The sequence below is a fragment of the Patiria miniata genome, unplaced genomic scaffold (assembly GCF_015706575.1).
Source record: "Patiria miniata isolate m_02_andy unplaced genomic scaffold, ASM1570657v1 HiC_scaffold_2, whole genome shotgun sequence".
Classification (NCBI taxonomy): Eukaryota; Metazoa; Echinodermata; class Asteroidea; order Valvatida; family Asterinidae; genus Patiria; species Patiria miniata.
In genome coordinates this window covers 18,761,413-19,034,628 of record NW_024037058.1, presented here as the reverse complement: position 1 = coordinate 19,034,628, position 273,216 = coordinate 18,761,413, and the positions used below count along the sequence as shown (strand labels likewise).

Below are 273,216 nucleotides of genomic sequence, written 5' to 3'. Positions count from 1 at the left end.
CCCTTGTGACACAGCGTGATTTGGTAATCTTGAAGTCAACAAGGCTGTCGGCGTTTTGATTTAGTACATCCGGGATCATGAACCAACAAAAACCTAGTTTCAAGTTGATAAACTTAATTGTACCACAAATATAAGGTGATACTACGACAAGCACTCATTTTGTAACCTCTATAGGCATTGCGGAGCGATCACACTCGAAACACGTCGCCGCGTATGAAAGTTAAAACTCACTCTATTCGAGTGAAACTAAACAAAATCTGGAGTACATATTTTTTATACAAGGAGTCAGTTCAAGCACGAAATTATGTGATTTCTTTCTGACATTGATGATGTTGCATATTTTCATAAGACACTTCTCCTTTGTCCCCCTAACACTCCTCTTTGCATTCGTAACCAGGGAGGGATTATTCCGCTACCCCTAACACCTCCTAACAACTCCATAATCGATCCACCCTCGATCCTCCACACTCCTCCCCGAATACCCTACAGTCATTTTCAGATATTCATAACAGCTGTAGGCCTACAGGAAAATCAACAACTGGACGATCCATTCCTTCAGTTGTTCCTGACCCTTCTCCATGATATAGTAGCCGTACACGTGATGCAATTAAGTCACGCCCCTCGGTAGGTCGGGATGAAGTACCTCCGTGCCGCCGTCGACTCCCGCAGGCAGAGGACCGTGATTGTGACACGTCATCCTCTTGTCCACCGCTTCATTCTTCTCGTTATCTGCGGCACTGCAACATCAACTTCAACTGCAGCCATTTCATCTTTGGGAACATATTTCGGAAAATAAAGTAGACCTATTACAGTAAACTCCTATATTCTCTTCAGTGGCGTATGGGGTGCAATTTACATGGAGGGGGTGGTTTATATGGGCCTCATTTTTGGAGGGGAAACTCAACGCATATAGGGGGCACATGTTTGCCCCGGGCCTGGTCGTTTTATCTCATAAAGTTGATTCCATCAAATAGATCGGCGGCGGGTCTAGCTTTCAGGAACCGGGGGTGGGGTCGGGTTGATATAAAGGCGGCCGGGATGAGGTTGTGGCGTGTCGAAGGCACGCCCTATTATAATTATGGAGTCCGGGGGCATGACCCCGAAAATTTTTGATATCTACGATCCTTTTCCTCTATTCTAAGAGAATATATGTGGGAACTTTAGCATTCTATTTTATAGGTTTGGCCCCATTTTGCTGGTATCATAAACATGAGTCAGGTGCTGCCCATGGGGAGGGGGGTAGGGGGGTTGCAAATGGACGCAGGTAGCAGGGCGTGCCTTCGAAAACCCTTAGAATCAACTTCCCCCTTACATCAACCATCACCTTAATCTGTTTCCTGAAAGGTATCCGCCCCTGTCCGTACATAATTCAACACTGCCCTGAAAAACTCTAAATGAAACCTGTTGCTATGACTGTCATGGGCGGCGTTCCCAGGTGAACTATAAGGGGTGCATGTCCTCCACATACTTGTTGGCCGGGGGACGCCTATGGCGATATCCACCTTCTCAATAAAGTTTCTCGGTTCGTAATGTTTGTACTTTATTTTTCCAAAAGGGTGTTTATAGCTCCAAGATAGCTCGTATACAGTCTCCATCGTCGTCGCCAGTCAGGCCTCATAGTTCGAGAATTTGGCGTAAAACGTAGACTATATGCACATGTGCACACAGGTTTAAAAAGCGTCCCTTACTGCAGATGGTGTCTATCCCAGGACATCCCACGAGCACGTCCCTCACCAAAAAAAAACAAAAATCGCCCCACTTTTCAACTTTCCCGAACTGCCGGTTCCCGGTCCGCCTGTTGACAACAAATCGACGCACCTGCTGACTGCTTTCGAAGAGTACAACCTTGACACTCAGTAGGCCTAATTGAATTGACGCGTTCCCTTGGTAGCAGTTAGTTTAACAATACCTCCAGGAGATGCTTCCATAGTCACGTGGACATTCTCCTCAGTCAGTCAAATTATTGTTAGTCAAGTAGGCCTTGACTTGAAAAGGAAGTTATATTTTGCCTTCAAATTCCATTATTTTGATTTACAATTTGTATCACTCAAATTCTATGGAAATCTATATAAAGTCGCTTATGCTTTATTTTTAATTTTAATTTCCACACAATGTAAATCTTTACAAGTATAAAAAAAATGTGTATTATAATTACTAATTAATAACGTAGCACTGTAGCCTAATTCGTCGTAGTTTCTGAAAATTCGGCAGGTTCTACGTAATTTGGAGATTGGAATGCAAATTCGGGGTCGGTGGGTTTAGGCCTATATTGTATGTTTACTATATAGGTTTATATAGGGTTGCGCCATGCATTAATTACAGATCTTGTGAGATTCTGCCGGTCGTCAGCATACTGCAAGGAGTTGAGTTTTCCCCGATTCTCTTCAGAACCTCAGCACTCGAAAAAGACATTCATTACAAGTCATGTTGCATATTACATGCATATTGCTGTCTTCAACACGCACACCTTCAACTCTTATTTAATTCAATTAAAGCGTTGGGGTTTTTTTTCCATTTTGAAAGTGGCAAGCTGAAACGTTACGGTCAGAACCCTTTTCAGTCTTTGGACTGTCCCTTTAAAACAATAATGTACTCTTCTCTTCTTCGTTTAAAATGGTCGTTGAACACAGCAAATATATTCTCAAGTGTTTCTAAGACGGACTTAAAATGGACCAATGTCAAATTTGGGTCGGTCGTCCATACAACCCCCGGCGGCTTCCAAGATGCTAGCTAGTGGTGCGGGCCAGTAAATCGGTCCGAAATTGCCTACGCCTGCCAAATCTCGTTTTGCATGCTCTCAAAATCTTCAGTATTTGAGCATATTGTGGGAAATGAACTTAAGGGTTTGTAAAAAAAAAAAAATAAGGGTGGAAGCCGTGCACAGGACCGTGAGCTTGTATTTATCATCTTCGGATGGAAATTTCTCCCAAAAATCATTAGATTACCCCAAAAATTGAAAAGAAAAGAAAAGATGATGAAATAAGCTTTAATTTGATGTACATCTTGAACACGTTGGAGAGTTGTGAGTATTTTTCCTGAATTTCTGAAGTGGGGGCATTTATCATTGAGATCAATGGAAATTTATTTACTGGTCTGCAGCCCTAGGGGCCTGGCCCATCCGCCACACATTCGCTCCCACCAACGCCACAAATACACAGGTTTAGAATGAACAAAACGAAGCACAAATGTCACGCAGGAACAACATTCATTTATTATTCTCACATGCATCCATGAGGCACGACCGGAGAGAAACAGTAATTACTTTGTATAAGGCACTTGCAGTTCGTCCCTGTGGGGAGTTTCTTATTTCCAACACATGATGGGGAAAAAAATGGACATACCTTTGTGCATCACACGGTACACCCTGCACTAAAACAGGTTTTAGGTGGGTTTTTTTAAGAGTATAAATGGACAACATTTGCAAACCTTACAAATATGACACCGCTAAAAATTGTTAAGAAATATCCTACTTAATTGCAAGCAAATGATAGGATCAAGTATTCTGTGAAATGGTCGCGGGTAGTAGGCCTGTATGCCATTATTTTTGAGAAAAGAGAAATTGTCATCATTATTTTCCTCGCGATGGCCGAAACCATTGCGAGAAAAAAAAAACTTTTTTCAAATACTGCCCGAAATTGACCAATTCGAGTTTAGTTTTAGTCTGCTAGTCTGTGATTTAGATTTTTTTTGTCTGGGTGACAAAGACGGGATCGCACCGCAAGAGGGAGCAAGTCAAAACTCATACATCTTGGAAGGGTGTGCTTCGAGCGGAAACCTCGCTTTGCGTCGAGAAAAACAAGGATGCATTTTCATGCACACTTTTCTCTAAAAGTATGATGTCGACTGAGCTGAAATTCGACAGGTTAGCTTTTTAGGAACCTGGTTCAGATTGATTGTAAATGATGTCCATTACCTTTGAATTAAGTAACAATGGAAGTACAAACTACTATTCAAGCATAACAGAAGAACGAAGATGTGACGTCAGATAAAAGATATGACGTCAGATAAAAGGGGTCTGTTCCTTTACAGTCCATATTTGACCTTGTCATGCTTTGGGTGTTTTTTTTATTTCAACGAGCGTAGATTGGATTGTTTATGTACGTAAATAAGGATTAAAAACAATGCAAGGTACCCAACTTCATTAGTGTTCGAGCAGAAACAAAGTGCGAATGGTAAATCTCAGATGGTGAATACAGAATGCTGGTTTCCTTATAAGTTTGTCCAGGCATTATTCCTGCGTATATTAATGATGCACTAAAATCTTTCTAGCATTTAATGCATGCTGTGTTTTGGTAGGCAACATAATATTCTGAGTAGCTAAAATTAAAGAATGAATAATGTTAAATATCATAACAGCCGATGAAACAAAACAGCATATATGTTGTTACGATGAGTTTAATTTGTCAAAGAGTAAAAAATGGAGTAAAACAGTCGAAGGTAACATAAACAGTCCCTGAAAGGGAGCGTGACATGCTCTTTTGTATGGAACAAGTAGCTTTAGATTCAAATTCATGCTAATAATATCCAAAGATTAATTTAGGGGGGCCCAAAAAATTGTCTAGTCCCCCCCAAAAAAACAATCCCCCAAAAATTCCAATACAAAAAAAATGCACTAGCAAAAGGTAAGAATGTGACGTACATGCGAACGGTGCCCCCCCCCCCCCCCAACAAAAAAGAAATTCATGAGAAGGGGGTATTTGTACAGTCAATAATGTTAGCCTGATTGTAGGATTTTATCTATGATACGAGCCCCCCCCCCCCCCCCCCCCCCCCCCCCCCCCCCCCCCCCCCCCCCCCCCCCCCCCCCCCCCCCGCCTATTGATTTTTCGGAGGCCTAAGTGTCCGGAGAAAATAACCGGTCTACATTTCAGCACGCCTCCCTGAAAAAAAATCTGGATCCACGTACCTGCCAGGTACCCACAAAAAAAATATTGGCTCTAGAACCGCACCTGGGTATAGGTTTAGAAACAACGAGTCTTTAAGTGTTGAAATCTTATTTTGGATGTCACATTAATGAGTTAAAAAAACAAAATTTATCTGAGTATATCAATATTAAGGCTTACATCAGAAACAAAGATCACTCGTTGTACGCTGTTTCTAAATCTCAAAGCAGCATGCATTCTGCATAATGACGGCTTTATACTAAGCAATTACAAGTACAGGGTGACCCCAAAACACAACCCTAAAACATTTGCCTTTTAAACAAAAAAAGGATCTGTAAAGTTTTATGTTTTGGGTGTCAGATTAAAGCTGAGAGCTTTTTCTTTCAAATACTGAAAAAAAATCATATAAATAACAGTTAAGGTTGCTGATAAAATGTCAATTATATAAAAGTAGTAATTTTTCATCCTGATTCACAAGTACTTCAAACAGTGAAACATTTTACTGTAAGCCTACTGTGCAATTATCCTTCATTTGTGCAATTTTTAAAATATTTTGACATATTTATGATGCTGAAAAGGTTTAAAATGGGACTAAAAAGAATGAGATACCTGTTCAGGTGGAAAATAAAAGGTATTTCCACCAAATTCATTTGAATGTACTCTTGTCATATTATGTGCTGTAAGGATTGGGACATGCACAAATACAGTGAAAATCCCTTATTGTGGTAATGTTTTGTAAACAGGATGAAAAATTATTACTTTTACATTATTGGCATTTTTCGGCAACCGAAAGTGTCATTTTCATGATTTTCTCAGTATTTAAAAGGAAAATCTCTCAGCTTTTCCCAAAACATAAACATTTCACCGATCCCTTTTTGGTTAAAGGTAAACGTTTAGGGTTGCATTTTCTTGGGTCACCCTGTGTATCATTGTTTTAGCTTAAAGTTTCGTTTCCCGTGTTTTTCACCAATTTCGAATTTCTTTCTTTCTCTCTGAATACATTTCAACTTGTACGTTACTCTTATATATTACAATTAAAAGTCTCATTTCACCCTTATTTTGGTTGGGGGATCTGCAACGCTCACAGAAAAAAAAGAGGTCTTTATTTTGGGCACAAACAGATCAACCTTGTGAGCAGACTGGTTCCCGGTCCGTACATTACCAAGAACGGATTGACTGTTGTCGGGACACAAGTAATTCGAAGATTGCAAAGCTATAATTCAATAACTGAGTGTTGGCCTAACTAATTTGTGGTTGACGTCTCATCAAAAAACGAATAACTTTTGTATTGCTAGAAAAAAAGCAATTAAGCATTTAATTTTGGGATTGAAACTAAAAAAAAACACAGAGGAAGGCAACGTTTGAACAGCGTTTAGAATGACAGTTTGCATGCGGATTACTTCGTTATATTAGTCAACAGCGCGCATTTTTTTATGACAGTCACTTGTATTATCATTGCGCGTAAATTAACAAGTATACTTCCAGAAGATAATTGAGCCCTCCTGGCTGCTTCTGAAGCCAAAGTCGTTGGTTACAACCATGTCACTCCTTGCGCTTGTAGTTTGGCGGGTGCCAGTCACGATTGCAACGTGTCTCCCATCGCCGGCCACGTACCCAAGACCTGCGGTGCTGCTGTAGGTCCAGCATCTGTCTTCACTCAGGTAGGAGGAATATCGGTTGCCCCATTCCCCAGCTCCGACTGGGGACCACCTCAACCATCGAGGCCAGCTGAGAAAAAACGGAGCACAATATCCGCAATTTGCTTTTAAAAGGGTTAGTTTATGTCTGAACGAGTGGCAGCGTTTTGATTGCATAATAAAGGTCTAAAATTTACAACAAATCGTAGTTGAGCGACGTCCTTTCCAAGGGCGCCACTATAGCTTGATTCCCCGACCAAACGATGACTAATCTGTTAAAGGTAGAGTACATCATTTGTAATTTGTCCATTTGTAATTTGTCCATTTGTAATTTGTCAACAAAATTGCTCAAAATTCAAAGAAGGGCGATTAACAACTAACCTGAGAAAGTTTAAGCTCAGTGAATGCTGTGTAGAATCTCAATTTCAAATTAATAGTTACTAAGTCAGATTTTGTGTTCTTCAAAAGACAGCATGGCAAAAAAAATAATTTCACATGGAGTTTAGTGCCATTACTATCTTTAAACCGAGTAGGCCTAAGCTTTTCAACAATAATTTTGTCAGTTACTTTCTATATAGGTGCAAATTATGTACTCTTGTTTGTCTGTCCATATACTTGACTGTATTTGCAAAATGAAACAATTTGAGAATCATGGTTTCACTACCGGTGTGGTACGGTAGCCCCGGCTTCTTCTAGAACTTCAGCCACGAAGATGTTACACTTGTTTGTATTCCTCCCGGTCCGGTGGGACGAGACAAAGGACCACACTGTGCTTCCCGTGTACCCTCGAGCAACTTGGGCAATCGTTGAACCCGTCACTGCTTCGGCCCCGTGCTGCTGAAAAGAAAAATCAAATGGAGTTGCTGAAATCACAAATAAAGTCACTGAAAGTGTCCCTAAATTCAGTAGGCACGGATGTCCTTTTTTTCCTGCGGGTACTAGTCGTTTTGCAGTAGAAGTGTACGTAGATGGAGTCCACATGTATGTACAGTATATAGGATAACCCTCGGCCAGAATACACCTGACATAGACATCTAGTTCCAACTTTTAAGTCGTTTTCTGCTTCATCATGCCAACGAATGCGGGCACTGTTATCACTTCAGGCACATACAGTATACTCCAGGAATATTAGTACATGTACAAAATAAAGAACCAAAATGTTGCCTATTGAAAGTTTTGTATCAAATATTCGCTGGACCAAAATGTTACTCGGTACTTTGTATCTAATTTTCGCAGGACCCGGAGGGCTTTCATAGCCCTCTTCGAACCTGAGTCACTGACTGACTACTGACCGACTGGCTACCAATCTCACTCACTGAGTCTCACTTGTGAAATATATAGGGGGGTACCTATCTCATCAAATGTCACTTGTAGATTAGACCAGTTACCTTATCTCACTGACCAACGGTCATTATGTGAATTAGACTGGCGCTGCCTAAGGTTCATGTAATTTCATGGTACCAGCGTAGGTAATAAGTCGAGTCTCCATGCTCAAGGCGTGGCTGAATCCATAAACTTTTTAGCTATTTTGAATCGACTGAATACAATTTTGGGAGCTCTAGGCGAGGACCAGCTTGAGAGTAAAGTATTTATCTTTTGTGCATTTTTTTTGGCGTTTGAGGCAACAAAAGTGCTCAAAATCTAAAGAAGAGTGCTTCACAACTAACCTGATGGAAGTTTTAGCTCAGTAAACGCTGTACCGGTATACTCTGAGAAAACAATATTCTAGGATCTCGATTTCAATTCAAAAGTTGCCGAGTCATGTATTGAATTGCGCCCGAAATCAGCGAACGGGAAACGTTCTCATTCAGCCGATTGCAGCTATACGCGATGTCACGCACAACCGCGGCGCCGCCTGTGCGTCTTGTCAACGCTTGCGCGCACCCTTTCATGGCTTCGCCAAATTGAAAACGAACTACTAACATTGCGTCCAAAATGCGTCTTTTAAACGCATGTTTGGAAATGACCTCCTGTTATTGTTTTCTTCAAAATGGCAGCATGCCATAGTGTCTTTACTATCTTTAAACCAAGTATGCCATTCAGCAATAATTTCGTCAGTTACCTTTTGGATACCTGCAAATACTCTACCTTTGACTGTAATGTTATGATTTTTTTTTTCAGACCGAGTCCGGGTCGTGAAAATATTAAAGGAAGATGGAGAGAGGGACATCACTTGATGCTTGGGGTGCTGCTCAAAATACATACATGTAATTATATTTATACGTTTGATTTGTTTTGCATTTGTAACAAAATCGAGTTTTGTTTTCCACTTTGCAACGTAGGTTTTTGCGGATTTACTCACTGAGGAAAATTGCTTTTCTGGGCAGATTTTACAACATTTTTGTTTCTTTTGTTCACGGAAACGTCTTTGTTGAACTCAATCGTTCATCTGTTGCTGAAAAAGAAGCTCGATTTTGCATTTTTGTGCTTAGTTTATGGGAGAGTCTTTTTACAGGGACAACTGGAAAGACAATGGCTTGTCCTCGGGAGGTATGTAAAACATGGCAGTGTGAACGCATGACTGTTTGGCATGCTAAACTATTCTTAATAGTATTTTCATTGAGTGCACTGGGATATTTACCATCATCAGGGCACTCGACTTAACATTGCAAAACAACACAGTATGAATGTGAATGCAAACGGGAAACTGCGTGGGGGGAAATGCAGGCTGTGTGGACTGTATTTCAATAGGCCCACTGCATGTCAACCAGAAACAAGTTCCACTACCTTTTTGTTGTTTCCGGTTAAAAAGAGAGATTCTAGAGCTGTTTTGTGAAACCTTAAGGTGAACGTTTCTGGCATAACTTCCTCGAATTTTATACATATCCAACTGCATGGTTGATTGACCATCAACAAACTAAATAGGAGAACCTTGGACAATAGAGTACGCGACGCCTTACTGTACAAATGATATGTGTACATAACAACGCTGTGTAGACATCTGTACATTGTACTCGGACATTCATATCTGCAATGTTAGTCTACTATCGAGACTCGGTTATTTTATAGATCATTTTCACCGCAGCCACGTTCGAGGTGTATGATTATGTTTATAGTTTTTTTCAACGAAAAAGTGCAGTAACATAAGGATACAGCTTAATTTGTCATTTGCATTTCGCTAAGATTCCAATTGAAATCGTCATAATGAAATCATTTTATTTGATTACCTATAATGGTGATTTATTAACCAGTTTTCTCCCCGATATATCATGTCCTTTTATTACTGATTTTTAGTTGTGCTTTGGTCACCACATACAGCTTGTAGTGGCACCAGAGTAAAAAGAATTGGATCATATGTGAACTAGACCCCCAAAATTTTTACACGTTTTCTATGCTTTCTTTTAAATAATATTCAGTAACAACTGATCGAGCTAAAAACACGTTAGTTAACGGACCCCACTTAAAGGCATAGGATCATTAATACATTTGCATTTATCCCAAAAGTAATCGCCACCGGTGTTTGTCAAACATCTTACTTGCATTAAAAAGATCGTACTGAATACTACACACCCCGTTAAATTATGCCGTCTGGCTTGATGTCATTTAGAAGACAAAGTGAAGAAATAATCAAAGTGATCAAGAAATAAAATGACGAGTGAAACTTACGAAGTAAAAGGCCCCAAGCAGAACCAGCAACACCGCCGATGTGAATTTCATGGTGCTGAGTTCGGAGTTTCACCTTGATGACTCGACCGATTGAAATAAACTGATGTTCAGTTGCAAGTTCGCCCCTACTTTTTATCGAAAGCCGATGGTGACATCAATGGACCGATCCAGTAAGCACCGCCCATGGTATATTCTGACAAATCACAGCCGTGATTTATGTCCGACGTGCGTGCACAAACGTCCGACATGCGTGCACGCGCGTATGATGCGCGCGGCAGGAAAATGCAGTGTGGCATTGGAGAGAGGGGCACGTGTTAATTTGTCCACGTGCGCAGTGGGCGGGGCTTACTGGATCGGTCCATTTCCGTGAGCTCTCAATGGGCGTATTTTGTTTAGTCGGTGATCCGGAGTCATCACGTGTGCATGGAATTGAATGTATGCAAATTGGGCATCGGGACATTTCCCCCATTTTAGATTTGTTTTTCTTTGGCAGCCAAAATATGTGTAGCCCACTATTCTTTTAAAAATACTCAGAGCGCTCACAGGTATTTCAGCTGCACAGAAAAATGATGATCAACATGTCATCTTTCATTTTCTTTTCATTTTTTGGTAGGTTGACCATTGACTTTTCGAGATATTCTCACCCAAAGAAGACGCGACCCATTTTCCCCAAAGCGGAAAAGTAGCCATCTTGAAAAACGATCCCTCCACAACATGGCGAAAAAGCGCAACTTTCGAGCCCAATAGCATCCAAAATGCTCAGAATTGGAAGCCCCAAGTCCGGGCCAGAGGTTCATTGCCATATCTCTTCAATTCCCTAATTTCATAGCTCTCATAACTCTCTAATATAGAATATTTTCAGGGTACAACTTTTATTCTTGGGCTCGGCGAAAAGATTAAGACCTATTTACCGGTGTGCACGAGTATATTTTTTTGGATCATCGATGTTCACTTTTACGCCGGGTAGTTAAGTGATACCGCCCTCATTCATTGCGATTGTGTTAGACAAGCCGTCTGGCTTGCTACTTCTCCCTAGCCTTTGGTGTTGAAGTCATTTAGAGACTCAATTAGGCCCTTAAACAACGGAACCCAGATTGGCATTAACATTGCTCTTGGTTCAAGACCTTTATACCAGAGAAATGACACATGTTTAATTGTTTATAATATCTGAAATTCGTAATTCGAACTCATTTTGTGACGCGAGCTGCATATATTTTTAGTATTGTCATCGAAAGAGGGCGCAGTTTTACTCGGCGACCGCTTGTTGATCAAGTCCAAAATGGAAAAGAGGTACGATCAACCTAGTATTGGACCATTTGCGTGTGCAAAAAATTTAAACAGGAATGCAAATGAGGAATGGTTGGGTGCCTTCGTGTGTGTTACAATAGCGTTTGTTTTTGTATGCGGTGTCTGAGGCAAACAGCATCAATTCGTCACGCCGTGGAAGTTAAAATGTTAATCTGGCCCGCAAATATGCAGTATCACACAAGGGCGGATCGGGGGGGGGGCAAAGGGGGCCATGCCCCCCCCAAAAAAAAAAAAACGAAACCAATTTTTTTTTTATGTGACATCGCAATAAAGGCAGGCAATGAGTACACCACCATCTTTTCCTCAAAAAAACATTGGTTTAAGTGGTCAGAAATTGCCTCAGATCGCACCACAGAGCATCTAGAATCCAAAAAAAAAATTTGACCCACTTTTTTGGGGGACCAAAATTTTTTTGGGCCCCCCAAAAAATTGTGTTCTGGATCCGCCCTTGGTATCACATTAGATATTAATATGAGCAAACTAGACAGGAAAGGAGTATTTTTAAGAAGGCATGGACGTTATAATTACAATGATCGTGAAAAAAACGTAATCCACATTCGAAATGACAACACCAACTACACGATATAAATCCATTACTAGCAAATTGCGGTATCAAATCCGGATACATCCGGGTTTTTTTCGAGAATAATTTTACCGGTACAACCCTGTTATCGGGCCTATAATGTATTACGTAACATGCACAACACGTCTTTAAGAGAAAAAATGAATCTCATTAATACGTTCGTAAGACATAGGTTGGTAACAACCATTTATTTGATATTGGACAAAGAAATATCACACCCACTTCAGGATAATCAAACTGAAGAAACAGTGAGAGTTATGCAATGGTGCAATGTCTTACAGTCCCGGTGGCCCCCAACCCCATTGTTCATCAGATTCCTCACTTGTTTTTGCAGGATGCTAGACCAGAATTCGTCGGGGTATAGATAAGGGAAATTGGGGTTGGGGTCATTGAAGTTAGACAAATTGTGTGCACAACCCTATCAGCATGTCCCTTTAAGGTACCATTCCCCGTAATTATTATTTCCCTTTAAAATAAAATTATTTCAGGCTTGTTTTAGCCCAAAGAACAGATTCATTCTGCTTGTTCCTGACATTAACTCAATTTCATGCTCGGAAGGTTTCACATTATTAAAATTCAAGACAGACTTCTCCTATCCTACTTGAAGACACATTTTCCGAACTAGGATTATTTGCTTGCAACACCGCAGCAGTCCGGCCACGGGCTGTTTTCATCGGGAAGTGATACTCGATGTAAGCTCCGCTGCCTGGAGTCGGCCTTACCGAAATAACCCAAGCAGGGGTTTGGGGAACGAATACTGATGCGGTTTCAAGACGGCGTTTGAATCCCAAATCCGGTATTAAAAATTAAAAACAAAAATATGAAATTTTTTTGAAGCCTATGCAATGATTATTATTTTGTCATAAATCTTTTGGGCAATGGTAAAACTAAACATTCTAGTTTGGAAGGTGCACACAGTGCAGCTCGGAAACATGAACAAACAACGAAGCAAGACAGGCAAGCCCAATAGTAAAGCTGTCACAGAGCGCACAAAATTCCACTCAATTGATTAAGGAATGCCTAATCACTGGAAGATTTTTCTCGCATCTGGTCTTTACAAAATGGGCAGGATTTAGCCCATGCATTTGCGTTATGGGGTCATCCTATACGATAACACTGCCCGATTCACTTAACCAGCCTACAACCAGTCGAAGCCACAAGTGACAGTCAGTCAGTCAGTCAGTCACGGTCAGTTGGATAGGTACAAAGTGGACTGTAAGCTGGCCCTCTGAGCCCAACCAAAATGAAGAAATGTACACTTTAAGAGGTTGAAGGAAAACCCCGCATGAATAAACTAGGGAAACCCATGGACTCAGGTAGGGACTTAAACCCAATCTTGACATGTTGACCCCTGGTAGGATTCGACCCGGGTCATAGAGTTACTACTAGTACCGCTATGCAAAGTGACGCCTTCAGATTGGTCGCTTGTCATTGTCACTCGCACTTCGAAATGCCCCGACGAAAATTTCTGTCATCCGGCTAACTTTGTAATCCCCTTCCGATCGGATTCTGGATCTACCAGTGGTTATCACGTCAATTTCTTCAATCTAAGGATGTCACCATCACTGGAGTACCTTTTTATCCAGACGACGATATCTTTTTTTATACGATGACTCCTCATGTGATGAAATATACGAGCAATACCAGCTTCATTGGTAAATCCCCCGTCTCCTTCTCCTTCAACATATCGATTCGATCATTATTTAGCTTTGGGAGAAGGTAATGTTTAACCACCCTCGGGGCTTGGTTTAGCAGGGGAGCATCTAATCACTGTCTTCGAGATTCCGAATTGAATTCGAGTGTACGAGATTTTAGTGGAAATAGTGCTTTGCGTTTGTCTCTCATATTTTGTCCAATATATAGCAACGCTTATCAGCAATATTGTAGTAAGAAATCCTTCTGGAAAGGCTCCACTCTTACTCTTCGCCAACAGAACATGTACCAAGCCATGGCAACGCTATCAGTTACGCTTCCTTAAAGATCGGGGCCACCAGGTTTTATTTCAATTTCTGAACATTTCGGCGCAGTGCATGCAGCGACACTAATTGTCAACACAATTCCAGCAATTAGTAATTTGGTTCGCGACTGCGCATGACTCGCAAATGATGACAAACATGGTTTGCGTCTAATATACTGTTGTTTAATATTTCCTTCAATTTCATTTTTGTTATTAGTAAAGGTTAGTTGGGTGTTGCATCACGTCTTGCCGACGACCATCAAGATTACTCAAATTAAATCACTTCGTCACTGATTGGATTTCAGACCGGAGCTTGTTAGATCCCACATCGAATTAAGTGTAGGGGAGGTTGAGGCGTGGAAGACGGTTTATCCGTTTGTAGCTTCACCGTATTGTTTTCTGATACGTGTGTTGAGGTATTTTTCTTGGATGTAACAGTTTAGCCCACAAAAAGATGCTGGAAGCGAGATGTCTCACAGAGGATATTCCACATCAATTTTGAAAACAAAATAGCCATCTCATTGGGAAGATATGTAACATCAGATCTACATTTTGAATTTGCGGTGGTCGTTATTTTGAAGAGCAGTACGTGACTGAAGAAACCTGGCGAAGAAAGTAGATGTTTTCCTCCGAAATGATAGGAAGAAATCATCCTGAATAAAACCTTGATATGTCACCTCATAACCCCAGCCGTGTCAGCTGGTACCGAGACGTTGCTGCGTCTATTGTTAAAATAACAGCACGTGAACTCAATGAGCCTTATAACCACCTCCCCCATCAAAGTCTCTAGCCACGCATATTATACTTTTCATATCCAGCAGGTGATATTCAATTTGTATTCTAAACTCTAGTACAATTTAGAATTTTATACCACCCACATTGGATCTACACTGATCCATATTGGCGCTCTATATACGCGGTATCTCATCAATTTAATGCCATACCTAACCAGTATTAAATTCTGCTGAATTATGCATTTCTTATGATCCTAGTCACCCCATTCCGAGAGGTATATCGATGAATCTTCAGGCAGATGTTTTAACTTCAGATGTTGTCCGTGCCTGCAGTCAATTGCATATGATCCTGGGCAGAGTAAAAACTTGCATGAAATGCATATCAAGTTAGAACCGTATGATAAACACCCTGTAGCCTTCCACGCGTGTATCTTGTGGTGTCTCCAGCACGATTCTTAAATCGTTCAATATGTTATGGATTGATGGCATAGAAGAGACAGCTCATTATACGAAATAGATATCAGTAAGATACGGGAACGACCACCTACCTAAACCTTTACCTTACCTTTACCTTTTTCATGAAAATGCACGATTCCAGCTGTGCATAAATTACTATTGGAACCCAATTGGTAAACTGCCCATAACCTTTTTCAGGGTATGTGCATGTACCGGCTATCTACCCTCAGCAGTCACGGTCCAATATGAATGTTTTCAAATTGTACTACCAACGCTGAGTAAAAAAAAAAGGAACCCAAATGGCAGGACCATTTTCTTAATAAAGTCCTCCATGTATAGCACTCTCAAGAATTCTTTTCGTTTTGCTGAAAGAACACTTACCTTTTTTGTGATCCGTTTACAGAACTTTAAAACGGTGGTTTTGTTTAAAATTCCGTAACTTGAAAAGTACATGAGTGATTTAAATGATGTTTGTACTTAAAGAAAGCTTATTAATTGGGCTTTCATTTCTTAGATTTTGGTAGTGCTACATGCAGAACATCATTACAAAATTAATCCTGCCATTTGGGGTTTCCTTTTTTTACTTACTCTGTGAGCATAGATTTACTTATTTTCTCCTCTTCATGCTAGATAACGATATATGCTTGTTATTGAAAAGGGACCTTACCACTCCACATACACAGTTTCGTACTCAAATTGGTACTTGAAGTACTTGAAATGTGACATCAATGGAAATCTTGACCTGACCACTTGAAATTACTTGAAAATTTGTAATTTGTAAGACTTGGTAAGATCTATCGATGATATCTGATGGCGATGGTAAGATTTTCATCGAGTGGCAATGTATATATTGCGAGTATTTTTCCAATTTTCGTACATTGCAAACTCGTATAACTCTCAACTGACTTTGAAACTTATAGTCGTCATTCCAAATTTCTTAGCTGGAAAAAAATCGACAGTGTGTGTGGGTGTGTGTGGAGGTTCGACTGAATAAGGCATTCATCGTAGGATGAACTGAACGATTGCCAGTAAACACTGAAGATGATCTATTTGGTCTTTGCACACATTACAGGGTGACCCATTAAAAAGTTGTGCCAGCAGACATCATTAAATTTCTTAAAAAGTATCCAACATCAGCAATTCATGTTGATGGAGTACATTAGTTTACTCCTTTTTTTAAATGAAAATCCATTCGAGCAAACCAAAGATATAACAGATTGTAAATGGCATTTATTTTCACTCGTTCCAATGTGATTTACACAGTTAATGAAAAGCCCCATTGCAGAGAACCGGTTGAGCGATTTCCAATGCAATGTGTAATTGGGATGGTTTAAAAATCCTTTTATAATTTTGTTACAGCTCTGGTTTGCATAAATGGGTTTCCATGACATTTTCACTGATTATACACAAGAGTGTCAGCAATATGCCCCTCAAAATGAAATACTCATGTTTTCAGTACTTTTTTGAGAAATTTAACGATATCTGCTGGCACAACATTTTGGGGGTCACCCTGTATTTGTTAAACTGAGGTTTCTTTCCTTTAAAACAGCATGGTATCGGATTCTGAATATCTAAATGTCTCTAATTTGGGCCCGCGGGGTTTAGCTTGCACTGTGTCTTTTAAACTTATTGATACGTACACTGCGATGATGGTCACCAACTGCGAACAAACTGTTATGAAGTGGCATAGATCAATTTTCATTATTGTTCATGATAAATACACTCTAAACAATCGCGGGTCAGAATTGACCTGTAAAAGGCCTGACCCGGAAAAGGGTCAGGCCTTTTCCGGGTCAAAATGACCCTTTTCCAGGTCAAAAATTACACTTTTCTGGTTCAAAATTACACTGTGCGACTCATTTTCCGGGTCATTTGGGCCCGGAAAGTGTCACTTGTGACCCGGAAAAGGGTCAGGCCCCACATGACCCTTTTCCGGGTCAAATCCGACCCGGGACTTTTTAGAGTGTCTTATCCCTCCCTGGAGTAACCTTTATGCTCCAAAGTGAATAAATGTTGGCCTAGTGGGGCAAACAAGTGCAACTGCATGTCATATTCTTTAAAGCTGCAGTGAAAACCAACCAAAAAAATGAAATTACACCCCTCGTCGTTTGCATTTTGAAGGATGCTATATGAGACGGCCAGCAAGCAAGATGTTATTGCCCGCGGGCTGCCCAATTTCCAATTAGGCAAGATTAGGTAGCCCCAATCATGGCCATGGGTGGTTTATGAGTTTCCATACCTCGTCTGTTTTGCCATTTTTTAGACTCCATAAAAATGAAATTACACTTGTCTATTTTTTCCGTCAATTAAAAAAAATGACCCGAAGGTGGTCAGTGTCAAGTTGTGCACTTAGCATGTTACGGGGATAAACAAAATGCAAACAATCTAACGACGGTCTTGAATTTTCTTGAAAATCTGTCAATCTTTTAAGCAGATTAACTCAAAGCAGATTACCTTAAAGCAGAATGGGATATCAAAACTCAGCTTTAAAATACATTAATCGGTGATAAAGATCGACATTTGCGGATGGTAATTCAATGTATTTTGAGAGAGAGAGAGTGGCTCTAAAACCCCCATTTTTCACACTTTAAAGAATATCAACGCGGAATTTCTTTGGTTGACCTATATGGCATATCCCAGCGGCATCAGTAAGCCACACACAACTATGGCAGAGACGAATTGACCACGTCGCAATCCTTAAATAGCGTATGTATATTGAGAATCCTGCTATTGTTGTTCTTTTGCAGAGAAGGTATAGATGAACAAAACCTGGAAAATTGTAAAATTTGTTCATAGGAATATAGGAAAACAGGTCTAATGCCTAATGTATGATCAAAGTTGATGTTTCATCGGGAGAGCCTGAAAAAAAGTAATGGTAACATTCGAAGAATGTGACATGTCAGAACCCAAATTCAAATCAATCAAAGGGTGACACAAGTGCAGTCCCTTTTCCATTTCAATAGGTTTTTTTTTTTTTTTAGAAAAATGTAATCAAATTTGCGCGGGCCTTGGAGTCTTGCGGCCCCCGCAGTTGCGCATTGATTGACTCATTTGCGGAATGACCTCAGAAAAGGAAGTTGTATCCTTGGACTACTGTTAACGTGGAGTCCTCCACGAGACAATAATTGCCAGGCACAAACATAATTGTGTAATGTGCGTCTAGACTTCCACAACCTATACAACCACACACATAATTGTTTAAAAGACTAACTCGATCTACCATGGTTGGCATGCATCACTAGTCTTATTTAAAGCAAGTGACAGAATTCACCTCGGTTTAAACTTTTTTTAAGATGAAAAACTATGCACATGTAACTGAAGCAGTTGTTCTTGGTTGGTTGTTTTTTCTCTGACTTATCTAAAGGAGTGCCGTGTACGTGTGGTTTAAAGCATTGAACTCGTGGTCTGCGGGTAATTGTGCAGGTTGTGGGTTCGAGTCCCACCTGGGGTTATGGTTCGTGTGCCCTTGGGCAAGGCAAACTTTGTAACATCTGGTTTTTGGCTGAGTTGACAATGAATACTGAGTCTAAAAGAGCTCTCCACTTAACACTTAAATGCCCGAAGTTTTTGCCTTTTCAGTGTTTGTCCTAACAGAATATTTGGTTTTAAGAAAAATACATTTCAGAGAACAAAATCTTCCTCGTTTATGTCGCCCCTGCCATTCATTATTAAGATAAGAATTTAAAAAAACTTGCCACGAGTATTGCTACTCCTAATTTTTAAAAATGTCAATACATTCTGTGAGCCGACTTACTCTGAAAATCTTCCTATCTCTACGAATATCTATGCTTATTTTTTTCTTCTTTTCGATGGACTTTGCATTGGTATTAGGATTTCCAAAAATGACACTCGAATAGTCGAAAGTCCTTTTAATAACCTTGGGGAAAACAGCTTTGTGAGCTACTGTATATTATGCTCTACACGTAAATAGCAATAGAATAATTAGGGTAATTATAAACCCGAAAACAAAACAAGGCAAGCCTGGTATAGCTAGTCAAAGAGAGCGCCAAATTATACTCATCGAAAATCTGTATATACACCTGAAGGGTCTATATGCACAATTAGCCTGGGTTGGCAAATTCATTGGCGTTGAAAGGTTATCGTATACAATAGCACTGCCCGGCAACAAGTGGAAGTCAGTCAGTGGGTCAGTTAGTGAGTCAGTATCATATTTGAGTACAAATAGGAAACTAGGCTGGCCCTCTGGGACCAGCACAAATATGTTAGAACTAAGCAAGGCAATTAATTCAAGTATCAAGATTAAATGTTTGATTCCATATGGAATATTATTGGCACATAATGAGGACATCTTCTTAGAGGATATCTGAAAAATACGACTTGAAAATTGTTAGGGGATAAGTTGCGGTTCAATTGCACTACATTGCGAATTTAAGAAACGGTTTTAGTGATCTTTAAGGGTCTAGAATCACAAGAAGTACGTTTGGCGTTGGTCAAATAATGATAGCGGTCACAATGTTTTAGAATGGTTTATCCTTTTTGTTGGTAAGATTTCTCTCAATTTAGCAAACAGTAACTATTAAACAGAATAATTCCAAACAGAATTATCTAACAGCTTCACTTGTTTTAGTCTAGTGTTTTATTTTACCAGGACAGCTCCATAAGTTGTCAAATAACCAACGTATTTTTTACGGTGGAATAGGGTATGAAATATCTTCGAGTTGTGAACCCAATGCGCACCGTAGTATGAAATTTTAAATGGTAAATGCACTTTTTCTTAATATTAGATAACGTTACTCTACCTGACGATTGATGTGAAATTGATGTGTTGGTTAATTCAAATACAATGTTATCACTTTACAGGAAAGCGTGTGGGCAGCTGATATTTCGACCAACCCCTGCGTTTGGCGAGAATTTGGGCAACAGGTGCCATTTTCTTTTACAATGCGGGCCTCATTAAACATCATCCTCTCAAAACGATGTCGGCATCGATAGCCTGATCCCTTAGAGACGTGTTCACCTGCCGAGAAAGTAATATCAAAATAACGTTCACCTTTGATTGCCAAACACCTGAACCAAAAGGGGAAAAAAGGTCCATTTTATTTCATTACATTGTGTATTTGGTCTAAGGCATCAAAAAGGGAGCAACTCGATGAGCTTGTTTGCGAACTGTGCCCTGTATCACGTGACATAACGGCCACTTCAGGGCGTCCATACGGCACCAGTCGAAATTAATACCATAGGCCGCCAGCGCGTCGACTCGCCCTGTGATAGTGACTTAATTAAGGCAAGATAACTCGGTTATAATTATTCGTGGCGATCGAAAAATAAAAGTATTTGTTTGCGGTACTCAGAACCTACAATGCATAAAGTATAAAGAATCTCTTGCAGGTTTGATTAAGTATATGTGATTATGAAATACGGTTTTGAAAGTCAAAACTTGATATCGTTTGTTTTCTTAAAACCAAAATTCCATCTTCTAATTCACGAAAGACACTAAGTGTTGGTCACTATACAGACAACCAGCTGAAAGAACTCATTTCAATACTAAGACAATTATTCAGTATTTGTGGACAGTTTTCGGCAAAATGGGGCGGATACTGAACTTTATATTGGCATGTCCCGTGTTCTGCTGTATAGAGGTTGATCAGGCTGAGTTCGTGTCAGTTGGTCGTCGCTTCTTGGTGAGTTCGTACGTGTGTTTGTGTCACAGGTCGCTTCTACCAACTTCGTACCTAGAAAACACAGGATTCAAACATTTGGTGAGTGCATACTTTTCAACTTCAATTTGAGCAATTATTCATATGTTTCCCTCAACAAAAAACAGTATGGAAACGCTTTTCTAGTGTACTCGACGGTAATACTTTCAATTCAATTCAGTAAACATTCATCAAGTTTGGTAAGAATTTGCCCGTAACGGTAGTTCGTAGTTTTGACCGACAGCTAAACTATTTGGCAAGAATGGGTAAGAAGATGAGCAAAAATTTCCCATTTTGTAAAACTGCAGGAAATCCAGATTTAAGAGGGATTTTTTTTTCATTTGCCTTTAGAACTGCATGCTTACACAAGCTATCGCAGTGCTTTTGTAGTTGCTGTTAAATGCCTTTCTGGCCAATTTGGGCTATCAAATGTGGTGATAAAAATCGTTAACAGAAACACTGCCAGTGCTAAACCTTGGAGCAAGGTTATTCCCGTGTTTTACCAAAATACAGATTACTCCGTGGAGTTCTCTGTGCAAACTTAGGCCTACTATAGACCATGTTACATTTGTTAACAAATTGGCTGTTGTGGTCGCACGATGCCAACCTTCAACAAACTGTTCTCGTCCGCACTGCATGTGTATCTCTTAATTGCAAATATTGGTTTTAACATTTGTGACAAAAACTGTTTAAATGTAGGGTGGATCATTTGTCATCTGTGCAGTTTGTTCGCTTGAAGCTCAAAATCTGAAGACGGGTGCTCAACAACTAATCTGATCAACTTTCAGCCCAGTGAATGCTGCATATTCCGATAAAACAATATTCTAGGCTCTCGATTTCAATTCAAAAGTTGCCCAGTCATGTTTTGAATTGCGCCCGAAATCAGCATCCGGGACATGTTCTCATTCAGCCGATTGCAGCTACGCGATATCACGCACTGAACCGAATAATATAGCAACCGCGCTCGCGTGTGCGTCGTGTCAACGCTTGCGCGCACCCATTCACAGATTCCCCCCATTACAAACCAACTACTAACGGAAATTTCCAAAAATGCGTCACTTGACGCATCTTTGGAACTGGGTCTCTTTTATTATTTTCCTCAAAAAGGACAGCATGCCAGAAAGCCTCACAGGGAGTTCCATGTTTATTTTTAAACCACGTAAGCTTTTCAACAATAATTTCGTCAGTTACTTATTGGATAGCTGCAAATGATATACTCTACCTTTAATGTGGGCAAAATAACATGCTAAAGATGCTTAAATATTTCGGTTGCCCGGCGGTTGCCCGTTGCTATGACGTCAAATGTAACATGGTCTATGGATAAAAGTTGCTCTATTGAATAAACAAAAAACATCCTGCCCTCTTTTTGACTTGCCAGATATTCCATGTATTCTTTCTTTTTAAGTTGTATTCGATTTGTTAATTATCGTTTCACACCCAAATGGCCCGGACACAGTATTAAGTGTCACGCTTATGTCTCCCAGCGTGGACGTGTCCGCTTTGCGGAAATATTTCTGTTGCTTTGAGTCTGCCTTAGAAGATTGGACATTTCGGTTTGCCTGCCTTTAAACTGTAACCTCATTCGGCCGTAATTCTACGCACGAGAGCTTTATGGGCTCCACGTTATGGAGCTCGTTTGTCTTCAACCTATTTATATAGAGAGAGCTATTATCTTGTTATCGACAGAAATATTTGTCCAGAATACGATTGCACCGTAATGTACAATTTATGGAAGTCACTGTGCTCAAATTGACAGCTAGGGGCCGATTGTGGGTCACTTGAGGACAATTTGTAGAACCAGGGCAACAAAGGTGTCAGGGTGGCGTAATGTACTATGAAATATTCATTAAAGTTGCACATGGCAGATAATAAATCGATGAATGTTTGAGTTTCGAATTACTCCATTCGTGGTCTTTTATTCATAGGCAACTGAGAGTGTCAGTGATTTGTTTCGAAAAAGCGTCTGACGCTGTGCCACAAATAATATCCGCGAATAGAATCAGCACAGGACAAGGAAAAACCTCAACTTTACGGGATTTGTTTTCAACCAGTAAGGATGTATATATTCTTCAACTGGTACTAACCATTCACCAGCCAATTATGAGTTTCCCCTTTGTACACTATTATACGCGGAGTGTGTTTCGTAGGACAAGCATTACATTCACTGTGTGGACTTCCGAACAAAAAATGTCCACATAAACCAAGTAGCAGCGACGTTGTGTGGACTTGCCCACGTCCACACAGGGGTTTCCCCTCTCAAGAAAACAAGTTTAGAGGCCTTGAAGAGGCCTCAAAATATGAAGAGAAACACTAAAGGGAATAAAAGAAAAAAAATTGGGTTGAAAGAGTTTTCACAGTTTGAGAAAAATGAGGGTTTTTTCACTGGTTATTCTTAACTACACGAAAACAAAGGAATGTCCACACTAGGTATGTAAAACATGTGTGTGCCGGCGCGTTCAATGTTCATGATCCCGGATTGTTTTCTTAGGAACTTTAATCCAAATACTTTTTCATGGCTTTAGGGTTTTTCGACAAGTTTCCTAAACATGTTTTGGTTTCAGTAGCTATTTTCTTTTTCTCTTAGCGTCTCCGTTAAGTGACCATTGCTGCTATATGATTACATACACGAATCGAACCACCTATAAACTTGGTCAAATAGAAATCACTCAGAGAGCGCAAACCTCCGCCAGGGCCAAACAATTTCCCACCATATTAGCAGTGCACCCAAAAGACATCCTTGCATAATATGGTGACGACTCTTTTTAACAATTCCCACATCCAGATCCCTACCAATCTAATAGTTTTGTATTTGCACAAAGGACCACCCCTAAAAATGTCATGCAAATCCGTACGTAACTTTTTGAGTTATCTTGTTAACAGACAAACCAACCAACCAACTGACCAACCGACAAACTAACCAAATCCGATGAAAACATTACTTCCTTGGTGGAGGTGAAACAACCTTTGACAGTCCTTTTCTCGGCTTAAAGATTCCATCCACATATGATAATTAAGCCAATTTTAAATTTCAAGGGCACACTACTATTTATTATCAGTGAATCACTAATGGATCACATAAGAATACACCTGTCAGATTTTACAGTTGGTTAGGCCAAAAAAAATCTCCGGTTTCTGGTCTGCGCGCGCGCGTCGCCGTAGCCATGCGCGTCGGCTAAATTTAAAAAAAAATTCAATGTAAGACGATGTCTCAAAACCGCCAAACTCGCTGGTTTGACTGGAATCCTACTGCTGCACAATTTAAACGTGTTTTTAGATGGGGTTACGATCGAGTATAAGCCTTATGTGGCCTCTTTGGGTCCCATATATTTTGCACTAAATTTAGTCGGGCACCATATGCAGTCATCAGCCGACATTTAAAGAAAAAAAGTAAAAACAAAAAGCAAAAAAACGCATCGCCGCACCACTTTTGGGGCAAGCTCCATACCAGAAACCGAAGAATTTGTTTGGCCTCACCTATTCAAAATGAAAGTAGTTTCTTCCAATCTTTTAAACAATTTAAATGTTAACTTACAATTTAAAGAAAAAATCGTATAGATAGATAGAAGTACAGATCGCACAAATAGTCAGTTTTCGTGGTTGCAATGTTTATCTATCTATCTCGACCAAAGGTCGGTTGTTGGTGTTCGTTTCCAACTTATATACAATTTTCAATGGGCATTGCACAAAATTGGGTAAAGGCCTTGATTTCATCTGTATAATTTTCGTTTTCGTTTTTTGTTAAAATTTGAGGAAATGGATTAAAATCGATTTGCTTGACCAGTATCTATTTAACTGTTTCTATACGTGTTGTAAAGCTAACACAGCCGTTTTAACAAAAAAAACCTTCTTTTTGTGTTATCGAAAGTTAAAAGAGCGCTGTCAGTAGATTCATTTCTTTCCGTTTTGCCAATTATCAGTTTCGACATTTTTTTTTACAGTCACAGGACGAGCAAGCAATCGTAGTGCCGCCATGATGTCCCGATTGTCAGTTGCTTCGCTTGGTTTTGCCCTGCTTGTTTTGGCGGGAGTTTGTTTCGCCTGCTCCTCGGCGCAATTTGACAAAAAGGAGTGTAACAACCGGCCCATGCCTTATTCACAACTCATGTCCCGTACAGGATTAAGGGTAAGGAAATAGGCCTTTGTAAAAAACACAAAATTACTGTACGATATTTTATGATGTGCATCATTTAAAATTATTTATGGCTGGGGTTTCTGTCAGAATAACAGAGGTCAATCAAAAGCTTCTCTTTGAACAACAATTACTCTGATCAAAGATCCATCGACGCCTCTCTGCTTCAATTATCGATAATTCATAATCGATCAGTTGTCGTTAGTGTCTTACCAATAATCAATTATTGATCGTAAATTATCGATAATCAGGCATCGATTGTAAATTATCGCTAATCAATCATTGATCGTTAATAAATCAATCAATAATACTCATTCATCGATCCTAATTTGTTGATATGCTCAAGCGTCCATCGTTAATTGTCAATACTATCGTTTATCATCAATATTCAATTATCGATCTTAAATCAGCAATAACCAATTACATGTCATCAATCCCTAATCAATTGACCAAAGTTGGAATTTGTGGGTCCAGAGCGATTCTCAGTGATGGGATTTTAATTTTTAAGTGGTTTTCCAAACTGGTCAGATTTTGAAGAATAAAAGCCCTCTTTTGTATCCTAAATAGTAGGGAACTTCAAATAATTCCCTTTTTATTACAAGGGGAAAAAAGAAAGATTTTATTGTTAAATTGTGGTAATTTTGCTGTCAATGAGATGGATTTTTTGCGTCGGGGTGATGTAAATCAAATTAGGTTTTGCCCTGTGTTACCTCCCGAGTGAAAGTTGGAAAAAATCACTTGGGTGGGATTCGAACCCACGACCTCCTGCTTTCTAGTGCAGATGTCGTACCACAGTCAAAATCAATTGGATGATTGTATAGATATTAACCAGCTTTCCAACCACAAAATGAAACCGTCGCCTTGTTCATTCTTCTCCCTTCCGATTTCGTTCAGGTCCGTCAGAAGTGCTCCTCGCAAGGCTCGTCGTGCAATCCAGCTAGCACCCTATGCTGCGGCAATATGGGTTGCTATAACTACGAAGGAGGGCGCTGTGACTACCCTCTGGAAAACTGTATCTGTCGAAACCGTGACTTTATGGTTGAATGGTAGATCCGGATAACCTTAGTGCAGTAGAGTTACAAACTGTGGACGGCATTGTGCAATTTGAAAAAATAAATCAGTGTGTTTACTGTTAGAACTTAGAAGTATAAGTTTTGCTTCTTTAAAAGGTACATGGATCATTTGCTCTTTGTGCATTTTTCTTCGTTTGAAGCAACAACATTGTTCAAAATCTTAAAGGGAATATACAACATTTGCAAACATCGAAAAATAAAACTACCAAGTTTTTGCGAAATACCTTAATAAGATGTTGGTAAATGACCGTCTAAAGCATCCTGTAAAATTATGGCACCTGGTATACTGTCATTTTCAAGAAAAGTGGTATTTTTGTATAAATTTCCAACGCTGATCGGCCGATCAGCGTTGGAAACAACTGGCTTTTTTTCAAATACTGGCCCCAATTGACCATTGCACTTGTTTGCAATCGATTACAAACCTATGAACGGGTACAAGCCAGCTAGACTGGTTCCCTGACCTTACAATTCCCCAATTTATGTAAACTGCTCTGTTTCTTCTTATATGGAGTCAGGGAACCAGACTACAGGAAAATGATCGTTTTTCTTGGTTTTTATAGCATTTTCGAACCCAAAACCTCCAAAAAGTCAGTGTAACTATATTTGCTTTATATTTTCAACCCCCCAATTCCATCCATTTCTGAAAATTACAGCAAAAGCAAATGATGTATATTCCCTTTAAGAAGGAGTATGGCAACTTACCTGTTGAAGTTCAGCTCATTGAATACTATGCATTTTTTTGGTAAAACAGGGAAAACGTATCCACAGTTTTTGGGGTTTCTTTTAACTGGATTTCTTTGCTGTAAGCTGTAAATCAAAATCACCTCACCCAACTTTGCAAAATGTCACGATTGGTTATACATAATGAATGTGCTGATTGCCAATTAACGTGCCACGTTTCTGTCGTTGGGAGTTGAACGAAGTCCGATCTGTGTTTGTTGGTTGGTTTGTTTTAATTTAACCTATTCTCACTTAAGGGTCATCTATTCCACCGGAACTATTAAGAAAGCTTGGCAGACATTAAAGTTCCTTCTGATGACATCTCTCTGACTGTTTTCCCCCATTAATGAGAAAATTCTCTTCTTACAAGTTCCCGCATTTCTTTAGAAAATGGCGAAGACGCCGTAAAACGCCATGGGGTGCTTTTTACCCTTTTTACGGCCGCTTCTTAATTGCATGCGAGGATGTCGACAACGAAACGACCCCTCCGTGCAGTGCCGGTTTTTTCTGTGTTTTTTTATCTACCTGTTTTGTGGTGCAAAATGAAACTACCGCACCAACTCGTGGTATAATAACCATTTAATTTTCCGGTCCAGATGAAGCAGCAGCTTTGTGTAATAATGCGTGAAATTCGTGGACCGCACCGCGAGTTCCTTACGTGTCACTTCAGCCGCTATTTAGGTCGAGATGTAAAAGGTTTTTGAGTAAAACAAAGAAGTCGGGGACAGTGTTGATGTTAAGAAAAGGAGGGAATTAGGTTTATAGACAGCACTGGTCGATGAAGAACTGTTTGGTTTGGGGGGTTCACATCGGTTATGGGTCAGTTGGTTGTGGAGTCCATAGCTGACCCGGCGCGATGGCATTGGAGGATCCAGGAGGGCCAACGGGGGCCATGATGCCTCCCCCAACGCCTTTGCGTGTCTATCTCCCTCGCAAACCATCAGCTACACATTTCACTTTTGATATTACAATGTGGAAATAGCGCACTCAATACCCTTCCCCTTTTTGAAACAAATACTCGAGCCATCTCCCCCCCCCAAAAAAAAAGGTGTCTGGATCCGCCCTTGCCCAGTGCCCTATATACTTTCATTAATTTTCCAGTTGCAAAATTCAGCCAGAAATTGAAATAAACTTGTTGCAGCTTGTGAAGAAAATTTAAACCAGAGTCAAGTTGTTGTTCGTGATAAATGTTTATTCTGGTTTTCCAAAAGAGCAATACGTATTGGAGTATATACTGAAATGTATTTTGAAGTTTTAGCAAAAACCACTAAGTGCACTCGACTGAGTCACATTGATATTGTTACAAAGTACCGATAATATACTTCATCGGAAACTAATCTTGGACCTATTTTTTAATCTCATTTCAAATAAGCCACAACAGTTACTGTAAAAGGCATATAGGACGTTTTGCTTTTCATGCATTTTGTGTCGTTTCCAATAATAACACCACTCAAAATCCACTGAAAAAAAAATCCAAAACTGATTGACCTGTGGAAGTTTCAGCTCAGTGAAAAATACACTTTTCAAAGAAAACAGTGGAAAACCATGCACATCCTTTTGAACACGAATACGATTTCGCCAATCGAACTCTGCATTTCCAAGAATCAGTCAATTGACTGATCGTTGGAAATCGCCTATAATTTCTTTTCAATGACAGCAAGCCAGACGGAATAGTTTCACGGAGTGTTTAGTACCAGTATATGCTCTTTAACCCAAGTAACCGTTTTAATCATAATCCGGGAGGTTACTTTTGGGAGAATGGCAGATGATCCTGTATGCCTTTATAATAGTCCAGGCAATATAAGGTTTGACCTCAAACAAATTGCAACAGAATTTTTTTTACCACAGTGCATTTCTTTAAGGTCCCTAAAATGACATACTAAAAGTCCAAAAAAATCCAAGTGGTGGAAATATGCCTCATTTGCATAAATCCAAAATTGCCGCATATCTTAGGACTTTCACAATGATTTGGTCATATTTCTCATACTATTAGCTTCTTGAGGAACTTGAAACAACAATTTTTGTCCTTTTACATTGATTTTATCATTATTCTAGTCCTAGGTAAATTTCAAGATCCCTATGTTTCCCAAATTTGCCAAATGCGGTATATTAATTTGCATAAATGCCGTATATTAATTTGCATAAATTAAAGTTAAAATTATGGCTGTCATGTGTTGACACCACAATTGAATTTTCCCTAATAACTTCTAGTTCAGTTACATGTATGTATACATAAATATCACACCACAGAGCATCTCTGTATGGTCCCGAAAAAAAGTACAAAAAAATCCAAGTGGTGGAAATATGCTTAATTTGCATAAATTCAAAATAGCCACTAATTATATGATTTTCATATTGATTTGGCCATAACTCTCGTCCTACATTGCTTTTTGGGGTACTTTAAACAACAATTTGTCCTTTTACATTGATTTCATCATTATTCTAGTCCTGGGTACTCTACTAGATCCCTATGTTTCCCAACTTTGCCAAATGCCGTATAATAATTTGCATAAATGCCGTATATTAATTTGCATATCAATTAAAATTAAAATTATGGCTGTCATGTGTGGACATGCCACAATTGAATTTTCCCTAATAACTTCTAGTTCAGTTATGTATCACACCACATCAGAGCATCTTTATATGGTCCCGAAAAAATAAGTACAAAAAAAAAATCCAAGTGGTGGAAATATGCTTAATTTGCATAAATTCAAATTGGCCACTAATTATATGATTTTCATACTGATTTGGCCATAACTCTCGTCCTACATTACTTTTTGGGGTACTTCTAACAACAATTTGTCCTTTTACGTTGATTTCATCTTTATTCTAGTCCTGGCTACCTTTCGAGATCCCTATGTTTCCCATCTTTGCCAAATGTCGTATAATAATTTGCATAAATGCCTTATATTAATTTGCATAAATTCAAATAAAGTAAAGTAAAGTTGAAGTTACAGCACAATTAGGACCCATGTTGGGACTTAGGCCATGGAAAATGGGTTGCGGTGGTAACTATTCATCAGGTTTTGCACTTTTATTGAGTCTGATTTAAGAGGCGCAAGATACATACATGTATTGAGTAATCTTCATCCAAGAACAGAATGACAAAGTTAAATACTAATTCTTAACAACTAAAAAGAAACAAGTAGCAAGTCAATTAAATAAAAACACAATCATAGTTAAAGTCGCAATTATTTAAGTGGTTCTCGCTAAATCACTTAACAATATCAGTTTCGAATATGCAACTCAAAATACAAAATACGGAATAGTAAATGAAATGAAAGCGTAGCTTAACTTCTTATCATATATGATTACTGTAAAGGGAGAAAACAATTGTACTTTTTCTGATAATCCAAGTTCAGTTATGAATACAGAAATATCACAAAGATTCATATTGGCGGCCTATCATCCATATTGGCTAGCATGCAATGTTAGTCTGATTGTTATCATCTACACGTACGTCATTGTATCTTAGAATGAACACTTATGTGGCAGACTATAATCTTCAGCAGCCTTAGGATCAATGTCTGGTGGTGGCGAGTTGGCACAACTAGTGCCACGGTTTTCAGTGCAAGCAGTTGAACAAGAGAGACCATACTTTCGGCACGTGCAGTTTCTATTCACACAAGTCTTTCTAGCGTTCTTTCGTTTTTGGACGGTTAGTCATGACGGTTCGTCATGACAGCTCGTCATAACGGTCGTCCTGTCCAATCACATTCCTTGCTGAAACGAAGGGGCGTGATCAATAAAATTTTGTCAATCAACTGGCTCCTCTGGAAATTGGAAATAATGGAAATTGAAAGCCAGCCCATGCAGTTGCTCACTTTGAACTGGGATTAGTGCGGGAGTTTCAAAAGGGGTACAAGGCCATAGGCCCTACATTTATTTGCCACGCGATGTTTAAAGTTCTTAAAGAAAAGGAGCAGGAAGAAATCTTTTTCATGCAGGGACTGTCTTAGGGCGCTGATGAACTCGTACAAAACATGATGGATTACAGGGTTCATTTGTTTATTGCGAGAATAAATTGGAAAACTGTCATCACTACATGTAGTTTTGAACCCAGTGCATGTGTTTATATATACTATGTACATGTACATGTGGATTCAAACACTAAAATGTCACTTTTGCAATATACTCCATAATCCTTCATTTTTCTGTGCGACTTCATCTGTGTCTGCATGGAAGAGGTTTTTTTCTCAATTCTTTACTTTCAGAATTCTAAACATTGCACGACATGTGCCTCCTGCCTAGTTTAAGTCATATTTGCTATTAATTTAATACACATTTAACAAAATGGGCGTCTGCAGGGGTGTCACTGGGGGTGGGGTGGGCAAATGTCCCCCGCCCACCCAAAAACAAAATGATCAATTGAAAATACGCTAGAGAGAATACAAGGATTTTGGGGGACAATTAATTTGCTTTGCCCCCGCTACAAAAAAAAAATCCTGGGTGGGCCAAATGAGTGGCAAATTAAGTGCTTTGCCCACGGGCACACGCACCATAACCCCAGGGCGAAATAACAAGAACTATTTTATTTCATACACTTCTCATTTTTTCGCCATAACTGATTGCAATGGTACCTCACCAGTTTAGTTTCAACAGAACGTACAATGTAGCCACGAACCATTCTTTCGTGGCTCAGAGCAAACTTTTTATTACGCCCTGCAAAAACAAGAAAGCCATAATAAAAAACATGTATTTTTAGATGATAAGCATATGTTACATAAACTCCAGGGACTCAGAGGCTCCGTCAAATTCCAAATTGAAGTCTACCGACACTGCTTATGTTTTTGAGTAGTCATAATGTGAACAAAAAAAAAGTGGATCACGTCTCCCATATCAGGCAGCTTTTTTTCTGCTTCTTTTACTTTGACTTGATAGCTTGCTTTAAAAAAAATTGTCTTCACAAATTAATAGTCATGAGTAGAAACGAGGAAGAACAAAAGACAAATGGACAATAATTGCAGCCTCTCATTTCCAACAAGCCTCCTTCTACAGTATCAGATTTAGAGGGGGCGGTTGCAATTCCCTCTGCCGTTCAGCAGCTGCCTAATTTTATAAACTATTAAAATGGGACCAAAAAATAACAGAGCAAACTTTTATTATGCCCTGCAAAAACCAAAAAGCCACAAAATACTTTTTTTTTCTTCTTTTTTTTTTTTTTAGAAAATAAGCATATTTTATTGCTTATGCAGAAAATTTATGATTCGTACAGTCTAGCCACGAACCAATCTTTCGATAATTCAGAATATAATTTTATTACGTCTGTGCAAAGACAAAACAGCCATAATTTTGTGTATTTTTAGATGACAGGCATGTGTTACATTAACTCCAAGGACTTTAGAGGCTCCGTCAATCTCCAAATTGAAGTTTGACGGTTTTTATTTTCGGGTAGCCATGTGCAGCACCAGAAATGCGCTTCAAAAGTAAGATTATGTCTTCCATATTATTTGCCGAGGCAGCAACCAACTTCCAATTGAGCAAGCAGTGATCAAACTCCTTTTTGTGCCGTAGTGTCGTTAGGGTTTGTGACTCATGATCAGAGGGTCAGGAGTTCGAATTCAGCTGCTGGCCATTATGTTGTGTCCCACGGCAGACTTCATCCACACTTGCCTCTCTCCAACCAGGAGTATAAATGGGTGCCGGCATTAGCTGTGGAGTAACCTGCGATGGACTAGCATCCCATCCAGGGGGAATAGAAATATTCTCTGAAACCGGAGATAAATGCCGGCGCTGCCCATGGCCCAATGGGCCACACTTGCTCCTGACAGACTTTACTATTTAATTACTACTTTTTATCATAAAAAAAGTGGTGGGTAAATGCCCCCATGCCCACCCTCGAAAACGCTTCTTACACCCACATCTGATGACCTCAAGTAGTGATGGGTGGTGCTGGCGGTTTTTCCGTTTGTATGGGAAGATTATTATACAGCATTTGGCAAATTTGGGAAACATAGGGACCTAGAAAGGTTCCCAGGACTAGCATAATGATGAAATCAATGTAAAAGGACAAATTGTTGTTTAAAGTATCCCAAAAAGCAATGTAGGACGAGAGTTATGGCAAAATCAATATGAAAATCATGGTTTAAGTGGTCATTTTGTATTTATGCAAATTAGGCATATTTCCACCACTTGGATTTTTGGACCTTTTTTAGGGGCCTTATAGAAATGCACTGTGGTGTGATATTTATGTATAAATAACTGAACTTGGATTATCAGGAAAATTCAATTGTGACATGTCCACACATGACAGCCATAATTTTAACTTTAATTTATGCAAATTAATATATTACATTTATGCAAATTATTATACGGCATATGGCAAATTTGGGAAACATGGGGATCTTGAAAGTTACGTAGGACTACATTAATTATGAAATCAATGTAAATGGACTACAATTGTCGTTTTAAGTACCTGGAAAAGCTATCGAGTATAAGAAATATGACCAAATCAATGTGAAAGTCCTAAAATGTTCGGCCATTTTGGATTTATGCAAATTAGGCATATTTCCACCACTTGAATTTTTTTGGACTTTTAGTATGTCATTTTAGGGACCTTATAGAAATGCACTGTGGTGAAAAAAATTATGTTGCAATTTGTTTGAGGTTCACTCAAAAAATGAAGTATTTTGCCTGGACTATAAGGCAATGAATGTATTTATGTATGTTCTTGTTATGCTAAATAGCCCTACTACTTCTTTTTAACTTTTTTTTTTGGTCTGTATATACTAGATCATGATGTTAAAAAAAAACACATTTGTTTCTCTCGCTGGTGCATTAAAAATATTCCACAATAAAAATCAAAGGTAAAAAACAGAGTTGTAACGAGTCCCTGATTTTTGTGACTCGAGTCGAGTCGAGTCATTAGGTCAAGAAGGTTGAGTCGAGTCGAGTCACAGTGTGTAGTTGAATCGAGTCGAGTCAAATATTGAGCTCGAGTCAATTCGAGTCACGAATATTTGAACACTGTAAAACAAATAAAGACAAGAGAGAAAGTCATTCGTATCACTAACAGTTAACAAAAAGTAAATCTTCAGTCTTTTAGGCTATCTGGTTCGGCTTTGGATCTATATTTTTTTCACTGATCGCTGACGACATCAAAATAAAATTGCATAATGGTTATTTAAAAGTGGGCATGTATCTGTTTTAATTTTAAAAAGGAGGGCATAATTTAGCCGGCGTTCGAATCCAAGAGCTCAATAAGAAATCGCCCAAAGCCAATGATGAAACCACAAATTGGAAACAGTGTTTTTAATAAAAATGTGATAGTATTTTCTGCGATCCAGAACCACAAGGTGGAAGTCTGCGACACGTTGTATGTTTGTACAAGCGGCTGCCGTACCGTACTGTATTCGCAAAGTGACGTGAACATAATGTCTGCACCGTATTTCATTGCAAATACTTTTGCTTTTATTTTTGGGACTCGAGTCTTATTAGCCTTCGCTCGAGTCGAGTCTTCTGATGAGGGACACGAGTCGAGTGGAGTCGATTTGCTCACAGTGACTCGAGTCGAGTCGATCGAGTCATTTACCCTCAGGGACTCGAGTCGAGTCGAGTCGAGTCGGACTCCAGTCGAGTCATTGACTCGAGTCATTACAACTCTGGTAGAAAAGACAAGAACTATTTTCTTTTCTTGGTATCTTCGATTCCCTGCTCCTCTTCAACATAATTACCGCCGTAAATATAAAACGCACCGATTTTTTTTCTCGATGAATAATTTAAGATGTGGCCTGAGACTGCTGTTCATTTTTATCCCAGTATAGACGAATATCAACTTGGAATTGAAACTAAGGCAGTCGGTGCTAAGCCAATGTCAGTGGTGTAGCCAGGGGGTGCAGAGTGGCAGTTTGCAACGGGGCCTGGAGATCTTAAAAGCAAAACCGGGACGCTGATAGAAGTATTATTGGAAAGGTGACAATGGGTTAAACGGGACGAAAACTATATTTTGCAACCGGCTACGCACCTGGACAATGAATTACATTGAGGACCTTTTCTTTTTAATCCTCTCAACAAAAGACAACACTGGGGACCTCGATTTCGATGCCACTTTGAAGTTCGTCAATCTTAGAGCGGTTATCTTGAAGAAAAAAATACAGCATCATACGAACCGGAACACATTGTACACCAGCAATAAGCCCAATCGTAGTTTCGTGTGAGCAATGAATTGTGGGACAAAATTGTGGATGTTAACAAACCCACGTGATGCTGACAGCTAGCCGTCTATTGGACTATGATCGCGTGGCGCGTTTTGTTAAGGCGAGTTCGCACATGCGCGAGCGAAACCTCGATTTGGCTTAGGGCGCACAGACTTCAATACTAAAAGCCATCAACGTGTTCCATGCATCAGTTACCCCACACGTTCGTTGATACGAGCTCTGGCAATAGACTTAAATCTGATAAGTTAAAAAGAAATTTAAGTTAAGCAATTTTGATGGTCGTCGGCAAGATGCTAAACAACATCCAAATCAACCAACCTCTCCTAATTAAAAAAAAATTGAAATTGAAGGATGGATTTGTACGTCTGTATACTTCAGCCACGAGCCCAGTTTGTCATCATTTGCGAGTCGATATGCGGTCGCGACCCAATTTCTAATTGCTGAAATTGTGTTGACAACTTGAGCGCCTGTGCGTTGCGCCAAAATTGAGAGAAAACTGCATGGGCGCCAAATTAAGGAAGCGTAACTGATAGCAATGCCATGGCTTCGGAGAGACTCAATCAGCGAGGTAAGAGTGAAGACGGGAAGGTTTCCAAAAGGATTGTATACTACAATGTTGCTGATGCGTGTGTGATAAACGGATAGATCTTGGAAACAAACGATATGCATTCTTTTTCCTTCATCACTAAAGTGATGTTCAACTCCTCAATCTAACCGAAATACAATCTGAAATTAAACAGGGCGCCGAATTGTTGGATTCTAGATGCTCTGTGGAGCAATCTGAGGCAATTTCTAAAAAAAAAAAAACTCTGTTTGAGAAAAAGATGGTGGTGTACGCAGTGCCTGCCTTTATTGCGACGTAAACAAACATTGGGTTCATTTTTTTGGGGGGGGGGGCATGGCCCATGTTGCCCCCCCCCCCCCCCGATCCGCCCTTGACTGTTTTTAAGGCTATCGATTACAGGACTGTTCACTAAATCCAGCATTGGGATTTTTCTCTTCACGGATGTATTTCTATAAACACTGTATGATCAGTGTTTATAAAAAAAAATCCATCTCATGAATTGATTATTAAATCGAAATGTTGAAGGAGACAGGAATGTCTATTTTCCGATGAAGTTGGTACCGCTTCACATTAATGTATTTTTATCACTTCACATATTTTTCTATCGCGGTAAGAAGACAACGTAATTGGAATAAGAAACCGGTGTAATAGGAAATTCTGTCACCCCTGGTAAATCTGTCCCCCGGACTGATTTACCGGGTCGCGACCCAGTAAATCTGTCACGCAAGCAGAGTTACCGAGGTAAATCTGTCCCCCTACAGGTTATTCTGTCCCCCTGCCTAACCGTCTCCCCTGCAGTAAATGTGTCCCCGTGCGACGCATAATAACTCTAGCACCCGGACTGTGCACTGCGGATATCGTTCGATACCAATCCCATTTTTTTCTCTAGACATTTACAAATTTTACTTTCCTTGTCTGTGAACTTATTTTTTTTTGTCTTTTAACATAATAAACCAGAAACGGAAACTGCTCATGGTCCCTGGAATAATTTGAACTTCTTAAAATGTTTGCAAACTTTTTGGAAAATAAGGAAAAGGAAAATAAGAAAATTCATTACGCGCTATGTTGGGAACATTGACCAATCAAAGTAGGCGTTACATCAATGCGGTCATCGCCGCGCGCGCCAGGCATGTTTCGGACTCGACTTCCATCGATCTTGAGAATTACTACGCGTGCAAGTCTGAAGAATACGGATTATTGCCATTTCTGCGCAAGAAGCATAGGTCGATTGATTTCACATCTAAGTTAAATATTTTCATTTGGATATCTTCATATTTTGTTTTGCAAAATCTGCGTGTCTATACAACTATCTTATCTTGGTTTCTATACATTATTTTTTAGATGGAGTATTCTTTCGTATTTAGATGCAAGAAATGTTACTTAAAAAACCTAGCAGTCCATTTATTTCTCTAAGTGACACAACGGCGGCTCCAGGGCGTCCATATGGCACCAGTCGAAATTAATATCATACGCCGCCATCACATCAACACGCACTGTGTAATAGCGAATTTAATTTTGTAATGATTATGCCTCGCATTCTGAAAAAAAAATTGTTTGCGGTACCCACAATCTGCAATGCAGACGTTTCAAATAATTAATCTCTTTAGGGTGTGATTTCGGGTGTGACAAATAAAGTTGCGGAAGATTTGTTTTAATTCGTATTTTATTTAGACAAAACACGTCCTTTAACCAACCTGTTTGATACTGTGTATGTTTGAGAGTACCAATATAGAAATGCCGGACACATTTTTCTAACAAGAAGGTTCTTCAATAATATTTCAGAATTTCTTGGCAAAATCATTTTTAGGACAGAGATGTCTACACAGATTTGCTGAATTACGTTTGTTTAGGTCAAAACCCGCTTTAAAAGTTGCCCTCAACACAATTTTGCATCATGTAATTCATAAAATCCATTAATTGCTCTTCATCATAAAAGCCTCCGTGTGAAGAAAAATAAACAGAGAGAATTTTCAGGGTTTTTTGCGGAAACTGTCTTCTGCAAGAGGGAGAAACTTAACTATATTTTGGCTTGGTCGGAGTTCTGCCGAATCGAGGTTGGTCAGACTGATTTGACATCACTTGGTTGTTTCCATTAGGTGCGTACGTGTAGCCTACGAGTGTTTGCATCGCCGGTCATTTCTACCAACTTCGTGCCAAGGAAAAACAGAACTTCAAATTTGGTAAGTTCAAACCTCTCCGGTTATTTCATTCCAAGATGATCAAGGCGAAAGGGCCTCAACTGATTCACAAATGATTATGATATATCAATTGGTCTGGGTTTAAAGGCATAATTATATAATAATTTGCATTTATCCCGTAAGTCAAAAGCTTAGGCTACTTAAAGATCGTACTGGTAACGAAACTCCCCGTGAAATTATTTCGTCTGTCCTGCTGTCATCTATGATTTCTGACGATCAGATTGACTGATTTTGGAAGTAAAGACTTGAATACATGACATGTAGGTGAAATCGTGTTCCGTGATCAAAAAAGGTTGTGTATGTTTTTCACTGTGTTTTTTTTAATGTGTAATAATTCACTGAGATGTTATATTTTGAACATTCATCTTTGGAATTTTTGAGTGATGTTATTATTGGAAACAACAAAAGATACATAAAAAGCAAGTGCTCCTTTAATATGTCTGTCACTTTTCGTCGCGTTTTTTGTCCATACTGGCGAGCAGGTAGCACCGCGCCTTTTCCATACCAGCGAACAGGTATAAACAACTGTGCTACACGTTCGCCAGTATGGTAAAAACGCGACGTTTTCTTAAAAAAAACACATTCGTAACCATTTACATATGACATCAATGGTTCGCTAGCGCTCTGCCTGTAAAATTTCAAATTAATTGGCCGTAATTGTACACACGAGAGGTATAAAGCCTCCGCGTAAATTTGGAAAGGTAATTTTTCTTGAGCCAATAGTGCTATATATCATGTTATAATCAGAAACGAAAGAATTTGTCCAGAATACAAGCAAGCCTTATAATGTGCAATTGATGCATTTTTTTTTGCCCAGTGTTTTGAAATATAAGAAGACACGGTCTTTCGACGCAAACAATGTATGGTTTGTTGCAACGCTCTCCCGGGATTCTGCTTTGAATAATGTTCTTTCGCTGTGCCATAAATATCATCCGCAGTTAGTACAGGAATATGGAAACCTCAATTGTTTCCAACTGAGTAAACAAATATAATGAGCATTCCGATCGTTCTACATTTATATTGTTAACGCAGGGGTGTTGTTTTGGGAGTACCGCAGGTGCACGCAATGTTAATGATCCTGTGTTGTTTTCTCAGCGACTTTACCCTATTCTTATGGATCGAGGACAAGTTTTGATGTCAGTGCCTTGTTTCTCTGCCTGTTCTTACCTTCAGTCTTGCCTTTGCTCGTATAGCGTTTCGCTCTGCAGTAATTTGCAGGCTGTTGTACCAACGTGCTTACAAGGGTAGATCGAGAACACACATTTTGGGGGGGGATGCCAACAAAAAAATTTGGTCCCCGAAAAAGTGGGTCCCAAAAATGACGGCGTGGGGTTCGGGGGCCCCGAAAAAAAATGGATTCTAGATGCCAGTGATGTAGTGCCTTGATGCTGGGCCTTGGCCTTAAGGCTGCCTTAAGGCTGGATTTTGGGGCCTTGGCCTTGGCCTCGAGGCTTGAGGGCAAAAGCCTTGGCCTTGGCCTTGGCCTTGAGGGATCACAGCCTTGCAATTTTGAGTCAAGGCCCTTCAAGGCCCATAGATTTTTGCATTTTCCAGATAAATCTGTTCGAAATTTTGCTGTTACCATTTTAATCGTATTACCATGGAGGAGGGAAACCCCTTGTAGATTTGTGTGTTGGGCACACTTCCACTTTTATAGCATCACATGTTGTTACCATTGTAGTAGATTTGCTGCAAAAATATTCTGTACACTTGTGAGGCTAATGAGATGATCACTTAAATTGCATACAATTATGGAATAGATTGGTCATTCCACCGGGTTGGGGAACAAAGTGTGACATATGACCATATTAAGAAAAGCATGAATGCCTTGCTAGCAGTTGCTCTACATAATATTTGTTGTTGGGTGTTTCACGACTGCAGAAAGTTTGAAATCATTTCAATGTATTTTGCCAAAAATATGAGCAAAAAATGTAATTTTGGATGTAACATTGACCCCGTGTCAGTGTTACGTCCAAATATGACATTTGTTATCTTCTTTTTTTTAATTTCTTCGAAATATTACCCAAATTTACTTTGCGTACTTCTTACTATAGATGCAACACAGTTATGGTAGTCAGACATCAAATGGAGCAGAAATGATAGCTTGTTTGTGTGGATGTAACATTTACACGGTGTAAACCCCAAGTGTCACATTTCCGTTGAGTGATTTTTACACCGTTACATCCACACTTGAGGTATTGTTTCTGCCATATTTGAACCCTGACTATACCAAAACAAAAGTTTGTCTTGGTGCTTAGGTGTCCAGTTGCAATGTCAATTTGGGTAACATTTTACATACGCGTGTAAAATATGGCAAAAAAAGAATTTTTGGATGTAACATTGAAACAGTGTCAATTATGTTACATCCGAATTAATACATTTTTGCTCATATTTTTGTCAAAGTACTTTCAAATGATTTCAAACTTTCTCAAATATTGAAACACCCTAAGACAAATATTATGTTAAGCAATTGTTTAGAATGCATTGATATTTTTAATAATATAACCAAATATATGGATGTAACATGCACTGCTTCCCAACCCTGTGGAATGACCCAGATCTGATTGGTTGTATGTCTCCCTGATAAGCGCTAAAGATTTGCATGTATCTGTTTTAGATAATGCTCATATTTCTGACCATGTTGGCCCAGCAAATAAACATTTCCCAAATCAGTTTCTTGGATCCCCCTTTTGTTACACTCGGGAGAATTGTGCGTCACTATAGAAGTAAATCTTTATTTTGTTTTAGTTAAACCACATTGAAGACCTGCACTTATACTTTAATAGATGTAATGCAGTCATAAAACGGTGCATGCGAGCATGTTGATTGCAATTTAAGACATGTTGTTCTTCTTAATGGGCAATTCGTGATGATGTGTCATGTGACTATAATTAGTTCTATATCAGTGGTCATTTTATAAAACAGGGCCTTGGCCTTGGCCTTAGCCTTGAGGGTTAAGCCTTGGCCTTGGCCTCGAGGCTTGAAGGTCCAAGCCTTGGCCTTGGCCTTGGACTTGAGGGTCAAAGCCTTGGCCTTGGCCTTGGCCTTGAAGGTTTAAGCCTTTGCTCCAACACTGCTAGATGCTCTGTGGTGCGATCTGAGGCTATTTCTGACTACTTTATCCAAATCTTTCGGAGGAAAAAGTATTGTACACAGTGCCTGCCTTTATTGCGACGCCACTTAAACAAAAAAAAGAGAACAATTGGTTTCGTTGTGCGTAATGCTGCTTTACAAGAATCGAAACAAACCTATGAAACAATACTCCTTTGACAATAATTGAAGCATTGACTTGATAATAAGTCAAATTTGAACATTTCGAGCGGATCGCATTATTGTATTTCTGTTATTCAGTGAAAATGTTTTTTCATTCACGGATCATACAATTATTACCAGACAAATGTTCGTGGTCGGTTACGTATTCAAATCAAAGACTTTTTCTTTCCGACTTTCAGGTAAATTCCCAGCAAAACATTAAATTAAGATCATCCAGTCATACTGGTAAAAACAAATGTGCAAATTTTAATAAGTGAAGAGGAAAAATCTACAGTTTTGCGAAAAAAAGAGTGTTTAACTAACACCGGATTTTTCTCTTTTGCTCGTGACACAAATGTATCTGTAAAACGAGCGTTGCGTTATAGGTGTGGTCGGGACTACGTCAGCCGATGAAAACATTATGATATTCATTTGCACATCGGTTTCCACCTGTTGCAATGAGCTACCATTCAACACTCCAGACACAAGAACCATTGCGTTTTAAGTAAATAAGTCTGGCAACTAGACAAGGCAACTAAGAAGCTCCCGGATGTCTGCATGTATACCCATAATCTCAGTGGTGTCAGTTTATTTAACATCGCCGTTTCAGCAGCAAAACCTAGTTGATTTTGTTTTCAATGTTTCTGTTTCTTACAGTATCAGGACCTACCAGCCGTTGAAGTGTCGCCACACATGATGTCCCGATTGTCAGTAGCTTCGCTGGGATTTGCCCTCCTTGTTTTGGCGGGAATCTGTTTCGTCTGTTCCTTGGCGCAAATGGACGAACAGCCGGAGGTCTTAAAAGTGAGGCACCCGTATTATTATGACTGGAACATCATGGAGCGCAGGGGACTTGGGGTAAGGGAAGTTAGTCGAATAAATAAATTATAGCTATCCCCAGGGAATATCAATATGAGTCCACCAAGTATTGTAAAGTAACCTTACATGTTAATGGAAAGATTCCGACATGTCTTTTTTCTCTTTCTGTCTTAGCATAAACGTCTCTTAAACACTCATTCCACTGAATAAAGATCCATCGGCGTCTCTGTGCTTTTAAGTACCATTAATTCATTCTCGATCGTATAAATGATGCTAACTATATCAATACCAATTATCGATCGACATCATCATTGATCAGTTTTCGATCGTACATCATCAATAATATTGGATCAAAAGTCATAAACAAGCATCATTCGTTGTAAACTATCTGTGATCAATAATCGATTGGAAATCAATCAGCAATCACCGCTCATTACGTCGGCAGGCCCCAGTCGTTGAACTGGATCGCCTTAGTCAAAAGTCATCGATCAAAGTTGGATTTTATCGGTCGAAAACGATTTTTATTGATGGGAGTTTAAAAGTTTGTTTTTGCACCTGTTATACGATTTTGATGATCGTAAATTGTAGAAAATTTGACATATATTGCAGATATTTTTAGCTGCGGGATAGCAGCTCAACGAATCACCACGTCTCTCCGTTAGTGCGTTAGTAAGTTAGTAACAAACGTTGACATTGTCTATTGCTCGTACAGATTCTGACCGATTTCAACCAACTTTGTCAAAAGCATCCGTAGCCCAACCCCAAGATGTCACATGACCAAACTGGGGTCAAAGGTCATCATGTGATCACTGAGGTTAAAACATGATGAAAACTACCCCTTCCAGAAATTACATGGCACAATCACGTGACTCATGTATAAACACGAATTCGTTGGCCCGCAGCTTCCGAGATATTTCCGATCGAGCTTGTTTTAATAACCTGAAGTAACTGTACAATCTGGCGACAAATTTGGTAAAGTTACTAATCCGTACACTGCAAAAACTGCAGTGTATAATTTACACCACTGGTATCTTTATACGACCATGAAGTGTTAAATTTTACTGGTGTTGTCCTATATAGATACCGAATGGTGTTAAATTAACACTACAGTTTTTGCAGTGTAGCATCTCATTCAACAAGTTTAGAGTAGGTTTTTATTGTTTTGATTCGATAAATGCAGGTGGCAATCGGCTGTCAAACCGCAACATGGAAACTATCAATTGTTTTTTTTTCTCTGGTTTCGATTTGTTCAGAATTGTTGTTTTTTTCTCTTTTGTTCGATTTGTTCAGGCCCGAGAGCAGTGCACCGGACAAGGCAAAGCGTGCACACCAAGGATCACACGGTGCTGCGGCCGTATGGGTTGCTATGACTACGACGGGGAGAAGTGTGACGTCTCAAGGGAAAGATGCATCTGCCGAAATCGTCAATATACCGTGGATTATTATCATTATTAGGTTTGTTTAACCTCGGTAGTCTTACAATCAATCGGTAGTATGATGCAATTGGACATGTGAAGCGCATGTTTTTATTACCTCCACCGATCGGAAGTTATGTTTTTTATCGGCGTTGGTTTGTTTGTTTGTGGGTTAGTTTCTTGGTTGGTTGGATGGTTGGTTTGTCGGATAACAAGATAACTGAAAAAGTTACCGACGGCTTTTCTGAAGAAAAAATAGGGGTGGTCCTTGGTACAAATACAAATCTATTAGATACAATACAATTGTACTCAAGATGTGCCTTTTGATATTTCAAAGTTGCGTGACACCTTACTTCCGGTGTTACCGGAAGTGAAAATATAATAATTTTACCACGATTTATCTAGAAGTGTGGCTTGGAACTCCACGTGGCCATTGCATTCACCAATATTAATGCAAACTACGAGTACAATGCAGTGGCGCCATAATCGCCACAATGCATTGTAATACGATATCAACTTTTGTATATAACGGTATATCATATAGAATATCGAAGTTTGATGACAGCTGTCTTTGTTCTGGTTCACGCACTGGTTCGCGTGCTGAGGTCAATATGCGCGTGAACCACAATACGTGGGACACTTCGTTTACTCTGTTGTACTCAAGATGGGCCATTGATATTTAAGGTAACGTGATACTTTACTTCTGATGTTACCGGGATTTTACAGTCTCTCACTCTCCAGAATAATATTAATCTTAACGGATTAAAACTTCATGTCAGCGTTAAAACGTTTGTATAATACAATGATGTCATTATGTTGAACATGGTTGTGTTGTCATGACGGCATGAACTGGAATATTAGCACTAAACGCTTTGTGTGATTTAGTTTTAATAAAAAATAACCTTCCAAGGTGATCAAATAAGGAGTTATATTTGGGGAAAATAGAACGCCCCCTGGATCACAGTTTTACTGTACCTGTGTCAAAGCTGTATCGTTTACAACGTAACATCTGCAGATTTTTCATATTGTCCAGAAATGCCTGGACAATGTGAAAAATGTCCCCGTTTGAGCATAATTATGTTTATCATTTTGACCAAAGACAGTATGAGAAAAACATATACAAAATAGCTAAATATAAGTACGATGAACACAAACGAAAGAAGAACGAAGACAAACGATATGATTGATTGAGGAGCATCACCCAAAATGCATGTATACACCTAAGGGAGTTATAATGGTACAAATTACCAAAATAATCAGCTTTGAAACACCTAACGTGCTTATTTATAACGGAATTGAGAGGCAGTTTTTAACCATTTTCAATAGTTTGTGGCTGCACAATAATATTATGCCTTAAAAAACCGCTTTTCAAATTGGGTTTTTTTTCTGACACAGAGCTGGGGGTTGGGTTGACTCCCAATCCCCCCCCCCCCCGATCCGCGCCTGAATGGTGTGAATCCTACTTGTCTAATCGACATCAAACCATTTGCATCAAAGGAGTGAAGTCTGTCCCTACTGTCCTTGACTGTGGTGTTCCTCGAGGCTCTGTCGGAGGGCCTTTACTATTCACCATCTACATCCAACCACTTGTCAAATCATCTAAAAATACAACCTACAGTAGCACTGCTATGCTGATGGCATTCAACTGTATCAGTCATTTCAACCCAACCAATGTAATGCTCTGTCGACTCTAAACAATCTTAAGGCATGCATCAATGAGATCAAGTCATGGACGGCGGCAAACTGTCTCAAGTTAACGTTAAATGATGGGAAATCAGAATTCATTATGTGTGGATCTAAACAACGACTCGCTAAGATCCCCTGTATCCGCATTGGTGGTTCTGTCATCCTACCTTCCACAACATGTCGGAACTTCGGTTTACTTTTGATTGCAACATGTCACTCATCAATCACGTCGCATACGTATCCAAATCAGTCCGTTATCACCTCATGAATCTCGGTTTCATCCGTAAATACCTCAATCGCACAGCCACAGAACAACTGATTCATGCTTTCATATCTTCCCGCCTGGACTTAGCAACTCCCTCCAGGTACAACCTGAGCAAAGTGAGCGACAGGGCTTTCAGTTTCCAATGTTGTTGCATTCGACATGGGCGTCGCGACGGGGGGGGGGGGGGGGGGCAAGGGGGCGTTTGTCCCCCCCCCCCCGGAAAAGAAAGGGGGAAGAAATAGAAAGAAAGAAAAAGAGGTGTGAAGTCATATCTGCTATTTAATTTAATACACAGTTAACAAAATGGGCGTTTGCAGGGGTGTCAATGTGATGGGATGCGCAAACGTCCCCACCCCGCCCACCAAAAACAAAATGATCAATTCGGGCGATTCACAATGCAGTGTGCCACCAAGAAATTACCATGGAGAGTTAATTTTGGGTACTTATATGGCGCTTTTAACGAAGATCAAAGCCATTTACATTATCATTACCACTGATCGTTGGGTCAATGAGACATTCTAAATACAATATCAGCTCCCTGGGGAGTATACAGCTCGATGCAGCCACTTCGGCGAATGGCAGCTGAAATCAATAACGATACGTCGCTGCCCTCACGTGTCCGTTTGTACCAGGGTGGGGAGAGCAATGAGAGACAAATTGAGTGCTTTGCCCAAGGGCACACGCACCACAACCCCAGGGCGAAATAGCAAACATTTGTTTAGTCCATACACTTCTCTTTTGTTCACCATAACTGATTGCAATGGTACCTCACCAGTTTTCCTCTCATACCTAAACGGAGAAGTTCCAACAGTTCGTACAATGTAGACACGAAAAATTCTTTCGTTGGCTCAGAGCATTTTTATTATGCCCTGCAAAAACAAGAAAGCCATAAAAACATGTATTTTTAGATGATTCGCATATGTTACTTAAACTCCAGGGACTCAGAGGCTCCTAAAACTCCAAACTGAAGTCTACCGACACTGTGTCTGTTTTTGAGTAGTCATTATGTGAAAAAAATAGATCACGTCTCCCATATTAGGCAGCTTTTTCTGCTTCTCATACCTTGACTGGATGGCTGGCTTTTAAAAAAGATTGGCATCACAAATGTATATTCATGAGTAGAAAGGAGGGAAATTGCAACAGTTTTCACCAAAGACACATGGACAATAATTTCACCCTCTCATTTCCAACAAGCCTCCTTCTACAGTATCAGATTTAGAGGGGGAGGTTGGAACCCCCTCTGCCGTTCAGCAGCTGCCTAATTTTATAAGCTATTAAAATGGGACCAAAAAATAATAAATGGAATGCTCAAATTCTTAATTTTATTTCTGAATTGCCTTAGAATACAAGACAGATCATCGTACCTTTCAGAATCTTCAGGGGCATGTCCCCGTCCCCTATCAGGGCGTGCCTTCTGTACTCCTTAGATTCAACCCGCCTGTATATCACCCCCCCCCCCCCCGTCCCATATCACCCTCCTCCCCTTTTCCTGAAAGCTAGATCCGCCCCTGCTCAATTTGTAAAGGTTCTGTCGCCCGGCGTCGAGAACGTAACATATGTTACGTCGTTGTATTCAATGTTCCTATGTTTAATGTTCGTTTTAATGAATGCACTTTTTAATTTGTAATATATTGTCTTTGAACTGAATGCCTGTGGGCAATAGTGATTAGGTTCACTGTTTTTGTTTCGAAGAGGTTTTTTTCCCGATCAAAACCACGTGCATACGGTTTTCAGCAAAGATTCTTATTTTGGACCGGCAACACAATGACAAAGCGCATTTTCGCATATTCCATAGCGTCACTCGGCGTTACTTGGCAGAGGTCTCTGTATCGGCCAATGGAAGCCAGCAAAAAGGGTGATATTTATTAATTAATACAAATTCGTGAATGAGGCTTTTATGCAAATTTTTAGTGCACACCATAATGGAAAGGAACCTTATTAAGATTGACGGATATTGCAAACACCAGTGTTACAACTTTTAAAAATGCACGTAGCCAGGCCTATTTTTCCAATTTAAACGAAAAGTAATGAACATATCACAACAAATTTTAGCACAAACTTGGATCGTTATAAGGGAAATAAACCCTGAAAGTTGCAAGAAGATACGGTCTTCCAAACGGGAGAAATTAATTTTCAAAGATTTCGCCCGCTAACGTAAACATGTGTGTGTACATGTAGTTTCATTGAAAATAAAGTGTTACGTAACCTTTAGAAATCGCCCTTTCGCAACCACACGGCCCATGACGTCATCATATATGAACTTTATACTTTTTGTGAACTGGTGGATAATGCCCTGGGCAATACTTTTAATATCAGGGCACTAAAACTGCTTGACCTCTACTTACCAGGAACTATTTTATACTGATATCTTGGTACATTTTCTATTTTTTTGGCCAAAACTAATTGTAATTGTATCTCACTATTTTCTGTCATACTTTAATGCAGGAGAGTGCTTACAATGTGGCCACGAACCATTCTTTCGTTAGCATAGAGCAAACTTTTATTATGCCCTGCAAAGACAAAAAAGTCACAAAATACATTTTATTTTAGAAAATAAGCATATTTTGTTGCTTATGCAGAAAATTAATGATTCGTACAGTCTAGCCACGAACCATTCTTTTGATAATTCAGACAATAATTTTAGTACGTCTGTGCAAAGACAAAACAGCCATGAAACGTGTATTTGTAGATGATAGGCATGTGTTACAATAACTCCAAGGACTTTAGAGGCCCCGTCAATCTCCAAATTGAAGTTTGTCGTTTATATTTTCGGGTAGCCATGTGCAGCACCAGAAATGCGCTTCAAAAGTTAGAATATGTCTTCTATATTATTTGCCGAGGAAGCAATCAACTTCCATTAAAGCAAACATTGATCAAACTCCTTTTTGTGCGGTAATGTGGTTAGGGTTTGTGACTCATGATCAGAGGGTCAGGAGTTCGAATTCAGCTGCTGGCCATATGTTGTGTCCTTGGGCAAGCCACTTCATCCACACTTGCCTCTCTCCACACAGGCGGGTCAATGGGTGCCGGCATTAGCTGGGGAGTAACTTGCGATGGACTAGCACCCCATCCAGGGGGAATAGAAATGTTCTCTGAAACCGGAGATAAATGCCGGCGCGGCCCAATGGGTCACATTGGCTCGTGACAGACTTTACTACTTAATTACTAATTTTCATCATCTAAAAAATGGTGGGTAAATGCCCCCTGCCCACCCTCGAAAAAAATGATAGATTGAGAATATGCTGGCAAAAGCACAGGGATTTTTGGGGGGCCGGGGGAATGTGGTTTGCCCCCCTCTAAAAAAAGATCCTGCCGACGCCCGTGGCGTCTTCTTTTGGTAAATTACCAAACTATTAGGTAATGCGCTAAAACGAAATGTAATGAATAAATAAATGCCAGCCATCCATCTATAAAAAGATAGAGTCTGGAAACTTGTTTACGCCATGTTTACACAATAGACAGTTAGACACTAATCCGCTTAGAACTCTTTGTTTAACTTTGGAGGCTGGCAGGCTGCATACCAGTAGGTTGTTTGTTGAGTGACTGACGAGCAAAAATACCGGCTGAGGATCATACTGGCCTCAAAGGGCTGGTACTGGGCAGCGCAGTGGAACAGGTCAGATCATAAAGGTAGAATTAAATGTACCCATCCAGGAAATTCTACCTCCTAGAGAGCACATGGCTACATTATTTGGCTGTGTAGGACGTTTTTCTATTTTGTTTTTTTACCAATAAGGCGGCTATATGAGCCGCCATATTGGCCGCCATTTTGAATTGAAGCATGATAGCAAAAAAGAGATACCAAAAATGAATTTGCGAGGGTAAAAACATATAACTAAACAAATTTATTGATGCTTTTATCACATTTTATGGCTGATATGCCTTTTTGAGATTTTGTTTACCATTTTGGCGGCCATATTGGCCACCATCCTGGCCATCATCATGATTTTGAAGCATGATAGCAAAAAAGAGATACCAAAAATGAATTTGTGAGGGTAAAAAACATATAACTAACAATTGTATTGATGCTTGTATCACATTATTCGGCTGATATATGACTTTTTTTATTTTTTTTATCAATAAGGCGGCAATATCGGCCGCCATATTGGCCGCCAATTTTGCCGCCATTTCGAATTTGAAGTATGATAACACGAAAAAGGTACCACAAATGAATTTGAAGGGGTAAAAAAACATATAACTAACAATTTTATTGATGGTTTTTTCACATTTTATGGCTGATATATGACCTTTTTTCGATTTTGTTTACCATTTTGGCGGCCTTATTGGCCACCATCCTGAACATCATCATGAATTTGAAGCATGATAACAAAAAAGAGATACCTGAAATGAATTTGAGAGGGTCAAAATCATATTTTACAATTATGTTTTTGTGATTTATCATACTATTAGGCTGACGTAACTTTTTCCATTTTTTTTACCAATATGGCGGCCATATTGGCCACCAAATTGGCCGCCATCTTGAATTTGAAGCATTATAGCAAAAATGGATATCAGAAATGAGTTGTTGAGGGTCTAAAACATATAACTAACCATTTTATTTATGCTTTTATTACATAATTTGGCTGATTTATGCCTTTTTTCAGTTTTACCATATTTGGCGGCCATATTGGCCGCCATCTTGGATATCTCCTTTGCATCGGATTTTTTCCCTGTTAACATCCAAAATATGTTTAGGACCCTAAAAGGCACCCAAAAAAATGGTGAAAGTTAGTTCGGGGGGGGTGTGCACGGGGTTCCCTTATACATATTCAACTAAACCGTCCAAAACTAAAGAACGCTAATCGCATTGTACCAACCAGCTAGAGATCTCCGTTCACGAGAACTACACCAATTGACTGTCCCTCGAACCAATAACTCGTGGGGTCAACGGTCTTTCGCTCGTGCAGCCCCGGAATTTTGGAACAATCTCCCTCTTGAACTACGCCAAACGAAATCCCTGTCTACATTTAAATCTAACCTCAAAACCCATTTGTTTCTGAGTCGTTTTTGTAATTATTGTTTTAATTTGTATGTATGCGCCATGAGCGTCATGCCCGGCGGATACCGGCGATTTACCAAGAGTAGTTGAGGTAGTCTGTATGGTACGGTGTGACCTTGAGCCTAGAAATATGTAAAGGTCACATAAATATGTAAATATGGAAATATGTAGATATAAATATGAATGAATGAAGTTATGAAATTCTGGGCACAGTTTGACCTAATGAATGGATGGGATGAATAGGGAATAGGTGTGGGTATAAGGGACCGGGTACAGTTTGACCTATTCTATGGGAAAGATTGTATAAGGTATGGAAAAAAATATATATATATTTTTATGGTACATTTGGATCTTAGCCCGAATATGAGTTTCATACATTAGTCCCTGTGAACGACCAGCTGGTCGGATCTTTAATCCCCCCACAATAGACGGGAGAGGGCGCGTGCCAAGTCAGCGCACTAGTATTGTTACGAAGTTAATCCGATCGATACAAAAAGTAATTGGATTTCCGAATGCTCGACAGCAGAAAGCAGCGATAGATGGCAAAAATGAATGTTGCGTTGATCAGACTGAAACGAGTACGATTGTCTATTTGAAGACTTATTTTAAAGTCATTTTTATTGGGTTTATGGGTATTGTGCACGTTGCGTTTTCCAAGGTATAAACAAACACTCACCGCAGCATACTTGCAGGGTACAGCCTGTGTCGGTCATGGGGGTATATGATAAATCCACGATCCATAATCCATGCGTCTGTACGGAGCCCGGTGGTCGATCACTCCTCGATGATAGCACCGATCCTGGAGCAAATAAATAACTCCGTCCGTGCGCCTATATTCCTCTTGTTAATCGATACAATACCAGTGGCACTCTTCTACACTGCCACCAGAATCATCCAAGTAAAAATATATGTTTGTGCGCGGTGATCGTAGAAAAGGGAAGGTTTTGGCATCAGCCAGAGCAAGTGCTAGTATACATGCACACTACTGTATACACGCCGTCCGATCAGATAGCGCTCAAGTTTTCTTAATCCGTGACGGCTAAATTATCGATTAGGCTCTATAGTCTGCAGAGGCGCGTACAATAAGGAATGGATTCAGTGGTTTAAAGCCATAACAAAACGTGCGGGTATGTGGTTTTCAAGGGAACTACGGCCTGGAAAGTGCCCGATTAAGTGTATAGGAATAACACAACCATCATTGTGCATTTTGTAATATTTCGTACTAGAACGACCCCAAAACCAAGCTATAGCCTATCCATAGTTAAAAATTCAGTCGTAACGTGGTAAAAATGGTGCCCCTTTAACGCTGTCTGTACAGGAAAGCACCGAACACTAGTTGTACCTCCGTGCCGGATTTGTTTACAAAATCGAGGATGACTGGGTTTTATCTACGACCATTTTACGGGGGTTATTTAGAGGGCGTGTTCAAGCAATAATTTTATGACTGAGAGTAGGCTTTTCCAATTGATAAGACAACACAAACAAAGAAAAATACAACTGCAGAAAGTACATACGATATGACATTATTGCTTTATTGACGTCATTTTTCAGTAAAACATCATTCTACTCTTTTCCCTGCTCTTTACCCTGCTCATTCTGCTCTTTACCCTGCTCATCCTGCTCTTTACCCTGCTCATCCTGCTCTTTACCCTGCTCATCCTGCTCTTTACCCTGCTCATCCTGCTCTTTACCCTGCTCATCCTGCTCTTTTCCTGCTCATCCTGCTCTTTACCCTGCTCATCCTGCTCTTTACCCTGCTCATCCTGCTCTTTACCCTGCTCATCCTGCTCTTTACCCTGCTCATCCTGCTCTTTACCCTGCTCATCCTGCTCTTTACCCTGCTCATCCTGCTCTTTACCCTGCTCATCCTGCTCTTTACCCTGCTCATCCTGCTCTTTACCCTGCTCATCCTGCTCTTTACCCTGCTCATCCTGCTCTTTACCCTGCTCATCCTGCTCTTTACCCTGCTCATCCTGCTCTTTACCCTGCTCATCCTGCTCTTTACCCTGCTCATCCTGCTCTTTACCCTGCTCATCCTGCTCTTTACCCTGCTCATCCTGCTCTTTACCCTGCTCATCCTGCTCTTTACCCTGCTCATTCTGCTCTTTACCCTGCTCATCCTGCTCTTTACCCTGCTCATCCTGCTCTTTACCCTGCTCATCCTGATCTTTACCCTGCTCATCCTGCTCTTTACCCTGCTCATCCTGCTCTTTACCCTGCTTATCCTACTCTACGGCATAGAGTAGGATGAGCAGGGTAAAGAGCAGGATGAGCAGGGTAAAGATCAGGATGAGCAGGGTAAAGAGCAGGATGAGCAGGGTAAAGAGCAGGATGAGCAGGGTAAAGAGCAGGATGAGCAGGGTAAAGAGCAGAATGAGCAGGGTAAAGAGCAGGATGAGCAGGGTAAAGAGCAGGATGAGCAGGGTAAAGAGCAGGATGAGCAGGGTAAAGAGCAGGATGAGCAGGGTAAAGAGCAGGATGAACAGGGTAAAGAGCAGGATGAGCAGGGTAAAGAGCAGGATGAGCAGGGTAAAGAGCAGGATGAGCAGGGTAAAGAGCAGGATGAGCAGGGTAAAGAGCAGGATGAGCAGGGTAAAGAGCAGGATGAGCAGGGTAAAGAGCAGGATGAGCAGGGTAAAGAGCAGGATGAGCAGGGTAAAGAGCAGGATGAGCAGGGTAAAGAGCAGGATGAGCAGGGTAAAGAGCAGGATGAGCAGGAAAAGAGCAGGATGAGCAGGGTAAAGAGCAGGATGAGCAGGGTAAAGAGCAGGATGAGCAGGGTAAAGAGCAGGATGAGCAGGGTAAAGAGCAGGATGAGCAGGGTAAAGAGCAGAATGAGCAGGGTAAAGAGCAGGGAAAAGAGTAGAATGATGTTTTACTGAAAAATGACGTCAATAAAGCAATAATGTCATATCGTATGTACTTTCTGCAGTTGTATTTTTCTTTGTTTGTGTTGTCTTATCAATTGGAAAAGCCTACTCTCAGTCATAAAATTATTGCTTGAACACGCCCTCTAAATAACCCCCGTAAAATGGTCGTAGATAAAACCCAGTCATCCTCGATTTTGTAAACAAATCCGGCACGGAGGTACAACTAGTGTTCGGTGCTTTCCTGTACAGACAGCGTTAAAGGGGCACCATTTTTACCACGTTACGACTGAATTTTTAACTATGGATAGGCTATAGCTTGGTTTTGGGGTCGTTCTAGTACGAAATATTACAAAATGCACAATGATGGTTGTGTTATTCCTATACACTTAATCGGGCACTTTCCAGGCCGTAGTTCCCTTGAAAACCACATACCCGCACGTTTTGTTATGGCTTTAAACCACTGAATCCATTCCTTATTGTACGCGCCTCTGCAGACTATAGAGCCTAATCGATAATTTAGCCGTCACGGATTAAGAAAACTTGAGCGCTATCTGATCGGACGGCGTGTATACAGTAGTGTGCATGTATACTAGCACTTGCTCTGGCTGATGCCAAAACCTTCCCTTTTCTACGATCACCGCGCACAAACATATATTTTTACTTGGATGATTCTGGTGGCAGTGTAGAAGAGTGCCATTGGTATTGTATCGATTAACAAGAGGAATATAGGCGCACGGACGGAGTTATTTATTTGCTCCAGGATCGGTGCTATCATCGAGGAGTGATCGACCACCGGGCTCCGTACAGACGCATGGATTATGGATCGTGGATTTATCATATACCCCCATGACCGACACAGGCTGTACCCTGCAAGTATGCTGCGGTGAGTGTTTGTTTATACCTTGGAAAACGCAACGTGCACAATACCCATAAACCCAATAAAAATGACTTTAAAATAAGTCTTCAAATAGACAATCGTACTCGTTTCAGTCTGATCAACGCAACATTCATTTTTGCCATCTATCGCTGCTTTCTGCTGTCGAGCATTCGGAAATCCAATTACTTTTTGTATCGATCGGATTAACTTCGTAACAATACTAGTGCGCTGACTTGGCACGCGCCCTCTCCCGTCTATTGTGGGGGGATTAAAGATCCGACCAGCTGGTCGTTCACAGGGACTAATGTATGAAACTCATATTCGGGCTAAGATCCAGATGTACCATAAAAATATATATATTTTTTTTCCATACCTTATACAATCTTTCCCATAGAATAGGTCAAACTGTACCCGGTCCCTTATACCCACACCTATTCCCTATTCATCCCATCCATTCATTAGGTCAAACTGTGCCCAGAATTTCATAACTTCATTCATTCATATTTATATCTACATATTTCCATATTTACATATTTATGTGACCTTTACATATTTCTAGGCTCAAGGTCACACCGTACCATACAGACTACCTCAACTACTACCAAGTGTTCATTATTATTGTTGTTATAAAGCGCATGCTTGGCAGCGTCCATTTTGACAATTCTATAGAAGTGCACACCTGTAAATCGACCCCCATATACACCTCATGATAATTACGTGTACTTCCAAAAATTATTACAAATACTCACAACTCTCCAAGGTGTTTGAGACACCCATCAAAGTAAAGCTTATTTATCATCTTTTACTTTCTGTTCAATGTTTGGGCGATAATCCGCTGACCTTTTTGGGAGAAAATTCCATCCAAATGTGATCACCCCTAAAAATAATCTGGTGGCTCATCGCCATTTTCTAAAATGGTGCCTGCGCTCCATTGCAAAATAGAGCAATTTTAGAGGCCAATTTCATCCGAATTTCACAGAAATACGAGCTTGCACTCTTGTGCACGTCTTCCACCCATTTTTTCTACAAACCTTGAAGTTTATGGTACACAAAATGCTCTCATAGCAAAGAAATTGAGTGCAAACAAATCGTGATTTGGTCCGCGTAGGCAATTCTGGGCCTGTTTACAGGTCTGCACCCGTAAACGGTGCGTGATCAGACTGGTTTCACATCACTTGGTTGTCTGCATTCGGTGCGTACGTACGAGTGTTTGCATCGCGGGTAATTTCTACCAACTGTGAGCAAAGGAAGAACAGAACTTCAAATTTTGGTAAGTTCAAATCGTTCCGGTTATCTCATTCAAAGATGAGAAGGGGAAACACCCTCAAATTATGATATTTAAATCGGTCTGGGTTTAAAGGCACATAGGATCATTTGCATTTATCCCGAAAGTCAAAAGCTTACTTAAAAATCGTACTGGACTAATCAACCCGTGAAATTGTTTTTCTGTCTTCTAGGGGATTTCCAACGATCAGTCTATTGACTGTTTTTTTGGAAATAAAGACTTATTTTATATACATGTAGATTAAATTGTGTTCCGTAATTAAAAGGTTGTGCATGGTTTTTAGCTGTTTTCTCATAAAGTGTTATAATCCACTGACTAAATTTCAACTGGTTAGGTTTTGAACATTCTTCTTTGAATTTCTTAAATGGTGTTAATATTGGAAACAAAACAAATGCATGAAAAGCAAATGATCCTATGTGTCTTTAACGAGTGAAAGTCACTGTTTTCGTTACCTTTGATCATCCACCACTAGTTTGCTCTGCCTAAACTTTAAACTCAGTCGGCTTTAATTCTACAAATTCTTCAAAATCCTTGTACTTGCACTAGCAAATTCTCAGTTTATCTCTTTTTTTCGAAGGTGAGCGGGGGGGGGGATTTGCCCACCCCACCCCCGTTGATACCACCTGCAGACGCCCATTTTGTTAAATGTGTATTAAACTATTATAGCAAATATGACTTCATACCTCTTTTTCCTTTTTTTTTCTATTTTTTTCTACTTTTTGGGGGGTTGCTTTTTCGGGGGGGGAGGGGCAAGCGCCCTCCTTGCCCCCCCCCCCCCCCCCCTCGCGACGCCCATGTCTGGTGCCCAGTATTTTGAAATGTATGAAGACGATTTTCATGAAAGCAGGGCTAAAAAAAGGTGTCATGACGACATATTTACTAGTAATACATGGAAGATATAAATCACTGTTTGGTTTGCTTCTTTCATAAAGTGTCTTATTCCTAGGCAACTCGTGCCTGGGATTCTGCTTTGAATAATGTTCTTTCACTGTGCCATAAATATCATCCGCAGGTGGTACAGGAATATGGAAACCTCGATTTTTTCAAACTAGGTAACAAATATAATGAGCAATCATGGGCGTCGCCTGGATTTTTGAAGGGGGGGGGCAAAGCACTTTTTTTCCCCAAAATCCCTATAATTTCCAGCATTTTCCCGATTTATCATTTTTTCGAGGGTAAACAGGGACATTTGCCCCCCCCCCCATTTAATTAACAACAATATGTCTTGGCGCCTTTTTTTCCTCTCTTTTTTTTTGGCAAGCGCCCCCTTGCCCCCCCCCCCCCCCCCCCCCCGTGATGCCCATGCGAGCAATCCTGATGTTCAATATTTATACATGTATTAACACCCCCGTGAGTACCGTTGGCACGCAGTGTTAATGATCCTGTGCTGTTTTCTTATGGATTGAGGACAAGTTTTCATGTGTGCCTCGTTTCTCTGCCTGTTTACACCTTCCGTCTTGCCTTTCTGGTTGCGTTACGTTCTGCAGTAATTTGTAGGCTGATGTGCGGTGATCAATGCTGCTTTTATCTTTTATCAGCAACACTCACTTTGATAATTGAAGAATTGACTGGATAATGAGTCAAATTTGAAATTTCAAGTTGATCAAATTTTGTTATTTTTGATATTTAGTAAAATTTTAAAAAGTGAGAATCAGCCACGGATAATAGAATATTACCAGACAAATTTTCGTGGTCGGTTAACGTATTAAAATCAAAAACTTTTTCTTTCCAAATTTCCAGCAAATTTGAAGCAAAAGAATAAATTAAAAATGCATCCAGTCATGCTGGTAAAAATAAGTGGATACAATGAAGAGACTGAGACAAATCTACAGTATTGCAACAAAGAGTGTTACAAATTCGGTAACACCGAATCTTTCTCTTTTGCTCTTGACACAAAAGTATCTGTTAAACGAGCGTTTCGTTATAGGTGTGGTCGGGACTACATCAGCCGGTCACCCGGTGCAAACATCTATTCATTTGTACACCAGTTAAGTCCGGCAGATTGGTGATGAAATTGTTCATTTGACGACAAGGGCGGATCCAGGCGGGGGGGGCAACGGGGGCCATGCCTCCCCCCCCCCCCCACCCTCAAAAAAAGAGCTCCAATTCTATTTTATTTTGAGTGACGTCGCAATGAAGGCAGGCACATTGTGTACACCACCATCCTTTCCTCAAAAAAAAATTGGTTAAAGTGGTCAGAAATTGCCTCAGAGCGCACCACAGAGCATCGAACCCCACGCCGTAATTTTTGGGACCCAAAAAAATTGTTTTGGCCCCCGCCAGAAAAATATGTGTTCTGGATCCGCCCTTGTTTGACGATAAAAGCATTGAATTTGGCACACAGTCAGAGAATGTCATGAGAAAGATATTTGGCTATAGGTCCTTTGAGAAAATATAGGTAGAATAACATGCAATGGCAGCCATTTTGAACATTTTGAAAATTGCTTGTTATTCTACGTATATTTTTTCAAAGTGCAAATCTGCGAAGGTCCTGTACCAGTAGCTACAAACGTTTTTCTAGGGCATGTTCTTACTGTGTACCAACTTTCATGCTTTTATCATCAAATTAGCAATTTTATCATATTCTGCACCAATATGCCTGACTAGTTCTTACCTGTTGCAATGAGTTACCATTCAACACTCTATATTCAAGCACCATTGCGTTTTAAGTAAATGAGTCTGGCAACTAGACAAGGCAATTTAAGAAGCTCCCGGATGTCCGCGCTTACCTATAATTCCAAGAGGTGTAAGTCCATATAGCATCGCCGTTTCAGCAACAAAACTTGGTTGATTTTGTTTTAATTTTTTTTTCTACAGTATAAGGACGTATCAGCCGTTGTAGTGTTTTCATACAAGATGTCCCGATTGTCAGTAGCTTCGCTGGGATTTGCCCTCTTTGTTTTGACGGGAATCTGTTTCGTCTGCTCCTTGGCGGAAAAGGACGACCTGCCGGAGGCCCCCGAAATGCCCGAAAGGTCCGGCCCGCAACTCATTGATTACGGTGGAATTGAGGTAAGAATAGTTAGCTGAATAAATATAGCTGTCCCATATAAAACACATGATCCGCGAATCGCATGTGTCGCCTTTTTCTACGGTCGATCCCTATATGTTTTGTGTTCTTAAAAATAGTGAAATTTTGTGCATTTTTAAATAACGACCTCAAATGACCCCTGATGACCTTTGACCTGCAATTTCGACCTAGAGACCTCCAACCATCAAACTCTGTAGGCAAAGATAACATTTGAAGCATATTTGAACAAAGTCCTCTAATAAACCCCACATGACCTTTGACCTTAGTAATCCGATGAATAATTGTGACTTCCCTTGCATCCAAGGGTCGCTGCGTCTAAGTTTTCATGAACATCTATGAAAGCATGTAGGCCTACAATGTTGTAAACATGCCCCACAAACTGTGAATTTCATCATTATTAACCACAGTTGACCTTTGATCTATGACCTTTGACCTGAAATATATCCCACGTTATCATTGCTACTCAATGAATCTTGTTTCCAAGTTTTATGAAATTCAGGCGAATAATTATTTGGGAAATGAGTGCAATTCCAAAAACATACGGGTCTACGGTCATACGTCTTACAGAATTTAGGAGTGGTTAGTGTCTCCAAAAACCTCGTTAAGGCGACTCAAAAATGAGCACAGATTCCTATATGTCTTTTTCTCTTTCTGTCTCACTACAACTCCTCTTCTGACAATCATTCCACTGATGAACCATCCATCCGTGTCTCTCTGCTTCAATTATCATTGATACATCGTCGATCGAAAATGACGCCAACATTATCGATACCAATTATCGATCTACATCATCAGTGATCAGTGTTTGATAGTACATCATTAATAATCAATCTTAGATCATTAATCATTAACAATCATCAGTCATCGTAAGTTACCGGTAATCGATTGGAAATCAATCAGCAATCACAAATCATAAGTCGGCAGGCCCCAGTCAATTAACTGGATCGCCTTTAGTCAGAGGTCAGAGGTCAACGTTGGAATTTAGTTTAAACCTTGCTTTTGCAGGTGCCAGACTATCTGCTCAGACTGTTCGCCGGCCCGCCACCCATTGATAACGGTGGAGTTGAGGTAAGAATAGTTAGCTGAATAAATATAGCTGTCCCATATAAAACACATGATCCGCGAATCGCATGTGTCACCTTTTTCTACGGTCGATCCCTACATGTTTTGTGTTCTTAAAAATAGTGAATGTTTGTGCATTTTCAAATAACGACCTTTAATGACCCCTGATGACCTTTGACCTGCAATTTCGACCTAGAGACCTCCAACCATCAAACTCTGTAGGCAAAGATAACATTTGAAGCATATTTGAACAAAGTCCTCTAATAAACCCCACATGACCTTTGACCTCAGTAATCCGATGAATAATTGTGACTTCCCATGCATCCAAGGGTCGCTGCATCTAAGTTTTTATGAACATCTATGAAAGCATGTAGGCCTACAATGTTGTAAACATGCCCCACAAACTGTGAATTTCATCATTATTGACCACAGTTGACCTTTGATCTATGACCTTTGACCTGAAATATATCCCACGATATCTTTGCCACTCAATGAATCTTGTTTCCAAGTTTTATGAAATTCAGGCGAATAATTATTTGGGAAATGAGTGCAATTCCAAAAACATACGGGTCTACGGTCATACGTCTTACAGAATTTAGGAGTGGTTAGTGTCTCCCAAAACCTCGTTAAGGCGACTCAAAAATGAGCACAGATTCCTATATGTCTTTTTCTCTTTCTGTCTCACTACAACTCCTCTTCTGACAATCATTCCACTGATGAACCATCCATCCGTGTCTCTCTGCTTCAATTATCATTGATACATCGTCGATCGAAAATGACGCCAACATTATCGATACCAATTATCGATCTACATCATCAGTGATCAGTGTTCGATAGTACATCATTAATAATCAATCTTAGATCATAAATCATTAACAATCATCAGTCATCGTAAGTTACCGGTAATCGATTGGAAATCAATCAGCAATCACAAATCATAAGTCGGCAGGCCCCAGTCAATTAACTGGATCACCTTTAGTCAGAGGTCAGAGGTCAATGTTGGAATTTAGTTTAAAACCTTGCTTTTGCAGCTGTTAGACGATTTTGATGATCTTAACTTGTAGAAAACTTGACTTTTCAAAAAATCTTGTTGAGCCATAAACAAATAGAAAGCACTCAGAGAGCGCAAACCTCCGCCAAGGCTAAACAATTCCCCGCCATATTGTCAGTATACCTAAAGATATACTCGCATAAATGGTGAAGAATGCTTTAAACGAATCTTGGATCCAGACCCAGATAGCTAGGTACAGATCACTTCCAAAATCGACTCGATCTGTACTTGTACCAAGGACCACCCCTAAAAAAGAGATTCCTAAAATCCGTCTCTAACTTTATGAGTTATCTTGTTAACAGACAAACCAACCAACCAACCAACTTACCTGCAAACCAAACAACGCCGATGAAAACATAACCTCCTTGGTCAATAATCCACATGATGCATACTGCATGGAAAGATTAGGGGGAAATTGATCATATTGCACCCCTTTCTCTGAATCATGTACATAACACATGTTCCTGTACAGTACGCTCATGAGCTGTATAAACTGTCACCATAAAATCGGCAATTTTAGGCATTTCTCCGTGAAACGCATAAAATTAATAAGCATTAGTGCTATTATTCAGAAAATAAACTGCTGTAAAGTGTTACAGGCCTACATCTGCATGATTTTACCAAAGCAAAAAATAGTTTAGCGGCTTTGCACAGCTACGTTGAGTGCATGGAGGAAGTCTGTTTTTTACCTAACTGCCGTGCGAGGCGCCCTTCCCCATAATGACCTCTAAGCAAGTACTTCCGGTATCCCTCTTTTCAGCGCACTTGTCCTATCTTTCCCTGTATGCGATCTTTGGTTTCAGATCAAGTTATGGTTAAGATACACAATAGTTGTATCAACCTCGTGCCCCGTGGGTACGATCTTGCAACGCCATGTTGTTTCCCATCATGCCTTGCGCGATCGTAACCCCTGGAATTGTGTAATTTAAATATACCGAAATACGGTACATTATAATTAGGGCTGCAGTTTATCCGTTTTACCTGCCGACGCCATCTTTAAAATGTTAAAAGTTGTGATTTTGAAGAATCAATCCTTTCAAACACAACGTTTGGACGTTGTGTCAATTAGCAAAGATTTGTATTAAATGTACGTACCCCTTTCGTGCCTTTACAACCACAGATACAGGGGGTTTTTTAGCGAAAAACTCGGCTGACATAATCCATATCGTACAGGCATCGCGACATTTGAATCATAATTTTTTTTTTCGTACGTGACGATACGTGCAAAATTTCCTTTGAAATAGCTGGCTCTGTTGTAGATTTGGTCATGATGCACTCAAAATTGTAGCTTTCCCCCACTTTATCATCGAAAGCAACCTTTCTGTGAATGAACGCTGAAACTTTAGGTAATGAAGATGTCATGACAAAATGAAAATGACATTTTGACGAATTTTTCACTCTCTCAATGTTGAGCAGGTCATCACGCAATAATGCACAGCTCGACTTAATACCTTTTTTTGTGGAGCGGGACATTAATGGGCAAAAAAGGGGTTTCTGTCATTCACAGAAAATCACAGGAACATCAAAACACATGTTGACAGTCGTGGAAATCCACGACTGTCAACATGTGTTTAGATGTTCCTTATAGGGTTCTCTTGCTCCATCTAAAGTCCCACGGGCTCAGATTTTTGCCAGATGCTGCCCGACTATCAAGGCGTTTTCACACTAGAAAATTCTCGGAGTGGACGCAGGGTTAAACACATGCAGTGTTTCACACTTGAAAATTGTCAACCCTGCGCCAACCCAGCGTCAAACCTGATTGATTTCGCCCCGGGTTGAACTCAACCCTGCATGCTCCAGACCAGGGTTGAGATGTTCAACCCGGGTTGAAATTCTTGTCAGGGTACAAAACATAAGCTGGGCTTACACGAAACAATTGTGTGAAACGATGCGGGGTTGAACGCGGGGTTAAAAAATCAAAAACTCAATCCGGGGCAGCACACTGGGTTCGCACAGGGTTAATTAACCCGGGTTGAGAGACTCTAGCGTGAAAAGGCCTTTCGATAATTTCAGGTATTTTCCATTCGATGAATTGATGCAGGTGTCAATGGTCAAAACTGTCCATTTCTTTGCTTTCTCTCGTCCGATTCCCTCAGGGTGACAGCGAGGCACTTTAATTCTGCAGCTTGATGGGTTGCTATGACTACCAAGGGGCCTCATGTGACAACGGGGAACGTTGCATCTGCCGAAGAAGGCAGTATACCAGTGATTTCTGAGATCTGTACAACCTCGGTAGTCGTACAATCTTTCGGTAACATTGCGCAAGTTGACAAATCAGCGCATTTATTATTAACGATATAATTTGCCTCTTGTTAAAGTATACCTGAATAGTCCAACAGATTCCTTTGACTGTTGTTACTACAATCAGCACAGTTGTGTCCAAGGTGTGCCTTTTGATCTTTTAAAGTCACGTGAACCCGTATACTTCTGGTGTTACAGGATATTTAAACTAAAATCATTTCACCACTGACCGTTTCTCCTAAAACAATTAAGCTTGTCTGATTGAAATTTAAGGTCAACATTCAAACTTCTTATTATAATACAATGGTGTCATAATGTCGAACATACATGTCTTGTAATGACGTCATGAATATCTAATGAAGTAATTCTTGCGTACACAACATGTCAAATATTATGTAATGACGCTGACCACTTTCTTTTTACGATGTTAAGGTCACGTGACCTTCACTTCCTTCGCTGTTATAATGACTTTTATTGTTTTCTTGTTATTGCGTCATGAATATTCAATAAGGTAATTCTTTCGTACATTACTTCAAAAATGCGATGACACATTTTCTAAATGTTTTGCGCTCTTGATAATATTGTACTGAATATGTGCATCTACAATGTCAAGTTCATGTAACCGTCAATTTTGGTATTACCCAAAAATACAACTTTAATTCTTATCTTTTTAATTTTACAGGTTAATGCACGGTGGAAAAGCGACATTCTTTTTTTCTTTTTTTGGGAGGAATAATTCATTACACCATTGTTTACTGTCCATAATAGACAATCAAAAGCATTTTCGGAACAGCTCTGTGGTTGTTCAGTCACAATAAAAAAAAATTAATTGAATTCAAATTAACGGGGTCTCTAACGTTCTGGGGTTGATGCAACATATGCGTATCTAAAAATAAACGTTTTTATCTTTGTTTTTGTCTGTGCACGGGCATAATAAACATGTTTTCTCTGAGCTAACAAAAGAATGGTTTGTGACAGACCACATTAATTTTCTGGTGAACGTACGAGTCTACGAGAGGAAAACTTCCAGTCTGACGACTGATCATTTAGAAACTTTGATATTACTCCGGATGTAAAGGTCAAGCAACTGTTCGAAATATTATTTTCTGGATTTGCTGGATTAAAATATAAGAGGAAAACTTCGTCTGATGATGTTATCAGTTAGCAGCTTTTTGGTGTTTTTGTGTATATTGCGAAGGGTCGTAGTAGTACATGCACCCTACGTTTAATACGTGTTAGAGTCAGGGGCGGGACCGGGGCCTGGTGGTTCTAATTCATTTGATGATTTGATTTAGACCTAGCGACTTCACGTACACGACAAATTGTTCATCAGATTGCAAAGTGTAAAATTGATTCTCTATTTAGTACGTAAGTTTTGAACTAAAGTCATTTATAATTTGATACATAACGTTGTCATGACGTCACACTCGTATGTACATTTTGGGATCACGATTGATATTCCATACAGTTTCACATTCATGGGTTGTTTAAAAACAGATAACACGGAAAGAATAACCAGCACAAAACAAAGAACTATTCTTCTAGTTTTTACTTATATGAGCATTAATTTGCATTGATAAGTTGTTCTCAAAAGCCGGCCAGTCAACCAAATCCTGAAAAGGAATAGAAAAATAAACCCAGTGTTTGTTCGCCGTTTCCTATATTGAACATATTGTAGGTCGGAAAATAGAGGTTTATGATGGAAGCCATGATCTTTACCTTTTGAAGCGCATTTCTGGTGCTGCACATAATTATGGCTACTCAAAAATAGAGTGAGTGTTGAGTCTGACGGGCTCTCTAACGTCCTTGATGGAATTTCTAGAACATACGTTTATCTATGAAAAAAAGGGTCTATATTTGTATTTGTCTTTGCATGAGCATAATACAATTCTGCTGTGAGCTAACGAACGAATGGCTCGAGGAGACAACGGTCGTAAATACCGCGGGAGGGGAGGCATACCCACCGTACCTTTTGACCATGATTCAGGGCCCAATTTCTTGGCTCCGCTTACCGTTACTGAAAAATACCTGCTTACTATAGAAGAAAATTCCGTGTTTACGATAAGCGTATTTCACGTGTTAGCGAGGAATTTTTTGCTCCTGCGCATGCGTATATCCCGTTACGGGTAAGCGCATAATTTTTCTGCTAGCGCGGTTAGCGCAAAAGTTGTGGTCGTAAGCGCGGAATTCTGTGGTTAGCAGAGCCAAGAAATTGGGCCCAGATTTGTTGTGGTAAGAAATAGAGGAATGGCGAAGTTCAGGTAATCTTGTAACTTTCCGATAGTCTAAATGTATAAATAGTTCCGCAAATATGAGAACAAAAACTACAACTGCCTTAAATGCACCGTTTTGCGGCACTAAGAACGCGCAAGTTTATATTTGTATCATAAAACAGCGCACCCTAGTGTCCTGTGTAGTAGAGCCTTCCCCAGTCCCCCATGGCTCCGTAGTTTGCGACAGACGATATCTGTTCTCGGATTGGATGTCTTCAATGCGTCGACCTCTCACCGGATGTGACCTTTGACCTGCTGGTACCATACTTTCAATGGGTGCGATGTTCAATTCCGACGATTATTAACACTAAATCTCCCCTAACCAAGCTTGCTCTGTCCGTATTTTGTGCACAGGCGGACATTATTACCAGAATAATTATCTGGGTGTCAGAGCGGGGGGGGGGGGTGTTTCGCATTACTTTTAATGAATTTCTATGGAAAAAATTGACAGAACTGAAGGGTTTGACCCCCCCCCCCCTCCTTGATCCGCGCCTTGGTGATCCCGTAGATCCATCAACAAAGAATAAATCGTACAAAAAACATAATTGTTAACGATTATGCTGTTCCTCAGTATCAACCAATAACAAAGAAAGAAGAACCAAGATCAAAGGAAAGGGTGGTCGGGGACTCGATCAGCCCGATCACGAAATAAATCCAACGGCTTGCTTACATCATCTGTAGAGCCACGTTCCTACGAGGTTCCGTCCGTATATGGAACCACGAAAAGCCCAGTTCGTTTGTCATTGTGCTCCCGGAATCTGAGGAATTCTTGGGATGTGTTAGTGAACGTAATCTAGGAACTGTACCGACACCCCTATGTTCCGACACCCCTATGTTCCAACACCCCTCCCCTATGTTCCGACATCCCTATGTTCCAACAACCCGCATAAAAGATTGTGTTGTTTTACTTCCGGTTAGAATTAGGTTTTGGGGTTGTTGTCGGCACATAGGAGTGTCGGAACATAGGGGTGTCGGAACATAGGGGTGTCGGAACATAGGTGTGTAGCCGCATATAGTGTATAGGGATACTGGCGGGGTACTTCTCTGCCCCCTATATAATATGTTCCTGACACACAGGGCGACAGCCTTTTTGCAACACGGAGGGAACCCTCATTTTGGAAATGAGAGGGTGAATTGTCTACAACTCTTTGCTGAAAAAAATGCTTTCAATGACCTGTTCTTCCTGCTTTTACTGAATGAATATTAATTTGCAGTTATTGTTCTCAAAAGCCAGCAAATCAACTAAATTTTGAAAAGCAAAACAAAATCGAGTGTATCATCGCTGTTTATTCTATTTGAACAAATTGCTGCTTCGGCAAAATACATAGGCCTATTGGCTATTATGGAAGACATGATCTCATTTTTGAGGCACATTTCTGCATAATGCTGCACATAATTATGGCTAGTCAAAAATAGAATCAGTATCGATAGACTTCAATGCGGAGTTCGACGGAGCCTCCAACGTCCTTGGAGTTTATGGAACATTATGCTTATCTAAAAATAAATGTTTTATAGCTTTTTGTTTTTGCGTGGGCATAATAAAATTCTGCTCTGAGCTAACGAAAAAATGGTTCGTGGCTATACACTAGGCCTCATTAAACAAGCTTATTTTCTAGAAATATCTGACTAATTAAACAAACTCCAATATTTAAATGTCTCTGTTTAAGCATGTTTATCATTTGGCCAAAGACAGTCAAATTTAAGGAAAGCATACACACAATAACTAATCATAAAGTACAATGAACACAAACATGGGTGTCGCCAGGATTTTTCTAGAGGGTGGCAAAACCTATTTTTCCCAAAAAAATTCTTGTACTTATCAATTTTAGAGGGGGGCCAGGACATATGCCCCCAACCCATTATATTTACACCACTATGACTTCGCGCCTCTTTTTCTTTTCTTTTTTTTCTTTTCTTTTTTCTCTTTTTTTTTCTTGCTTTTTTTTCTTTCTCGGGGGGGGGGGGCGGACAAGCGTCCCCCCTTGCCCAACCCCCCCCCCCACCTCGCGACGCCCATGAACACAAAATGAAAGAAGAACGAAGACAATGGTTGTTTGGGATCAGTCCCATCACCCCCAAAATAGTATATACGCCTATGCCAGCTGTTATGGTGAACATTATCAAAATAATCAACTTTAAAAACATCATTCCTCACGTGATTATTAACAACAGAATGCTGATGCAATCTGTAGCCATCAATTTAAACCTTTAGAGATTATTGAATAGCTTAGGGCTGCAATATGATGACTGGTTTCACCCACCGATGTCTACAGACAGGACCCAGAATGATATATTTTGTACAGATTATATTGGGTCTTATGTTCAGGCCTTGTATTGGAGTATATAAGCTTACTTAGCATGCTTAGGTCGCTTAAGAAAAGACGATTAAAATATTCATTATTATTTAACAGATTGTAGAAACGAAAAGTTGACGTTTTTGCGAATCGATGCCAATACTGAGGTGGTACCACTCTCACATGCACGCATGTCGCGCGCGTTCTTAATTTGTGGCGCGCGCGTACCTTAATTGACAACTCTATTGATTGAAGGGGCACTTAAAGTGCGTGCGTACCACCTGCGCGCGCCAATGGTTCCACCTCAGTAAATGGCTTCTTATTAAGGTCGCTAAGGCCAAAAAAAGTCTTCGGTTTCTGGTATGGAGCTTGCCCCAAACTAAGTGGTGTTTTTTTTTTTTACTTTTTTTTTCTTCAAATGTCGGCTGATGACTGCATATGGTGCCCGACTAATTTTAGTGCAAAATATATGGGAACCAACAGAGGCCACATACAGCGTATACTCGCTCGTTACCCCCATCTAAAAACACGTTAAAATTGTGCAGCAGTAGGATTCCAGTCAAACCAGTGAGTTTGGCGATTTTGAGACATCATCTTACATTGACAAAAAAACTTTTTAATTTTACCGACGCGCATGGCTACGGCGACGCGCGCGCATACCAGAAACCGGAGACTTTTTTTTTTTGGCCTAATGTTCATTTGTTTTTCAATGTTTGTAAGTTTTGACCGGCAAACATTGCTTAGCCCCCAACTAAGTAGTCCGTGTACGTCCCGTCAATGACGCCCTCAGCGTTATTGTCGGCATACCAGCACGGCTCCACAGTTTGCGTCAGACGATCTCTCTTCTCTGATTGGATGACCTCGATACGTCGACCTCTCACCCAGATGTGACCTTTGACCTGAATGCCGTCAACTGTTGCCAACTTTCGCTCCAGGTGGATTTTCCTGCGTTGGAACTGGCCTATTGGAATGTAAGCGTTTACGTAGGTATAAATTGTTTTTCTTTCTTACACGTGATATTGATTTTTTTTTTTTTTTATGTGGTATGCTGACACCACTTTTTAAATTACAATGTTTGGTTGACCCTCCATCAATAAGACAATATATAAACGATCGTTTTACAATTGGCCTGGGGATACTGCATTCTGCTCAGTTTCCCCAATCCCCCTCCCCCTTGTGCCCCCACTCAGAACTAAAGGAAACATGAAAGGCCTGAGACCTAATGACGTCACTCTTTGTTTACATGTGCGCTTACGGTCCCTACTTTGTCTGGCGTCCCGACTTCGCTCCCATAGGAAAGCGCATATGTAAGCAAAGCCATGACGTCATTAGGTCTCAGGTCTATTACTTTCACTTTTTAAAACCTATTGAGCTGAGCGCTCCTCATAAAAAAGGCCCTAAAAATGTATGCACCCCAGGTAGCCCTCCCTATTTAAGCCACTGCCCGCCAATGGCCCTTTTTTAAATCTCATCTATTACTTACCAAGGATACCGTGCACTTTGTGAGAAAACCCCTCGCCGTCTATCACGTACACACCAAAGAAATCCACTTTGTCCACACGGTGTCGCGCCACGTCGTGTCGCATGATAAGCAGTTCCACGCCGGTCTTTGGCCGGAACACAAGGTACTGGCCGTTCCGTACGGCAACACTCGCCCCAGCACCCAACTCAGCCTCCCAGTCGGTGTCCCACGTCATGGAAAGTTCTGGTCCAAGACTCACGCTGGTAGCGGTGATCAGGACCTGTCGTCCGCCGCCAGTAGTCACCACCAGACGGTCGAAGATGGTCGGGGGAGGCTCGCTAGTGCTCGCCGACTGGTCGTCATGACGGTGAAAGTTCTCTACATGACCATCGACGGAGATTCCTTGAAAGTTGGGTACAAGGAGAAAAGTCAATTTTATAGGGTGAAGTTTTGTTGAAGCTTGTGAATTGTTTTTCTGAGCACTTAGATTTTAGTGAGTACACGGTGCTAAAAGATCACGTCGGTAAAGGGTGAAATCCAATAGTAAATTTTCACTTTCAAAAACAATCTATAGAACCGTACCACTGGGCATGGTTGCATCGCTGGTTACCAGTGGCCGCGCGCATCATAATGCACAGCAGGGAGCCAGTATCAGTAAGTTCTGTGATGACGTTTTGACCATCGTCCGATTGACTAGAGGCATTTGCCCGTTGCTCTACGCGCGCAGGAGTAAGTTCCGTCACGAATCAATCACTAGTCGACTAATGGTGCCAGTTTCGGTATTGCATTGTGGGATTGATTCTGTGACGGAAGCGAGCGTGACCCTTTTTCCCTTCAAAATCTCGACCTCCACTACTTTAGCTTCGGTCAATTCATCTCTCCTTTGCTGCCCAACCCTGTCTGTACCTAGAAAAAATTAAGTCACTGCATCACCCTCCGGCATTCCTTTTTACTCCCTGGTCAAAACTTACCAAATACTGGATCTTTTATCAAGCTGAAGACATCACCGGGTTTGCCCATGATGTTGAAGCACACTGTCACATTACCACGCGGGGAATGGACCATGAAGTGCGGGTCGGCGTCCACATACGTGCCCGGTTGGTTGCCGGTTGCTGCAGGAGAATTTAAACATCAGACGGTAAATGGTATTAGTTTAACACTTCTTCGTCATTCGAAAAATGTGGGCCTACTTGTACAACCTATTAGCTATAGACTATTCCGAGCGCATTGTCACAGTCACGGAGGCCTCCTTCCATGGCAAAAGCACGCATACTGGAATTTGTATCCTTGTGGAGTCATTTCTTTGTTCTCGTATACTACAATTTTAGAGTTTGAAAGTGTAGTTTCAAAATGCTCCTATCACCAGAATTAATTATTTTCCTGGGCTGAAATTCGGACTTAATAACCCTTACATAAAATACTTCAGTTTGCGACGGATCAACACACCTTGAAAATTCCTAGTTTTTGAGTAAAACGTGATAACCTTGTGGAGACGTATTCACCAATAGAAATTGCCCTGTGGAGACATATACAATCTTTTGTTCCCTACGCATGTCTCCACAGGGTAGCGTGTACCCCAGATCGTTTTGCAAGCTATTGTACAAAGCAGTAGTCTGAGTATCACCCGTTTTTTTTACGGAGCAAGTCTTATCTGTATAACGTCTGATATGTCTAGACATACAGATAATGCAAGCCGCATTTCTTTCCTTATTTGTTATTTTCTTACATCCCTCAACACTTTTAGTACATAAGACAAACCAAAAAGGATGTCAAAATAATTTTCATACATTTCAGAGTAGGAAAAAGTTGCACGAAATGTATTCATGAGAAAAATTCATTACACAGACCCTTTAAATAAGAAAGAGAGGTGTGCATTTACGGATTGAAGACATCGTGTATGATTTCATGCAGGAAGTCTTAAAACATGCTTGACAAAATGTGAAATATGTTTGCCCATTAGTGAAAAGGAATGCCCGATCAACCCCTTACTACTGATTCAGACGAAATTGAATGAAGAACGCGATACTTTTAAATGAAATGCATCTTTTACAGGGACGAGTGAAGCAAAAAGGCGATAGAATGCTCGGATTGTAAAACTGAAAGATTCTTTTTGATTGTTGAATGTCGATCTGCGTGACCTTTCAATTTCAATCTAAATTGAATGAGCCAGGCGTTAAATTGAATGAAAACTTGGTGAAATTGGTCGGGAAAACCGATAGAAATTAATTAATGGTGTACTTACGAAGATCGAATGCGGTGGGGCCACCAGAGCCGGCGGGACTAACGGGACCAGCGGATGCGGGGGATCCTCCGCCACGCGAACTAGCGCCGGGAGCACCTGAATAGTAAATCAAGGGGGAAACTGACTGGTTTTTCCAACTTTTGGAAATTGTTTGGAAAAATCGATCTTTGCGCATACGAAAAAAAAAACAATCCGATAAATCAGACCTTTACTAGAGTTATAGGGAATGGTTTTGTATCGCTTGTATATAGACGAGCAAACGTTTTGCGATTATAAAATAACAGACGACAACCCCTGCTAAGGTATATGTTTTGGTTTTTGACAATCCTATCGTCCCCATGCATGTACCGGACGTCCTATTTAAAGACAGGTCTTTTCCCCTCCTTATTCAGACGTTTACTGTCATCGTCTCTGTCTGATTGTAAATGGTGATGGCATCAGAGATTTCGACCAGACATTTTCCAATCAATAACATCGTTAGATATTTGAAAGATTTTCAGAGGCACCAGATGACCCATATGTCTTCTCACCATCTCATAAAGGGTGCGTTAGAGCGTGCTACTTGTGTTAACACGAGTCTATACTCCTGAGCGGACGAACGGCAGGAGTACGACCCGCCGAGTATACTCTTGCACCGAGAGTAATGCGCACGCAGCGTTTTCCCTTCGCTCGTACCCCCGCCCTGCAAACAGGGTATACGCTGACGAATTCACCCTCTGATTGGATACATTTTGGTGACCTAGTGACATGCAAGTCATCACAGCCACGACCCTGCAAGGTTTGCAATGGCTGTTAAGAATGGGTCATCACTCTTTTATTCCAATGTGGGGTGTTTTTTTTTCATTGAAAAACGTAACAATATAGGAAAATCTGTAAAACTTATCCGTGTTGTAAATTTGCAATTCCCGTCACTTGCTCAGGCTCCGTTTCGAATTCACGAAGGGTCAATTGCATATTACGCGACGCTCAGAATTTGTCCACATGGTCCGCAATGAAAAAGAAATAACATCCGGTATGGAATGTGTGCATTTCAATGAGAAATTTTCGGATAGCATTTGCGCGCATTGGCTAGCTGCGGCTGCAGACAGATGCTTTATACATAGATCATGATAAATTAATACCTAAATGCCATCCCTAATCAGCGTATCTCAGCGCCCTGCTTGCAGGGCGGGGGTACGAGCGAACGTTTTCCCGCACTAGGGAGTAGCTAGAGTATAACATGCTCGAACGCACCAGTAAGTTTAGATTGGCATCCTGACATGCCAAATGGGGAAAACTGATTGTTTGCTTCCTCCCTTATTTGTTGTACAATTGTTTTTAACAAAGTAATTGCGTATCTTTGTAATTTATACATTTATTGTTTTATTGCCTTAAGTAGTTTTTATTGTTATATCTCTGTCCCGAATGCTGAATTTTCATTGGCCTAGAACGATCACGTGTTCAGTTTATAAAAAGTCATGGCACACTCCTTGTTGGATATTACGTACGTGATATCCCACAGGCAGTGTGCTATGACTTTGTATGTACGGCGCTCAAGTACTTGTATCGTTGGTACCCACGCTATTTTCACAATGTTTTCACGCATGAGTGGGAGCAGCGAACTGGCCGACGATCAGCTGTTTCGAGCACGCAACACGCATCGTTCGATTGTCATGATTGTTGTGTTTACTGCTGTCTGTTTTCGTGATTTTTATTTCAAAATCCAAACAATCCAAGACAGAGGTATAACAAAACAATTGTTGACTGCTGTGATGTGGTATATATGGCGTTTTGAACACCCTCGGGGATAATAGCACACGAGGCGAACGTCATATACCACATCACAGCAGTCAACAATTGTTAATTGCATCATTACTTCCTCCTTCTGGTGCGATATCGTCTTCGGATGGTTCCACGGCATCAACCACGGGGTCATCGTCCGGTTTGACCACCACGAGAGAGGTCAGTGGGGTCACGAAATGGTACTTGAGGGACAGCTCTAGCGCCCTCTGCGTCAGGTCCTGCTTCTCGGCTCTCAATTCGGCCGCAATGCGCTTGCGCAGGAGTTCCTTGATGGTCAGGAAGGCCCACAGGCGCTGGGCAAAGTCGTCAACTGCCTGTGGATCGAAAATAACGTCACTCTCCTCCTGTTGGACAAAAGCGATAACAGTTTATTTGGACCCAACACTTTCAGTTTAGAATATGAGTTTAATTTTAAATGTAGGATACTAGTTTAATATTAAATGAGCCAGTCAGTCGGTCAGTCAGTCCGTTATTCAGTCAGTTATTGACTCAATTATTGGACAGTTCTTGCCCTGACCCTTAGGGTCCAACAAAAGCATTACTCTCATTGACTCTTTGACTCACCAGGAGTATGTCCGTATACGGCGGACAACAATAAGTGTGTCCCCAAGCTGGACAGTTTTAATACCTCAACAACTGCACATGACAGAATGGGTGCCAGCTATATAGGACACGTACTGTCAATTAACCCCTTGTACCAAATGGCATCACTTATAATATGCTGCAGGCTAGGCCTATCCTGCTCGAAGAAACGAGATTTTTAACGGGATGGTTGAGATGTCAAATGACAGAACTCCTTGAGAAGCAGGATTGGTCAAACCCGTCCATATTATACAAACATTAATTAGCTCCCAAGAGCATGAGATAATTTACTCTGGAGTTTATGGGAGATTCAGGTTGCCGCACTGATACTTGCTCACTTTCCATGTCTGTTACCAGGATTTAGTTTTCATTCCCCATCCGATTTCTTTACAGTTTTTCCTTGAATATCGTTAGAATTTTCCTCCTGTCTCGCCGTACACTGAATATTTCTTCATCGTCTTCAACTAAACGAAATCTTCAGTTGTCGAGCTACAGTGCATGTAAACTTTGAAGACTCCTTGGTTTTATTAAAGAAAGAATTTAAATGAATAAAAAAATCAATAAAACTGTACCTTGACGTTGACTGTCATCTCCAGCTTGATTTCTGTGTCTTGTGTCTCGGCAGTCACCACGCAAAACATACTATCCGGTAGGGTCTTGTTCGTATCCAACTGGCCGGCCACAACCAGCTCCGTCCCCTCGAAATAAGTCGGGAACAGGGTCGTCGAGATGCTGTTGGTCACCATCATGTCCGGAGAGTACTTGATGTGGACGTTGACCAATAACGGAGTGGCCACTTCGTCAAAGAAGCCAACCAGCTGCAGCCCGGCGTCTGAGTCTTCGTATATTTTCCGGGCCAGGCCTTTGTTCTGAAGGGAAAGCTGTTCCAGGAACGGGTAGTCGGCGCCGCGACCGAACCCCAGGCAGAAGAGGGAGTATCGGCTCTCCAGTCGGCGCCGGATGTCCGACTTGATCTCGTCTGGCCTGGTCAGTTCTCCGGCCGTGGGAGCACCATCCGTCAGCATGATGATCAGGTAGAAGGTTCCAAAGGTTGACAGCTCGTTGGCTTCCGCTTCCTCTAACATGCCAATGGCGTCGACTAGTCCTTGGTGCAGGTTCGTACCTAGGGAACAAATTTAAGATAGGTTTATGTAAAAGGTTGTTCTCCAAAAAAGATTCTGACAGAGTACTGACAGAGTTTTCCCGAATAGTAAATTTCGAAGGAGCTTAGAAAAATATAGTTTTTTGCTTGAAATGTTATCATGGAAGTTTTATCCCGTGCGCCAACCCATCAGAGTCGACTTTAGAAATTGTGACGTCATTTCGATCAGAAAATGTGGACTAAGCTGTTGATTGGCTGCCATGTTTTTATAATACAACAACAGGCTTAATACCGAAGACCTGATAGAAGGCGCCCGCTAAATAGTCAGAATCTCGAGGTCAAGACGCAGTCTTGTTTTGCATAATCATCGAGCCTGCTCGCATACTATATACCCATGCTGTGCAAGGAGATATTCTATAGACAAGGCGAGACCCTGACTCCGAATGAACTGTTATAGTCTCCTATCAAAATAGTGATACTAGCTAAATTTCCATTGTTAGGCTTTTAACAATTAACTTCAACACAGTAACATTGTGTAGTCAAAAAACCAACCTCCCCCAGCACTCAATCCGCCTGTGTATTCTTTAGCGGCAGCTACATTCTCCCGGCTCGCAGGGAGGAGGCTAGGTCTCCAACTCTGCGTCACGGTCTCAAAAGTCACGATACCAAAGGCGTCCTTTTCCCGCAGGTCTGTGAGAATGGTGTCCATCGCCTCTTTGGTTTGCCGCATCTTCGTTCCAGACATCGATCCGCTGGTGTCCAGGACAAAGACCACGTTCTTCTGGGTGGGTCTGAATCCCGCAGGAGAAAAGTGGTGCACGAAATAGCCGTTGACAATCTACAGAGAAAAAAAAGAGAAGGCTTGGTAAAGCAGGTTCGAGAGCGCACACAATGTGTGATCCGAATAGGTATTTAGGCCCACTGGTAGTCTTGTTATGCATATTGTTATACCTATTCAAGTACGGTTTGGTGCGGTAATCTCTCGTACACTCTTGCACATTCTCGCAAAATCTCGCCCTCCATAACATCTCACACATTCTCTCGGGTTCCCTTCCTGGGTACCCAACACGTACCTCGATATTACCAGCATTTTGCTCGTGGATGACGTCATACTGCACCACAAACTTGCCCAGGTTCCCGGATGCAGAAAGTGCCTCTTGCTCTTCCCGTTTGGGATGGAACTGCACTGTGGCTTTCGAGCCGTGAAGATGCTTGGTCTCTGCCCACAGAGGGCGTAAAACCTCCTCGTTCCTACTTCTGTCCGACAGCTGAGGGCGCTCCACAAAGTAATCCAGTTTGTTTTCCTCCAGGCCTTGTGGCTCGGTGATGTGGACAACCACCAGCAGATGGTCTATAATCTGTTTACACAACGAGTAAAAAAAATGTAGAGCGCTGTGCTGCAATAGAATACCGTTCTGAATTTCGCAATGAGCTCCGCCCACCTTTGGTACATTTCTCATTGAGACCTACTTAAAGGTGATATAGAACATCTGCAAACATCAAAAACCAAAACTACCAATTCATTATGAAATACCTTACTTGACTTTAAGTGTAAGTTAACAATAGTCTCAAACATCCTGTGAAATCAAAGCACCTGGTGTGCTCTCATCACTTTCAAGAAAAGTGGATTTTTTTGTAACGATTTCCAACGATGGTCGGCCGACCATCGTTGGATTGTTTTCCTTTCAAATACTGCCCCCAATTCACCAAATTTAGTTAGTCCACATTTGTTTATGTTACACACCCGGGAACGGGTGCAAGTAGCTAGTCTGGTTCCCTGACCTGACAATTCCCCGACGTCTATAAATTGCTCAATTTTGTCTGAAGTAGGGTCAGGGAACCAGACTACAAGAACATTATGTTTTTCCAGCATCTATAGAAAGTCAGTGTAACAAAATTTGCCATAAAATACTAAACCCCAAATCGATCCATTTCTAAAAATTTCAGCAAACGCAAATGTTGTGCATTTACCTTTAATTTTGCCAACTTTGTTTCCGACTCCCGAGGTCACCTGATCAAAAGTCATGATCTGATTGGTTAAGGTGCACTGTTTGATTGACAGGCCCATTATAAAGGTTATCTGAATTTCGCCATTATCAGTGTTTGACTTTCATTAAATGCGCAGGCACAGTGTACATCACGAATCAACCACGAGATGACCAAAAATCTTTGATCGAACTCTTATAATTATACCAACCTGTCCGGGTGAAATGGCGACTGCGTTCTGAAAATGGCCGTCTTTACGCTTCAGAAGTTCTTCATATGTCATATTGAATGACAACTCACTCTCCGCCGCTACATTGATGGATATGGCAAAGAGATTCTTCTTCTCCGACCTGAGTACGGGGAAAAGGTGAGCCGAGAAATGACAATGGCGTCGTTATCTAGTTCATTACACGATCCTATATCTCGATTAAAATTCTTAGTTGGGTTCAAATAATGTGTCTGAAACTCACGTTTGTTTGACTTGGCCAGCTGTCTGTCCTTGTTCCTTTGCAGCATCGTACGTCCTCTGAGCTTTCTCTTTCTCGTCAACTATCGAGTAATAAACCTTGCCTTCAGTCTCTCTGCGGAAAGGCACATAAAACAGTGAAAAATTTACATTTTCACCCAAAAGAAGCATGAGCTGGATGGATCCTGATTTTCGAGGCCCCGGCGTCGTCTCCGAGTCGGCTCCATAGGACCTAAAAAAACATTTGGAGGCCCTCGTTGAAGAAACAAAACGAACATAATCTTAACTGTGACCTCGTTATATGGAATGTGATACTCCTGAAGCCAACCATCGAGCCACACGAGTCGGAATCCCTATAATTAAGTCAGGGAACTAAATTTCTTAAAGCCTTAGCCGCAACCCAGCCGAGGTTTCGGAAAACCCCGTCGATAGGTGTTCCCCAATAATTTAGATGAAGAGGTATGTGCACAACACATACCCGCCCTGAAAAATACTTACATTTTGAAAATAGAAAGCAGTATTAATTCCTCGTTCTAATTATCACGTATTTCTCGTATTAAATTAATCAGCAACCCGCTTATTGAGCGAACAGTTTAACCTCCACTTCACCACTTCATACGACAACCTCACGAAGCGCATGTGCAAAGAAGCTAAGCCGTGAACGCTGCAAATTCGAACAGGGGGGGGGGTTACACTGCACTTACATCAGAAAGCCGGATATGAACGCCTCTCCGGGCAGCTCCATTTTGAAAGTGGCCTCCAGACTCTGATTGGTCGGATTGACCATGTGACTGGTGACCACCGTCTTGGCATAGCGAGCCGTCACCGATGACGTCACACGGAGACTGCGTATTCGGACGGGGTCAGGAGTTTCAACGACCTGTTTGAAAATAACATGTCTGATTGGTGGCGGTTTTTATCTTTGAGCACTGGATTCAAAGTTCAAAGCAAATTTGTTCTCGTACATCAACAAGATTAAAGTTTAACGAGTTCAAAAAAAGGAAGATCATGAGTCCAAAATAGGAATATGATAGGAAGATGTAATGTTGGTCCATTTAGCGACAAAGATATCTTGGCAATGGGCCTTATTAATTGGGCAGCTGCAACGACAAACAATGTCATGTGAATCCTATGAAATGTATGGAGTATATTTACATGTTTCTATCATTTAAAATATCATTCTACAACTTCAGTTTTTAGATTGAAGTAAGTAGCCTAATTGCGTCTGTACAGCCCTCATTCGCCCCTCATTCGCTTTTTCAACATGGTTTGCTCAACAACCCATGTTCGCTTTGTTTTGTTCATAATGTACCAAAGCTACAATCGCCATTTCAGTTTCCCGCCAGTAGATCTATAAAGCGCCCAAGCGCCCTCAATGATATCATCCAAATAAAAACGCACATCACCTTCAGAACAATGTTTCCTTTTTAAAATACAGGGCGAGTCAAAAAATGCGGGACTCAAACCTCAAAAAATATATATTTCATAGTTACTTAACAAATATTTGGCACCGAAAGTAATAATGATTGGAAAGCCAATTTCATAAACTACTTTTAGATGAAAAAAATTACTTAAATTGCTCAATCCAAAGATATTCAAAGTATATCACCATTTAAACACAATGACCCTAAAACCTCTTTCGTCCAAAAAAGTTTTTAGGGGCATTGCATTTGAAATGAGGATATTCTTTGAACGGATTGAGCAATTACAGTCAGTTTTCATCTAAAAGTAGTTTATGAAATGGGTTTTCCATTCATTATTATTTTTGGTGCTACATATTGTTTAAATATGAAATATATTTTGGGGGTTTGGGTTCCGCTTTTCTTTTTTTTTTTTACTTATCCCTGTACAATGCATGGCGAATCATATTTTTAAAAAAATAAATAAGTAAATGAAGATGGGGGACTGTGCGTTGACTTACATTTACTTCATCCTCCCTTTCCCATGGGAAGCCATCCCCAGAGGAAGCCATGCCGCTCCCGCTCCCGCCGATAGCTGCTCTCTCTTCACGCTAAGTTACATCAAATTAAAAAATAATCCCTATATACCATTAAATCTACATGACTGAACAAACTCTACAAATTTTCACCGTATGTTTCAGAAGAGTTTCCACTTGTTTTAATAGTGTTTTATGTTGATGTTGCTTCAAGCAATTGAGATAAATTGCAGAAAATATATACTTCAGTCCTCTAAAATTACAATTGTGCGAAATCCACACTGGATCAGAGAATGTTTTTACATCTTAATATCCAACTCAAACAAACGTACTTTTGATTGCATTGATGTTCAAAATATACTTGTGTTCGAATCCCTTAAAACACTTGAGACGGAGGAACAAGACTGAATACAAGCCACATCCGCATGATTCCACGGACCACGTACGGTGACTCTTCTTTTCTTTTCCGTGAAATTGGTGGTTGTGCCGAACGTGACTTCACTTGTGCCAACCAGCGTGATTTTTTTCGAGCGAACTTCACATTGACCTTGTTCTCGTACATTGGCCCCCACCACACGCACTTAAAGTGGGTCGTAGGTGCAAGGTTCAAGGTCTGCATGTACGTCGTACTATACTGCGTAGCTAGTTCAGCGAACGGTTCTCTTTCGAAGAAATGCGGAACATTAACACCGCTCAGCGCACTGAGCGTAGTGTACTTTTGCAAAGAACAATGTCTAAAAACCAAAATTTTATTTTATAGATATTTTCATTCAGTTACTCAACTCAAGCACAGTGGCACATCGGGACGAAGTTCTGGTAGGAGCAAAAATATACTACATACGGAAATGACTTATAATTGACCTCATTAAAGCGCGTAAAAAACTGCAATCAAAGTTTTTATCAGTAAATGCGAGGAAAGGCGATACGAAAAATAAACGTTTCGTAAATAAGTTAGATAATAGGCAGAATAAGTAAAGCATGTCCCACAGGGCTAATTACACGATTTCATTGATTCCAAGGGTCGCTCTAATTCACTGGAAGTCTTTTCATGCATCTGTCTATAAAATGAGCCGGATTTAGCTCAAATGCCTAATTATTCGCGAGTCGGCCATGTTAGATTGATAGCAAAGTAAAAATCGTCATTTTTGGAGCTTGCAAATTGAAATGAAAGCAATCAAATGAAGTTAATTACAAATTAATATCAGTCTGCTCTGGTGAATAGTTTAAAATTTTTGATTAACTGTACCCTAATGTTTTAAGCCACAATTCGAAACAAATTGAGTCTCGGCACCATCCCATTTAACAGTTTACAATTATAGCAAAAACAAATTCGGATAACACAATCTAAATTGATTGACGTAACAGGGTTATCATTTACGATGGCACTGCCTTAATCACAAGTGAGAGTGAGTAGTCAATAAGAAAGGCACAACTACAGCTAGCTCTCTACACCAGCAAAAACAGATGTTTGAAAGCCTCAAACATATGACTCTAATCGTCTCAGTATCTCGCACATGACAATGAATTAATATGCCTTTTTAAGCCCACTTGGAGTTTGACCTTTAGAGCTAGCTAAGCCTAATTAGGCTTAGCTAGCTCTGTTAATTAATGTTATGTTTAATAAAACCGTTCGTTTGTAGTACTAGCTTGGTTTACATCAAAATAAATGTGTTTATGAAATATTAAAACCAGTGTCGTAGCCGGGGTCAAGTTGTAGGGGGTGGGGACTGGTGGGGGCTCATTTTCTGCATAAAGAGGGGGCTCTCAATATAGGTTTCTAGCAATAAATTCTCATTTATTGCCTCATGCCCCAAATTCTGAGCAGGGGTCACGATCGAGCGGGATGGGGGTGAAGGGAACCGGCCTCGCTGAGCAGAAGGGGGCGTGCCCCTCCAAATTACGATGACAACCTGGACTCACCTCAAACACCATGAGATCGTCGACGGCTAGGAAAGCTGGCGTGTCGATATCGGTCTGGTACCACGGGTCAGCCTCACTGAAGTCAATGGAGATACACGCCATACACAACACGAACCAGATCAGGGACAAGACATCTTTAAGTCGATGCATGGTTTACACTGGAAATCCGAAATCGGGGATTCACGAAAGAAAGATAAACTTCAGTTGTCGCAGACTACAATTCATGTGATGCTATATACACGCAATTATATAAATGTAGCACTGGCAGTGTCATTAGTATGTGTGGCAATTGGGCCGATTGTAAAGTCCGAAGTTGAATAGGCCTTTAGTAATGCATTGTCCGCCTTCTGTCTTGTTTACGAAAACAATTATCTTCAGCATTAAAGTAAACAACTCACCTTATCTATAACACCAAATCAGAACGAGAACAATTATATTAGCTGTTGATTCAGTGGACGTCGGTGATTGCTGTTTTCCGCTCGTTGTTCAAGGTCCAACTTTATTGCAAGAATGTGGACGAATGTGGCTTAAACAGTAGATCGCGATAACTTTTATAGTCAACCAAAGTTTAATTTTCTATAAACCGACCCATATACCAGTGCTACTCAATGTCATTACTGTATACTACCTTGACCCTATTTCTTGAAACCTTCTCTCTGAGTCAACAAGGATCGAGATAGTTGGTTTGCGACGAAACCCGGATATGGCGTAGCTTGATACACTTTTGTTGTTTCTTTTTCATTCACGTTGCCAAATTCCGGATTGAGCGGTCGTCGTCTCGTTTTCCATCATTCCAGTGTCATTTTTTTCTCTCATAAAAAACGATGTTGGAAATGAATAAATAACTAACGGTCGTCGACCTGCCGTATTTTCGATGTTTTGCTGTGAGAATGTTCTTTTCTTTGGTGATGCGTCAGTACGTGTATAGATGGCAGTAAGCCAATGAGCAATCTTTCTCACAAGTGTTTTCAATGAGCACATTTTTGGGTTCACAATTTGAACAGAAAAATCCCTACTGAACAAAATCTTCCTGAAATGACATCACAGCAACAGCACCCTCAGTTGTCTTAAAGAAAAGTAATTTTCACTAAAAAAAAAATTAACCAAAAAGGGATGTCAAATAGTATTCATACATTTAAAGAGGAGTAGAAAGTGGCACCGTGAAAGTAGGCCTATGTTCCTAAGAAATATTCATTTCATGAACCCTTTAAAGAGTTCAAGAGGTCATTTTCGTACCTTATCAGGGCGAATCCAGCTTCGGCTCAAATATAAGGGGTGGGGCCTAGCTGTCAAGAGGGAGGGGAGTAGAAGGCATGTGGTACATTTTCTGCATGATTTTCCTATTTTGTGGCCAAAGGGGTTACGACCGTCTACCCCCGTACATCCGCTACTGCACAAATAATTCGGACTTGGCACCTTGTTTAATGTTCTATGCATCATTGTTTATTGGTCGTCGACCTATTTATTCCCTTTTAAAAAATGAAAGGGTCTTTTTTTTCACTGATTACATATTTTTAAGAAATAATAAAAACTGTCTTCCGAGTTCCAAACCTTAATGCGCCAACTCCCCACTCTCCCGATATTTTTCTCCACGCGAAAATTGATATCTTTGTATTTACTCAAACAGACGCTCAAAAACATGTCTTCCACTCGGTGTTTGATATACATTTCTATTTTAAACAAATGAAATTTATATTTTATTGCAAAATCTTGTGAGTAAAAATGTTCAACACGGTACCTCAAATTCGTTCTTTTAACAGTTTCACTCTGCGTATGTGGTTATAGAATTCTCGGGGTGGATCAAACGGGGACTGCAGGGAAATTGTTGTACAGTACCTTCAACAAGTCAGTCTTATTAAAGACCGTAAGGACAAAACAAATACTTGTGTTCAGACAAAATGTATCTACATAATGTCTTTTACGATACAAAAAAACGGAAGCTGAGTATTGAAAAAAATATATCATGTTGATAAAAAAGTTTGAAGACTTTTGTGCATGTCATCAAATTTAGTTAGCCTAAACAGAACTAGTTTGGATACGACTTTGACCTTAAGTTTAAATTTTTGTGTGAAGAGCACACAATCGCAATACATGTATAATCATTTACAAGTTCTTAAGACGTACCATTAAATGCAACACAAAAAGTGTATACAAATGGAATATATGCTTTTATAAAAAAATAGAATATACAATTATATGACCTATATAATGATCAAGAATAAGTTTTAACCAAAAAATGTCAAAACGATCAAAAGTATGCTTATAATAACAGTTGGTTTTGATAAAGACTCTAAAAATACACATAGGTGATGAACCTCAATAATCAATTTGCTTCAAGCCTGGCACCTTAGGGGACCTTAAGCCTCTTTTACATAGATTTACATACGGATTCGTCGATCCTCAAAAAATCTCTCAGTAAATATCATAACCTCATGAACATCTTAATACCTCAAATTACATGAAATTATCCTTACATCTCATGTCTGCTGTTAGATAAGTGATTTGTCAATGCCTCAATAAGCCTCAAGCATTTTACTGATAGCATGGTAGTGCCCCAGTGGGTTCTCCAACAAAATATCAAACTCTTTCACTAAATATCAAAACCTCATGAACCTCTAAATGCAATATTAGCCTGAATATATCCATTAACCTCAGGTCTCCTGTTGGCTTAATGATTAAGTGCGGTAGTGCCTGAGTGGGTTCTCCAGGATGTTATTGCTGTCAGCATACCACCAGCACTCCCTGGCTCTGTCCTCTCGAAGGTCCATCCTCTCTGAGATGCAGACGTCCAGGCGCTGGCCAGCGACCGTGAGGGAACCTCTCCTCCTGTCACCTTCTCCAGACACACTGTCGGCATCCAGACGTATCTCACGACGCTCAAACTGGCCTGGGTTCATTGAAATGGCAAAAGGAGTTTAAGGGGAGAGAGTAAATGGGAGAGAGTTATTTAAGGTTTAACCTCGAGGCACCCCAAACAACCCTAAAGAACCCCGTAAAACGTCAGATAAACCTCTAGTTACTGCGTGTTTAATTTCCCAGTAACGACACAGTCGTTATTCACTGAGTTAGAAAAAGGTTGGCGCACCTATCCACCATTATTCATGTTATTGGCACCCAAGGCCCTCCATCAATTATTACCCTGGTCATTGGGCCAATTAAACATCCAAACACAATCTCAGCTCCCTGGGAGTATACAGCTCGATGCTATCAATTCGACCAAAGCAGCTAAAATCTATCACAGTAACCATCTCTGCCCTCACAGGTACCCATTTTGGGCCGAAAGAAGCAATGAGTGACAAAGAGCCTTGCCCAAGGACACATGCACCACGACCCCAGGCTGGACTCGAACCCACAACCCACAAACCCTGCAGAAATAACCTCAAACCACGAATAAGTCTTTTCGGAGTTCCAACTGCGCATTCGTAACCTATGACAACGCGCATTATTTGTCTCACATGGCCTTTGACATCATCGCGCCACTGACTTTACAAAAAGGCTGCTTGTGCATTGTGGGTACTGTCAAAGGGCATTTGAGACAAACAATGTGCGTTGTCACAGGTTACGAATGCGCGCAGTTGGAACTCCGAAAAGGCTTATTCCATGCTGCAGATAGACCACAAGGCCAGGGCACTCCATATTGTACACTGATGAGTCAGCTACACTCCAAGCCTCTACTCGAGTCACAGCTTTAATTTTGAGATTTATGTAAAGGTACTAGATTGCTTTAATGAACGGGATTTTTCTGGTATTTTTTTTCAGAAAATGGAGCCATACGTATCTCACTGGCTCAGAGGAATGTCCTATTCGTTGACTTGCACAAAGACTTAACAATCTTAGACTTAGACTTAGCAAAATTTATAACACTTCAGAATCCTTACCAATGATGCCATCCACCTGATCAGACAAGCCTTGGCCGTTCTTAATCTCAAGTCCAAGGAAGTCCCTCTTGTATTCTGAGCTGTTCCCTACTCGCTTCTGGATGACCAGTGTGATGTCCGACCCGACCCGGACGGTCAGCTGTTGACCAGTCCTGACTGAGACTTTCAGGCCTTTCGCTTTGACCTTCCAGCTCCCAGTCCAGGGCAAGGTGACCGTTGGGCCGATGGCGATGCCATCTTGGGAGACTTCAAGGCTACCATATTGGAAGGTCAGAAGGTCGAGGACAAGCGGTAAGGTCTCATTCCCATTGGGCAGGTGATTGGTCAAGTAGGCACTTGCCATGCGACCACTGACAGTCAAACCTACAAATACCGTGACAATAGAACGAGCAAACAAATAACAGGGGGTTCTACTGTATCAATACATACAATGACAATACAATGACGAATATGACAATGACCCTGGCACGACAAAAGTTATCAGAGCAGTTTATACTAAAATATTATTACGACAATACACTGACAAAAAAAGTAACAGAGCACTATACTGAACAAATCATCGGCAAAAAAAGACAATGACAAAAGGAAAAGAAAATTATCACAGCACTTAAATATATTAATACAATGATAATAGGCCTACACTGATGTAGTAGTAATATTTTTGTACAAATACAATGACAAAAAAGACAATGAAAACACAATGACAAAACATTAACAGAGCAACGTCCACGGGTTTGTTAGCTGACTGAGGCTTTAAAACGGGAGTAAGACCTGCCCCCTTCCCCTCTCTCTTCACTGAGGCCCGGCAAACTCACCTACAACTGGGTCATCAATGAGCTTGTATACTTGGTCTTGTCTTGATTTGAGAGTAAAGCACAACGCACCATCACCCTCCATGGGCATCACAAAGGTAGCAGAATATTTGCGCTGTGGTCCCATGGCTGCATGTAACAAATAAAATGTAAAACCTTCTATTATAGGACATGTGTTTCATGTAGTTGTGATGAAAAAAAAAAACAATCACCACTCCAAACCCCAGCTCATATGATGAAGAAGCAAATCTCACACACTTTGGCTGCAATACCTTTAGAAAGCTGCTCCTTCATCCTCCGTGGCCCCGACTTCCTCTTCCTAATCATGGCACACTGAATCCAACCAAAGAAAGTCATACAATTTCCCACAAAAGGAAAATGTTCCAATGTATTGTCACATTGATCCCTTGTAAATAGCTTCAAAAGTGGTTAATCTCAGAGGAGGGTCGAGTTGGTGTAGTGCATGGTTCTTTCCTCGCCTTCCACCTCAATGGCCCGCCGTTCTAATCCTGCCCTGGTCCACATGTGGGTTGGATCAGTCCCTACCCAATCCCGTGGGTTTTCCCCAGATCATTCCTCTGAGCTTTTCCTCCCACCTATACACTGTAATTTCTTCATTTAATTGTCTTCTCCTACATATTTCTTCAGGTTTCCTCATAGTTGCGAGATGCAGTGCCTCAAGCCGGTCTCGGATCGACCTTCGATTTGCTTGCGCCGCGACAGGAAAACTCAGGTCGCAAAAACATCGACAATTACTTTGTTCCCGACGTTGGTTCAAATTAGACTTAACGGGAATGCGTGCACAAATAAAACGAACATTTTTTTACCTGGCACATGGTCAGCAACAAGTCCTCTACCTGAAAACACACAAAAGAAATAACCATTGGTACCAAATAAAAAAGAGAATAGTGCCAAATCGTAGCTGGATACAATGAGAACGGTTCCCCAACAAAGAGAATATTAGAACTGAACAACAACCCAGCAAACTATTAAACACTTTCTGAACGTTTTCCGAACATACCTCTTTCGTTTTGAGAACGTCTAAAAAAAGTTTTTAGGACAGCAGTTTGTGGACACTTGAACGTTTTTTTTTTTAACTTTTTTTGGGGGGGCAACGTTCTAAGAATGTTTTTTTGAAACGTCAGAAACCATTAAAAACTTACTAGTAGTTACTAGTGACTATATAAAACATTTCGGACAATGATTAATTTCTGACGAGCCCTAAACATTCTTAGAATGTTAGTGGAACGTACAAAACGTATTACAATTCTAAAGACATGCCAAGGACCTACATAAAACGTTTTGGACGTTCATAACCACCAACTGACGTGCCATAAACGTTTTTACAACTTTACAAACAGTAAAAAGCTATATATGTAGTAAAAACGTACTTTTGACGTTCAATAATTAAAAACAACAATGGTTCCTCGGTAAGAGAGCAAAGGAACCCCACTTGCTGTTGAATATAATACGACCATTAATTATACCCTAGAGAGTAGAGAATAATGGTACTCCTCTCAGTAAAGAGAACAGTAATGAACCTCACAAGAAGTGTTGTTGGATACCATTGTTCTCTTTGCTGTTGGGTATTGTAGAATTGTTCTTTTAGTTGTTTGTAACCATTGTCATCAGAGAAAAGCCTTCAAAATTGGGCGTAATTCAAATAGTTTGAAGGAAACAACACTCGGAATATTAATGCAAAAAGTGTAAGGTGAGTAACAATGGAATTTCCATTCATATTAATATATCCATATAGTGGACCAAGGGTGAGTAGCATTGGTTTAAACAGTTTTCTGTACTCCTCATGTGATAACATTAATTTGAGAAACAAAATTCTTGGTGCTCTATATTTGTGGGGCACGCCCCCATGCACCCCACCCCCATGCTGCAGGTGCATTCAGTCAGTAAGGCAGGTTGGCAGTCGGTCAGTCAGTCAGTGACTTCTTTAATCCGAGGTAAAGATACCGGCCCTTTGGATTTAGCGGGAAAAGAGGGAAATTGGACGAAAACGTTACGGGAATGTGTTGCACAATAAATCAAATATCTTTACCTGACATATGATCACCAACATGTCCTCTATTTATTGGATCTCTATATATTGGATCGTCTGAAAATACACACTAGAAATAACGTTTTGTACCAAATAACGAAGAGAAGAGTAGCCTATTCGTTGCTGGATACAATCAGAACAATGGCTTCCCAGAATACAGAGAACAATGGTACCCCAACAAAGAGAAGGAATGCCAGAGAGTTCATGCTCCAGGGCCTGAACAGTTTGATGTGGAAGAAGGCAAGCACGCACAAAACGATCGCAATACACCATAAACGCATTGCAATGATCACACTTCAATATGTCTACCTTGAACTTACAATTCATACATTCGTGCATCGAGCTAGTAATTACAATGGGAATCCCATGCACAATTGTTTTCTCTGTACGTGCTGCATGAGGATTAATTTGTCCTTCGTGCAAAGGGATGGAATGCCTGAGTTTGTTTTTTAAAAACATGAAAAAGCCTGAAATCAGACTAAATGTAGCCTGAAAACAGGCATCCCTGATTACACTAATATTGGAACCCAACAACAAAAACAACGATGGTATACCTCGCAACAAAGACAGCCAGGATGGCCCACTCGCTGTTGAATACCATAAGAACATTAATGGTACCCCAGAATGTAGAGAACACTAATTGTACCCCCACATTAAACAGGCTAATGGAACCCAACAACAAAGAGTACTAGAACTCACCTCTCTGACGCTCGCGCTGTCGGCGAGATGGACCTGTGTGGTAAATAACCAAAGTTAAGACTTTTATGTTATATTTTGTGAAAAACTACTTTCTTTGGGCAAAATTAAGCAAACCCCTTCCCCTCCCTTGATTTTGGGGCTAATTTTGTGCACAAAAAAATCTGTCTGGCTGGTGGACTGTTCCCTAATATTAAAACTGATAGGGTGACGGGAGCCAGTCTTCCCAGCAAGAATTGAGTTATTGTGCTACCTCACAACGAAGAGAGCAAAGGAACCCCACTTGCTGTTGAATACCTTAAGAACATTAACGGTTGGGTACAATTGTTTACTTTGTTACTTTGTTACTAAAAAATTCCGGCGCTACGCGTCGTGAAAACTAAATTTTCCCATAAACGTCGTGTACACAGAGCAGAATTACCATTCGTCCATAAGAAAAATATGAATAATTAATTAGCCATAATTCCAAAACCCTTTGACCTATAGTGACGAAATTTCTTGGGTATGTTCATGATGAGTTGCTCTATGCATGTACCGAGTTTCAAAATTGTTCGTCACTCGATGGTCTAGATCTTGGGGGCGGAATCCGCCCCCCCCCCCCCCGGCTGAGAGATGGTCAAAATAACCCGGCCCTTTTAGGGTTAAGCTAGGGCTCTACACCATTTTTGGATTCTAGATGCTCTGTAGTACGATCCTGAGGTAATTTCTGACCACTTTAATCTCATCTTTTTGTGAAGAAAAGGTGGTGGTGTACACAGTGCCTGCCTTTAGTGCGACGTCACTTTAAACAAACAAATGGGTTCTTTGTTTGGGGGGGGGCATGGCTTCCGTCCCCCCCCCCTTCCCCGATCCGCCCTTGGGTACCAACAAAGAGAATTAGAACTCACCCTTCTTCTGACGGTTGGGCCGTCGTTGAGATGGACCTGTGCGGTAAATCATCAAAGTTTTCGCTTTTATGTTATATATTTTACATGAATAACTACCTTCTTGGGCACAATTATAAACACATACTTTTTGGTGAATCGACTCGACTCGAGTCCCTGAGGTTAAATGACTCAATTCAAGACACTGCCAGCAAATGACTCAACTCGACTCGAATCACTGCGAGCACAATGACTCGACTTGACTCGAGTCCCAAATCGGAAGAGCGACTCGACTCGAGCGAAGGCTAGTAATTATCGAGTCTGGGCCAAAAATAAAAGTAAAGCTTTGCGAAAAATATTTGCAATGACTAACGGTTAAATGTTCACGTCAATTTGCTAATATAGTACGGTACAGCAGCCACTTTCCGTGTACAAACATACAGCGTGTCACAGAATTCCATTATCTGGTTCTGGATCGCACACAATACCCCGGAACCGGACTTAGGCCTAACACATTTTCCAAATCATAGTTTTATCATTGGCTTTGGGCGATTTATATTAAGCTCTTGGATTAGAACGCTGGCAGTATGCCCTCCTTTTAAAAATTGAATAGATACATGCCCACTTTTAAATAATCAGAAACAGTTTTGTATAATGCAATTTGGTTTGGATGTTGTCAGCGATCAGCGAAAAAAATTCTAGATCCCAAGTCAAACCAACCTATATAACCGAAGTTTCACTTCTTGTTAACTGGTATACAGTTCTTGCTTTTATTTCTTACATCGTTTTAAAATATTCGTGACTCGAATTGACTCGAGTTTTGTATTTAATTCAACTCGACTCGACTTCACACTGTGACTCGACTCGACCTTCTTGACCTATAGACTCGACTCGACTCTACTCGAGTGAGAGTCGAGTCACTTCTTTAAAGTCGCAAAAGCAGTCACTTGTTACAACTCTGCATTGTTCTCTTTGTTGTTGGGTATACCATTGTTCTTTTTTGTTGTTGGGTTTTATCAGACAATAGTTCCTCAGTACAATGGGGCTCCACAACAAAGAGAACTAAACTCACCCATGTTATGAGAGACGTTATGTCGGCGAGGTTTAAAAGTTTAAAGTTGAAAAGTTTGTTTTATTTCACCTTTAAAACTACCTTCTTGGGCAAAAGCAACCCCCCCCCCAAAAAAAAGCTTTTCTTTGGGAGGCTTTTGTGCACAAATAAATCTGCCTGGCTGGTAGACCGTTCCTCAGTATTTATACTAATAGGGTGACGGGAACCACTCTTCCCAGCAAGAATTGTGTTATTGCTGAGAAGCATGGTACCTCACAACAAAGAGAGCAAATTTAGGCAACTTCATTTGCTGTTGAACATGAATCCCATAAGAACATTAATGGTACCCCACAATGTAGAGAACAATTGAACCAAACAACAAAAACAACAGTTGTACCCTACAAAAATAAACATATGAGTCCCCTTTCTTCTCGAATAAGTAAGAAGAAAGGTACCCTAGAACGTAGAGAACAACTAGCCCTCTTAACAAAGAGAACATTTCATGAACCCCCACACAAATAAAGTTTTGTTCAGTATCATTGTTCTCTTTGTTGTTAAGTTGGGTATTTTTCTTTCTTGTTCGGTACCATTGTTTTGTTGCTTGTGGGGTAACATTTTTTCTCTTTGTCGTTGAAAATCATTGTTGTCTGTTATGTTAGGTCCCTTTATACTCTCTTTGTTGTTGGTATCATTGTTCTTTTTGTTGTTGGGTTTGATGACAATGGTTCTCAAGTATAATGGAACCTCAAAACAAAGAGAACTAAACTCACCTATGTCAGTTTCCTGGATGGGGCGAGAATGGAGGCTGTGTCGCCCTGTGTATAAAATGACCAAAGTTTACCCTTTGTTTCATTTCACCTGAAAAACTACTTTCTTGGGCAACAGCACCCCCCCCCCAAAAAACAAAACCCTGTTAATTGAAGCTTATAATTCAAGAAGTCGTTTACATCTGGCCGTTAGGTGGCGCTAGCCAGACACTGGTCCCACACTTTTGACGAAGGGTAACGATGTTGCTTGAAACAGTCGAGAATAAAAGAGTAAGGGTCACAATCAGATAAACCTTGAATCAAAAAAGTAATGGAACTGATAGGTTGGCAGGAACTAGTCTTCCAAGCAACAATTGAGTTATTTGTCAGGTAGCATCATTTGAAAATTTTAAAAGAAATTATTCCATAGCTACACATTCGTCACATTATTTGTTCCATGCCTCATTCAAAACTTGAATAACTTTGCGTTACAAGAGATATAGCAACTGCAAAAACAACTTTATTTGTCATGGACGCGGAACGCGCAAAATCTGAGACAAACAAAACTTAGTGTACAAAAACTCCATAGGGTTGTCTGAGGACGTGACTAGTTCACAAACGGCGATAGGTCAATGATGCCAGAGAACAAATCATTAAGACTTACCAACGCCTATTCTAGATGGGCGGCGAGGTGGGGATGCAGGTTCTGAAATCTCAGACGCCGGCATTACTGAAGTTTAAAAGAAAATCATGCAACCATGAAGTTTGAAGTTAGTTATTTCCCAAACTGTAATAAGTCCATGGACAAATCCAATATGGTTGTTTGGGGAGGCTAACCACCCCTTCCTCTCGACAAGTTGTTATTATTTTACACAAGAGTAACACAAATCCTGAAGATAGTTAAATTTGCTGAATAACGTTGCAAGTATTGTGTTATAATTGCTTCAGGCCTCTGCTCTTTTTATGCGTTGCCTTCAAAGCCTCCTCCAACTCCCTATCTCCCCACCCCCGCACAATTTTCTGCTCTCATTATTCTTCAGTGACTCGTGACTTGTCAGACTTGACATTTTCGACTCGTGACTTTGATTTCAACCAAATGACTCAATACTCAAACCTCAAAAAGGATATACTTTAACATGTTTAAAAAGACTCTTACGTGGCAAGTAGCAAATTTCAGGTTTTGTTGGGGGCACCTTAGGGGAAACTTGGGAACACTGCCCCCCCCCCCCCCCCCCCCCCCCCCCCCACTGCTACGCCACTGAATGTTGGATCAACGTGACCGTCCGTGACAAGTTCCTTGTGCAATATATGAAGCCCGGGAAGGGACAGGGTGGATATTTTGGGGGGGAATTTGCTAATTCGTTCGCACGAATTCCTAATTCGTTCACACGAATTGCTAATTCGTTCGCACGAATTGCTTATTCGTTCGCACGAATTGCTTATTCGTTCGCACGAATTCATATTTCGTTCGCACGAATTCCTAATTCGTTCCCACGAATTCCTACGCACGAATTGTTAACTCGTTCGCACGAATTGCTATTTCGTTCGCACGAATTGCTATTTCGTTTGCACGAATTGCTATTTCGTTCGCACAAATTGCTATTTCGTTCGCACGATTTCCTACTTCGTGGGAACGAATTGCTTACTCGTGCATCCAGGAACGCGTTAGTAATTCGTGGGAATGAATTAGTAATCTGCCGAACGAATCAGCAATTCGTGCGAACGAATTAGCAATTCGTGCGAACGAATTAGCAATTCGTGCGAACGAATTAGCAAATCCCCCCCCCAAAAAAAAATTCTACCCTGTCCCTTCCCGGGCTTCATAGCAATGCACTTTCAGAATAACATAAGTTGTGCATACATTGTCCCACACGGACAAAGCAGTGCTCGCGGCGTCTTCCTCCTTAATTCTGTGGCTTTTGAAAGAGGACATAAAAGTACCATCTACAGTGTCTGTGCACGGATTGCATAGTAAACACGTACCAGGCGGGTGACTAAGAATCATTACTCTTTCAAATGCAGGCCGTTCAACCCTTGGTTGCGGTTTTCCGATGAGGGCATCCTCCTCGTCGGGCTTGACGACGACCAGCGACGTCAGCGGGGTGACAAAGTGGTACTTGAGGGACAGCTCTAGCGCCCTCTGTGTCAATTCTGCCTTCTCGCTGTCACCGACCGCCGCAATGCGCTTCTGCAGGAGCTCCTTGATCGTCAGGAAGGCCCACAGTCGCTGGGCGAAGTTGTTCACAGTGTGTGGGCTGAGAAGAGCGTGACTTTCCTCCTGTCAATGCAAGCAGGGTGGATAAATGCTTCAGTCAAATCAATGTGGGGAATATACTGGGACACAGCGAGGGCGGATCCTGGGGGCCCAACATGGGCCATGCCCCCCCCCCCCCCAAAAGAACCCTTTTTTGTAAGTGACGTCGCAATAAAGGCAAACAATGCATACACCACCGTCTTTTCCTCAAAAAAAAATTGGTTAAAGTTGTCAGAAATTGCCTCAGATCGCAACAAAGCATCTAGAATAAAAAAAATGTTTGGGGCCAGTTAAGTGGGCCCCGAACCCCACGCCGTATTATTTTGAACCCACACATTTTTTTTATCTTTGCCCCCCCCCCCCCCAAAAAAAATTGTGTTCTGTATCCGCCCTTGGGACATAGCTGGCGTAGTGTTCCATATTGACGTTGGTTCATTCCGCGCCTCATACTTTTTTACAAAGTCTTTCACTACCAGCATATTGTTTAAATATATTTTCAAACTTGTAATACATGTAACACAGCAATCAATCAAATCGAGAAACAAATATTAATTTTGAAAGTACAGTGAAGTTGTCGGTTCAAACCTTGACGTTTGTCTCAAGCTCCAGCTGAATCTCAACCCCACCAGATTCAGCGGCCACCACACAGTTCAGTGTGTTTGGCAGGTCATCGTTGGCCGCTAGCTGGCCGGCTACCACCAACTCCGTCCCCTCAAAGTAAGTCGGGAAGACAGTCTCCGAAATGCTGTTGACGTTGACCATGCGGGCGTCATACCTGATCCTAACGTTGACCAACAACGCAGTGGCGACTTCGTCGAAGAATCCCACGAGTTGCTGACCGGCGTCCGAGTCCTCCTTGATCTTCCGCGCCAGGCCCTTGTTCTGCAAGGAGAGCTGTTCCAGGAACGTGTAGTCCACGTTGTCTCCGAACCCAAGGCAGAAGAGAGAGAATCGGCCATCCAGACGACGCCGGATGTCTCTGCTGATGGCATGTGGTTCGGTCAGTTGTCCAACAGTTGGCATGCCGTCCGTCAGCACGATGATAAGGTAGAACTTCCCGACGGTGGAGAGATCATTGTTCTGGGCATCCTGCAGCATCTCGATGGCATCAACTATGCCACGATGGAGGTTGGTACCTGTGGTAAAAGTGGGGCATGAATTATATCGATAGACGTTTATTTGCAGCGGGAGGGAGAATGTTGTGCCCTTAATGACAGCAATTTCATAAGGAGAATTCTCGACTCTCCAGGTTAAGTTGCAGAAAAGTTTATCTGCAGTAAGCTCACTGAACTCAGAGAGTTATAGTCCATTATCATGTTGCGGCCATGAGATTTTTTCCCATTCAAATCAACGTAACCAAAGAGAGGCTGGAAGGAAAAATAGTCTGGTTCCTTTTGCACAAAAAACATTATCATTCAGTGCTGTTATTGGATACAGGGAAAATGACTGAAATGGTGGCAGCATGATGAAGGTCAATTGACAGGATTTGGAACACCTTCACACCGGAATCATCTTGTGATAACATTTTTAGTTTTAAACAATGCTTATAAGTTCATTGCAGGAAAATTTAATGAGGTCAACAAAATTATTGCTCAACTTCTTTTCAAAAAATAACCTTAATCTTCACCAAATTTGCAGTGCAAACCAAAAAAAAAAAGGTAAATCTATACAAACCTCCTCTTGCGTGCAGCCCTTGTATTCCATCTTTGGCAGATTCAATGTTCGCCTTGTTGGCAGGCACCATGCGAGACCTCCACGCTCGGGTCGAGGAGGAAAAAGTGATGATACCAAACTCGTCCTTCTTCCGGAGATCGGAGAGGATGGTGTCCATGGCCTCTTTAGTTTGGCGGATCTTCGTTCCGCTCATCGATCCACTGGTGTCCAGAACAAAGACGACACTCTTCTGTATGGGCAGGAACCCTCCCTCTGGTGAAAAATGGTGCACGAAATAGCCGTTGAATATCTGTGCAGAAGAAAAAGACAACCATAATGATTTTACAAAATATAGTCTGTATTACCTGTTTGGTTTTTTTTTGTACATTTTTTATAACATCTGCAAACTTCTTAAAGTGATTATGCTAGATTCGTGATTAAAATAAAAAATTGATTAAACCAGTGCCCACCTCTACAACCGGAAAGACCCTAATTGTTTTTGTTTAAGTTGTAAATAAAAAATATTTTAAGTTCATCTCTTTTATTAAGAATGTAAAACTCCAACAAGGGCGTTCCTTTTATTTGTGACATTACTTGCGGATGGCTTGTGATTTTTGTGTGATTGACTTGTGATTGACTTGCGATTGATTTGTTATTGACTTGTAATTGACTTGTGACAGACTTGTGATTGACTTGTGATTGACTTCTGATTGACTTTTAATGTTTGTACGAATGACTTGTGATTGTTGTGTGATTGAGTTGTGACTGACTTGTGACTGACTTGCGATTGACTTGTGATTGACTTGTAATTGACTTGTGACAGACTTACGATTTGACTTGAGATGCTACTGACTACAAATCCAGTTCTTTACCTCAATATTCCCTGCATTTTGCCTGTGGATGACGTCATAACGCAGAACAAACTTGCCAAAGTTGCCACTGGTGGACAGAGCTTCCTGCTCCTCAGGGGTCGGGTGAAAACGTACGCTGACGCGATCACTGTGTTGGCCCTTCAGCCGCGCCCACTCTGGCCGCTGAACCTCTTCGCTCCCGTTCGTCAGGAGTTTCTTGACGAAGAAATCCACGGATTCCTCCTTGATTCCCTGAGGCTCAGTGATGTGGACATCAACTATAAGATGGTCAACGGTCTGCAGAAAAGAAAGAAAGTCAGCTGACAGATTTACGCGATTCCAGTGAAAAAAATAATGTTTCAGTAATTTCTTTCCCCCAAATAATTAAGTTAAATAATAAAGTTAAAAATAATTGCTATAAATTTGTGCAGCGCAGCAAAGATTCTTTACAACAGGGTGAGTCAAAAACAAAAAGAAACCCAAATGTTGGGACCATTGTTGGTTTCAAAATCTAGGATATGAAAGCCCAATTCATAAGCTTTCTTTTAGTACAAGAATCATTCAAACCACTCATGTACTTTTCAAGTTGCGAAATCTTAAACACAACCACCTTTTTAAAGTTCTGTCCACGGATCACGAAAAAGGTGTGCGTTCTTTTAGCAAAACGAAAACAATTCACACACATCCCTATGTGATTTGGTTTTGTTTGGTTGAACGAACGCTTACCTTCTTGTGATCCGTGGACAGAACTTTAAAGGTAGAGTCCATCATTTGTAATTTGTGCATTTTGTTCGTTTGAAGCAACAAAAGAGTTCAAAATCTAATGAAGGATACTGAGCAACTAACCTGATGAAGTTTCAGCTAAGCTTCAGCTGTACATTCCGAGAAAAACAGCATTCTAAGATCTCAATTTCAAATCAAAAGTTGCTGAATCATGTTTTGAATTGTTTTGAATTGCAACTATACGCGACGTCGCGCACTGATCCGACGAATTATAACAACCGCGCGCGCATGTGCGTCGTTCGAATACTTGTGCGCGCTGCGCTGAATAACAAAACGAACTACTAATTTAAATTTTCCTACGGTGCTTCTTAAGAATCACCGTTGGAAATGCCTTCTTTCGTTGATTACTTCAAAATGACAGCTTCCCAGAAAGAATAATTTCACAGGGAGTTTAGTCTCCTTACTATCTATCAACCAAGTTAGTTTTTCAACAATAATTACGCCAGTTACTTTGCGGATGGCTGCAAATGATGGACTCTACCTTTAAAACAATGGTTGTGTTTAAAATTCTGTAACTTGAAAAGTACATTAGTAATTTGAATGATTCTTGTACTAAAAGAAATTGGGCTTTCGCATCATAGATTTTGAAAGTGCTTCACGCAGAACGTCACTAAAACAATGGTCCCGAAATTTGTGTATCGTTTTGTTACTCACCCTGCATGTATAGGCTTGCGTTGTAGTGACCTCTTTAGTAAAACACTGTAGAGTCTGAGAAATTGTTGAATCATTCTGCACAGCATTATCAAAAGGTAATTGTAACAGACAAAAGCCCTAAATGATAGGACAAAAGATTTGGACTGAGCGTAAATCTCGCACTGACCTGGCCTGGAGTAATAGAAATCATATTCTCAAAATATCCGTATTTTCTCTTCAGAAGTTCCTCGTAAGTCAGATTGAATCTCAGCCTGCTTCTTGCCTCGACATTGATGGATATGGTGAAGTCATTCTTCTCCTCAGACCTGGAGCGACAGAAATGCCAATTCAAGACTTCAAGTCCTAAACAAAATCTTGCCTCCAATGAGTGGGAGAGCAGTGGCATACCCAGAGGGTGGGGGGGGAGGCAAGTGAGTCAACTTGCCACATGAAGAACCTTGGGAAGGGGGTTGGAGCACTATTATCTTCCCGATAGAAAATCAATGCTCAACCTCAAGTATCGTTTACAATTGACAGATAAAAAAATATCGTCCATTGAAAAGATGTTGTATAGACATATACCGGGTTATGTGCGCGTCTACCCAAAATGCTTTTCAAAACCTGCATTTCCATTTGTGAAAGAGACAATCGGACACCATGGCTAGCGCCCTCTGTGTACGTACTCAGAGCCTGTTATTAGGGAATTGAAGAGATATGGCAAGGAACCCCTGGCCAGGACATGGGGCTTCCAATTCTGAGCATTTTGTGAAAGAGATTATCGGACACCATGGCTAGCGCCCTCTGTGTACGCAGTGGCGTAGCCAGGAATTTTTCAGTGGGGGGGCGCTGGGGGAGGGCTGGAACATTTCATGGGGGGGCGTCATGTAGATCAATGATAATTTTTTTAGAGACTCAAAATCTCAGTGGGGGCGACTGGGGGCGACAAGGTTTCATGGGGGGGGGGGGCTGTCCCCCCCCCCCCCCCCCCGGCTACGCCACTGGTTATACGTACTCAGAGCCTGTTATTAGGGAATTGAAGAGAAATGGCAAGGAACCTCTGGCCCGGACTTGTGGCTTCCAATTCTGAGCATTCTGGATGCAATTGGGCTCGAAAGTGGCACTATTTTGCCATGTTGTGGAGGGATCGTTTTTCAAAATGGCTACTTGTCCGCTTCGGGGAAAAAAGAGGTCGTCTTCTTTGGGTGAGAATATCTCGAAAAGTCAATGGTCAACCCACCAAAAAAATGAAAAGAAATTGAAAGATGACATGTTGATCATCATTTTTCTGTGCAGCTTAAATACCTGTGAGAGTTAGTATTTTTAAAAAGAATTCTGGAGTATGGGCATTCAGCACTAGTGTCTCTGGGAATTTTAATACAAGGCTGCACCCTGTAGACCAAGCCACGTCTGAATTACTTGGCTATACGGCGTGCAAATGTACATATGCAACGGAAGTGGATGAAGCCGCTTCCCATGTAGATACTTGTATTACTGTTAGCCCTAGCCAAGGGGGGTCAGACAAGTCGACCGTTGAGACAACTCGACTCGGGACAAGTCGACCGTTGAGACAACTCGACTGTTGAGACAACTCGACCGTATGTGCGATAAATGGAAAGACAAGTCGACCGTTGAGACACGTCGACTCGGCGCGACGGCCACCAGATCGGAGCGCCCTCTGTGCATCGAGTGCAACTTTTTCCGCTCCACGTGTATACATTTCCATAAAGTCGAGTTGTCCCGAGTCGAGTTGTCTCAACGGTCGACTTGTCCCGAGTCGAGTTGTCTCAACGGTCGAGTTGTCTCAACGGTCGACTTGTCTGACATTCTAGCCAAGCAATAAGGATGTGTCGGTGGTGCCAGCTAATGCCAGGCCACTACACCCGATCTACTGGGGCCTGTACTTACGTTTGTTTGACTTGTCCGGTAGTCTGTCCCTGTCTTCTGGCATGGTCATAGGCCTGTTGGGCTGCTTCTTTCTCGTCCACCCGCGAGTTGTACACCACACCATCAGTCTCTCTGTGCAAGGTTGGAAAAAATCTTGAAGTTTAGAACTTCTCCATGAGTGTGTTTGTTGTCATTATAAACACATTGTCACGATCGAGGGAGCTGGCCAATTTTTATATAGGGCTTTGCCCTTTGTCGACATACTTTTTGTTATATTGTTGACCAAGGACTTGACGGAAGACGTCTGCGATCGTCTTAGCAAATCTCTCCCTAAAGCAATATGCCATCTTAAAAATAAAAGTTGGTCAAGTTCTCACAAGGTCATTGCAATACTTGTTATGTCTTTTGTGGTTGCTATTTATAAATATTCATATGTATCTTTCTGGCTTTTTTTTTTATCTCTTTAACTTCATCGTGCTTGCTTTAATGTGGATATCTAACTTGCTCTCCTGAGTGGAGCGCTATATAGGACTGTATATGAGCATAGGAGGGTATACCACAGTCCTAGCGCTCCACTCAGTAGAGTTAATTTCTAACAATTTTCTTTTCTTTGTTTTAACAGTTTGGTCCTCTTACCTTCGTTTCGTTTTTCACATATTTAATCTTACGTAAAGTTTGATTTTTTATAAATATTTTGTTTTAAATTCTTTGACCTATTTTATTTTATTCTTTAAGAATTTTGGTTTTGTTAACTGTTTTCGTTGGTGTCCATGTACCCTTTTAAATTCATTCAATCATTTATTTTAATGTAATCAGGGCCCTTAAGAATATCAGTTTAAATAATTGAAAAGGCTACCCTGTCGAAATAAAACTAGTATACATGTATATAAGTCGACCACAAGTCATTGAGTCAAGTCAAGCTACATGGTATTCAAATGAGCGGTACATATTTTACATCGCCTGTTGGTTTTGATCTTACACGAGATTGACTTGTGATAGACTTTGGATTCCCGCTTGTGACCTAGTGATTGGCGATTGACTTAATTGGGGTTTTGAAGGACTTCAAATTGACGTGTGGTATCACTTGTGATGCGACTTTTGATAGACCTGTGACTTGACTTGTGATGGGCTTCTGATTTGATTACACTTGTGATGGAGTTGTGATTTCTCTGGTTATGGGATTGTGATTTGACTTGTGATGGACTTGCCTTCAACTTGTGACTTGACTTGTGATCATGGGCGTCGCGAGGATGGGGGCAAGGGGGCCCTAGTGCTCCCTCTGGTTTAAAAGTCCCTGTCCCCCTCGAAAAATGATAAATCGAATGATACGCTGGAAAAGTACAGGGATTTCGGGGGAAAATGTGCTTTGCCCTCCTCTAGAAAAATCCTGGCGACGCCCATGCTTGTGATGGACTTCTGACTTGACTTATGATTTGACTTGTGATGGACGTGTGATTTAAATTGTGATGTTTCGACTTGTGATTTCGCTGATGATGGACTTGTGATTTGACCTGTATTGGACTCGACTACAACTTTTGGAGAAGCCTTCAAAATGCCCGACTTACATCAGAAAGCCAGATATGAAGGCCTCTTTGGGTAGTTCCATGTAGAAGTTGATCTCCTGGCTCATCTCTGCTGGGTTGACCACAAAGCTCTCAACCACTGTCTTAGTGAAGCGAGCCGTCACTAAGGATGACACTCGCAGTCCACGTATCTTCAATGGCTGTGCATGCACATGCACACAAAGTTTACAAATAACAAAACAAAATCAAACTACCCGGGTATCCATAAATTAATTTTCTCCGTTAGTCAAACTTCCAGATTTTTTTTTTTTTGGGGGGGGGGGTGTTTTCAGGGATAAGCACTAGGCAGTGCAAACTTGTACCAAAAGAATCAAAGAACTACATTTACAAAGTACAGTAATTATAACATACATTGTGTGCACTCTTCGGATTTGAGGAAAATTTACAAATTATTAAGAAAGTTATGTGTCCTTGATGAATGACCTACAATGGCATCTGGCACTGCTGTCCCATCAAGGGCGTCAATTGCTTTTCAAAAAGGGGAGGGGACATTCCTTGATCAAAACTAATGGGAGCGCGAATGAAAAAGAGTTAGTTGACCAAGTAGCTGGCAATCCTTTTCTCAGCAACCCTTCATCCTTCCCCTAACCTTGACTGCAATGGGCCCACTTCAGGGCCCCGGGGAATTTTGGATTCTAGACGCTCTATGGTGCGATCTGAGGCCATTTCTGACCCGCACTTTAACCAATTTTTTTTTAGCAAAAGATCATCATTTAAACATCATTTGTTTTTAGTTTGGAGTCATTGAATCATATTCTGAGCTAAAGAATCAAATATAGTCTACATTTTTTTTTCTGGGACGGAAACAGTGGGGAGGGGGAAACAAACGATATATATCCCCCACTTTACAAAGTGGGGGGGGGGGGGGGGATGTTCCACACGTCCCCCAACCGATTGATACCCATGTGTTCTATAACGTTTCATCCTTTCACGGTAAATCTTCCAAATGAAGCGCTAGCCCTATAGTATACCTTACTTGAACTCTTAATGGGGGAAGCATGGTCTTCAAAAGTGCTGGCACCCCTTTTTGTGTGCAGTCTGTACATTAAACCACGTTTATACCCCCTCCTCTTTAAGCAAACTTCTGCGAATATAAGAGCTTAACTTTAAACACAAGAGGATTTGTTTTGTCTTACGAGAAGTATCTACAATATTCCTGTTAAAAAATATATACACAAAGATTTTCAAAATGACTGTTGTTTCAATAAACGTTTGCTTCCGACCAAAGTCTTAAGAAATGTATAGTCTTACCCTCCGGTTACGGACAATCACATCAGGGTCAACTAAATCTCTTTTGGCACGCTGGAAAAATAAAGAAATGAATCAAGATGTCAACAAAGAACTACGTTTTGTGTGTAAAATAAAAAGGAGACATATTTGAGTAAGAATACGGAGAAATCCAAACGGAGGATAGATTGGTGGATGGATATTAGTCCAAACTGTTTTTTTTTTATGTTCCCCAGTCCCTGGTAAGCACCCGTCCCTATGTTCCCAGTAGGCTCATTTAAGTCCAGTGTTCCTCGGTTCCTTTTATACAGGGTGAGTCAAAAAAGCGGAACCCAAACCCCCAAAAATATATTTCACATTTAAAAAAAACTGGAAAATAATGACTGGAAAGCCAACTTCATAAGCTACTTTTAGATGAAAAAAAATCACTGAAATTGCTCAATCCGTTCAAAGAATATCACCATTTGAACGCAATGACCCTAAAACCGTAAAAAAAAAAATTAAAGCAATCGATTGTGTATTCTGACTGTTTGGAACAAAACAAAAAAAAATTCACAGAATACTTGTTTTAACAACTGTCAACAACTGTAGTACACATTATCTTTATTAACAACCCTGGTTAAGCAAACAATCTGATTTATAAAATCCACTTGTTGAATATTTTTAACTTTTAAACTGTTGTTTTATCGCTGGTGATTTTTGAAGGCAATTGTGACGATGATTCTTGAAATCGCATTTTTGGACGAAAGAGGTTTTATGGTCATTGTGTTTAAATATGATATTCTTTAAACGGATTGAACAATAATAGTTATTTTTTTATTTAAAAGTAGCTTATGAAATTGGCTTTCCAGTCATTATTATTTTTGGTGCTACATATTTTATTTTAAATATGAAATATAATTTTGGGGTTTGGGTTCCACTTTTTTTTTTCCTTATCCTGAACGTTCCTCATGTCTCTTCCCCGGACCTTAACCCTAACCCCAACCCTAACCATATAAAGGACTTCATAGCGAGGAACATAGAGACCACAACACTGTTTGAAGTTATTTCAGAAAAGGAAATTGTGAAGTGTGCGAGTGTATTAAGGAAATGATTTATTTGGGTCGGACAGGATGAGTTTGTTGACCAAGTACCTGGCAATCCTTCTCCCAACAACCCTTCATCCTTCCCCTAACCTTGACTGCAAATGCAAAAAGTGCATGGGAAAACAACTCAAAAACTCAGTTCAATGAAAAAATGTTCCAATCCTAAAGTTTCAGCTCAGTGGGTATTACACATACATTCTGGAATTTGTATCCTTGTGGAGTCATTTCTTTGCTCTCGCGTACTAAAATTTTCGAGTTTGAAAGTGATTTTCAAAATGCTGCTGTTTTAACCAGAAGTAATGTCCTGGGCTGAAATTTGGGCTTAATATCCCGTTCCTGAAATCATGACTTCAATTTGCGACGAACCAACACGCATTGGAAATTCCTAGTTTTTGAGTGAAATCCATATCTATTTCGTGATAACCTGGTGGAGACGAATTCCCCTATTATTGCTCCGTGAAGACGTATACAATCCCTTGTTCCCTATTGTACACATGCCTCCACAGGGCACCGTGCACCAGATCACTTTTTTGAGAACACAATAAAAAAGCATGCACAACCTATGGATAAACAGGTATTATCCCATGTTTATCTCCAAGGAATTATCTGTCCACCCATGTCCACCAAAGCCCATACTAACCCCGCCTAACTCTTCAGAATTTAGATTTCAACAGCGACTCATGAAAAGGTTGTCCCTTTTGTTTTTCATAAATACAAACTTAGTCACCCTAGTGCCCCCCCCCCCATCCCCGAAGACAAAAATAATTGCATAGTCAAAAATGAGACACAAGAAAAACACACACACATTTTTAAAGTAGAGTGGCAGTTTGGGGGGAGAGGGATATTCTAAGAAAAACTAATTAATTGATTCAGTGCTTTTGAAACAAGTGCAAAATATTGCTCACCTGCGATGCTTTATCCAGCGATGCAATGAAAGATGGAGTTTTGATGGCACGATGAGGCGCTGCATCATTGCACCAGAAGGTGGCAGCAAGAATCATCAATAGCGATAAATCTCGCATCATCTTGACAGAGATGTGCAAACAGCTGAGAAGTAGAGGAAACGATTTCGAATGAGTTGGGCTAGCTTCCACCAATGACATGTTACTTTATACAAGCACCTGTCTTTAGGTCAAGTATTTGAAACCTTTTATAAGGCTATAATCCTGGCCAAATCTCGCTAGGCCCCAACCCCCGCCCCCGTTCAATGTTGTCTCTCATTGCGCGGTGTGTGTTCCATCAGCTGGAGAGAGCAACATTGACCGGGGGAGCGGGGGAGTGGGTGACCGTGGCAGGCTCAGGAAGTGTCCCAACCATTTTGGCCGGGATTGTAGGTTCAGCAAAACTGTAAAAACCGTCCACCCAACTCCACAACAACTATGTAGTTTAATGGACATGTATGGGCGTCTCGGGGTGGGGCGAGGGTGGGGCGAAAGGTGGAAAAGAAGACGAGGGGCGAAGTCATATTGCTCTTAATTTATTGCACATTTAACAACATGGGGGTCCGCAGGGGTGTCAATGGGGGTAGGGTGAGCAAATGTCCCCCCGCCCGCCTACCCTCGAAAAATTTATAAATTGCTTAAGAAAGTAGGCCTACATGGATTTTGGGAAATGATGTGTTTTTCCCCCATCTTTGTGCATGTCCTTTACACACAACTGAACACGGCACATAATGTGACATGACAAGAGTGCAAATGAATTTGATTGAAATACCTGCATGTTAGTTTCTACATGAACAAGTATCTCATCCTGTTTAATCCTATTTAAATCCCTTTCAGCGTCATAAATATGTCAAAATACTAAAGAAATCGCACGAATGAAGAATAATTGCATAGTATGCTTGCAGTACAATGTTTTACTGATTGAAATACTTGTGTACAGGTTGGAACATGACTACTTTTACATAATAATTGGCATTTCCTCAGCAACCAAAGGTAATATTTTCATGATTGTTTTTCAGTAATTGAAAGAAAAACCTCTCAGCTTTAATCTCATACCCAAAACATAAAAATCCACCGCTCCCTTTTTTAAGGCAAATGTCTTAGGGTTGCATTGTTTTGGGGTCACCCTGTATAACAGGTAATTCCCGAAACATAAAAGTATATTTTTGTTCTATTATGGAACGGGGTCTCGCTGATTCAACTCAATTCAAATCAATCTATTACAATTTCTATTCCTATTTTTAACCACAAACAAATACAATTCATATAGCATGTACATTGAGGGAAGTTAAGATAAAGCATTTATAGCAAAAACAAATGCAGAAAATATAAAAGAACATGCAATTAATTAGTAGCCATAATAAGCCTAAGCTTGTCAACAGCAGGTGTATGAGAGAACATTGAAAACTAAGAAGCAATCATTAAGTAAAGGGGAAAATAAGACATTTTATCATTAAAATTGATTAAATGCTTTACTCCGCAGAATGTCCCAGTGCATGTAGGTGTTTTAATTTACTCATGGCTGAAATTTCCCGAGACTCACACCTCTATATCACTCATCATATTAATTGACTGCTGTGTATACAGCTCACGATAAGAGATTAGCTGCGATATACGATTTACTCAAGATATTTGCTTTGAAGTCCCATTGTAGATTTTGGAATCACACTGTGCATACATGCACAGTGTATCCATGTGTAAAGATTTACTGCACAAAATGCCATTGCAAACTTGGATCCTGGCCTTATCATGAGCAGCCAATCAGCTGCTGAGTTGTCAAACTTGTTCATGAATATGCATTACTTCTTGTAGGCCATCTGGCTATGCGTGTAAAGCTGTGAGTGAAGTTCCACTTCACAAAAGGATATTGCATTTTGTAACCTTGAAAACTTTCACTTTGAATTTTTGCCTCGCTAAAAAAAATCAATAATTTGGTAGCAGTTCTGCATGTAAAGGCCAGAGTGTGAGGATGGGTAAATGTGTTGACTTGCCCAAATGGCATTACAAATGATGGAAAATGGAAGATTCTGCACAGTATCAGCTCCTCAGGTTGGAAACTGTTTCATGTATGTATGTATGTATGTATCATCAAACATCAAACTTTCAGCCAATGGGGCAGATTCTTATTTTTTGTTGGAAAAGAAAGCGCGACATTAGGCGTCAGGGTGACCGTTTTAGCCGATTTTCGGCTAACTTTTACATATTTTTTTGTTAAAAAACGAGTTTGACAGAAAACTTGACGGAATATCTTTTTGCAAAAGATTGAAGCTTTTTAAAACAAATGTACATTTTTTGTATCCTTTTTTTTTCTTCAAATTGCTATGTTTTTCTGTCAAATAACCATTTTTGCAGAATTCTGCCAGAAATCTGCGAAAAAAATCCATTCTGTCAAATTTTCTGTCAAGCTCGTTTTTCAACAAAAAAATATGTCAAACGGTCACCATGATGGCTGGGTCTGGTGCCCTATTTTCCAGGGTTTGGTCTGGTGTGCCCTAATTTCAGGGTATGGTGTGACCCACATGCACACCGGTAAATAGATAAGCCTACTAATGCTGAACCCATCCGCCGAGCTCATGAATAAACGTTATACACTCTGCGAGCCATAAAATTGGCGAATTGAATAGAGAGAACATGAATATGTATTTCTTCAGTAAAACAGTCATTAAAACAATATACTCAAGACAAAAAAAATCGGGTACCGGCTGTACCGGGCACAATATAGAAAAAAAATAACTATCAATGCAAGTGGATTACAGAAAAGCCAGATTTAAATGCATGAATAAAAAAGTACAGGCTAAAGCAGGGTGGAATAGTGGCAAACTTCAACAAGTAAATATTGAATGAAAAGCCTTTATGACAGAAAACATACATTAGACACTGAGAAACATGGACAAGGCAAAAACAAAACAAATGGCAAAATGATATCAAAAGAAGAGGAAATCGTAGAATAAACAGAGATGCTACACTCTTAGGTAAAAGCCAGAACATTAACCATGGAGGAATAAGAACAAACCAAGATTGCCAAGTTGGAAAAAAATGTTGCAACCTGACGCCACTTCAGCGGTTGTGTACAAAGTCTATGGAGAGTCAAGAACATTTTCAAAGTACTTCCTGACAAAATTCGAAATGTTTCTCAGTCCCAGATTCCTGTCTTATCATCACTCTTGCAATGAATGACCTTCATTGAGATAAAAGACCAACATGAAGAAAAAAGTGGCGTCAGGATGCAACATTTTTTTCCACCAAGTTTTATAAATAAAGCTTCATGATTAGTTGAACCACAAAGGGAGTGACTACAAGCGGATCAATTTTACTTACAAACAAAAAGAATCTCAGTTGAGTCAAGCTGAAGGTTTCGCAGTCAAGATGGAAACTTGAACACCTACATGTAGCTTCAGCAGTACGCCCAGAACTGCTTCGCACCCTTCCAACTCGTCAAGGTTTTTTTTATACCCTACGCGTGTCTGATTTCTTGGTTATTGGTCATGGCAAGCTGCGCCGACAGTGCTGGGGTAAATAAACAAGTCGGGAAGAGGGTCGACATGGTGTGATTTCCTGGAAGCTATTGGTAGATCAGGGGGACGTACCCAGATAGTTGCACCACGGATCCTACACACAAGGATACGCGACTGTTCAGAGCTCTAGTACAAAATGCACTGAGCGGACTTGCCTTAATTGGTTAGACGCGTGATAACGAGCACACCCGTTGGCTTGCAATCGCGAATTTCCAGGTGTGCCATTTTGTTGGGGTTTTTTTTTTGCATGACATCTAAAACGGAAATATTCTTAAAACTGTAAGCAAAACTACTCCTTATGCAAGATATAATTGTTCCAAAATAGTTAAAGAATAAATACTTCAGGGTATAACAGACAAGCTGATTTACCCGATCATAGATCGGGTAGGGCGTAGTGTTGGGGATGAAAATGTGGGGAGTTAAATGTTAATGGGGGATATAGTTGGGAGACATGCAGTTATAGTAAAGCAATTTCTGTGGTGTGATCTGAGGCAATTTCTGACCACTGAAACCAATTTGAGCAGAACATCATCTTTTAAAGTTTTGAGTTTTGAGTAATTGAATCAGCTACATGTATTCTGAGCAATAGAATCAGTCGCATTTGTGAGGCAGTCGCATTTGGAAAACGTAGTGAAAAGGTTACTGTAGTACACAGGCGAAGGCTGATTGTACAGTTTTGACAATAAATCATAATGCAATAAAACGTGAAGGTGTCATTTGAAATGAAAATGAAAACGGTCTGAATCATGGAGGAAGGTCATAATTAAGTTTCAGTATTGTTCTCTTCAACAAACGTAAACTTGAACTTCTTACAATTTGCGAGACCGTCTGCGAGGAAAAAGTCGAGTCAACTTTTATTCAAGTTGGTTCAACCATCTATAATAAGAGCAAGTTTTACTCGGCCTCCGAGAAATGTTTGCTCCTGAAAGGATCCGAGACCGCGGCTTCACGTCCGTGGAAAAATGTGGAGGGTGTGTTCCACCGGGTCGGACACTATTTTGTCGATTTTTTGTGACAGCGTTTAAGATCGCGGTATTTGAAGCAATGCATCGATCCTTCGTTGATCCAAAACAGGCCCCCATTACAACGCGACACTGAATTATACGTGGCGGGCAGCGAACTCACAACGGTCAGCCTTGGTGGATGCATGGAGCTGCAAACACACGATGAAAGCAACAGAGCACTATACACGTCACTCACATGCTTGTGCTTCAAATCATGCAAATAGCGAGCACCGTAGACTCAACCTCGTTTCCAGGGTGTGGAGCAGGCTGCAGTACGCGTTGCCATCGACAGTTTTGCATAGCCCGGAAATACTACGCAGTGTAGACTTTCGATTGGTCAGACCGCGCAAGGCATACTTAATGTGAAGTCCTTCTGAGTATTCGTTGCACTCGGCGCAGGGGCGGCAAGCGAAGCATATGAAAGAATAGGGGCACTTGGTGGCCACGCACCATGGAGAAAAAATAGTTTACCAAGGTCACCCCATAACACAATTTGGTGAACGCTTTTGCAGAAGGGCTGAGTAGAACACGTAAACGGAACCCCTACGTTGACCTCGCTGACCTCGCACAGTCTAGACACGCAGAGAAGCCAGCACAGGGGGCGACCAGGCAGTCAACGTGAAAGCGCACACGACGGCAAATTCCTGCGAAAAACGCAGTCACGAAAAATCGACGAAAAGGATCGCCGGTCCGTACGGGAAAATCAGGACGACCCGAAGTGTCCGACCCGGCGGAAGACACCCTCCGCATTTTTCCACGGACGTGGAGCGATTTTCGCGCAGCGGGAGCCCGCGGTCTCAGATCCTTTCATGAGCAAACATCGTCTCGGGGGCGAGTAAACTTCTCTCTTATATATATAGATGGTATTGTCTTATAACTCCATGATATTGTGCAGTTTTTGACGTCATAGATGAAGTATTTGCCCGAGAACTGAAGAAAGTCAAATTTCGATGAGAACACCGTTTACCCAGATTTTGTTTTTAATTAGGCTTTCATTATAACGTTTTTGAGAGATGTGGTCCCGAACCGATGAAACAAGAGCCACATTCCATAGTTCATTTTAAAGCTTAAGATATTGTGCTCGGCGTTAACATGGCTATGTAGTTATCACTTATCAGAATTAAATAATGAAGACCACAAACGTAGACTCATGAATACTCAAAATATGGGGTCCGCTCAAAAGTCCGACGCCTCATAGGTCCGACACGTCGGCGCCTCATAAGTCCGACAAAATCGCATCCCCCAACCAAATTAAGGCCCATAAGTCCGACACCTCATAAGTCCAACAGCCATTATTAATTAATACAGTCAAACATTGTATAAAATGTCAGAATCTTAGAGCCTCTATTTATTAGTTGGCGATTGCACATTGACATTAAGGAATGTACCAGACCTTCCCTCCCCCCCCCCCCGGATTTACGCCCGCAGCATCAACCCTTGCGCCAAAAACTGCGCGTTTGCGGACTGATCTCCGTCCAGTTAGTTCATGCTATGCACAGTGCGCCGTTCGTAAGTAGACCTCGCGGACTTCAAACATTGTAAAGTGTGTTTTTTAAATCTCGTTCTTGCTTTGTCGGACAAATGAACCTTTTCCAATGTCGGTCCATAGCTCCGACGCCTCAAAGGTCCGACGCCTCTTTTTTCCGAGGTCTCGTTTTCCCGACGTCGTCGGACTTTAGAGGCGTCGGACCTATGAGGCGGAGTAAATACATTTTATGCCTCGAAAGTCCAACACCGGACCTATGAGGCGTCGGACTTATGATACGGCCCCAAAAATATAATTGACAGACTTCGACACCACATCGGGCGCAGGGTCTTTGTTGACAAGTATTCGTAGTACATGTATTTTCATGTGCGGGACGGATCACGCGTCTAACCAGAAGTCGTCCGAGTCGTTTATCCTTGTACGAGTGCAGATGGGCGAAAATTCCAGATGACAGCCGCCGCGCGGCCCTCTCATGGCAAAATGGTGTATCTTGAAAAAAAAAATCGAAGTTACACCATACTATGAGAGGGCCGCGCCGTATTAAAAACGAAGAATTAAAACCAAGGAGACAATAAATAGAATTACATGTGATATGAAAATAATTGAAATCCCGAAACAGCTTTATAAATTGCAAAAGACAAGGCTGCCAAGTCCACTCCAAACCGTGTACAATTTTATTTTTTTAATCATTACTGCTCCTGCACTGAACAAGTTCTTTTAATTTTATATACAATATTCAGTAAGCAAGTTCCACTAAGGGGCCTTAGTCCGCCATCTTTGTTCTTGACGTTCTTCATCTACTTCCCAATAAGTGGGAAGTGAGAATCTTGTTTGCGAACACCGTTCGCGTGTTGGTTCCCCGTCCTTATTATGAACCAAGATCTCGTATTCATTCACCATGAGAACGGCAATACACCGTTAGTGTCCTTTATCTCAGACCTTTACGCAAAAGGCTTATTTGGTAGAAATATAAGTTTCGAGCTGAAACATGAACTTCTTCTATGATAACGCTGTCGTTAACTTTGTTAAGAAAATAAAATACAAAAAACCCTTGATATTGATTGAAAAGCCAGAACTTATGAGCAAGGACGTTTGTATGCTAGATAGATTAGAAATGTATATGCGTGCAAAAAGCAGAACAGTTTCGTCTCCATTTTGCCACAAACGTGGAACTATGGACATTTCCAAATTAAAGAACACGGGAGCGTATCCCGTGTGGTCCGCCACCTTGAAATGAGATTAACAGTCCGAGTATTGATACAGGCCTACTGGACAGAACAAACACAGTTTGCTCTGCTGGCATCCTATGACGTCAAACAAACCCAATAAAAACAATCTCCATTGACTTGAACTTCCTCTATCTCAGCGGGAAAAAAAGAAACCGTTTCCTCTACTTTTGTTCAATGTTCCAATTTAGGCCCGAAGTGCAAAGATGGTGCCCCATGTCCTACAACTACAGGGTGACTCAAACAAAACCCAAATGGCTAGATGAATTTTTTGAATGAAGTTTTGCCTGTAGCACTTTCAAATCTAGGATATGAAAGCCCAATCAATGAGCTTTCTTTTAGTACAAGAATCATTCAAATCACTCATGTACTTTTCAAGTTACGTAATTTTAAACACAAACACCGGTTAAGAGATCTGTCCACAAATCACAAAAAGGTAAGTGTTCTTCCAGCTTAACGAAAACAATTCAAATGCAACATTCAGTTCCGGTCAGTATGCTCTGACCGTCTTCAGGAGAGTGCCTAAACTCTAAGAAAGTAAACACAAAAGTACAAAATGCGAAATCGATGGAGTGCGAAGCTATTTCCTCGGACTCAGTCTCCTATACCCTAGGTCCTCCCTCTATTGAGACTGCAGCCCTTCTGTTCCACTTCAGTGGGCACATCAAGCTTGCTCTAGGCTCCCAGCTACTTGGCATCAACACAGGATGCAACTTCAAACTTCATCGATTTCGCTTTTTGCTACTTAAGTGTTTACTTTCTTAGAGTTTAGGCACTCTCCTGAAAACGGTCAGAGCATACTGACCGGAATATTATACCGCTGGTTCTTTTCAGAACCATTCTCTTAATTTAAAAAAATTAATTATTCCCAGATGGTTTTTCTGCAAACCTTTCATTCATTCACTTATAGATGCCTCAGTAAGCCTCTAGCATTTACTGTATATAGTGCAGCAATGCCTCAATGGGTTCTCCCGAAAATTATCAATATCTCTTAGTAAATATCAAAACCTCAAGAACCTCTGCTCAGTATAAACTAAAATAAGCCTGAATGTATCGTAAACCTCAGGTCTCCTGTTGGCTTAATGATTAAGTGCGGTAGTGCCTCATTGGGTTCTCCAGGAAGTTATTGCTATTGCAGCAGTGCCTCAAATAAAAAATCTCTTAGTAAGTGTCAAAACCTCATGCACCTCTCAATGCTCAGCAATCTATTAGACTGAATGTATCCCTTAACCTCAGGTCTCCGGTTGGCTTAATGATTACATGTAAGTGCGGTAGTGTCTTATTGGGTTCTCCAGAAAATTATCAATATCTCTTAGTAAATATCAAAACCTTATGAACCTCTTAAGGCTCAGTAATCTAATATTAGACGGAATGCATCCTTAAACCTCAGGTCTCCTTTTGGCTTAGTGATTAAGTGCGGTAGTGCCTCAGTGAGTTTTCCAGGAAGTTATTGCAATTGCAGCAGTGCCACAAATATAGAATCTCTTAGTAAGTATCCAAACCTCATGAACCTCTATCATGCTCAGTAAACCTAATAATGTATCCATTAACCTCAGGTCTTTGACTACATGTATTAAAGTGCGGTAGTGCCTTATTGGGTTCTCCGGAAAATTGTCAATATCTCTTAGTAAATATCAAAACCTCATTAACCTCTTAATGCTCAGTAATCCAATATTAGACTGAATGCATCCATAAACCTCAGGTCTCCTGTTGGCTTAATGATTAAGTGCGGTAGTGCCTGAGTGGGTTCTCCAGGATGTTATTGCTTTCAGCATGCCACCAGCACTCCCTGGCTCTGTCCTCGCGAAGGTCCATCCTCTCTGAGATGCGGACGTCCAGGCGCTGGCCAGCGACCGTGAGGGAACCTCTCCTCCTGTCACCTTCTCCAGACACACTGTCGGCATCCAGACGTATCTCACGACGCTCAAACTGGCCTGGGTCAATTAAAATGGCAAAATAAAAGAGCGGTAAACTAAGGCTTATCCATAAGGCTGTAAAACCCCATAAAACCTCAAATAAACCAGATTCATACGATGGAATTTTGCGTCGAGGTGATGTAAATAAGATTAGGTTTTGCCCTTCAGCGATGTTTAAACACTGTATACTCAGTGCGTTTTCACCCCGACGCAAAGTTCCATCTTATATGAATAGTTAATGCGATACCCGCTGCTGTGTACATTAGATTCAAACCAGCCAACCAATCCCGTTAATTTGGTGGTCCAGTGGTAAGACAACTGCACTAGAAAGCAGGAGGTTGTGGGTTCGAGTCCCACCTGAGTGATTTTTTCCAACTTTCACTCAGGAGGTAACACACTGAGTATACAGTGTTTAAACGTTGGCGAAGGGCAAAACCTTTATCAAATAAACCTCTTAATACCGCATGTTTCATTTCAAATTAACGACACATTATTCACTGAATTTGAAAAGTTTGGTTTGTTTGCAGAAAGTAATAATACTAGTAGGGTAAATAGGGGAAATATTTCAGGGAATTGTGCCTTTAATTATACTAGCATGGCATTTGGCACACAGTCAGAGTATGTCATGAGAAAGATCTTTGGCCATAGGGCCATCGCAGATTTGTCCTTTGAAAAGTTTATGGATAACAAGCAAATTTCTAAATTTTCAAAATGGTCGAAAAGTTTATGGATAACAAGCAAATTTCTAAATTTTCAAAATGGCGACCATTGCATGTTATTCAAAGATAGTTTTTTAAGAGACAAATTTGTGATGGCCCTATAGCCAAATATCCTTCTCATGACATACTCTTACTGTGTGCCAAATGCCATGCTTGCATCAAGAAAGGCATAATCCCATCATCCATCTGCCGTACTATACTTTGCCTTTATAAAGTGCACATATATCCACCATTATTGGTGCTCCAGGAGCAACATCATTAATAACCTGCTCATTGGGCCAATGAAACATTCCAAAGACTATCTCAGCTCCATATACAGCTCCTTGCTGCCATTTTGTCACAAAGCAGCTTAAATCAACCACAATAACCCATCTCTGCCCTCACAGGTGCCCATTTACTCCTGGGTGGGGGTTGAAGCAATGAGTGGCAAAGTGCCTTGCCCAAGGACACACGCACCATAACCCTAGGACGGACTCGAAAACCTGCAGAATTAACCGCCAACCACAATTTGATGCTCCAGACAGACCACGAGGCAACGACATGCCACATTGTATACTGATCAGTCAGACTCAAAGCCTCTCCTCAGAAAATGGCGTCATTATAATAGTGCCCATGTTTGCTCAAAAAATATTGGTTGATGCCACGAAGACAAAAAAGTATTAGATTTAGGCTTCAGTTGATTCAAAATTTACAAGACTTAAGAATCCTTACCAATGATGCCATCCACCTGATCAGACAAGCCTTGGCCGTTCTTAATCTCAAATCCAAGGAAGTCCCTCTTGTGTTCTAAGCTGTTTCCTACTCGCTTCTGGATGACCAGTGTGATGTCTGACCCGACCCGGACGGTCAGCTGTTGACCAGCCCTGACTGAGACTTTCAGGCCTTGCACAGTGACCGTCCAGCCCCCGGTCCAGGGCAAGGTGACCGTTGGACCAATGGAGATACCATCTGGGGAGACTTCGAGGCTGCCGTCTTGGAAGGTCACACGGTCGAGGACAAGCGGTAAGGTCTCATTCCCATTGGGCAGGTGGTTGGTCAAGTAGGCACTTGCCATGCGACCACTGACAGTCAATCCTATAGAACACAATGACAATACAATGTGACAAAACATATTAACAGAGGTATATATTTTACAAATACAATGAAAACACATTGACAAAAATGACAATATGAAGGCAACAGCTCTTTTGCTGTATGAGGCTCTAATGCCGACTGAGAAATTAGGGAACCCCCCCCCCCCCCCCCCCGGTATTTACTATGGCTCGGCACACTCACCTGCCACTTGGTCATCAATGAGCTTGTAGAGTTGGCCATGTCTTGCTCTCAGATTGAAGCATAATGCACCATTACCCTCCATCGGCATCACAAAGGTAGCACGATATTTGCGCGGTGGTCCCATGGCTGTAACAGACAAAAATCAAAACTATATAGGACATGTATTTCATTGCTATACAGTCTTCAACAAGGCTGGGATAAAAAAGCTGTAATCACTCTGAGTGATCCCCTTTTGCTATTGTCCAACTTTGCAGCTTTGTTAACAATGCTAGCACAGACGAAACTCAGTGTTGTAGTACTCATACTCGGTACTCGTACTAGACTACTACTCGAGTGCTTTTTTAACTCGCACTTGTACTAGAATGTCAAAGTACTCGTACTCGAAACGACAGTACTCCGACAGCAAAGTACTCGTACTCAACATGTCGAAATTGTACTCGATCATCAAAGTACTCATACTCGAATAGCAGTACTAAAAAAACAACGAAAACAAGGCTTCCAAATGTATAGTTTTGAGAACATAAAATGCACACTCACGTGTTGTCGGTGTTGGGGCTGTGGTCGCAAGGGTTGTGGTCGCAACGGTTGTTGTAGTTGTTGGTGCCTTTGTTGGTGCTTTGTGTAAACTTGTAGGCGCTATGTATAAAAACACATGTGCACAAGTTGTCAATTTGCGGCGTTAAATATACCAATGTTTGCCCTGTCCAGCTGGAAGTGGAGTCATCAGTTTCATACATCCTTTGTACTCAGTAAGTAAAAGTCAATCAGTCAGGGGTGGGAGGGGTGTGGTGGTTGGGAAGGGGGAAATGGCCTGGCAGCTGTATGAAATTCGCAGCAGTAGGTATTAATGCATGAGGGGCGAATCAAGAAGGTAATAATACCCCTTGCCACAAATTTCTATAAGGGCAATTCCAGTCTATAGTCTTACACAGTAAACTAGGGCTAAACCGGCACTCTCTTTTTTTTTTGTGGCAAAAAGTGTAATGCAAGTATAAATGTGGAAATGTCATTAATAATCATGAATCCATTAATTTAGTATTGCTTGTATATTTTAAATGGGACCCCAATATATACAAACCTGGACACGACATTTGCTATTGTGTCTATGAGCAAAATGCTGCCATGCTGGGCATATAGAATACTTCAGCCAAATCCCACTCGTACCGTACGCGCCACGTACGCAACCAATGACCATCGGCTGCGCGCTTACACATGTTCCTGGCCAGGTTCGAACCCACGCACCTTCGTACACGAGTCAAACACCATAACCATTGGACCATGGCATTCTACAATCGTCATGGGGGGGGGGGGGGGATAGATACATAAAAATGTTATGGAAATGCTTGCTTAATAAAAAAAAAAAATCTTACCTGGCATAATACCAGCAACACGTCCATAGTTTAGACCAACTAAAAACAAACACAAGAAATAACGTTTGGTACCAAATAACAAAGAGAATTTTCACCTGTAAAATTGTTGTTAAATTTGATACAATGACAACAATTGTACCCCTGAACATAGAGAACAAATGTACCTCACTACAAAGAAAACAAAAACAACCCAACATTGTTGATAAATATGACAAGAACATTAATGGTACCCCAGAACATAGAGAACAATTGTACCCCTACAACAAAATGAACAATGGTACCTCACAACAAACTGACAAAAAGAAACCCAAGATAACTGTTGTTCAATACAGGGCGAGTCCAAAAAAGGAAACCCAATGGGCAGGACCAATTATTTTAATGACGTCCTGCATGTAGCACTTTCAAAATCTAGGATATGAAAGCCCAGTCAATGAGCTTTTCTTTTAGTACAAGAATCATTCAAATCACTCATGTACTTTTCAAGTTACAGAACACAAACACCGTTTTAATAAAGTTCTGTCCACGGATCACAAAAAAGTAAGAGTTCATATCCTAGATTTTGAAAGTTCTAGAGGCAAAACTTCATCTAAAAATTGGTCCTGCCACTTGGGTTCCATGATTTTTTACTCACCCTGTACATTAAGAACATAAATGGTATCCCAGAACATGAAGAATAATTGTACAAAATGCCCCCACTCAACAAAGAGTACAATGCAAACCCAACAACAAAGATAACAAAATGCCCCCTCACAACAAAGAGAACAATGCAAACCCAACAACAAAGAGAACAATGCAAACCCATCAACAAAGAGAACAAAATTCCCCCTCATAACAAAGAGAACAATGAAAACCCAACACAAAAAGAGAACAAAATGCCCTCTCACAACAAAGAGAACAATGCAAACCCAACAACAAAGAAATTGTTCTCTTTTTGTCGTTGAGTAATATTGCTCATTTTGCAGATGGGTTTCATTTTCTCTTTGTGTATTGGGATTAATGAGAACAATAACTCCCCAGAACAAAGTTAATAATGGAACCCCACAATAAAGAGAACTTTAACTCACGGTTGAGCTGAGGCGTTTGCCAATTAGGACTTGTGTGGTAAAGGACCAAAGTTTACACTTTTATGTTTTATTTCACCTGAAAAAACTACTTTCAAAAGCAAACCCCCCTGCAAAACATGCAAAAAGGCCTTTATTTTAAGGCTTTTGTGAACAAATTTGATCTGCCTAGCTGATAGACTGTTCCCTAATAATGAAACTGATAGCGTGGCAGGAACCAGTCTTCTCAGCAAGAATTGACTTCTTGTCAGGTAGTATCATTTGAAAATTTGAAAAGAAATAATTCCATAACTAAACATTGGTCACTTTATTTGTTCTGATCCAATGCCCTATCAAAACTTGAATAACTTTGTATTAGTACAATAATATGCTACCTTTCTATGGGTATGGCATCTTGAAATTCAAAGCGAGGCATATAACACAAACAATCAAGGCGGCGTAAACAGTGTGTGTGTGTGTGTGCGTGTGATATACTGAAATTTGTATCCTTGTGGAGACATTTCTTTGTTCTCCTGTAGTAAAGTTTTCGAGTTTGAAAGTGAAGTTTCAAAATGCTCTTATTTTAACCGGAATTAATTTCCTTGGCTAAAATTTGGACTTAATATCCCTTTTCTAAAAATCTTCCATTTGCGACTGATCAACCCACCTTGGAAATTCCTAATTTTTGAGTAAGTATATCTATTTCGTAAAAAAAATCTTGTGGAGACGTTTTCATCTATAGAAACTGTCTTGTGGAGACATAAAAAAATCTTTTGTTCCCTATTGTACACACATCTCCAGAGGGCACGGTGTATCAGATCAGTGGTGAATGAGTTACAGCACAGTGACGATCTTTTAAGTGATCTGATACACGCATACTGAAATGTGTATCCTTGTGGAGACATTTATTTGTTCTCGTGTACTGAAGTTTTCAAGTTTGAAATTACAGTTTCAAAATGCTCTTATTTTAACCAGAATTAATTTCCTTGGCTGAAATTCGGACTTAATATCCCTGTTCTAAAACCCCTTCATTTGCGATGGATCAATCTACCTTGGAAATTCCTAGTTTTTGAGTAAAATACATATATCTTTTTCGTGAAAACCATGTGGAGACGTTATAAGATGGAATTTTTGCGTCGGGGTGATATATAAATCAAATTAAGTTTTTTTGCCCTTCACCAACGTTTAAACACTGTATACTCAGTGTGTTACCTCCCGAGTGAAAGTTGGAAAAAATCACTCGGGTGGGACTCGAACCCACGACCTCCTGTGGAGACGTATTCATCTGTAGAAATTGCCCTGTGGAGACGTATACAATCTTTTGTCTCCTATTGTGTGCATGTCTCCAGAGGGCACGGTGGACATGGGTAGCTCACATTCCCCGAAACATCAATCAAACATTCTATATTAAGGTCTGTCTCGTTGCATTTTAAAGAAGGATCTTTTAAATATAATTAACCCTGGCCAATTTATTTTAAAAAAAATATGTTTCCAATAAAATTGGACAAAGCACAGACTGAAAATCTTTTAGGTTGGAATTGAGGAACATGTCCAATGATGCCAGAGGATAAATTTACGGTGGCCCACAACTGTCACAGCAAAAGCAAAAGCGCCACGGCAAGCGCAAAAGCGCCGCGGCAAGCGCAACAGCGCCGCGACAAGCGCAACAGCGCCACGGCAAGCGCAAAAGCGCCACGGCAAAACAAAAAGCGCCACGGCAAAACAAAAAGCGCCGCGGCAAAAGAAAAAGCGCCACGGCAAAACAAAAAGCGCCGCGGCAAAAGAAAAAGCGCCACGGCAAAACAAAAAGCGCCGCGGCAAGCGCAAAAGCGCCACGGCAAGCGCAAAAGCGCCACGGCAAGCGCAAAAGCGCCACGGCGAAAGCAAAAGCGCCACGGGTTTATTGGGAAAGGGGCATAATCATACATGCCGCTACTACATCAAAAATAAAATGGGAAGGAGAATGGCCGCCACCAGGAATTCTTATTAAGCACAGAATGTAATTCTTTGAGAAGTGATTTTATGGCGGAGAAAATAGCAAGGCCAAGGAAAACCGGTCAGGAAATAAATCGTCGATATTAATTTGTTGTAGGATAATTATTATTCCAAGAGAGTTGCTGCCGTGAATCAGAGTTTATAAAGGAGTGGGACTCACTATCAGCACCATCAGGGCCGTTCCTCATTTCTTTACATTTCGTGGGATGCAAACAATTAGGGAGGACGGGAGGCTCTGTGAGCTGATGCATTTTTTTGAAGAGTTTTTTTCCTTCCGACTAGCATGCAGAGAAGAGTTCCGTTAATTTGAGCCTTTTTTTCACAGGTGTATACCAGTGTAGGCACGCAAGTGAGCTGCCCAATGGCGTCGCGAGGGGGGCAAGGGGCCGCTCCCCCCCCCCCCCCCCCCCCCCCCCCCCCGGGGAAGGGGGAAAAAGAGAAAAAAAGAAAAGAAAAAGAGGCGCGAAGTCATAGTGGTGTAAATTGAATGATTTGGGGGGGCAAAATGTCCCTGCCCCCGTCTAAAACTGAGAAATCGAGAATTTGTTCAGAAATACAAGAATTTTTTGGGAAAAATAAGTTTTGCCCCCTCTAGAAAAAATCCTGGCGACGCCCATGAGTTCACCGGTGTGTATACCAGTGTAGGCACACAATTGAGCTGCCCAGAGTTTGGATATAAAATAAGAAAGAAAGAAATTAACTCAGAACCTAGAACTCATTGGCCCACCCACCCCCGGCTCAAGAAACCAACAAGCCGAACAAGACCTCATGATGCTTAGCGATAGCGATGATGAGTTGCCCTGTGGACAGTCTTCCACATCGCAGAATCAGCCTGCAGGGCAGAAAGAGGGCTTGTTTCCGGCATCAAATAGTTCCGTATTCACTCGAAACATGCAAACGGCTCTTTTCAGAGCCACCAAATTTTCATAGAAGAGCTTAGAACTGTGCATCTCAACGATAACACTTCTCCTTTGTTTAGTGTCTCTCCCTTACCCCCCCCCCCCTTTTTTAAGTTAATTTATTTCTTTCTTATTCTATATCCAAAGTCTTCACCTGTGTTACGTTCCTTACATGAAATCCACGACCTAACCTCCTCTGTCGAAAGCGTTGCAACTGTCTAATAGAACGATCCATTTCTCGATTTGTGAGTTATCTTCAACTCAGTCGTGTTTATTGGGAAGGGGCGTAATCATACATGCCGCCACTACATCTAAAATTAAATGGAAAGGAGTATGGCCGCCACTATGAATTGAGAAGTGATTTTATGACTGAGAAAATAGCAAGGAAAACCGTTAAGTGCAAGCAACGTTCAGCGAAGAGTTTTGAAATTCCCGCTCTCTGGGAATTTCTAACCTAATGGGCCCGCGGGCGAGTTACGTGTTGACAAGCCTTACCCACCCACTGCCGCAGCCCTGCAGGAGAGCCTTAATCGACTTCCTAGATGTGTATGATATACTGAAAAAGAAAAAAAAAATAACTCATACACTCTGGGCAGCTCACTTGCGTGCCTACACTGGTATACACCTGTGAAAAAAAGGCTCAAATTAACGGAACTCTTCTCTGCATGCTAGTCGGAAGGGAAAAAAATGTCTTCAAAAATGCATCAGCTCACAGAGCCTCCCGTCCTCGTAATTGTTTGCATCCCAAGAAATGTAAAGAAATGAGTAACGGCCCTGATGGTGCTGATAGCGAGTCCCACTCCTTGATAAACTCTGATTCACGGCAGCAACTCTCTTGGAATAATCTTGGAATCATCCTACAACAAATTAATATCGACGATTTATCAGTCCCTGAACGTTGCTTCACTGACCGGTTTTCCTTGCTATTTTCTCAGCCATAAAATCACTTCTCAAAGAATTAAATTCTGTGCTTAATAAGAATTCCTGGTGGCGGCCATTCTCCTTCCCATTTTATTTTTTGATGTAGTAGCGGCATGTATGATTACACCCCTTCCCAATAAACCCGTGGTGCTTTTGCTTTCGCCGTGGCGCTTTTGCGCTTGCCGTGGCGCTTTTGCGCTTGCCGTGGCGCTTTTGCGCTTGCCGTGGCGCTTTTGCGCTTGCCGCGGCGCTTTTTGTTTTGCCGTGGCGCTTTTTCTTTTGCCGCGGCGCTTTTTGTTTTGCCGTGGCGCTTTTTCTTTTGCCGCGGCGCTTTTTGTTTTGCCGTGGCGCTTTTTGTTTTGCCGTGGCGCTTTTGCGCTTGCCGTGGCGCTGTTGCGCTTGCCGCGGCGCTGTTGCGCTTGCCGCGGCGCTGTTGCGCTTGCCGCGGCGCTTTTGCGCTTGCCGTGGCGCTTTTGCTTTTGCCGTGACAGTTGTGGGCCACCGTATAAATTAATTAGACTTACCAGGACCAGATGGCGGTGGATGCATTGGACTCGCAAGAATTGCTGAAGTTTAAAAAAAAAATGCAACCAATTAAACTTTCAAGTGCTTTATCACCCTAACAATATCAAGGTCATGGGCACATAAAGGAGGGTTATTTGGTGAGGCTAACTACACCCCTCCCCCAATGTTTTTTTTTATATAACCGACATACAGATCCAGATAAAATTTGTATGCCCTAAAATTGTTCGTTTTAGAGTATTTTGTGGGCCTTGCACTTGAAGGTTTGTAAAAAAAAGAAGATGGGTGCACTGGAGTGCGAGCTCATATTGCTGTGAAATTCGCATGAGATTGGGTCCATGCTCTGTTTTGCAAGTGAGCACAGGCATCATCTGTCTAAATGGCGATGGGCCACAGGACTGCTTTGCGGGGTGATCATCTTTAGATGAAACTTTCACCCAAAAGTCGTCAGATAATTGATCAAAAATTAAATAGAAAATTAAAGATTATAAAATAAGCTTTTATTGGATTGCTGTCTTAACCTCCTTGGAGAGTTATGAGTTAAGTTTCTGGAAGGCCTGCACCCTCAAGCTTAAGGTTTGACGTTATTGGGTCACTGACATAAAATTGGGCTCACCTGATTTTAGAGGCTTTTATTTATAAAACATCTTAACAAATTTGCATCTATGATCATTTGTATTAGATTGCATCATTCCCCCCCCCAAAAAAAAAATGTAGTTTGAATTTCTGAAGAATCACCCTAATGATGGTTTAAAGGGAACATCACTGGCTTTTGCTGTAATCTTCAGAAATGAACTATTTGAGGGGTTACTATAATAATTCAAATATTATTACACTGACATTGAAGTTTTGTGTTCGAAAACGCTGGAAAAACACAAAAAAACACAAATGGTGGAGGAGTCTGGTTCCCTGACTCCATTAAAGATAAAATGGATCAATTTATAGATGCCGGAAAATTGTAAGGTAAGGGAACCAGTCTAGCTGGCCTGCACCCGTTCATTAACATGTAACTAATAGCAAACAAAATTTGGACTGAAAAAAATGGTAAATTTGGAGCAGTAGTTGAAAAATAGTCAGGTTTTTCCAACGGTGGTCGGCCGAAATTTATACAAAAATACCATTTTCTTAAAAATGACTTCACACCAGGTGCCGTAATTTTACAGGATGCTTTAGACTGTCATTTACCAACATCCTAGTAAGGTATTTCATAAAAACTTGGTAGTTTTATATTTTGATGTTTGCAAATGTTGTATATTCCCTTTAAATGGCCTCATCATTTGTACTTACATGAACCTTGTGGAGCAATGGGCCCAATGGGCCCAATGGGCCCGACTGAGCCTGACCGTTGACGATTGGGTTGGGAAGGAGGCCTTTGTTTCCTGGAAACTACAAAATGAAAAAGAGTGTGTTACATTCAGGTTATGCATTGTGATTTCAGCTTTTAATTTTTGAGGCACATGTACATACCTTGAGTTAAATATTGCAAAGCATTTGTACTTGCACCAAATCAAGTCCTGATGAAGAAAGAAAGTAAGGCCATGTTTGTGGGGTTTTTTTCTGAGGCTACCGACCTTTTTAATAATACATGATAATTCTATGTGCGCATGCGCATAAATGGGTTTGCGGCAAGAAGTGAAAGGGGTCTATTTAAAATGTACAGGGATGCAAACTTTCTGGTTATTTTTTTTTTCAACTTCTACAGGATTTGTCCCTTAATTTTTCTAAACAGAAGATGCCACAATTATAGAAACTTTCCAAGTTAAACTGTTTTGATTTTCATGCACAAAAATTGATTTTAAATGTTTTTCTTATTATGACCTCTTGTCCCCCTCTTTCCCCCCTCAAGCCCCCCGAAGGCACCCCCCCCCCTCCCCCACTGTGGGAGAGACCACTGGGTATGGGAGGGGCAAGTGAAAACATGCAACGCCTGATGCTCACATGAAGGCACAACGGGATTGTGCACTTCACTTTCTGAATGACATAAATTGTGCATAGCATGCAGTGTAGGCCCGCGGACTGTTCCCCTTCTGGGGCTTTCGAAAGCGTTCACAAAGTGCATCTAGCTACCGTTTGCACACTGATCAATAATGAACACATACCAGGTTTATGCATCATCATGTCTTCAAATGCATCGTCTTCCATCCTGGGTTGCGGCTCTCCGATGAGGGCATCATCCTCATCGGGCTTGACGACGACCAGCGACGTCAGCGGGGTGACAAAGTGGTACTTGAGGGACAGCTCTAGCGCCCTCTGTGTCAATTCTGCCTTCTCGCTGTCGCGTTCCTCCGCAATGCGCTTCTGCAGGAGCTCCTTGATCGTCAGGAAGGCCCACAGTCGCTGGGCGAAGTCGTCCACAGTGTGTGGGCTGAGGACACTTTCCTCCTGCCGATGGGTTAAGAAATGCTTCAGTCAAAAGTAAACAATTACCAAGAGGGAGTGTAACAAAGAGTTGCACAAGGGTGAACAGGATCCCCCTTTCTTTTTACCCCCAATTGCCCCGAAGAATGTTGAGAAAAAAGTGAGAGAGCACTGTTTTGGTAGAAAATATCCATTGAGTACCACCTAGAAATATGAGGCCCAAGTGGTCTTTCCTTGCAAATTGAAGGCTATTCATTGCAGGACCTACAGAAATTCTCTAGCAATATCGGTCTCAAAAATACATTTGTATTAAACAGGAAAGAACTGGGTTGTTATTTTGATCCTCAACTCAGATGAAACATGTTGAGTTTTATTAGTAAAACAATATATTTTTAGAAGTACAGTTAATTGTCAGTTCAAACCTGGACGTTTGCTTCAAGCTCCAGCTCTATCTCAATCCCACCAGATTCAACGAGCACCGTACAGATCACCCTCTCTGGCAGGCTATAATTGGCCGCTAGCTGGCCAGCAACCACTAACTCCGTCCCCTCAAAGTAGGTCGGGAAGACAGTGTCCGAGACGCTGTTGGAGATGACCATGTTTTCGTCGTACTTCATTCTAATATTGACCAACAACGGAGTGGCGACTTCGTCAAAGAATCCCACGAGTTGCAGGCCAGCGTCCGAGTCTTCGTAGATCTTCCGCGCCAGGCCCTTGTTCTGCAAGGAGAGCTGTTCCAGGAACGTGTAGTCCAAGTTGTCTCCGAAACCAAGGCAGAAGAGAGAGAATCGGCCATCCAGACGCCGCCGGATGTCTCTCTTGATCTCGTCTGGTCTGGTCAGCTCTCCAGCAGTTGGCATGCCGTCCGTCAGCACGATGATAAGGTAGAACTTTCCGACGGTGGAGAGATCATTGTTCTGGGCATCCTCCAGCATCTCGATGGCATCAACTATGCCACCATGGAGGTTGGTACCTGTGGAGAGTCAGGCATGAATTGTGAGACGCTTGCATAGGGATCGGAGGGGGAATGTTAGTTCAATGTTGGGTTGTGCCCTTCACCAATGCAACTTCATAAGGAGTAATCTCATTTACTCTGTCCGGAAATAAGTTTCAGAATACTTTTATTTGCAATAGGCTCACTGTACAGAGTGTTATTGGCAGGATTTGGAACACCTTCACCGGAATCATCTTGTGATAACATTTTCAGTTTTAAACAATGCTTATAAGTTCATTGCAGGAAAATTTTATGGTGTTATTGAACTTCATTGCAGGCCAATTTAGTGGAGTTGAGGTTACAAAAAAAATGTTGTTGAAACTTCCTTTCAAATAATAAACTTTTAAGATTTTAGGCTTTGCATGGTGGAGTATTAGTATCGTTCCGGTTTGCCCGTCTTGTGTCCTGCTCGCTCAGGTGTGTCAGTTGGGTGCTGTTATCAGGGGCCAATTTCACGGTGCTGCTAAGCACAAAAATTTGCTTAGCACAAAAAAAGGTCTGGCTTATAAAAGTGGGTTATCAGCCAAAACTGCATTTGATGTATGTTGCTCGTGATCAGTATTCAGCTGTTGTTTGCTTAGCGTGAAAATCCCATGGAGTTTTGGCTGATAACCTGCTTTTATAAGCCAGACTTTTTTGTGCTAAGCAAATTGTTGTGCTTAGCAGCGCCGTGAAATGGACACAATGGCCGATGCGACACAGATGGGATACAGCTGGAAGGAACTGGAAAAGTGAGCAAAGAACAGACCAAGATGGAGGAGCTTTGTTGATGGCCTACATGCCACTAGGCATCATCAAGGCATTGAGTAAGTAAGTAAGCACCGTGAAATTGGGCCCCCAAAACTAAAAACTACTTAGCGAAAGTTGAAAATAAGCAGGAACATTTCTTATCAGAACCAAATATCCACTGAACGACAGTAGAGATAACCACATGGTGTTACCGCAAACCGAAACGATAATAATAACCTTAATCTTTACCAAATTTGCAGTGAAAAAACCCTGCAAATCCACAAACCTCCTCTTGCTTGCAGCCCTTGTATTTCATCTTTGGCAGATTCAATGTTGGCCTTGTTGGCAGGCACCATGCGAGACCTCCACGCTCGGGTCGAGGAGGAAAAAGTGATGATACCAAACTCGTCCTTCTCTCGGAGATCGGAGAGGATGGTGTCCATGGCCTCTTTGGTTTGGCGGATTTTCGTTCCGCTCATCGATCCACTGGTGTCCAGAACAAAGACGACGCTCTTCTGTATGGGCAGGAACCCTCCCTCTGGTGAAAAATGGTGCACGAAATAGCCGTTGACAATCTGTGCAGAAGAAAAAGACAAAAACATTGGTTTCACAAAATATAGTCTGTATTTGTCAGACTCATCGTACCTCTTTTTTCCCTTCATTATTATAACATCCACAAACTTCTCAAAATGATATACATTTGTATGCTCAACTCAAGACAGACATATCAGGTTTGCGTCATTAACTTTAAAAGTTTGATTAAACCAGTGCCCCTGCACTCATCTATAACCACAAATAGCCCAATTGTTTTTGTGTAATTTGTGAACAATAAACTACATTCATTTCTTTCAATTAGAATACAAAACTCTGACAAAGTCATTCCGTTTGCAATTGTTATGTTCTCCTCCCTTTACTTGTGTCTGACTTGTGATTGTCTTGTGATTGTCTTGTGATTGTCTGGTGATTGAATTGTGATTGACTTGTGATTGATCTGTGACTGAATTGTGATTTTCTTGTGATTGACTTTTGATTGTCTTGGGATTGAATTGTGATAGATTTGTGATTGACTTGTTATTGAATAACGATTGTCGTGTGATTGACTTGTAATTGTCTCTTCACTGACTTATGATTTGACTTGAGATGCTCTGGAGTACAACTCCGGTTCTTTACCTCAATATTTCCTGCATTTTGCCCGTGGACGACGTCATAACGCACGACAAATTTGCCAAAGTTGCCATTGGTGGACAGAGCTTCCTGCTCCTCAGGGGTGGGGTGAAACTGTACGCTGACGCGATCACTGTGTTGGCCCTTCAGCCGTGCCCACTCTGGCCGCTGAACCTCTGTGCTCCCGTCCGTCAGGCGTTTCTTGACGAAGAAATCCACGGATTCCTCCTTGATTCCCTGAGGCTCAGTGATGTGGACATCGACTATAAGATGGTCTACAGTCTGCAAGAAAAGAAAGGAAAGTCAGCTGACACATTCATGCCTTTAGTTTTAATTGAAAAATAATATGTGATTTTTTTTTTTCCAAATATGATTGCTGCACAGAGTTGTAACGAGTCACTGATTTTTGTGACTCGAGTCGAGTCGAGTCATTTTAAAGAAGTGACTCGATTTGAGTCATTAGGTCAAGAAGGTCGAGTCGAGTCATTTGCCCTTAGGGACTCGAGTCGAGTCACCAAAAATTGCGACTCGAGTCGGGATCGAGTCGAGTCATTGACTCGAGTCATTACAACTCTGTTGCTGCAATAAAAATTGTGTAGCGCAGCAAAGATTCTTTTCTAGACTGGCTTAAGCCACCTCTTTAGTAAAACACTGTTGAATAATTCTGCATAAACGACAGCAATGATAGAAACAATTCCTGGAGTGATTATGTGTCTAACAATGTTTCCAGTAACTGCGCTATGGAAGACATACCTGCACTGAACATTTGATGGCTAAAGATCTGGGTGTTTTTTTTTAAACTCTACACATATGTAAAGAACTATCAATGAAAAAAGTATAAAGAACAAACTAATACATGTAATCAATACTTACACAGCGCTTTTAACTATTAAAGATCAAAGTGCTTTACGCTATTATTACCCCTGATCATTGGGCCCATGAAACATTTCAAAGACAGTTTCAGCTCCCTGGGTAGTATATAGCTTGATGCAGCCATTTCAGCGCAAAGCAGCTACAATCAACCACAATAACCACCTCTGCCCTCACAGGTACCCATTTACCTCTGTGTGGGGAGAAGCAATGAGTGACAAAGTGTCTGACATGCACCATAACCCAGGCTGGACTCGAACCCACAACCTGCAGAATTACCTGCAGACCATGAGTTCAATGCTCCTGACCATGAGGCCACAGCACTCCACAACTAGAGTATCAAAAGTATTCTTGTGTAAGGTCATAAGTATGAAACGGTACTCCAGAGTATGGCTTCATCTCTTCTCAGCAATTCCCCAATGTAGCTTTAACTGTCAAAGCGCTAACTGACAGCGACAAAAGATTTGGACTGAGCGTTAATCTCGCACTGACCTGGCCTGGAGTAATAGAAATCACATTCTCGAAGAATCCGTCTTTTCTCTTCAGAAGTTCTTCGTAAGTCAGGTTGAATCTCAGCTCACTTCCTGCTTCGACATTGATGGATATGGTGAAGTCATTCTTCTCTTCTGAACTGGAGAGACAAAAATGTCAATTTTAAATCATTATTTGATGTACAAAATCTCTGCTTCAACTTGCCTCCAAAGAGCTGGGAGAGCGGCGGCACATCCAGAGGGGGAGGCAAGTGAGTCAAATTACCTCTCAGTGAGCCCTGGGATGTCGGGGTGCAATTTTCTTTCCGAAGAAAAATCAATTATGCTAAACTCGTGTATCATTTACAACTGACATAGATACAAAATATCTCTCATTGAAAAGATGTTGTATAGAAATTTAGATACCTGGTTATGCATAATGCTACCCAAAATGCAGTGTGGCAAAACCTGCATGATAATGCTCGGCTACTAGCTCACTTTATTATAGCACCTCCCCCACAGATTCTGTATCTTGACATCATTTGAGAGAGACCTATTACTGTCATCAGCCCTAGCTGATGATAAGTAATAAGGATGAGGCGGGGCTACCATCTAATGCTAGGCCACTACACCCTCTACTGGTCACGACAGAGCCTATCCGCTCCGTTCACAAGTACCCCCTCACCGGCAAAAAAGGACAGTTGGGGGTGACGTGATCGACGCCATCTTGCCTGACTGCAACGCTGCGAAGCGCCACCACTGCATGTACATAGTACAAATCCTCTGGTGCACGTGGGTCACATTCAAAGAACAGTGCACACGCGTCAACCAGCGAAATGCATGTGTCCCGCCCATGGAACCTCGTTGCAAGGTAAAAGGGCGCCCTCTTTTGTTGGCGTACAGAGCCCATATAGACCTACTTACGTTTGTTTGACTTGTCCGGTAGTCTGTCCCTGACTTTTGGCTTGGTCATAGGCCTGTTGAGCTGCTTCCTTCTCGTCCACCCGCGAGTTGTACACCACACCATCAGTCTCTCTGTACAAGGTTAAAAAAAAATCTTTAAGTTTAGAACTTCTCCACGAGTGTGGGGCCAAACACCGTGTTTGTTGTCATTCTAAATACATTGACATGACCGAATTGACTTGTGATGGACTCGACCACAACTTTTGGAGAAGCCTTCAAAATGCCGGACTTACATCAGAAAGCCAGATATGAAGGCCTCTTTGGGTAGTTCCATGTAGAAGTTGATCTCCTGGCTCATCTCTGCTGGGTTGACCACAAAGCTCTCAACCACTGTCTTAGTGAAGCGAGCCGTCACTAAGGATAACACTCGCAGTCCACGTATCTTCAACGGCTGGGCACACAAAGTTCAATATTTTTTAATCAGTAGCTATTTAGGCCAAAAAAAAAAGTCTCCGGTTTCTGGTATGCGCGCCCGTCGCCGTAGCCATGCGCGTCAGCAAAATAAAAAAGGTTTTTTTTCAACGAAAGATAATGTCTCAAAACCACCAAACTCACTGGTTTGATTGGAATCCTGCTGCTGCACAATTTTAACGTGTTTTTAGATTGGGTTATGGTCGAGAATAATCTTTATGTGGCCTCTCTGGACTCCCATATATTTGCACTAAGTTACAGTCGGGCACCATTTGCAGTCATCAGCCGACATTTGAAGCCAAAAAATCAGGTAAAAAAAAAAAGCCGCGTCGCCGCACCACTTTTTGGGCAAGCTCCATACCAGAAACCGGAGACCTTTTTTTTTTTGGCCTTATCAGTAACTTTGTTGAATGATTTTTTTTCAAAGATAATTGTACTAAATTTTAAACTGTTTTTTTTTATCCTGAAAAACAACCTGTAATTTTCAATGCAATCTCCTTTTTAGATCTGTTTGTTTTCTTATATTTTAGCTTGGGGTTATTGTTTGTGGTATTTTGAATATGTCAATTTCTGTGTATGTATTTTAAGCTGTTATAATTATATGTAAATTATATGTATCCAACCTAACGGTTGCCAATTAATAATCCTTATATCCTTAAAACAAAACAAAACAAAATATAAACACCATCACAACCATCAGTTGACCCATCAGTCTGTGTTTCAACTTGTTCCCTCTCTTCATATTAGCAAACTTCCAAGAATAAGAGCTAAGATTTTTTTTTCTTTAGAGAATTATATACATTATTCCTGTTCACAAATTTTCAAAGAGCAACTGTTGTTTCAATAAACTTTTCCTTCAAACCAAAGTCTTAAGAAATCTTTTCTTACCTTTGGGTCTGGGTCTGGGACAATCACATCAGGGTTGACCGTGGTCTGAGTAGTCTTGGTGGAAGTAGTTGTGGTGAAAAAAACCTTCCATGGGTCAACTATTACAGGCATTATAGGACTTTCTCTTTTGGCACGCTGGAACAACAAAGAAATTAAGAAAGATGTCAATAAATAAAAAAGGTTTGTGTGTAAAAAAACGAAGAGAATTATTTGAGTAAGATTATGGTGCGCCACTGGTGAGGGGGGGGGCCAAGGGGGCACTTCCCCCCCCCACCCACCCACATCGAAAAGCCCCCACGCTACCCTCCCTTTGCCCCCCCCCCCCAAAAAAAAGGGGGGGAGGAGAAACATAAAGGAAATAGAAAATGGAAAAGAAGGTGAGGGGTGCATCACATTTTTGTTAATTTAAATAATAACATGGGCATCGATGTTTTTCACCTCATTTCTTGTGAGTGTTTTGCCACCCCTCTACAAAAAAAATCATGGGATGCCCATGAAGTTGCATTTTGGAATCATCCACATTTCTTGATTTCTTCTAATTTCTAAATGACAGCAATTAATTAGCAAGACTTTTCCAAAATTTCCACCCAGAATTTATTTAAGATTCACTGAAACCCCCCCCTTTCTCGCCTGGTACCCCCCCCCCCCAAAAAAAAAACTCAGCACCAACATATAACTAAACTAGAAAGACCCAAGCCCCCAATCTTCCCAATTCCCACAATGAATGTTGTTGACAAAAGAAGCTGTCAAGATTGTTTTGTTTAAGGCACAATTTATCTGTAAGGAATGTGACAAACAACCCAGTAGGAGGCACCACTACTGATCCCTTATCAGACCCTCACATACCATCACTGACCTTGTGAGACTGAAAGCTCCAAAGGGCCAACCTGTGCAAGTTACTGTGCATCTACTTAATGTTGGATGTATTTATTTACTTAGAGCACAGAGCATGGAGGAATAAGAACACACTGAGCAAGGAACAGAAGGTGGAGGTTGTGAGTTTAGAAGAAAAAAAAAACATTCAGAGTACATGATGCAAGGATAGGCCTGGAAGTAGTTTTCTCAACACCTTCTCTTGATATTTAGGCTGTTTTGGATGATTTTGCATTTGCTATTCACTATCAAAGCTCCCCTCCTCAGAATTGGGACTTGAGACATTTTTCAAGTTACAACTTGGATGTTTTCCCAGCAGGTATTATCCCATGTCACCCGAGCACCCCCCTCACCAAAAAAAAAACACCGATCCAGTGCTTTTGAAAAAAAGGGGTGCTAACTAAATTGCTCACCTGCGATGCTTTATCCAGCGATGCAATGAAAGATGGAGTTTTGATGGCACGATGAGGCGCTGCATCATTGCACCAGAAGGTGGCAGCAAGAATCATCAAGAGCAATAAATCTCGCATCATCTTGACAGAGATGTGCAAACAGCTGAGAAGTAGAAAGAAAGAATTTTGAATGAGTTGGGCTTTCAACATCTTTTTGGCAAAATACAAGCCCCTATATATACTGTCTTTAAAGACACACATGTACTGATCATTTGCTTTTCATGCATTTTGTTCGTTTCCAATTAATGCAACCACTCAAAATCCAAAGGAAAATGTTTAACTAAAGCCTGACTTTGAAGTTACAGCCAAGTGGATATTTCACTTTTCGAGAAAACAGTGAAAAGCCATGCCAAAACTTGATTTGGTCTACAGCCCTCTATATTTAAAAAAAAAAAATCAGTTGACTGATTGTTGGAAATCACCTACGTCATCGCGTCATGTACTTTTTTATGAAAGCAAGTTAGACGGATCCGTGATTACTTGGTCATGTTGGTACTTAAAATTAGTACCACTATAGTAAAAAGGCACTACTATAGTATCAGTTTCGGTATACGATCTTTGCAGGTTTTTTTACTTTACTGCAAAAGATTTGGGATTACTGCAAAAGATTTGTATATGCATTTAATGATGAAACTAAACGTGAAGTACGTTTTATTGTAGGGGCATGTACGGGGCATGTACGGAGCATGTTTAGGGTGGTTCAAATAAAAAAAAAATAGCGGTCCGGCAAAAACTGTGCAACCCGCGTCAAAAACTTAGTCAAGATTGGGAGTATTGCTAATGGCACATGTGTAAGGACAGATCAATTTTACTTACAAACGAAAAGGATCTCTGTTGAGTCGGTCAACAATGGTTGAGTCCAGCTGAAGATTTCGTAGTCAATACGCAGAGTCTTGCACACACGTACGTAGCTTCAGCAGCAGCTCACCCCAAACTACTTTGTACTGATCGAGAGTTGTCGTGGGGTTTTTATACCGTGCGCGTGTCCGATTTCTTGGCCTTCGGGGCAGTTGGCGCACGGTGAACGTGCCAGTCGGGAAGAGGTTTGACGTGGTACGATTTCCTGGAAGCTTGTTTGTTTCGATGCGGATGTCTCATTTTTGGGGGATGTACCATGGTTGTACCGTGTTGATGCACTATAGCCCCATTGTCCTCGATCATCTCAGCTCAGGCGCCTACTCAAAAGACTTGGTAGAGGAAGGAGTTTCCGGCTAAAGCATTATTTATGATTAAGCTGTCGCCACGGTTCTTGGCCTTCTTAAAAACCCCTTGAGGTTTATTGAAAAGCCAGGATCATTGAACTATAATGGGGACAGGACGTTGCACGCTAGATAGACTAGAAATGTATCCCTCATGTACATGTACGTGTGCGATCGCAGAAGCACAAAAATTTGAGTTTTGAAGCATGGAGGAATAAGAACATTCCTCCATGTTTGAAGTTTCAAGGACTTGAGCAATTGATGAGCATGCTGTAAAAAAGAACATCGCGTTCTCATCGGCGGGGCTTGGTCCCCACGTGGCCCTAACATACCACAATGCAATATTATAATCTTTTCATTTGTCACGAGTGTTGGATGTGGTTTGGAGAAAGGTATATAAAATCAATTTCTTTTAATGGAATAAATTTTCAAATAAACCACAAAGGGAAACTGACTTGGTCAATTATATACAATTAAATTGTTTATCAATTGAACATAGAAATTGACTGGAGCGGGGTTTGAACCTGCGACCTCTGGATTGCCGTTCCCCGGTTTGGTGCTGTTCCAATTAACTCATCCTGTTCTATAGCCTCTATTATGTTGGCGATCCCTCATTGTCAATGTCTTCAAATTTCAGGGGCGGCGGGGCGCTAGTCAGAGGCCATCAACCCGTTTTGCTGGTGTCCCCTATATACAAGGCCGTACGCGTAATTTTTTTCCCTAGGAGGGTTAGGGGCAATGTCATGAATAATTCAGTTTTTCCTTTGAATCATTGCAAGACTTAGGTTCTCGTTCTATTTTCCCCTTAATTTAAAATTATCTCAGTGATAAATTTGGAGAAGAAAAATAGCTGATGAAAAATGAGCAGCGACGACGTGGATTCGAACCAGGGATCTTTGTATCCATAGCTCATCTCGCTATCCACTAGGCTACTGTGTGGTAGCTCGACGACAACCGTTCTTTAAAATGCTTTAATGTATTGTAACTAGTTGAGTAACTAACAACAATGCTGTTGATGTCATTGTCCGTTCTCATGGATAAACATGAATTATTCATGACATTGCCCCTAACCCTCCTAGGAATAAAAATTACGCAGGCCGTACCCACTGCCTGGTGGAAGGGGGGGGGGTCGTTTTTACCATGAGGTGAGTGGGCCTTTTCATGTCCAATAAACAGTTGATTTACGCATGGAAACACATTCAAATTAATCGCAATCGCGGGTCACCCCCCCCCCCCCCCCGCCCCGCCGTGTAACGTGGCGCACTTTGATTTTCCGCCTGTGCATTGCCGGCATAATGCCAGAACAAAAGGTTTACCTCAAATGTCACGTACAGTAGGCCTATGTGAAATTTCATCAAGCTAAACATTCTCGTTCATAAATCTTGAGTTTACTTAGTATACCCGTTACAGAGTTAACAGAGAAATTAAATTTTGGCGTGATTTTCCGATTTTTTTTAAAGTGCACAATTACTTGAACCCTTTTAATATACGCAAAAATAATAAACTAATTTTCTGATAAACTTGTATAGTAGTGGTATGAGTGGAGTTAATAATAGTTTATCAGAATGTGTCAACTTTAAATAAATTCTGTAAACTTGGGATTTTCCGAGATTTATTCAACTTGGTGCGCCACGTTAAAAGGGAACACTCGGCCGATTTGGTGCCCAATTTCCGGATGCCACGGTTTTTTTTTATTTCGGACTAAATTTCATGACACTGAAATTGTTCTCAAAAGGTTCAACAGCAAGCATTATTAAGGTAAAAGGACCGGTATTTAACTGAATGAATTCGAAGTTTGTCAGTGCAATGCAAGGAAGAGGTTTGGCAACGCTGCATGAGGAAAATCCGAGGGAAACGTCGAAGCGCCACGTTACAGAGACTCCACTACATGTCAATTAGCCAGGGATCACGCCTAAAATCATGATGCTATAGCAACAAAAGCAATGCTGCAAACCTTCGGAAAACTAGGCGCAACAGGGATCACGAGGATACGCTATTTAATACAAATTTTAAGCACGACTAAATCATGATGAAAATCATGTCAAGCCGATCGTAAGATAGACACACTGCAAAAACGGGTCCTCTCATCCGAAGCCTCATAGGTTGGGCGCCTCATAAGTCCGACAAAATCACACCCCCAACCAAATAAAGGCCCATAAGTCCGACGCCTCATAGGTCCGACGCCTCAAAGTCCGACGCCTCATAGGTCCGACGCCTCATAGGTCCGACGCCTCGTACGCTTCGTTTTTCCAACGTCAGACTTATGAGATGTCGGACTTATGTTGAGGCGTCGGACCTATGAGGCGGAATAAATAAATTAAGTCCGACGCCTCATAAGTCCGAAATTTCGGACTTACTAGGCGTCGGACCTATGAGGCGTCGGACATTATGATACGGCCCCGCAAAAACAAACCTGTTAAATTTACGCCACAGTTTTTGCTGTAGGCCGAGTGCATTCACGATTAGTCCGAGTATCAACGGAGCCAGCAAGCTCCGCAACGTCGGATACTCTGTGATCGAGCATGATCCCGCGCGCCAGTTGGAGTCGACTTCAGAAATTATGACCTACTTTCGAGCGGAAATCCGACCTATAAGGTTGCAGACCAGTAAATCGGTCCGAAATTGCCTACGCCGGCCAAATCACGATTTGCATGCCTCAAAATCTTCAGTATTTGAGCATACTGTGGGCCATGAACTGGAGGGTTTGTAAGAAATATGGGTCGGGAAGCCGTGCACAGGACTGTGAGCTTGTAGTTCCATTCAATTTGGATGAAATTGGGGCCCTAAAAGCGCTCTATTTTGCAATGGAGTGTAGGCATCGTTTTTCAAAATGGCGATGGGCTTCAGGACTATTTTAAGGGGTGATCATCTTCGGATGGAAATTTCTCCTAAATGTCATCAGTTGACCTCCCGTAAATTGAAAAGAAAATGAAAGATGATGAAATAAGCTTTAATTTGATGTGTGTCTCGAACACCTTGGAGAGTTGTGAGTATTTTTTCCCGAATTTCTGAAGTGGGAGCATTTATCATTGGGGTCAATGGAAGTTTATTTACTGGTCTGGAACCATTGGCTGTTGAGCTAACAACAGGTTATCCCGAAGACCCGATAGAAGGCGCCCGCAGTGAATTCATTCCTGAATCCGCGCGCACAGAGGCAAATATGCTAGCGGCTATTCCATAGACTACACAATTATGTGTCACTCGTACTTTCTCTATGATCGCACATTCTCTATCCCGCCTACTGCCGCCGAGTGGACAATTAACACGTGCTCCTATCCATCCAAACGTCATACGCGTATGGACGTCGGACGTAAATCACGGCTGTGAATTGGTCTAAAGCATTGGCGAATCCAAGATTTGCAAGTTGGGCCGTGGGCGTTGAAGTCCCAGCTTTTTCAAGCTGCTGGGGGGGGGGGGGGTGTCATGGGGGGATCATGGGGAGACCATGGGTGGGAGTAGCAGTCAACGCATAAAAACACCGAAGACCCGACACACTTTGAGTCCAGATTTGCAATTTTGAGTGAGTGCCGTTATTGCAAACTAAATTTGAGATTTTTCATAACTTTTTTTGGGGGGGGGGGGGGGTGGTCAGCCACCCTGAATTCAGACATTATTTTCTTTATCAGTTCAAGTATTTACACAGGCCTACCGGACGGAACCAACTTGGTTTATATTGGCTTCCTATGCAGACAAACAAATCTATTAAAAACAATCTTTAATGACGTGAACTTCCTCTGAGCGGAAAAAGAAGTCGTTTCCTCGCGCCACGATCGACGTGCCTGGCGTGAAGTTGAACAGAACAACACTTAGAATTAGATTAATAGCTCATTGTATAATTGGCCTAAGTTGAACTTGAAAACTTGTCAATTTTTTTTTGTACCAAGGATAATGTGCATAAAAAAGGTTTGCCAATGCTGCATGTTGGAGTTTCACAACCAACCGGTTCTAAACACACTTCTTCTCAAGATTTTCCACACCGGTACAACTGTCACAACAAACCCTCAATAGTCCACCATGCAAAGTTTCAAAACTTACTTCTGTTGCGTTCGTTTTTAATGTTCCATTTTAGGCCCATACGTGCAAAGATGGTGTCCCATGCTCTTCAAAATACGTATTTTTTTTCTCCGAGCGAAAGTTCAATTTGTCCTCTGAAAAAGGGGGTTCCATTTTGCACATTAATGAACCCACCCTGCAAGAGTCGAATTATTGTCCGGCCTCAAATAATTCGAATTTTGCAAAGAAATAATTCAATAACTGAACGTCGGTGGGGTTTTTTTCGTTCGAAGTCTTATTTACAAGTTTAACAACTTTTATATTAGAAAATAGCAATTGAAAAAAAATATGTATTTTTCGTGTGGAAACTCGACATAGCAGGGGGAATATGCATCTTGAAGTTCATTATGGGGGCACTAACAGGTATGCACGACTTTTTCTCCCATTTCCAATCTCGACCTGTTTGTAATTAGGAGTTTTGCTCGCAATTTTGAATGCCTTTGTTTATAATGTAGACTAAACATCAAAGAAGTACATGGTACAAGTTGGTAAAGGCATAATGTTCCAGTTGGCGAAGGTATATGGTACCAGTTAATTGGCAAAGGTATGAGGAACCAGTGTGCGAAGGTATGATGTACCAGTTTGTAAAGGTATAAGGTACCGTTTGGCAAAGGTATGGGGTACTAGTTGGTAAAGGTATAAGGTACGTACCAGTAATTGTTGAAGCAGTTGGCAAAGGTGTACCAGTTGGCAAAGTTATGAGGTACCAGTTGGCAAAGGTATCGAGGTACCAGTTGGCAAAGGTATCGAGGTACCAGTAGGTAAATTAGGTACTAGTTGGCTTACCAGTTATTGAAGGCATGAGGCACCAGTTGGCAAAGGTATGAAGTATAGGCAAAGGTATGAGGTAGGGCTACTAGTTGGCAAAGGTATGAGGTAGAGGCCAAGGTATGAGGTACCAGTTTGCAAAAGTATGGGGTACCAGTTGTCAAATGTGTACCAGTTGGCAGAGGTATGAGGTACCAGTTGGCAAAGGTATGAGGTACCAGTTTGCAAAGGTACTAGTTCGCAAAGATATGAGGTACCACTTGGCAAAGGTATGCGTTACTGAAGGAATGAGTTGGTACCAGAGGGTAGGGTTACATGTAGATAAATGTGTGAGCCGATTTGAAATCCACACCCGATGGAATCACTTCACATTGATTTAACCCAAACTCCCAAGGCATTTTGTTTTAATTATCTTCCTGAAACTTCTAATGGCACATAGGGTACACTCGTATGGTTCATGTGAATGAAGTCATATTTAAAGTAACATTGATGGGTTGGCTGTGCCTTCCTCAATCCAAAAAAAAATCTGACAAAACTTCACGGGTGGTTTTTTGAGACTCAGGTTAGAATATTTAGGGATGTTTTTCTGACAAAAAGAGCCTGAGGTTTTTTTAACACAATTCCCTAAGATGAGTATCAACTAAAGGCAAAGTCGAGATGATGAATGTAATACAATCGTGTCTACATGTGAGATGTATTCTACTGTTAAATTTGTATTCCTTAACATGCTCAGTACTGGTCCATCACACATTTGTCTTCACTTAATCTTCAATATAACTGTTTGAAGTGTGGCTGAAGTATGCAATACATTTTTGACTACAAAGAATGACTGGTTCAGTGCGCTGCGATTCTTTGAAGGTCATACGAGTGGACTCTGTGTCTAACAACACTAAACAACCCTGTGTGTCATACGACATTAATAATAAAATGCTCCTTTTTTACAATTGTCCAATTAGACATTTCATCATGTTGCCTGTACATGTTCATCAACAAGGACTAAACGAGAGACTTCAACGGATCCAATTAAAGAATCTCTCTGTGGACGTTGCAAGGCAATGATTAAGTTGGGCAATCAGCAAACTGTCAACATCTGGTTACAAGGATTCCATTCTCCGTCTTTTTACTGAAAGAAAGCAAATCAAAAGAAACACTGCCTGCTCAAATGTGAGTCTAGAGATATGTTTTGATAATATTTACAGGCTTTCAAGCAGACCCAGGTGAAAAAAGTAGGAGAACAGTAGGATCAAAATTTAAACAAAATAACGAGACAAAAGTAGGGACTTTTGCAGGCTTTCAGGAGTAGTTTTCATTGATATTCATCCACGTCTACAGCATCATAAGCCTCATTTGGCATGTTCTGTACTCACAACACTTGTGCTCCATCCTCAACTAAGCTCTTGGAAGTACAGTTGCAGTACTCCTGCGCCCAAGCCGTACATTGTGTGAGTTACATAATGACAGTGTGTAACACTATTATGAACAATATTATTCGGAGTTGTGAGACAAAAAGTAGAAAAAATAAGGAATTTCAAGAAAAGGAAGAGGAGCATGGTAAAAAAAAACTAGGAAAAAGTTAAAGAGGTAGGGATACTTGAAAGCCTGTATTTACAACAGAATGTGCAAAAAATAAACTATTAATATTAATAGACACAGGAGGGGGAGCTACCACCCCTACCCCCTCCTGTTACATTGTCTTAGCCCATCCCCCCTCCCCCTGAACCCCATGTCTGCGTACAATTTTGGTTTCAGAATGCTCATATACAGATACCAGAGATTTGAAATGACATGCACGGGCCGACCTATAGGGCGCACAGTCTTCAAAATACGCGCGCAGTACGCTCTGAATCGCCAGTGTCATTTACGTGTTCCTCATGGCCAGGGGTTTAAGAACGCGCACGCGCCCATGGAGTCGAGGCCGCACCCCTGTCAACTCTTCAAAAAGAAGAGGCAAGATGTACATTTGACATAACGTTAAACTTTGGTGTCTGTCTTTTTTTTTTCTCTCACCAGTACTACGCTCGTTGTGTCCCTGTCGCCCGCTGTCTTTTCCTCCACTCCTGTGACCCCAGGATGTACCCCCATCTCTCCCATCTACGCCTCTTGGCTTCCTGTCGGCAGCTTGAGCTGACCTGCTTTGCTGGTTGGCTGACTGCCCAGTGATGTCATTTACTAAGGTCAGTCTCTGATTGCGATTGGCTGCCCTTCTGGGAGACATCCTGGGTCTGTGGTTGCGTGGGGAGGATCGAGGGGTGGTCCTCTGCTCAGCCACTCCATGTTGTTGCTGCTTGTTGGGGGCGGGGCTGGGGCTGATGCTCGGGGGCGGAGGCATCTGACGCGTGTCGGCTTCTGGGACGGGAACTTGTGAAGCGATCCAGAATTCAGGGTCATCTGGATGTCAACAGGGAGGTATTACGATTCATTAAAATTTGGGACTCCACTTTAATACGACATTTCATTGACATCATGAGATCACATTGACTCATGATACGTTTCAATATTCTGCAACAGAACAAGGATTTGTTATAAAAAAAAACACCAAACATTATTTACTATATGTACCAAGAAATCTGACATTTAAGGAATTCCTTCCTGTGAAAAAAAGCTAAATGGACGGACTGATCGACAATTTAATACAAATCATGCTCTCCAGCAGGATTCAAACCAGAGCCAAGTGGGAAATGTCAGTCTAACTTGGACATACATCTAGGACTTCTGTCCATAGGGAGTCAATTGGTTCATTGGATTATGAATTGGCTTTTTGTGGCCCACATTTGAAAAAAAGTGAGGGTGCTACTTTAATAGCAAATAATGTTTATAAAGAAAGCCTCTTTTTGCCCAAAACTTTGTCATTTAAAAAAAAAAAAAAAAATTGAGAGAAAAGGTGGATCAAGTCTTGACTCAAGCCCCCATAACATCTCATGGGATCTGGGTCGTTCTGTGAATTTAGGGTCCAAAAAGTGACATTTTTCCTGCCCTTGTTACCTTGGTACTTTGTAATTTGTCATTCATGTATCATTACCCAGTTTGCATCGGATGATGTGTTTAAATGCAAAGGTTTGGCGGTATTCGGAACGGATGACAGATAAACATGCAGGGAGCGAGGCCGGAAATATCTGTCAGGGACACGCTCGCAGCAAGGCAGGCCGGAAATATCAGGGTGTGCTACTGCAGATCAAAGCCTGAACCCGTCTGGGATCGAGGTTCGTGAAAAACAATCCCGCGCCTGGGTTCGGCGCGAACTGGTTAAGAATGACTTCAAAGGATTCTTTATTTGCAGGGTAGGTAGTTTCTATTCATAAACACTCTTGGTAGGACGACTGCATTAACGGAGTGCTAAAATTATAGATGTCAGATGTAACAGGGACAGCAAAAAAAAAAGAGAACCCCAAACTTACAGAATGATCCTTCTGCACACGTGACTTTGCATTTTTATAGCTCATTTTAATATGAAGATATTGAAGAACGTTATGAAGTTAAAGTGAAGAAACTCCATGCTTTGTTTAGTTTCGCTGAACTTACCATCCGCAAGAAGAATTTGTTCAATCTCGGTGAAGTGTGTCTGAGCGATGGCTGGTGAACGGACCTCGTTGGGGCCAGGGGTGGCACTTCCAGCAGTCGTCAGTAAAACTGTGTCCAAGGGAGTGGAAGTTGCCATGGGAAACAACGGATCTGAAAAGGAACAGAGACAACAAACATGACATGGGTTTCCTGAAAATTACAGCTTTCAAACTGTTGCTTCAGTATCTGAATTTGATTGAACTGCATAGTTCCTCCAATGCCTTCACAACTTTGAACATGGAAATTTTAACATAATATCCAACATCTGCAAACATAAAAAAAAAAAAAAAATTACTATGACATCCCTTACTTGACTGTAAGTGAATAATAGACTCAAGCATCCTGTGAAATCATGGCACATAGTGTTCTGTCATTTTCGAAAACGGTGGAATTTTTTAATCAACGCCCAACGATGGTCAGTCGACCACTGTAAAAAAAAAAAAAAAAACCTGACTTTTTTTTCAAATACAGCTTTTTCAAAATACATTTAAATCTAGTTTACAAGTTCTTCAAGACAGGGTTCCAAGCACTTTGTCATGTCTGTGAAAAACTAAAATTCCCCAAGTTTGCTGTTGCCTCGTGGTTAAGGGCATTGGATTCGTGATCTGTGGGTAAAGCTGCAGGTTGTGGGTTCAAGTCCAGCCGGGGTCATGGTGCGTGTGCCCTTGGGCAAGGCGCTTTGTCACTCATTGCTTCTCTCCACCCAGGAGTAAATGGGTACCTGTGAGGGCAGAGATAGTTGTGATTGAATAAGCTTGCTTGCGCCTAACAGGCTGCATTGAGCTGTATACTCCCCAGGGAGCTGAGATGGTATTTGGAATGTTAAATTGGCCCAATGATCAGGGGTATTAATAATAATACTGTAAGCGCTGTGATTTAGTTTACTAATTAGAGCGTTCTTAAATGCCGATTATTATTATCTTATTATATTTCCCTGAGAAATTTTCAAAACTCCAAGAGGTGGGGTAGCACAGCCAATTGTTATTGACACATACGCCCAACTGGTTCTGAGTCACTTTCGCTTCCGAGTCACTGTCAAATTCCCTGAGTTTTCCACAGACTTGACAAATGGAAACTCGTTTTCAAGGTTTTCCCTGATTTCCAGTGCGGCTGGGAACCCTGCAAGATTGAGATTGCAGCTAACTGATACAAGTTGCATGGTCAATCCAATCACCTTCTTCAGCATTTGGTACTCCTCCTTCAGTCCCTTCCTGAGGATCCCCAGGTCCCTGCTGCCTCAGGGAAGCCTCCGACATCCCTGCTGGATGCTGCGGCTGTGCCACTTGCTGCCCCTGCTGCTGCTGTTGCTGCTTGCGGAGAAGCTGCTCCCTAAACTCCCGCTGCTTCTGCTGCTGACGCAGCTTGCGTTGCTGCAGCAGCTGCTCAGGGGTAAGCTCAGCGGCAGATAGACTGCGAGTGATATTATGGAAGATCATCTGACATTCATTAACTGTTTCACCATATTTGTCCAAAAAAGTGTATGTGCATTCTTAGTGCATGCTACAGCTCAAAATAGATTTTTCTTGTACATTGTATATCTTTTTCTGACCAGGATATCTGTCATATTTCACCTTCTAATTAACAAACTTTGTCCAAAAGTGTACATGTGCATTCCCACATGTAGTGCATGTTACAGCTCAAAATAGATTGTGCTCGTTCATCTTTTTCTGACCAGGATTTTTGTCTTCTGGTCACTTTCTGGTCAAAGAACGCATACAATAAAGTTGGACACCAAAAAGTTGGACTTCAGAGAGAGAATCGAAGGCAGGCAAGATCTGTTACACAAGATAGATAGCTTAAACTGTTCCGCTATTTGTGCTTTTTTGTTGTTTATCTCATACTTGAGTTGATTTCGAAAGTTCGCACACAGGGTCCTTTTCATACAGTACTCCATTTAACTGCACAATCTTAACGGTGACCTGTGTCAGGTCCCTAGCCTAGACCACCACATAAATGGGTTTTTTTTTCATTGCTTTTGTCAAACAGTGGAAGTGATTGAAATGTATTGTATACCAGAGTTGTAATGACTCGAGTCAATGACTCGACTCGAGTCCGACTCGAGTCACATTTTTTGGCGACTCGACTCGACTCGAGTCCCGACGGGTAAATGACTCGACTCGACTCGAGTCACTGCGAGCAAATGACTCGACTCGACTCGAGTCCCTCATCAGAATGACTCGACTCGACTCGAGGAAGGCTAATAAGACTCGAGTCCCAAAATAAAAGCAAAACTTACTTGCGAAAAATATTTGCAATGACTTACGCTGCGCCGTTCGCGTTGCCAGTTTTTGTTCACGTCACGTTAATGTTCGCGAATAATGTACGTTTATATACAGCGGCAGTCTGTTTCCTTCCTCCATAATGAAACAACAAACATACACCGTGTCGCGGACTCCCGACACCTTGTGGTTCTATAGCATGTAATGCTAAACCCGGAACCAGACTTAAAACGCATTTCTCAATCCGTGGTTTCATCATTGGTTTCGGGCGATTTTGAAGTTCTTGGTGGAACGCTGGCTAAATTCATGTCCCGATTTCACACACAAAAATGGATACGGACGGGCCCACCTTTAAATAATCAGAAACAGTTTTGTATAATGCAATTAGGTTTTAACGTTGTCAGCGATCAGCGAACAACAAAATCTAGACCCGAACCCAAACCAGTTATAAGACCGAAGTTTCACATCTTCTTTTCTGTGACGTGAGCTAGCAATGGAAACTGTTGGTTGGGTACCATACAGCATACTTTATGTCTTTGGATTTCCGTAATAGACTGGTGCCTTGTATTCTTTCTCTCTTGTGTTTGTTGCTTTTTATTGTAATTTAGTGTTCAAATATTTGTGACTCGAATCGACTCGAGCTAAATACTTGACTCGACTCGACTCGACTCGACCACACTCTGTGACTCGACTCGACTCGACTCGACCTTGTTGACCTAATGACTCGACTCGACTGGAGTCACTTCTTTAAAATGACTCGACTCGACTCGAGTCACAAAAATCAGTGACTCGTTACAACTCTGTTGTATACCCATCAGAAGGCACTGGCAGACCAGCAAGGGCAGACATCACTTCTTCTGGAGAGAGGTGATGACCATCTGTCATCAAAGCATCCTGGTCCACTACTTCCATATCAACATTCTCTTCATTTTGGCACATCAGGTTAAGTTGTTTCTCCTCAACCTTTCGTGGACCCAAAGCACCATGGGAGCCCGGTACTGGCAAAGTATCAGTCCTGTCTTGGACTTGCTTGAAGGACTGATGATTTGCTGAAGGATCTGGAATCTCTCTGTTGGGCTTAGAGGGTTGATGGGCATGTGGCTTGGCCGCGGTGAATTTAGTTTTGGGACTGGGTGGTCGGACGGCGACACTTGGATGGGTTGGGGAAGGAGTTGCGTCTTGATTCTGTTTGCCATCCTGGTGCCTGCCTGTCGGAACTGGATGCTGAGTTTGTCTGTGGAGCACTGGCGGCACAGAAGCAGGGGTGACACATTTTGGAGTTGGGGCCTGAGTCGGGCAAGGCCTCCGATTGGGGGTTACAAATTCCGCAGTGGTGTGATTGTTTGTGGCGTTGCAGCTACTGGTCTGGACTCGGGATAGGACTGCCTCCGCAGTTGGTTTGCCGGCTGTTTGGCGGCAGGGCTTCTCTCCTGGGCCCTGGAGATTCCCCGGAGACCGCTGGTGCTTAGTTTGGGATTGATAGCGAGCTTGGAGGATCTTTGGGTCCACTGTACTTCTCTTCATGTCAGTTACATTAAGTATCTCTTCCGGCTGTCCGTGAATAAGAGCAAAAAAACACAAAGCCAATGAGGTAAAATGTAATTGACTTTTATACAAAACCAACTAAGCCCAGTTAAAAATTGGTTAAATTGATGGTAAATTACAAACAATAGAGGACCTTAAACTTTGACACTGAATTTTCTCGAAATGCGTTTTTTCAAGTTACACCCTTTACCCTTGAGGGGGCTGAGTGGTTTAAATGCCACCTAAGAAAGTTAACTGAACAGTATCAAAATATACAAAATGTTTCAGAGTTCTGTTGGTAAATGGCAAAACCCTGTATTAAAACTTGCAGATCAACTAACATCCTCTAATTAGAAGAGCTTAATGTGTTGCACTTACTGGTTTGGGCGCCCTCCCGATGCATCTGAGGTATCCTTTATCATTGAGGCAGTTCCCAAGACCATTGCCAAAACTCCTACAAGACATAATAATAATACCGGAGTCTTATATAGTGCACGTATCTTCCAACAATTAGGTACTCAAGGCGCTGGTAATTATGTCTATTTTTAAAGACAGGTAAATGAAGTTTATGAGAAATATGAGACCCATTATGTAGCATCTTATAAGGGTTTACAAGGTGCTGCGGCGCATATTGCAGCCACCATGCCAGAAACACCAGGCCAAACCCCTTCTCTTAGCAATAAGTGTTACTGGGTTCTTTAACGTGCATTACACAACGCACGGGACCTACAGCTTTACATCCCATCCGAAGGACGAAGCAATAATGGTAAAGTGCCTTGCTCAAGAGCACAAGCACCATGTTCCCCGTCAGGATTCGAACCCATGTACCACGGCACACAAGTCAAAACCGTAACCATCGGACTACAGCATACAGGTACAATAATGTAGATTTTAACATGGTTTGATTTTAACATGGTTTGATTTGCATGAAATGCTGTAACCACTGATCAAAAGAGCTCAAAATTTCACGTGGCTTATCACAAAACACACTGCAAAATCTACATTGGTCATTAGCTTCAAACTTTCGTAAATGGTCATTTGTCTGCTTGTTGCAAATTAAAAGGTCAATGACATAAATTTTTATTAGGAACATATTTTGTGCAACTTTCTACTCCTCATAAATGTATAAAAACTATTTGACATCCCTTTTTGGTTAATGTTATTCAAAAGTGCGCTTCTCTACACATTTAAAAAAAAATTCATGCTTTTCCAGACAATAGAGGGTGCTGTTGCTGTGACGTTATTTCAAGAAGACACTGTTCAGTTTAGGGGTTTTCTGTTCAAATTGTCAACCCAAAAATGTGCTCATTGAAAACATTTGTGAGAAAAGTTTGCTTATTGGCTTTAATACTGCCATGTAGTGACACAACAACGAATCACCAAAGAAAAGAAAAACAGCAAAATATCTAAAACTCTGGCAGCTCTTTGTGCTGAAATAGCTGTAACATTGAGGTTTCTGCCTGAAATGACATCATACCTTTGCTCATGAATATGTAAATTTGCATTAGCACGAAAACAAAAAAAGGCACCAAAATACCCTTGAAAATGGCAAAACGAAAATTGCAAACAAGGTCAAATAGGACACAAAGGTGTATTTTCAAGGAATGCATTGCAAAACTTACACTGCGTGGGACCTTCAACTTATGTATTTGTCAAGATTGAGATTGGGGGTTTGACCAGGGTTGCTGAGGGCACCAGAGCAACGTAGGGTCTATTGTGTATGTTCCTATTTGCCTTAAAACCAACATTTATTTTTGTTCTATACAAACTTTTAGCGAAAACACCTTTATGGGAAAACCTAAGGAATTCCAGATTTTAAAAGGGATTGTTACAAAATCCTGAAATCAGGAAGAATCTTGGGAGGAAAAGCAGCCTACTGAAATATTATCTAAAAGCTTACCGCGGTACTTGGATTAAAGATTGTACTGTATAAACACCCATGAAATTATTTTGCCTGACCTGCTGTCATTCAGATTTTCAACGATCTGTCAATTGACTGATTTTTGGAACTTTGAAGAAAACAGTTTTCGTGATTAAACAGGTGTGCATGAATTTTCACTGTTTTCTCGAAAAGTGTATTAGGCCCAAAAAAATAAGTCTCCGGTTTCTGGTATGGAGCTTGTCCAAAAAGTGGTGCGGCGACGCGGCTTTTTTTTTTTTACCTAACTTTTTTGCTTCAAATGTCGGCTGATGACTGCAAATGGTGCCCGACTAAACTTAGTGCAAATATATGGGAGTCCAGAGAGGCCACATGAAGCTTATTCTCGATCATAACCCAATCTAAAAACACGTTAAAATTGTGCAGTAGCAGGATTCCAATCAAACCAGTGAGTTTGGCGGTTTTGAGACATCATCTTTCATTGAAAAAAAAACTTTTTCCTTTTGCCGACGCGCATGGCTACGGCGACGCGCGCGCATACCAAAACCGGAGACTTTTTTTTTTGGCCTTATCCATTAAGCTAAGGTTTTAAACATTCTTCTTTGGATTTTGAGTGGGGAGAACAGACTTTAATGAGAACAGACGTATTGGTCTTACTTGAGAGCTCTCTTGAGGCCGTCCGTCACCGCTTCCTTCCTAGCTTTCTCAATGGACAGAGCCTTGGAACGCATCCCTTCACTGACGCCATAGCCGATGTCTTCATGAAATACACCATCCTAAGTAGAGAGAAGAACACTAGGGCTGTGTCGAATATTCGAATATCCGATCATCCATTGAATATCCATAAAGCATTTTTCAATTTGGGTATTAACAACATGTAAGCAGTCAAGAGGAGAGTGAGGAAAAGTATCCGTGATGTTTTTTAAATCCAATAAGTTGCATGATTTTATTGTTAGTCAAATGCCTCATTTTTGCCGGCAGTCACGTTACTCGCGTGATTTGAAAGCTTATCCACAGAGCGTATTGCTCTAATTTTCATCATGTTGAATATGGAGATAGTATTTCTTGTTTACATCAAAAATGACAAGCAAAGAATAGTTGAGACTTTACCAAATAAGTTATAAAATGACTTCATGGACAATCATGGTAACTTTTTTTCTCGTACAGCAGTGTCCCTTGGAAAGATGTACCCACAAGAAAAATAAAATGCTTTTTTGGTTTCAAAAGTTATCACAGCACATCTGTTTTGTCATATACTAGTACCTTGAGCTGAACCTTGACAAAAGCACTCACACCGACGAAGTACTTGGCTCCAGCCTGCTCCACGAAATCTGTAAGTTATAGTCCAAAACATTCAAAGTCTTGGTGAATAAAGAAAACTTCCTGGGTCCGGACGAAAACTTACGTATTGTGATATGTATTGTATCGTGAACAATTCGGGCGATTCACAATGCAGTGCGCCACCAAGAGTTTGCCATGGAGAGTTAATTTTTCAATTTTACAGTCGACAAAACATGGCCCATTTGAACGAGTGTCAGTAGACAACTTTAGCTAATTTGTTATAGATTGGAGCATAGCGTTCTGCTGCCTTACAAAAAACACCATATTGATAAAAAGAAAAGGGCAAACGTGTACTCGAATCATACGCTTACGAAACTACTGACTGGAAAAACTAATAAATTCAAACGTCCCTCGCTGCAAATTTGTCGACCATCTCCAAAAGTGCACTGGGAATAATTAACTATGTGGCAAACTCTTGGTGGCACACTGCATTGTGAATCGCCCTGAATTGCAGCCTTACACCTTTATACCCGAGTATGATCGCTGTTGTGCACTCATGGTACTCTATGGAGAGACTGTAGGTTTGTGCTCATTGCAGAAAATATGTGCACGCACATGGTGTGTCCGAGGGCCAATTTCACGGCGCTGCTAAGCACAAAAATTTGCTTAGCACAAAAAAAGTCCGGCTTATAAAAGCAGGTTACCAGCCAAACTCCATGTGATTTTCATGCTACGCAAACAACAGCTGAATACTGATCACGAGCAATATACATCACGTGGAGTTTTGGCAGGTAACCTGCTTTTATAAGCCAGACTTTTTTTTGTGCTAAGCAAATTTTTGTGCTTAGCAGCGCCGTGTCATGATGCTGCTAAGCAAATGATTAAGGGAATCAATGTGTGCCTGGGAGGTTTTAATCATTCTGTTTAAGATTTCTTGGAGTCTGGGTGCTGATAATTATTTGGCAAGGGTAATTACCAGCTCCCAGACTTCAAGCAGTCTTAAACAGAGTGATTAATTAATACCGACCTAGCACATATTTATTCCTTTTCATAAATACCTTTTCAGTATAAAAATACCCAAAACTTTTTGCTAAAACCCACCCGACTTTGTTCAACAAGTTCACTTTATGGTTTTTTGAAAAACCTCTCTAGCTTAAAAATGGAGTGTCCAGTACGGGAGTAAGATGCAAACAACTCTCTTTATGGAGATTGGTGCGCGCGATGACGCGCAGAATGCAAATGGGGCGTTGCGGTAGTATTACACATGCCGATGTGAGGATTGTTGAATGTTCAACCAACAGAACTTTAAAACAGAACAGAACTTTAAAACAGGGTTTGTGTTCAAAATGCCGTAACTTGAAAAGTACATGAGTGATCTGAATGATTCTTGTACTAAAAGAAAACTCATTGATTGGGCTTTCTTATCCTAGATTTTGAAAGTGCTACGGCAAAACTTCATCCAAAAATTAGTCCTGCCATTTGGGATGCAGTTTTTTTACCCCTCCCTGTGTACTGTAATAAGGAGTCCATAGGCATATTTTTGTCATATGTTGCTCCATACTGAAATTCGAAATTTGAAATTTTATATTTTACAAATCTGGAGGACATTGTAAAAATGGGGATATCGTTCTCATACCGATGTTTTGATGAGTGACCGAATGTGACCAGCCGTTGAAACCAAACGTCTCGTTGGCCAGAGATATCAGACGCCATCCCTCAATGTAGGCAAGCTGTCAAAAGAAACATACAAGAAAAATAAAAATACAATGGAATATCGCTTCTTCTGTCATTGCAATCAAACACAAAGTAAAGCATCTGATCAAGTCATTTTTAATTACATTATGCTTAGATATTCAAAAGAATAAATATGATTTAGTGCTTAGGATAAAAGTTAAACAAGTATATCCCCTTAAAGTTATAGTCAATCATTTGTAATTTGTGCATTTTGTTCGTTTGAAGCAACAATAGTGCTCAAAATCTAAAGGGTGCTGAACACAGGCATGCAACTGGGTATTCACACAAAAAGAGGAAATTCAAATCTTTCCAAGACTTTGTACAGTGTTTTTCTATTTTCAATGGCACACATGGAAGTATAAAAAGAGGAAATCAGCTGATCCGAGGAAAAGTTGCATGCCTGTGAACAACTAACCTGATGAAGTTTCAGCTCAGCTTTAGCTGTATATTTCGAGAAAAACAACATTCTAGGATATCTCGATTCAAATCAAAAGTTGCTGAATCATTCATGTTTTGAATTGGGCCTGTATTCAGCGTCCGAGACACGTTCTCACTGGGCCGATTCCAGCTAGGCGATGTCGCGCACTGATCCGACGAATTATAGCAACCACGCGCGCGTGTGCGTCATGCCAATGCTTGCGAACTTCTAATTTGAATTTGAATTTCCTACGGTGCGTCTAAGAAGCACCGTTGGAAAGGCCTTCTTTTGTTGATTTCTTCAAAATGACAGCTTGCCAGAAAGAATAATTTCACAGGGAGTTTAGTCCCCTTACTATCTTTCAACCAATGTTTTTCAACAATAATTACGCCAGTTACTTTTTGGATAGCTGCAAATGATGGACTATAGCTTTAATGGTTACAAAAGGGAGAGCTGGTGAGACCACTGGGAGTGACATTTGAATGCAGAACCTGATGCGCATGCAAAGACACTACGATGGCACTACGATTTTGTTCACATGCAGAATAAAATCGTGCATTCAGAATACTTGGTACTTGGTTGGTTCTTCTCCTAAGGACTTCCACAAGGGAGTATAAGTAGGAGGCCAGAAACACTGGGGCAAACCCCTTCTCTTAGCGATAAGTGTTACTGGGTTCTTTTACGTGCTTTAGGCCTTATACAACACACGGGACCTCCGGCTTAACGTCCCATCCAAAGGACGAAGCAATAATGGTTAAGTGCCTTGCTCAAGGGCACAAGTGTCCGGACCCGGGCTCAAACCCACGCCACTGTTGCCTCTGAAACACCAGAGCATGAGTCCGGTGCTCTTAACCGCTAGGCCATGACACTCCATAGCTTGTTTAACGCTTTTGATACTCCAGTGTACGGGACACACCGTGTGCACACACCATAGCCTACAAGTTTAGGCCCATACAGGGTCAAGTACGCGCGACTAATGTTATTCTGAATGCGCACAAAGCCATAGCACTTGGCGTGAGCATCGGGCGTTGTCGGCAATGTGTTCAAATGTCTCTCCCAGCTAGTGGTCTCCCCCAACTCTCCCTTTCTTACCGTTGAGGGGGCACTTGTGCACAGAGCCCATAGGCCTAACCACTACACACACACGCTGTGTGTCCTTCCAACTGCAGCATTCGAAAGTGGTCACAAAGCACATGTACCTACCAGGGTGACCGTAAGGTCAGAGCCAAATTCTGCTAAATGCACATCAAAAACCTGTTAGATTTATCAAAAATCTGCCAAATTCCCCAGAATTGCTCAAAATACACTAGAAACACTTGGTAGTATTGCCTTAATTTAGATTCAAATTACATAATAAACATAATAAACATTCTTTTTTTCATACATAATAAACAATCTAGTCACATAAAGATGTTGTGAAATTATTGGTACATTTTGGGCAAAACGCAGATCCGGCCACGACGAAGTCCGTTTCCCAGTGAACCTCAGCACCTAGACCAGCCAACCTGTCCCATTATGCAAGGGTTTGTTTTAAAGGATTGAAGCTTTTTTAAACAAATGTACACTTTTTTTTTCAAATTTGCTGTTTTTTCTGTCAAATAACCATTTTTGCAGAATTCTGCTGGAAATCTGCCCAAAAAAGTCCATTCTGTCAAATTTTCTGTCAAACTCGTTTTTTTAACAAAAATTCTGTCAAAGTTAGCCGAAAATCAGCTAAAACGGTCACCATGGTACATGTATCTACTGTTCCTGCAGAGAAAGTCCAAACTAAACAGCAAGATCGACCGACATGTACCTTTTGTCCTCCAGCTCCTGACCTTTGACTGATGAACTCTGGCCCCAACTTCTGTCGGAGGGCTGCTTGTACGGCAGCATGTTCCTCCTGACTAAATTCAACCTGAGGTGCACAGAAAAATCAATGAGATTTCATTTTTCTGAGTTGTGGGAATTTCAAGAAATAAAATAGGAAAAAAGCACAATGTTATCAATTAATTTTCCCTTTCTCTAACAAAACAAATGGGTAAATAATTATTCATGTCTGGCATGTTGAAACAGCGATTACTCGTACGCATGTTCCATGTTGCCGCTTTGTGCAAAGCAGAATCGGAACTGTATTTTGCCCGTGTGTCACGTCAGGCCGTCTGACTTTTCTGGTCACGATCATGGGGCCAGAACACGGCTGTGACCTCGTGTGGTGAACCGGAAAAGAAAACCATAACTTTTTTTGTAATAAGAGATACATGTACACATCTGATTTGAAAATCAACTTGTTGTGATATTAAAAATTTTGTTCGGTTTTCATAATTTGACAAAAAATGACTAAATGTTTCACTGGATCAGTGGATTTTGCCAATTAGCAGAGGCTAAATTGTTATATTTCCAAAACGCAAGCTTGTATAAAAATAATTTAAAATTAGTTTTATTTATTAGTTGGACAATGGTGGAGTTGACTTTTCCAGTTGAACGCACAACGGTCGAGTTGGACAACAGAGGAGTTACTCAGTTAGTAAACGGTCGAGTTGACTTGTACAGTTGAACGCACAACGGTCGAGTTGGTTCAACGGTCGAGTTGGTAAAGGGGCGAGTTGCTCCGAGTCGAGTTGGCAAATGGTCGAGTTAAGCTGACACTGCTAGCTGATAACCACAAGAAGAAAGGTCTGGGAACCAGACTAGGCCTACAACTTCAAGAACAACATTTTTTTCCTTGTTTTTTCCAGCATCTAAAAACTTTAACACAGGTCTATTCCTTCCTCCATGTGTAACAAATAATTAACCATAAAATAAAGCCCCCAAAATTTGGATTTGGGCCAAATCCATCTATTTCTGACACTTACACTACAGAAAAAAGCAAATGTTGTACTTGTACATTATGAAAGGCAAACCAAGCATCAAGTACACTTGAGCTGAGCTGAGCTGAGATGAGCTGAGATGCATGCGTTCAGTTAAAAAAAAATAGCCTGCCTGATAAGGACAGCCGCCAAGTTGAATAAGAAACTACAGGCGCTGGTATTCAGTGGTATAACTTAATTATAAGTACTAAGTAATAACGGTTACACCTCTATGTTCCGACACTCCTATGTTCCGACTGCACATATTCCTATTCCTAACCCTAACCCTAACCGGGAGTAACACAATCTAGGTTGTCGGAACATAGGGGTGTCGGAACATAGAGCAGTCACCGTAATAACTAGGCCTACATGTATTACAATCGCATTCGCATGATGACCGATCCGATATTTATGATTATGAACGTAAACCGATTGGGATTGGCGAAAAAAAATCAAACAAACAGCCAAAGATCAAACCTGTCCAAAACAAGCACTTCGTTGACTCTGATTCTGGACAGTTGACATGATCACAGAATCTGGTCCATACACAATCACATCCTTGGTATAAACATTATGTGTCAAAACTGCCGAATGAATGAGTACCGGACGTTTGAAAGGTACGCCAAAACGAGAAAATTATACGCTAAAATTGTCAATAGAGGTCGCCCTAACAAACTAGCGGTCGACGTCTGAGCTGCATATGCGCGCATTAAGAAAAATAGCATACTCCGCCAAGTTGAATAAGAAACTACAGGCGCTGTAGGATCTTTGTATAATATTGGTATGGTATAAGTACTCAACAAATTAGAAGAATTTCTTTTAGTTGTGTTAAAACTCTAAGTGCACGCCAAGATTCACGTCGAACTTCAGTGCAAATCAATTAACCGTGCATTTATTTACCCGAGATGAAATTTAAAATGACATACTTTTAAATTTATACCAAAAAAGTTGACTGGAAGATTTTCCTCCTATCTTAAAAAAACTAAGGCAGCTAACTTGCATTTCCGCATCTTTTGGAGTCCTGTACTCTCTTTTCAAGGCATGACTCTTTATAAGAAGTGAGGGCCAGGTTAATTAGGGACTCAAAGTTGCTTTTTTTTCCTTTGCCTCGAACTATTAATGATTCTATCAGGGACAGATTTTGACGTATGACCGATCATGGGCCCGCGCTTGTGCCCGTGATGTACCGTTGCCCTATTAAAAACCAACCAAAAAACTAATTAATAAAAATTAAATTAAAAAAAACCTACAATGAGTGACACGTGGCGCACTACATACAACGTATCTTTTAACAGGAAATAACAACTGCACCTGTGACATCAACTTGAAAATCGTTAAGAGCTGAGGTAGGTACAATTTTGGATCAATTTTTTTATTACAAGCTTTTGTGGATTTTGCATGATAACGTCGGTGAAGGGCAAAAATAAAATTTAAAAGTGAAACGGGTACCGAGTACTAAAAAACTGCATGTGTTCACGAACAGGGATCATTGCAATCATATCTAATGTGATTAATATGAGGATGAGGTATCCATGTAGTATCATCATTATTTTGCATAATTCATCAGGCGGTACAAGATATACGCGCTGCATGCATCAATAGCGCATCATCGACATCACATCACAGCCGGCCATTTTGGATTTGCTGGGCGTGCGAGGAGCCGGCACACGAACGTGGAAGCAAATGTCTCAGTGTAACCACTACTCGTCTGTCAACACCGCAAGTTAGCCTCAAAATAATGACTACTCGACCGTGAATAAGACAACATTGGTGACCCCCTGGGTGTGTGGTGTATGTGTACAGCAGGCCTAGGCACACGAGACAATACACAATGTACAGTCCAAGGCAATCGCCGTTGCCGCTAGACCACAGCGGTACCGGTGCAGCAGCGGAGCGAGACGGTAGTTCTAGCCGGAGCAGTTCCGCTTCGGGATCGGCAGCCTCGGGGACACGATCGCCGTCGCGTTCAGCCCGTCTTCGTTCCTCACGACCTGATGTGAGCACTTCTCTGCCGATGGAGACGATACAGTCGTTGAATGCTGCTTATAATGCAGGACCTATTTACATGGGGGACGGAGTTGGGAGTCCTGTTCAGAGCCGGGCTTCGCCCGTGTCGAGCGGCGCGAGTGGCAAGTCCAACTCGCTGTCACCGCGGAACTCTCCAACCCCAAGGTACATGGACCTGCGGTGTGTGTGTTGGCTATACATGTACATCAAGAATGGCTACTTAACACAACAGCTTGGATAGCACTCTGGAATGATATTGCTTCTGTTTTCCCAGTTGTCTTCAAATACGATTGTACAGCGTTTTTAATATTTACCTATATCGTGTTTATAGTTTGGAGATCCAGACATTGTTGCTGTACAGTACACATGATGATGTATATAATTAGAATGAAACATTTGCATGTATGCCAAAATGCATGACAATGTACCAAAGTAAAATCTAACAATTACCGTGGCATAGGTCAGACTCAGATTACGTTTTGTTGTGTTTCGTTAAATTGTAGTCCCAATATCCAAATTTTGGTTTGCAGTGATGGACCAAGGTTAGAATATAGTGAAAGAGTGGCACATAACTTGTGCAATTATGTTTAAAGGCAATATACAACATTTGCGAACATCAACAAACAAAACTACCCAATTATTATGAAATACAACTGTACCTTACTCAGTTACTGGACTGTTAGTGAATGACAGTCTAAAGCATCCTGTGAAATCATGACACATGGTGTGCTGACATTTTCAAGAAAGGTGGAATATTTGTATCAGTTTCCAATGATGGTCGGCCAACAATCGTTGGAAAAAAAAAATTCTTCAAATATACATGTACATTTAGGGTTTAGTTAATCCACATTTTGTTTGCAGTGAATTACACATCCATGAACAGGTACAAGCCAGCAAACTGGTTTCCTGACCTTACAATTCCCCAACGTCAGTATAAATTGCTGCATTTCATCTAAAGTGGGGTCAGGGAACCAGACTAGGGTGGCATGGGTGGCTTGTGCGTAAAGCGCTCGCCTCTCACCAAGTGACCACGGTTCGAATCCTGGCCGCGGATCACATGTGAGTAGAGTTGTGCGTTGGTTCTCTCCTGTGCCACGAGGGTTTTTCTCCGGGTCCTCCGGTATTCCTCCCTCCGGAAAAATCAAACACTTTCGATCTCAGGCTGTGCTCCGTGGTCATATATGGGTCGATGTGGCCGGCAGCCATAGGCACCTTTAAGTGCCAGCGGTCCGACCACGTTGTAGCCGCGTCCTTCGCAATTCAGCACACCAGCTGCCAGTAAGGATGATTAGCCTCCCAAATTATTATTATTATTATTATTACTACATAATATTGGTTTTTCCAGCATCTACAAACATAAAACCCTAAACAGGTCAGTGTAACATGTAACAATATTTCCCATAAAATAGGGCCTACCAATTACCACCCCCAAATCCATCCAATTCTGAAAATTACAGCAAAAGCATTATGTTGTACACATTCCCTTTAAATTGGGAAAAATTGCTAAAGTTGTAAGTTTACGATTTAGGGCTTGGTAGGTATGCTTCGGGCAACAAGTTCACGAAGATATGCTATATGCTGTGCAAATCAATATTTTTAAACAAAAAACTTTTTTATAATTTGCATTTGATCTAAAGTGAGGTTATTTAAAAGCTAATATATGATATTAACGAAACTTAAAATTGACATAACTGAATTTGAACTTAATTAACAAAACTCAATCAAAACATATATATATTCAACACAAACTGAACATTCTAAATGTACCGATGATGTCACACTTTGTTTACACGTGTGCTTTCTTATAGGAGCCTGATGGGGACTACGGTTTCGTAGCCCAACGGATAAGCGCACAGGTAAACAAAGTGTGACGTCATCGCATGTTACCTTAGTTTGTTAGAGCAATAATTCTCTATGGTATTGCTGTTATTCCTCCCTACCCACTCCTAGCCATGATAGTCGTTCCAGCAGTTTAGGATCCAGCCAGGGTCTCCACGGTTCCCCACTGACCGGCTCCGACGGTGCCGAACCCCATCCCTCGGACCAGCTGGCCATGAACAACTCCAACTCCCACTCCAACTCCCATCATCCCGAGGATATGCGCCCGCCGCAGGACTCCATCATGCTGGACGTTCACACCCAGCTCCGGGAGTACCAACTGGAGAATGCCTCCCTCAAGCAGGAGTTAGAGGCCAAGGAGGCCAAGCTGGCCTCCAGCATGAACAGCATCAAGACTTTTTGGAGTCCCGAGCTCAAGAAGGAGCGGGCTCTCAGGAAGGAGGAATCCATGAGGATGCAGGTCTTGAGGGAGCAGTGTCGGACTTCCTTGGAGGAAAATCAGGTTGGTACCGAACGGCTTCATCTGAATCAGTTGGTTAAGGCTTGCTTGCAGTGTATCCATGCACATGGAAACAGTGGAACCCGCTTCCCATAGTTGCATGAGTTACTGCCAGCCTTATAGCCAAGTGGTTCGGACGTGTCCTAACAATGTATTTGAGAACAGGCCACAGTGGATGTGTTCAATAGCTCACCCAGGTCTGCTCGGGTGAGCCCCATGCCGTTCGATTTACTCTGATATCATTCTCAGCAATCAACCGTTTGCGCCACCTCATACCTGCTCTCCGAGCAGGATCTATGTTGGAGTTACGTCACATGCATGCATTGTTCATTTCAAGAAGCTGACAAATATGGCTGCCAGCTAACATGAAAGATCCTTAAGTCCTAGCTAATAGCATGAATGATCCTTAAGTCCTAGCTTATAGCATGAAAGATCCTTAGGTCCTAAATAATAGCATGAAAGGTCCTTAAGTCCTAGCTAATAGCATGAAAGATCCTTAAGTCCTAGCTAATAACATGAAAGATCCTTAAGTCCTAGCTAACATGAAAGATCCTTAAGTCCTAGCTAACATGAAAGATCCTTAAGTCCTAGCTATCATGAAAGATCCTTAAGTCCTAGCTAACATGAAAGATCCTTAAGTCCTAGCTAACATGAAAGATCCTTAAGTCCTAGCTAACATGAAAGATCCTTAAGTCCTAGCTAACATGAAAGATCCTAAAGTCCTAGTTAACAAGAAAGATCCTTAAGTCCTAGCTAACATGAAAGATCCTAAAGTCCTAGTTAACAAGAAAGATCCTTAAGTCCTAGCTAACATGAAAGATTCTTAAGTCTTAGCTAACATGAAAGATCCTTAAGTCCTAGCTAACATGAGAGATCTTTAAGCCCTAGCTAACATGAAAGATCCTTAAGTCCTAGCTAACATGAAAGATCCTAAAGTCCTACCTAACATGAAAGATCCTTAAGTCCTAGCTAACATGAAAGATCCTTAAGCCCTACACTAGGTCACTAGCTAACATGAAAGATCCTTAAGTCCTAGCTAACATGAAAAATCCTTAAGTCCTAGCTAACATAAAAGATCCTTAAGTCCTAGCTAACACGAAAGATCCTTAAGTCCTAGCTAACATGAAAGATCCTTATGTCCTAGCTAACATGAAAGATCCTTAAGTGTCAAGTGGGCTAAAAAGTCAACTTTGTTTTAAATATAAAACATAATTATTTATGATCTCTTTGCGACTGCAGAGGCTATAATTCCAGTTCTATGTTGTTCATGTAAAGGCAAATGACCGGGAAATAGACCTACAGTGTAATCAATTATTACAATGGCTCAGTTGTACTAGAACCATAGAGCTATATTAAATTACTAGAGCGCTGACTCATGTACAAAGTGATGCCTGCTGGGCGCATCCATGTTTGCACACAAACCAGTGGAGAACTAGACATTTTGTACGTCGTTTGTACGGCTGTTATATCTGCCTTTGTATTCCATACACCGCTGCGTCATTGAAGCCCATACAGCCAAAACCGAAATGCACAATCAGCAAATGAGCGTGTTACTTTGCTGTACGCAAACAGCGCAACGCGTGTGCGTATCCGCTGCAAATGATTCACCGTGTTTTTTTTAAACCGTAACATGCGTAAGAAGTTGGCGTGCGTTTTACTTGCGCATTGCATTTAGAGTACACTTTCAAAATTCAATCCACCTAATTTCATTGTCATGAAAGAAGTTCATCCGTAAATGAATTTTCTATAAACACAGGGCTTACGTGGTTTTGTTTACGTTTCGACAAGTTTCACTAGTCATCCTCAGAACGAAGCACCACCAGTCGGCTGGTGGCGCTGTTTCCTGTTGTGGCCACTAGATGGTGGTCTGGCCGCTTGTGTCCCAAGTACCCCAAGTACCACCCCGGGGGAGGACATAAGCGGCCAGACCACCATCTAGTGGCCGCAACAGGAAACAGCGCCACCAACCGACTGGCGGTGCTTCGTTCTGAGGATGACTTGTGAAACTAGTTGAAACTTAAACGAAACTACGTTTAGTAATTGGCTGTGTTTATAGAAAATTCATTTACAAAGTTGTAATTTCATTGTGTTCTACAAACATGCACACGAATTCATAATGTTTGTGCTGCCAGGACGGCTTCAGAGCATCTCTGCGCCCAAGATCAAGAATGAGGAGTTAACGCTTTAGTAATTTACATGTAATATAGCTCTATGACTAGAACCAACAGTCACTATGGAAATATACTTAAGATTTTGACGGCGAACTGGATGGCCGATTATTGGAACTGTACACGGCACAGTTACATGTAGTGACCATTATGCCATTTGATGAAGAAGTCACGGTTAAGTGACATTGAGCTCTACTATCTACCGGTAGTTCCATGACTTGGTTGCTAATCAAATGCTTGGCTTGTGGCCAATCATGGAGAAACTGGATGGTCATGTGACACTTTGATGGCATACGATTGGAGAGTGTTTTTGATGTTTTGGACGATAGAGTATTCTGTCCATCCTCAGCAGAAAGTTAGTGTCGTTAAACCAAGATTTCTTCAGCGACGAAATTGATTCTCTTGTTGTAAATGGAAAACCATGCTAATCAAATCTTATTTAACACCTGCATTGTATCATGCATTGTGAAATCAACATAAAATAATTTTTTTTTTTTAACAAACAACAGTACTGACTGCAGTTTGTACATGTAGGTATTGAGCAATCATTTCATGAAATATTTCAACATCAAATTCTAAAGCTTTCTTGATCTCAAACTCATAAAAACCAACGAACCGTCACCAGCTGGCTTGAGTTGGCTCAATGCATGTAATTCACGGATTCCACTTTGATATTAGTTGGGCCCATCTGGCGGGGTTCAGCATTGCGTAAAAATACATAATGTCATGTGGGCGTTGAGGCATCAATGACAGCTGGTGTATTGGCTGTTCAGTAATAAAGATCGGTGTTCATGTACAAGTACATCATATTGTGTATCATGTCAGACCTTGACCTCATGTGGAGGAGGGGGGGGGGGCACAAAGCCTCAGCTTCCAGCTTAAGCTTAGCCTTGTTTCAATACTGGATTTAGTGTTTGTTCCCCTAATACAGTCCGGCCAGTCGGCACCTTACTTGCGCGATGAAGCTGTTGTGGCAGTAGAGGTTGCTAAGTTTGGCCTGGATATTCCAAACATGCCGGACATGCGTGCATTAACCCTCCTGCTATTTAAACAGTCACAGACAGACAAACTTCACTTCCACTTCCCCTGCTATACTTTCAACAAAGGCTAGTCACCAGCAGTCAGATCATATGTTAAGTAAGCACTGTAACTAGTCAAACTGGGTCAACAGACAAAGCAGGCAAGTTGTGGTCACAGCTGTTTTATCACTCACCCAGAATTAAAGCACAGCTGTATCAAGTTAATTAAACAGTCCTAGCCAGTCAATCCTGCTTTACATGTAGGCTGGAAATTCCTAACTGTTGAAAAAAGGCACTTGATTGATTTTGACTGAAAGGACTAATTTCATGAATTTCACAAAATATATGTTTGCATCTATAGGAGGATTTAAGCTTGAAAATGGCGATGCTCAGAATTTTCTGGGAAGCGCTTGCCAAAGTTCCCAAGACGAGATTTCATTCATTACGGGGTTCTTGTCCATCACTGACAAAGATGCTACATGGCTGCCTAGATGTGCACATTTAAAATAAATATAATTCGTGGACATTCAGAACAAATAAGTTGTGCGTACCCCGCGCTATACCAGTAAGCGCAGGGACCATGCAGTATGCACATGGACCAGTATGCGCATGGACCAGTACGCGAGCGAACCAGTACGCGCGCGAATCAGTACGCGCGCGAACCAGTACGCGCGCGAACCAGTATGCGCGTGAACCAGTGCTCGCACGAACCAGTACGTGCACGAACCATTACGCGCGCGAACCAGTACGCGCGCGAACCATTACGTGCATACAGTGTGTCCCATCCACGGGGCTCTCAAATGTTGTAATTAAGCATCCTCTCTTGTTCGCAATAGAGGGCCCCATAGGCCTACCATTTGTGCATTCATTGTAAATATAACAAATTAGCAAAGAATGCCCTCTGAGACACCTTCGACATGCTCAATGCATAAGATCTAGGCCTATAGGGCCTACCGGTAGATTGAATCAATTTTTTTTTCTCTCACATCAAAGTTCTTAATTGTTCAATTGAGCATGGTTTTCAATACAACATGTAGAAATCACAAGATGGAAGTTGTTAACAATTTGTTGTTTTTGCAAACAGTTGAAGTGAGGGGTAGCATTACAATCATGTATACACATTATGCACATCAACTTTCAGAAATTTCAGAAATGGGTCCTTGATACTGATTCTTTTTGGTGGATTTTTTTAGGTTACTGTTGCTGTAAAAATATCTTGTAAAAATCCATTTAATTGATGTGTACATATTGGTTGTAAATACACCCATACATCTATGGCATTTTCACCATGTCTTTGCATGGCTTGCCTTACATTTCTTCTTTTTCCTCCATTCGTACATGATGTACGGGTACATTACATTATTCATTGAACATGGCTGTCACTTTCACAAGGTCAAATGAAAAATTCTTACATGTACTGTACATACATGTACAGTATGTTAAATAATTACATACAATTACTCGATAATTACAGTCGGGTTGGCCACTTTCCTCGCCTTCCACCACTGTGACCCAGGTTCGATTCCTGCCCTGGCTACAAGTGGATTAGTCCCTACATGTACATGTACATGTACATGTACCTGATACCATGGGTTTCCCAAGAATATTCTTCTGGGCTTTTCCTCCCACCTCTAGAACTGTAAGTTCTTCTCATTGTCTTCTCTCTACAGGTTTCTTCAGGCTTGCGAGCTACAGTGCCTAGAGCGCTTTTGAGGAATGCTTGGTTTCATTACCAGAAATGATTAATAGTAATAATAATTATAGTACCTTGTAAAGATGTTAATTGGTTTGGGTTGCTTTACTTGCTTAATAGATTCAGTATGAAAATACAGGCACACATGTACAATGTAATTATGTGAACATCATGTACATGTACATGTACATGTACGTACGTGTACATGTATGTATTCCTGATACATACATGTATGAACATTATGTACACGTGTATGTGTATGGGATACATGTACTACATGTATGTTGTTGAGAGATGCTATACTTGCACATATTGATCACTGTGCCTAACAAGGGTACCGGTACATGTACAGGTACAATGTACGTACATGTACCTGTACGTATGATTCAAAGCATTCATGTACATGTTCATAAGCATGTACATTGTACATGTGCATGTACATTAGAATGCACATGTATGTTAAAAAATCATCCAGTATAAATTAAAATGAGGATAAATTACATTTCCCCTAAAACGTGTTTCACATCTTATAGGGCCTAATCCTTCGTTTATAAATTCTTTAAAACTGGACCTGTGCTTGCAGACATCTGAATGTTCAACAAGAAAATTGAGGTGAAACGAAAATAGTTCGTCTCTGGATTAAATATTCTACAACTTCATCAGAATGACTCAACGAGAAACCTGTAAATCCCTTCCCAAAATGCCAAAGCTCATAGCTCACTGTCTTCTATGAACGAGCCTCAGCCTACTTTCTTAAGTAAACAAAAATAGATTTTGTTCACAAGTTACAATCCACAAAGTAGAGAAGATCTGGAGAAGTCTTTGCCCTTGATTCCCAATTCCCATAGAATGATTGCCAGAGCCAGCCACAGTCGCTGATCTAATAACTAACCCACTGAATTGAAACCGGTGTGATATTCACAAGTGTCACGTTACCCCTGGCCTATTCAAGAGTGAGCCTCCCTGCAAAGCAGGGCTGCTCGGCCTGTGTGGATCCGGATATGGAGAGAGTTGGCCACATAAGAACGGTGCGACGACAACAAACAGGGATCAGAGTATTGAGGGAGATGTGGGCCGGCCCTGCGTGGCTGAGGTGTGATTCACTGTATTCTGTTTCGCCTTTGCCAGGCCTTCCCATAGCTCTGTTATGTTCCCTCTGTGGCTTGGGAAACTCGCCCACTAAACAGTCCCCGACTGTTGACAGTTTGAAACCATCGGATGTAGAAATTGAAAGAAGTGGGTTTATTATTATAATTCTCTGGATTTAGACATTGGTACTAAATATGCTGAGAGCAGGTTTGTTCAAAATCGTGACTTTTTTTTAATTAAAAAAAAATTGGATCTTTTAAAAAAATTTAAATCAACTTTTTTATTTACATTTAAATCGTTTTTTTTAATTTTTTTTTATTTTTGTCTTTGTGTGAGTTATCGAAAAAGTTATATCTTACACAATTATTATTCTACACACATAGTTGCAAAACTCTGTTTGATAATAATCAGAATGATACATTGTAACATCAGTGTATTAAAATGGGGTGAAAATTCTTTAAAAAGCCCTTATCTACTGGTACCCGCATATCGTGTGATTTTTTAACTTTTACATGACTTGATTTTTTTTAAAATAATTTTTCATAATTTTTTTCACTAACTGAAATCGTGATTTAGATAAATGATTTAAAACAAATGATGTGTATCAAACAACCCTAGCTGAGTGTCTTACTAGAGTTTGTTTCTGCATTCAGTAGGGGGCGTTGAACAATGGAAGACAATAGGGTCCCCTATTCCTGAGAGGTCCCCTTGGATTCGTGTACAAAAGGAATAGGAGGTCTTTCTGAAGAGTTAAAGCTTTGGTCCATCATTTGCAGCTATCCGAAATGTAACTGACGTATGGCATGCTTTCATGTTGAAGAAATCGACAAAAATAGTCCTTTTCAACGGTGCTTCTTAAGATGCACCGTTGCGCGCAGTTGCTATGATTTGTTGGATCGGTGCGCGACATCGCGTAGCTGCAATTGGCTCAGTGAGAACTTGTCTCGGATGCTGAATTCAGGCCCAATTCAAAACATGATTCAGCAACTTTTGATTTGAAATCGAGATCCTAGAATGCTGTTTTTCTCAAAATATACAGCTGAAGCTGAGCTGAAACTTCATTAGGTTAGTTGTTCAGCACCCTTCTTTAGATTGTGAGCACTTTTGTTGAGAAACGAACAAAATGCCCAAATTACAAATGATGGACTATACCTTTAAAGTACAAACAAACTGACAAAAGAGGGATGATGGGGTCCCTGATTGCAGGCAAATATACGCACAAGTGTGTATATGTGTGGTTTTCTTTTTTATTTAAGCAATTCATTAAAGTCAAATAATTGCTCAAGTATCGTTACGGTCAGTCTATTAACGATTCTTTATTTTATCTTGATAAACTGTGATCCAATTGTCATTTAGGCCAATAAAAATAATAGTTCTGCTTCCGGTTACCCTACCCTATTCTGACAGCCCCTACCCTAATACCCTAATTTTTGTATGGGAAAAATGAGGGGGAAAAACACCCAAAACCATCAATTTCTAATTTTACCCTTGACGAATGTCATAATCGGAAGCAGAACTATTTTTTTTGCCTTATGTTTGATCAGATTTGATCTCACATTGTTCGTGCTCACTCGATATTTGTAATGTGATTCATCTTGTAAATTTTGTGTTTCATATTTAGTTGAAATAAAAATAAGTTTAAATCCCTATATAGATTAATTAAAGAGCAATATTTAACATGCCACGAAGTATAGGAAACAAAAATGCCGGTGCGTGTAATAAACTCTTGACAAGTTGACACTATGTACATGTATTAAAGAACAGCAGTATAATAAATGAACACAATTTTAGTTGCATGCATGAATTACAACAAATTACAGGTTTTCATCACAGCGGCTCCCAATCTCACAAACTCCAGCCAACTCTGTGTAAATGGCAAGCAGAGCTGTACATGTACAATGTACATGTACATGTGCATGTACATGTACATGTACCGTACCTGATGTGTCAGCTGGAGATGAGTTCTTATTCCCTGTTTTCTCTTAAAGGGAAGATACAACATTTGCAAACATTAAAATTAACAAAATGATCAAATTATCATGAAATACCGGTACCTTAATGGATTGTTAGGGAATGACAGTCTAAAGCATTCTGTAAAATGGTGGCTCCTGGTGTGCTGACATTTTCAAGAAAACTTGTATTTTTCTAACGCTGGTCGGCCGACCAGCGTTGGAGAAAACTGGCTCCTTTCAAAAACTGCTCCTAATTTTTCATATTTGGTTATTCGGCATTTTCTTTGCGATTGATTACACACCTGTGAATGCGTATAAGCCTGCTAGACTGATTCTCTGACCATACAATTCTCCAAGTCTATAAATTGCTACATTTTAACTTAAGTGGGGTCAGGGAACCAGACTACAAGAACATTGTTGGTTTTCTTGGATTTGCCAGCATCTCCGAACCCAAAAAGTAAAGCAAGTCAGTTTAACAATATTTGCAATTACATACTAATACCCCAAATCCATTTATTTCTGAAAATTGCAGCAAAAGCAAATGTTGTACATTCCCTTTAAGACATTTACATGTATGTACAGTGTATTTCTGTACAGTCAAGTGGTTAAATCATACAAAGTTACAAGTACCGTACATAAAACACTGCCCACTGCAGTACTTGCATTGCTGCATCACTATAATATTATTTTGTGTTTACGTGATATTAGTTTGTATTTTGTTAGAACATGTGTTTATAACAGCATTCCTTCAGGCAATGTCAAGGGTCAGTGCAGTAATTGCTTTACGGCATGTCTGCACCGACTGCTCCCCCCCCCCAACAGTCTTCTTCCAGTCCATATTTAGCATACAAACCTGATAATTTCCCCTGTTTTTTTCTCCGCACCTCAGAACTACTGCCAGGACCTGAAGCAGTTTCAGGAAGAGCTGCAGCAGCAGCGAGAGTTCAACGCCCAGCTGCAGGCCTCGCTGTCTACTCACGCTGTCAGCGGCGCCCACCCGCACCACGAGGTGGACGCGCTGCGCTCGGACCGCGACCGCCTGTCCAAGGAGGTCTTCCTGCTGCGCAAGACCCTGGAGGAGATGGAGATCCGCATCGAGACCCAGAAACAGACCCTCTCGGCCCGGGACGAGAGCGTCAAGAAACTCCTGGAGATGCTGCAGAGCAAAGGCTTACCCACCAAGCACCTGGAGGTGGAGCGGGAGGAGGCGGACCGGCTCAGGTCAAAGGTCGTGGAGGCGGAGTCCCGTATCCTGCAGTTGGAGACCATGCTGGATCAGCGCGACCGGGAGAGGAGTAGAATGGCAGATGTAAGTCTGAGGGTGTCTGTATTCAGTAGACAAGGCAATGCGTGTGGAAACACAGGCACTAATGCAAGTTACTTTAAACCACTGATATTAATCCATTAACCCTAACTCCCTAGCGTGTTTTACTAGGAACTGGACCAAGTCCATCAAAATCCATAAATCACTGTGTGTCCAATACAAAACTGTACATGACATAATGGAATTCACCAACTGACGCACTGGTTGACATTCATGGACTTGCTACACATGGCTTTTATCACAGTAGCAGTACAGGAAGCTAGGCAAAATCTATCTGATACCCTAGCACTGCTTGAGGCCATTAGGCCCAAGTCCATCATACTCCATCAATATTTAGCCACGCCAGGCCTCCTGGACCAAGTCCCCCAAAATCCACCAAAATGGGGGGGGGGGGGGGGGGGGGGGGTTGGATTTTGATGGAGTTGGGGTGGTTACATGTAGGGTTAAGCTTTACTTTTCCTAAGTATGTGCACTGTTTCCTTACAACTGACTCTGCATCTGTGAAGGTATCACCTTTGTTTATGTGTACCAGCACATTTAAGGTGATCCCCTTCATTATTTACTGGCAGAAATATAGTTAATATTAAATGTATGATATCTGTAGCAAAAGCAATTTTCCAGGTGGGCAATTCCACGGCTACTCAGGTTACATTTTCGTAACGTGAGTAACCGATTTTGTGCGTCTTGTTTATCATACATAACACATTTTTCTGGATGTCATCTTTGGTGCTTAGGTAGGTCTAGGTCTACTCTATCTACCATGGGGATAACAGTTATTTTCAGTAAGGTAATTACAGCCCAAGGAAACTCAAAAGTACATCAAAAATGTAACGTGAGTAACCGTGGAATTGCCCAGGAGGGTTGATGCAGTTTTGCCACATACTTTTTTTTGCATGTTTGTCGTTTGTTTTTGATGATTTACATATTTTTAACAATTGTTGAAACCTCCACTAAAAAAAAATTCTGACAATTTTCCAATTATGAACGTTGACTGTGGACCAAAGTCAGTTTGAGAAAAAACTTGTCTAGTTTTTCTCAGAACCCTTAAATATTCACTCAAAACAGACCCTAACGTCTTTTAACCCTAACGTCTTTAACCCTACATGTGCGTCCTGTGTCATTTGGGCTATTAACCCTCTCAGATCCTCAAAACTTTACCAGGATGTTTGGAAGGATTTTGCAGGATTGAGAAAGGTGGGGCTCAGCAAATAAACAGTTTTCTTTGCAATGGGGCTTTAAAATGATTCCTTCCAAATGGAGGCTTACGTACATGTAGGATTCTGAAATGTTCGCTGCAAAAAGTCCCAAGAATTTAGTGTTATAAGCTTCTCGACTCCTACAAAATATCATGTACACTGTACTTTGTAACACCCAAACAGCACCTTCCTTATAGAAACATCCCCCACCAGCACCACAACCCCCCCCCCCCGTCCCCCCCCCCACACCAAAAAAATTAAAACAATCAAATCAAATCAAAAAGTTCGAAACTAAGACCCAAATAACTGACTTTAGCCAAACAGTCTTGAATTCATTAAAAAAAAACCTGCAAAAATATGGTGTTGGCTTTTGCCAGAATAGACGACATGTGTAATTCATACAATGTTCTTGGGTCAATCCAAAAATTCAGGGTCCAACTTTTGCTGTGCATTTTCAGGACACATCTTTCAATGCCTTAGAACTATCTCCAAGAGCGATTATGTAAAGCAAAGTACAATGTACATGTACTTGCCAAATAGGTACATCCAAATTAGATACATTGTAATGTACCACTGTAAAGTAATTTGTGTGATTTCTGTTCTGTTTCTTTTTGTATCTAACACGCATCCTACTAACACCAAAACTGTGCCAACTGCATCTGTGGCATGCCGTGAAATGTCTGTATGTGCCTGTCTTGTGATTGGCTGGTTTTTCGTTACGCCAACTACGCGTGGGTTATTACATGACCTAGGAGCTACGCCAGTCGGCCGCGCAGGCAGGCTGGTTTGAGCAGCAGCTGGTTGACTCTGTGCTTCAGTCGGAGGAATCCGTGCAAACTAACCTGGTGAAATCGCTGTGTGAAACCACCAAAACTAAGGTATTGGTTCTTAGGATCAGACGTTTGAGGTGACTGGTGGGTGTTGGTTGGTGCTGGTAGTATATGAGGGTATTTTAGAACCCTTTACCATAACATGTAAAAAGGAGAGGGGCAAGGGTTGGGGATTCAGAGAACAGGAGAAAATTTTGTAAAACTATTTCCCCCCCCCCCTCCCCCCGGAATTCCCAGGTTTGCAGCATGCTATAATGTCTCAAGTGTGATGGTTTTGACTGTGGTCTCTGGCCATGCGTCTTATGGTTTCTGATCAGATACCGCTGAACAAAGACATTGAAAATGTTGGCGACAGCTAATATGGGTTCCGCGAACGAGTGCCCCGTCAACGGTAAGAAAGGGAGAGTTGGGGGAGACCACTGGGAGAGACATTTGAATGCATTGTGGGTGACGCCTGACGCTCACGCCAAGTGCTATGGCTTTGTCCACATTCAGAATAAATATGTGGTGCCTACTTTGTGCTAAATGCGCATGAACCGTTCTGCGCACTTGGTGTGTCCCATCCACTGGGCTCCAGAAGGTGTTTAAAACACCCTCTCTTGATCGCGCAAAGAGCCCATAGGTCTTGATAGCTCAGTTGCTTGAGAACTGATAGGGTCTTCCAGCGGGCACAGGTTGAAATTCTGCTCGTATCAATATGTACAGAGTGAGTCAAAAAAGAAAATGACATGGATTGATAAAAAAAAATGTAAACGCAATCAAATTTGATACACCAATGAAGTGTCTTAAAAGAGCATGTTCTGCCACTCATCTGAAAACCAGAATTACTGAAATTGATCCATGCTATCAGAAGTTACACAATGTGTCCATGTTTTACGAAAAGAACCTACAGGTACACATATTTTTATAGCTGTCCATGGAATGCCATTGGAAGCTGTTGAGCAGAGTGATAATTACAAAAATTTGTCAGAAAGTTGTCCTCACATTTATACTAGACAAACCGAATTCTCCCTATTCATGAGCACTACACAGCGTGTTGTACCAATTTCCAGTCATACATGTACATGTACATGTGTACAACATTCATCTGTGTTAACATTGTGCAATGTCATACAGTGTATATGTCTCCCTTCACATTCCTGCATGCTGCATGCTATGTGATACGCTGCCCTGGTATGTGATTGCGATTTGATGATCGTGTTTTTTTGGTGTCATGATAAACTAACCTACACATCAAACCGACTATCGTGTTACATGTGGCCTGCATTTTTTTTTTTTCATTTGAGCATTCTTTTGCATGCATGGGCTCGGTGATGAATCAGTTTTAAAGTTGAAAAGAGAAGTTGCATTTTGATTTTTTGTTGGTCCCGGAGGGCCAGCTTAGTTTCCACTTTGTACCTATCTGACTAAAGTCTCACTTATGGACTAACCATAGAGCTATATTAAATTACTAGAGCGCTGACTCATAATAATTAATTGTGCTTATATAGCGCTTTTCATTGTATCAACGATCTCAAAGCGCTTTACAATTATTACCCTGTTCATCAGGCCATGGGACCAAGCGGCAGCCGATATCAGCGCTCAATCGGTCCTCTACCCTCACAGGTACCCATTTATACTCCCGGGTGGAGAGAGGCAATTGTAGTTAAGTGTCTTGCCCAAGGGCACAAACACCATGTTCCTGGCAGGGTTCGAACCCACGCACCTTCTTACACGGGTCAAACACCGTAACCACTGGACCATGGCGTTCTACCGTGACTCATGTACAAAGTGATGCCTGCTGGGCGCATCCATGTTTGTGCACAAACCTACATGTATGGAAAACTCGAAATTACCAAAGCCAATACGCCCAAAACCGAAACGCATGATCAGCAAATGAGCGTGTCATTTTGCTCTACGCGAACAGCGCAACGCGTGCGCATATCCACTGCAGATGATTAACTGTGACTTTTTTTTTTAAACCGTCATGACGCGCTTAAGTTGTTTGCATATGTTCTACTTGTGCGTTGCATGTAGAGTACACTTTCAAAATTCAATCCATCTTATTTCATTATGTTCTACAAACACGCACATGAATTCAAACTGTCTGCACCCAGGACGGCTTCAAAGCGTCTCCGCGCGCAAGAATGAGGAGTTAGCGCTCTAGTAATTTAATATAGCTCTATGGGACTAACTCAGTTCTGCAAAACCCTTTAAAACCCTTGGTTTAACCCTATCCCCATAGGTCAAAATACTGGGAGCCTTCCTAAGTCCACCAAAATCCATCACCTTCAGTTATGCACAAAATACTTCAGTACCATATCTACTAATGACAGTGCTGGTAGGTTTAGATGGATCTACAATGTAGTACTAATGGCTAAAACTGAAAACAAAGGAAAACTAATAGCTTATATGATACTGTACTGTATCCGTCAAATTCCACAAAAACCAGGGTTTGGATTTTGATGGATTTGGGACAGTTAGGGTAAAGGCTGACAATACTGACTAGAAACGAAGCCGGGACTTTTTTTTCGTCGAAGTACTCATTGAGGGACGCCGTTTTAAAGCTATAGTCCATCATTTGCAGCCATCCGAAAAGTAACTGGCGCAATTACTGTTGAAAAACAAACTTGGTTGAAAGATAGTAAGGGAACTAAACTCCCTGTGAAATTATTCTTTCTGGGAAGCTGTCATTTTGAAGTAATCAACGAAAGAAGGCATTTGCAATGGTGATTCTTAAGAAGCACTGTAGGAAAATTTAAATTAGTAGTTCGTTTTGTTATTCAGCGCAGCGCGCACAAGTATTGGAACGACGCACACACGCGTGTGGTTGTTATAATTCGTCGGATCAGTGCGCGAAGCCGCGCGTATAGCTGCAATTCAAAACAATTCAAAACATGATTCAGTAACTTTTGATTTGAAATTGAGATCTTAGAATGCTGCTTTTCTCGGAATGTACAGCTGAAGCTTAGCTGAAACTTCATCAGGTTATTTGCTCAGTATCCTTCATTAGATTTTGAACTCTTTTGTTGCTTCAAACGAATAAAATGCACAAATTACAAATGATGAGCTTTAACATGCGAACCTTGCTGAACTGAACCCGAACCCAAACATGATGGTTTACTTGAAGCACTAATGGGAGGGTTAGGGCTCATATCTTATTTCAAAACCTCTTTGTGAAGATTTCCTCATCTTTTCTTCATGCTCTTTCAGGAGGATAAGATTGCTACCTTGGAGAGTCGAGTCCGCGAGTACGAACACGAGCTGAGAAGGGTCCGATCGCTGGGCTCGTTAAGTCCAGAAGAGAGGGAAGATCGACAGCGTGAGATCAACGACTATAAGTCTCATTCCAAGATTCTCAAGAGTCAGGTTAGTATTGAAGTAAAGTCTGTCACAAGCCAATGTGGCCCATCGGACCAGAGTTTATCTGGTTTCAGTGGCATGAAACAACTGAGAATATGTCTTTTTCCCCCTGGATGGGATGCCAGTCCATGGCAGGTTACTCCCAGCTAATGCCGGTGAAGAGAGGCAAGTGGGGATGAGTAACTTGCCCGAGGACACCACATATGACCAGCAACTGGATTTGAACCCCTGACCCTCTGATTAGGAGTCAAATATGAATACATTTTTCAACTTTTCCATAGGAAATTTTACATTTTTTAACCAAAAATCCTCCTTTTTCCCCCTTTTTGGACGTCTGCAATGTATTTTCAAAAAAGGTGGGTTTTTTTCTGCTTCAGGCATTTAAAATCCGCCTTGCCAGCAGACTGGCACCCAGTCCATACATTATCGATACTGATTGTGGGGCAGGAACCAGCCTACCCCACGAGAACGGAATTATTGTCCGGCAGCCAGTAATTCGAAATTGTAAAGTAACAATTCAATAACTAAACAAGGGCCATTTTTTTTTTGGGGGGGGGGTCGATGTCTCATTCAAAACTGAATAACTTTTGTGTTGTCAGAAAAACAGCAATAAGGGAATAACAGTGTGAGGAGCCGGTCTTCACTGCGTGATAATGACCGGGTGTGGGGGTGACCGCTGTTAATGGACTGAGACGAAGCTGAGGTCCATTAACAGCGGTCACCCCCACATCTGGTCATTATCACGCAGTGAAGACCGGATCCTCACACTGTTATTCCCATTAATAAATACCTTTTTAACGAAATAAACAGTTAAAATGCTCCAATTTTGTGACTTTTTTCCGGCGATATTTCCAGACTTCTTGGTGTTCATGTTCATGGGCCATATTTTAGCTTAACTGCTATGACGACGTAAACTCAACAGAAACTGCTGCCGTAGTGAAACAAATTAAAACAATGTTTTCATATCTTTACCTGATGGAGGAAGCTGAAATCTCGTTTACACATTCCTTGTGTCCGGAATTACAAAGATGCTTGGTTTAGGAAAGGTAAATATGTCGGTGGGTGAAGTGTTTCAAAAGAAAATAAATCGTAGATCTACGCTTTCGTCGTAAACATCCTCAGTAGTATATACTGCACTGCTGTACGATGTCGTTTCAAAACTTCCTTACGCGCGCATCCCTAGCAACTGTGTTGCGTACGCGCGCGTCAGTCTCGCGCGATGGGGGTTGAGCGCATGTGCAGTGCTGTATTGTTACAAGCTACCGCAGGACTGTTACTATATTTTGACCAATCATTGGCTTGCATGGGGCTGAACGGGGCTGGATCAATGCTGGTTCAGGGGCCATTTATTCGCTTGATCTTTGAAGCCGGTCCATTATCACCGTTAATGACCGGCCACGTGATCGAGTCTCGACCAATCAGAAACCATCAACTCTCCAAGGTATTTATTAATTTAGAATCAAGATCTATTTGTTGGGATGATTCTCCAAAATAGCACTGGGAACGCAACATTAACATACTTCCACTCTGTTGATTGTGCAGGAAATCCTATTATTCTGACCAAAGAGAGTGCAGTGTGGTTGTTTAAAAATAGATTATCATGTAGAAAACCATTCAATGGAATTAGTTTCACAAAGACAGCATGGATTGTAAGCTTAAAAGCATCCAGTTTCATCCATCTGAAGCAAAGGCATAACATCCCCACAATTCTCACCTGACTGAATGCCCGGATTCTCTCCGTAAGCCTCCATCCTCCCCTGTTTCGTGACCTTTTCAGGCCGAGGACATCACACTTGTTCTTGTCCCGCCCCTTGATAGCCTCGGGGCACACCACACACTTCGGGTCACTAACAGCAGGGAGAGAACAAAATAGCTGGTGTTTTTCAAAGGTCAATGACGCTGTGATGTGCCTCAGACTTTGTAATTATCAGCACAACAGACAATATTTGGGCATAACAGCTCTGTGTATTTACAGGTACAACTGTACTATATAGATGTCTACCCAGAGTGTTTCAACACATTAGTACACATGGGTCATTTAATAAAATTAGGGTCCACTTTTTTTTCTTCCCCTGTCCCTGTTACATCTGATATCTATGATTTTATAATTCTGATGCACTCCTTAATGCACTCGTCCTCCAAGATTATGAATAGCAAACTACCTACCCAACAAATACAAAGTCACTCTTAATAATACATGAATGGCAAATTACAAAGTACAAATGTACCATACAACATGTACAATTGCGGTCAGAAATTAGATTTTTTTTTTGACGATTTACCACATTTTCCAAAACAAAAGGAAACTGCTCAGTGATATTTTGTACTGGAAGTGGATTTTGAGTTTGTGCCAAAAAAATTGACACTCTGCATGTTTTAGTTCAAAAGTGATTGACTTTTAGCATGGGCGTCGCCAGGATTTTTTTCTAGAGGGGGGCAAAGCACATTTTCCCCAAAAAATCCCTATATTTTCCTGCATTTTCCCGATTGATCATTTTTTTTGAGGGTGGGCAGGGACATTTGCCCTCTCCCCCCCAACCCATTAAATTACGGTAACAACAATGTGACTTCACACCTCTTTTACTTTTTTTTCCTTTTCTTTTCTCCTTTTTTGTGTTCTTTGGCTTGTCCAGGGTAGGGGAAAGCACTCCCCCTTGTCCCCCCCCCTCACCCCCCCCCCCTCGCATGCCCATGTCTTTTAGCCTTTTTGTCTTTTTGGCTGAGCTGTTTTTGTGTCAAATTTCACCCTCAGGTACCCTATGAATTGAATGCATCTAACTTATTAGGATGTGAAAAGGTATCACTTTGAACAGATGTCAACTGTACCCCTTTCAACCACTTGCCATCACTTGAAGATTAAGTCAAACACCTCAAATACTGCACCTGAGAGTCAATTGTGCAGTATTTGTACGATGCATTTGTACTTCTCACCGTACATGTAACTATACATGTACCCCATATTGCAACACCCCGAGGCCCAACCACTGAGTGATATTTGCTACAACGACAGGCCGTGTACAGCATGCAGCAAATTCAAGTTCAAAACACGGTGTGGACAAAACCAACGGAAACCACCAGAGGCTCAGAGAAGGCTTGACAATTTAACCGGTCACCTGCCCCTGCGAGTATACCATTACATTGCCAGATCCTGTTTACATATCCTCCAGTGTCAAAGAGGTTGTGGAATGCTTGAAGACATTTCCGTCATTTTTCGGGTATATGTAGCCTAAGGTGTGATGAAATAAAAACGACTATTGTGTCTATCATGAAATGAGTACAAAAGGTACTTTTGAGAGCTGTTTTTCAGGTCCTGTTTCGACCCGAACGTGCAATTTGTGTAAAAGTCGTCGTTGGGGGCAGCAAACAAAACATAGTAAACAGGACTCGTTTATACTACGCTGCATTGGGAGTCCTGTTTATTACGTCACGATTTACTATGTTTTGTTTGCACAACCTCTTTAACTGGTTTCAGCAAGTTCCAACACCCTGGACCAAAACCAAATGACAAATTCCTCACTTTTTATTCTTTCTTTCAATGTGTACAGGTTGATCAATTCAAACTAGAGCTCAACAAGAAATCTTCCGAGGTTCAAGCGCTCCAGACGAAGATCGAGACGCTAACCCATCAGCATCAAGACTACCAGGCACACGTCAGTCTACTCAAGGAATCGTTAGCCGCCAAGGAACAGCACTCCAGTATCCTGCAAGCAGACGTGAGTAACACTAACTAGGTTGCTGAGACGCGATATTCAACAGCCTGGGGGTCGGAAGGGGGGGGGGGACTAGTCATGAGGTTCAGATATTCACGTGTGCAGAGCCACATTACAAATGTCTGGTATAGCCAGGCATGCGAATATTATTTGGCCGGAGTGTTAGCCAATTGGATCCGCCTTTAGAAATTGTGACGTCATTTAGAGCAGTGGCCGAAGGTGTTGATTGGTCAGCTGACTTATCGCATTGATCAAACTGATACATCATCAGGTTGCTGAAGGCACGATAGAAGAAGCTCGCTTGGTCAGAATCTGGCGGTCAAGACACAGTTGTTTTGCATAATTGACCTTTCGCATTTCGCGTGTCAGCCAGGCCCCTTAGACAACCCTATTTTATGGAATTTTGTACGTTAAGTTTTGTTTGTCTCAAATATTGTGCAGTCTGCGTCCATTTGTATATCATGTAATTGGACAAAATTTCACAAGCTGCGTTGACGTGATTCTACCGCGCTAGGTTAATTAATCACTGAATCTACATCCTAGACGCTTGCACTGACTGGGGAAGGGGGGGGGGGACTGGGGTTGAAATTAACCCCTTCCATTTTCCAACGAGTACCATTTTTTCATACGTCCAGAGGCATGACGTACAAACAAAAAATGAGTATGACGCCCATGGTGTACACCATACATAAAGATTTCTAAAAAGCATACAGCTCGCAAAGGCATGACACCGTATATCTTGTGTATGAGATCAAATAAAGGTTCCACTTTTGGGGTTGACAAACCCTTCCCCAGTCAATGACATGTGAAGACAAAATAAGACATTTAGAAAAAAGTCAAATCATGTACAGGTTCAAATCAATACTTTGCAATTCTCCAAAATACTGGAAGGTGCTTCTGGTCACACTTAAAAATCTTCATAATTTAGCGTCGGGTGAAAATCCTTTTGACGTGAAGGAACATTTAAAAAACACCCCGATGTGTTTTGCACGCTTGGTTCAACGTTGTGTTGACTCAGATGGTCCCCCTGCATCGATTGTAGAGGTGAATTAATGATACAAGACGTATTGGAATGAGTGGGAACCGGTGATTCACACAAGGTACTTTATCAAACCGTCGGACATCGGAAGGCGACGTTCTAATGAAATCTGTTTATCGGTGTGGGGCAAATGTGAAACCAGTCGGAACAAAAACTAATGGCTCCAGGCTCAATTCTCCAGAACAAATTAAAGTTTATTATTTAATAGATAAATAGATGTAAGCATTACGTGTAACTGTATCATTTTGGTAATAGATAGTAGAGCCTTCTGTTTCCTTTGTAATATTTTGAGATCCAGAGAGGGGGAGGGGGGGGGGGACACAGTTGGGGGGACACAGTTTTAAGAAGGGATTCAGGAGATTTTACATAAACTTAATTTTGACAATCACGCACTGATTGGTTCTTGTTTAATAATAGAGATGGTTAGCATTAACTACACTTTTTGAATGCATTCTTTGTTGTGTGGTACAGAATAATGGACAAAGAATTAACTACGTGTACTTGTACAGGACAAAACATGAATGTGCAGGAAATCAATTGTGCGGCGTTCTGGCAAAATAATACGGAACTGGGCATGACCCGCAGTGGAGAAAATGAAGAAAAATTAGGAATGGTGGTTCGTTTTCTAATCTTTGATGAGGCTACTTCACGTATTTTAAAGAAATAGTTTTAAAATTGTGGAATACCAGTGTATTGAATGAAAAACAATTGGCATCTTTCATTTTCAGGAATAGAAAAGTCCAAATTTTAAAGGCGTTATTCTCAGTATTTTGCTTTTTTGATGAGTCAATGAATGTGAATCTTAAAACAGCCATAACTTGTCAACAGAATGTCCAATCAAACTGCAACAAACTGTACTGTAAGAAGAATTGTATTCTCTATCCTAATACCAGCAAACCCTCATTCCGACCTCTGCCTAGTTCTGTCTCATTTTGCCAGAACGCCTCACATTTGTGTTGAATAACGGTTTCTGCACGAAAGAGCTCGATCCTTTCTTTATGCTCCGTGCAGAAGTACTCCCTCAACGGCCAGAAAAGGAGAGTTGGGAGTGACCTAGAATGGTTCCCGGTCCATCCACTGCGTATTTCAAATGATCCAAAGTTATTAGGGGCGGGGATTAGTCTGCGAGACCATCGCAAGTTCAGGATAAACACGTCGTGCGTACTGGTACTTCGCGCGCTAACCAGTCCCTTGCGCACACGCGGTATCCCGTCCAAGGGGCTCTCAAAAGTGGTAAAAACACGCCCTCTTTTGTTGGCGCACGGAGCTCAGAGAGCTCTCACAGAGCGCCTCACTGTCGACAGGTTATTTAAATTCAGTGACAGTGAAAGTAAAAAGTTTCAACTCATAGTTAACACACAGGAACAATGCCCTGTCCACAGTGAGTGCATCCAGCACAAACTTTCTGCAATTATATTGATGGGTAATGCACCTGTTCTTGTCATTGCTTGAATTGAAAAATTTTTACCCGATTGTCATTGATTCATTAATAAAATGAGACGTGCGTACATGTATGCACTCTGCGCCATGTGTGCTTGAACCAGTGCGCGCACATGCAGCGTGTCTCTTCGACTTGTACTTTATTGAGAGATCACAAAGCATTTTCTAGTATCCATGCCTTGAATCCATAAAATGTGCTGTAAAAATGGTTCATGTCCTATAGACTTTTATTATGCTGCCACCATTTCAGTCATGTTCCCTGTATCCAATGACAGTACTGAATGATAATGTTTTTGTGCAAAAAGGAACCAGACTATTTTTCCTTCCAGCCTCGCTTTGGTTACGTTGCTTTGAATGGGAAAAAATTAAGATGGCCGCAACATGATAATGGTCTGTTGCTTATAATGGAGACCTTTTCCTTGTTTGGTTTTGATTCATTAAATGCACCAATCAGGTGGAAGCTTTGAGGACGCGCCTCGACGAGAAAGAGATGACCCTCGTCAGAAAAGAGCAACTTCTGAGCACGCTCAGCACGGACAAGACCAAGCGCTACTCGGAGGTCAACGAACTCAAAGAGATGTTGGATATCAAGGAGCGCAAGATTGGTGTTCTGCAGAGGAAGGTAAATTAATGTAGAATGTGACTGGTGCTCAGCACATACAGTTGATGCACAATATTCTCATCATGGCATCTCAATGAAGTTTGGGATACCGGTGTAGCGTGAATATCCGACTTCATGAAATGTGGACTTATTGGTAGTATTGCGCACGCGTGAGTTCGATACTATGCTATTTTTAGGATCGTTTCATGAGAGTGACCTGTCACGTGCGAGGGATCAATCAATAATAGGGAAATAGGGGGTCCGATTTTCATAGGAGTCGGATTTTCATGTGACTCCGGTAAACTCTTGCATTTCAGCCATTGGTTAGGCTTCATGGTGTGACAATGTGGACATTTAGAAACGTCTTGTTTTATAGCTGCAGAATAGCAGCTCAAATCGTAATGTCTCTCGGTTAGTAACAAACATTGACATTGTCTACTGCTCCTACATATTTTGACCGATTTCAACCAAACTTTGTCAAAAGTATCAGTAGTCCAGCCCCAACATGACACATGACCAACCTGGGGTCAAAGGTCGTCATGAGGTCACTGGGGTCAAAAACCTGGGTTTTTTTAAAACTCAAAACGCTACTCCTTCCAGAAATTACATGACACTATCACGATCACATGACTCACACATGAACACGAATTCGTTGAGCCGCAGCTTCGGAGATCCTATCGAGCTTGTTTTATCTGAATCTAGCATCAGAATTCAAACTTTGGGAATGAGACCATCAAGACTGCTTTGTCTAGATAGTAATGCAATCTTAACCCCCTTCAAAATGAGGCTCTTTCCGATCAACAAAATGTTGATGTACTCTGAAATTACTGATGTGGGATGAAATGTCAATGCTGTTTTTTGTTTTGTTTTTGTTTTTTAATGGAACTTGTGAAGTAAAACACTTTGACAAATGTAAAGTTCATCAAGTTTATTGCAGAACATTACCACAACCTCTTTCATCCTGCTAGGTCCAACATAATCCAAATGCATGTGGCTAGGACACATGTTGGAGTTTGGCAGTAGGGCGTGACTGGGGTCCGATTTGCTGGGGAGGGGAGGCACTAAGGGAACCTCATTTTTGTGGAGGGGTCATACAATAGGTTTGGTCATACGGTAGTTTCAACCAATACAATGTTACTGGTTGCCTATCTCCATGTTCTTAAGGTGGGACACAGGCCTTGAGTGGGGGAGGGGGAAGGGGGGAGGGAGGTGGACACAGGCATCCTGATAACCCCCATATCCCCCCTCCCCCGATACCCCCATACACCCCCACCCCATACACCCCCCCCCCCCCCCCCTTAGTTACACCACTGAATTAAAGCTTGTTTGGAAAATTTTAAAAAATGATTTTGCATTGCCACAAATCATCCTTTTCCCTGAACAAGTCTTCAAAGTATTGTTTACCCATACTTACAAGTAGAAATATTTCCCCTCGGCAATATTTTTCTTCAGAATTCAAAATATTCATCTTTGTAAATGCAGGTCAGTGTTATCTCTGAAAGTTCAAGTCGAGCCAAACCGACGTCAAATTATTTACAAATTATTCGAATGTTAGTAATAATGACTCTTGCCTCGAGTAATGACAAAAACCATTATCAACTAGACTTGATGAACTGCTGGTACCGGCTCTTTTTACATATCTTGACGTATTTGCAGATAGCAAACGTTGGAGCTCGTTTATCACTGTTGAATGATAAACGGACAAGGGGAAATAATGATCATTGCAAACAATGGGTTCAGCTGTTTATGTACCTTTTTGAATAATAGCCTGTCAAAGGAGAGTGCATTCACATTTGTTTCATTCGGCAAGCTTGTGTTTTTCAATGACAATGTATCCATAATACATCTGTTAATCTGCTGATGGAACAGTAGGGACAGATGTTAAAGAGGGGTCATTCCATGTCAGGCCAACACACTTTTTTATAACAATTTTGATAAAAACAGCTGTGCTTGTACGTCCTGATGAGCAATGAACGCACACCAATTTTTAGCCCGATCCGACCTACGGTACCATGTGGTCAGGGCAGAAAACACAAAAAATTGACATTTTTAGAGTAAAATACCACCCTTTTGGTAGAAATATGTCAAAACCATGTCAATTTTTATCGAATATATGCGAATTTGGTATTAAAATAATACAAATTGCATGCTCAAATCAACGCTTTTGTCAAAATGAAATTTTGTGAAAAGTAGGTCACGTGACCTTTAATATGTTATTGTGACCTTTGACCCAATTTGTGTGATAATGTATCATTCCGAAAATCAACGAAATGAAAATGGCAGTTTCTTTGCTGAGACTGTTCAGGTACTCACTGAGCCACTCACCCACCGGTTTGATCGTATTGCATTCGACAAAAGATGGTTACGTGTTTCGAGAAATAGAAGTGTAGAGAAAAGGGGGGGGGGGGCAGTGGCAGTTTCACTCCCTTCCCTTTTTTAAAGGATCTCCCAGTAGTCCTAGGGTTACATTGAATATATTCATAAAATCTCCTATTAAAGCTCTTTTTGCTTTCAATCCAAAGTTTTTTTTAAAAGCGTTTGGTAATCTTATTTGAAATTTTATTTTAAAATCAGTGCATGGCACTTCTCCTACCATGTAATGTGAATCCAGGTTTGTTAAAAAGTCAATTTTTTTTTTCAATTCAAAAACTTATTCTAAATGAAGGAAGGGGAAAACGTGCATTACACAAGCCTACATGTACATATGTACATGTCTTGATTTTTTACAACAAATGTATTTTAAAATGCGATGCAATTGTATCGCATCACCGAAGCAAATCAGAAAATCAACGGCCTCGCTAAACTGATTATAGCCAGCCGTGAGGGTCCCCTGTCCCACACTTGTTTTTCATCCGTCCGCTCGCTATCCCCGCGACGTAATGAAATTAACGCCTTATTACAACAGATTAGCTGCCCCCACCATGGGAAATCAGCGGTTCTACCGGTAGGGCTAGGGCGCTGCTCGGTAGTTAAAGATCATATTCTGGCAACGTGCCACCGAGTTTAACATCTCAAAGCCACGGGCCCAGAAACGTTGAAAACAGATCACGTTGCTTGAAATTGAACATGGATGTCTGGTGTTTCTTCTTCTTTTTCTCCTTTCCTTTTCTCCTTTCCTTTTCCTCTTTCCTTTTCCAACGCTTGTCGGCCGACCAGCATTGGAAAAAAAACTGGGTGTTTTTTTTTCAAATACCGTCCCCAATTTACCATACTTACATGTACTTAGTCTGAATTTTGTTTGCAATCGATTACACATGAATGGGTGCAAGCCTTCTAGACTGGTTCCCTGACCTTACAATTCCCCGACGTCTATAAATTGCTCCATTTCAATTTAAGTGGAGTCAGGGAACCAGACTACGTGAACATGATTGTTTTTCTTAGTTTTTTTCCAGCATCTACGAATGCAAAACTTCAAACAAGTTAGTGTAACAATATTTGCTATAAAACACTTATCCCAAAATCCATCCATTTCTGAAAATTACAGCAAAAGCAAATGTTGTATATTCCCTTTAACTTTTTAACGAGTGTATCAGAATTATAGAATTGCAGATGTCAGTTGTAACAGGGACAGGAACAAAAAAAGTGGACCCCTAATTTATAGACTTGCCAATGTACAAGACAAGATAATCAAATATCTACAAAATATCCAAATCAACTGTGACAAAGCCATTACTTTGTTGTTACTCATTCCCTGTTACTTGTGACTAGGCTTGTTTAATGGACTTTTGATTTAAGTATGATTTCACACAATTACCAACGCCATGAAAACTTTGCTTCAGCGTCATAATTCTGTTACTTTTAAGTACAGAAATACGTACACTGTGCATTTATTTCCTGACGAAAAAAAGTACAATGTACTTTTCCGTCACGAGGTTGGTTTTCAAATTATTCACTTCCTTGCTGCTTAGCAACAGGTTTTTTTTAACCTTTCAAAGGAAGTGAAAGTAATTATTTTGAAAGCATATTTTTCATTTCCAGTCCAGATAATGACAGCCTAAAGAATAATCCATTACGCCGGTTCCAGGAATAAAACCATTTGACAAATTGAGACAAATCGGGAAATTACATGTTGTAAAATACAAAAGCAATGTTTCAGGATACAAAGGCCCAGCTGTGGTACTGACTAATCATCATTGAGGATTCTATTGTTTGATGGTTGGGTTTTAGGATAATGGCCATTGAACACGATCATTTGTCATTGCTGACATTTATTACATGTTTTACACAGTTACACCGTAGAAGCACTAACAAAATTCACTTCCACTACCCCTGCTATACTTTTAACGGAAATGTACAACATTTGCAAACATCGAAAAACAAAATTACCAAATTTTTACGAAATATCTTTCTAGGATGTTGGTAAATGACAGTCTAAAGCATCCTGGAAAATTATGGCACCTGGTGAGAAGTCATTTTCAAGAAAATTGGTCTTTTTGTATAAATTTCCAATGGTGGTTGGCTGACCATCGTTGGAAAGATATTTTTCATCTACTGCTCCAGATTTACCTTCTTTTTTTTTCAGTCCAAAAGTTGTTTGCTATTGGTTACATTTTCATGAACGGGTGCAGTCCAGCTAGACTGGTCCCCTTACTTTACAATTTTCTGGCATCTATAAATTGATCCATTTCATCTTCAGTGGAGTCAGGGAACCAGACTACTTGAATCTTTTTATTTTCTTGGTTTTTCCTGCATTTTCAAACAAAAAACTTCAAACATGTCAGTGTAAGAATATGTGATCTACATGTATTATACTAACCCCTAAAATAGTTCATTTCTGAAAATTGCAGCAAACACCAATGATGTACGTTCCCTTTAACAAAGGCTAGTCACCAGCAGTCAGATCATACCGGTACATGTACCAGTATGTCAAGCGAGCACTGTGGCTAGTCAAACTGGGTCAACAGACAAAGCAGGCAAATTGTGGTCACTGCTGTTTTATCACTCACCCGGAGTCAAAGCATAGCTGTATCAAGTTACTTAAACAGTCCCAGCCAGTCATTCCTGCTTTATGTAGGCTGGGAATTCTTAACTATTGAAAACAGTCACTTGATTGATTTTGACTGAAAGGACAATTTGGCACAGAGTGTGTGTTTGCATAGGAGAGTGAATGTGATTTTTGCCACATTCCCGTCCTTTAGCTTCCAATCATCATAGTCATTAGTTTAATCTCACCAAGCCGGCTTCTAATCCATAATTTTGTTTGTCATTGTTACATTATTTTGTTGCTTTCGCTGCCCGTAAAGCTTTCTGATTTGACTAATGCCATGGACATCAAGGAGCGGAAACAATACATACTACAGATCAAGGTGATAGCTCTACTAACCCACTAACAACTCCTAAGCATCTCTTAGAGGCGTACGGAATCATTTGCATTTATCCCAAAAGTAACCTACCGAATTATTATCAAAAAGCTTACTTGGATTAAAGATCCTACTAATACCAAACACTCCATGCAGATAGTCCATCTGGCTTGCTGTCATTTAGAAGAAATCAAAAAATGTAGGTGATTTCCAAGGATCAGTAAATTGACTGATTTTTGGAAATAGGAGTTCTATTGACGGTATCGTGTTTCGTGATCAAAGGTTGCGCATGGTTTTTCTCTCTTTTTTTTTTGTTGAAAAGTGTAATGTCCAAAATAAGAGCTGAAACTTCAACAGGTTAGGTTTTGAACATTCTTCTTTGGATTTTGAGCGGTGTTAATATTGGAAACGAACAGTGTGCATGAAAAGCAAATGATCCTTAAAAAAAAAAAGAGCAAAGGATCAATTAAGGCCAAAAAAAAAATAGTCGGTCTCTGGTCAGCGCGCATTGATAATAATCATGCGCCTCAATCTTTTTTTTTCTCCAAAATTTCCAACAGCGCCCTCTATTGCTGCACCTCCTCAAATGATCAATTAAGGCAACAAAAAAAAAATAGTCGGTCTTTGGTCAGCGCGCATTGATATTAATCATGCGCCTCAATCTTTTTTTTTCTCCAAAATTTCCAACAGCGCCCTCTATTGCTGCACCTCCTCAAATGATCAATTAAGGCCAGAAAAAAAAATAGTCGGTCTCTAGTCAGCGCGTGCATTGATTTTAATCATGCGCGTCAATCTTCTTTTTTCTCCAAAATTTCCAACAGCGCCCTCTATTGCTGCACCTCCTCAAATTTTTGTACCAAGGAGCACCAAGGAATGGGATATTGCACCAAGGCAAATGATCGAGAGCACCCAGGCAAATTATGGAGGACACCAATGTACATGAGGACACCAAAAAAAAAAAAAAAATAGTACCCCACCTTGTCTGTACAATCCAAGCTTGAAAAAAAAAAAGCAAAAAAAAAAAAAAAAAACTTAGCCACATCAATTCCGGAACTTTGGTCTGACCAGAGACCGAGTATTTGTTTTTTTGGCCTAACATTCAGCTGTTTATTATTATAGGCCCATTGGACCTTTTGTATTTCTTTTGTTCTTTCCCCGCTCTTAACTACAGCAGAACTCGAAATACCGAGGTACAATGTATATTGCTGAATGTTTTTAAAGCGAACGTGTTGAAGTTACAGTTGTTACTTGTAGGATGCTTCAGACAACATTTGGAGAGCTCCCTGCTTTGCTCAACCATTTGTGTTTTTTAAATTGATGTAATTGGATTAAAATGAACTATTCTTTGTTTTTAATCCATTTTCCCCCCAATTTTGCTTGTAATTTTCATTTTTAAAGGCATGTATGTATACAATGTCTCTTTCCTTTATTTCTGAAGCAATGATACCCAATACTACTGGATAGCGCAGTTCCTTTCTGCATTTCTCTTGATGTGTTTGGCATTCCTTAATCTTTCCAAAGCATTCAAATACGTGTATTTCTTAACCACTGACTAATTTTTCTTCCAACAAATTCCTTTTGTGCTTGATTTTTGTTGACCCTGATGTTGATGAACTTGCACACGAAAAATCTGTATTGGTAGACAAATATTGAGTGGCTCAGAGTGGAATGGGAGGAATATTATTGCAAGGTAAAATCTGGATTTTCTGGAAAAGTCCAGATTTTACAGAGCGATAATACTCCTCCCATTTCACAATTTAAAGCCACTCAATATTTGTTTTATATAACTGACATGGTACATGTAGATCCTTGTCATTTGATATATTTGAACTTTTATTTCCATACAAAATTGGTGGAAAATGTATTTCTCTCCTCCAAACCACCCCTTCAGGAAAATGTTTGATCCCAACTCTGTAGCGCTGGCTCTTTGGAACAATACGCGTTACGCGCAACGCTGAATGCGCACACCAGCATGCATTTGCACACAAACACCGCGTCGTGGAACAAGGATGATCCTAACTGTTGAATACTATTTCCCATTCCCCATGGGCAAATGGGAGCAATAACGAATGTCACGTGATGTGAGTTCCACCAAACAAATGACAAGGATCTGTATGTATATATAAAAATAACAATGTAGTATCTGAGATAAATAACCTCTTAACCCCATGAGGGCCTTTCACGCTCTCCAAAATTTCAAAATTTCAAAGATTTCAACCAAAAAAAACCTTTCAAACTACATGTGGCAAGAATCCAACACAGGACCAGGGTTGAGAAGGCTTTACCCGGGTAAAAACAAAAAAATTCAAAATGGGTCAGCTGTAGCTGACCCATGGCCAGTGTAAGTGTGAACGGCATGCCTTGCCTACCTGGGTTTGATGAGACCCCAGTTCCAATCATGATAGACTCGGTGCTGATTTCAGGGTAGGCATGATGGTACATAGTATGAAAAGGCCTGTTTTTACAAGCCTGTTGGAAATTCATGCCCTTTTCTTTAGTGGTAAATACATGTTTGAATCAAAGTACACATATATATTGATGTTTTGCTTTAATCGTTTCTTCGTACTAACAATGTAAACTTACGCTTATGAAGCGTTGTCTTGTGAATGAACAAGACGGTTATCTTTTGTCAGTTCTACATGAACTTGTCATCCTTTTCTATTATGTACATGTAGTAACATTATTGCGTATCTTTTCCCCTCTTCCTGCAATAGCTATGCATATTTCTAGATTTTGATAATCCAAATGTTACAACTTTAGAATTCTGTTAACTGAGTCTACATTTGTTCCATATTGGGTTTTGCCCTTCACGAATGTATTCTATAAACACTCTATACTCCGTGTTGTCTGAAGGCCTGAGAAAACAAATTCACAAGCTTACTCAGGTGGACGATCGAACCCACGACCTCCTACTTACTAGAGCAGATGTCTTACCATTTGACCACCAAGCTTTCCAGGGTCAGCTGGCTGTTTTGATTCTGTCCTATAGTTTGGTTGCGATGCCCGCTGCTATATCGGACTCGAAACAGCCAGCCGACCCTGGCCACCGAGTCAGTCACAAGTCCATCACAAATCAAAGCAATGCCTTTGACTTCAGATATAAATTAACTTGTGAGGACTTGTGAGGACATGTCAACTCTTGGGGAAAAAAGAAACAAAAACAGATCAGCTTCCGTCAAGGTCACATAAAGCTCTACTCACTGATGCAAAGTAAGAGTGAATCCATCTGTTCTCATCTCTCTTTCTCTGTTGTCATGGCAACAGATCGACAACCTCCAGGAGCAGCTGCACGACAAGGAGGAGCAGTGCAACCAGCTCCGAGCCAAGCTGTCCTCGGTCCAGGCCGACCAGACCAGCTCGGACAGCGCCATGTCCAGCCTGGAAGACGCACTGATGGATAAGGACAAAGCCTTGGACCGGGTCAAGGAGCAACGAGACCGAAACATCAAGGAGCACGAGGAGGAGCTGCAGAACCAGCAGAAACAACTCAAGGAGGTCAAGACGCGGCTAGAGAACCTGCAGAAGGAACTCAGTGAGAAAGAGGTTGGTTGTGGGCTAAAGTGTTCCAGCAAGAAATATTGCTTAGTAAATTTTCGTCCCACTGTTGTTTTTTTCATGAAGCAAGGCCTGAACAAGGCTAGAAGCCGCTCCAGATACAGGGATACAAGATAAATAAAAAGAAGAGACGGTACTCAAAAAAACTGAAGAAAGGAATTAACATTCCTCTTGAAACAGGACAGATCACGGGTTGGAGGGACTGTTCTTCATAATAGCAATTAGTGACCAAAGCTCATTTCCATGGTGATGGGTCACATTTAAGTTTAAAAGATTCATCTGCATCCCACTTCTGCCACTATTTTATTTCTCCAGGCAAGTTTGATGGACCTGAAGGAGCACGCCTCCACGCTAGCCTCATCAGGTCTCAAGAAGGACTCCAAGATTACAACATTGGAGCTGGCTGTGGCTCAGAAGACCGAGGAAACGGCTAGGCTGGAAGCTGACCTGAAAAAGGTGGGATAGTCGCATCCTGCAGCCGATGTCATGAAACAGTGCGTGACTTATACCATATGGACAATTTACGCCAAAAAAACGTATTGCACGGCTGTGCAATAAACTTACGCCTTTTCGTGCGTGATTTCTGTTCAGTAACAAAACAGTCGTTGAATCACCTCTGCCTGCAATTTTGAAAATACAAGTAGGGGGTTTTTTTCTTCCAAATTTCTTTGGAATCGTACAGCAACTCTTATAAAAAACCAATTCTTCAATGTATTCGTTAGAATGCATCACATTGTCTAGCATTTATGCATTTTGCATTTTTCACCAAGGAATGTGTTTGAACTTGAGCTGAGAATGAGAAACCATCTGCTGCGTTTATTACACCGTTCTCTTGCTTTTAATCCAGAGGAGAGTTCATGCACTTTGTCAAAAACTTTCTGAAGCCGTCTTGTTTTTTTCTTGAATTCCACCCTTCTTTTAGTCATTTCCTTATCATGTGCCTCATCTGCTGCATTCATTGTACCATTTTCTTGCTTTAATTTCAGACGATAGTTAAGGTGCATTTTCACAAATCAGTCTCATGCTGTCTTGCTTTTTTCACAGAGATCTGCCATTCTTTCGTCTTTTTTTCACACCATGTGCTTTTTTCCTTCATATCTTATTCCTGTTGTTTTGTCATCTCATTTCATGGTCAACTCCAAGTCAGAGTCCAGAGTATTTGCAGCCGAATAAAAAAAACTCTGCTTGAGACAGTCCAGATCTAACATATGGGCTATATCTTGGCTTGAATTGAGCCCTGGATGGAATGTAGATTTGATTCTGAATTCCAGAATTCTCTGAACCCTAACAATTCCCAAGCAGCCAAACTCCAACACAAGGGTTTGGTGGAGTCCAGCTGGTTAGTGCACAGTTTTAATAGGACAGGGTGTTTGAAATTTGCAAGGATGAGGAAAGTTCCAGTAAATCATCCTAGGGAGTTAGGGTTCTGCAATCGACATGATTGACGTTGAGACACTGTTGTAGTACAGGCCATCTCAAGTCCATAGGGCTCGTTCAATGATGGCCATCTCTGTAGGAGAACTGCAACTGCGTATTTTACGCCAATCAAGCACGCATTGCGCAGTGTTGAAAATGTTCCAAACACGCGCGCTTGTTGCTCGAAATGTGTTCGAAATGCGACGCAGCTGATGCGCGTTATGCAAGTTGACGCTCAAAATGCCGATACACGTGGATGGTCTGTAGGAAACGACGTCATTTGAACGAGACCTATTAGTCCTTTTACAAGCAGATCACAAGTCATTTCACAGGTCTGGTCACAAGTACAAGGATAAAAAATAAGGAAGAAAGGCCGTTGTCATCTCAAGCTTGAATGGCTTTGACTTGAATTTGGACTGGATCAATTGTGATTGACTTGGGTGGATGAGCCTCATGACCGCTCATTGATTGCAGCATAGTCTAAGGCTAGACGCTGTTATGGTTTGATACGCGATAACCCGCCACCGATAACCCGCCGCCACGACCAACCAATATCGCCCACGGACTTGTCAGAACAACGTCTAGGGAATCTGCTGAAATCTCCCCCTAAAAACGGGGGAAACTAGTGCGCATGCGCAACTTCTGCAGGCAATTACAGTCCATTTTCAGTCCCACATACTACACATAACAAAAAAGCTGACCAGTGATGTTGCACAAAGGTCTTGCTGCATCTTTTATTGCCTTGGAAGAAATTTGAGAGTTTGCTTCGGAACCACTATAATTTTTTTGAATCGCGCGCTGCATATATAAGGCCCAACAGGTGCACACCCATTACACAACCAAAACGAGTTTCCCTAGATGTTCTGACAAGTCGTGGGCGATATTGGTTGATCGTGATAGCATCCTCTCACGGCGCCGGGTTATCGCGGTAGCGGATTATCGTGTATCAAACCATAACAACGTCTAGTCCCTAGACTAATTGCAACACTGTCAAGTCCCGTAGTAGACATTTGTGAAAGGCAGTGGTTAGAGCAGCATGAGTATCACGATTAAATCTTTGCATATGATACAAGCTGATATCGTCTCAGAATGATGCCCCCTTGTTAACATGAGCTGATACCTCAGTTTGAACTCAACTGCTTACAAGTATATACTATGGCAGCTATTAATTCTGTAGTGAGTAGCCCTTTCTCATTCATCTAACGCTCACTTTCATTCCTGAGATTCATTCTTTTCCTTCATGCATGTTGCAGAAAGCTCGCAAAATATACATGGTAAGTTGGGTGTGATCTCGCACAGGCATACACTGCATGGTCCTACTGAAAAGCATTCCCTGTTTTTGAAGTTGAGTTTCCCCCGAATGTATGTTCCTGTTTCATTAAAGAAATCTGATTTTTCTGTTTTGTTCCAATTTTACACATGGACATAGGTACATTAGGACATGTAATGGGGTCTTAAAATCTGAAGTTTTTTCGAATTTTTTAATAGGGTCAACTTCACTCAAAACAGTTAAAAAGTTGCCTATTGTGTACATTGACTGTTTTTCTTACAGACCAATCCGGGGGCATTGCTAGGTCTATCATGGCCTTGGTCAAGGCGTTCTAGTAACCCATGATTGGCTGTGCTAACATATACAGCTAGCTGCACGCTATGCACGTACTGTATGAAGCATGAACAACAACCTCACACGGCTAGGCTACAATATGCAAATATCTTGTTGCTGAACGAACGCCTTGGAACAACCGTGCGCTTTGGCTTCTGTTATTCTTGATTTTGTCGCTGGATTTCCAGCGACGACCTCGTAAATAAATAGAAATTATTATTCAGTACTTGGTCGTGGAGGCGCATACATTTTTCATGGATAGAGAGCTGGATAGTGTGATGACATTATCCAACAAGTTTGGAGTCCGCAGAGCAGATATAACTCGATGCAAATCCAGCGACAAATTGACAAAATTGCCTGGAAAAGGGTTGTTCCAAGGCGTTCGACCAGCACCAATTGATTTGCATATTATAGCCTATTCACATGTGGTCGCTGTTCGCATTTCGCACAGAACACGGAAGTGCATAGCGCACAGCATTAAAATGCTTTTGCAAGGCTTTGTCTATATAAAAATGAGTTTTTGCTAAATTCAAAATTCGATGAACTTCACTAAGCTTTTTAAAAAAATTATAAAAACTAGCACTACAGTGATTGAGTTGACAATTTCAACTGATAAAGTTTTTCACATGTAAAATTTACCGGCTTTGGTTTTTAGTATTACACTGCAGCATGGATTGTAATTCCTGTCCAATGTAGACAAGTCCCTTCCTGTGTATCTGGCCAAAAAAAAGAAAAATCATCTGCAAAAACCTAGCATTGGTTCCCTATCCATGTATCTAACATTTCCCTTAAAACCTTTACTAACAATTGTGGCTTTTTCTTTTACAGCTTTTCCCAATCTGTGTGTTTTGAGAGTAGGATGTGATACTAGTTTGAATACAGTCCTTTTATCCTGACTAATAGCTAACATTTTTGACCCACTTTGTTTATTTTATAAAGTCAATTATTTCTCATACCTTTAAAAGACTGTATGTACTGCAGCCGTCGCAAAACTTAACTCGTTGTTGTAAGAAAACAAATCCAAAGTTGATGATGTACGGCCAGTATTCAAACTAAAACAAAACCATCTCATGATTCTTGTTAGTTCGAGGATCAGCCATTCACGTGTGCAGAGCCACACTGCGAACGTCTCATATATCCTACCATGCAAATTTTATGCGACGCCGCGCTCTAACCAATCGGTCGACTTTTCAAACTGTGACATCGTTTCAATCAGAAATATGGACTATGCTGTTTATTGGTCAATTTGGCAGTACATGGAAAGTGTCCCGCAGCTGTTAGTAACAACATTCTGAAACATGGCCTTCTCCAGTCTTCTAGATCGTTGCGCAGTTCCTTCAGGAATCATACAGCATTAGGCAGGTGAAATCTAGAACTGCTGGCCACCAATGAATGATCCTTCACACCCCCCCCCACTACACTACATTATGGAATGCTCTCCCTGAGAACATTGTAGGGATTCAAAGGCCTGAGAAATTTAGGCAAACATTGGCCAAAAATATCTCGGGAATATAATTGTTTAAATTAAAATGCAGCAACGTTTACGGAAGACCCGATAGAAGGCGCCCAGCCCGCTGAATTGTCAGAATCTCGAGGTCAAGACACAGTCTTGTTTTGCATAAGAATCTGCGCAAATATCACAGACGCTTGTATGCAAGCAGCTTTTCCATGGACTAGATTCTTGTCCCAAATTCAGGGAATTTGGATGACTTTTTTCACCAGTGGAGTTGAGATTTCCTGCATGCACTCGTACCACCAAAATCCCAGATAGAGTAGTCATTACCTAGAGATTTAAATGTACGTGTAACCCCTTGTGTTCTTGTGCACGACAGTATGCTGTATGCTGGAAGTACATGTACTAACATCAAAACTAACTTCAAAAAAATGTGACTTTTAATGCAGAATCTCAACAGATTCTTCCAGCTGTACTTTGGGACGCCTTTGGCCGTGTGGTTTGCACAATTCCCTTAAAAAACAAACAAATCCCATTCGAATTAGGCTTTTAAAACTGAATAATCATGCTGATGCCTCTGTAATAACCTTAGGAAAAGCAACATGAATTCTTTTTAATAAATACAGGGCATCCTGAAAAAAAATGGTGCATGTAAACCCCTCCATTTGCTAATTTACAACCAAAATTGTCTGCGGATGTTTACACAATCTTCAAGGTAATAGATTTAGCTTGAGAATACCGTTTGTTTCCTTGAGATTGCTTTTGTAAATCCAAAGATATGTTTGAATAACGGCAAAGACAAGAAACGCATTTTGTGCCACTTTCTGTGAAGCAGTTAAATCAGTATAGTCCTAGTCTAAAACCAAATCACTTTACTGTTAGTGATTTGAACATTTTTAAGCAGAGTGTGCAATATTTATTTATATTTAATTGAACTCTTTCATTGAAAACCCTATATTGTCATGTAAATGGAATGTTTGTCTTACACATAATCTTATGAAAAGAGCCATACTGGCATTGTCTGATCTTTGAAGCACTCACTTCCTAAAAGTGGCACAGAATGTTTGTTTGGGGTTTTTTTTGGCTTTGCGGTTATTCAAACATATCTCTGGATTTACAAAAGCAATCTTCATTAAACAAACGGTATTCTCAAGCTAAATCTGTAACCTTGAAGATCGTGTAAACATTTGCAGTAAATTCCGGTTGTAGATTGGCGAAAATGGCAGGGTTTACATGCACCAATATTTTCAGGACACGCTGTACATTGATAAATGAGTTTATAGGTAAAAATAGTATCCTAGACGTTGACACCATGATGCATTTGATTGCCATTGAGTTGTCTTCCTCAAAACAATGGGGTTCATGGGTTTTAGCACACCCCATGGCAAACGACCAGAGGCGTATAAATTGGTATGCCAAATGTTGTCCCTTGGTTGGGCCATAGGCTTTAATCGTATCTTCAAAGAGCCAAGGAAATTAAGCCATGAAATCTTGTACCGCCCTTAACTGCCCTGCCCATAGGCAGTACACCCAAACCCGCCCGAGCACTCTATGATGTTATGGATTCGCCAGGGATTAAACACAATGTAATACAATGTAGTTAAATGCATATAGGATCATTTGCTGTTGATGCATTTTGTTCGTTTCCCATAATAACACCACGCAGAATCCAATGAGTAATGTGCACCAAAACCTACACTTTTTGAGAAAATTACACTTTTCAAAGAAATAGTGAAACCATGCTCTAGCAATTGATCACGAAACACGATTTCATCATTATAGCTCTTTACTCCAAAAATCGTTGGAAATCACTGACATTTCTTGAATTCTTCAAAATAACAACATGCCATGGAATAATGTTTAGTACCAGTACGATCTTGAATCCAAGTAAGCGCTTGGATAATACTTTGGTTGGTTACTTTTTGGTAAATTCAAAGATTCTATATGCCTTAAAGTAACTGGAATTTTGTCAGCGCTCTTTGAACTTATTCATACGGAAATTTGCACTTTTTCCTGACAAGTATGATGCCCAATGTCCATTTTAGTGCTTTCGTAATTGAAATTATCTTATGTCTCACAGGTGCAATTAACTCCTTTTGTTCTCATCTAATTTGTTTTCAGCTGCGAGAGGACAGGGATGAGGAAGAGAAACGGTCAGCCAAGGCTCTGGAGGAGGCCATCGCAAGACATAAGGATGAGGTGGCCAAGACGCAGAACGAAGTCGACAGACTCCTGGAGATCATGAAGGAGATGGAAGGAGAGAAGAACGACAAAGACAAGAGGGTGACAGAACTAGAAATGTACGTAGATGGTAAAAGAAGGAAAGGTAAAAGAAGGCATGGGAGAAGAATAAAGAAAAGAGAGTGATGAAGCTAAAAGCGTACGTTGATGGTGAAAGAAGGAGGCGGCGGGGGGGGGGGGGGGAGGACAGGATGTAGTCATGTCCTTCACAAGTCCAGTCACAAGTAAATTGCAAGTCCAGTCACAAGTCTAGTCACAAGTCCAGTCACAAGTCCATCGCAAGTCTAGTTACAAGTCTAGTCACAAGTAAATCGCAAAGCCAGTCACAAATAAATCACAAGGCCAGTCACAAGTAAATCTCAAGTCTAGTCACAAGTAAATCGCAAGTCCAGTCACAAGTCTAGTCACAAGTCCAGTCACAAGTCCATCGCAAGTCTAGTCACAAGTCTAGTCACAAGTAAATCGCAAAGCCAGTCACAAATAAATCACAAGGCCAGTCACAAGTAAATCTCAAGTCTAGTCACAAGTAAATCGCAAGTCCAGTCACAAGTCCAGTCACAAGTCCAATCACAAATTCAGTCACAAGTCCATCACAAGTCCATCACAAGTCCAGTCACAAGTCCAGTCACAAGTCCATCACAAGTCCAGTCACAAGTCCATCACAAGTAAATCGCAAGTCCAGTCTCAAGCAACAGTAGATGAACATTGAACAGTACCAAAGGAATGCCTTTGTCAAAGCGCGTTTGAATAGCTTGTGAGTTGAATTGGGACTGGAGGACTTGTGATGGACTTGCAGGGACTTGTGATGGACTGACTACATTCCTGGGGAAGAATGAGAATGACAAGAGTTGAATGGAGCTAGAAACGTACATTGCTGTATTGTAGTGGAGTGCATTTCCATGAGTACCCGGTACGAGTCCGAGTCTGATTACCTTGCCATGAGTACGAGTTAGAGTAAAAGTACATTCCCCTGATCTTTTAAAGGGAATATACATCATTTGCTTTTGCTGTAATTTTCAGAAATGGATGGAATTGGGGGTTGGAAATATATAGCAAATATAGTTACACTGACTTTTTTTAGGTTTTGGGTTCGAAAATGCTATAAAAACCAAGAAAAACAATCATTTTCCGGTAGTCTGGTTCCCTGACTCCATATAAGAAGAAACAGAGCAGTTTACATACATTGGGGAATTGTAAGGTCAGGGAACCAGTCTAGCTGGCTCGTACCCGTTCATAGGTTTGTAATCGATTGCAAACAAGTGCGATGGTCAATTGGGGCCAGTATTTGAAAAAAAGCCAGTTTTTTCCAACGCTGATCGGCCGATCAGCGTTGGAAATTGATACAAAAATACCACTTTTTTTGAAAATGACAGTATACCAGGTGCCATGATTTTACAGAATGCTTTACACTGTCATTCACTAACAGTCCAGCAAGGTATTTCAAAATGATTTGGTAGTTTTATTTTTTGATGTTTGCAAATGTTGTATTTTCCCTTTAAGAGAGTGGCTGACCATAAAATGTTTTTTTGGAGGCAGCTGATAGAGCAATACTGTAGACCATTATCATGTAGTGGCCATCTTGATTTTTTCCCATTTACATCAATGTATCCAAAGCGAGGCTGGAAGGAAAAAATAGTCTGGTTCCTTTTTGCACAAAAAACATTATCATTCAGTGCTGTTATTGGATACAGGGAACATGACTGAAATGGTGGCAACATGATAAAGGTATATTGGCCCCATGCTTATGGGCTACCTAGCCTATCCCACTGAATGATACGTCAGGGAGATTCCAGGTTTTGACGTTATTGTATAGGCACTGTTTACTCGGGTACTAGTAATCTGTGCTCATATACAAAAATATGTCAAAAGATAGACACATACATGTAGTTAAAATTTTTAGAGTGTTGGTGAGGGACCTAAAAGTCGATCCAGGGACAAGGGCTTGGATCATTCTAGCAATCACTATAACCATGGAATATGTGCCACTTTTGAACACTAAACAGAAAATGTTCAACACGATGATCAAACTGAGGGAGATATAGCAAAATGCACAGCAAAATTAGTCCTTGTGAAAAAAGTCTGGTCACAAGCCAATATAGCCCGTTAGGCCGATGTTTATCTCTGGTTCCCTTGGCATGAAATGACTGAGAATATTTCTGTTCCCATGCCAGTCCATCATTGGTTACTCCCCAGCTAATGCTGGTACCCATTTATACTTCTGGGTGGAGAGAGGCAAGAGGGGGTGAAGTGGCTTGCCCAAGGACACAACATATGGCCAGCAGCTGGATTCGAACCCCGGACCCTCTGATCACGAGTCACAAATCCTAACCACTAGGCCACACTCCCCCACGCATGTGAGAAAGCAACAAGTGAAAATATATTTCATAAGGCTCATTTTTGGGATGCGGTCACACATTTCATTGCTGGTACCCGGGAACGAAAAGAGGCGGGGCTTCATTTGATCTGAGGGCCATTCTTGTGGCCAAAAAAAATAGTGACTCATGACTGAAAGGGGAGGGGGTAAAAACACCCAGTATATAGCATGTAGTGAAATAGTCAATAATGCTGTTTGTCATTTGTGCTTTAATCAAATTAACAAATCAATATAAGGGTTTTACCCTTCACCGATGTATAAACACTGCATACTCAGTGTGTTACCTCCCAAATGAAAGTTGGAGAAAAAAATCACTCGGGTGGGACTCAAACCCACGACCTCCTGCTTTCTAGTGCAGATGGTCGTGGGTTCGAGTCCCACCCGAGTGATTTTTTCCAACTTTCACTCGGGAGGTAACACACTGAGTATACAGTGTTTATGCATCAGTGAAGGGCAAAACCTAAATATTCGTTGCAAAAAATCCATCTTATTAATAGGTCAAATTAACAAATAACATTTTTTATGTCTAACTCATAATTTAGTATAATCAGGAAGCATTGCCCTAGGTGAGTGTTTCTGTCAGAGTTGTAACTGAGTCAATCACAAGCCAATCACAAGCCAATTCACAGGTCAATTCACAGGTCAATCACAATTCAAATCACAAGTCAATTTTGCAAGTCAATTCACTAGTAACGGGGGACGAGCTATGTCTCTGTCACATGTCTTTGTCACATGACTTTGTCACATGACTTTGTCTCTTTTGATTAGCTTGCGACATAACTTGAGACTCGATGACTTGTGATTGGTTTCCGACAACTTGTGACTATCTCAAGTTACAACTCCAGTTTCTTTTTCAAGAATTGTTTACCCATCTGTGTCATCAAACTTATTGTCATCCCAAGAAAGCAGTGGAAGATTTGTGATTTGTCTAGTGGATACTTCGTGGCATGTTTCATCACAGTGTAACTTGTGTTGTGCATTTCATGTGTGTTTTGTTGTTTCTGTTTTTTCTTTCAGATTCGGAGACATTTGTACAGTCACCATCTTTGGCTAATTTTGTGCGCTGCTCAAAAATACTGAACTAGCCTTAAGCGCACTTCATGCCGTAAGCGTGCGGATGCATAGATGCACTTGGAGATTTCTGTTGCTGCATCTGCTGCATCTGCTGCATCACTATTCTCAGCATAAATTTGCCCCTGAAGTTAGCGTGATCTCAGCTGTGCTTACAGTTTACGATCTCTCTGAAATGGACAAAGGTTCTGTTTGGAAAATTGTTTGCTGACTGCTGACTGCTGAGCAGTGCTATGGAATTAGACCCTGGCTCATTTTGTTAATAGACGTTCACAATTGTAAAATCATATGACCCGCTTCAGTTAATGTGTGTATAACATGGCACACAGTCAGTGAGAAATGTCCCATGTTCAACAATGGTACTTTTCTTTTAGTGTGATTTGATTGTGTCTGGAGCACAGACTCTATGCATAGCTACCGGTAATGCCTTTAGCCCACAGCACAATGGGAAACTGGTTAGCAATTGCTTTGGCCAGGCTCCGATCTGTCTTGTTGTGTCAAGTTGCTGCATTGCACCTTCAGTTGAAAACCGGTCAAGTGCACACCATGGCAGTTGCTGTGCAAGTTATAGCCTTGGTCAAGTCTTTGACAATAGTGTCCGATGATCGATGGCCAGCTGCTAACATTAACAGTGGCTGTGCGCTATGCATACACCCACACGTACTGTGACCTCATGTGGCTAGGCTACAATATGCAAATGAGTTGGTGCTGGTCGAACGCCTTGGAACAACCGTTTGCCTTAGCTTACGTTTTTCTTTATTTTGTCGCTGGATTTCCAGCGACAACCTCAAATGGGAATAAAGATGAAATTATTTTTCAGTACTTGGTCATGGAGGCTCATATGTTACACGGATAGAGAGCTGGAGAGAGTGGCAACATTCTTCAACAACTTTGGAGTCTGTAGAGCAAATATAACTGGCCAACACGACCGTTATTCCAAGGCATTATTCCAAGGCATTCGACCAGCACCAACTGATTTGCATATTGTGGCCTAGCCGCATGAGGTCGCTGTTCGCGCTTTGAACACTACGTGTGAGTGCATATAGCGTGCAGCTACTGTTTTTGTTAACGGCCCACCATCCATCATCGAACACTGTTATCGAATGCCTTGACCAAGTCTAAGCAAACTACTGTGCCCTTTTGACATGTTTGAGGAGGTCCTTGCAAGGGACAGTGGTACCCAATAGATCATTATCATGTTGCAGCCATTTGATTTTTTCCCATTCAGATCAACCAAAGGCTGGAAGGAAAAATAGTCTGGTTCCTTTTTGCACAAAAACAGTATCATTCAGTACTGTTATTGGATACAGGGAACATGACTAAAATGGTGGAAGCATGATAAAGGTCTATAAGTCAGGCTTTGTTTGACTGTACCCCACGAGGGAAGTTCTAAAGAAGAGGGATACTACGACAACTAAAACCCAAAAAAATAAGGTTGCGTGCACGTCTGATTTGTTTGCCTTTGATTGGTAGGAGAAGGCTTCACTGCACCATTTACATTGTATGCGTTGAGTCCATTGAGTATGACTAGCATCGTGCATGTTGGTCACCATTGAATGTGAGATATTCATAGATGTACACGTATGTACCTGTATGTTGCATTAATGCATGCATGTGGAATTGTGATCTTTATTTTGCAACATCATCATTTATCATGTGCATATGTGCATAGCAATGTCTTTTTCTTCCATTTGTGCATTTTGTTGGAATACTGGTTTTTGTGTTCTAATGTTTTATATATTTCATTCTTAATAAGGTGCTCATTTGATTCAGTTTTACAGAAATCGATATCACATAATTCTGGTGTTTGTACATGTATTCATGTCATGTCAACATTTCAAAGCATTTACACAACCAGTGAGCAAAAACTAATGAAAATGTCATAAAAACCGGGAAACTAACAATTCCAGTGATACATGTTCATTTCACAGTAATTTTCTGTAGATTGTTTTCCTGGTTATTCTGTTTAAGGATAAAAACTACTAAGGAGAAGCACATTGGTTTAGTCTATGAAATAATCTTGCTCTTGGGGCTAAAATAGCGCCAATCCTGCACAATTGAGAATTGTTGAAGATTCAGCAAAGCTTCCAAGCCAAAAATGCATTGAGTTAATCTTGAAATTCTCGTCGTATGGTTTGAATCCTGCAGTCAGCTGAAGGATGCGACAAAGAGGCTGACAGGAGTCAAGAGAGACCAGCAGCTGCAGAAGAGAAAGAACGCACAGCTCCTCGAAGAGGCGAGGAAAAGGGAAGGGGAGCTGAGCACAGATACACACCAGCTTCAGGTAGATGCTGGAGGGAGTGGCATTTTAAGGAGGATGGTTATTATTTGGGAGAAGTTTGGGGGATACAACACGTTGACCAGAGTTGCTATCAAGTCAACTACAAGCCGGTTCACAAGTCACTTCAAGTCAAGTCACAAGTAACGGAATGAGAATGACGAAGGAATGCCTTTGTCATGGTTCAGTTTAACTAGCATATCACTTGACGGGAGAATGGACGAATTGTGACGGACTTGTGACTGACTTGTGATTGACTTGTGGCTGATTTGTGACTGACTTGTGATTGACTTGTGGCTGATTTGTGACTGATTTGTGACTGACTTGTGATTGACTTGCGGCTGATTTGTGACTGATTTGTGACTGACTTGTGACTGACTTGTGACTGACTTGCTGCTGATTTGTGACTGACTTGTGACTGACTTGTGATTGACTTGCGGCTGATTTGTGACTGATTTGTGACTGACTTGTGACTGACTTGTGACTGACTTGCTGCTGATTTGTGACTGACTTGTGACTGACTTGTGATTGACTTGCGGCTGATTTGTGACTGACTCGTGACTGACTTGTGACTGATTTGTGACTGTCTTGTGACTGACTTGTGGCTGACTTGTGACTGACTTGTGCCCGACTTGTGAGTGGCTTGTGACAGACTTGTGACTGACTTGTGACTGACCCGTGACTGACTTGTAATCAACTTGTGACTGGACTCGTGACTGACTTGTGACAGACTCGTGACTGACTTCTGACTGACTTCTGACTGACTTCTGACTGACTTCTGACTGACTTCTGACTTCTGACTGACTTCTGACTGACTTGTGACTTCTGACTGACTTTTGGCTGACTTCTGACTGACTTCTGACTGGCTTGTGGTTGACTTACTTGTGATTTGTTGTGACTTGATTATAACTCTGATGTGAAGTGACTAACTGTATGATGTAAGAGAAGTTTTCCAAGAAGAACGAGAGGTATTCAGCTTGATGTTCTGGTCAGTAGCATTGATGTTTGTCATTCTCCTGATAATAGTCAGTGCACACTGCCTGAAACTTCAAGTAAGCACCGCCGGTTTTACTCGGAACCTTTTGCTTTTTACAGCTAATCACTTCACATCCTGAACTTGCCCAGTTTTTTCAAGTTGTACTCTCTATTGTATAAAGCCTCCATTGGCATTTGTCGCGTGTTATTGATTCTAATATAATAACCTGTTGTTGTTTTTATTATGGAAGACCATCAACCTACTGCTGGATAGCTCAGTTAGTAGAGTAACACTTTCTGTTTGTTTGTTCGACGAAATGTTATCAACCTGTGGGCCATATCTCTCAGGAATTCAAAATTGAAGGAAATTTTGCAATGTCAAGCATTGCTTCAGCTAACTAATATTCAAAGACAAGTGCTTTTGCAAACACCAATTCTCTTTGGAAAAGCCTTATAAATTGCCTTGACCTCTCATCTGCTCAATTCTATCTTCCAGACCTTTGTTAGGCAGAGAGATGACAGGATAGAGGAGCTAGAAGAAGCCTTGAAGGAGAGTGTTAGCATCACAGCTGACAGAGAGATGATCCTAGCTCAGCAGACGCAGACGATCAGCAATCTACAGAGACAGGTAATGATAATATATCATCAAAGATTCCCCAACTCATGGGTAGGGCCTTGAAGGAGAGTGTTAGCATCACAGCTGATAGAGAGATGATCCTAGCTCAGCAGACGCAGACGATCAGCAATCTACAGAGACAGGTAATGCTGACATACATGTAAGGACAGTGGATGGTGCTTTGTCATCACTCGAAGGAGCTCCAGTTGGGGAAATAAGACACATGGGCACACTGGTTTGAGTACCTATTGTGTGGTTATTCAGAATCTACACAAATCCATCAATTTGGTCTCAATGTGTTTGCCAGGCGTTCAAATGTCCCTCCTAGTGCCCAGTGGTCTCGCCAAACACTCTCTTTAGAACCGCTGAGGAGTTTACTTGTGCATTGGGAGAGATGTGTACCAGAGAGAGAGACGTGGGGTGCTGTGGTCCAATGGTTACGGTGTTCGACTCGTGTGCCGTGGTACATGGGTTCGAATCCTGACCGTGGGAACATGGTGCTTGTGCTCTTGAGCAAGGCACTTTACCATTATTGCTTCGTCCTTCGGATGGGACGTAAAGCCGTAGGTCCCGTGTGTTGTGTAATGCAAGTTAAAGAACCCAGTAACACTTATCACTAAGAGAAGGGGTTTGCCCCGGTGTTTCTGGCAGTGGCTGCAATATGCACCGCAGTACCTTGTAAACCCTTATAAGTTGCTACAATAATGGGTCTCATATTTCTCATGAACTTTATTTACCTTTCTTTAATAAAAGACATATCTCCAGCACCTTGAGTACCTAATAGCTGGTAGATACATGCGCTATATAAGACTCCGATATTATTATTATTTCATCAGTAGCATTACGAACTGACATTTTTTTGTCTGATGCGATATAAATGTATTTTGCATTTGGTTAATAAATGGGATATATATCACTTAACAGTGCTTTGTTACATATGACACCAAGGAACCAGCAATTTGGCATTACTTGACTGAAATAAGCAATGTCGTATTTGTTTAATTGCGTCTGAGTTCTGTTAGCAATATTCAACAAAATTCTGTTGAAAGTTACTCACATGGGATATGTATGATAATTCATCTATCATAAAAGGTTTAGTGTGGGACCACCAGCAACTGGATTTGTGGTCACTACCATTGCAAAACTAGGAGTCTAGGAGCTAATCTTTGGGTACTAATTCCATGGCACTGCCGTTCTGTTGGGTGATGGTACATGCGTCGCACGCGCGAGGTAGCTTTTGTTAACGCTCCTGACACGTTGGTACATCGACCAATCAAAGAAGCACGTTTGGCTCATGAATATTAATGAGGTGTAATAGTAACTTCGGTCTTTGGTTTGGTCCCAGATTGACAATCTGAAGAGGGAGTTGGAACAAGTCAAGAAGCAGTTGTCCACAGCCAGCAACAAGCTGTCCACTACGACCACCGTGCTGAGAGAGAAGGAAGCCAAGCTGAGTGCCTTGCAGAACGAGAGGAGGAAAACGCTAGAGGAAGCAATGGAAATGAAGTGAGTTTGCTTAACCCTAACCCCCCAAGTCCTTCAAAGTCCAGAGTTGGAAGGATTTTGTAGGGTTGGGAAGGGCCAAGCCGTAATACTAAAAAGAAAAGGAAAAGCTAGAAGAAGCCATGGAAATGAAGTGAGTCGTCTTAGCCCTTAACCCTCTCAGATCCTTCCAAATTCTAGGTTTTGCAGGATTTTGCAGGATTGAGAAAGGCGGAGCCGCATAGCCACCTTTTATTTTACTGTACATGGGGATTGATGACCTTTAGTAAGTTAACCCATTTATCCCACCCTAAAATGCCCTGCCTGTTACCCCCTACACTACCCGAGATTGCCCCAGCACTGTTTGTTTTTGTGGATTCATCCAGGAGTCAGTACATTAGGGCTAGATGCACCTGTACAGATGTAAGCCAATGATGTTCCATTGGTTTCTGCCCAGTGCAGGATTTTGGAGGATTCAGAGAAAAAGACCTGGGAGTCACTAGAACCATTTGTATTCCAGTTTTTTTTTCCTTTATTCTTCGCCCACTTTATGGCTGTGCTACCAACGTAATTCTGTAAGCACAGAATCCTAGTGCATAAAATTTGCAATTGAACATATAAGTCCAAACTTTCCTCCTTTTGTGAAGAATCTTTGTTCAAATGATAAAAAGAACTATGAAATTTCGCCCCTATAACGAGCACTCATAAGATGTTGCGGATGCAGAATAAGATAAGATGTTGCGGAAGAATGTTGCCACACTCTTTAGCTCTCTATCCATGTAAAATATGAGCCTCCACGACCAAGTACTGAAAAATAATTTCATCTTTATTCCCATGTACGAGGTTGTCACTGGAAATCTAGCGACAAAATAAAGAAAAACGTAAGCTAAGGCAAACAGTTGTTCCAATTAGGCATTCAACCAGCACCAACTTATTTGCACATTGTAGCCTAGCCACATGAACAAATTTCTCTCTTCAACAAATCTCCTTGTTTCCAAGACACTTTGTTGCCGCTTCTGAAGATCGATGATACCCCTATCAACAGGGTCTCATCTGCAAAATTTCTTGGGGTCATTATCGACCAAAATATTTCCTGGAATGATCACATCTCTTCCATCACTAAAACTATCTCTCGCAACACCGGTGTACTTGTTTTGAGGTGTTAATTGTTCAAACAAAGTAGAAATATCCTGAACATTGGCTTCAAATGTATAGAATTTAATATGCCGGAAGCAGAACATTTACCTATATTGACCCAGAGTCCCCAGAGTCAGGATCCCTAAAAAATCTCCTGAAGCTTGAAACACAGCAAAGATTTGGAAAACCCCTCAGAGTCCCCTTTGAACATTTCGAAATATTACCTTCATTCATATAAGAAATCATAGACTATTGGACTCTGAGCATGAATGGTAGAGGGCGCCATGTGACCACTTTAAAGAGTTCCAAAGTGTGGGACTCCCCTTTTGGGCACACTGGTTTGTGCATGGATGGTGCAAAGCAGTCGTGGCTAATTTCAATCTGGGAAATGGCACTGTTAGTGTCTGTCATATCTCTGTCTTTGTCAACCTTGAGAGGGTACTTGGTCAGAGGGTGTTATGGGAAAAAGTGACATTTAATGGGAATACCAGTAAATGTAAATAGCGCCCTCATTTGACTCAGACATGCAAGTTAGTTTGGTCTGGAATTGCAATGAGCCAAAGCAGTAGTGGCAGTTTTGACAGGATTGGAAGGAGTATTTAAAAAAAAATTTGGAGCAATGCCAGTTGACGAGATACCTGACCTTATATCACATGCATTCCAGGACAGGCAAAATCCTAAGTGGTCATCAAATGTAATTGGTTAGTCTGGGCCTTGACGATGTCGCGTGACCTGTCATGTGAATGGCCTTCTTTAGCATGCTTCATGTTATGCAGTACGGCGTATCCTATTCATTCACATGGATGTTTAAATGAAGTTGACCTCTGTGTCACAGGTCAATCAGCCAATGACAAGCTGGCAGTTCTCAGACTGCCTTGCATGGGAGAATGTTGAGGCTGTATTCAGATCAGGCTAGTATTAAGACTGATCCACTAGATTCCCGCCCACTGGGCATGTACATGCAACAACGCATGTGCGTCTCCAATGCCACACGACATGTTACACGATGTATGCACTTCGGGGGCACGCATGGACGCACACATTGCAGCCCTGCTCTACTATTGTCAAACATTAATCATAGCTGTGATTGGTCCAAAATATAATTGGGTTGGCTTAATGGATCGGTCCGTTCCCATGGGAACAATCAGCAGCGACGCCCAAAATCAAATACACGTATTTGAACAGAACTTAACGATTTACTCTTTTTTGCCCATGCTTGCAATGTACCTCTGAAAAAAATTAAGATTAAAATTAAAATTTTTACTGAAATTGCCCTCTACTCTTGTAATTCTTAGAGTACGTTTACTCGGCATTGACTACAGTTGTGGATTTGTTTCTCTGTGTAAAATTGGGACAGTTTGCCAGTTTTGTACTCGAGTCCCTGCAAGTCCATCACAAGTCCATCACAAGTCCTTCAGTCTGAAGTCAAGTCACTAGATGAACTGTTACACAAGCATTCCTTTGTCATTGTTCATCCAGTTACTTGTGACTGGACTTGTGAATGGACTTGTGAAAGGACTAATGTTAAATTTTTGTGCAGGGTGTGGCAAAATGATTAGATTTCTTTGACCATGGGTGGAAAGGGTGCACGCTGACCAGTGTGTGGATTAGTAGGGACAACTTTCTTGGTATTTGTTTATGGGCTCCGTGCGCCGACGAATGAGGGCGCCCTTTTACCTAGCAACGACGTCCCATGGGCGGGACATTTCGCTGGTTGACGCGCACCGTTCCTTGTGTGTGATGCACGTACACCAGGGGATTTGTTCTATGTACACGCAGTGGCCGTGCTTTGCGGCAAATGAATTGCAGTTAGGCAAGATGGCGTCGGTCAGTCACCCCAACTGTACTCTCTTTGCCGGTGAGGGGGTACTTGTGAACAGAGCGGATACTTTGTAGATGCCCTTTTATACTGAATCTTAGAAAGTTTTTGTTATCGGATAGCCGAGAATGATTTTGAGGGTAGACAGAATTCACCTTGACTTTTGATGGTAAAACTGGTTCTGTTGCTCGAGCATACAGCACACCATCAAGATATATATATTATTATGGTTTCTCACATTCCAGCTTCTCAGTTCAACAATAGTTTGGAAGTCATTTTCTAAAAAATTTAAATGTAGAATTAGGTCTGGCATGAAAATCAACAGCGGTTAGCGTGTAGGCTTTGTCTTGATCAAATTCCCTGCGAGGGAAATACTTCTGTAGTTTCAAAGAATTATTCCGGCTCCCAAATGGCCTAATCATATTGCCACAGGCACGTGGCCCGGCCAGGAAATTTCAGGTAACGTCTCAATTTGATAATGAAAAATACACGCTTTTCAAACTCCATCCCAGTTAGATTAATAATTGGACGCCGCAAAAATGCCTACACAATTATTGTCAGCGAGGCTGATTGGTCGGTATTTGGCATGGCCGGCGCCGTCGTCCAGTCACAATCACTTTTAGGTGCAACCCATTCCAGATCCCATTCCAGATGGTGCGGTCAGAATCGATTCCAGTGCGGTCACTGTTGAAGCATAACACGACTTTTATTTTTATAGAAACAGAAAAGTCATTCCAGAATTTTATCAAATACTGCCGAGGGGAAAACTTTAATATAGAAATGCATTTAGTTGCTTTACCGACCAAATGGAAGTTTACTGATTTATTTTTTATCAAAGCCAAGTAGAACCGCTGAATTGTGCAACTCGTACCGAGCCAAATTTTTACAACTTCCACCTGCATTTGATTTGATTTCCACAGATTGAATAAAACAGTGGAACATAACAAGTTACCGGTACAAGGTAGCATTTCCCGCCCCCCCCCCCCCCCCAATTTTATTAGATTTGTTGACATGCGTAATAGAAATTTACTGATTTTTCAAAACCAGTCAGACATGGGGAACATTGACGACTCAATTTGGGCTGAGGTCTTGCAGTCTGCTGTCTACGTCTTAAATGAAGCTATCGATCTTCAAGAGAAGGAGAAATTTCAACGGGACTCAATTTTGACAGCCAATTTCGTAGCCTACAAGAAAAATGTTCCCTCTGCAACCTCAGCGAGGGAAGGTTTTTTTTTTTTTTCATGTTTCGTCGCATGATTCATGGGGGGAATGAGGAGAAGCTTAATATGTTACTTAACCCTCGCACGCTATCTTTCTGCATACCTCCGGCTGCGTGAGGGAAAAGGCGCATGTTGCACGAGGGAAAAGGCGCATGTCGCGCGCTGTCCTCTGACGTGCATAGTAAAGTGACCTTTTGGCTGGAGTTTTTGATTGGTGAGGAGCAATTGGCATTGAACTTTTTTCCCCTCAAAATTTCAAAATATATCTGAATGCCAGAAGGCAATTACAAAATAATTGCTTAAATTGAATCAGAATTCACCAAATCATCTTTCCAGACTCTAAAAATGACATACAATAAATACGGACAAATGTTTTGCCCGCCATAATGTCTTTTTGGTCAAGTTAAAATTCCAACCAGAATACGGGAAAAAAATGCATGCATTCATTGAAAAAAAAATATTTTAAATTTATAAAAAAAAAGGGTAAAATGTGCTCAACTTTCACTGTTGTTGTCATTTGCCATTGTTTCCCTTGTAGTACTGATTATAAGGAAAAGCAATACCAGGAAAACATTCTAGACTTGAATTGTATTTGAGACCAAACCCCAAACTTCAGGCATCCCAGCATATTTTTTGGGAGAGCCTTATGAGAAAGGCCCTAAACTGTCCATGATGTCCTTCTAAGCTCTTGCCCCCCCCCCACCACCACCCCCCCCCCCCCCCCACAAAATCCCTTCCTTCACTCAAGGGAACTATTAAATCTCCATGGGTGAGCTCTCAATGTATCCCCACTGTTGATCACAAGGCTTCCTAACGTCAGTCAGTGTGATTGATTCATGCCTGACTTTGGACAATAAGACAACAAGTCTAATCTCAAAATCCCTTCGGCCTCGGTGTGCGATCAAGATCTCACTGTTTCCCAAGTGATGGATGGTTAGGGTTTTTGGGTGGTTACTGGGTGGACAGCAATGGGATCTCAAGCTGGCACTAATCCACGTCGTACATCACGAAGCGGATCGCTGGTTTCTGTCTTGATCTCAGGGATGGGTTGGTATTAGCTGAACGGTTTGTCACAGTTCCAAGGCCAATCAGTCGAGATTGATTTGTAGAGTGTTGGTTTGATTGAGTAATCTCTCACACACACAAAAAGGAAGAATGAGATTAGTTTCCAAGGGCAACCCCAAAAACCCGAGTTCCCCCTAACAGTTGTACCATGGGTCCTTTGAGCAGTCTAGGTAAAAATGAAGTTTGAAGGTTCTTACATAAGAAAGTAGCAACTTTTTGTTTAAAAAGTACACCCTCATTTATGTGTGAATATCTCAAAACGATGCAAAGAGCTTTTTAGAACACTGAGAGTTAAGACCACCAATGACGATACTGAATTGTTTAAAAATAAAAGTTCTGGTTTTTTTTAATTCATACAGAAATGTTCTAAATTGATTTCAGCACTAGTATTTATTATAACACCTCATCCACAGATGCTGCATCTTGATTGGCCGAGAGCAAGTCACATGACATTCGCTAGTTTTGCTATCTTGCTGTTCACGGCCAAAAGTACTACATGTAAACCTGTAGAAACCAATGCAAAACAACCGGTATTGTGTGCAAAAGCATATGGGTGTGTGCGTTGTGCATATTATTCCCAAGCGCTACAGAACTGGGTTCAAACATTTCATGAAGGGGTTGTTTGGAAAAGTGCAAGTAAATTCTCAACTTATTTCGTATTCAAATAGAAGTACATTTTAGTTGTATTTATCAGTTATCGTTTAAAATAATGCAGAACCTGTGGGAGAGGTGCTATAAAACAAATATTGACTGCTTTGTCTTGTGATGCAGTAAAACTAGCCTCCCTCGGTGATCCATGGACATGGAGCATTCTATTTTCCATCGGCTTCGACGCGGGAAAAAATACAATGCTTCATGGATCACCTAGGGAGGCTAGTTTTACTACACCACTCGAAGCAGTCATTAATTGTATGCGATTCAACTTCTCTGTCATTTGTGAAGCATTTTGGCAAAGTATGACAGAACTGGGCACAAAGGCCATAGTGGAGAAAAATGCATATAGACGAATTGCTGTGATTGTTTCTCGATTTTCAAATGTATTGATATTTTGAAATCTTTGTCTACTGCACATAATGTGTTAACTTAAAGGGTTTTTAATGAAAAATACAATTGCTGTCATAAACGTTCATGACTACAAAACTCGAAACTTTAAAGGCCTGTTTTTTGATATTTACTTTTTTGACATGTCAATAAATGCAAATTTTAAACAGCCATAACTTGTCAACAGAATGTCCGCTTGAATTGCAAGAAAAAGTACTGTAAGGAGCATTTTATTCTTTTTCCTAGTAACTGTCAACTCTCATTTCAAACTCTGCCCAGTTCTGTCTCATTTTGCCAGAACGCCGCAGGTTTGTATTCCGCCCACATGTAATGGCTCGACTAACACGCAGTTTCACATCCAATTCAATCCTGTAGTAAGTAGTATATAACCGGATCCTCGACACCTAACAAGTCTTGAAAATTAGATCAAAATGCATTTCCGTTTGGGCTGTGCAAAATAAACAACACCATGTCAAGTTTGACCCATTCTCAAACCACAGCCGGTAGCCTGCACGGACCTAAAAACATGGCAGTGCAATTCCAACACCCCTAATTTTGTCAAGCTATATAACAGAATTTTCAATACTGTAAATACACGAAATTTTGACATTTTCCTCATCATTAAAATCTTAATTAGCAGAATCTAAAAGCAGTCCTGAAGAACTGTAGAATAATTATTTTAATAAGAGTGTATTTTTTTGCGGTTCTCCAATGGACAAGAAATCTCTTTTTTTTCTCAGAACCTCTCAATTTGGTGAGTTTGTGAAGTACTTTTCAGAACCTCACAATTTTGTGAGTTTGTGAGGCTCTTTTCAGATCCTCACAATTTGGTGAGTTTGTGAAGCTCTTTTCAGAACCTCACAATTTGGTGAGTTTGTGAAGCTCTTTACAGAAGCTCACAATTTGATGATTTTGTGCATTACTTTTCAGATCCTCACAATTTGGTGAGTTTGTGAAGTACTTTTCAGAACCTCACAATTTGGTGAGTTTGTGAAGTACTTTTCAGAACCTCACAATTTGGTGAGTTTGTGAAGTACTTTTCAGAACCTCTCAATTTGGTGAGTTTGTGAAGTACTTTTCAGATCCTCACAATTTGGTGAGTTTGTGCAGTACTTTTCAGAACCTCACAATTTGGTGAGTTTGTGTAGTATTTTTCAGAACCTCACAATTTGGTGAGTTTGTGAAGTATTTTTCAGATCCTCACAATTTGGTGAGTTTGTGAAGTACTTTTCAGAACCTCACAATTTGGTGAGTTTGTGCAGCACTTTTCAGATCCTCTCAATTTGGTGAGTTTGTGAATTACTTTTCAGAACCTCACAATTTGGTGAGTTTGTGAAGTACTTTTCAGAACCTCACAATTTGGTGAGTTTGTGAAGTATTTTTCAGATCCTCACAATTTGGTGAGTTTGTGAATTACTTTTCAAAACCTCACAATTTTGTGAGTTTGTGAAGTTTCTTTAGAACCTCATATTTTGTGAGTTTGTGAAGTTTCTTTAGAACCTCATATTTGGTGAGTTTGTGAAGTACTTTTCAGAACCTCACAATTTGGTGAGTTTGTGAAGTTCTTTTTCAGAACCTCATCACAAACTCACAAGAAGAGATTCCTTCAAATGGTGCTCCCCAAAATCTACTTTTATTGCTCACAGTACTTCACCATGCAAACCTTTAAATCTTATCTGAATTCTTGTAGTTTGGGGGTTTATTTTACTCAAGTACGGACATCTGTTGTTTTGACAAGTAGACCAGGTTTCACATTACTCAAGGCAGGTGGGATAGGTAGTGCAGTCTTGGTATATAAGTCAAAGTATTTAAGTAGAAACGGTGCCAAGCCTGATACATAGCCCAGACTAGCGGAAAAGTCTTGATAGGGGCCAAGGTACTTTAGTGTGTCTGCCATCGCTGGCAGGTCTTCAGTATTGGGAGAAGCAGGTGTAGTCATAAAGTACATGTACAGGATGTAAACAAGGGGGGATTTTTTTTAAGGGTGGGGGTAAGAAATAAGATTTTTCAAGTATTATTTAAGACGTGTTTGTGTAGTATTGTGTTTATGTGATTGTTTATATATTATTTTGCATTTTTGGGAGCTTTGTTTGAAATATGAAGCTTGATATTATGTTGACACAGGAGTTAGGTAGAATTTCTTTTTGGCAAAGATATCAACAATGCGGTTGATTGTAAATTATGGGATTGTAAATTGCATTGTGGGACTGTGCATTGCACTGTGGTGCCGTACTGTTGGACAAAATTTTGCAGTGTTAGACCATATTATTGCACTGTTATATTGCATTATTGGACCGGTATATATTGCATTGTAGGACCATATTGCAAACTAGCACCATACTGCACAATGTTGGGCCAATAGTGCAATATGCACTGTTCTATTGCATTGTTGGGCATGTATATGGGCAACTCCATGACATGAGAAGTGGACGTGGCTGAAAAATTGAAAATCTATGAAATCTACAAAACAGCAAGTATCACAACCTCAGTGAGATGGAGTATGGTTAAAAGTAATTTTTGTCCCAAAAACAACCCTTTTGGGGGGGCTAAAATTATGGATTTTAGGTAGTCATTTTAGCACCTTGTTTTTACATGCCAAATGCAAGTGTTGTTGTGAGTGTTTTTTAAGGCAGAGGAAGAGGTTCATATTTTATGCAAAAAAAGTATTTTTGTTGGATTTCAGTTTCTTATATGTTGTAACTTGTACCAAAGATGGGTGGACAAACTGTTACCGTAACGTGAGTTACCGAAGTGAATCCCTCCAGAGATCCCTTTATTTCTGCTGCTCTGCTACTTTCGATTTCGTCATATTTGACTCTTAGTGACCCTTGTGATGAATTTGTGCCGGCCAGGTCTGTCCTGTGAAAGCCTGTAGACGATGTTGATTTGTGTTATGTCTCTCTATTAACTGGGACAAAGTGCTGAATCGATTATCGTTTTCCCTCCAACCTCGTTCCTTGCAGACAAGAAGCAATAACCGCCGCCATCGGGGAGAAAGACGCCCACATAGCTCTCCTAGAGCTCAACCGTAAGAACCCCAAAGCCTGCGATGAACTCAAAGGCCTCAAGAAAGAGAAAGATGCCCTGGTACAACTACTCAAAGATGAGGTAGGCCCATTGTTATTCTTATAATATTGTACAAACTCTCAAGAGTATTCTCTTTGTTCATGCTTGTGGTACTCAATTTCCAATTACATGATTTCTTTGTCAAGGTCTTAAAATGCATTCAAGGGCTTTCCTGCTTTTTCCAGGAAGGGGAGGACAGTGTCTCTCAGTCCAGATGATGTTTAATTCTTTAACCCATTAGCACCTGTACTATAGTACATTGTATTACATTGTATTACATTGTATTACATTTTGTATTACATTGTATTACATTGTATGTATTCCCTGATGAATCAATAAAACTATAGCATGCTTGGGCAGTAGGGTAACTCGCAGGGTGGTTCGGGGCGGTTCAGCAAGTAATGGGTAAATTTGTTTGGTTTGTTTAGGTTTTAGCAGTCATACGTTTTAACATAAATGGACTGGAAATTGAAACTGTATAAAGATGAATATTATTGGCTGAGCAACTTCATAAAAATATACATGTGATTAGCCCCTGGCCCTGTAAAGGCCAAAACCGCCCTGTCTGTTACTCCCTGTACCGCCTCAAACTGCCTTGCCTGTTCCTCCCTGTACCACCTCGAACTGCAATGCCTGTTTTTCCATGTACTGTAATGTCCCAACCTGCCCTGCCTGGTACTCTCTGTACTGCCCCAAACTGCTCTGCCTGTTACTCCCTGTAATGTTCCAAATCGCCCTGCCTGTTACTCCCTGTACTGCGCCAAGCTGCCAAGCCTGTTACTCCCTTAATACTGCCCCAAACCACCCTGCCGGTTACATGTACTCCCTGTGCTGTCCAAACTGCCACTGCCTGTTACTCCCTGTACCGCCCCAAACTGCCCTGGATGTTACTCCCTGTAATGTCTCATACTGCCCTGCCTGTTACTCCTTGTACCACCACAAACCACCTCTTTACTGTATCGTTTTATGAATTCATCGGGGAATAAGTTTAACAAACTCATGGTCTGAAATTGTCCTGTAAAAAAGTTTGTTTTAAAACACAGCCCTGAAATAAACCCCATTCTTGAGTGTAATGTAGTTTCTGTTCCGTTCAAATCAAAACTCCACATTTGCATGAAATAGTTTTCCCCTGTTATTTGCGCAATTCATTTTGTTTCGGTGAACCGTAGAAAAGGAGGCCAAGGGTTTAAATCATCCCGATTCCCGTCACATATCGGTATGGGGACCATAAGTCAACCCAACGGACCCCTGCCCTGCACCGCTGACACACCCCTACCCCTATTTAGATTCGCACATACCCTTCTCCAAACCTTTGGCTTTTGGGGCATGCACTGCGGAATTTTGGAAAGAGAGAGACATTAATAATATCTGGCCACCAAATCATTTTTAATGAAGATTTTTTTAGGGGTAATAGGATGATGGAAGATGTGGATGGATGATAGATAGTCACTCAATTGGAAGACTAGAATCAATATTTCTATGTCATTTTTTCCCCACTATTTATGATGTATGGATATGTATTGAAATGGTAATCATTTGAATTCAAGCAACCTATTGATTCAGCCACGTTTTACCAGTCTGTTTAAGTTGGTTAACAATCCTGTTCATGCTCAATCCACAGTATTGTACGAGGTACCAGTTTATCAGTCAAGAAGACCAAACTGTTCTGGAAAGCACTATGTTATGTTTGGGAATTTGCCTATTTTTAATGTCTATTTGAAAGTAACAGGTTTTCCCTTTGACGGGATAATTGTGCACAGAGCCCATGTAGGCCTAATACCGACATGAGAGTGTGCCCCTTTTGAAGTTCACATGTTTGGATTTTACCACAAGAGGGAATGAGGAGAACAAATATGATTGATTGAGTTGATTTTACTCCCTTGTTCAAGAGCCCTGCTCCATACATATCCACACAGCACTCTCATAAATTTAACCTATAATATTGTTGTGAATGCATGGGCAGGACTTCACCCTCCCTCTGAAACTGTCATCGTCCGGTCTGGTAACCATCATTCACGCATGTGGACCTTTCCCTTGAAATTAGGCCCCCATAGGAACACCGGGCACAGCCTGATTCCTAGCGCTCCTCTCAATATATACTCGTGTCAGTTGCGGCAAAAAGAAAACTGTAACAAATATACTCGTGGGTTCAGAAATGGAGAGTGATAAATTTAGCAATTTTACAAATTGTTTGCATTTCTTGGGGGTCAAGGTGAGGTGAATGGAAGGGGTGGCACTGGGGAGGGGAGGGGGTTGACATGTGGGGTGGGGGTATTTATTTCCCCCTCCCCTTGAAAGATTTAAAGCCTCTTTTAAGTTGTGGAGGTTTCACTAGGGGTTTGGGGTCACTGCAGGGGACTTTAATTTAAAAAAAAAACCTTGATGTTTTCATCGCAGTTCAAATTTCCAGCCATATGATAAAGTTGTGATCTACCGGTGCCGGTATCTGGGAAGGGGCTTTTGTTTGCCTCGTGTCATTTCAGTAACTGGTTTAAATGTTGATAATGAACGGACTAATTTGTGCTGGATTTTCTTTTGTTGAATAGCTTATGCGAATATTACACCTTTGGTCACTGGTTGAACTTGAAGATGATGGTGAAAAAGATTCCACATTTGACTACAGTCTGGGTCTGGGCCCAATTTCATGGGTCTGCTATCCACAGAACTCTACGCATGTACGATCCCCATTCTGTAGTTGGTACATGTACACTAATTGTGTGGGGGTCATTCTACATCAGACATCAATGATAAAATCATTCTGATGCACTCCTCCTCCAAGAGCACATGAATAACATGTACCCAACATACAAAAAATTGTTGGAAGTCATTCTCAGTGAATGACAAATGACAAAGGTTCAAGGTTAAGAGAACTGGAAAAATGTCACACATTGGACCCTAAATTTATAGAATGACCCTTGTAGTTGTAGAATAGCCCTAGACTTTGACAATGTCCATTTCAGGACACAGGCCTTAGAGTGGGTGGCTTGTCCTGAGAGTTTCTACTTTGCCTTGAGTTGAAGTTAATCAAGATAACAAAGGATATGTGAGCCAGCAAGAGTCAAGAGTAACGACAGGTCAGCAAAATTACTGCTGGTTGGGTTGAAATACTACACACTGCAAAAAAAAATGAAAAGTAGGGTAAACCGTGTAAGATTGACCTCAAGGCAAGCAGGAAGAGGTTCTGAAGTTTACATTTGTTATCAACACAACATTTGACTTTCAAGGTTTATATTTCTAGGCCAAGGGGTCTAGGTTTTTATCCATTACATGTATGTAGACAACAGTCTGCCTTGCTGTTTATAGGTGAATGTGTTACAAGGGCCTTACTGATGGACAGTTAGTGGGCTCGCCACCTTGTAGTTGAAAAAGGTCACATGGAGTTTATTTTCAACTCTATAAGGATTGATAGTTGAATTCAATTGGACAGTGGTTACTGGTTGGGTTTGTATGATGGGAGAAAACAAAGGTACTACCGAATAAAAAAAATTTTGATTGGTTTTGAAGGATCCATGACTGTAGACCTCTGGATTCATTACTTTACCCACAGCTTTGATGGCGCAGGTACAAAGAATGTGGACTTGGACAGCTTCAGATTTTAGCGGCTTAGGGAAGGCTCCTAGAAAAGTTATAAGAAATGTCACAAGAAAGGTTCCTAGAAAGATCACTGGAGGTTTCCTAGAAAAGGTCCAAGATAAGTACTCTTATCTTAGATTTTGTTGGATTCAGGAAGACTCTAAAAATGTTCCTGGAAAGGTTTCTAGAAAGGTTGCAATAAAGTTTCCCAGAGGGTTCCTAGAAAAGTTCTGAAAAAGTACCCTAATTGTGCCAGCCCATAGTGTTGGATTTCGTTGGATTGAGGAAGACTCCAAAAAGTTCTTAGAGAGGTTTCTAGAAAGGTTTTTAGAAGGTTCCAAGAGGTTTTCGGGGGGGGGGGTTTCTAGAAAAGTTCCAAGACTTGTCAGAAGGCTTTAAGACTCAGTGCCAGTTTCCCACGTCATTGTTTAATGGGCACTAGTCAGAAGCCTGCGTAGCCAGGGATCATGCCCAAAGTCAGGATTGGGGGCCGTATCATAAGTCCGAAGCCTATGAGGCGTCGGACCTATGAGGCATCAGACTATATGAGGCGTCGGACTTATGGACCTATATTTGGTTAGGGGATGCGATTTTGTCGGACTTATGAGGCGTCGGACCTATGAGTTGTCGGACTTATGAGCGGACCCCCAGGATTGCTAGCAACATAAATGCTTCAAACCCGGAGATCACTCGGAGAGGATAGGGCTACCTAACTTCATATTGAATGTGCACCATTTTGCTTTGCGTGAGGGTCAGGCACCATTGGGAATGCATTCAAGAGCCCCTCCTGGTGGTCTCCCCCAACTTTCTCTTTGGAACATAGTCAATAGTCAATTAGAAGGGATAGACCTGTTGAGAGTCATATGAGGTCAGGGGTTCACCGTGCCCTGACCTGCACTTTCAAGCCCCACTGACCACCAGACCACTCGACCTCACTGGGACACAGCTGGTCCCCGTCAATCTCCATTAACTCTGATGGCTTGTTGGCTGGTACTTGGCCCAGATTCGTATCAGGATTTGTTATGAATTATTAAATTTCTGGGTTGGGTCATATGACAAACTGAATCAGGGGGTTAAGATAATGATTGTTAGAAATGATCTCACAAAAAAAATTCTGTCATGTGTTTTGGAATTAGTTGTAGAATAATATTTTGAAACCAATTTTTGAATTAGCATTTTTGGTTGTACTTAGAACAACATACCGATGTGCGAACAAGGTACCGCCCTACCCCTACTTGCTCTCCTTGCTCAGTGTTGGTGGTCACACCATGGTCTCACAAACTAGTCCAGGGTATTTGTAGCTGCGAGATAGCAGCTTAACAAATCACCATGTTGTCTCTCTGTTAGTCTGTTAGTTAGTAACAAACGTTGTCCATTGCTCCTACATATTTTGATGGATTTCAACCAAACTTTGTCAAAAGTATCAGTGGCCCAGCCCCAACATGTCACGTGTCCAAACTGGGGTCAAAGGTCATCATGGGGTCACTGGGGTCAAACACCTGAAGTTTTACTCAAAACCCTACTCCTTCCCGTGGCACAATCACGTGACTCATACACGAACACCAATTTGTTGGCCTGCAGATTCCGAGATCTGATCGAGCTTGTTTTTTTAACACTTTGATGGAGCTGCTCAGAACAAAACATTTGCTAAGCACAGAAAATCAGTACAAATCAGGTTACCAGCCAAAACGTTGTGGGATGTGTATTGCTTGTGACTGGTACTCAGCTTGTCATCAATGCTCAACTTTTGAAATTCACAGAGTAATATTTTCCGCTTAGGAACAACAGGATATTAGGGCTAGGGCACAATTTTATGACCCTACTTACCGTTAGTGAAAAATCCCTGCTTACTTTAGCGGAAAATCCGTGCTTACGGTTAGCATATTTGAACTGTTTTTGTTTTGCTGAAAGAAGACTTACTGTGATTCATGGACAGAAGTTTTAAACGGTGGTTGTGTTTAAAATCCTGTAACTTGAAATGTACATGTGTGATATGAATGTTTCTTGTACCAAAGGAAAGCTTATTGATTGAGTGCATATGTATATGCAGAACTTCAGTTAAAAAATGGTCCTGCCATTTGGGTTTCCTTGTTTTTGACTCACCCTGTACACGCAGATTTAAATTCATAAGCATCCCAACTGAAAGTGTTCCTGGTATAAAAAGAGGCAAGACCTTCGTCAATGAAACATATTTCCTTTTGAATGCAAAAAGTTGGTGTCATTGTAAAAGTTCCAATGCAAGAACCGAACCCCACTGACCGTGCTTACAGCTGGCCCAAATCATTGGCACGCTGGGCGCACCGGGGTTTCATAAACATTTGCCTGTTTCGTTTATTTACGCTCAAGCTATGAATGAAATTTTGCAGCAGATTGAATCAAATTGAATGGAAACATGGACCGGATTGAGGATTAACTTGAAGAAAAAGAAGGGAAAAAATGACGGAGTATCCAGTGCTGGTGTATCAACGATATCATTCTAAGCAGCAGGGCCGTCACTTTCAATTTTTAAGTATCGGCAAGAGGCAATAAAATACAGGGTGGGCTGTGGTTGGAGTGGTGGACAAAACTTCTTGAATTTTAATATCATTACACATGTACAGCTTTGAATACCCCAGCCTTTCTCCTATAGTGATGGAAAAACAGAAGAAAGAAAATCTACATTATCTGAAAGCACATTTGTACATCAAACTTGTTTCTTTGAAACTGCAGGTGCTATAAAGAGAAGTGCCATAAAATGAAGTCCTGCAGTGTGAAACAAAAAGAGACAAGAAAACTTACAAGTTTTGAAAACTCGCAGAGTGTAGTAAAAAAAAATAGAGCCAAGGACACAACATGAGTTCTCTGAAGCCTTTTCAAGTTTAGCTGTCTTTCGCATAAAAATGCCTTCTAACGTTTACACAGTATAAGCGTGCATGTATTTTTAGCCAAGTTGTGCGAAAGGAAACAGTAGACATGCATATGAAGATGCATGGAACCGTGTTTGGTTTCATCACTATGTTAAGCAGATTGCTTGCTTTTTTTCTAGCCAAGATGTGCTACTAGTAGACACCTGAAGCTTTTGTACAGAGATTTGTACAGTTTCATCTCTAATTTAAGCAAAAGTCATCCTTGGTTTTACTGCTGACTGTCTCTGTGAATACTGTGTGCTACAGTAGAGGGAGGAATTTTTTTCCCTGCCTTCCATGACTGGCAATTTTTTGGGGCTTATTTTTATCCGTGAACTTGTAGTGCTGCAGTATGTAGTGTTTCAGCTTGTGGGTCTTCGTTGTTCAAGTGATTCATGTCTTTTGATGTCTTCCCGAACTCTCCCTTTGTAATCGTTGAGGGGGGTACTTGTGCACGGGTCCATAGAATGTTGGATTGACCAAAGATTGCCCATTGGCTTATCCAAGGGAGTCAATCTCTTCTCAAATGTGGGGGGGGGGAGGGAGACTTACCATGATCAGAAGTAATGCATGGGATTCGGGCTCACTTAAGTGCCCCAGAAAATTTTGGATTCTATACCCAATCTGAGGCAATTTCTGACCACTTTTTACCATTTTTGGGGTGTTTTTTTAGCAAATGATTGTAAACATCATATTTGAGTTTGGAGTTATTGAATCAGCTATCCTGAGCTATAGAATCAAGCTTAGGCTACAATTTTTATTCGGGGACAAAGAAAGTTAGGAGGAGGGGCAAATGATATGTAATCTCCCTCACTTTAATAAGTTTCCCCCTCCCCATCCCCTCACTGATTGATGTCCATTGGCTTATCCATGATAAAGTTCATGCTGTTGTTGCTACAGTATACTTGCTATTTATCAACCTGTGTGCTCCACATTGTGTTCCTCAGTTTAGGCTAATGTAAACTTACATTGTATGAAATTACCCAAAACCACATTGTATTGAATTTTACAAAGTAATTCTTAGAAAGAGAAAAAGATGAAAACCTAAAGTTGATTGCGAAGGTTTGGCTGTCAACAAGATGAGACCTCCAAACGAAATCTTTGTTCTAGAGTTTGATCTCTGCTCTGCTATCCGCATCATCAACCCAACAAAACAACGTCAACAACCAAACAGATCTCGTTCAAAACTTCACACAGTGTGTACTCACATGCTGACCTCCTCTTCAGAAAGAAAAATATTGTAGAAGGATCCTTCAAATCCTGCTCAAGACCCTCTCCACCTTTCCCCCACCTCCTACCCCACCTACTTTAAGAAAACAATTTCTCATGCCCTAGCGAGGCCTGGACAAGTGAGGGGGGTATATATATCATTGTTGATCTCTGCGCCCCGACGCTTCCAGTTTTAGGAAAACTTGCATAAATTGAAACTCTTGTTTATGTGGTTTCGGTCCTTCTGCACTGGAGAGGCGTAATTGTGGGTTTGAAGAGTGTGGCTGCGCTGGTTTTGGGTTGGATCGGCATAGTACCACGTATTCAGCAGCTTGTAACTTGAACAGTTTGTTGAAAGGCACTGTCTGTTTCCTCAATCAGTTGTAGAATCAATATTACAAACAAGAGGACCTCCCAGTGTCATGTGTGATCTGTGCATAATTAGCTGGCAGTTTGAGATCTATTGCTTTTGTTTTAACCCTGTACGTGCACCAGTACATGTACCTCCCCTAAATTCAAAACTGTGTGTACAGGACTGTACAGCCCATTCATCTGCACTTAAAGGCAATATACAACATTTGCAAACATCATAAAACAAACCTGCCAAATTATTATTACCTTGATTGACTGTAAGTGAATACTAGTTTCAAGCATCCTGTGAAATCCTGGCAACTGCTGTGCTGTCATTTTCAAGAAAAGTGGAATTTTTCTATCAATTTCCAACGATGGTCGGCTGACCATCGTTGGAAAAAGTGACTTTTTAAAAATACTGCCCCCAATTTACCAAATTTCGGTTACACATCTGTGAATGGTTACACGATGAATCGGTTACACATCCATGAATGGGTGCGAGCCATCTAGTCTGGTTCCCTGACCTGACTATTCCCCAACGTCTATAAATTGCTCTGTTTCGTCTAAAGTAGGGTCAGGGACGGCATTTTTTTTCTTGGTTAATATTCCAGCATCCATGAACAAAAAACTTTTACAAATGTAACAGGTCAGTGTAATAATATTTGTTATAAAATACTAACCCCCAAATCCATCCATTTGATTTCTGAAAATTACAGCAAAAGAAAACGTTGTATTTATAGAAATATGCATTACATGTACATAATTTATGTTTGTTAAGCTGCTTCTTCTTCTTGCACTACATGTCCATCGCATACATGCTAATACAAATTCTATCCTTTGATTTTCAAACACACAAAAAAGTCTGTGAACCATTCAGATGGTAGCTTGGCACTATGAATGAAAGTAGAGCAAAAAGTATGAACCCAATTTTTGTTTTTCCTAGACTGATGATAGGTGTTTCAAAGTTGAACCTTGGAAAAGGAGACAGATCATTCTAAAATTTTGGGTCCAAAGTGCAAAGTTTTTCCTGTCCTTGCCATTCAAGTATCATTAAGAATGACTTCAAACAATTTTTATTTTGTTGGGTTGGTAGATTGCTATTCATAATCACTCTTGGAGGACGACTGCATTGTGGAGTGCATCAGAATTATAAAATCGTAGATGTCAGATGCACATTTGTAAAAGGGGCAGGAAAAAAGATTTGTAGAATGACCCAGTGCCTAATGTTGCCAAACTTCTGTTTCTTTCTTGAATAGCGGTAATTAAATTATACTTATTAATCAAGAAGAATGATCTTTTATAGCACCGTAGCTCTCTTATGTAGGGAAAATAGATCACACACAATGGTGCTTAATTGATTCCCCATTGCAACTGAACACTGTATGAACCTTCATCGAAAACAAAAAAAATAAAGAAGAGAAAAATTTGTAATGATTATTTATGGATTGAATCACAGACATGCGCCTGATGTTTGACCTTCTAGAATCTGTGACCCCACCAGCCCAGAAACATACCTGACAGATTTATCATTCAAATTCTGGGGTCCGCATATTTTGTTAGAGGCTTGGAAATATCTTCCTCCGTTAACTCGTTTACAGTGCAAACTACAGAGTTATGTCCAATTAATAGGCCGGCGCTGACTTCTTGCGAGAGTTTGTGAGAGATTTACATGTTTTTGTACCCTCTGTTGAACTGTCTGTCAAGCCTCATTGCAGCCATGTTCCAACAGATTCTGTAACACTACCCATGGAGGGAAAAAAAATTGATTCCTAGCTCACACAAGAGTGAATATTTAAACACAATTTTGAAAAGTGTGTTTCTGTCATAGAAGGAATCCCATAGAAAAAACCTAGAGATATACTTCTAGGTTGAGCACAATCAATTGAAGTTGGTTTCGAACTTGCAAATGTTCACTTTACCGGAGCTCTACCAAACGTTCTCTTTTGAAGGTCTCCCAGTTGGATCCTCCATCATGTACAAAACAAATGCAATATATCAGCCAATTCCTCCATGATCTAGCTGTTCTTTGGGTACTGTTTTATTTCAGTTTAATTAAGCCTAGGCAGTAATCACCGAGATAAGGTTGGCTTCTTAGTTCCTCAGTAGAGATATTCCATTATGATAAGTGGGCTGAAACCTGGATTCATGATCCACATTCATGACCCGAATTCCCCCCCCCCCCCCCCCCTTACAAAAAAATGGGGGGGGGGGGGAATGTAAATACATGTAAAAGAAAATTCTGATGCACCAAAAAAGTATACACAGATGTACAACCTAGATGAAGATGAATGAGCACAAATGGGATATCACTCTACTACATCTACATTGTAGCTCAATTGAGAATCATCCTCAATCATCAGTTCTTATGCTGCATTTATTGATGATGTCTGTCACTTTGGTCAGTCAGTATTTTGTCAAGAACTTTAGATTTCATCGATTGCACTATTCTCGTCATCTTGATACATGTACATATATAGGAGAAGATGTACATTTTGGATTTGGACCCTTGCAAACTATTTACTTCAGCCTTCTGAAGTCAATCAATTTTGTGCAATTTTGCACTGAAGCTTTGCAAGAAGTAATTAAGTTACCACGTATACATTTGCTGTGATACAGGTTTCCCTCAGCTGGCCATTAAATAACTTGTCAATGTTTTTAATAGCAAACAAAGTTTCTATTTCTGTAAGAAAATTATTGTTAAAAACCAACCAGGTTTTTCCCTCCATTGCTTCCAGTCAAGGAGCCTTTTGTGGGAAAATTAGCAAATATTTATTTCCGTCCTTCTTTGGGTAAAATTATTTCAGATTTTGTTCAAATACAAGTAAGGCAGACCAGTTGTTCTCAGTTAAGAAACATGAGTTAAAGGGAATGTTACAACATTTGCTTTTGCTTGCAATTTTCAGAAATAAATGGATTTGGAGGATAAGTATGTTATAGAAAATATTGTTAAACTGACTTGTTTCACGTTTTGGGCTTGTAGATGCTTGAAAAACCAAGAAAACCAACCATGTTCTTGTAGTCTGGTTCCCTGACCCCACTTAAGATGAAACGGAGCAATTAATACACATTGGGGAATTAGGTCATAGAATCAGTCTAGCACTGGCTTGTACCCCTTCACAGCTGTGTAATCAATTGCAAAGAAAAGTCAGAATAACTAAATATAAAAAAATACGAATAGTTTTTGAAAAAAGCCAGTTTTCTCCAACGCTGGTCGGCCGACCAGCGTTGGAAAAATACAATTTTTCTTGAAAATGTCAGCACACCAGGAGCCACGATTTTAAAGGATGCTTTAGACTGTCAGTCCCTAGCAATCCAGTAAGGTATTTTGTGATAATTTGATCATTTCGTTTTTTGATGTTTGCAAATGTTGTATCTTCCCTTTAAACTTGTCACTCTCAACTTGGTTTCCACCCCAAAAAATGTATAACATTACTGAAAAGCATTAACAGGACTATGGGGGAAACATTTCTCCTTGGTCCAAATGTTATCCAACAGCGCGAAGTGAAGACAAATGGATCCTTATTGGTCCGTTGTGGCCAATAAAGCCCAGACCAGTCTCTGGCATTGCTTTCAATACCCCTATCACTTACCAGCCCTCCTGGGGTTGAGAAGTCCGGGTACAAGTCAAGATAGAATCCATATTGGGCTCCAAAACTTGATCAAGCGAATAATTCCCTTCATTTGGGGTGCCTGTGAGACTGGGAATGGGTATTAATGCTCAATGTGGGAGACCTGCATTATAGCGATTGACCGCACATTCAGTGCATTTCTTAAAATTGGCTTCAGCGAACTATGCAGTGGATGGTCTATATACGTATAATATCAGTAACCTGCTTCCTGTGAAGTTTGTAAAATTTGATTTCTGAAAGTGTTTTCGACCAGAAGAGAGGAGTAAACTTGGTACCAGTAGCTAAACTCCGCAATAAAAGATGGTCCACACTCATTGGAGGGGTCATAATTTTGAATCTGATCGTCTTATGATAACGTCATTTATATAGACCTTTGGGGAATGTTGTTAGCTACATTTTGATACCCCGTTTGCTACCAAAGACTGTAAATCGTTCAAGATTGACAAAGGTTTATGAAAAATGATGCAGTTTCAAAAGTTGAAAATTTAACGAGTATGTGAGTGGAAATTGCTAGGTGACAATGTCACACTGCCCGAAACGGGATCATGGTGATATGCATTTGCCCCCTCATATCGAAGGAGAAAGACACACATCCTGAAAGATAGATGCACCACCGTGAAATAAAGAAAGAGAAACCCATCATTTTAGGCACATGTACCTGGCACTAAAGGGCTTCCGTAAAAATGCCTGACGTTAACTTTTCTTGGCAGTTAATATCTCTCATGACTTTTCAGTGTTACATTTTAATCCCCCATCGTCACACTGTTTGGCACCAGAGGTGTGATGTGATTTGAAGTTAAACCTGACCGACGACATGAATTCCAGCCTCTCGTCTCGTAAATCATCGTTTTCTCAGAGACAGATATGAGCAAGTGTTTGCAAATTTCCAAATCTCTGCGGTGCCATAAAAGATATAAAAGGTGGCAAAGTGTAGCCGGCTGGGGTTAAGTCATTTGAAAGCTGAAAAAGAACAGACCTTAACTGAACAGGAAAAGAAATGGTGCCAAACAAACATTTTGAAATTTCCACATGCTCACTTTGTCCGTTAACTGCAGTGAAAGTGTTCATCAAATTGCAACTCATTCACCATCCCTTTTTTTTTACAACCCCTTAATTAGTCCATTATCTCTCCCCTCGATGATCAAAGCTTATTTCAAAAAAATTCTCTAAATTACTTTATCAAAATGTGCTTCATATTTTAAGCTGTAAATGACAACCTCGCATGATAAGTTGCATATTGGGCTAGGCATACATTCTTGCAATGCTGTTATTCACAAAAATATTTATTTATTTATTTAATTTCTTTCTTTCTGGTATTGAAACCAAAGATCTTCAAAAGCTCCCTAGGCACTGTAGCTTGCAAGCCTGAAGAAACCTGTAAAGAGAAGACAATAAGAAGAAATTACAGTGTCAAGGGCGGATCCAGAACACAATTTGGGAGGGGGGGCCACAAAAAAATTTGGTCCCCAAAAAGTGTGTCCAAAAAAAATTATGGCGTGGGGTTCAGTGCCCGCTTAAGGGCCCCGAATTTTTTTTGGATTCTAGATGCTCTGTGGTGCGATCTGAGGCAATTTCTGACCACTTTAACCAATGTTTTTTGAGGAAAAGATGGTGGTTTACGCATTGCCTGCCTTTATTGCAAAGTCATCTAAAAAAAAAAATTGATTCGTTTGGGGGGAGGGGGCATGGCCCCTTTTGCCCCCCCCCCCCCCCCCCCGATCCGCCCCTGTACAGTGTTAAAGGTGGGAAGACAACCCCAGAAGAATATTCTGGGGAAAACCAACATGACCGATAGAATCTGAAAACCCCATCCATGTGGACCAGGACAGGAATTGAACCTGGGCCACAGCAGTGAAAGGCGAGGACAGTAACCACTGCGCCAACTTGACCCCCTTAAAAAAAAAATGGGGGGGGGGAGGGGAACTTTCCAAAAAAAAAAATTCCCTGGTTTGTTGTTGCCGGATAAGGATTTCTTAGTTGATGAAAAGCTTGCCAAATTACTGAAGGTCTACCGCGCAGTAATGATGAAAACTTCGTAACGAGCTGAAAAAAATGGTTTCTATGATCGGGAAATCTAAAGGGAAAATTGACTTGATTGTTGCAAGATCAGTTGAAAGTGATACAAGTGTTTTTGAGAAGGCAAAAAATAGAAGCCACAAACAGAACAGATAGTTAACGTGATGTGGGAAGTTACAGCTCAAACCACTGCCAATAAAAAAAAACAACCGAACCCTAAATGTGCAAGCTCTTGACAGGAATTCCATAAAAACCGTTTAATAAATCAAGGTGTTGAATGATATGCCTAAGTGTTTGGCAAGTCTGATGAGTCTGCTAGCATCAGCAGTACGAGGAGGTGGGGGGGGGGTGTCCACCGATTATCACAGCCCTAGCGACTCTTCTCACTGAGTGCCGGTCCAGTTCGTGCCGTTCAGGAAACCCGATTCGTCGGCTCGGCCTTTTATTATAGTCATAAACCGTTTTCTGGTCTTTGGCAAGAATGTTTGGAAGTCGGTTTTTCGGCAACAGACAGAAAGTCTTTATTCTTGTCTGTTGTGTATTGCGCAGCAGGTGGGGCGGGGGGAGTTGAAGACATAAAAACTGGCAAACGGGGGAAAAATAAAAATAGGGATCTGGACAGATTATGGCCGTGTGATTTATTCCGCCTGTTCAGTGTGTGAAAGGTGATTGTCGGTTGATCGGAATGAGGGATGTGGGTGGATTAAAAGCGGTTTTTATTGTTGTTTGAAGTTTTGCAACTGTAAACACACCCTTGGCCTCGTTTGGTAGGCATTTAATTCGTGGGTTTGGTCTAGACTGTTTCATTTATTTCTTCATTCCTTTGTTGCTCAATCTTCATTTGTGGATTATTCAAGCAGTTGATTTGTTCAGGATTCCTGGAAATCAGGGAAAACCTTGAAAATTAGTTTCCATTTTTGCAGTCAGGGAAAACACAGGGAATTTGGGGAAAATTAACCTAATCCCCGAGGCCCTTTCCAAAATTAGTTTCTAAAATTGTCAGACAGTCCTGCCTCAAAAAATGCATTCATTCTCAATCCTCAGAAATCCTCCTCTTCAAACACCATTCATCCTCAATCCTCCAAAATCCATGAATGTGCTTCAACACCTTTCATTCTCAATCTTCAAAAATCCTCAAAAACCGCCAGGAGGATTTTGGAGGATTGAGGTGGGTTAGGGTTAATCACCCTCATGTGCATGCACAACTGTGTTTCCCTGTTACCGTGACATGAAGCTTGTTAACTTGTCTGACACCACCAAGTTCATACGGTACACTGAACATGGAGTTAAAATCTTGTCAGTCAGTCCCTGTCAGTCAGTCAATCGGCCAGTCAGTCATGTACATGTACACAAAGAGGACACTAGGCTGGCCCTCTGGGACCAGCAAAAATTGAATGGGAGCATAAGGCCGTGTCCGAAACGAGCTTCCAGAGCTACGGCTACGTCTATTGTCGGCGCGTCCCCGCGTATTTCCAATGGGTGCAGACCTAGACCTGGTTCTAGACAACTGGATTCGGATGCAACCTATAAGACAGGTCGGTATTATAATTGATGGGCACGCACAATGATATGGGTCATGGGTCATTCGGGATAATCAAACGCTCATTGAAGGCCCATGAACGCGCAAGGAGACGGTCGCATGACGCTCGCGCTTTAATTACTTGCAGAATGGGCATTCGTGTAACATCACGTAACATCGCGTCAGCAAATTTTATCCCAAATGACATTTGATGACCTAGACTACTTCATCGAGATATCAAACTGGCTTATTGGAGTCACAAACTGGGTGGTCATGTACCGGTATTGTCTTTGAGTTCCTTCTGAATGATTCAGGCAATCGTGAATTGCGGGTTTATTGGACAATGTTTCTAGAATTCCCATGATTCAAAAGAAGGTGCCCCAACCACTTGAAGGGATCAAGAGGTCAGTTCCTGTCAACAGGTTTAGGAAGCTGGAATCTTTTGAATCGTCTTTTGAAATTGGGCATTTCATTTTTCTGTGAATTAAAGAAAGGTGTATTCGTTGAGTATCAGACACTATACACAGTGGTAAATTTGTGAAATTTTCCATGTGGAAAACTGTTTTGAAAATTGGGAAAAGGGGTTGAAGACATCATCTTCTGGTGCTGTTTTTTTTGTTTTTAACTTGTGTAGCAGTATGTGTAGTAGTATGGGGTCTACCCGATGTTCCCCAATACCTACGTTCCCCAATACCTATATTCCCCAAAATCCTTAGTGTTAGGGCTGGGGTTGGGGTTAGATGGGGTTAGGGTTAGGGTTGGGGAACATAGCTAGGTACCGGTATTTGGGGTACCTACAATGTATAGACCTGTATATATGCCCCCAGTAGTATACAATAATAGTTAAATGGTTGAAATGTTGAATTAACAGGAAGTGTATATATGCAGCATTTGTTGGAAGGTACATGTACACCCTTTCGATATGCTCCCCCACCCCCACCCCATTCCCCTACCCCACCCCATCCCCCATCCCACCCCCACCCACGCTGGTCGGCCGACCAATGTTGGAGAAAACTGGCTTTTTTCAAAAACTGTTCCTACTTTTTCATATTTAGTTATTCTGCCTTTTCTTTGCAATTGATTACACACCTGTGAAGGGGTACAAGCATGCTAGACTTATTCTCTGACCTTACAATTCCACAAAGTGTATTAATTGCTCCGTTTCATCTTAAGTGGGGTCAGGGAACAGACTAATGATAGGTTTTCTTGGTTTTTTCAGCATCTACAAGCCCAAAACTTGAATTAAGTCAGTTTAACAATATTTTTTAAAACATACTAATCCTCCAAATCCATTTATTTCTGAAAATTGCAGCAAAAACAAATGTTGTACATTCCCTTTAAGAGACGTCCAAGCCCAAACCCTGTCCACCTTAGCTTCTCAAGTGAGAGTTCCCTCAATCTTTCTCAGCCCACCTACCAGCACTGGCAAGTAAACTCACCCTATCAATCACTACCCACCAACATAATCTTGCTCCTGCATTGAGTAAAGGATCCCCTGCCTGGTCGTTGAAGCTATACAAGCTCCTGACGAAATATCCTTTTGCTGAAAAGTCCATGTAACAGCCAAACCCCGATCGCTCCAAAATCTCCCAGTGGACCTATTTTGGAATCGCCAGCCATCTCTAGTTCTTTTTCTTTTTTCTTCATCTTCTTGGCTTTTTCATGCCTTGTGGTGGGACACGCTCTGTCACCAGAGGTATTATTCCCTGCCTTGTTTGGGGTGCTGACATGTGGGTCCATTATTCCGGCTCAACCTCACCCCAAAAATTTAACAAGCTTCCCAGACATTTTTTGTATGCCATGCAAGTCGATTTTGATCCGATTTGAGAAAATTGTTAATAGCTGTAGGATTATGCAATAAAGCCTAAATGCGTACCAGTTTGGATAGATTATGGGTGGATTTAGCTGATCGTAACAGCCAGTTTTCATCGAATTTACTATTTTTTCCCCCTTTTGTTCTCTTACCCTAATCTGGGACCGATATTCTACTTTAGTTAGAAGATTGGGAGACTTGGGAGAATATTGGGGGTGGGGAGTAAATTGATTTTCTGTGTACCATGCAAATTCGTTCAGATCCAGTCTATGGTCAACAATTGCAGGATTATGCAATTAAGTCTAAATGCATACCAGTTGCATTGGATTATGATTGGATTTAACTGATTTTAAGAGCCTGTTTTCATCAAATTTCTCATCTTTTTCGATCCTTATTTCGTCGTATCCTAAGCTGGGATATGCATTCTATTATTATTTTAGTTATGACATTGGGAGGAAAATTGTGCTGATGGCAATATGGGGTACAGTGGTAAACGGGATGTGGAAAAAGTATCTTTGAAGCTAACCTGTGCTTGCATATTGTAGTCTTAAAGTTTGAAATAAACATTAATGTGTTTGGCAATGCATTTTATGCACACTATGGGCGTTGCAAGGGGGTTGGGCAAGGGGGCGTTTGCCCCCCCCCCCCCCCCCCCCGGAAAACAAAAAAAAGAAAAAAAAGGAAAAAGGGAGAAAAAAAAGAAAAAAAGAGGTGTGAAGCCATATTGCTGTTAATTTGATGGGGGGGTGTTAGGGCAAATGCTCCCCTGCTCACGCTCGGAAAAATGATAAATTGTGAAAGTAATGAAAAAGTTTAGGAATTTTGGGGAAAAATCTGCTTCCCCCCCCCCCCCTGGAAAAAATCCTGGCGACGCCCATGATGCACACTTAAATATTTGACTAATCCCCTCCCAAATCTATCTTGGCCCCACCCACCCCATTTCCCTACCCTGCATCAACCAGATTACAAGGTCATTTCAAAGAAGAAGCTAGCAAATAAAAAAAGCCATTACAAATATTGTTCCCTTCTTTATCCCTTCTTTTAGCTATAGGCCCCATCCCTTTTTAGCTATCTTTCATCAACACTTCATACAATCTTTTAGTCTTTGATTTGTCATCAATCTTATTTTGTTTCTGTTTTGTTTCTTTTCTTTTCAGACCCAACGTCGCATCAAGTTCATCCACAATGACATGGAGAGGCCTACCGCATTGGAGCAGTCACCTGTCACTCCTGAACAAGTAAGTGGCGCGTGATGTCTTTGTCTTTACTCTTTCTTTACATGAAGCAAGCAAAACGAAGCTTAAAATGGCACCGGGTTGAGAGGTGAAGGAGATAGATCAGATCAACTCGGCATCAATAATGCACGAATTGTAACTCTGTCCTGTTAACAGGTAATGATCCCACCACGTTAGTTTCATTTGCTTGCCGCTGCCTTTTTCAGAGCAACTTAAAGGGATAATACAACATTTGCAAACATCAAAAAATAAAACTACCAAATCATTTTGAAATACCTTGCTGGACTGTTAGTGAATGACAGTATAAAGCATCCTGTAAAATCATGGCACCTGGTATACTGTCATTTTCAAGAAAAGTGGTATTTTTGTATCAATTTCCAACGCTGATCGGCCGGTCAGCGTTGGAAACAACTGGCTTTTTTTCAAATACTGGCCCCAATTGACCATCGCACTTGTTTGCAATCGATTACAAACCTATGAACGGGTACGAGCCAGCTAGACTGGTTCCCTGACCTTACAATTCCCCAATGTATGTATACTGCTCTGTTCCTCTTATATGGAGTCAGGGAACCAGACTACAGGAAAATGATCGTTTTTCTTGGTTTTTATAGCATTTTCGAACCCAAAACCTCAAAAAAGTCAGTGTAACTATATTTGCTATATATTTCAAACCCCCCAATTCCATCCATTTCTGAAAATTACAGCAAAAGCAAATGATGTATATTCCCTTTAAAGGGAATGTACAACATCTGCTTTTGCTGCAATTTTCAGAAATAAATGGATTTGGAGGATTAGCATGTTATAGAAAATATTGTTAAACTGACTTCATTCACGTTTTGGGCTTGTAGATGCTGGAAAAACCAAGAAAACCTATCATATTCTTGTAGTCTGGTTCCCTGACCCCACTTAAGATGAAACAGAGCGATTAATACACTTCGGGGAATTGTAAGGTCAGAGAATAAGTCTAGCAAGCTTGAACCCCTTCACAGGTGTGTAATCAATTGCAAAGGAAATTTAGAATAACTAAATATGAAAAAGTAGGAACAGTTTTTGAAAAAAGCCAGTTTTCTCCAACGCTGGTCGGCCAACCAGCATTGGAAAAATACACTTTTTCTTGAAAATGACAACACACCAGGAGCCACGGTTTTAAAGGATGCTTTAGACTGTCATTCCCTAACAATTCAGTAAGGTATTACGTGATAATTTGATCATTCCGTTCTTTGATGTTTGCAAATGTTGTATCTTCGCTTTAAAATGCGCTATTTGGATTGTTACAAACAGTATTGATGTTGTGAAAAAATTATTACATTTCTCAGTCTGGATATCATCGTGTATACTGAGAGCATTTTCAATATGAGGCCAACTCTTAGTTTTCAAGTTGATACCAGTGTTGCACATGTAGTTGAGTACATTTCCATAGAGTATGAGTACAAGTACGAGTACTTTGCCTCAAATATGAGTGCAAGTACATTTCCACAAGTAAAAGTACAACTAATAGTACTTTCGATCAGTAGGAGCACATTTCAATGGGTACACATGTTCGCAAGGGCTTTCTGCTTTCAAATTAGGCACTATATAAATTTGGTACATTTCCTGCATGCAGCTCTTAAAATTATTTAAATTTCGGTGAACTGGGTCTTCTGTACTGTCTGCTCACAACGCATGTGGATAGAATGTATGCACATACATGTACATTGTGGCAGTATAATAACCACAATGCTGTACATTTCCTGCATAATATTCTGTGAGACATAAACCATCACTAGTACCCTTGGACAGGGGCAATATATGAATGAAAACAGAAACTCACACAGATGGCAAAATATCTCCCTCCCACCACAGCCATGCATGCGCACGGATCGTGACAGTTACCCACAATGCTTTGCATTTCCTTCCCAATATTTTGTGGGAGATAAGCCATCACTAGTGTCCTTGGACAGGGGTAATAGATGAACGAAAAAAGAAACTCCCACCGATGGCAAAATATCTCCCTCCCACCACAGCCATGCATGCACACGGATCGTGACAGTTACCCACAATGTTTTGCATTTCCTTCCCAATATTTTGGGGGAGATGAACTGTCACTAGTGCCCTTGGACAGGGGTAATAGATGAATGAAGAAAGAAACTCCCACAGATGGCAAAATATCTCCCTCCCACCACAGCCATGCATGCACACGGATCGTGACAGTTACCCACAATGCTTTGCATTTCCTTCACAATATTTTATGAGAGATAAACCATCACTAGTGCCCTTGGACAGGGGCAATAGAAGAATACAAACCCCCACAGATGGCATGTCTCTTGGATGGGATCCCTCCCACCTTGGTCCATAGTTATCCTGTCTGTGATTTACAACTTGTCAGGCCTGCATTGTGGGTCCAACCTGCTACCCTCTCACAAATAAACACCAACAAACAAGCCAGTTCCCTCAGGAACTTGACAAACCCCAAAATAAAACAAAACAAGAGACTGCTAAAGACAGGCTGCACATCCTGTAGCACTTTTGAAGGTTCTGCGAAACATCAGGCATTACATGAAACTCCTAATTAGAAATCGCTGCCTAGCAGATAAATTTGTAAACGATTAGCAAAACTTTTTTGAGGTGTACACATGGGTCAATTTGGCTGCCGTGTTTTTGTGATACAACGATGAGTTACAGAAGGCCGGATAGAAGGCGCCTGCTGAATGGTCAGAATCTGGAGGTCAAGACGCAGTCTTGGTTTGCATGATTAATCGACGAATCAGCGCGAATATCACAGACATTTGTGTGCAAGCGGACATTCCATAGACTACCCAACATGCTGAATCAGACAAAAAAAATATCACTTTGAAATTGGAGACTTTTTGAATTTACCGCAGTTCTCAAAGTTATTTGAGTCTCCGGACCAAATCCGAAACATTTGCATCTAGAGGCCCCTTAAAAAAAAGTTTCACATTCTTGTGCTCAAATCCCCAAAGTTCAGCAGGGGGTTCACTATTAACCCTCCCTGTACACCCCCTAGTCCAACCCCACTAGAAACCCTGACGCAGAACTTACTTTCTCTTTGAAATCGCACGGCTTTAAAGAATTATAGGGTCATTCCATGCCAACTCAACAAATGGTGCACACCATCACCTCTTGGATTTTTTTCTTTTTTGGTGTACTGAAAGATACTTAGGAGAAATGCAAATTCTGAAAATTTGGGGTCTCTACGACTTTTCGTTCTTGCGCAACAGCATTTTGAAATTTGAGGTGGGCGGGGCCAAAAGTGCGTCGCGTCACGAAATTCAATGTTTAAAGGGCCATATATTTAAAACTATACCCCCCAGACATTTCAAACTTGGTAATCTGGGCTACTTTTTGCTGTAGATTTCAAATATTTAAACAGAAAGAAAGTAGCTTGTTTCATTTTTAAGTTAGAGGGGCCCCAAAATGGCCCAAAACTCATCTGGACCAATGTTCGGGGGGGTGTAAGTCAAAAATTTAAAATATTTTTTTCACCAAATTTTTTGCCTGTAATAGCCCCCAATTGAAACTACTTTCATGTAAAATCTTACACTTATATTAACTTCATTGAATGAAATATAGCCCTTGCAAAAAGCAAATTGTTTATTTTTACGACAACTTGACCCCCCCAAAAACCAACGTCAGACATTCCGCACCAAATTTTGCTTCACATATGTTTGAGGTTGGTCCTTAGTGAAGTCCTCTGAAAAGTTTCATGTTGGTGTCTTAATTTCTTCAGTGGATAGCTGGGCTTTATAAAGAGTCTATATCTTATGACGCTGCAGGTTCAGTAACATACATGTGCATGTACATGTACTTGTATTTTACGGAACCAGCACAACAAAATCCCCCGACTGTTGAAAGACTTGGGTCAAGATTACCCATTTCCTGCTCAATAAACAGTTGCTTGTAGACCTATGTGTGCATTATATGCAAATTAGGTTAAATGACTTGAGAGTCTTATTCTTTCCATGTGCTCATCACACAGCATGCATGTCATGTATGTAGTAATTAACCAGTTCTCACTTGCACAACATAGTATAGCATAACCTGAACCAAAGAGAAGTGATTCAGTTTGAGTAGAGGGTCTATGGTTTTAACCTGATTGATCTTAGTTTTCATTATGGATAAGGGGAAACCTAGTTCATCCAAGGAGTTGCATGTGCAAACTCATCATGCACCAATTGTAGCAGCTGACCTCAACCCAGGAAAATATGTTTGTGTGGTCTATGATGATGTTTGGTACATTGCTATTGTAGAAGATGTATCACAACTTCATGAGGATGTGTATGTCTGCTTCATGTACAGGACGGAATCAACAAATACTCTCTATTGGCCACAAAGAGAGGATAAATGTAACATTCCATTTGTTGATGTGTTGTGTTGCGTACCAACACCAGAACTTCTACATAGCGGTGGAAGGCAATACAAACTTAGTGAGCCAACCATCATGCAACTCATTCAACTTCATCAAAACTACATCACAAGGAATGCATAATTTCACCTGTGAAACTGTAAACAATTATATCAACTGTCTACATGTACAAATGTAAGCTAAGTTTCATACCCAACTTATTCTTTATGTACCAACTGCTGTTTTATTCTATGTACGTGTACTTGTATGTTACGGAACCAGCACCGTAAGATATAGACTCATTATAAAGCCCAGCTATCTACTGAAGACATTTAGACACCAACATGAAACTTTTCAGAGGACTTCACTAAGGACCAACCTCAAACATATGTGAAGCAAAATTTGGTGCGGAATGTCTGACGTTGGTTTTTGGGGGGGTCAAGTTATCGTAAAAATAAACAATTTGCTTTTTGCAAGGGCTATATCTCATTCAATGAAGTTAATATAAGTGTAAGATTTTACATGAAAGTAGTTTCAATTGGGGGCTATTACAGGCAAAAAATTTGGTGAAAAAAATATTTTAAATTTTTGACTTACACCCCCCCGAACATTGGTCCAGATGAGTTTTGGGCCATTTTGGGGCCCCTTTAACTTAAAAATGAAACAAGCTACTTTCTTTCTGTTTAAATATTTGAAATCTACAGCAAAAAGTAGCCCAGATTACCAAGTTTGAAATGTCTGGGGGGTATAGTTTTAAATATATGGCCCTTTAAACATTGAATTTCTTGACGCGACGCACTTTTAGCCCCGCCCACCTCAAATTTCAAAATGCTGTTGCGCAAGAACGAAAAGTCGTAGAGACCCCAAATTTTCAGAATTTGCATTTCTCCTAAGTATCTTTCAGTACACCAAAAAAGAAAAAAATCCAAGAGGTGATGGTGTGCACCATTTGTTGAGTTGGCATGGAATGACCCTATAGCCATGAGAGAATTTTTCAGAGATTTTTCTTGGAGACCAAATTCAGTGAGTTATGGGGGCTGCTGGATTCAAGTTTAACCCCTGATGACCTAGGTGACCTCATGATTATAAAAAATCAATCTCTCGGTTTTGATACAGTTGGGTCAGTTCGCTGTGGGGAATTTTTCAGACGGGTTCCCATGTTCTTGCAGTATGGTCCCAAATTCCTGCAGACGTATAAATACATGTATGACCCATGTATGACCCATGTATGGATGACATAATTCTAGAGCCAAAGATTTTTTTGTTAAGATCTAATGAATGGAATTTTAGTGTACATGTTGTTGTGTCCAGACTTTGAAAGCCTAAAACTTGGCTTTAACAAATGTGAAAGTACCAAAAGAGATTGTTCAGTATGGGTCTGCTGTGCACTTTTTACCACTTTTGAGAGCCCCGTGGACGGGACATCGCGTGCGTGTACTGGTTCGTGCGCGTATAGCGTGAAATGTGCACAACTAATTATATTCTGGATGTGCATAAAGCAACAATGTCTTTGCCTGAGCGTCAGGCGTCGTCAGTAATGCGTTCAAATGTCACTCCAAGTGGTCTCAACCCTGTCCCCCAACTCTCCCTTATCCTTGAGGGGGTACTTGTACACGGACTCAAAGAGCCCATAGTGGTAGCATGTTACAGTGAGTTTCTGCTTTCAAGACTTAATTGAACTTGGGAGCCAACAGAGATGTTCATTATAGCCAAATGTTCAGTATAGCAGTAGCGTTGGTTATTGTGGCTTTTTGTTGTGTACTTCAGATTTTTGGAAATATGCATTCTGTTAAGGCTGCCCGAATATGCCGAATACTCAAATTTCGATCATCAACCAATCATACGATATTCGAAAAATGCGAGTGGTCTCAAGGAGATGATGAAATGCGTCCACGGATATGCAAATATTCAATCAAGTATCCTTGACCCTCCATTATCTGCGCAGGTAACGCTTGCATACGCACGCGCGTAGTCACACACAAATTGAAGGTAAATGCGTAGAAAAAGGACAGCGTACCTTTCGGGGGTCTGACGATACAAGTAAGAATAATCCAAACATAAATGATTAAAAAGATACACAGCACTACATTCTGTTCAGGTGCTCAGGGCACACACAGGCACAATTAGTATTGCCTGGAATAAACTGAACTTCTCATTTCCATTATTGTGAGGCTTGTTCTTCCGAACCATGTCCTCAATACTAGCCCCCCATCGTTACCCAAACTCTCCACCTCTGAAATCCCCACCCCTTCCCAAAATCCCCACCCCTCTACCCTGCCCCACCCCTCTACCCTTCCCCACCCCTCTACCCTGCCCCACCCCTCTACCCTTCCCCACCCCTCTACCCTTCCCCACCCCTCTACCCTGCCCCACCCCTCTACCCTTCCCCACCCCTCTACCCTGCCCCACCCCTCTACCCTTCCCCACCCCTCTACCCTTCCCCACCCCTCTACCCTGCCCCACCCCTCTACCCTTCCCCACCCCTCTACCCTTCCCCACCCCTCTACCCTTCCCCACCCCTCTACCCTGCCCCACCCCTCTACCCTGTCCCACCCCTCTACCCTTCCCCACCCCTCTACCCTTCCCCACCCCTCTACCCTTCCCCACCCCTCTACCCTGCCCCACCCCTCTACCCTTCCCCACCCCTCTACCCTTCCCCACCCCTCTACCCTTCCCCACCCTTACCCTTGCAGGGGTGTGAAATCTCAGCTTTAAAGCTGATTTCAGCTTTTTTGTTTTGGATTTCAGCTTTTTTCCTTCACTTGCTGTGTACAAAAGTATAGGAGATTTCCAAAGTTCAGCTTTTTAACACCTTTTTCAGCTGTTTTCAGCTACTTTTATCAGTGGTCACTCACACCCCTGCCTTGCCTACACGGTCAATATTCTAGATCTTGGGTTTTTCTCATGTCACAATTTTCTCTTAAATTATGTCATGCAGTGGTCATCATTTAACAGGTGTAATCAAAGCAAGCCACAAAAGCATTCCTTTAAAAAAACTTTATTACAAAGTTCTACTCACTGTTTCGAGGTTTTGTTTTTGATCACTCTGTGGCGAGTTAGAGCGCCCCCTATTGACAAAGTACAAGGGGCACTAAGTGCAGTCTTGTAGCAACGAAACATTAGCCGCAAAGGAAGGGAACCATTTATTATGTTACCCTATGGTTTTGGATCAGAAAGCCATGAAAATATTGAAATGCACCATTGATCCCCTACCATAACAGCTGTCGCAATCATCAACCACCGTGGCCCGCCTGAAATAATATTTTCCCAATATTTTTGTTTCTTCCTTTATAATATCATATTCCCGTGATAACTCGGTAGATTATACTGATTGGGATTGACAGAGCTTGCTTTGGGATGTCAAAGGTCACCTAAGCCTTTCAGCTCGGCCAACGACAGTGTAATTCCTTGGCTTGATCCGCAAAACTGACAGCCATCGTAATGAAGATACATGCTACGGGATCAGTTTGATTGCAACCGCACATTGTAATTATGATGCTATTTAACATTGAATAGCAAGCAAAGTTGGGACGGGGGTTTAAGGAGATATTTCCTAGTCAGTAACAGTTACATGTACTTATTGTAATATGCAATTTTGACAGTTTTTTGCTATGAACTTGATCTTATACAATTCAAAAGGAATTCACAATTATGGAAATGTAATTTTTGAGGGAAGTCAACATCACAACACAGACCTAAGTGTCACGCCTCCAGGGTGTGTCACACGCCTTGGAGTCAATTCACAGGCCGACACGCCGGACAATCATAATCACACTCCTCACACCCTAAATTGGAGGTTGTCTTCGTGTTTGGGTAAAGCGTTTTGGCGACTTTGGTTCGGGGTAAAGATCGTATAGGCCTAGCGCCGCACGTGCTGGTACTTGTTTGCAATTGGCCGTAACTCAATAAATATTTACCCGATTGGAAAGAGTTTTTCGGTGTTGAAAAGCTAAGGAACTGTACTCTGCAAATATGTATCGATATTTGCGAGGTATGTTTTCAAAAGCTGTAAAAAAGAGGGGGCTTTGAGAGTTCATTTTTTTGTGAGACACCTATCTAGAAGATTGAAAAGTGTAACATGTACATTGAGATGCCAGTTGGGTTATTGTTCTAAGGGTTAATGACAAAGATTTCCACAACAGTCACGGGGCATAGCGGCAACTTTGTATCCCATTCATGATTTCTGACTTCTTTAAATTGACCCTTTTGGCAATCGTCAGTGGAGTTTGACGCGGCAGTGGCACCAAGGAAAAAGAACGACCCATGTGTCCCATAAGCTAAATTTAAATTGATGGAGACGGGAAATTTAACAATGTCACAAGTTCAGCGCAAACATTTGCGTCGCTGCCATAAACTGGCGTATCAGTTTACCAATTTTCCCCACAGAGCAGTCAGGGTGGTGCCCGCACGCTACATGTTACTGTATCACCCCTCAGCTGCGCGTGGGAACCAGACTGCATTGGTAACTTTTTTACTGAAATTTGGATGTGGCACCAAGGAATGTTAATTATAAATGGTCGTGACATTGCATAAGTTGACCTGCATCACGCGGGCCTGATTAACCTACATGTATGTAGATGTACATGTACATACATGTTCACTGCTCAAAACATTCACATTTTTGCAGTAGGTTACTACTGGAACCTTCGTCGAATTATTGTACCCGAAAGAATATTTAGTGAAGAATTGCGAATTCTTCAACCCTAACCCCCACCCCCTCATCTCCCACCCCCCACCCCCAATCCCCCACCCCACTCCAACCCCACGCCAGCTTTCACCACCACCCCACCCCGCCCTACCGGCCACCACCCCTCTCCCCAGCTCCCAGCACTGCCATAAGCCGGCGTATCAATTTACTGATTTTACCCACAGAGCAGTCAGGGTGGTGCCCGCACGCTACATGTTACTGTATCACCCCTCAGCTGCGCGTGGGAACCGGACTGCATTGGTAACTTTTCACTGAAATTTGGATGTGGCACCGAGGAATGTTAATTACAAATGGTCGTGACATTGCAAAGTTGACCCACGCCAGTTGGGCCTGATTAACCTATGTATAGAAGCATGTTCTACACGTTCGCTGCTCATAACATTCGCATTTTTGCAGTAACAGGGTTGTTATCGGTACCTTTATAGAAATAAATTTTATTGTACCCACAAGAATGTTTTGTGCAAAACTGCAGATTCTTGAACTCAAACCTTCCTTTGAGATCATAGTCTGGTTCCCTGATTGATAATTCCACCCTAACGTCTATAAACTGTAGGTCAAGCAGCCGCCACGGGGCTAAAAATAAACATCATGGCCGCTTTTCAAAGTCGGTTTTGCTTTGACTTTATCATTAAAAGCTTTTCATGTTCCGATCACATTTTTAAAAAAATCACTTGCTTCATATATCATACAGTTTGATATTTCCGTAAGATCAACAGCTGGAATCTTCAAGTTGGGGACCCAATTAGCAAGGGAAGCCAAAAGGAGACGATGCTGAGTTTTGGAATACACCTAGGTAACCGTCGTCAGATTCAAAATACCCCCTCAGATTCGTACCCCTCATACGATCCGAGTGCGTACTTGATGCACAAAGCAACTGGTAGATGATCTGAACAACTGCTAGCACAATACTTTCGCCAATGGCCTCCGTGACAGTGTTGTAGTACTCGTACTCGTACTCGAGTACATTGTTTTGGGACTCGCACTCATGCTCAGACTCAAAAAAATGAACTTGTACTCGTACTCGTAAACGCAAGAAAAAATTTACCTGTACTCGACTTTGTACTCATGACAAAGTACTTGTACTTGTACTCTTGCAAATGTTCTCCTGCAAGAATTTTAAAAAAATTAAGAGCTAGGTGCAGGAAATTAGAAAAAGAACCAGTTTTCTACTGTTTGGGAAGCTTCTGTATTTGGTGAATGCCTAGTTTGACAGTGAAAAGCCCTTGAAAACTTGAACACGTGACACATTGAAATTTGCTCCTACTTGTGGAAGTGCTTATACTCGTATTCTTACTCATATTTGTACTCAAGGACATTTTTTGGTACTCTTACTCGTACTCGTACTCATGACAAAGTACTCGTACTCATGGTAAAGTACTTGTACTCATGGCAAAGTACCTGTACTCATGGCAAGGTACTCATAGTCATGGCAAAGTACTCGTACTCATGGCAAAGTACTCATACTCATAGCAAAGTACTCGTACTCATGGCAAACTACTCGTACTCATGGCAAAGTACTCGTACTCATGGCAAAGTACTCATACTTCTGGCAAAGTCTCGTACTCGTCATGGAAATGTACTAGAGTAATACTGCTTCGTGATAGAATAGATAGCATTGATAGATTGGTCTGTACTGGAGGAATCATGATCAGGAAGTTTTCTCATCAAAAAATGCCTTGGGAATCAATTCTAGGGTTATTTTCAAAGGAACTAGCTGACAAACTTGAGATACCATACTTGGAGGAGAATGCTATATATATATACACTACTGTATGAGAACAGGGGTGGATCCAGGAATTTTTGCAGGGTGGGGTTTTTATCGGCAAAAAAAATCTGAAATGTAGACACGTTTTGACATTATTACTAGCAACAGAATTTTGGGTGTCGGAGCAGGGGGGGGGTTTCGCATTTTTTTTCATGAATTTATATGGAAACAAAAAAAATGTTGACGGAGCTGGGGGGGATTTGACCCCCCCCCCCCCCTCTGGATCCGCGCCTGGAGAATGGTGCCTTCTTTTGACCAGATTAGTTTGGCCTTTGCAAAAATACTTGCCTCTACATGTAACTCTGTACAAAGCATGTTCAGTGGTAGGAATATCCCTGTAAAAGTGAGATTTTACATATTTAATGGCTTCTGAATCATTAAAAGTCTTCACATAAACCTTTCATGGCATTGTATCTTGATAACTAATCAAAATGAGAAAACAAATTCAATCCCCAATTGAAAGCTTTAAGGTGGAAGAATTTTTTTTACAAACTCTCACTAGCAACAGGACCAAGAGGCTACAAGTTAAAAAAAAAACCTCTAAATTTTGCAGCCATCAGAATTTATGGAGACACTGAAATGCTCTGTATGTATAGGGTCAGAGTGATGATAGATTTATGGAGGGAAAGCCAAGCTGCAGAGCATGTTTTGACCTGAAAACAATTTTACAAGGCGTTATCAAATTAAACTTAACGAAGCTGGTGTGTTGTGATGGTGTAACATTTCCGGATCACATTCTACAAATACGTTATCCACCCCGAAAAGTTCTTTAAAAGCATGATGAGCAGATGTTCATTCCCATTGGTTGGGTGTATAAAATAAAAAGAATGTAAACTTTAAAAAGTGACAGACACTTCACGTGATTTCATGAACTGCAAGAAAATATGTGTTGAACCGATTGTTTGAAGGTGAACGAATGTTATTTGCATCAATTACAAACTTTTCCGGGCGACAAACAGCAGGCATGCAACTTTTTCTTCGGATCAGCTGATTTCCTTGTTTTTCACCTCACGCTTATGCCATTAAAAATTGGAAAACACTGTACAAATAAGTCTTGTAAGATTGGAATTTCCTCTTGTTACGTTAATTGCAAGTTGCATGCCTGAAAAACAAGGCAAGCCTCAGAAAGCTGGTATTAGAACGCACACACATTTATTCAGTTGATTCCGAATGGCTATTCACTGGAAACCTTTCATGCATCTGGTCCACACATGGGCCAGATTTAGCCTATTCATTGGTGTAAGGGATTACGCATACAACAGCACTGCCCAGCTCACAAGTGACAGTCAATGAGTCAGTCAGTGAAGCCCTTTTCACACTAGACAAATCTCGGGGTTGACGCAGGGTTGACGCAGGGTTGACGCAGGGTTGAAAACATGCATCGTTTCACACTTGAAGAATTTCAACCCTGTGTCAACCCTGTGTCAACCCCGAGATTGATTTCGCCCCAGGTTGAACTCAACCCTGCTCCAGACCAGGGTTGAGATTTTCAACCCGGGTTGAAATTCTTGCCAGGGTTCAAAACAGTAGTAACTGAGCATGATAAGCTTGATTTGCATGAAACAAGTGTGAAACGATGTGGGGTTGAACGCGGGGTTGAAAAATCAAAAACTCAACCCGGGGCGGCACTGGGTTCGCCCAGGGTTGAGTTCAACCCGGATTGAGAGGCTCTAGTGTGAAAAGGGCTTGATGAGATAGGTGCAAAGCGGACACTCGGCCAGCCCTCTGGGACCAGCAGAAATCTATAAATAAATGTCCCTATAAAGCACTAGACAGTAAAAACCCTGACATTGCGGGGAGTAATTCATGACCAGATGGCTGATCATTGGCTCGGCTCCCACCACGGTGTCCCACATTTCCCTCGTGGTAAATTACACAATGTCGATCCCTCACCTCCCCCTTTGATCTTGACCCAGTGATTTGATTTCACATCTTGGCGCCAGTTTCCACACCACCAACCCTTCAGCTGGAATCAGTGACAGAAAGTTTTCTGAAAATGACTAAAGTGGAGGGGGTGGGTCGTGTGGGGGGGGGGGGGGTTACTTCTGCCTCTATCAAGTTCTGTTAAACAATGTTACTAGTTATGAAATACTCTCTGATCGTGAAGAGTAAAGAGTGGTCGATTACAAAATAGACTGGTTACCCGAGCTTGTCACCGGAACAACCTTTAGCATGTATGTTTAACCACTCCCCAAACTAGGCGTGATTATGGCCCACAATGCATACATTCATATTGAAATTAATTTACACAAAAAAATACACAGTTTCTTAAATCCTTTTCCGTGGGAACGATATGGACGCCCCACAACATTAGTTTCGATGTCAAACTTGGACAGGGTACTTATTAGAAAGAAAATTGAGGGACACGTTGGCTATGTCTCCAAGGTGCCCAGACAATTTAGTTTTTCAATTCGACCCACCACAGACCATCTGGACGCTCACATTTGCTGGAGGTGTGCACTATAAAACATTTCTAAAGCCCAGTTGCAATTTTGTTGAGGTGGGAACATCATGCAGGAAATGCAAGAGGAAAACTGGAAGTGTAAAGAATTGTGTTCATGATGCGGGTTCTTTCTAACACTACTCTTGTTTTGCTTCACAGGATGAGGAAGACGGCATTTGGGCTTAGACGCTTTCTTAACATCCGCAGAACCCGCCTTGCCACATTGCACAGGTGAATAACATACACATTAACAGCGATGACCCCCCACCCCAACACTCCTCCCCAACACCCCCCTCAACACTCCCCTCAGCACCCCTCAACACCACCCCCCCCCCCCCCCAGCACTCCTCACCACCCCCTCACCAACCATCACCAACCCTGAACACCCCCAACACATCCAACACCCCCGCCCGGCTCCATCACCCCCCCCCCCCCACACCCTACCTAAGCCCTCCCCCCAATGTCCCCCCCCCCCAACATCCCCAACTTCCCCAACACCCTTATCACACCCCAACACCCCCATCACAACCCAAACACTCCCCCCCCCCCAATCACTCCCCAACATTCTTCATCTCCCAAACCCTCTTTAAAGTACTCATTCTGGAGCTTATTGTAGTTCATCCTTTTTGTAGCGTTTTTTTGCAAATCACCTTGAGCCATCCCAATCCTTGCACCTGAACATTCCCATCTTAATTGCCCATCTTGTCATGCTGGCCTGAGAATGATGGACAAATTGCTGCAGCCTTTTTTTTTATGCATGCAATTTTCCTGCGCAACCCCTGGCTGGATTCCTGTTTGCAGTGTAAATGCCTGCAGATGCATGTTGTTCATTGGTTGTACGCAATTTGACATTGGGACAGGTTCTCAAATTGTGCATTTTTTTTTACTATGCATTGGTCCAAAAGATGGAATTTTTGCGTCAGGGTGATGTAAATCAAATAGGTTTTGCCCTTCAGTGGTAAGACATCTGCACTAGAAAGCAGGAGGTCGTGGGTTCAAGTCCCACCCGAGTGATTTTTTCCAACTTTCATTCGGGAGGTAACACACTGAGTATATAGTGTATATACGACGGTGAAGGGCAAAACCTAATTTGACTATGAATATAGCGGAATCCGCCGACCAGAATTAGAAGCCATTACTGTGGTGCCGTGCTCACGTGGATGGGCTGGGAATTCTTACGGGTTGAAAACAGTCACTTGATCAATTTGACTGCAAGGACAACTTGGCACGGAATGTATGTTTGCACAGGAGGGTTAACAGACAGAATTTTACAGTGGCTTTTTGTTTTGTCATATTCTGTGAGTTCTTTTCCGGCAGCCCTGTTATTTTCTGAGTCTTTTGGTACATGTAGGCCTAGATCTGTTTTGAAAGATTATCACAAACTGATGCCTGGTTGGTATCTGTAAGGGCATTTGTATATTTGTACAATGTTCATGTACATGCGGGCATTAAAAAAATAACTCCAAAGTCTGTCTAAAACATAAATGTCAAAACACCAAACTATACATGCATTCCATAACCGATCGCGACATTCTTGTCTTGAACTTGTCCAGTATGGTGCCAACCCTGAACCAGTTCTGCGTCTTTCTCCAGCAATTTATGGCCAAAAAATTGTCCGTCTGTTTTCTCTAAAAATAGAAAATAGAATTCCTGGCTCCGACACAAATTTCTAAGCAATTTTGTTTTCCCATAAAGGATGAAGCTATCATAAGCATTGCATGTAATCACACAGTCACCAACAAGTTCTGTGTCAGTGAACTGGGCACTTGGAAGTTCCAGATTCATGTTCCGGAAAATATGACTTTTATGGTAAATAGTATGATAAATCTGTTGGCAAGATAGTAAAAGTAGTTGTTCAAATACAAATATTTTCCCAGTTCCTTCACCGCAAAATAATTCATTTGTCTGAGCCTGCCACCAAGTGAATCAATGAGGTTTGGCACGGCTCCTATATCCAAAGAGTTCAGCAAATTTGTCTCAATTCTGAGAACTCGAAGTGACTTATAGATACCAAAAAGTTGCCAGTTCCGGAATATGTTTAGGATTTGTTATTAAGATGTTAGTTGTTTTTATCCTTTTTTTCTTTAGGTTGGAGGGTGGGGGTCTGACCTGCTTAGCCCAATTTTACCCCCTCTATAAATTTTATGTATTCAAGTGACGGGAGTACCTCTGGAAAGGAAGTTTTTTAACATTAAAAACTTGGCGATAGTTTATTTCAGCTCTGATAAATTGCTGGAAAGCTGTTATTAAAGCTACATGATATCTGGTGGTAAAGTGAAAAGTGAGACTACTTTTTCCTTTCTTAAGGCTTAGTGACAGATCATTTTACAGGCATGAGATTTTTCAGACTTTTGTCTGAAATCAGACTTTTTGAATCCGAGAGAAAGACATTATCAGTATGGAAAGAAAAGCATCTTACAGACCTATTGTCCAATTTTGAGACTTTTTTTTAAGTTGACAATCTCATCAGTGATTTTAAGATGTAAGACCTGCGAGTGTTTTGAATGGTATCTCAAATTTTGAAAGTATACAATTTATGACAATTTCCCTTCTGCAAATGTGTGCGCTTTACTTTCGTGTAATGCAGAAAACAAACGATCAAGATTGATTTTATGAAAAGTTCCTAGTTTTGTTAAGGGGGTGCTGCTATGGTGATTTACCATGATGCAGTAATAAAATTCATTGAGAATTTACGTGTACAGGGTGGTGCAAAAAGAAGGAAACCCACTTTTGACAGGAATTTTAACCTACCTAACTTATTTGAACTGTTTTTTTGTTTTTGTTTTTTTTTGTAATTAAGTGAAGTATAGCTCTTCAACCATCCGTGGTGAAAAAATCTTTTCAAAAAATCGCAAGAATAGTGATATTATGCTTATTTGAATACAAGTCACCAAAAGTACTGTTGTCCACATATAAGTCTAATGTAGTGTTTTTTGGTCTTCAAATCAATCTCCAGAGCTCAGTAAAGCAGTAATGGAATAAAGCCGTCGGTGAACAAACAGGTTTGGCACATGACATTTTTAAACTACCATATCTCAGAGACAAAATATGCATTTGCAATCATTTTTTCAGATCAATATTTTAATACCATTAAATTGAATTTTTGAAATATGCTCAACAAGTAGGTAAAAATTGCTGTCAAAAGTGGGTTTCCTGCTTTTGCACTACCCTAGGCCTGTATTCAGTAACTCCACCCCTCCTTAAAGTAAGCAGTTCGTGAGAGAAGAAATCCACAGTCCCTATCCATTCCCATCCCATATTTGTGTTGCCGTTTCCTCCCCACCAAATTATCACCAGCGGGTAATTCTTTAAGGGGCAGAAGGGCTTTAGTGTAGGCTGGGAATGTTGCTATGGCATGCATGTTGTCGCTATGGCATGTTATGTGCAGTATGTTTCTCTTTGAGACCCCACCACCTGATTGGTGTGAAGTGTTGCCGTGTTGATACAGTTGTTTGTCTTGTCATCGATGCTCCCAACGCTTGGGGGCTTTCTGTCTCTCTTGAAAGTCTTACTTTTTTTTAACGGAATGGAGCAGGTGGGAGGAGGGGTCTTTGAAGGGAGGGGGCAGCAAATTTGTCAGTAGGGCAAAAACAGCCCCCACTCCCAGGCCATTGTTGCCCCCAACCTCACTCCCCCCCCCCCTAATAGAATCTTTAGTCTATTTTCATACAGGAAATAGTTTACCTTTTTTTTTTACGATGCACCTTTAAGTAATATCTGGAAAGGTACCAGAGGTCGTCACGACATTGCTGGAAAGTGCAGAATTTTTGTTTGCACATTTTCTGAAACGAAGCAAAAAATCTCAAATATCGCTGTTATGTTGATACTGAACTCCTTTGGGAGGAAAGACAAGCATATTTTGTTCAGTTTACTTCGTGGCTGTTATTTATGCATAAACAGTCTCAAGCATGTTTGCCTCTTGGCAGTTTGAGTTTTCTTCTTGATGATTTGTTTCATTCTCACAATGACACAATGAAACCTCTTGCCCATGGTGCTCTGTTGCCTTATTATCATGGAATATGCTCAAACTGTCTTTCTCTGGTTGTACCTCTTAACCGAACCCTTTGGACGCACTATACGCTTCTCCATCCATGCACATCCATGTAGAGGCCTACAGTCATTCATGGGCGTCACCAGGATTTTTTTCTAGAGGGGGGCAAAGCCCATTTCCCCCCCCCCCCAAATCCCTATAGTTTCCAGCATTTTTCCGATAGATCATTTTTTCAAGGTGGGCGGGGACATTTGCCCCCCCCCCCACCCATGAAATTAACAACAATATGATTTCGCGCCTCTTTTTCTTTCTTTTTTTCTTCTTTTTTTTTTCCTCTTTTTTTTTGTTTGTTTTGGCTTGTCGGGGGGGGGGGGGGGGGGCAAGTGCCCCCCTTGCCTTCCCCCTTGCGACGCCCATGCAGTCATTGTTCCCAAAGCAAATTCTAGGAGGTGTTCTTCCAGTTTCTTTCCATGCACCGCCTCACTCTGGAACTCCTCACTCTGGTTTCCTGTTTTCCCATTGATCGTAGTCTGTCCCAGTTCAAGCATAAACATCAAAACTTATCTTTCTGCTGGAAGTGTTTTCTTTTCTTTTTTCTTAGTTTCCTTTTTGTATCCCTTCTTTGTGTAGTCATCACCTAGAATGTACACTTACTTACATGTAAGTAGGGCCTTGTGACGGCAACTCTCATTAAAAATATGATATTAATTGTGCACTTATGGTGCGCGACTGGACGAGTATACTAGATACTGACCATTCATGATGTTCACACACAGAATCACATACTTGTAATCAGATAGGCCTACAATCACATACAATAGTCTCCAGAAATCTTCATTAAGTTTGGTTGGCATTGATACATTTTAGAGAACAGAACTGACATACAATGTACATGTAATTGTGTTGAAGATAACCATTTTTTGACGACCTACAATCCAAATCTGGCTGGGCCCCCAACCCCCCAGCCCCGGCTCAATGTTGTCTCTCATTGCGCGGTGTGTGCTCTATCCGCTGAAGAGAACAACATTGACCGGGGGAGCGGGGGAGTTGGTGACCGTTGGAGACTAAGGTTATTTCCAAGTGTCCCAACCATTTTGGCCGGGATTGTAGGCCCATTGTTTTTCTCTGCTAACAGAGCCTCTGTCAATTTCATGGAGACCATATTTAGCAGTAAGCATAGAAAAAGCTGTGCTTTCCTCAAAGGAAAAAGTTGCTTCAAGTAGTGATGTAGCAATAGAAATCTCCATGCACGCGCAACTGTTAACACATCCACACCATGAAATCATGCTTAAGGTTAGCACAATTTTCTGCTATAGTTAGCCGTGCCAAGAAATGGACCCCTGGTTATCAGGGGGAGGGGTGGCCGGGTGGGGTGGGGTTTTTTTTTGGGGGGGGGAGTTTACAGAATTAACAATAAGCTCTTAGGTAAATGTAATTCACACAAAGGAAATGAGATGAGTTATGCAAAAATTCTTCCCACCTTCTGTTCCTCAAACGACTCCACAGACCAACAGCTTTAGACCACACCATTTCCCAGCATCCAAAACCACAGCAGAAAATCCCCACTCTAAAAAGAATTTGTAATCAACAGATGAGAAAGGGATCTGCCAAAACACTTTCAGGAAACCATATTGCCCAAAGCCAAGATTAAGGCTACAGAAACACTTAACTATCTTTGTACCGTAATCCGCTTGTGAAAATCTTCCTGGTTGGATGCTTTTACTGTAAAGCCAATGTACACAGGCTCTGGTTTTTAGACCACATACGAAGAAGTACAATCTTTAGTCATTGAATGAATCAACTTTGGTACATGTCTGCGACCAGGAATAATTATAGGTTCGAGGATCAGAGGTAGCAATTTGCAACTTGTCGTGATGTTCTGACCTAGGGTAAACCAGATTTTTACAGTTGATGCTAAAAATAGTAAAATCCAAGCCGAATTTTTTTGGATTCTAGATGCTCTGTGGTGCGATCTGAGGGAATTTCTGACCACTTTAACCAAATCTTTTTGAGGAAAAGATGGTGGTGTAGGCAGTACCTGCCTTTATTGCGACGTCACTTCCAAAAAATAAATTGGGTTTGGTTCTTTTAGGGGGGCCCCGTTGCCCCCCCACCCGCCCGCCCTTGTCTCTGTTGGGATTGAAACATCAGGCCTCCTACTATTACCATGGAGGAATTCCTTCATGCAATTACATATACACATTTCAGGTCAGTCCGATCAGTAAGGAGCTTTTTTTCTTGTTAATGTTAATTTTTTTGTGCAAGTATTCTTTTAAAGTTGGTACTAGTTCTTTGTTAAAATGAGATTTGAGTGTTTAGAGAGACCCAGGCACGCACAGAATGTTTGGGCGGTCCCAGTGTGACCTACCTTGGGGTGTAGGGTCCGTCCTAATTGGCTCTCTGCTGGCTCCAAATTGGCCCAGTTGGTACCCCTGTCCTGTCCAATTGACCAGGTAAACCGATACTTGGTGTGTCCCAAGCGTGCGCTTTATCACCTGCGCTGCATACCTCGGCAACAGTTACATCAGAATTCCTTCAACGGGTTTTTTTCAACTTGAGCCAACACCTTCAACTCATGGACCATCTTTTGGTCATTGCTGGTTCACTTGGCTGATTTTCTTCTTCTTTTTTTTAGGGGAGGGCTGGCTTGGGTGTCTGAATTTTGCTTTATTTCTTTCTTTCTTTCCCCTGTAAAGAAGCTCAATAGGGCAAAATGGTGTAGTGGTTTAAGAGTCTTGGAGAGATTGAAATATGCATTAGTGACTTTTTTTTCTTCAAACGGTAATTTCACCTTCCATGGAGTTTGCTTTAAAATTTGTTTTGCATTAAAGAAAGTTTCTGCTGGACCATTTTTTTAAATTATAGAATAGTAGTTTTTTATGGGATGCTTTTAGGCAAACATACAAACTAATCGTTGAACCTATGTTCCACTGGTAGCCCCTAAACCCAGTGCAAATTTTTTCAGGGATTTTAATTTTACCCAAATCTCACCCCTGCAGTTCTTTAAAATAACACAAAATAAACAAACAAATAAACAAACAAACAAAACATCTCACTTCTTTCAAAAAGAAAACAAACACAAGAAGTATGGGTTATGATCTCAAATATTTCCCCAGCCGTGTAGCTATTCTGAAAACAAACCCAGCATACAGTAGGACTTGTAGTTGGAGAATCATGCTGAACTAAACCGGCCAGCAGAGGGTCATCGTCCCTCATGGGAGGGGTCTAATTGGCCGGCCGCTGGGCCCCAATTTATCCAGTTGCTGAATTCATTTCCAATCTCTCGGCCTGATATTGGTTTGTTTATGTTTCGCTCTCATTGACGTTGACGATTTACCTGTGGAGTGCCGAAAACAGTTGCATTCGGCCATGAGAACTTAAGTTTGTCCTGGGTTGTTGCTTCGAGATTGACGCATGAAACTTGGAACCTTCAACCAAGAACACCCCCCCCCCCCTCCCCAGAACTGGACCTTAGGTTTTCCCGCGCTGGAAATAGCCTTAGGGACGTCACCTGTTCTTACAAGAAAACACAAGTTGTCTGTATGCTAACACGCTTACTCCAGAATAGCCTCTCCAGGAGCCGATTTCATGGAGCCAGCTAAGCAGAAAATATATGCTTAGCAAATTTATGTCCTGAGCAGAAATCAGCTGGGACCCAGTGACAGGCAGTATACATCAACAAGACATTTTGGCTGGTTATCTGTTTTGGCTAAGCAGAAATTGTCTGTGCTTAGCAAATTTCTATGGTCAGCAAATTTCTATGGTTAGCAAATTTCTGTGGTTAGCAGATTTATGAAAGTGGCTGTAGTTGAGAATCTTCAAGGAAAAGCTCTATTCTCACGGCAGCAATTGGAGTAGAAAGTTTCTGTAGTTTGAGACGCATTCCTTGAAAAGCTCCAATCGACCTATAGACCATTCTCATGTTGCGGCCTTCTTGATTTTTTTCCCATTCAAATCAATGTAACCAAAGCAAGGCGGGAAGGAAAAATAATGTGGTTCCTTTTTGCTCAAAAAACATTACAATTCAGTACTGTTATTGGATACAGGGAACATGACTGAAATGGTGGCAGCATGATAAAGGTCTGTTGATGGAATGTAAGGTTCTAAGTAGCTGAAAGTTGTTCAGTTGTAAAGAGCTTTGTGTGTTGAATATTGTGACAGAAATCAATACTGTTATCAGCCTCAAACATATAAAAAAAAAAACTCATTTTGTAGCCCCCATCAGTCTTTGAGTTGGATCTCATGCTTTGAAATTTGCTCAATGTATCCTTTGCATAAAGGTGATACATTCATGTGATAACGTACCTTCATAGAGACAACTTATGAAAAATATGCACTTTTTAATTGATCAATATTCCAAACTGTTCTCTCATATTTACAGACTATAACATCTGATGTGCTACTCACTGGACATGATGTACATTGGATTTTTGGATAAGACTATTTATTGAATACCTCCCATTAGAAAGTAGAAGAAAAATAAGATTTCTAGACAAGATCTGAGCAGAGTTTATCACGAGGGCATTGGCACTGTCAACTTTTATGTCTGACACCATGGAGGAGTCATTGTCCCAGTCTGTGCGTGCCAAACAAAACAAAACAAAACAAAATTCAGCACGATCTCTGTCTGTAGTACCTACTTGTATAATATCTGTAATAATTGATTCACAGGAGAGATGATATCAAAAATGCCGGGGGATTGTTGGTCCTCACGGGGGAGACCAGATGAGAGATGGGAGGCAGGGAGTCGTGGCAAGAATTGGGTAACTAGTTGCCGACGATGACAGAAGGAAAACAATAACAGATTGGGTGTGCTGGGTGTCCGTGACTTTTTTGTGTGTCCTGTCTCTGCAAAGAAGTAGGGGTTGTTCTTTTATACTTGGTGAAGGTTGGGGGGACCTGTGAATTCCTTGAAGGTCGGTGGTTTTCCACGGAAGAATGTCACCCCAAGAAGCAACCTTTGTGTAGACGTTGGTATATATAAACCTCTTTGATGCCGACTGTTGGCTTGGTTGTTAACAAACTTCGCCTTGGGTTCGCAATTAATTTTCAGGTTGTGCAAAGGCGTAGCAAAGGGGGAATGGGGGTTGTGACACCCTCCCCCAATTATTTCTCTCAGTCGGCATTTACAGCCTCAGTCGGCAAATGAACCACCACGGATGCTGCACCACCCCCACCCCCCCCCCAACCTTTTGTTTTTAATGTGCTTTTGCGACCACCGGCTGGCTACCTTTCTGCACGGAGGGTTAGTCAGCAAATTTGTTGTCACGTCCCCCAATGAAAGTGGTCTTGTTCCCTGATTCCCACAGCTGTCTGGTTTTAGGACTGACTCGCCAACTTATTAGAATGATATTTTCTGTCCCCCTAATTCAAATAAAATAGATTACAGTTAAGCGTTTCAATTTCCTAGTCGTGAAAAGGGGATGCATAAAATATTTCTGCTTGAGCCAGCCAGCACTGCTTGTCAGTACCCACCAGGACATGAAAATCACATAATCTTTCAAACAGCATTTTTGTGGTGTTTTAATATTTCTTGTGATAATAGATTTTCTTTTTACACCATTATTGCTCAGAAAACTGTATATGGCTATTTTTAAAGTTTTTTTCTATAGTAAATTACTGACGTTGCCATTTGCAAAAACCTTGCTTACACACGGTGAAAATATTTCATCTTGAGAAGGTGATTTTACAGCTTGAGTTTGTCTGTTTTTAATTAATCAAAACTAATTTTTATTAGGAAGTTGTGTCCTTACTGACTGCTTGATGTATACCTTTAAGATTTTTTTTTGCAGTACAGCGTCACCTTTAAGTAATTTTTGCCACCTAATAAGCGTGATACGGTGATTTACTGCACAGGGCTCATGTACGTGATTTACGCCCCGAATGTCCTCGTAAAATGTTCACAAGTGTTAATTGTCGACTTCATTTCGGTGGGAGGGTATTAAAAGATTTCAAGGAATCGAAATGAATCACGACCATCAATAAACTGCAGACGTGCACTTACCACCCTGTGTCTAACTATCAAGAGGTGGTGGTTAATTTGAACTTGAGGAATGTCCTGGGGGGAGAATAAAAGCCTAAAATACAAATGAAAGTGTTACCATCAAGGGGTAAACTCAAGCCTTCCAAAAGCATGATTAGCACCTTTTGTGGGTGTTGGATAAAACCATTTCTTCAGCACCTGTCAAAGTTTTTTGGTTGTAATGGGAGGAAGAATGGCTGTGCCTCGGAACCAGTTCCTGAGTACTGATGGGTACCTGGTACCCGATTAATATATGACCGCCGATGTCGGAAACCGGTTCCAGATTATGGAATAGAGTACCCGTAACCAACTTCACATATTGCAAAGTAACTTCTCAGACTATGAAAAAGAAGATTTGAATGTCATTTGTGGAGAAGTTTCAAAATGAAAAAAAAACAGGCTACATGGAAAAACAAAACAGATTCACGTTTATGACGCTTGCAAAAATGCCATTTACACCATCGGATTATTCTCACTGTAGGCCTACATACTTGTATCCCCGCCGGCTTGACCCACCGATGTGGTAGTACTATATTATCGTGCTGACCTTTATGAACAGCAACTTCTGACATTTAAATTTTGGGGTTGAGTGTCTTCAACGAGTACCCGTGTTTATTTCAATTGGGTAGCCGATTCCTGTACTACCTGTAAATGCACACCCCAAGGCGGGAGGAACTAAGTTTCTGATTCAGAGGTGTCCAAGTTGTAAAAGTCCCGAAACAGGTGACTCTTAACAAGCATGTGTACATTATACACCTGCTGAATTGGTAGAAAGGGAGGGATAGAGGATTTTCAAGTTGGTATCCATGGTATTTCTGTACATCATGTCCCAATCCATTTTGTCCCAACAAGCGTCTTGTAATCTGCACTACATTAAGTTTTCAGAAAAGTCTGGGTAATTGGATGTTTTTACACATAGATCTCATTGTAGTTAGGGAAATATTCCAGAGTGGAGGAATACATGTGGACAGGGGAAATATATCTCCATGATAAGAGATTTCTTGCCATTGATGATGATGGACTCGTGTCAAGTCTAAGGTTTGAGTCTCTTCTGCCAAGACTACTACAAGCCATTTTGAGATAGTAGGGCGTTAATCTTATTTTCCTCAAACCAACTAGCCCCTCATATTGTGTCTGTCATATTTTTCCAAAGGCTAATTGTCTTCACAGCGCCAGGATTTGTCATTTATTTGAATTCTTCATTGAATATTCCCCACCCCACTCCCCACCCCCCCCCCCCACACCTCAGCACCCCCACCCTACCCCCAGCACTCCCACCCCAGCACCCCATCCATTGCCATGTCCACCCATCTCCAACCACCTTTCTGAACCACCCTTAGGGCCTAACCTGCTCACTCGCCCAACGTTAAGCCCTCAGAAAAAATAATTATTCACCCTTTGAATTTTCTTTTTCCTCCATTGCAGGTGTTTCATTCAGGGTTCACTGGAGCCTACAAGAGTGTGACATTGTGAACAACTCAAATTTGACCCTTCACCTTTGACCTCGTAGTAGCCAGCTGAGATAGACGCATTTCGTCCCAAGAAAGCTTTGGATTGTTTTTGCATTCATTGGAATGTTTCAAAGGTGTGATGTAAAAAGTATTGAGCAAGCCAAGCTTCTTCAACTTTTTTGTTGATGACAGCAGTTTGTTGACCTCTTACCTTTTACCTTTTTAAAGCAGTAAAAGCTTACAAAATGTCCATATTAATTTATGGAACTGAACCCTATGTGAAGAAAGATTAGCGGAGCACTTTGCTATTTACTTTCTTTCTTCTAATTTTTTGAAATGGCAATTGCCACATATTTCCAGAGCAATTTTCATGAACATTGGTAAATGTATGTTTTCATTTTCATAGGTACCATAGATTTCCACTGTATGCTCATAGCCTCTTGTGCATGGGGTTTATGGTGCAGATTGTTGGGAGGTATTTTGTGGTGGAATCTTTCACCATGTGATACCTCAGTAGTAACTTATGGATACCAACTCATTGATGTCCTCTAAAGCCGCATCTAAGTTGTCTGTTGTGTGGCTATGATTCAGTGTTTACATTGAGATTTTACAGTGAATATCCATAGCCATAGAAAAAAATCCACATCACTACTTCAAAACAATACCCTATGGATAGCATAAGATAATTATATCACCTCAGTATCTTCCAAGTATCACCTCACTGTACCTCTCATTGATACCACTGCAACAGCATCCAATTGTATAGCAAAGTACTTTTTCTCAGTGGTATGCTGGCACATTGCGGAATATCTTCCCCGTGATATTTTATCGATATTTAACCTCAAAATGTTTAAAGAAGTAGGATCACCAAACTGTCCACCATATATTATATAACCATATTGATATATATTTTTATATCACTTAACTTTTATCTCTTTCAAGGCTATTCAAAAATGATAGTTCCCCATCGTTACTCATAACATGTACCTATTTTGATAGTTCATGGTTATCAACTGAAAATTGATATCAACTTGGTATTGGTACCCCAGAAATACTTGGTATTGCTATTATAGCTCCATGGTATTATTACATAACTGCTAGGGTTGTAATGGTTTCAATATTTGAACATCGCTGACAGTGTGTCTGGTTGTACCATATCTCACTACTATTGCAGTAATATAAATATATCAATTAGCTTTCATCACATGGGTGATGTACCACATAACTATCAATGATATCACAAAACTATCAGTGGTATCACATATAACTGGTAGTTTGTTGGTGCTACTGCGCCATAAAAATAGTTTCCCTCTTACATTAAAATATTGGCATATCAGGGTCGATTCTTCTACTTCATATTTGGTAACTTGAATATCCATGTTGTATAAAACCAGTTTTGGAAATCATTTGCAAATAGCAGAAACAAATCACAGTTTACTGAATGGTGGCATAATTAGTATATTACCCAAGGCTTAATTAAATTGCTAGTATCAAATGGCATGCAGAATTCCTTATGGTATCCAGGAGAATTCGTGCCTAATTGGCCATGAACAAGAATGTTCATGGGTGGGTTGCGGCGGAGTATCATGTTATTCACACGATAGGCTGCAGACGAATTGATACTTGTAGCTATAGAACCACATGGATACTCAATTGCATAGTTACCTACGGGCATGTAACGGGATACCGTGTGGCAAGTCTCGTGGTAACGGTCTGCTAATGTCAAGCACTAGCATTCGTGTTTTACCAATTCTTGAGCATTTTGTGGGCACCGTAGGTACAAAGAATCATTGTGGGTCTAGATTTGCAGACATATCGGTTAGAGAAGTAAGAATTAGGAAACGCTTATCTTTTCTACGCTACATCGAGCAAAAGCCAGGAATGTGCTGTAAACATTTAGCTATTTATTCCTGCGGTCATGTAATGCTGCCGCCATTATTGTCATGGGCGCATGCGCTTGTGATGCGCAGTTTTGATTGGACAAGCAAACTTTGTGATTGACAGTATAAACCCCGCCCACAGCGCAGATTGAGAAAAGTTTCTGCCTTTGAAAATGTCCAAAGCAATGTATTTTATTTCTCTCGGTATATAGATGGAAATTCTAAGCAACTTATGGTAGAGATCCTGGGTGTGATGCGCAACTGGTATAGAACAGTATTAACTGGCATTTGTTAAAGGAAACATTGGGGATGATTTACTAAGTGGATCAACCTCATAGCGCGCGGTGATTTGTTGCCGTTTTCCTGTCCTGCGCCATGTTGATTTATGTTTCTCATGAAGTACAGCACGCAACATAACATTTCGAGGGACATTCTTAGATTTGTCAGTGTCGAGTTGGGGTGAGATTATTTTACACAGCCCTAGACGAACATCGACGGTCGGGTGAACATTAAAGATTGCTATTATTTATCTAGCCATAGGGAGAAAATTAATACTCAGTTTTTTTATACTGTGATTGCCCAAAAGGATTTTGTTATGACAACGTGCATAAGTTCAATATGGAATGACTTCTTTACGTAAACGCGGTCGCAGACATATTATTTTTTTGTTAACTTGATATCACTGTAAACATCGGAATGTCTTTTTTAATCTGATGCAATGTATTAAGCCCTAAGCGGTAATTGTGGCTTTGGATTCCTCTTGGCATGCACTAGAACTTGGAAGTCACTGCCGTTCTTTCCATCTCTCGAGGGTTACTTTTTTTTTCCTTTCTGGTTGGCAAGCGACCTAGGCGAGGTCAAGGAGGCAAGCCGGGAGGGTTGGGGGCCGGACCCCGCCGGGGCGACGCTCATAACACGCTGCGAGTCACCGTCAAGTCGCAGTTGGGTTCGTTACTCCGAGATTGCCTTACCGTACCGTAACAATCGGCCCACCGCAGTCCTGTTGAAAACGGTGGACACCCGAGGATATACGCACTTGCACGGGGGGAGAAACATTAGAAGCAGAAACCTCATCGCCCTCAACTATTGTTTATGGGGTTGCGGATGAACTTGAAGGAATTATTTCGGTTGTTGCCTTCAGGGGTAGGGGAAAACATCTCCCGTTGGTCTATGCTTATAATGTGTTCGTGTTGCATCGTTTCTTGGAGTTGATTGAGCAACAGGCTTTCATGTACTGCGTTCATGCAGTCGACTTTCACCGTTGATCGTGGAGTTTAGTTGGATTGAATCTTTGGATTGTAGCGGAGTTTATGGAGTGTAACCGTCTGTATTGAAAACCTGAAGGTCAGTGGAGAGTTTATTTTTTCCTATTACCTGTCATTTACCGTTGGTGGGCCTAACAAATTTGATTGTCCAACAGAAGTCCGTTTTGTATTTTATGTCTGCGCCCTTGATGAACTGACAAATGCTCAACGAACTTTGGATGGTTTTTGTATGCGCTGGAATATTTGGGCTGTGCTGGCTGAGTTGGTGTTTGATACAAGGCATTTATTGGGTTTTTTAAACTGTCGAAAATCTAATTTAGCCATTTTGGAGATTTGAATTTGTGCATAATTTTTTTCTGCAGCGTTCTGTATTACATTTGTTTTTGTATATCGGTGTTTGTCCCACTTCCAGTTCCAGGAATTCATTTTTTCTTATTCCATGACAAAAAGTCATGGAAACCGACTGTACTTGTAAATAATATTTATGTACACGTATATGGTATGATATTTCATTTGTGTTCATATTTTGCTGGTCTCATTTCGTTCTTGCCATTTCGATACAGTTTGTTTATACAACGACTATTTTATGTGTCAGTTGTACTGTTTGACTGTGGCTTCGCAATGAACATTGTAGCTATGCATGTTTCCCATTACGATATTCACCGTTGTTGCATTGCTGTCTTTAAGTGGTTTGAGGAATTATTGGAGAGGCTATAATATTTTGTATTGACACATTATTAACCGCACTGAACATTTTTTTTTATCAGACGGTTTATTTATGTCGGCGCTGATCTTCTAATTTAACTAAAAATCGAATAGGCCTACTTTTTTTCACTTCGAGTATGTAAAACGTACCAGTCAAGACAAAGCGCGAATTATATTAAATTTACCAACGATACTCTGACTCCTATTATCTTAATTGAAACAAAACTTTCGCAACGCAGGACACACACAAATATGTCAATGCATTCAATTTTAAGTTTAGTTGATTTTTCTTCATATTTCAATTCAACACTTGCTCATCTTTTAAAGTTACATGTATATACACTTCTGAGCAGTCTCTTTACATGGAACAAATAACGAACAGCCTGGATATTGGGACAATAGCGAAGTTGTAGTCGGACGGTATTTCCTAATAGATGATAACGCTATGTAATGAAACATTTCTGATACCAATCGGTGATTGAGTGGCACAGTCGAAGCCGTTTTTGTGCAGAGCGTGTCGGCATCACTGTGTGCGGACTTGCGCTTCAAACGTAACAAATTGGTCTGCCGATGATTTTTTCCTACGCCGAAAGCTGTAATAAACAATTGAGGCAGAGAATCGTCCAAATCTGTTAACGCTGTTAATACAGGGTGTCTCAACAATGTAGCAGTCAATCCATCAATATTAAAAATACTGGCACTCTCTTTTTTGCAAAACTATGTAGTCCGAAGATGTAGCAAGTACTATACACAGTGGTCTTTATCCCATCTCATTTGAACACCCAGTCCAGAGATAAAGCTAATTAAATGAAAGGACTTGAATTCCAAGTTGGGCCACGTGGTATCTAATGAAAGGCATTCACGTACTAAGAAGGTGAAGAAAGTGGCTCAAACAGATTTTGACACGAGCTTTGCCGTAACTTTGAAACAAAAGGTCCAAATCACACAGAACAAAAATCCTGTCAAGGCTAAAGAAACACTTTATCATCTCATGGTATTTTTTTTACCAAAAAGACGATTTAGTTTCCTCAGAAAAAAAGTTGCTTCACTGCAACATTTTTTTATGCAACAATTTTTTAGACACCCAGTACAGGGTTCAAGCTGGTATGTAACTGTATGGAAGAAAACAAGTCATTCACTCGTGTTATTTATTCAGGAATTTCCATGTGTCTCCTATCTTACCATTTTTAACCTTCCATATCTCGAAAATGTCCAGTACTATTTCGTTTATATTGTTCTCGATGTACTGTCGTACATCATTTTGTTAGTGCTGTGTGCCGCGAACCGTGCATTGAGGGTCATTTCAGACGGATCGAAATTTCCCAGTTACGATTATGCCGTCATAAACTTGAAGTGTAAAACGCCACCGCATATACGCTTTACTTCAGATATCATTTCGTGTCTTGATTTGACGAATATACATTTGTTCACGTTGCTTTACTGACTTTCAATGTAATTTTTCCACTGAGCTATTGATACACTTGAACAGTTTGATAAATTGCTGACAATTACAAGAGTTAATTGAACACAGTAACTCGGTACAAGTAACGGTGAATGACGGTGAGATATAAATGTTAAAAAAAAAACCTAAAGAGAAAGCTGACCTTATTATACGTTGGTGATACATGGGATTGGTGGTATAAGTACCACGTGCACCAGTTAGGAAATATTTCTTTCACGTAAACAAAATTATAAGTGAAAAAGAAAACACTTTGGGGCTCATCAACCACCGATGTCACTGTTGCCAAGAGTACAAGGTAAAAACACAGAGTAAATACGGAAAATCCGTAAAAGCTAGAAAAAAAGCTCCTTTTCAGTAAAAAATACAAGTGCATATTGGTATAATTTATCGTTGTGTCGTGAAGATGTGACACGGTTTGGCCCAAGTAACGCCAAATTGTCTGCGTTTTTTTGGTAGAAATCCGAACTTCTTGCACGATCCCTGGCACACCACGGAGGTGTTTAGGTCACTTGTTCACTCCGATACGGATTTATTGCTCAAGAAGATTCATGCGCTGTTAAATAATTTAACACTGTGTATAAGTAGACAGGGTTTGAAAATCTAACAACGATATGATAACGCGATTCTACCTGAATGTGTACTCTTACAGAGCCCCTGGAAATTTAGACGTATAGCTCCCCTTACCCCCTCTTTGACCTTTAACCCTTCTCTTGGTTTTCCCTTCATCTGCTGAGAAAGGAGTGTATACCAACACCATGGTATAGTGACTAGTAACATCCGGGGACTTAGTTAGGTTATCAAAAGTTCTAAAGTATAACGGTGACATCACGTGTCACGTGGTTGGTTTTGTGGCCGTGTTTGTTTCGTCAACCCTGCTCCAAAAAAGTTTGATTCACGGAAACAAGATGACAGGTGTGCAGTTGGCTAAGACGTATTGAGCAGATGGTTTTGTTCTGTCTTCTAGCAATTTTAGGATTTTTTACTGACCTGCCGACGTTTTGCTCACGAAAATCTTATGAATTGTACCTTTTTATCCAAAGTTTATCCGTGACATTTTAACGAACTTATGATAATTTTTGTTTAGTACATGTATGGTTTATATTTGTCTTTCTCGTTGTGTGTGTACCCTGCATGTGTTTTAGATTCTAAAACCGTGTCCTGGGTTTTGTGTACATTTTTGATGAGATAAAAAAATGATTTACTAAACTACTAAACTTAAAAAGCCTACTAAATTGTACTTAGAAAAGTATTGGTTTTAAGTTTTTAATCGAGAGAGTACAAATACAGGGGAAAAGTGTCTCTTTGGGAGGAGAGATTTTTAGCCACCCTGCGGCCTGCTAGGGGATTTCATCCACAATGCACACTGTTTTGAAATTGACTTCACCGTCAAATATTTCATCTCCGCTGACTCTGTTCCCGGAACAATGAAAACAAAGTATTGTTGGGGATCTAAAAACCGCTTGAAAGATGAGCAGGATAAAAAAAAAGGCTGATTTATCGCTCCAGATAGCTCATCTAGGACGGGGAATCGTAAATCAAGTTATACAAGAACAAACTTGGGTATATACTGATGAACTTCTTTCATGATGTAAGTATTGTGCCTTTGATGATGCAAGCATGGCATTTGGCACACAGTCAGAATATGTCATTTGGCTGGCTCGGCAAAGTTACTTTCGAAACTTGAGTTACTTTTAAACAGTGATTGTTATTGATGTTGACTTGAAGAATGTTGTTTCGGTCGTAATGTTGCTCGAGAATGCTCAGTCATGTTGTATTAATGTGACCCCCAAATTCTCTGACTAAAAGTTGGTATTACCCATCGTAAACTGAGTGACAAGCGCAGCCTAACGGTGTTCGTGCAGTGTTACGCTGTAGCACTGTAGAGGTCACCATTGCAAGACACGCTAATTATTGTTTGGATAATGAACAAGTACTGCACCTGATGAGGTTTATTAGGAAATAGTTTATGAGAAATAGTGGTTCATCAACACTGAAACCTTAGGAAGATAAAATAAGTTAACATTTCGACAAGGTATCAATTCCAGAAAAAAAACTTGCATTCAGGGTAACGACAAAAGTTATAGCTTTTTGTCCCAGTTTTTAAAAACTATTCATATTTTTTTGTCTATACTGCAGCTCCGTAGTTTTTATTCTTTTTTACCTTACCTTATTTATTTTTCCGACTAACGTTTTTATATGGAAGATATAGAATTTCGAAGTTTTTATCGTCCTTTTGATAGGCCTGATATAAACAGCGCCCTCTGTTAATGTTTCTTGTCCATTCAAACTGTACTGGCTTATTTAGATGTATATTTTAAGTACTTCTGTGACAACGTTTTTTTCTGATATTCTCATTTTACAGAAAAGCCCGTTGATTTTTATTTAAATCCAACTGACAAAAAAATGGCGAATTGTCTACTAACGTATTCTCTTTACAGAATTCATTATAAGAATGATTATCAAGAACCTCTTATCACCGATTCAAAACATGTACACTTTCGTTGGTTGTCTATTTTAAAAAAAAGCAATACAACTTTTTTTTTCTGTTAAGCAACTCTGCAGAATCGATCATTGTCATAAAGTTAAAGTAACGTAACAATATTTTTTTAAATTAACAAAATGATCATAATTACGATTAGATTTACCAAACAAAATGTACATTAAGAAAGACAGAGACTGACGTACATGTATATTTGTGTTTTATGATTTGAAGATCTCCAATGATTGCAACGACTTTTGATAGTTTCTATAATTGTTAGATGATATATAATAGAAGCTGGTTCATTTATCATGCTGGGGAAAAAACAAGTAAAAACTTAGCGACTTTTATGAGGAAAACCTTCTTTTTTTTGGTGTTTAGACATTTGTCGTTATTTTCACGAAATCGCTTTCCTCAGAAATTCGCATTAAGTCTGAACTTTTCCAGTTTATAAAAGCTGAAAGTACGAACGATTTTGTGTTAAGTGTTTAATGAAAAAGGGGAAAGTTTTTTTCTTAATAAACCAACTTAATATCTTCTTAAAAAAAAAAAAAAAAAAGGTCGAAACATATACTTGAAATCGTGAAAAACGTTTCCAATAATATTGCACAAATTGTACATTTGTAATTTGTAAAGTGTAATGTTGCGTAGATCTTTGAAGTAGCCTTTAAAAAAAAATACTTTTCTTTTGTCTTGGACGTTTTGATTTCCGTTTTGATGGACATACAGAATTTATATATGTAAATTACTTGTGATACAAAGTACTATACAGTATAGCATTTAACACCTTATACATAGCATGATTATGTGAATATGATAATGTACTTGTGAACATTGTGGACAATGTACTCGTGTGTGCTAATATTAACCAGTTTATAACGGCAGTACTTTATGATAATCTCAATTACCCTTATTTATTCTGTACATTTTCATCAATGATTTCATTCTGAACTAAACTATTTATGAATAACTGGCTTCAGCTTGTAACCGTTTCCCGTGGTGGGGAGTTTCTCGTTTTGTATTAATCCTTCTCTTTAATTGTACCGCACAGGGTCGGTCATTACGTCATCTCATACAGGGATGACGTATTAGGCGATGACATAATGCTCGAGTCTGACGTCATTGAAAGTGTACGTAGATCGCCAACGAATTTGTTGCTTTTCCTTGACGTCACATCTGGTTTGGGGTGTTGTTGTTTTTTTTCCATCGGAAAAAGGCGACTCTTAAACAATAAAATTTGCTTGTCTTTATTTCTGTTAATCATGTGCCTAAATAATGTAATTATCAGCTGAAATATCTGTGCTGGATGTAATAAATCGAAAAGAATCTACGAACATCTTGTAAAAGGTGAACAACTTGCTGCATTGCCGAATATTTCCTGTTTTTCTCGTGTTTGCAACGCTCTTTCGGGCCCCCGATCAAGACTGGTGCAGTCAACCATCACTGCTCCTCACTGTCCCCTTGAGTGCCGTATATGTGGTGATCGTTTTAAGTCGACCCATTCACAAGTACCCCCCAACGGTAAAAGAGAGAGGGAAAGTGAAGGACACTCGAACGCCACTGCTACTAGAACGATGGGTTTCTTTGCGAAGGTGCCACGGATTTATGCACATTCAGATTGCGCGTACACCGCGCCGAATGCGCACGCGTGCACATCGCGTCGTTCACAGACGTGGTAAGGCAAACAGCGCCACCTTCTCGTGCGCGCCTGATTCAAGGGTGCCGGCGACTTCTGATCGCTTCCACAAAATTAAGAAAAAACATACACCGCAAAGCATTGTGGGTACCTTTTGGTCCTGATTAATTCACGTACATTCCATGCGTAGAAGGAAGTGTTGACCCCGGGTCACTGGTTGAACATTTGTCCAATGAGAACTCAAAGAAATTGGAGGCTACCAGCGCCGTTAGAATGGGCGGTGGGGGCGAGAGAACGACAATCCAAACTTGTTCTGTTAGACATCGAGCTTCATGCCTTTCGCGTTGGGCCATGGTCGAGGCATCTTTTTTTATCTGCTTGGATATACAGGCATGTGTGCACTTTGTGCATTCTCTCGTGAGAAGTGATCGGCTACCATTATTGTGGACCTTGATTTCCTTGCTTTTGTTCTCCTTTAGTTTCTTTAGTCTCAAACTCCATAGTTTGAGACTAGATGGGCACTAGACAATGGGATTTCTAAAGACCGACTGACAGGCGGTTGAAGGTTCCATCGTTCTTATTGGTATTCTTTGTTCTCTGTACTAGAACTAAGACCGTTTGCGGGAGAACATTGTTACTCAACTGAATTGAAATGTTTAACAGAAAACGCTGACTAAGATGGTTGCTCTGCATTAACTCTAGCGATGCCATATGCGTAAAATGTGGCAAACTGAAGCAGCAGTAGTCATTTCGTTATGGCTTCTTTAAAAAATATCTACATTGCATCCAATTAATAACTACGGTCGTGAAACTGACAATTTGGAATGAGAAGAATCTTAAAGACCCCCAGACAAGCTACATCTTAACTGCTCTGAACGTGCTTCAGGCCTCGTCAGTGACATGTTGTCAGACGGGTGGATTATATACCAGACGAATACCCCGTGTCCGTGTTACCCGAGCACCGTGCAGCACGTCGTTCCACGGCCGTCAATAAACGTGCGCGCCAGGCATCTTCCGGTGTCGGCCTGCCCGCTGCGTGGCTTTGTTTCTCGGTCATTGATTAACGACGTTGAACTTGGGACGTGACTTGGGTCCGGTTTGGCTGGTGGTGGGATTACAGACCTGCCGCACCTGTTGTCCTCTTCTTCAAAAAGAGAAAAAAATAACCATGTCAAAAGAAACTACTGATTTTGTCTACTGAACTCGTACCAGACCATTAGCTCCATGACCAGACCCAGTATGAGATGAAATTGGTGAGGGAAGGCTATAAAAACTGGGAAATGGGGCGAGGGCAGTGTAAAAGAGATTTTATTTGATGATTTGTTTACTTTATTTGATGATTTGTTAATGGCTCGTTTTGTCCTCTTCTATTGTGCTCTTTCATTGGCTTTTATTCCCGATTTTCCCTTGCTTGTCTGAAAGCTATCCGGGCCAACTTCCCTGGCCAATTTTACTCGGTCTCGCTCTTTGCGAGTTATTGTAGCTCCGGGGCCAATCAGCAACCTTGGCCGGAGCGATATGCATATACCGTCGGCTGACTGTAGCCAACTCACGGTAGAAGAATTCCCCTTCGGTGATGTGACTTGTCAGTGGCAAATTTCTCGGAGCTGCTAAGCAGAGAATTTTCTGAGCGTGGAAAATATTTGCTTAGCAAAAAAAAAAGGTTACCAGCCAAAATGCTGTGCATTGTACATTTCTCCTGACTGGGACCCACCTGATTTATGCTTACCCTCTAAGCTTGCTTAACATTATTTCTACTTAGCATTATATCTACGTAGTGGCTTCATGAAATGGCCGTAGGTTTGTGGCTGGACACCGAGTTGACTAGTCTGAGGATCAACTATTCCCTTGTGCAGAGCCACGGTCCTGACATGCAAAGTTTATGCGACCGCGCACGCCAGCCAATCGGAGTCGACTCAAGAAAACTGTGACGTCATTTCGATCAGAAATGTGGACTAAGCTGTTGATTGGTCAATTTGGATGCCATGTTTTTGTAAAACAAGAACGGGATAGCGAAGACCCGATAGAAGGCGCCCGCTGAATGGTCAGATTAAGAACGCAGTCTTGTTTTGCATTATTAGTTGCCCAAACTGCACGCATGTCACAGATCATTGTTGTGCACAGTGATATTCTGACTGGCGCAAGTAGAGGCACCAACGTCTGATTTAACAGTGACTTGTGGCAAACTTGTTCAGAATTGTGATGGATCACGCGTAGGCGAGCTATGTGACCGTTGACCGGGTTTGGCCATCATTCAAACGCAATTGAATGTACTTTTCCACAAAGTAATCTTTCTAACTTTCGCAAACCGGTCGGAGTTTCTTCCAACTGAGCGAAGAGAAGTTTTTCACAGGAAAAGTAAATCATGTAGTAACTTATACTGCTTCGATGCCGCCATCCTCCCGTACGCGCATTTCTGCCTTAAAGAGACGTCAGAACATTGGCAGTTACCCGAAAATATACCTACCGATTTCACGAGAAAATCCTTGTTCAAAGTGAAGATAGGACTGATACCAGATACCCTGTGAAATTATTGCGCCTGAAATGGTATCATTCGGAAGAAAAAAAATCACTGAAAGTGGATTTAGAAACTGTGCCGGCGGGCACAGATTTTAACGTGCGTTAACAATGGAATCCAGTTACGAGCCCCCCCCCCCCTCCGTTTTCTCACAATGTACAGGGAGTTTCAAAAGAAAGTATACCTATTTTTAAATGTAAATTATCCGAAATGAACTGAATATTTCAGAAAGAGGCAACTGCAAGAAAAAAAGGCCAGGATGTCCTTTATCCAATGATATTAAGTTCATTACGTCATTGTAATGGGTGAATGAGCGAACAAGTTAATATGATTTTATGCACCCTTCTTAAGAATTTGAGCAATTTTGTTGTTTCTTACGAAAATAAATCAACGGCAGATCCAGGGGGCCAAGGAGGGCCATGCCCCCCCCCCCCCCCAGGGCGGATCCAGAACACAATTTTTGGGGGGGGCAAACAAAAATTTGGTCCTCCCAAAAAGCGGGTCAAAAAAATTACGGCGTGGGGTTCGGGGCCCGCTGAAGGGCCCCGAAAAAAATTTGGATTCTAGATGCTCTGTGATGCGATCTGAGGCAATTTCTGACCACTTTAACCAATGTTTTTTTGAGGAAAAGATGGTGGTGCACTCATTGCCTGCCTTTTTTGCGATGTCACATAAAAAAAATAATTGGTTTCGTTTTTTTGGGGGGGGCCATGGCCCCCTTTGCCCCCCCCCCCCCTGGATCCGCCCTTGTGCCCCACCCCCCCCCCCCCCCCCCGAAAAAAAACTAACCCAATTATTTTTTTTTTTTAAGTGACGTCGCAAAAATAGGTAGCCACTGCGTACACCACTTTAAAGAAATTTGTTAAAGTGTTCGGACATTGCCTCTGATCGCACCACACAGCATTTAGAATCCAAAAATTTTCCGGCGCCCTTAAACGGGCCCGAACCGTCACACCGTAAATTTTTGAATGAAATTTTTAGGGGAAAAACATTTTTTTGGCCCCCCTTAATTGTGTTCTAGATCCGCCCTTGAAAGAAATGCCCAAAAGAAAATGTTTCCATTACCTTTAAAACTAACCAATTATTCCATGCACCAATCGCGAGTTCGTGGGCCCTACTAATGCTTCCCTTGTGGCGACCGTCCCATGCGCTCGATGCCTCATCATCGCAATCACACAATGCTGTCAATTACACACATCACACTTGGGCCACTCGAGAGTCATTCATCAACACCGTCGGACAGACGCGAGCAGCTCAAGCCAGGGTCTGACAGACGCCTTGTTTGCACGCGGTCCCATGCGAGGGTTGCAGGGAGCTACACTGCCGTCTGTTACGGCGGACTCCCGGTCTCCTGCCTAGGCTAGGCCCGGATTGTTGGGACATTTGGAGAATGTTGTATTGCCAATTCTACAATGTTAAGCTTTATTATGCCTTTATTTAAAGATGCGTTCCCCTTATATTTTCGAGTTTCACCTTTAAAATTATATATTTGGGGGTGTTTTTTTTCAATTCCTGTCATTTCCCTATAGAAATTAAAACGTTTTTTTTTTAATGAGACATCGAACGAAAAAATCCACAACGTTTAGTCATTGAATTATATCTTCACACAAATCGAATTATTGGCTGCTAGACGATAATTCGGTTCTCACATGCAACAAAAATGAAATTCCTTTTTCAGAGGGGTGCAGACGCCCCAAATCGGAATAAAGTAGGGTTTGTTTTCGTTAAAACAAAACATACAAATTGAAAATACGTTAGGAGAACAAAAAACTATTTTTTTAAGGGTAAAAATTAAAATAGGATTTAAAAAAAGGTATTAAAGATCATACCCCGATCTTTAATACCTTTTATTATCCTATGTTAATTTTGCCATTTTACAAGAAGAATTAATATTTCGAAGTGAAATGAAATGAAAATTGTCTTCTGGTTCAGGTTCAGAGACAGTGGAGCGATGTGTGTGTTTTTTTACAGACGCATCATAACGAAAAATTCATTAATAATCATATACGCATTAACTAAATCATCTTAGACAGGCTATTGTCAACAAAACATCACTGAAGGAACTTGCGTTTTGTAGACCTGCAAGAGTGCGAAATAAACACGTTATAGTTCCCAAAATATTGCGAATATAACTTCAAGAATTTGGATTATTGAGATTTCGGATACATTTTTAATTGCATCCAAGCACAGAACGATGATGTGCAGCAAAAAAAATTTACTTGTCAAAATATCATGCGATGTATATGTTTAAGACATGCCTGTTTTCCTCGGGAGTTTGTTTTGCTGTAATTTCATTTCCCGTTTTCTTTTCTTTTGATTTGCCTTAAAATTTGGCTCTTGAATTTGTGCGAGTTGTTTGAGAGCAATGAGGTAGGTCTCTTTAAATAAAGCGGAAGTACCCTGCAGCGATCACCTACTTCACACCTGTCCCGTGAGTGCCTCCCTCACTTAACCCTCTCGCCCCTCTCTCTGACGGTGTCTTGTTTGTTCTACCGGGGGAGAGCATGTCCTCGTTTGTAACGGGTCACCTTGGTCTTTCAGTCTGCGCCGCAAACCCAGGACAGGTACAGTAGGCTCCGTTCCACGTGGCTCTGCATCGGCTGTTGGCGAAATATGCCGCCAACTGTTGACAAGTTGGATCGGACAAAATATGATTTGAAGGGATCGCAATGTGCCCTCGGGTGGCGTTTAGAGGTTTTGTTGCCTGTTTTTGTAATGGCGCATTATACAAATCCGAAGAAATATGAAACTTTAAAAGAAAAGCACGGCAGAAAATTCAGTCTCTTTTTTTAATTGGAATTTGGACCACGTGAAATGTTTTAAGGATTTAGTGTCGAGTCCCTCACAAGTCCACTCACAAGTCCACTCACAAGTCCACTAACAAGTCCACTCACAAGTAACAGTGGATGAACAATAACAAAGGAATGCCTTTGTCAAAGCTCACTTGAATAGCTTGTGAGTTGAATTGGGACTGGAGGACTTGTGATACACTCGAGTACATCCTTTACCCTTTAAAAATTATTTTAAAATTATCATTTTGCGATATTAAGGTGTAATATTTGCATGCATGTCATTCTTCACCCTTCAAGCACGTCATTATTAAACACAAGAACAATAAAGGTATCGAATTTCTATGATTTGTGAGTGTAGAATAAAGTTCTAAAATTACAAAACTTACAATATCAGCAAACTTTGCACAGCGGAGTTTCCTATCAAAAGAAAATTGTGTGTAGCGCCATCTATCGGCACAGAGTGGTCAGTTTAGGTCCAAATACTTGGGGGAAAATAGACGTCGTGTTTGGAATAACTGAGGGAAACGCACAAGTTAATCCCCACCGCTTACAGTTGGAGTGACGTTAATCTGTAAGAGCATAAGCGAGGATTTGTTCAGAAATGTGGCCAATAATTGATCTTCGTCAGCGCGGAAATAGCTAGGAATAGCATGGAGCTATCCTTTTTATAGCTCCATGGGAATAGTGACTGGTATGGTAGGCTGATCGGCATGAAAAGCACGCCATGCCAAGAACTGCGCTGATCGCTCAGAACCCCATTTAGTCTGAAACAATGGAGTCAACATAATTGGATCGAGGTATGATGTTATCCTTCTGTTGTGGAAAAATACATGCATTGGACATTCTCCTGTCATCTATGTAGTCACTTCCATGCAGCAATAACCAACTACAAACAATGCGGCCACGAGCTTCTTGCCCGACCCACGCCACATCTTCATAAGACACCGCAATATTGACACGAGTCCATCGGGTATATAATATAGCCCAGACTCTTCGTTAAAGCATTAAGACTTCAATGGACCACAAAACCTTTGTTGGTATAAAAGTGTAAGCACTTTTCAATGGTACGGTCAACAGTGCCGAGAAGACGACATTACTAAACACATAATTCTATTTTTGTGTGCATAACGCAGGTTTTATCTCGAGCTGTTGAGAGCAGCAGGCGGTACTCGGATATTGTACGTGGTTACTTTCTAGGAAAGCCTTACCTATGCTGGAATCATTATTGGTCTGCTAATGAACTGAAAGGAAATCTCGCCAGACTAATTCCAAAGAGAAGGATCTCGCGGACCAGGAGCTATATCTGGATATCTACATACAATTTTGGTGAATATTGGACGGCTGTGTGAAGATTGTGTTCATTTTGAACGAAGTGGTGTGTTTGGATGGAATGCAACTGTAAGGTAAGCAGACACACTTTGTTAGTGTTTTCATGTATTTTGAAACTTTGAGAGACATCGTTCTCGTTTGAATTGAAAATTTAAGAAGGAAATCCTGCAAAATCCCAATAGGATTTATAAGAAGTGTTAGGATTTCATGTATTTTGATTTTGTTGACTGCTAGTGCTGTCAAAATCACAATCTAACAAAATGCCTTTGTTTGCGATGCCATTGTTTCATGAATGATTTTTTTCGTCGTAAGTCGCGATTCATTGCATACAAAAATCGTTGTTAACGGTGTAAGGTTATCATGTATAGATAAATCCGCCGCCACGTGATGCTTACACCCGAAATAAACGGAAACTCGAGCTTTGAAGAAAATACATTTATAAGTGAGTTTACTCATGTGAAATTGGAATATATTGTTTTAAATCCAGTTAGGAAATGCAGTATTTGTATCTATTGTAAAAACATGTGCGGGGCACAAAAGAGCAATTGACAAGGTTTTTATCAGCTGAAGGTGCAAGAATGATTGACATATTTCTGTCAATAGGGCCTACAATGCCGTTTTGTGCCGTAATTCGCTAACAATAATTGTATCAAAACTGTACGGGCCCTGGCTCGGGATCTTTTCAAAGTTGGGTGTCAGTTGGAAGTGCTTTGTTCGACCATTGTGCGGCGGCTATTGTGACTGGTTTTGATACTTTCTTGTGAAAGTATTGTTCTATTGTTTGTGTCAGCTACTGTAGTATTTTTAGCGCCAAGTCATTGTTTCGAGGTTTATATAGTGCTGGTCTTACTCATTCAGCCATCAGGAGTTGGACGCAGAAGTGTAATTTGTTGACATAGACCATTCGGAATAGGCCAACAAGCATAAAACAGTTCATAAACCGTTTTCAGTTGATGAGAACAGTTTATAAACTTCGAAATATAATCAATGATTTTGAATAAACCATTCTATTTCCCATGATTTTGATGGGATTCCTTCACCGTAGTTATTTTTACAATGGATCAGGCATTTGCTTTTGTTCACATGTTGACACGATAAATTGTGTCGCCATAAACACACCATCATACAGTGTTCCTGCGTATTCCATACCGATTATGCCGCTTACTTTTATTGGTAAACCCTCCTACAAAATGTTGTAATCTAAAAAGTGCACAGCGCCCTCCCTTGACATATACGCAAAATATCCATGAATAACTGGACGCACCAATCTTTTCCCCCCAGTCTCAATCTCATAAAGCTCGTAAATATTACTCTGGAGATATGGAGATACCAATTTCAATTTTCGTTAGATTATGTACCTTGTTGTTCTTTGCAAGTTGAAAGAGATTTTAAGTGTCATGTGGTTTTTTGGTTAGGATTTGTGTGAGTGCTTGTAGTTATGTCTTGATCCGTGAAGGTAATCAAGAGCAGAGCAGTCTGTTATGTAGGCTAAGCGTCAGCGTGACCACTCATCAAATTTGGAAATCCCAAGATGATGGCAGTAAAATTCCCAAGAATTCTCACGATTCTCCAATATAGTACGGACGATGGTAAGATCAAACAGACCAAATTTTGATGGGGCCAGTACCAGCGAGGCGTACAACGCAACCGACCAATCAGATTTGTAT

At 41.0% G+C, this 273,216-nt stretch overlaps 7 protein-coding genes and 1 long non-coding RNA gene across 15 annotated transcripts; 2 read left to right on the top strand and 6 right to left on the bottom strand.

Annotated features, from left to right (window-relative positions):
- Window positions 1-5,494: 5,494 nt before the first annotated feature.
- LOC119726812 lies at window positions 5,495-10,296 on the bottom strand. The gene is made up of 3 exons (XM_038198672.1): window positions 10,127-10,296; window positions 7,185-7,354; window positions 5,495-6,611 (listed from the first exon to the last, which is right to left on the bottom strand). The coding sequence occupies exons 1-3, from the start codon at window positions 10,175-10,177 to the stop codon at window positions 6,350-6,352; spliced, it is 483 nt and encodes a 160-aa protein (XP_038054600.1). The 5' UTR covers window positions 10,178-10,296; the 3' UTR covers window positions 5,495-6,349.
- A 27,263-nt stretch (window positions 10,297-37,559) lies between these two features.
- Window positions 37,560-43,438, top strand: LOC119726929. The gene is made up of 3 exons (XR_005270868.1): window positions 37,560-37,644; window positions 41,572-41,772; window positions 43,024-43,438. It is a non-coding gene; the product is annotated as an uncharacterized LOC119726929 (long non-coding RNA).
- A 24,266-nt stretch (window positions 43,439-67,704) lies between these two features.
- On the bottom strand, window positions 67,705-81,086 carry LOC119726781 (inter-alpha-trypsin inhibitor heavy chain H3-like). Its single transcript, XM_038198630.1, has 14 exons — window positions 80,959-81,086; window positions 80,561-80,718; window positions 78,626-78,715; window positions 77,409-77,584; window positions 76,709-76,819; window positions 76,450-76,588; window positions 75,326-75,610; window positions 74,805-75,090; window positions 73,723-74,273; window positions 72,642-72,912; window positions 70,787-70,882; window positions 69,516-69,656; window positions 68,566-68,946; window positions 67,705-68,043 (listed from the first exon to the last, which is right to left on the bottom strand). Exons 2-14 carry the CDS (start codon window positions 80,708-80,710, stop codon window positions 67,823-67,825), a joined length of 2,898 nt encoding a protein of 965 aa, XP_038054558.1. The 5' UTR covers window positions 80,711-80,718; window positions 80,959-81,086; the 3' UTR covers window positions 67,705-67,822.
- Window positions 81,087-82,223: 1,137 nt separating this feature from the next.
- LOC119726780 (inter-alpha-trypsin inhibitor heavy chain H5-like) lies at window positions 82,224-85,350 on the bottom strand. The gene is made up of 3 exons (XM_038198629.1): window positions 85,254-85,350; window positions 84,439-84,801; window positions 82,224-83,447 (listed from the first exon to the last, which is right to left on the bottom strand). The coding sequence occupies exons 1-3, from the start codon at window positions 85,339-85,341 to the stop codon at window positions 83,236-83,238; spliced, it is 663 nt and encodes a 220-aa protein (XP_038054557.1). The 5' UTR covers window positions 85,342-85,350; the 3' UTR covers window positions 82,224-83,235.
- A 128-nt stretch (window positions 85,351-85,478) lies between these two features.
- LOC119726426 (inter-alpha-trypsin inhibitor heavy chain H4-like) lies at window positions 85,479-100,436 on the bottom strand. Its single transcript, XM_038198080.1, has 11 exons — window positions 100,280-100,436; window positions 98,736-98,846; window positions 97,018-97,156; window positions 95,436-95,711; window positions 94,585-94,873; window positions 93,496-94,046; window positions 92,518-92,934; window positions 88,884-88,919; window positions 88,000-88,032; window positions 86,078-86,107; window positions 85,479-85,583 (listed from the first exon to the last, which is right to left on the bottom strand). The coding sequence occupies exons 1-11, from the start codon at window positions 100,342-100,344 to the stop codon at window positions 85,479-85,481; spliced, it is 2,052 nt and encodes a 683-aa protein (XP_038054008.1). The 5' UTR covers window positions 100,345-100,436.
- A 9,718-nt stretch (window positions 100,437-110,154) lies between these two features.
- Window positions 110,155-132,874, bottom strand: LOC119726777 (inter-alpha-trypsin inhibitor heavy chain H4-like). 2 transcript variants are annotated; one of them, XM_038198627.1, is made up of 17 exons: window positions 132,427-132,873; window positions 131,572-131,713; window positions 130,286-130,420; window positions 129,220-129,377; window positions 128,948-129,058; window positions 128,046-128,184; window positions 126,690-126,965; window positions 125,806-126,094; window positions 124,219-124,769; window positions 123,538-123,820; window positions 122,726-122,824; window positions 121,441-121,482; window positions 116,062-116,100; window positions 115,229-115,327; window positions 114,692-114,817; window positions 114,128-114,490; window positions 110,155-112,715 (listed from the first exon to the last, which is right to left on the bottom strand). In XM_038198627.1, the coding sequence occupies exons 2-17, from the start codon at window positions 131,689-131,691 to the stop codon at window positions 112,504-112,506; spliced, it is 3,042 nt and encodes a 1,013-aa protein (XP_038054555.1). In that variant the 5' UTR covers window positions 131,692-131,713; window positions 132,427-132,873; the 3' UTR covers window positions 110,155-112,503. The 2 variants fall into 2 exon arrangements, with proteins under 2 accessions (XP_038054555.1, XP_038054556.1); XM_038198628.1 differs by lacking the exon at window positions 116,062-116,100 and having other exon boundaries at window positions 132,427-132,874.
- A 5,127-nt stretch (window positions 132,875-138,001) lies between these two features.
- On the bottom strand, window positions 138,002-153,732 carry LOC119726776 (DNA repair and recombination protein RAD52-like). Its single transcript, XM_038198626.1, has 11 exons — window positions 153,549-153,732; window positions 152,039-152,140; window positions 149,728-149,821; window positions 148,074-148,141; window positions 147,468-147,586; window positions 145,310-145,385; window positions 144,219-144,958; window positions 142,363-142,598; window positions 141,150-141,299; window positions 139,638-140,018; window positions 138,002-138,753 (listed from the first exon to the last, which is right to left on the bottom strand). Exons 1-11 carry the CDS (start codon window positions 153,594-153,596, stop codon window positions 138,725-138,727), a joined length of 2,043 nt encoding a protein of 680 aa, XP_038054554.1. The 5' UTR covers window positions 153,597-153,732; the 3' UTR covers window positions 138,002-138,724.
- Window positions 153,733-154,676: 944 nt separating this feature from the next.
- Window positions 154,677-264,626, top strand: LOC119726775 (ELKS/Rab6-interacting/CAST family member 1-like). 7 transcript variants are annotated; one of them, XM_038198620.1, is made up of 20 exons: window positions 154,677-155,243; window positions 157,029-157,419; window positions 166,227-166,646; window positions 171,880-172,035; window positions 175,575-175,742; window positions 178,673-178,840; window positions 184,063-184,125; window positions 187,384-187,662; window positions 187,990-188,130; window positions 190,344-190,364; window positions 194,268-194,446; window positions 197,304-197,327; window positions 199,981-200,116; window positions 201,582-201,665; window positions 201,797-201,844; window positions 203,047-203,207; window positions 212,429-212,573; window positions 230,684-230,764; window positions 244,179-244,250; window positions 255,458-264,626. In XM_038198620.1, the coding sequence occupies exons 1-19, from the start codon at window positions 154,903-154,905 to the stop codon at window positions 244,203-244,205; spliced, it is 3,033 nt and encodes a 1,010-aa protein (XP_038054548.1). In that variant the 5' UTR covers window positions 154,677-154,902; the 3' UTR covers window positions 244,206-244,250; window positions 255,458-264,626. The 7 variants fall into 7 exon arrangements, with proteins under 7 accessions (XP_038054548.1, XP_038054547.1, XP_038054552.1 ...); XM_038198619.1 differs by lacking the exon at window positions 201,797-201,844 and having other exon boundaries at window positions 201,582-201,713; XM_038198624.1 differs by lacking the exons at window positions 184,063-184,125; window positions 201,797-201,844 and having other exon boundaries at window positions 201,582-201,713.
- The last annotated feature ends 8,590 nt before the right edge of the window (window positions 264,627-273,216 follow it).

Bases quoted from the DNA above. Each gene is read 5' to 3' on its own strand.
- LOC119726812 (XM_038198672.1), bottom strand. From the start codon at position 10,177: ATGAAATTCACATCGGCGGTGTTGCTGGTTCTGCTTGGGGCCTTTTAC. The intron at 7,355-10,126 runs GTAAGTTTCACT...TCTTTTCAGCAG, and splicing joins TGCTTGGGGCCTTTTACTTC to CACGGGGCCGAAGCAGTGAC. The intron at 6,612-7,184 runs GTAGTGAAACCA...GTTTTTTCTCAG, and splicing joins GGGGCTACCGTACCACACCG to CTGGCCTCGATGGTTGAGGT.
- LOC119726780 (XM_038198629.1), bottom strand. From the start codon at position 85,341: ATGCCCATGGAGGGTGATGGTGCGTTGTGCTTTACTCTCAAATCAAGA. The intron at 84,802-85,253 runs GTGAGTTTGCCG...CGGTATTTGTAG, and splicing joins CATTGATGACCCAGTTGTAG to GTTTGACTGTCAGTGGTCGC. The intron at 83,448-84,438 runs GTAAGGATTCTG...CAATGAACCCAG, and splicing joins TCAGGTGGATGGCATCATTG to GCCAGTTTGAGCGTCGTGAG.
- LOC119726777 (XM_038198627.1), bottom strand. From the start codon at position 131,691: ATGATGCGAGATTTATTGCTCTTGATGATTCTTGCTGCCACCTTCTGG. The intron at 124,770-125,805 runs GTTTGTGGATTT...GACTCTCCACAG, and splicing joins AGGGCTGCAAGCAAGAGGAG to GTACCAACCTCCATGGTGGC. The intron at 123,821-124,218 runs GTTTGAACTGAC...ACCCATCGGCAG, and splicing joins AGCTTGAAGCAAACGTCCAG to GAGGAAAGTGTCCTCAGCCC.
- LOC119726781 (XM_038198630.1), bottom strand. From the start codon at position 80,710: ATGCATCGACTTAAAGATGTCTTGTCCCTGATCTGGTTCGTGTTGTGT. The intron at 77,585-78,625 runs GTAAGTCAACGC...ATTTTCAAACAG, and splicing joins AAAGGGAGGATGAAGTAAAT to GTCGTTGAAACTCCTGACCC. The intron at 68,947-69,515 runs GTAAGTTTTGAC...CCAACTTTCAAG, and splicing joins GATAAAAGATCCAGTATTTG to GAATCTCCGTCGATGGTCAT.
- LOC119726775 (XM_038198620.1), top strand. From the start codon at position 154,903: ATGTACAGTCCAAGGCAATCGCCGTTGCCGCTAGACCACAGCGGTACC. The intron at 175,743-178,672 runs GTGAGTAACACT...TGCACCAATCAG, and splicing joins CCAGTATCCTGCAAGCAGAC to GTGGAAGCTTTGAGGACGCG. The intron at 203,208-212,428 runs GTGAGTTTGCTT...CGTTCCTTGCAG, and splicing joins GAGGAAGCAATGGAAATGAA to ACAAGAAGCAATAACCGCCG.
- LOC119726426 (XM_038198080.1), bottom strand. From the start codon at position 100,344: ATGAGCCAGGAGATCAACTTCTACATGGAACTACCCAAAGAGGCCTTC. The intron at 97,157-98,735 runs GTAAGTACAGGC...CTGTCGCTCCAG, and splicing joins ACCGGACAAGTCAAACAAAC to GTCTGAGGAGAAGAATGACT. The intron at 94,874-95,435 runs GTAAAGAACTGG...TCTTCTGCACAG, and splicing joins AAAATGCAGGGAATATTGAG to ATATTCAACGGCTATTTCGT.
- LOC119726776 (XM_038198626.1), bottom strand. From the start codon at position 153,596: ATGTCAACTGTCCAGAATCAGAGTCAACGAAGTGCTTGTTTTGGACAG. The intron at 142,599-144,218 runs GTATACAACAGA...TATCACTCGCAG, and splicing joins CTGCCAGTGCCTTCTGATGG to TCTATCTGCCGCTGAGCTTA. The intron at 141,300-142,362 runs GTGATTGGATTG...GTTCCTTTTCAG, and splicing joins AGTACCAAATGCTGAAGAAG to ATCCGTTGTTTCCCATGGCA.